We start from the raw sequence: 240,484 nt of genomic DNA on the forward strand, positions 1-240,484 counted from the left end.
AGCGCTCACCTCCATAGCCACAGGAAGAGTCCGGGTCTCATCTCCACTGAAGAATAATGGTGTTTACCGTTGCATAATGCCTCTAGCCCGCAGCCTGCGATTCATGTGAACCGCTTGGATCATGGCATCCTCCAGGGAGTCAGGTGGAGGATGAAGTGCCAAAGCATCCTTCAGACGTTCGCACAGGGCTTTGTGGAACAGCCCCCGAAGGGTGGCATCACTCCAGGAAATCTCGGCTGCCCAACGTCTGAATTCAGTACAGAACCAATCGGCCGAGTGCTCCCCCTGACAAACACTCATCACCTTGTCCTCAGCCAACCGCACTCTATCAGGCTCATCATAAATAAGCCCTAAGGCTTCAAAAAACGCATCCACAGACGTTCTCTCAGGGGCAGAAGAGGAAAACGAAAATGCCCAGGCTTGTGGGGACCCCCTAAGCAGGGACATCACCACCCCCACCCTCTGTTTCTCATCCCCAGAGGAGCGGGGTCTCAAAGAGAAAAAGAGCTTACAGCCCTCCTTAAATGCCCTGAAATCACCCTTGTTACCAGAAAATGTATCTGGCAATTTAACCGGGGATTCGGGTGGGACTAAAATGACATCTCTATTCCCCACCTGCTGAAAGCCTGCGGAAAGTACCCCCTGAACTGAGTCCTCAACCCGCCGTTGGGACTGGGCCAGAGCTTGGTGTTCCAAACTAAGCTTCTGCAGTGACTGAGTCAAGCATTTTACCTGCTCAGATAAAGCACACATTGGGTCCATGCTGCAGAAGTGAGGAGAGAAGAAAAAAAAATAAAAATTGTAGGCCAGTTATAATGGCAGGAACACCGCACTGAACTTGCTCACTGAGCCAGTGCGCGTGTCCTGAGTAAAGCGAACAGTGCTCAAAGATACCTGTGGAGCGGGCAGCAGCCAAGTAGATGCGTACTTCAGAGTCGCAGGACCTGAAGCACGTGACTGCTAGGGGTGTGGCCTAAACGCCACAGTGCTAGGAGCTGCAAGATAACTCCTAGCAGGGTAACTGCGAGACAAAGTTACCAGGGGGCATAGACATGGAGAATAGTCAAGACATAGCCAATGAGTCACACACAGAGATAGCTGCAAAGGTACAAAAGGGGCGAGCAGAGAGTAGTCAGGTCACAGGCAATGAGTCATACACAGAGATACTAACACAGTACAAAATCAACAGGCAAACTCACAACGGGAAACAGAACCGGGTCAGAACCATATAAACAAGCTATAGCAACAAACAGGCACATGGGGGTCAGCACACTAGGCCAAAGGCAAAAGTATAACTGGCAGGGATTGAAGCTTCCCAGGGGTTTAAGACGCTCTCCCAGAACCAGAAAGAGGCCACAATCATTAACCCCAGGTGTGCAGGTCAAAACCTGCACTGAGCTCCAGACATTAACCCCTGACGTGCAGCTCAAAAACCTGCACTGGGATCATGACAGTAACACCCCAGCGGTCTTCCGAGGATGTGTTAACGACGTCTTCCAGGATCTTCTGTACTCGTGCCTCGTGGTGTATTTAGATGACATTATCATCTTTTCACCAGACCTATCCTCTCACAGGAGGAGTGTTCGCCTGGTCTTGCAACGCCTGCGGGAGAATCGACTCTATGCCAAGATAGAGAAATGCCTGTTTGAACAGACCTCCCTACCCTTCTTGGGGTATATTATCACGGACTTGGGGTTGCGATGGACCCAGAGAAATTGTCTGCGGTGCTCAAATGGCCGCGACCTGTCGGAGTGAAAGCCATTCAACGATTTTTGGGCTTCGTAAATTACTACAGGCAATTCGTCCCACACTTTTCCGCGTTAACCAAGCCTATTGTTGCCCTTACCCGAACATCTGGCCCTCGGAAGCTGAAGACGCATTTCTCACCCTGAAGCGGGCCTTTGCCACGGCTCCGATTTTGCATCAGCCAGAGGTCGACAAGCTCTTCGTCTTGGAGGTAGATGCATCTTCTACAGGGGCTGAGGCGATCCTTTCCCAAAAGACGTCTACTGGGCGCTTGGCTCCATGCGGGTTCTTCTCCAAGTCCTTTTCACCCACAGAATGTAACTACACGATTGGGGATCAAGAGTTGCTGGCCATAAAGATGGCGCTGGAGGAGTGGCGTTATCTCCTGGAAGGGGCAGTCCATCCCTTCACAATATTCACTGACCACAAAAACCCCTGGTCTACCTCCAGTCGGCTCAAAGACTCAACTCCAGACAAGCCAGCTGGTCATTGTTTTTCTCTCACTTCGACTTTGAGCTCCACTTCCGACCCAGTGACAAAAATACCAAAGCAGATGCACTCTCCCGGTCCCCGCAGTCACCCGAAGTGGAGGAGGCTCCGTTGCATGTTATCGATCCAGCCCAGTTTATCACGGTAGCCCCTGTGAGTCTTTATTCCGTGCCGCCTGGCAAGACCCTCGTCCGCAAGGCAAAAGGGTAGAAGTACTACACTGGGGTCACTCCTCCAAGATCGCTGGACATGTTGGCATCAAGAAGACCCTTGCTCTGGTTTCCCATTATTACTGGTGGCCTTCTCTCCGCCAAGATGTGTTAGACTTCGTGGCCTCCTGCTCAATTTGCGCCAGGAACAAGGTACCTAGAAGCTTGTCCTCCGGCCTCCTTCAGCCTTTCCCTATTCCCGAAGCTCCTTGGCAGCACATCGCCATGGATTTTGTTACCAACTTACCCTGCTCTTCCGGATGCACGACTATTCTGGTAGTAGTCGATCATTTTTCCAAAATAGCCCATTTTGTTCCGTTATCTGGCTTGCCCTCGGCTCCTGAATTGGCTAAAATCTTCATTCATCAGATTTTCAGATTACATGGGCTCCCTCAGCGAATCGGGTCTGACCGCAGGGTACAGTTTACCTCCCGCTTCTGGAGAGCGCTCTGTAAACTCTTGGGCATATCTCTGGATTTCTCTTCCGCTTATCACCCACAGACCAACGGGCAAGTCGAACGGGTGAACCAAGTCTTGACCTACCTGCGGAACTTCTCTAACGCCCATCAAGACGATTGGGTCGATCTTCTTCCGTGGGCAGAGTTCGCCCATAACAATCACTCTAATGAATCCACCACCAAGTCTCCATTTTTTGTAGTCTCAGGTCAAAACCCAGGGGTACCTCTTCCAGTATCTTCATCCTCTGGCGTACCCGCCGCCGATGCCCTCTCCCAAGAGTTTTCCCAAGTCTGGAGGAAGACCAAGGAGGCTCTCATACAAGCCGCGATACGGATGAAAAGACATGCTGACAAGAGGCGGAGGGATCTCCCACCGTACCATCCAGGTGACAAGGTTTGGCTGTTGACCAAGCACATCCGCTTGAAAATCCCTTCTTATAAGCTGGGTCCCCGGTATATCGGCCCCTTCGAGATTCTTGGACGCATCAACAATACGGCCTATAGATTGAGGCATGCTTGCTTCACTCCGAGTCCATAACGCCTTCCATGTCTCACTCCTGAAACCGGTCATCCTCAATCAGTTCTGCCCTGCGCCTCCTGTTGTTCCTCAGCCAGTAGGGGCCGATGACATCTTTGAAGTGAGAGATATTTTGGCCATGAAAAAGGTTAGGGGTAAGACCTTTTTCCTCATCGATTGGAAAGGGTTCGGTCCTGAGGAAAGGTCTTGGGAACAGCGAGAGAATGTTGATGCTCCACGCATCATGGACAGATTCTTGGCCAATCTCAGAAGGAGGAAACGTAAAGGGGGTACTGTCACGCCGGCGCCGCCTGTCAGGTCGATACTGGCGCCGCCTGTCAGGTCGGGGCTGGCGTCACCTGTCAGGCCGGGTTTCGCTCTCCCTGCTCCTGCTCCCTGGGTCCCCCCTCGGCTCCCCGCTCACAAGCTCCGGCCGCCGCTCGGTACCCCTGGTCTCCCTTCCTGGAGCCCAGCACGATGGTTCCTCCTACTCCTCTGCTCCTGTTCCAGGCATGCGCCTTAGGCCACAGGCGCGCGCTCTTCCCCTCACTTAACCCCTTCTGCACCATCCCTGTGGAGCGATCACCAATCAAGCTCTAGGACAGGGTATATCAGGTGGCTCCTCCCTCATGGAGGCGCCTGATTATCGTGTGCCTTCCTGTACGGTACTCTGGCCCCTGACTCTGGTCGCTCCTGACTGTTCGCTGACTCCAGTCGCTCCTGACTCCAGTCACTCCTGACTCTGGTCGCTCCTGACTCCGTTCGCTCCTGACTCCAGTCACTCCTGACTCCAGTCACTTCTGACTCCAGTCGCTCCTGACTCCGGTCGCTCCCGACCTTCTGCCTTGTTGTGTCATCCGCACCTGAGCCACCCCTCTTGGTATCAGCTGTCGCGGTATTCGACTCCTTCGGGCCTGCTCCTAATGGTCCCTGTATAGGGGTCGGCTCTACCTGGCCAGCTCGCCCCAGGGATCCCGGTACCGCGACCCAGAGGGTCCACTCTTGCTACTCCTTACAGAGTCATATCGCGCAAAATCTCTATATAGAAAAATCAGTGTGTGTGTATCACCAACCAATCACGAAGCATCTTTCATTTCACCAGAGCTGTTCAACAGAAGCTAAGCTGTGATTGGTTGCTATGACCAAAAGTTTTCCTTGCAACCAATCACTAAGCATTTCTCATTTCACCAGAGCTGGTTAAAAGTAGCTGAGCTGTGATTGGTTGCTATGCGCAAGTTTTCCCACTTGACAACACCTCAGCAGACACTGACATGGTGGAAGAAATCTTACATCCCCAGGAACATAAGCTCCAGCCATCATCTGTCCCCAAAAAGGAGCAGTGAGTACATGACAGAAATGAATCCCCCCCTTCCGTGTGGTATCATTAAGTGACACACATGAATGTAGGAAAGTACACATATTAAATGTCATGTGGATTTAATATTTTCTCACAGACACTTTTATGCATAATTGATGTTACTGTGCTCTGATGCTGTCAGTTTTTTTAAAGTGCTACTTTCCCCATAATTCACCTGAATATACCCATATAACCCGTAATGCTTTTCCTCATAACAACCCATTAAATATGATACTATACTGCATACAGATGCTGTACATCCATTAGCAACTCAGCCGGACAAATTACAAGATGACTTGGGATCTTAGTGAACCATGTTTCTGTGCAATTTCACTATTCTACTTTTACTGGCTTTGACGGGATGATATGGGATATTAGGGATAGTAGTCCGGTAGCTCTGGCTGACGGGATGATGTGGGATATTAGGGGTAGTTGTCTGGTGGCTATGGCTGACGGGATGATGTGGGATATTAGGGGTAGTAATCCAGCGGCTATGACGGGATGATGTGAGATATTAGGTGTAGTTGTCCGGTGGCTCTGGCTGACGGGACGATGTGGGATATTAGGGGTAGTAGTCTGGCGGCTGTGATTGGATGATGTGGGATATTAGGGATAGTAGTCCGGTGGCTATGGCTGATGGGATGATGTGTTATATTAGTAGTCCGGTGGCTCTGGCTGACGGGACGGTATGGGATATTAGGGGTAGTAGTCCGGTAGCTCTGGCTGACGGGATGATGTGGGATATAATAGTGAATGTGGCTATGTGGTGTGGGCGGGGCTATACACTCAGCTTTGCACACTAACTAACCGTAACCGTAGTTAGTTACTTTGCCCGGGCAGCGCCGGGCTCTTCAGCTAGTAGTTAATAAATAACATTTCACACATGTCAACTTTACATCAGCACAATTTTTAAAACATAATTTTTTTCGTTAGGAAGTTATAAAGGTTAAAAGTTGACCAGCGATTTCTCATTTTTCCAACAAAAATTTCAAAACCATTGTTTTACGGACCACATCACATTTGAAGTCACTTTGAGGGGCCTGTATGACAGAAAATACCCAAAAGTGACACCATTCTAAAAACTGCACCCCTCAAGGTGCTCAAAACCACATTCAAGAAGTTTGTTAACCCTTCAGGGGCTTCACAGGAATTTTTGGAATGTGGAAGGAAAAAATAAACATTTACTTTTCTTTCACAAAAAATTTCCTTTAGGCTGTGTGCCCACGTTGCGTTTTTGTAAGTGTTTCCGCAGCGTTTGTGCCTGATCAGGCGCTGCAGAAACGCTTACAAGATGCATCCAATTAATTTGCATGCATTTTTGGCTTTTTGTGCCAATGCATGCGTTTTTAACCGCTCAGGAATCGCTTAGCGGCTAAAAACGCAGCATGCTCATTAATTTCCACATAGCTGAGCGTTTTTAGCATTCCCCCAATGTTCCCAGAAAACGCGTGACAAAAACGCGTCAAAAACGCCCGGCTTTTTGACAAAAAACGCGCAAGAATCGCGCGGAAAAAGACGCGCGTTTTCTGGGAAAGGGGATGCGATTCCTGAGCGTTTAAAAACGCTAGCGTGGGCACATAGCCTTATACCTAATTTGTTTTACTTTTGCGAGGGTAACAGGAGAAAATGGACCATTCAATTTGTTGTGCAATTTCTACTGAGCGTGCCGATACCCCATATGTGGAGAGGCTCGGAAGGGAAGGAGCACCATTTCAATTTTTGAATGTAAAATTTGATGGCATAATTAGCGGATGCCATGTCATGTTTGGAAAGCCCCTGACATGCCTAAACAGTGGAAACCCCCAACAAGTGACACTATCTTGGAAACTAGACCCCTTAGGAAACTTATCTAGATGTGTATTTAGCACCTTGTGCTTAGCAGAAGTTTATAACGTTAAGCCGTGAAAATTAAAAAAAAAAATCACTTTTTTTCAGATAAATCTTTTTTTAGCTCTAAATTTTGCATTTTCATAAGGGTATCAAGTGAAATTGCTCCATACAATTTGTTGTGCAATTTCTCCTGAGTGCAAAAATACCCAATATGTGGAGGAAAACAACTGTTTGGGTGCATGGCAGGGCTTGGAAATAAAGGAGCACCATTTGACTTTTTGAATGCAAAATTTGCTGGAATAATTAGCGGATGCCATGTCATGTTTGGAGATCACCTGATGTTCCGAAACCAGGGATGGGGAACCTTTTTTCTGCCAGGGGGCATTTGTTATTTTAGAATAGCATTCGGGGGCCATATAAAATTATTAACTTAGACATTAGCCAACTATATTTAGTCAAACATTTAAATAACTCCCAACTAATGTAATGGCTGGAATGACTTCTCTTTGGTGAGGTGTACGATGTTGGCAGGTATTGATGATGTTGCTACTCGCTACTTTTGGAAGGGGAAAACCCCTTTAAATAATAAAAAAATAACTATTTCATCTCCCCCTGTTTGCACTGTACATCCGCATCACTATTGCGCTAATTACAGTCTTCGGCTATAATGCGCGCACATGATTTGTGACTGCTGTAGTCAGTGAATGGCTGCAGCGATCACATGTCCCTGTGTGTGGGTTTCATCGCTGCTGGGTCCCTGATGAGGTAACAATAAGTGGGTTTTGTGCTTCATCTGCAGGGGGTAAGCTTCTTCAGGACCTGTGTATGCGACTTGATTAATACGTCCTTTGCTAAGATTAACCTGCCCAATTCCAACCTTGCCAAAGCATCCCCAGGTTATCACCGATCCTCCACCAAATTTCTCAGTGGGTGAAAGACACGGTGGCTTGTGCGCCTCTCCAGGTCTCCATCTAACCATGAGATGACCAGGTGTTGGGCAAAGCTGAAAATTAGACTCATTAGAGAAGATTACCTTACTCCAGTCCTCTATGGTCCAATCCTTATGGTCTTTGGCAAACTTCAGCCTGGCTCTCCTTTGCTTCTCATTAATGAAAGGCTTTTATCTAGCTTTACATGACTTGAGCCCTGCCACTAGGAGCCTGTTACGAACTGTTCTTGCTGTGCACTTCACCCCAACTGCCATTTGCCATTCCTTTTATAAGACACTTGATGTCATTCTGCGGTTACTGAGTGAATTTGAATAAGATGACGGTCATCACGGTCAGTGGAGAGTCGTTTTCACCCTCTGCCGGTCTGTAGCTTTATTGTTCCCAATGTCTGCTGCTTGACTTTGTTGTAATGGACTGCTGTCTTAGAAATTTTACGGATGGAGGCAACATGACGCTCACTGTATCCCTCTGCTAGTAAAGCCAGAATTGAGCCCTTCTTTTCCTCATTCAAGACTTTTCTTTTCAACTTCATTGGCATGGTTATAAGTTATTTTTTAATTCCTATTACTTTTGGGCTAATACTAGCACTTGTTTTGCCATCCAGCTTGTCCTATTGCAAGAGGATTGTGAACACCATGGCAGGGTTTTTTATACTTTCCGTCGTTAAATAAGATTTGGTTCAGGTGATCACCTAATCAGAAGCACACTAAGTAGAATGAGGTGTACTCTGGTTGGAATTCAACTGACACTGGAATGGAATGGCTGTCAGACATGTAGAGAAGCTGATTTTTATAAAACTGTGCAGTGGTCTCTTAATTTTTCCCAAGTCCACATTAGACCTTTCAGTCAACTGCAAGATGAGAGGACAGAAGCCCAAAGAAGTTCTCACAAAATGTGATTATTTCCCTGCTAGTTCCGTTCCAGCACAATAATGTAGATACAATTGGTGACGCCTCTGGGAATTTTCAGGAAAATGTGGCAGATACTCGCTGGATATTCTTCTTTCTGGACTGGTTCTACCCATAAGTCCTATTAACCTTTTTGTGCCAGAGTTTGTTTTAACCTTCCTGACCAGGCCATTTTTTTAAAATTCTGGCCAGTGTGACAGTAAGTAAAGTAATGAGGAAGGAAAAAATCCAAATGTATTTTTTCCCCACAAAAAGTACTCTAGCCCCAAATTTTGCATTTTCACCAGGGTAGCAGAAGAAAATGCGCAATATAATTTGTTGAGCAATTTCTCCAGAGTATGCCTATACCCGAAATGTGAGAGAAAATTACTGTTTGGGCACATGGCACTGCTGGAAAGGGAAGGAGTGCCATTTGGCTTTTGGAGCACACAATTGGCTGGAATCTATAGCAGATACCATGTCGCTTTAGGAGAGCTTCTGATGTGCCTAAACAGTGGAACCCCTCAACAAGTGCCCCTTTTTCGGAGCTAGACCCTTCAAGGAATTTATCTAGATGTGTTGTAAGTGCCATGAACCCCCAGTTGCTTCACAGAGTTTTATGACGTTGAGCCCTGAAAATGAAAAAAAAATTCAAATTTTTGGTGCAAAAATGTTAATTTGGCCCCAAATTGTTTACTTTCACAAGGGTAATAGGAGAAAATGGACCACCAAATTTGTTGTGCAATTTCTCCTGAGTACATAGATACCCCATAGATGGAGGAAAACTAATGGGTGCAGGGTTCAGAAAGGAAGAGACTCCTTTTTGGCTGGAATACAGTGGGTACGGAAAGTATTCAGACCCCTTTAAATTTTTCACTCTTTCATTGCAGCCATTTGGTAAATTCAAAACGTGACGACTCCTGGAGTGAACCCTCTGGGTCATGGCACCAACTCTCCCAGGGCGAGCTGACCTAGTGAGGACCACCCTCTATACAGGGAGTGTCAGGGGCAAGCCCAAGGGGGTAAGGTACCACAACTGGTGGCACCAGGTGGCCTGCTCACAGGAGACACGGGTGAGTGTGTCTGCAGGAACGTGCAAAGCGTGGACACAGGGACACGCAGGGTACAGGATGGTACAGGGTGAGTGTACGGAGGCACAGAGAGTACCGGAGAATACAAGGCATGTACACGGGAGTGCGCTAGATACAGGCTAGTGCAAGGCGGGTACCCGAGAGCACATATGGCGTGCACAGACAAGCATGCTCGGGTGCGAGCAAAGCAGGGCGCGAGCAAAGGCGCACATCAGAGTACAGAGTTAGGCAGAAGTTGTGCCAGGAGGCGCAACAGAGTACAGGATCAGAGCATGTGCCAGGAGGCACAACTGAGCACAAGGCAGAGTAAAGGATCAGAGCGTGTGCCAGGAGGCACAACAGAGCACAAGGCAGAGTACAGGATCACAGCGTGTGCCAGGAGGCACAACTGAGCACAAGGCAAAGGACCCAAATACAGCGCACAGCCAGGCAAGGACAAGGCAGACCAAGCCAGGAAGCACAATAATCAGGCATCTCCCATATGAAGAGGCAGCCTGATATAGCACATGATCACTAGGAATTCCGGGTCACGTCCTCCAATACCATAGAGAGGACGGGCCCGGAGGCAGAGCTGAGGAGAGCGCGCGTGCGAGCAAAGAACATGGTGCAAACATGGAACTAGGTACGAGAGGTGCACGTGCGGACCTGACGGGACCCCCGGAGCAGCCGCGGCTCCGGAAGAGGTGACATTGGGACCGAGGTCCCGCCCCCAGGTGAGAGCGGCGTGACAGGCAGCGTGACACAAAATTGTTCATTTTTTTCTCATTAATGTACACTCTGCACCCCATCTTGAGTGAAAAAAACAGAAATGTAGAAATTTTTGCAAATTTATTAACAAAGAAAAATTGAAATATCGCATGGTCATAAGTATTCAGACTCTTTGCTCAGTATTAAGTAGAAGCACCCTTTTGAACTAGTACAGCCATGAGTATTCTTGGGAATAATGTAACAAGTTTTTCACACCTGGATTTTGGGATCCTCTGCCATTCCTCCTTGCAGATCCTCTCCAGTTCCATCAGGTTGGATGGTGAACGTTGGTGGACAGCTATTTTCAGGTCTCTCCAGAGACGCTCAATTGGGTTAAGGTCAGGGCTCTGGCTGGGCCAGTCAAGAATGGTCACAGAGTTGTTCTGAAGCCCCTCCTTTGCTATTTTAGCTGTGTGCTTAGGGTCATTGTCTTGCTGGAAGGTGAACCTTCGGCCAAGTCTGAGGTCCAGAGCACTCTGGAAGATGTTTTCATCCAGAATATCTCTGTACTTGGCCGGATTCATGTTTCCTTCAATTGCAACCAGTCGTCCTGTCCCTGCAGCTGAAAAACACCCCCAATAAAACACCCAAAAAATGATATTTTTTGAATTTACCAAATGGCTGCAACAAAACAAATAGTGAAAATTGTAAAGGGGTCTAAATGTTTTCCGTACCCACTGTAGGTTGGGAACATTTGAATAGCCCCTGTGTCATGCCACAATAGTAGAAATCCCCACAAGTGACCCCATTTTGGAACCTACACCTCTAGAAGAATTCAACTAGGGAAGTAGTGTGTATTTTCAACCCTCAGATGGTTCACAGAATTGTATAACATTGAGATGAGTAAATGAATAATTACTATTTTTTTCCACTGAAATATTGCTTTGTCCCCTAAGTTTGTAATTTTCATAAGGGGTAATAGGAGAAAACAAACAGAACAATCTGTTAGGCAATTTCTCCTGAGTAGAAAAATACTCTATAAATGGTTGAAAACTACTTTTCTGGTACAGTACTAAGCTCAGAATGTAAAAAGTGCCATATTACAGTGCAGATTATGCTGTTATGGCTTGCGGGTGCCATGATGACCCATTGGCAGAGCCCTTGAGATCCCAGGACAGCAGAACTTCCCATAAGTGACCCTCTTAATTAATTCATCTAGGGGTGCAGTGATCATATTGACACCACAGGAGACAGGCCAGTATATCAGGAGACATGGAGGGGGACGTAGGAGGGAAACAACCCAGCAGCAGGACTGCTACCTCTGTCTTTGCGCATGGAGGAACAGGAGGAGCACTGCCAGAGCCCTGTAAAATGACCTCCAGCAGGCCACAAATGTGCATGTGTCTGTGCAAACTGTTAGAAACTGACTCCATGAGGATGGTCTGAGGACCCGACGTCCACAGATGGGGGATGTGCTACTGTCTCCTGGTAGCACCTCAAGTCTCTGGACACTATGCTGACAGACACAGCAAACCTTCTTGCCACAGCTCGCATTGATGTGCCATCCTGGATGAGCTGCACTACCTGAGCCACTTGTGTGGGTTGTAGAGTCCGTCTCATGCTACATGAGTGTGAAAGCACAACCAACATTCAAAAGTGACCAAAACATCAGCCAGAAAGCATTGGTACTGAGATGTGGTCTGTGGTCCCCACCTGCTGCTGCAGCAGGCTAGAAGTATCATAAATGTCCTGTGAGTCAGGATGGGTTGCTGTGTCACAGCACCTGTGGGGGCAGTGGTAAGAGATCACAGATCCCTAAAATGGTGGGGGCACAAGCACAAGGGGCAGATAAAATGTCAGTGCAGGAGCGCGGGGCTCATTTTCCAGAGCTCTCACCGTGTCTCCCCTTCCTGTACCTCCAGAGGATAGTTGCGCTGCTCCAGCGCCTCCCCGAAACCGGGGATCTGTAGTTCTGTGCCTCCTTCCTGTCGGAGCGCACAGCAAAAGATGGCCGCCGTCTTCTTCAGGCCCCGCGTTCCCGCTGGTATCCCCTCAGAGCCCGACCCACCGGAGCCACAGATCTCGCTTCCCCTGGCACCGGATGACTCCTGGCGTCCAGGGGAGTATACTACGCTCAGGTAGATGCCGATTAAAGTAGGAGTCAGGATAAATAACAGGATGCGAGGAGCGCTGTCTCAGCGCGCCCTTCTGGCTTCACTACATCGCCACGCCCCCACACATTTGACTCTTTGATTGCATTTTATCCCATTTTTTTGGGCGATATGATGGAAAAATCATAGTTTTTTTTTTTACACTTTTGCATTTTTTACAATGTACAGTACACTGAAGTGGCTAGCAAGCACATTTTCATTACTGTTAAAAGTATGTTAAAAAGAAAATTAGTGATATAATAATTGTATTTTGGACCTACCTTCAGTGAGAAAAATATTGAACAAGTGCGTTGAAGACTGGTTGAATATATGAGGTGGATGTGCGAAGGATGGCTGACATGTGATCGTCAGTGAGAGAGGATCTGTATTTAGATATGTTAAACTTCATTACTGAGAATGTTTGTTCACATATATAAGTGGATCCAAATAGAACGAACATCTTCTCATCACGCCTCCTCATGTTTGGAAAGTTCTCATTGAGAGGAGAGTAAAGATCCTCCATTGATGCTGTCCCAAAGTGCTCTACCTGTATGCAGAAACTATATTCAGGAAGGCCAAAAAACATGAAGGAATCAAAATTGCTGGATGAATCATCAACAATGTTAAATACGCAGACGATCCAAAATTGAAAGCAGCAAGCGTAGATGGAATGTAGGACTTATTACGGAGTGTCAAGATAGGGAGCTTGCACATGGGACTGCTACTCCAATACAAAGAAGACAAAGATATTGACTAGTGCCAGGTACGACCAAAACAAATTTGAGATGAACGGCGATGAACTGGAAGTTGTAAAGGACTTCAATCTACAGTGCTTGTGGGTCGCCCTCCCAGGGCTGTGGGGTACTCGGTACTGAGCCGGTGTCAGGGGGATGTGCCACAGCAGCGGTGACCCGGACCGTGGCCCTGGGCGCCCAAGTCAATGGCGGAATGTAATGTAGTTTAAGTGAAATGGAATAGTTTGTGACGCCACCTGTGGTGTTCGGCAAGGGAGGTGCCAAGCCGACGCTGCAAACAGATCCCCTGGGACAGATGGTAGGATGCAGCAGTGATGGTATAGCCCTCCACAGGCAGGGCTGATGTCCCAGGCAGTGTAGTTGCAATGGTTGTGAAAAGGCGCAGGCAGTGTAAAGAATGGTACCCAGATGTAGCGGTGCTGAGTGGGTTAGCGCAAGAATGAATGGAGGACACCGAGGCTTGCAGTTCCAAAGCTTTACTCACAGTCTGCGGTACACAAGGGTGCCTGCCTCCGGGCCGTGTCCTCCGGGTCAGAGACTCAGCCAACCTCCAGGCCAGATGGAAAGCTCCTCTCCAACACTCTGCCAACATGTACCTTTCCTGAACGACTCCTCTTTTGCGCCTTAAGGTCTGAAGAGCTCCAGTACCGTGGTACTCTGGAGTTCCTCCTGTCAGATGTTCCTAACAATTCTACTCGTATGGCAGACAGCTGTAGCCTCTCTCGGGGACTCCCTTCTCCGAAGTCCTGGCTCTCTAATCAGTTGCTGTTGTGCCCCGAGTCTTAGTTGGGAGTAGTGCATTTACAGCCAACTACTCCACCGGTGTCTGCTGCAGAACCATAAGTGTCCATACAACCTCAGGGACCGGGCCCCGGCCCTGCGCTGAGAACCTCTAGGCAGGGTTCCTCTTCCAACCCACGTCTCCTCTCTGTTCTCCTACTCCTTCGTTTCGCACTGTTCCTTCTCTCTCTTATGGAAGCTTAGGTTGCAGTTCTACATATTTCTCCTTCTGTTCCTTTCCCGTGCCAGCTGGCTCAGATCACTGAGGCAGCTGCAGCACTCCTTCCTCCATCCCTTCTTCCAGGGATCCCCACTCCTCCCGAGTGGCTTCCTTCCTCACTGACCTTCTGTCAGACTGAACCTCGACTGATCTGTCATCCTACACTTTCCCACTCTTTTATATATCTCAACTCCACCCACCTCCCAGCACATCCAGTGTTCTATGCAGGGAACCACCAGAGGTGCTCTGCTACTCTCTAAGCACTGAGCCGCAATGAGGTTGTGCAGAACTACCCTGTTGTGTGGGGTGCGAGTGTTGGAGTGTGGAAAGGAGTTCCCACCTTACCTGGATGGTTGGGCACTACACCTTAGGAGAAGGTGCAGTACCTCTGTGGCGACTGAGCCTCAGGGGCGCCACACTTGGATCAATGACCAGTCAAGATGCAACAACCTCATAAGTCGATAGAATCAACAATGAAGTTACTGGACAAGGTCTTCAAATTGAGGAACATTTTACTGGCGTCGAAGACAGTACATAGTCTGTTTTTTTTGTAGTACCATATGGATGAGAAACCTGGACAATAAAGAAACAAGACAGAAGAAGAATCCATGTGTCCAAAATGTGGTGCTGGAGAGGGATGTAATCAATACCAAATATTGCTCACGAATTTGTGTAAATCTGTGTTAGTGACCACTTGTCCTTTGCCAAGATAATCCATCCATCTCACAGGTGTGGGATATCAAGAAGGAAATATCAAATTAAGACTAAGAGCTCTTTTACCTCAAAACGCGCAGACCTGTGCTGTCCATTACTCCCAGTACAGTTAATGCAGTAGATGTTACCTGCAGTCCTATGTAGAACCACATATAACAGTGATAACTCTGTGAGTGCAGATAATGTAGATGTTACTTGCAGTCCTATGTAACACCACAGATAACACAGTGATAACTCTGTGAGTACAGATAATGTAATTGTCAGGGAAACCCAACTTTTTAGTTTCAGTTCATGACAAGGAACTGCACCTAGGCTAAATAGTCACCAGAGAGGCTGACCTGTCACGTGGTGGTTATCGGGGCACTCTGCAGTGAAGGCGGTATACATATCACCAGTCCTAGGCCGGGAATACATATATAAACCTCCGGTCCATCACTGCCAGGATTCCTCAAAAACACCAGTTGCTGCCACCAGTTCCTCGTCAGATATAAGACTGGTCCGGTATCAAGCATATATCGGGTCAGAAACCAACCCCAGGTAGCGTGAATTTGAGCGGAGTACTTGTCGGTTGGATCATAGAGCAAAAAGAACGAAGCTAGCAAATTTATAAATTTACTCCCAAAAAAAGTCGGCAGTGTTTACCAAAGATATTACAAAAAATATTACAAGTGAGACCAAAGGCAATCTGTACAAACAGAAAATAAAAGGGATGAAATTCTGAAACTTACTAAATCTCAGTCACAGGTACGACGTGCCGATAAAGGGGAGGAGAGTTCCCAAAGAAAAGATTCAGTCCACAGCATGGATGGTATACGTTTCTGTTTTATGAAACTGCCATAAACCTAGGGACTTCCCATTTGTTGACCTCACATGTTTTAATGCGAACTGAACGTTGCGATAGAACCAAAGTGGTATATAGAACTTAGTATAGTGGTGGTGACATACATCTGCAAACGGATTAAATGGCAGACCATTCGGTGAGATTCGTGAACACCAACAAAAAGAACCGAACATGTGGTCAGAAAACGGTAGGAACAATCATATCAGTAAAATACCTTTATTGTTACATGTCTTTGTAAGTGGTAGCACCATACACACAGGCGCACATATACGGTTAAAAGTAAAATATAATACAAATATTAAAAAATATAAATAATCAAAATAGCCACCAGGTGAAATATATATCACACTAATTACACATAGGTATGCCAAATAGATGTATGCCAATATATATACAGTATATATATATATATATATATATATTGTATCAACTGCTACAAAATACACAATTATCTCAAATAATAACCACGGAAGGATGCCAAATCTCATGTCTGAATACAGCAAGTATGCACAAAGAAAAATGTCCAAGTGGTTAAAGAATTATTGTTGCTGAGGCAGACCTGTAAGTGTTAACTGGAAGCAAAGGAAAGTGCTGTGTGCAATAATAGAGTGAGCTGCATCATGAGCCATTGCTGAAAAATACATAATTGACTCAAATATCACAAATATTAGCCATTAAATAATATGCCCAATGACATGGCTGGACACAACTGATTATATAAAGAAGTGACCTTAGTGCTGAGCCAAACCTGTAAGGGTTAACTAAGAGCAAAGAGTAGTGTGCAATGGTAAAGTTGCTGCAGCATGGAATAAGTCATATACAATATGTGGCTACCTCTGGAGGCCTAGTGGATCACCATGTGGAACACACCTGACGCGCGTTTCGAACGTAAAGTCCTTCATCAGGGAGTGTCTCACATGTGGGCTGCTTTCTGGGAGATGCACCTATTTTGGAAAATTATCAAAATTATCAAAATTATCATTTTTTTCCATATCTCTGGCCTGGAAACCCACAGGCCAACGATATTGGCATTATTTTTTCCCCTGTGATTTTTTTCGTTCTTTAGAGTCTAAACAATGTATATCTGTGATTTACTGGTGGGCAGAAATTTATTTCCCAGGTTTCCAATGGCCCTACATGCCGCAAAATGCTGCCATGCGAAGTCCCAATTACCTTGATCCTGGAAATCTACTTTTCATGTTTCTAGGAATACTGTGTGTTATTGAATTTGACTTTGAATATTTTGACTAGAAGACAAAGGGATTTTTGGAGGGAAAGACACATTCAGCTTTCTGCTAGCTGCCATAAACACATTCCAGAGGGAGGGGAGGAAGTAGGAATTCACGGGGGTTGGGGGTTAGGAAGGGGCTGCTTGTGAAACCTGCCTCCACAGAAACCAATGCTGGGGAGGAGTAGCAGCCAGCTCTGGATGTGTAACTAGAACAATGTAAGATAATTCATATTTTCCTGACAATAGTAGATGTCACTTCCAGTCCTATGTAACACCACAGATAACAGTGATAACTGTGTGAGTATAGATAATGAAGTAGATGTCACTTGCAGTCCCACGTAACTCCACAGATAACACAGTGAGGAACATTTTGCTGGCAACGAAGACATGGTTCGCACATAGTCTGTTTTTTTTTTCCGGTAGTACCATACAGATGCGAAACCTCTAGATGATAAAGAAACAAGGCAGAAGAAGAATCCATGTGTTCAACATGTGGTGCTGGAGAAGCATATTATCAATACCATGGATGGAAAGGACATCATGGTTGGAAGAATAGAAGGAACATGGTTGTGAATAAAGTCGTGTTTTAAATTTCACCTTAATTTTCCTGCGGATGCTGCATTTTTCTTTTGGTTTTGTGGCATATAAAGTTGCCGATTAGACAGCATGATTATAGCACAGGTGTGCGTTAGGGTGGTCACAATAAAAGTCCACTCTAAAATGGGCAGTTTTACAGTATTGGAGGGTCGGGGGGGTGGTGTTACCAAGCCAATAAACAGGTCCAGTTCATATAGAAATAGTGCCACGGTGCATCATATGGATCTGGGAATAACCGCAAGACATGGAAGCCAACAATAACATATACAGTGGGTGAAATAATTATTTGATCCCTTGCTGATTTTGTAAGTTTGCCCACTGACAAAGACATGAACAGTCTATAATTTTAAGTGTAGGTTAATTTTGACATTGAGAAATAGAATATCAAAAATGAAATCCAGAAAATCACATTGTATAAATTTATTTGAATTTTGCAGTGAGAAATAAGTATTTGATCTCTCTGGCAAACAAGACTTAATTCTTGGTGGTAAAACCCTTGTTGGCAAGCATAGCAGTCAGACATTTTTTGTAGTTAATTATGAAGTTTGCACACGTCAGGAGGAATGTTGGTCCACTCCTCTTTGCAGATCATGTTTAAATCATTAAGATTTTGAGGCTGTCGCTTGGCAACTTGGAGCTTCAACTCCCTCCATAAGTTTTCTATGGGATTAAGGTCTGGAGACTGGCTAGGCCACTCCATGACCTTAATGTGCTTCTATTTGAGCCACTCCTTTGCTGCCTTGGCTGTATGCTTCGGTCCATTGTCTTGCTGGAAGACCCAGCCATGACCCATTTTTAATGTCCTGGCGAAGGGAAGGAGGTTGTCACTCATGATTTTACAGTATATGACTCCATGCATTCTCCCATTGATGCAGTGAAGTAGTCCTGTGCCCTTTGCAGAGAAACACTCCCAAAACATAATGTTTCCACCTCCATGCTTGACAGTGGTGTTAGGAGTCAGATTTCTGCCCTGACTATGCAGGAATCTAGACCCTTACATTCTGCAGTCTCCTGCTCTCTGTCCACTGCAGAGGAGATTGCAGAGGAGATTGCTTTGCAGCAACTCTCTCCGGAGGCTAAGTCCTTCATCCCATCCTCTGAGCATGCTCGTGGGACGATCTCCCATTGGAGTTCAGGAGTCAGGTGCTCAGGTCCTGCTCCTGATTCCATTGGTTCTGCTCAGGGTTCTGGAGACTTCCAGAAGGTCCCGTTCGCTATAAAAAGTGTGCATGGCTGTTCCGCCATGCGCTAGTATAGTCTTTCTTGCTGCTGTGTGTTTGCTGATGGATGCATGATCTGGTGAATGACTCATTGGAAACCCCTACCCTCTGATAATATGCATGTGTGAGGGAATGTGTTTTAGCCAGTAACTGCGCCAGTGCGCCTTGCTCCACAGCAACACCTGCTAGCGCCTGTCACCGCACCTGCGTTTGTAGCGGTGCCTCTCTGCGGCATCTTCCTCGCCGCACTGCAGTTGCAGCCTATTAGTGCGTCCGTGGTTGCGACGCTTCGCACACAAGTACTACGGTAGGTCCCTCGGAGATAGTGCCTGTATATATAACTACTCCGGTGACCAACTACCGTGTGTGTACCGCTGAGTCTCTGTGCTGCTAACAGGCTCAGCGTACTTTACTCATTATTGTTTATAGCAGCTCTGTGCCTACAACAGAGACTGCTTGTTGCACCTGGGTGATATTGAACCCTGTGCACATTACCGCCATAGTGCTCTGCTATCCTCTAGCAGCGGTTCTACATCTACCGCATGGTGGACCCCGAGTGGCGAAGGCACTTTATTTATATTTTTTATTTAGTGCCTTCCGCAACTCCTAACAAGTGGGGATGGTGTTCTTTGGGTCATAGGCTGCGTTTCTCTTCCTCCAAACACGGTGAGTTGAGTTAATGCCAAAGTCCTCAATTTTTGTCTCATCTGACCACAACACCTTCTCCGAATCACTCACAGAATCATCCAGGTGTTCATTGGCAAACATCAGACAGGTTTGCACATTTGCCTTCATGAGCAGGGGGACATTGCGGGCAGTGCAGGATTGTAAACCTTTACAGCGTAATGTGTTACTAATGGTTTTCTTGGTGACTGTGGTCCCAGCTGCCTTGAGATCATTAAAAAGTTCCCCCCGTGTAGCCTAAAAGCTCATCACTCACCTCATGATCAAGGATACACCACGAAGTGAGATTTTTCATAGTGCCCCAGATCGATGTCGATTGACATTTTGTATGTCTCCCATTTTCTCACTGTTGCACCAACAGTTGTTTCCTTCTCACCCAGCATCTTACTTTTGGTTTTGTAGCCCATTCCAGCTTTGTGCAGGTCTATGATATTGTCCCTGACATCCTTATAAAGCTCTTTGGTCTTGCCCATGTTGTACAGGTTAGAGTCTGACTGATTGAGTCTGTTGACTGGAGTCTTTTATAAAGGTGACTATGTAAGACAGTGGTCTTTAATGCAGGTACAAGTTGTTTAGGAGCATATAACTGGTCTGTAGGTGCCAGAACTCTTAATGGTCAGTAGGGGATCAAATACTTTCTCACTGTATAATGCAAATAAATTTATTTAATTTATACAATGTGATTTTCTGTAGTTTATTTTTGATTTTATATCTCTCAATATTAAAATTAACTTACCCTTAAAATGATAGATTTTTCACGTCTTTGTCAGTGGGAAAACGTACAAAATCGGCAATGGATCAAATAAATATTTCCCGCACTGTATAGAAGAAGACTCGAGTAGTCACTACACTTATCACTCCTCTTTTATTGTCCCTGCGTAGCTGTGGAGGTTGGCACCTATTAGACGCATATAGTGCCCCCCACTCAGCGTAGGCGGACCCCAATGTCCTAGCATACCCTATATGTAAAATATAGAATTACTAATTCATTTATACATTAGTAAACGGTCAGCTCCAAACATGTGACTGATCACATGACAGTGACGCACAGAGATCGAGGGGACGAGATGTGATTGTATTTCTTGTGAGAAGTCTGATGGAGAAGACACAGGAGGGACAGCAATTATAGGAATGTAATGGGAAAGACAGATACACTCGGCTCTGCTACATACCCTTCATACGCACACAACTCCGCACAGTACACCACACACGGCTCTGCTGCATACGCTCTGTACACACACGGCTCCGCTACATACACTCCGTACACACATGACTCCACATCGTACAAACGTACACATTGTACACAGATGGCTCTGCTCCACACACCTCGTATACACACTGCTCTGCTTCGTACACCTCGTACACACACGCTGCTCCGCTCCGTACACCTCGTACACACACGGCTCCACTCCATACACTTCGTACACACGCGGCTCCACTCCGTACACCTCGTACACACACGGCTCCTCTCCGTACACCTCGTACACACACGGCTCCGCTCCGTACACCTCGTACACACACGGCTCCGCTCCGTACACCTCGTACACACGCGGCTCCGCTCCGTACACCTCGTACACACGTGGCTCCGCTCCGTATGCCTCATACACATGGCTCTGCTCCATACACTTCGTACACACGCGGCTCCACTCCGTACACCTCGTACACACACGACTCCTCTCCGTACACCTCGTACACACACGGCTCCACTCCATACACTTCGTACATATGCGGCTCCACTCCGTACACCTCGTACACACACGGCTCCTCTCCGTACACCTCGTACACACACGGCTCCGCTCCATACACCTCATACACACACAGCTACGTTCCATACACCTTGTACACATGCGACTCTGCTCCGGACACCTTGCATACACGCAGTTCTGCTCCGTACACCTCATACACACGGCTCCGCTCCTTAGACCTTGTACACACGTGGCTCCGCTCCATACATCTCGTACACACACGGCTCCGCTCCATACACACACGGCTTCGCTCCTTAGACTTCGTACACACGAGGCTCCGCTTTGAACACCTCGTACACGCGCTGCTCCGCTCCATACACCTTGTACATGCGAGGCTCAGCTCTGTAAACCTAAGGCTCAGCTCTGTACACGCGCTGCTACGCTCCGTACACATGCGGCTCTGCTCTGTACATCTCATACACACGCGGCTCTACTCCATACACCTCGCACACACGTGGCTCTGCTCCGTACACCTTGTACACATGGCACCGCTCCGTACACCTCATATACAAGCGGCTCCGCTCCGTACACCTCGTACACACACGGCTCCGCTCCGTACACCTCGTACACACGGCTCCGCTCCGTACACCTCGTACACACACGGCTCAGCTCCGTACACCTCGTACACACACGGCTCAGCTCCGTACACCTCGTACACACACGGCTCAGCTCCGTACACCTCGTACACACACGGCTCAGCTCCGTACACCTCGTACACACACGGCTCCGCTCCGTACACCTCGTACACACACGGCTCCGCTCCGTACACCCCGTACACACACGGCTCCGCTCCGTACACCTCGTACACACACGGCTCCGCTCCGTACACCTCGTACACACACGGCTCCGCTCCGCACACCTCGTACACACACGGCTCCGCTCCGCACACCTCGTACACACGCGGCTCCGCTCCGTACACCTCGTACACACACGGCTCTGCTCCGTACACCCCGTACACACACGGCTCCGCTCCGTACACCTCGTACACACACGGCTCCGCTCCGCACACCTCGTACACACACGGCTCCGCTCCGCACACCTCGTACACACACGGCTCCGCTCCGTACACCTCGTACACACACGGCTCTGCTCCGTACACCCCGTACACACACGGCTCCGCTCCGTACACCTCGTACACACACGGCTCCGCTCCGTACACCTCGTACACACACGGCTCCGCTCCGCACACCTCGTACACACACGGCTCCGCTCCGTACACCTCGTACACACACGGCTCCGCTCCGCACACCTCGTACACACACGGCTCCGCTCCGCACACCTCGTACACACGCGGCTCCGCTCCGTACATCTCGTACACACGCGGCTCCGCTCCGTACACCTCGTACACACACGGCTCCGCTCCGTACACCTCGTACACACACGGCTCCGCTCCGTACACCTCGTACACACACGGCTCCGCTCCGTACACCTCGTATACACACGGCTCCGCTCCGTACACCTCGTACAAGTGCGGCTCCGCTCCGTACACCTCGTACACGCGCGTGTTGTGAGCTCATCTGTTCATTCATCTTTTGTGTCCGAGGATCTCCCTCTTCTGGTGAAGGAAGGTAGTGGGGCTGATTTGGATGAAAGAAACCAAACACCTGATAAGGTGGGTTGTGACTGGGTAACGGGAACTACAGACTGGATATAAGGCAGCCGACGCCCTTCTGAGTCGCTGGTGATTTCTCTGCTGGATTCTTGGAGACCAGTCTGATTCCTGCTTCCCAAAGATAAGTTTTTGCTCTGCTATTGAACTTATTAGTTTTGGTTTTGTTTACCATGTTTTTTGAGTTCGGCCATCCCCGCCGGGGGTGTGCTGGATTCTTTTTCCTTGATCAGTGTTCTCTTTTGCTCTGCTTCCCGAATATTCTGAGTGCTGATATAGGGTTTAAAGTCTAGGTCCTTTTTGCTTATCAATTGTGTTGGTAATATTTTTTCAGGCATTGGGACTCTCATGTGGAACATGTTCGGACTGTGTTCCGGATTTTGAGGGAAAACTCCCTGTATGTTAAGGGATCGAAATGTCTTTTTGGTGTACAGAGGATTTCATTTTTGGGATTTATTTTGTCTCCGTCAACTATTGAAATGGACCCGGCCAAGGTACAGGCCATTTATGATTGGGTGCAGCCCACTTCTCTGAAGGCTCTCCAGAAGTTTTTGGGTTTTGCTAATTTTTATCGTAAGTTTATAGCCAATTTTTCTGTTATTGCCAAACCATTGACTGATTTGACTAAGAAGGGCGCTGATTTGCTGAATTGGTCTCCAGAGGCTGTTTCTTCTTTTCAGGAGCTGAAGCGGAGGTTCACATCTTCTCCGGTTTTGCGACAACCCGATGTCTCACTTCCATTTCAGGTGGAGGTGGATGCTTCAGAGACTGGTGCAGGAGCTGTTTTGTCCCAAAAAGATCTTGTAACATCTAAAATGAACCCCTGTGCCTTCTTTTCCCGAAAGTTCTCTCCTTCGGAACGCAACTATGATGTGGGGAATCGAGAACTGTTGGCCATGAAGTGGGCATTTGAGGAGTGGAGACATTGGTTGGAGGGAGCTAGACATCAAGTTGTGGTCCTCACTGACCACAAGAATTTGATCTACCTTGAGTCGGCTAAACGCTTGAATCCGAGACAGGCCAGGTGGGCCTTGTTTTTCACACGTTTTGATTTTGTGGTCTCCTTTCTTCCGGGCACTAAGAACGTTAAGGCTGATGCCCTCTCTAGGAGTTTTTTGGCTGATTCTCCTATTGCGACCAAGCCTGCTACCATCTTAGGTGAGGGGGTGGTTCTTTCTGCCATCTCGCCTGATTTGAGACGTGCTCTGGAGAAGTTTCAGGAGCATAAGCCTGAGCGTTGTCCCAGTGGTAGGTTATATGTTCCTGACCAGTGGAGGAGGAAAGTGATGTCTGAGGTTCATTGCTCCGCGTTGGCTGGTCATCCTGGTATTTTTGGTACTAGAGATTTGGTGAGTCGGTCTTTTTGGTGGCCTGCCTTGTCTCGTGATGTCAGAAATTTTGTGCAGTCCTGTGGGACTTGCTCCCGATCTAAGCCTTTTTCTCGTCCTAGTGGGTTGTTGATGCCTTTGCCGGTGCCCAGGAGGCCATGGACCCATATTTCAATGGATTTTATTTCTGATCTGCCTGTCTCTCAGAGGATGACTGTTATCTGGGTGATTTGTGATAGATTCTCTAAGATGGTCCATCTTGTACCACTCCCTAAGTTGCCATCTTCCCCAGAGTTGGTGCCCTTGTTTTTGCAACAGGTGGTTCGCTTGCACGGGATTCCTGAGAACATTGTATCGGACAGAGGAGTTCAGTTTGTCTCTAGATTCTGGAGGACCTTTTGTTCCAAGTAGGGAATTCAGTTGTCCTTCTCCTCTGCATTTCACCCTCAGACCAATGGGCAGACGGAGAGAACAAACCAGACTTTGGAGGCTTATTTGAGATGTTTTATATCTGCTGATCAGGATGATTGGGTCTCATTTTTACCCTTGGCCGAATTTGCTTTAAATAATCGAGCTAGTTCTGCCACTTTGATGTCACCCTTTTTCTGTAACTTTGGGTTTCATCCTCGATTTTCTTCAGGGCAGGTGGAGTCTTCTGCCTGTCCAGGGGTTGACACTGTGGTGGAAAGAATGCAGCAGATTTGGGACCAAGTGGTGGATAAGTTGTCTCTTTCCCAGGAAAAGGCCCAGCGGTTTTCTAACCGGCATAGGACCATTGGTCCCCGGTTTAAGGTGGGTGATATGGTCTGGTTGTCATCAAAGAATATCTCTATGAAAGTGGCTTCTCCAAAGTTTAAACCAAGATTTATTGGACCTTACAAGATTTTGGAGATTACTAATCCGGACTCTTTTTGGTTGGCTCTTCCTGTCACATTTAAGATTTATAATGTGTTTCATAAGTCCTTGTTTAAGAGGTTTGTTGAACCAGTGGTTCCTATGGCGGCACCTACTGACCCTGTGTTGGTTGAAGGTAACATGGAATATGAGTTAGAGAAGATACTGGATTCCCGTCTGGCTAGACGGAGACTCCAGTATTTGGTTAAGTGGAAGGGTTATGGTCAGGAGGATAATTCCTGGGTCTCTGCCTCTGATATTCATGCCGAAAGATTGGTGCGTGCTTTTCATCGGGCTCATCCTGATCGGCCTGGTGGCTTGGATGAGGGTTCGGTGACCCCTCCTCAAGGGGGAGGTACTGTTGTGAGCTCATCTGTTCATTCATCTTTTGTGTCCGAAGATCTCCCTCTTCTGTTGAAGGAAGGTAGTGAGGCTGATTTGGATGAAAGAAACCAAACACCTGATCAGGTGGATTGTGACTGGGTAACGGGTACTACAGACTGGATATAAGGCAGCCGACGCCCTTCTGAGTCGCTGGTGATTTCTCTGCTGGATTCTTGGAGACCAGTCTGATTCCTGCTTCCCAAAGATAAGTTTTTGCTCTGCTATTGAACTTATTAGTTTTGGTTTTGTTTACCTTGTTTTTTGAGTTCAGCCATCCCCTGCCGGGGGTGTGCTGGATTCTTTTTCCTTGATCAGTGTTCTCTTTTGCTCTGCTTCCCGAATATTCTGAGTGCTGATATAGGGTTTAAAGTCTAGTGACTTCAGGGTCCTTTTTGCTTATCAGTTGTGTTGGTAATATTTTTTTTGCAGGGTTTTCTCGGATTGCAGACAGCAGCTTTTCTGTCCTGTCCATTTTAGTTAGCTTGGGCCCCATCGTTTGCTCAACCTATCTTTCTGTGTTGGTGTTTTCATCTTGCTTCACCGTCATTATATGTTGGTGGCTGCCTATTGCTTTGGGGTCTGCTCTGGGGCAGTCAGTTTTTCTCTCTTTAGGCTTATGTAGATCTCCGGCTGTGATGAGGTGTCTAGGATCACCGTAGGAACACTCCACGGCTACTGCTAGTTGTGTGATAGGATCAGGGGTCTGCAATCCGATAGCTGCCAACCTCTCTGATTTTCTGGGCTGAGCTTGTGTTTTGTTTTTTCCTCCTCGGTGACTCAATCATAACACGCGCGGCTCCGCTCCATACACCTCGTACACACACGGCTACTCTCCGTACACCTCGTACACACACGGCTCCTCTCCGTACACCTCGTACACACACGGCTCCTCTCCGTACACCTCGTACACACACGGCTCCTCTCCGTACACCTCGTACACACACGGCTCCTCTCCGTACACCTCGTACACACGCGGCTCCGCTCCGTACACCTCGTACACATGGCTCCGCTCCGTACACCTCGTACACACACGGCTCCTCTCCGTACACCTCGTACACACACGGCTCCGCTCCGTACACCTCGTACACACACGGCTCCGCTCCGTACACCACGTACACACGCGGCTCCGCTCCGTACACCTCGTACACACGCGGCTCCGCTCCGTACACCTCGTACACATGGCTCCGCTCCGTACACCTCGTACACACACGGCTCTGCTACATCCCCCCTGCAAACCCCTCCTGACCCCACACAGAAACTTCCCCTCATCCAGCACCATGACAACCAGCACAGCAGAGTCCTGCATACACTGAGGCCCCTGATCATGTGACCCCTGACTCCTCCCCTCCTGTGACCTCATCCCAGGTCCTGTGCGCACAGAGCAACCATATATGTGGAGTGCGGCTCTGCAGGTGGAGGTAGGTGCTGGGGCCCCGTTATTCTCTCTCAGGATTAGCTGCTGGTCACACTCGGCCATTTTTCCTCCCCATATAATAAATGCTCTTTACCGTCTCTGTGCTGTTCCGTTCTCCATGTTTCCCCCCTGAATACACACGTTCTCCCCCGGTTGCTGGGGTCTGACCTGTGACCCGGAGACCCTGAGCTCGGGCTCTGCAGTCCTGGGGGTCTGGGAGATATTATTTTCCCACAAGGTTTTTCTGTTTGCGGCTTTATTTCTAGTTTTTATTCTCCTCTTTGATCACTTTTTTTGCATTTTGGGGGTTATGGTGACTGGGGTGTTGTTAGGGTCAAAAAAGATCAGCGGCCGCGAGACGTAGATTATGCCGCTCTACCAGAGAATAAAAAGCCTCCTCACAGATAACAGCGGTAACACCACAGATAATGTACCAATGTCACCTGCAGTCCTATGTAACACCACAGATAATGTAGTAATGTCACCTGCAGTCCTATGTGACACCACAGATAATGTAGCAATGTCACCTGCAGTCCTATGTAACACCACAGATAGCATGGTGATAAGTCTGTGAGTACAGATAATGTTGTAGATGTTACCTGCAGTCCTATGTACTGTCACAGTAAAATTAGTTATTAAGAGTAATTTCACTTAGCTCACCGTGACTCTAATTAAAAATATTATTTTTATTTCAATTGGTTAAAAATACCACATAGTGTAACAAAAAATCTACACCTCCACCTATTAACATAAACACCACCACAGGGGGGGTGCCTCGCCCTGACACTTGCCTATTTCACCCTGCCTGGCAGCGGAAGTTGGCATCCTAAAACCTGCGCAATGGCGCCCCTGCTTGTCGACGGCCCCCCTGCTAGCCCTATAGACCCCTATTCGTGGCAAGGGGATGCAAAGGAAGACATAAAGGGTAATGAATCATTAAAGCACAGGGACAGGCTAATGAATATACCGCTCTGGCAAAAATTAAGAGCCCACTGCACAGTTGTATAAAAATCAGCTTCTCTACATGTCTGACAGCCATTCCATTCCAGTGTCAGTTGAATTCCAACCAGAGGACACCTCATTCTACTTAATGTGCTTCTGATTAGGTGATCTCTTCAACCAATTCTTATTTAACAAATGAAAGTATAAAAAACCCTGCTGTGGTGTTCACAATCCTCTTGCAATAGGACAAGCTGGATGGCAAAACAAGTGCTAGTAATATCCCAAAAGTAATAGGAATGAAAAAATAACTTTTAACCATGCCAAAGGAGTTGAAAAGAAAAGTCTTGAGTGAGGAAAAGAAGAGCTCAATTCTGGCTTTACTAGCAGAGGGACACAGTGAGCGTCATGTTGCCTCCATCCGTAAAATTTCTAAGACAGCAGTCCATTACAACAAGGTAAAGCAGCAGACATTGGGAACAACAAAGCTACAGACCGGCAGAGGGCAAAAACGACTCTCCACTGACCGGGATAACCGTCATCTTATTCAACCGCAGGATGATATGAAGTGACCTACTAAAGGAATGACAAAAGGCAGCTGGGGTGAAGTGCATGGCAAGAACAGTTCGTAACAGGCTCCTAGAGGCAGGGCTCAAGTCATGTAAAGCTATAAAAAAGTCTTTCATCAATGAGAAGCAAAGGAAAGCCAGGCTGAAGTTTTCCAAAGACCATAAGGAAAGGACCAGAGAGGACTGGAGTAAGGTAATCTTCTCTGATGAGTCTAATTTTCAGCTTTGCCCAACACCTGGTCATCTCATGGTTAGACTGAGACCTGGAGGGGCGTACAAGCCACAGTGACTTGCACCCACTGTGAAATTTGGTGGAGGATCAGTGATGATCTGGGGATGCTTCAGCAAGGCTGGAATTGGGCAGGTTCATCTTTGTGAAGGACGTATGAATCAAGCTGCATACAAGGTTATCCTGGAAAAACAGTTGATTCCTTCTTCTCAGGCAATGTTCCCCAACTCTGAGGACTGGATTTTTTCCAGCAGGACAGTGCTCCATGCCACACAGCTAGGTCAATGTGTGGATGAAAGACCACCAGATCAAAACCCTGTCATGGCCAGCCCAATCTCCAGACCTGAACCCCATTGAAAACCTCTGGAATGTAATCAAGAGGAAGATGGACAGTCACAAGTCATCAAACAAAGAAGAACTGCTTAAATCTTTGCACCAGGAGCAGTGTGAAAGACTGGTGGAAAGCAGCCAAGACGCATGAAAGCTGTGAATAAAAATCATGGATATTCCACAAAATATTGATTTCTGAACTCTTCCTGAGTTAAAACATTAGTATTATTGTTTCTAAATGATTATGAACTTGTTTTCTTAGCATTATTTGAGGTCAGATCTCCCTGCTCCCCCTGCTGGCTGGAACTGTGTCACACGTGCGCATTTAGTGAGAGCAGAGTGATACTGAGACCCGATCTTTGTATGCAAGTTGCAGTGCAATGCAACCGGAACGACGAGTCACCCGACAGTGACGCAGATCTTTATTTGAGAGCCCATCAACCATCGGCACTTGTAAGCTGTAATTGTTTAGGGTCTGGTGAGTGCGGTTTTTTTTTTTTTTTTAGGGGGAGGGGGCATCAGCCTTCTTAAATTAAGGGTCCCGCTGTATTTGTTAGCTTTTTTAGTGGCCTGGACACTTCCTCATTGAACCGCAGCTAGGGCTTATTTTTGGAGTAGGGCTTATATTTCAAGCTCACTCCAAAAAGGAAGAAAATTCCTGTTTGGGCATATTTTCGGGGAAGCCGGAGAATTAACCCCTTCATGACCGGAGCTTGATTTTTCGTTTTCGTCTTTCGCTCTCCTTCTTTCCAGAGCAATAGCTTTTTTATTTTCTCTCAATATGGCCATGTGAGGGCTTATTTTTTGCGGGACGAGTTGTACATTTGTACGACATCATTGGTTTTAGCATGTCGTGTACTCGAAAATGGGGTAAAAAATTCCAAGTGCGGTGAAATTGCAAAAAAGTGCAATCCCACACTTGTTTTTTGCTTGGCTTTTTTACTAGGTTCACTAAATGCTAAAACTGACCTGCCATTATGATTCTCCAGGTCATTACGAGTTCATAGACACCAAACATGTCTAGGTTCTCTTTTATCTAAGTGGTGAAAAAAAATTCCAAAGTTTACTTAAAAACAAAATGCACAATTTTCTGAGACCCATAGTGTCTTTATTTTTCGTGATCTGGGATCGAGTGAGGGCTTATTTTTTGTGGGTCGAGGTGACGTTTTTAATGATACCACTTTTGTGCAGACACATTCTTTTGATCACCCATTATTGCATTTTAATGCAATGTCGCGGCAACCAAAAAATGTAATTCTGGCGTTTTTAATTTTTTTTCTCGCTACTCCGTTTAGCGATCGGGTTAATGCTTTTTTTTTTTTTGATAGATTTTTTTGTTTTGTTTTATTTTGCTTGGGGTGAAAGGGGGTTGATTTGAACTTTTAGCCCATCTCAAAGCAGGAGACTCTGACCGCTGACGTACTATCCCATCAGCGGTCAGAAATGGGTTAAACCACAAACTTTACCATATCACACTTTTGGAATATTTATTTACCAGTAGCGCAGCAGATAATCCTCCCCCACCAAGACGGCATCATTTAATTGTCAGGGTTGGGGACTGATAGTGGCAATTATGTTGGCAAAACAGAAGCGATAAGATGGTATTTTCAGTCCCCGTGCGGTTTACAAAATAATGGACCACACTCGGACCAATCTATTTACAGTGGGGCAAAAAAGTATTTAGTCAGTCAGCAATAGTGCAAGTTCCACCACTTAAAAAGATGAGAGGCGTCTGTAATTTACATCATAGGTAGACCTCAACTATGGGAGACAAACTGAGAAAAAAAATCCAGAAAATCACATTGTCTGTTTTTTTTTCCTTTTATTTGCATATTATGGTGGAAAATAAGTATTTGGTCAGAAACAAAATTTCATCTCAATACTTTGTGATATATCCTTTGTTGGCAATGACAGAGGTCAAACGTTTTCTGTAAGTCTTCACAAGGTTGCCACACACTGTTGTTGGTATGTTGGCCCATTCCTCCATGCAGATCTCCTCTAGAGCAGTGATGTTTTTGGCTTTTCGCTTGGCAACACGGACTTTCAACTCCCTCCAAAGGTTTTCTATAGGGTTGAGATCTGGAGACTGGCTAGGCCACTCCAGGACCTTGAAATGCTTCTTACGAAGCCACTCCTTCGTTGCCCTGGCGGTGTGCTTTGAATCATTGTCATGTTGAAAGACCCAGCCACGTTTCATCATCAATGCCCTTGCTGATGGAAGGAAGTTTGCACTCAAAATCTCACGATACATGGCCCCATTCATTCTTTCATGTACCCGGATCAGTCGTCCTGGCCCCTTTGCAGAGAAACAGCCCCAAAGCATGATGTTTCCACCACCATGCTTTACAGTAGGTATGGTGTTTGATGGATGCAACTCAGTATTCTTTTTCCTCCAAACACGACAAGTTGTGTTTCTACCAAACAGTTCCAGTTTGGTTTCATCAGACCATAGGACATTCTCCCAAAACTCCTCTGGATCATCCAAATGCTCTCTAGCAAACTTCAGACGGGCCCGGACATGTACAGGCTTAAGCAGTGGGACACGTCTGGCACTGCAGGATCTGAGTCCATGGTGGCGTAGTGTGTTACTTATGGTAGGCCTTGTTACATTGGTCCCAGCTCTTTGCAGTTCATTCACTAGGTCCCCCCGCGTGGTTCTGGGATTTTTGCTCACCGTTCTTGTGATCATTCTGACCCCACGGGGTGGGATTTTGCGTGGAGCACCAGATCGAGGGACATTATCAGTGGTCTTGTATGTCTTCCATTTTCTAATTATTGCTCCCACAGTTGATTTCTTCACTCCAAGCTGGTTGGCTATTGCAGATTCAGTCTTCCCAGCCTGGTGCAGGGCTACAATTTTGTTTCTGGTGTCCTTTGACAGCTCTTTGGTCTTCACCATAGTGGAGTTTGGAGTCAGACTGTTTGAGGGTGTGCACAGGTGTCTTTTTATACTGATAACAAGTTTAAACAGGTGCCATTACTACAGGTAATGAGTGGAGGAAAGAGGAGACTTAAAGAAGTTACAGGTCTGTGAGAGCCAGAAATCTTGATTGCTTTTTCTGACCAAATACTTATTTTCCACCATAATATGCAAATAAAATGAAAAAAAACCAGACAATGTGATTTTCTGGATTTTTTTTTCTCAGTTTGTCTCCCATAGTTGAGGTCTACCTATGATGTAAATTACAGACGCCTCTCATCTTTTTAAGTGTTGGAACTTGCACTATTGCTGACTGACTAAATACTTTTTTGCCCCACTGTATATAATTGCCTTAAATTGTCCGTCATCCACTTCCGTCTGGATGTCCCCGAATCCCACAATCCACCGTGCCGCACCGGAAGTACGCCGACCACCATATTGAAATACCCAAGTGATGGGTATTTCAATATGGCACCCGCTGGTGGTACCAGGCCCTTCCACAGTACCACCAGCGGGATACCGCCGCTGGACCCCGCTGCCGCTGCTGGACCCGCCGCCCCCGCCGCTGCCTGCCCACCCACCTCCGTCACAGTCGGCAGGAAAGACCGCGGCTTGCGGCCTGTGCACAGGCTGCAAGCCGTGGTCTTTCCTGCCGGCTGGCCGCCGCCAGGACCACCTCCGCCGCTGAACCCCCCCACCGCCACTGCTGGCCACACCGCCGTCGCTGCCTCCCCACCATGTACATATACACACACATGTACTCATACACATGTACTCACACACATGCTCTCACACACACGTATTCACATATACACACACACACTCACACACACATACACATATGTACTCTCACCCCCCCCCCCACATAAACACTTCCCTCCCGATGCGATAGCATCGTGCACACCTCTAGTGTCGTATAATGCGGCAGTGCACATGAGTGATTTTTTTTTTTTTTAACTCCATCTGTGTGTGAAAAAAATCTATCCCTTCACTGAATATTTATGACAAGACTTCAGTATAACAGGCTCCGTGCCAGAAAGCTTGGGTCTAAATTCCTCATTTTTGCTGTTTGTTTTTTTTTGTCACTTTTTTTTTCTGCCTTGTAGCTATTTGCGCCAAATTTTTCAAAATGGTTCAAGTGGTTCGTGATTTTGGCAAAAAAAGAAAAATGCTCTCAGGACCAAAATTCTCAAGTTTTGGTAAATGGCACAAAAGTTGCACCAAAATATCTGGGATACATAAAATAACACAGGAGTGAACTGGAGTACATTTCTGACAAATTTTCTGAATTTGCATTTGATGAATCAGTCAAAAACATCCTCATTGATGAACATAAAAAAAAAACACAGGCTAACACGTATAAAATAGTCACGTGACATACACGTCAGCTTCATTTCTTTGTTCGGCATTTGGATATAAAGTCTTCAGTAATTGTATTAATACATGGGATTCTTTATGATGTTACATAGTCATCTCCTCATTCAGGTCCCTACAATATTGGATCCTCTCAGTGGAGATCTTCTACATAAGGGAATTTTCCTGATTGCCCCATAAAAGATGGATATTGACAAAGACAAGATGGTGGAGAGGATATTACACCTCACCCTAGAGATCCTCTTCCGGCTTACTGGAGAGGTGAGAGATTCTGATGTCGTCACATTACATCATTCTTATCTATGGGAATAACAGATGGACAGAACTGGAGAGGTGAGGACTCTGGAAATGTCTGTAGTGAGATTTATTAATGTGTCTCTCCATAACCAGGATTACACAGTAGTGAAGAAGACCTCTAGTGAACGCTGTCAGGACCCTGTGTGTGAGGGATGGGGAAGACCCCTGAGCCCAATCACGGGGCCTCCACCTCACCCCCTGATACATGAGGACATCAATGACCAGAAGATCCTAGAACTCACCTACAAGATGATTGAGCTGCTGACTGGAGAGGTGACACTGCTGGGAATGCTGGGACATTATACAGTAACGCTATGATGGGATTGGGGGGTGACGGTATCATTGTATGTGTCAGGTGCCTATAAGATGTCATGATGTCACCGTCTATTTCTCCATGGAGGAGTGGGAGTATTTAGAAGGACACAAAGACCTGTACAAAGACGTCATGATTGAGGTTCCTCAGCCCCTCACATCACCAGGTAATAGACAGGACTAAATACACACGGCCTATAATTATCTGTATGTAAAGAATGAATTCAGTCCCTGTATGTGTTTCATCCAGATCTATCCAGTAAGCGGACACCACCAGAGAGATGTGTCCGTCCTCTTCTTCCACGGGACTGTAAACAAGAAGATCCCAATGTTCCTCAGGATCATCAGGTAGATGGAGAGAAGGTGACATGAGATCTCCCCTATGATGTGTAGACGGCTGTGAAGGTCTTGTGCTCAGTCTTGTTTTATCCACCAGTATTATATGTTTTACAGTTGTTTTAAATTTAATTTGGCCAGGTATGATTTAGAAAGCATTAACATCAGTGAAACATGTGATGTAGTGAGGAGGTGTAAAAGGAATCCGGAAAGGCCATTATAGTCAACAGCAGAAAGTCTTTTACCGAGGTAGAAGCTGAAAATACATAACATCACTGCCATCAGACTGGATGGTATTCACATTTGGATTTGACAACGTTTTCACACAGATGGTTACGCATGGCAGTACTTTACATTTCTATTTCAGTATGATTTCACAGTCATATCAATCCATTTTTAGCAAAATCCATCTTTACTACTTCCTGCACACTGACTACATCAGCTTTCTTTTCATATGCCCCCATGAGATAAGACATAGAGTGCCTTTTCTAAATATTCCACACTTTGGATGACAACTTGCAATCCACCACTGCATCAGGGTGACTTTGTCCAGCCCACAGCAGTCTCAGGACCACCAGTTCCTCTGCTCTCCTGTTGTCCCCAACTATGCTCGTGTATGGGCCTTTCCCAGCTTCCCACTAACCTGTACTTCCTTCCAAGATATTACTACTGCTACTTTTTCTGGATTCCTGTTCTGATAGAATCTGCTTCTGTCTGGCTGTTGTGCACAGTGCCTGTAAGCAAAGGCATACTGGTGTACTAGGCCTCTCAGCCTTCTATATTGCTGGAGCCCCGAGCTTCTAATTGCTAAACCTTTGTTATCCAAAACTCCTGTAGCTAGCACTACTTTTTATAGTAACCTGGTAAATCAATGCAGTAACTGAGTAAGTCAGCAACATGACATGTTACATCTATTATATGATCTTCAGGGGGTCTGATCATTCTTCCACTTGCTTAATGAGAAATGTGGAGATGACGGATTTAGAACTGATCATAGATGTAACTTCTCCATCTGTCTGTTACTTTTACAATATTTGTTTCAGGGTGAATATCTGACCCATATTAATACTACAGAGACATATGTGAGGAGTGATGAGTGGTGTAAAGAGGAGATTCCTACAGATAACGACCCAGGTGAGTAGTAGCTTCTATATTTACGTATTGACCAGTAGGAACAATTATGTGTTTGATTTTGTAGACTTTCTGTTGAATCTGCACTCTGTTCTGTGCCCATGCCTCACAAGCTATGCACTACTTAGCTGCCTATTTGTCACAATTCTACCAGTCGCGGTGCATTCTGGGCTGTCAGTATTGTGAGTGACAGCTCAGCTGCCCAATCTGGCTTGTACTGCAGGGTTTCTTCCAGGTGTCACCTGTTCAAGGTAATTAGCTGGCTATTTAGCTGGATGATAATGGTCAGACCATTGCCAGTCATAACCTTGCTGGCTGGTGTGTTTGCTCTGTGTTCTGATATTCGTTTGTATTATCCCTTTTGCTTTGATGTGCTCTGACTTTAGTTGCCTGGCCCCGGACATTGCCTCTGACTGTTCATTTTTTTTTATCCCTTTGTCTTTGACGTACTCTTCTGGCAGTTGACCTCAGACTACTGGACTTCCCTACCTCACGGCTTGTCCTTGAGTAGTGACTCAGCATCACATTACATTTTTTTTTCGCCAGAAAGGATCTCATTCACACACTTTGTGATCAGGTGGCAAATCTGACCCAAATGATTCAGTATCTGGCTAAACAGCACCAGAACTTTTAATCATCGCAGTTCCAGTTGCAGGACCAGGACCAGGTGTCTTGCTGGGTGAAAGCTCACTAGCTCTTTGTTGTCGACTGTGACGTCTGTACCTTCAGACATGCAGTTGTCCTCCTCTGAATGGGTAGCCCTTCCTGATAAATTTTTGGAAGAGAAGACACAGCTGGAGTTTTCATCAAGAGCTGCAGGTTCATCTTAACCCTGCTACCTTAGTCTTCAAGGGATGAGTGCCAGGGTGTGGGAATACTTATATCCCTTCAGCAAGGGGGTTCTCAGACCTGGGCGTTTTCACTGTCCCCACAAGCCCCAGAACAGGTTTCTGTTGACGCATTCTTTGACAACTTAGGTTTAATTTATGACAAATCTGACAAATTCTGGGTCACTATGGCTAAGATCATGAACCTGACATAGGGGACCTGCACCGCTGAGTACTACAGTACCGAATTCCAGCAATGGTCCACCGGAGCTCAGTGGAACGATGCGTCTCTCAGGTGCCAATTCATTAGAGGCCTTTTTGAAGCTCTTAAGTACACTCTGGTTCTTCATGATTCACCTTGTTCTTTGGCGGAGGACATGACGCGCGGCTCTTAGAAACCCGCTGTTTACCTTAGATACCAGCGTGCATGCTGGTTTCCAGGGTAAACAGCGGGTATCCAAGAGCCGCGTGGCTCTTAGAAACCCACTGTTTACCTTAGATACCAGCTTGCTCGCTGGTCCTCATCGCTGGAGGGGCTGTCTATGTGACTGCTCACCAGCGATCAGCCTAACGTTGTCCCAGCAATCCCATTCATGTCGGATCGTTGGTGGGATCGCTGGGACATCGTTATGTGTAACGGGGCCTTTAGAAGGGCTTACAATTTGATATGGATCCAGAAGGGTGATAAACATTTTTAAGTTCAGGGTTTATTTGAAAATCTTGTCATACCATTTGGGTTAACCAATAAACCAACAGTATTTCAAAACTTTATGAATTATATTTTTTCTGATTTATCTTGATATTTTTATGTCTGATTTGGATTCTCACCAGGAACATGTCTGTGCAGTATCAGGCTGAGAGAGAGTTCTTTTTGCTAAAATTTAGAAATGTATTTTTTCTGACAAACTAGCGGCCATGTACATTTCTTTCTAGAAAATGTTCTTCTGTCAAAAGAAACTATGATATTGAGACTCGTGAGTTACTTGCTGTTAAATTAACTTTTGACGAATGAAGACATTTTTTGGAAGGGGTTGTTTAAGTCACTGTGCTCACTGACCATAAGAATTTAGCTTACAGTGAATCAGTTAAATGGTTAAACCCCATACAGGCCAGATGGTCCTTCACGTTCAGGCCGGGGTCCAAAATTGTGAAGGCTGACCCATTATTTTGCAGTCTTGCTTCGGTTTTTCATCCAGAACCACCGTCTTCCATTCTTTCTCAGTGTATTGTGGTTTAATAATAATAATAATAATAAATTGTATTTCTATAGCGCCGACATATTCCGCAGCATTTTACATTTCAGAGGGGACTTGTACAGACAATAGACATTACAGCATAACAATAATCACATAGATCATAACAGATACCAAGAGGAATGAGGGCCCTGCTCGCAAGCTTACAATCTATGAGGAAAAAAGGGAGACACGAAAGGTGGGTGGTAACAATTGCCCTGATTCTATGGACCAGCCATAATGTTAAGTGTATAACAGTACAGACACAGAGGGCTAATGGATGTATAAAGCATGTGGGAGCATGATGCGGGGAACCTGGTTATGGTAAAAACTTTTGGCTGTGCCACACAGGGATAGATTAGGTTAATGTGTTGAGGCAGATTGGAGGGGGAAAAGCTTGGTAAGGCCTCTTTCACACTTCCGTTTTTGACCATCAGTCAAAATCCGCCAGGTTTTGAAAAAAACGGATCCGCTATTTTTTTTGCGGATCCGTTTTTTTTCCCCATAGAGTTGCATTACTGGCGGATCTTGACGGGTGGCCATCCGTTGGATCCGTTTTTGTGAGGATCCGCCAAATTTTTTCCGTCCGCCGGCATGCTTGGACGGACCTTGCAACGTTTTTTTTGTTGTTGGATCCGCATTTTCCATTGCGCATGCCCGTAGAAAGGAAGTCAGGGAGAAAATTAACCCTGAAATCCTTTCTGGCGGACGAAAAAAAATTCTCTCTTTCTTTCTCTCTTTCTCTCCTCCCTCCCCATGGATTTCATAACGGATTTGTCTCTATCTGGTGGGAAAGCTGTTATTTGGGTGGTGGATGACCAATTTGACAGACAGACTTATTTTATTCATTTGTCAGGGTACCCAATGCTAATACACTCTCTGGGTTGTTTGTGTCATGCCGTGTTTTTATACATGTTGATTCACCGGGTGCCCTGGTCCGCTAGCCGAAACCGCATGGACCAGAAATCATCCCACCGAATGCCCACTCCCCTTTTACTGAGGCGTAATACTATACAGACAACATAGTGTGAGGGTAAAATATTGCTATAATAATAATCTTTTTTATATAGCGCTAACATATTCCGCAACGCAGTTTGGACACATTATCATCACTGTCCCTGATGGGCCTCACAATCTAAATTCCCTATCAATATGTCTTTGGAATGTGTGAGGAAACCGGAGTACCCAGAGGAAACCCACGCAAACACTGGGAGAACATACACACTCCTAGCAGATGTTGTCCTTGGTGGGATTCGAACCCAGGACTCCAGCGCTGCATGGCTGCAATGCTATCCACTGAGCCACCGTGCTGCCCATACTTTATTAAACCATAAACCAGGCAAATAACACGTAGAACAGTCCCAGCAAAATACTCAAGATGGTACCAAATTACTGAGTCTCCCCTGTCCGCTGACTCGTCGGGATAAGAGCAGCTGTGACTTCAGAGCTTCCAGGGTTGACTACCCCACCTGTGGCATGCACTAAGAAGAGGGTAACGACAAGCCTAGGCAGTTGACAGTCCATTAAGGTCTAAGACCAGTTGTCCAGAGGGTCACAACTTGGCTTCTCCGAACATTTCCATGGAGCCATGTGACTGTTGGAACCCCAATCCTGGCTTTGCCAAACGTATCCATGGGGCTCAGGTGACCAGTGGGTCCAAATCCTGACTTCCCCAAACGTATTCAATGGTTCAGTGATGGTCAATGGAGCAGATCTGTTTTCTTTCAGCTGGAGACGTGGTCCCCTAAGCTGGTATCCTGTAGAATGTCATATCTGTGTCCCTCATGATGGAGCCATGATGTCCAGGCTGCTGTCTTGTAGAGTGTTCATGGCTGTCATGATTCTTTTGGATCTCTTGTTACAGAGGCATATCCCTTTTATTTAGTTCACAACTGCTGTCCTTCAAGCCATCATCCAGAGGTCAAGAGGAAGGTGTGATGAGATTAACTTGCATTGTTTGAGTATTTAGTCACTATGCATAGTTCATCCTCTGTTTTGCAGATAAACAAGCCACAGGGTCCCATACAATGGTCAATCAACTTATCAACACTGATTGTTCAATGACCCCATGCCCTTGACTTGCAAATATAGCAGACAATTATCTGTAGGAGCTGATATAAGAGGCAAACATAAGCCAATCAAAAATCAACATTTAAGACTCATATGACAACAGTCCATGGTTCTTGACCAACTGAAGACCAAACGTATAAATTCTAAAGTCAAAATAAAGATAAAAGCCTATGCCTCCTGGTTTATTGAAAATAGACATCTGGATTATTAATTGCCTATATAATGTTTTGTCTAGTGTGCCGTAGACCGATTAAATATCCAATTTAACCTTGGGTTGTTCTTTTATCTCAATCCACACCGCCGTGTTCTCAGTTTAACGTCACATGCTACCGGGGCTGCTTTCTGATCCGTGTTAACGGACCGGGCTTATATCTAATGAGGAACTGGTGGCAGTACTGCCGGGCTGGCAAGACTTTTCCACTGCTGCTAGTGAAAGGGTTCTCTCAGCCTGTCAGGGTTGTCAGCTTGTATTTTGCCACGCCAGCAGTCAAGGGCCCCCCTTTCTCACTCCCTGTGCCCATGTGGACACAGGGGGTGTCTGTGTAATACTGTGCCAAGGGGGTGCGGAACATCATGGTGAAGGTCGGGAGATCGGTGCTGCGTCCCCCCAACGTTTTTGTGACATCAGGTGGAGCTGCGAGGTGCAGTTCTTCACAGTGGTTCCTGTCTTTAAAGAAGATGATAAGGTTTGGTTGTTATCCAAAAATATTAAACATATCGTACTGACGGTGAAGTTGGGTCCGAAGTTCATTGGTCCGTATGAGATTCTGGAAGTGGTCAATATGGTGGCTTTTAGATTAAGAGGTTTGTCCCTTTTGGTTCTGTGACAACACAGCATTTCTTCTTGATTATGCCAGAAGAAAATTCAGTAGGCCCAGAATCATAAACTGTTGTCTGAAGTATTGACCTTTGTTGGAAAAATATTTACCTCTAATATTATCTCCTACAGTTTTTTGGTTATCTTTGCAAAACAGTAATGCATGGCCACAGAACAATGATGTTCTGTTGATTACATACATTGTCCATACCTGCCAGTTTGTTGGCATTCAAAACAGAGGAGAAAAAATCTATGCAAATAGATTACATAATCGAACAATGTAGTTTGGCCTCATTCACATCTCTCTCTGACTTTTGGATGCTGGTTGATGGACAGTTGTGAACTAAATAAAGAGACTTTTTCTTCTCGTCAGGTTAGGCGACCATGGCCTTAGCTGGAAGAACACAGTCTGCTGTATTGACAATCACTGAAACTCCAAAGATGTCTTAAAGAATCCAGGTTGAGACGATCTGGTCAGCTGGCCACATACTTCCCTGCTCTTGGTTAGATTCCTAAGCTTGTCTTTACCTCCTCTCTGTTGGGGCCCGCCAGAAGTGGCAAGCCACTAGTGGGGGTACATGGCTCTGGAAGCAGCTTTAATCGCAGCAGAAGGGTGAGATTTTGTAATTTGCACCATCTTGGGTATTTGCTGGCACTGTTCTATATGCTATTGGGTGTTGGTGGTTTAATAAATTATTGCCACACTGTTTTACATTCACCCTGTGTTGACTGAGTAATGTTTTGCCCATGAAGAGAGAGAGTGGGGGTACAGTGGTATAAGCCCTGGTCCATGCAGTCTTTCTAAAGTTTGCCGTCTCTGCAGGTTTTATCTCCCTCATCCCTGCCTTTCCAATTTCTGTTGTTTGCGGATTGGAATAAGAGGTACAGAGAATCATGGCTTCTTGGAGGGTCAGAATTTCCTCCCGGTACCTCATCTATTGGATGGGATACAGACCTGAGGAGAGATCTTGGGTTCCAGGTTGATTTGTGAAAGCCGATTGGACGGCCCTGACCAGACATTCTAGATTTCCTAGAAAACATGTAGTCCAGTACTGTCATAAATCCACTACTTACGGTATCCTAAGGATGTTGTGATTGACAGCTCAGCTGCCCTATAGGATCAGGGGCGTACTGGTCTGTTAGTATTGTGAGTGACTGTGCAGCTGCACAATCTGGCAGGGCCTGCGGGGTCTCCTTCAGGTGTCACCCATTCAGGCTATTTAACAGGATGGCAATGATCAGATTGCCAATTGTAGTATTGCTCATTGGTGTGTTTGCTCTTTGTTCTGATTTCCTGATTTTTGTTGCTAGCCTTTGGATTTGCCTTTTGAGTACTCATGTGTATTGCCCATTTTGCCTTGACATACTCTGATTTTAACTGTGTGATCCCAGAATTTGCCTTTGACTCTTTGTTTGTCTTATCCCTTTGTCTTTGACATACTCTACTAGGATTTGACCTAGGACTCCTGGACTTCCCCACCTGACGGCTTGTCCGTGAGTAGTGACTCGGTGTCAAACTATTAGTCAATTGGTGCGGGTCTCAGGACCTGCACATTGGCCGATTTGCAGCAATTAAAGAGGACCTTTCGTAATCTTTTTAGTTTAAGCTGTATATACAGTATCACTAAAAAGGGTCAGAGGTGCTGAGTATAACTGTTTTTGCCTCCACTGAATTGTTGAGATATGGGCTATTGAAGTTTAGGGTGCCCAACATGCACATTTCCCCTTCATCCAAATCTCACTTTCAGAAAAGGTGTTAACTAGTGTGGAGCATTCCGATACTGCAAATATCGGGTATCGGCCGATATTCGCTGTATCGGAATTCCGATACCAAGTACCGATATTTTTACAATATCGGATACCAGAATCGGAAGTTCCCATAATGCAATGAGTCAGTGTTGTGGCTGTGATTGACTGCTGAAATGATGTCATCATGATGCGTGGTCTGTGCGGGCCTGCCGGGGGTCTGTGCGGGCCTACCGGGGGTCTGTGCGGCCTGCCGGGGGTCTGTACGGGCCTGCCGGGGGTCTGTGCGGGCCTGCCGGGGGTTGTGTGTGTGTGTGCAGGCATCGTCCGATGGGACTACAAGTCCCATCGGGCTATGCCTGCTACAATGACAGTGATTGACACATTAGTCAATGATGGGACAGTAGTAGTCCCATCATCCGGCTAATGTGTTGAATGTAAAAAAAAACAAAAACAAACCATACATACTACATACATATTACATATATACAACATTCATACAACATACATACTGGTACATGCTACAGAACCACTCAGCACCCAGAATATGTTGTGCAGTTATATGTATGTATAATAGGTTCCATGTGAGATGCATGTCCCTAATGCATCAGCCCACAGGCTGCGCCCCTGGGCAGAGGGGACACGATACTCTCCTTTTGTCCGCCCTCCCCCCACCTTTGTAATTCCCACAGTAAACATCGTCAGGCTCCGGCCACCTGCGGCTTTTGTAATGCATGTCTGGCCTGCCCTCTGTATCTGTGTGATATATTCTGTGTCCTGTGAGTAAAGGGTTGTCAGACTGGAAATACGTGGCGAAGCAGTGATCTTTTATATGCGCCCATGTAACCAAGGAATTCCAGCCAGCGTCATTCATTCAGACTCCAGCCAACGCAGAGCGGACCTCCGAAAACACGGGGTGGTACTGAAAGAGGTACTCCAGCTTGGTAGACCCCGTTACACTGGTGACAGACAGCGGGATATGATACAGGAGGAAAGGAATGAATGGAAAATAACTACCAGAAGTTAAAGAGGACTACATTAAAAGATCTGGTGGAAGCCCGAGGGGTTGATCGCCAGCAACAAAACAAAAGCAGCCATGATGGAACACGACAGTGCAGCGCCCCCCAATGTGAATGTGGAGGAGACCGAATTCCAGAGGGAGGTAAAGAACAGACTGGCGTTCTATGGCCCAAACCCTGCAGTAGAGATCATACGAGAGGTGATGGCTGATGTGCGTACTGATCTGAAGGAAAAGATGGCCGAGCGGACCAGGAAAGAGCTAGCCAAGATGGAGATGGCAGAGCGGACCAAAGTGGAGCTGGCCAAGATGGAGATGGCAGAGCGGAGAGAGGAGAGTCAGCGAGCAGGGGGAGCTCTGGCCTTCGACCAGGTACCTTCAACAGTAAGCCACAAAAAGATCCAGTATAATGCCTTCCGACAGTTGGGGGAGGCAGAGGAAGACATTGATGGCTTTCTGCAGGACTTTGAGCGGCAGTGTGCCCTTCATCAAGTGAAGCCGGAGGAACGGGTTCAGATTCTGGCCAGCAAGCTGACCGGCCGGGCAGCGGACGCCTATCGCACGGTACCTGATGAGGACTGTATGGACTATGAGCGGATCAAAGAAGTGATCTTGGCCCGGTATGCGCTGACACCAGAGGCATACCGCCAAAAGTTCCGCGGACTTATAAAACGCGTAACCGATACCCACGCTGGATGGGCCTGTAAATTACGGTGGTCACTGCTACAGTGGGTACAAGGGAGCCAAGCAACCACTAAGGAGGACGTCCTCCAGCTCTTCCTGTTAGAACGATTCTTTAATGGACTAAACCCCGAGACACAGGAATGGCTTTGGGGCAGGCGGCCAACGACTCTTGAGGAAGCCGCTCGTCTGGCCGATGAACATCATGATGCCAGGAGGCCGCAGTTGTCCGGATCAAAGGTAGTCACTAGGGGCCCGCCCATGGACCTGGAGGGCCCAAAACCACCGAAGATTGTAGGGGGTCCAGGTAGAAACCCGGCCTACCACAGTCCCCCTGGGGCGCGATGCCACACCTCTCCTCAGCTGGGCCACCTGCAAAGACAATGTCCCAACCGGACTCAGCATACCCAGTGGCCAAAGGCGGGAACAGCTACCTTCAGCAGGGCTGCTGTACACTGCTACCAAGGCGAAGCTGACCTGGCATTGGGGGCTATGACTAACCAAGGGATGGAGGAAGTGCTGCATGATGTAGACCCCGTGCAGGCAGCCCGAGCAGATAATCGACAACAGCATCGACAGGTTGTGTGGGTTAATGGGAAACGTATGCAGGGACTAAGAGATTCTGGGGCAACTTTGACCCTTGTGAAGCTTCATCTCGTCCGGGACCAAGAGAAGACGGGGTAGCAGGGGGAGCTATACATCGACTGCCCACTGCCAGGATTCACCTGAACTGGGGAGTCGGGGATGGCCTTGTTGAGGTCGGCTTGATGGAGGATTTGCCTGCAGACGTCTTGCTGGGAAATGACTTGGGGCCCATGTTGTCTGCATTCTCTGTGGCCCCTCTGGCTGAGACCTATCCTGTGACCACCCGGAGACAAGCTCGAGCTGCGGAGGCGGAATCACACTCAGAGGAGTTTCAGGTAAGACATCCCAGCCCTACATGTATTCCCATAGCCAGACACATTTCTTGGGCCACCCCAGATGAATTTAAGAGGGAGTTACTTGAGGATCCTTCATTAGAGGGATATCGTGGGAAGGCACAAGAGGGGAGAGGAGTACTGGAAGGGGAACAGTTTGTATGGAAGCAGGGACTCCTCTACCGGATCACAGAGCAGCACCACACAGGGACGAGCCCCACTATAAAACAACAGCTGGTATTTCCCTAGAAGTATAGGCAGGTTTTACTGTGAATCTCTCATGATATACCCTTGGCCGGGCATTTCGGCGTTAGTCGCACCAGGCATCATCTGAAACAAAACATCTTTTGGCCGGGGGTAACCTATGATGTTCGTCAGTACTTCCAGACCTGTGACAGTTGTCAGCGCATTGGCAAGAGGGGGGATCGATGCAAGGCCAAATTACACCCCCTTCCCATTGTGGAGGAACTATTTAGCCGAGTAGCGGTCGATCTGATAGGGCCGTTAGCCAAACCCAGTCCGTCCGGGAAAAGGTATATATTGACAGTGGTAGATTATGACACACGGTATCCAGAGGCGGTTGCGTTACCTAACATACTGGCAGAGACGGTGGTGGCCGCCCTGCTCCAGGTTTTCTCACGGGTTGGATTTCCCCGGGAGATTATCTCGGACCAGGGTACCCAGTATACAGCAGAGGTGACCAACCAACTGTGGAAGCTGTGCGGCGTAAAGTTCATTAGAAGCGCCCCGTACCACCCGCAAACCAATGGGTTGTGTGAACGCTTTAACGGGACATTAAAACAGCTCATTGGGACTTTTACCAGGACCTACAGGGATTGGGAGAAATTCTTGCCACACCTCCTGTTTGCCTCTCGGGAGGTGCCCCAAGAATCCACGGGGTTCTCCCCGTTTGAGCTGGTATACGGGAGACGGGTAAGGGGACCCCTAGACTTAGTGCTGGAACACTGGGAGGGGGAGGGCCTCATAGAAGGGGTACCTATTGTACCCTATGTGCTGGAATTCCGGGACCGCCTACAGGAGCTGACCCAGGTTGTACGTGAGAACATGCAGGCGACCCAGCGGCGCCAGCGCGTATGGTACGATCGGAGGGCCAGAGAGCGCTCTTTGGAAATAGGACAGAAGGTCCTGGTGTTAGAGCCCACTAAGCAGAATAAGTTTCAAGCTGCATGGCAGGGGCCCTACCAGGTAGTGGGGAAAATAGCCGACACAACCTATAATGTCGCCGATTGTGACAACCCCAGGGTTATCCGCATGTTCCACGTGAATATGCTGAAGCCCTACCGGGAGCGCCCTGAAGAGGTAGTGGCCATCTGTGCACCTGAAGCAGAGGATTGAGCCGGACTTCCCATGCTGGATGTCTTAGGGGAAAGGACTCCGTTTAAAACATGGGACCAGGTACACTTCGGTGAAGACCTAGGCCCCCGGGAGAGACAGCAGGCGGAGGCGTTGTTGAGGCTGCGACAGAGGATGTTTTCAGAGAGACCGGGGTACACTCGCCTGGCACAAGGTTGAGACCCAGGATCAGACCACCCTACGACAAAACTCCTTTTGCGACCCTGAGTCTGTACGAGAGGGGATGCGACAAGAGATACTGCGTTTAGGGGTCATTGAAGAGTCAGTCCCTGGGCATCCCCCATAGTGTTAGTGCCCAAGAAGGATGGGACTACACGGTTTTGTGTAGACTATCGTAAGCTCAATGAGAAAACAGTGACAGATGCATACCCCATGCCGCGTGTGGATGAGTTGTTAGACCGGCTGGTGGGGGCAAAGTATTTGACCACCATCGATCTATGCAAAGACTACTGGCAGATTCCCCTTAGTCCTGACGCTATTCCCAAGTCGGCATTTGTCACCCCATTTGGCTTATTCCAGTTTCGAGTTATGCCATTCGGGATGAAGAATGCCCCGGCGACCTTCCAAAGGCTGGCTGACCGGCTTCAGGATGGTCTCCAGGACTATGCTTGTGCCTACCTGGATGACATCGCCATCTACAGTGCGACATGGGAAAAGCATCTAAATCACCTAGAGACAGTATTGGACAGGATCCACCAGGCCGGAATCACCTTGAACCCAAACAAGTGTCACGTGGGCAAAGCAGAGGTTCAGTATTTAGGGCATTGGGTGGGAAGTGGGAAACAGCGACCAGAACCAGCCAAGATTGAGGCCATAGCCAAATGGCCCATCCCACGCACTAAAACCCAGGTCATGGCGTATCTAGGGACAGCGGGGTATTACAGAAAATTCGTTCCCAATTACAGCAGCGTAGCCAAGCCCCTCACTGATCTGACCCGTAAGAACCAACCCCGCCAGGTAACCTGGACCTCAGAGTGTGAGGAAGCCTTCTGCCAACTAAAGGACGCCCTCCCCAATACCCCTGTATTGGCCGCACCCGATCCAACTAAACATTTTCTGGTTCACACAGACGCTTCTATGTTTGGATTGGGGGCAGTACTGAGCCAAGTCGGGCCGGATGGCCAAGAACATCTGGTAGCTTACCTGAGTCGGAAACTACTGCCCCGTGAAGTAAGCTATGCGGCCATCGAGAAGGAGTGCCTGACGGTAGTATGGGCACTCAAGAAGTTGCAACCATAATTGTATGGACGACAGTTTTCCCTCCTAACGGACCATAATCCCCTAGTCTGGCCTAATCGGGTCTCCGGAGACAACGCCAGATTGCTGCGGTGGAGTTTAGCCCTACAACCTCTGGAGTTCACCATCCACCACAGACCCGGCAAACAAAACGGTAACGCCAATGGACAAACGGAACTTGTACCAACAACATAAACTTCGGTCATCCCCAAACCGATCCGTTGAGGATCAGACTGTGTATGCCTATCGCGTCGCTGAAAAGGGGGAGCCGTGTTACGTGCTACAGAACCACTCAGCACCCAGAATATGTTGTGCAGTTATATGTATGTATAATAGGTTCCATGTGAGATGCATGTCCCTAATGCATCAGCCCACAGGCTGCGCCCCTGGGCAGACGGGACACGATATTCTCCTTTTGTCCGCCCTCCCCCCACCTTTGTAATTTCCACAGTAAACATCGGCAGGCTCCGGCCACCTGCGGCTTTTGTAATGCATGTCTGGCCTGCCGATTTTCTATTGGCCTGCCCTCTGTATCTGTGTGATATATTCTGTGTCCTGTGAGTAAAGGGTTGTCAGACTGGAAATACGTGGAGAAGCAGTGATCTTTTATATGCGCCCATGTAACCAAGGAATTGGAGCCAGCGTCATTCATTCAGACTCCAGCCAACGCAGAGCGGACCTCCGAGAACACGGGGTGATACTGAAAGAGGTACTCCAGCTTGGTAGACCCCGTTACACATACATACATACAACATAGTACATATATACTACATTCATACAACATACATACATACTACATACATACTACATATATACTACATTCATACATACTACATACATACTACATACATACTACATATATACTACATTCATACATACTACATATATACTACATTCATACAACATACATAAATACTACATATATACTACATTCATACAACATACATACATACTACATATATACAACATACATACATACTACATACATACTATATATACTACATTCATACAACATACATACATATACTACATTCATACAACATACATACTACATTCATACATACATACATACTACATATATACTATTCATACTACATATAATACATACATATAGACATACAGTACATATAACATAGAGTACATACTCACCATCACTTGTCACTTTGATCCCCGAAGCCAGTGTCATCTCACTGTAAAAAATATTAAAATAACAAACAAGCAATATACTCCCTGATCCGCAGAAATCCACGAGTGTCCCACGACGATCTCCTGCAGTGCATCACTGAGAGGTTACTATAGTTCACTGGTCTCACTTTATGGCAAAAGCTGCGTGGGAACTTTCTCACACAGCAATGCCAAAAGTGAGACTAGGGACTATTTTTTTACAATGGCGGAGGGATACAGTGCGGAAGGATACCTACCTCCTGTCATTGTGTTCCTGGGGCCCCTAGAGAGCGGTGGCATCAGCTGATGCTGCTGTTCTCCACGGGAGATCGTCGTGGGACACTCGTGGATTTCTGCGGATCAGGGAGTATATCGGTTGTTTGTTATTTTAATATTTTTTAAAGATGACACTGGCTTCGGGGATCAAAATGACAAGTAATGGTGAGTATATACTCTGTTATATGTACTGTATGTCTATATGTATGTATTGTATGAATGTATTGTATGTAGTATGTATGTTGTATGTCTGTAGCATGTTGTATGTATGTTGTATGTATGTTGTAAGTATGTTGTATGTATGTAGTATGTACTATGTATGTATGTTGTATGAATGTAGTATGTATGTTGTAGGTATGTTGTATGAATGTAGTATATATGAAGTATGTATATAGTATGTTGTATGAATGTAGTATATATGAATTATGTATGTAGTATGTATGTATGTTGAATGAATGTAGTATGTATGTAGTATGTATGTTGTATGAATGTAGTATGTATGAAGTATCTAGTATGTATGTTGTATGAATGTAGTATGTATGTATTATATATGAAGTATGTATGTAGTATGTATGTTGTATGAATGTAGTATATATGAAGTATGTATGTTGTATGAATGTAGTATATATGCAGTATGTAGTATGTATGTTGTATGAATGTAGTATATATGTAGTATGTATGTTGTATGAATGTAGTATATATGTAGTATATATGTAGTATGTATGTAGTATATATGTTGTATGAATGTAGTATGTATGTAGTATGTATGTATGTTGTATGAATGTAGTATATATGTAGTATGTATGTTGTATGAATGTAGTATGTATGTTATATGTATGTATGTATGTTGTATGAATGTAGTATATATGAAGTATGTATGTATTATATATGAAGTATGTATGTAGTATATATGCAGTATGTAGTATGCATGTATGTTGTATGAATGTAGTATATATGAAGTATGTATGTTGTATGAATGTAGTATATATGCAGTATGTAAGTAGTATGTATGTTGTATGAATGTAGTATATTTGAAGTATGTATGTATTATATATGTATATACAGTGGGGCAAAAAAGTATTTAGTCAGTCAGCAATAGTGCAAGTTCCACCACTTAAAAAGATGAGAGGCGTCTGTAATTTACATCATAGGTAGACCTCAACTATGGGAGACAAACTGAGAAAAAAAAATCCAGAAAATCACATTGTCTGTTTTTTTTTCATTTTATTTGCATATTATGGTGGAAAATAAGTATTTGGTCAGAAACAAGCAATCAAGATTTCTGTCTCTCACAGACCTGTAACTTCTTCTTTAAGAGTCTCCTCTTTCCTCCACTCATTACCTGTAGTAATGGCACCTGTTTAAACTTGTTATCAGTATAAAAAGACACCTGTGCACACCCTCAAACAGTCTGACTCCAAACTCCACTATGGTGAAGACCAAAGAGCTGTCAAAGGACACCAGAAACAAAATTGTAGCCCTGCACCAGGCTGGGAAGACTGAATCTGCAATAGCCAACCAGCTTGGAGTGAAGAAATCAACTGTGGGAGCAATAATTAGAAAATGGAAGACATACAAGACCACTGATAATCTCCCTCGATCTGGTGCTCCACGCAAAATCCCACCCCGTGGGGTCAGAATGATCACAAGAACGGTGAGCAAAAATCTCAGAACCACGCGGGGGGACCTAGTGAATGAACTGCAGAGAGCTGGGACCAATGTAACAAAGCCTACCATAAGTAACACACTACGCCACCATGGACTCAGATCCTGCAGTGCCAGACGTGTCCCACTGCTTAAGCCTGTACATGTCCGGGCCCGTCTGAAGTTTGCTAGAGAGCATTTGGATGATCCAGAGGAGTTTTGGGAGAATGTCCTATGGTCTGATGAAACCAAACTGGAACTGTTTGGTAGAAACACAACTTGTCGTGTTTGGAGGAAAAAGAATACTGAGTTGCCTCCATCAAACACCATACCTACTGTAAAGCATGGTGGTGGAAACATCATGCTTTGGGGCTGTTTCTCTGCAAAGGGGCCAGGACGACTGATCCGGGTACATGAAAGAATGAATGGGGCCATGTATCGTGAGATTTTGAGTGCAAACCTCCTTCCATCAGCAAGGGCATTGCAGATGAAACGTGGCTGGGTCTTTCAACATGACAATGATCCAAAGCACACCGCCAGGGCAACGAAGGAGTGGCTTCGTAAGAAGCATTTCAAGGTCCTGGTGTGGCCTAGCCAGTCTCCAGATCTCAACCCTATAGAAAACCTTTGGAGGGAGTTGAAAGTCCGTGTTGCCAAGCGAAAAGCCAAAAACATCACTGCTCTAGAGGAGATCTGCATGGAGGAATGGGCCAACATACCAACAACAGTGTGTGGCAACCTTGTGAAGACTTACAGAAAACGTTTGACCTCTGTCATTGCCAACAAAGGATATATCACAAAGTATTGAGATGAAATTTTGTTTCTGACCAAATACTTATTTTCCACCATAATATGCAAATAAAATGAAAAAAAAACAGACAATGTGATTTTCTGGATTTTTTTTTCTCAGTTTGTCTCCCATAGTTGAGGTCTACCTATGATGTAAATTACAGATGCCTCTCATCTTTTTAAGTGGTGGAACTTGCACTATTGCTGACTGACTAAATACTTTTTTGCCCCACTGTATGTAGTATGTATGTTGTATGAATGTAGTATATATGAAGTATGTATGTTGTATGAATGTATATATGCAGTATGTAGTATGTATGTTGTATGAATGTAGTATATATGTAGTATGTATGTTGTATGAATGTAGTATATATGTAGTATGTATGATGAATGTAGTATATATGAAGTATGTATATATTATATATGAAGTATGTATGTAGTATGAATGTAGTATATATGCAGTATGTATGTAGTATATATGAAGTATGTATGTTGTATGAATGTAGTATATATGCAGTATGTAAGTAGTATGTATAGTGGGGAAAAAAAGTATTTAGTCAGTCAGCAATAGTGCAAGTTCCACCACTTAAAAAGATGAGAGGCGTCTGTAATTTACATCATAGGTAGACCTCAACTATGGGAGACAAACTGAGAAAAAAAAATCCAGAAAATCACATTGTCTGTTTTTTTTTCATTTTATTTGCATATTATGGTGGAAAATAAGTATTTGGTCAGAAACAAGCAATCAAGATTTCTGGCTCTCACAGACCTGTAACTTCTTCTTTAAGAGTCTCCTCTTTCCTCCACTCATTACCTGTAGTAATGGCACCTGTTTAAACTTGTTATCAGTCTAAAAAGACACCTGTGCACACCCTCAAACAGTCTGACTCCAAACTCCACTATGGTGAAGACCAAAGAGCTGTCAAAGGACACCAGAAACAAAATTGTATCCCTGCACCAGGCTGGGAAGACTGAATCTGCAATAGCCAACCAGCTTGGAGTGAAGAAATCAACTGTGGGAGCAATAATTAGAAAATGGAAGACATACAAGACCACTGATAATCTCCCTCGATCTGGTGCTCCACGCAAAATCCCACCCCGTGGGGTCAGAATGATCACAAGAACGGTGAACAAAAATCCCAGAACCACGCGGGGGGACCTAGTGAATGAACTGCAGAGAGCTGGGACCAATGTAACAAGGCCTACCATAAGTAACACACTACGCCACCATGGACTCAGATCCTGCAGTGCCAGACGTGTCCCAATGCTTAAGCCTGTACATGTCCGGGCCCGTCTGAAGTTTGCTAGAGAGCATTTGGATGATCCAGGGGAGTTTTGGGAGAATGTCCTATGGTCTGATGAAACCAAACTGGAACTGTTTGGTAGAAACACAACTTGTCGTGTTTGGAGGAAAAAGAATACTGAGTTGCATCCATCAAACACCATACCTACTGTAAAGCATTGTGGTGGAAACATCATGCTTTGGAGCTGTTTCACTGCAAAGGGGCCAGGACGACTGATCCGGGTACATGAAAGAATGAATGGGGCCATGTATCGTGAGATTTTGAGTGCAAACCTCCTTCCATCAGCAAGGGCATTGAAGATGAAACGTGGCTGGGTCTTTCAACATGACAATGATCCAAAGCACACCGCCAGGGCAACGAAGGAGTGGCTTCGTAAGAAGCATTTCAAGGTCCTGGAGTGGCCTAGCCAGTCTCCAGATCTCAACCCTATAGAAAACCTTTGGAGGGAGTTGAAAGTCCGTGTTGCCAAGCGAAAAGCCAAAAACATCACTGCTCTAGAGGAGATCTGCATGGAGGAATGGGCCAACATACCAACAACAGTGTGTGGCAACCTTGTGAAGACTTACAGAAAACGTTTGACCTCTGTCATTGCCAACAAAGGATATATCACAAAGTATTGAGATGAAATTTTGTTTCTGACCAAATACTTATTTTCCACCATAATATGCAAATAAAATGAAAAAAAACAGACAATGTGATTTTCTGGATTTTTTTTTCTCAGTTTGTCTCCCATAGTTGAGGTCTACCTATGATGTAAATTACAGACGCCTCTCATCTTTTTAAGTGGTGGAACTTGCACTATTGCTGACTGACTAAATACTTTTTTTCCCCACTGTATGTTGTATGAATGTAGTATATGTGTTGTATGAATGTAGTATATATGTTGTATGAATGTAGTATATATGTAGTATGTATGTTGTATGAATGTAGTATGTATGTAGTATGTATGTAGTATGTATGTATGTTGTATGAATGTAGTATATATGAAGTATGTATGTTGTATGAATGTAGTATGTATGTTGTATGAATGTAGTATATATGAAGTATGTATGTAGTATGTATGTATGAATGTAGTATGTATGTATGTTGTATGAATGTAGTATATATGAAGTGTGTATGATGTATGTATGTATGTTGTATGAATGTAGTATGTATGTTTTTTTTTACATTCAACACATTAGCCGGATGATGGGACTACTACTGTCCCATCATTGGCTAATGTGTCAATCACTGTCATTGTAGCAGGCATAGCCCGATGGGACTTGTAGTCCCAACGGACGATACCTGCACACACACACAACCCCCGGCAGGCCCGCACAGACCCCCGGCAGGCCCGCACAGACCCCCGGCAGGCCCGCACAGACCCCTGAGAGGCCCGTACAGACCCCGCCCGCACACAGACACGCACAGTGTCCGCCCACGCACCGCCCACACTCTTCCCCCCTCCCGAACTGGATGTGCAAGTAAAGAAAGGTTTTTTTTTAATTCCGATATTTCTGTCCATTGACTTGAATGGGGTTTCCGGTATCGGAATCGGCGATACCCGATACTTTTTGGGTATCGGTCCAATCCAATCCGATCTGATATTTCTCAATATCAGAAAGTATCGCTCAACACTAGTGTTAACTGATTCCTCTTGTTTTTCCCTCTATGACACTACGTGTAACAACCCTGCCGGCATCACTGCATGGCCTCCCATCCCCCACCTGCCTTACACACCAACTTACGCACTACTCCAGGCCATGCTGTGGGTTCTGTCTTCTGCCGGCTCCATGCTATGTGCCTCTTGCTTCCTGCCTGCTCTCTGCATGCTTCCTGGCTGTGTGCATAGGGGGGCGGCGCCGGCACTCTCTGGTTCTTATTGAATCAGTGTGCACCTGCCTAATGTGCTCCCGACCAATCACCAAGAGGCCTCTAGTATTTAGGGCAGCTCCACCCGGTGGAAGCTGCCTGTGCAATGTCTTAACTTAGTGTCTTGCCAGGTCCTGTCCTGTGTTTCGCCTTCTCTGGAGGCTTGATTCCTAGTCCTGTGTCTGCCTGTCTTACCGCCCTCCAGGAGGCAGAATATCCTGGTCTCTGTGTCCTTGTTCCTAGCCTTGCCTCGTACCTGTCCTGTCCGCCCTCCAGGAGGCAGTATATCCTGGTCCCTGTGCTTTTGTTCCTTGCCTTGTCTCGCACCATTACCTTGTCTGAACTCTGTCCTACATCTGTCTGTCAGTCTCCTTTCCCTGCTGTGTCTATCCTTGTGTCTTCTCTGTCGGCCTGTGCTCTGCACTCTTGCGGCTCTGCCTGTGCTCCGCACTTTTGCGGCTCTGCCTGTGCTCCGCACTCTTGCGGCTCTGCCTGTGCTCCGCACTCTTGCGGCTCTGCCTGTGCTCCGCACTCTTGCAGCTCTGCTTGTGCTCCGCACTCTTGCGGCTCTGCCTGCTCCGTACTCCTGCAGTTCTTTGTTCTGCTTCTGCTGCTGCAGAACCTCTTGCTGCTAACGGCAGCTCCTCTCCACAGCCTTGCGGTTCTTCTCCAGTGTGAACAGGTCCAAACCTGTTCCTTCATACCCATCTATATTTCCATCCTTCCCGTACCAGTACCTGCACCTCCTGTATGAACAAATCTCTACCTATTCCATACACCACTCCTTCCTGCGCCTTTTGAGATAGTCCCTGCCCGTGTGTCTCAGCCGTGCCCGCCTGCCTGTGTCTCAGCCGTGCTCACCTGCCAGTCGTGCCTGCTGCCCGCATTTGTTCTAGTGTTCCGTCTCCCTGAGTGGGATCAGCAGCCACAGCCAGAGACCACCCTGGAGTGGCACCTGGAAGCTACCTGCTGCACAAGCCTGACCTCACAATTAGAGGCTCCAGTGAAGACCAAGGTAGCTGTCAGTCACGACCCTTCCAAGGTAGTCTGGTTTGTGGCTCAGTGGGGCCATAACCCCCTGGCTCACGCCCACCAGTCAGGGCGTGAGCGTGACACTACTCAATCATACAAAGGCATAGAGGGGAAATAAAAAAAAAAAGCTCACGGAGAATGTCAAAACAGGTTTTTTAGTTTGATTCCTCTGAGAATTCTTCATACGTTGCTTCCTCCCATTACAGTGCTGGGAGAAGATGAGACCTGCAGTGTGGAGAGCTTGGAGGATTGAAGATCATCGAGTGAGCAGCATTTGTCATATACAATGCTCAGAACCTACTACAGATATCAGCGCATCCATCAATCTCCTTTTTTTCTGACACCTGTAACAGGTCATGAGTGTTTTTTGGAACAAACGCTGCTCCCACATTGATCTTCACTTCACTGGCAGCAATGTGTGTTTTTATATTATTTATACCAGTGTATGGCAGTTTCCATCTCTGCAAGGAGCAGAACAGTATTCCAAATGAATAAGCAGTGCCTAATTTTAGCTGAGACATTTTTGGTGGGAAGCTTTTAATATTATGGGACAGAAAAGCAAAATATGTTTGGCTGTTTAGAAGAATTACCTACAGCAGCAGCAATACAGTATGAAACATAATGGACAGGCAGGTGATATCTTGGTTTGTAAGGGCTTCAGCACTGGCTGCTTCATCAGTACAGTTTGGATCATGATGAACAAGCAGGCAATGGCATCATGGGGCTGTTAATAGTCAGTTCCAAATGTTTCCCGCTGGAAGATCTAATCCTTGGAATTAACTCTGTTACCTATCCTGGCTATGCTCAGCTACCTTGCCCTCTTGCTGCTGCCCCTTTCTGTGCTCCATGTCGAGTTTTACAAGTTGCCATATGCATCTCTGTGACATCATCTTCTTAGGCCACTTAGTCCCGGATCGTGGGCACCCGAGCTATCAGCGCTTTGGACGCAGCGTATGTCTAGAAATCCCATCCACTATGCTGTCACAGCTGGCCGCTGTGAGTTTGATGCTGTATAAATACGCAGCATTAAACCCTCAGCAGTTCCTGATCGTAGGCACATACCCTTAATGACACATCCTTGTCTTAGTATTTAGACTTGAGTTCAGTTGTGTGGAATGTTCCATATTCTTTCACATTGTGCTGCCATCTTGCTCTTCTGTGATTCCTACATACCCTCAGTCCTGTTTGTTAAATCTGCTACCCAGTTTTTGGATTAACTTTTATGTTGCAGTAAGCATAACAAACTGTTATTGGACTCTTCGGATTGTGCAGTCTTCTTCCATTTCTCTTGTGATTCCTGCAGCCTCTCAGTCCTGCCAGTTAACGCTGTACTAGCCATCTGGATAAGTCCTATGGTTGCAGTAAGCATATGAACTATTATTCCTATTGTGCATTTGTCCTTGCAAAATGCGGAGGTTCTTCTGCCTTCCTCTTTGTATTGCTTTGAACTAGCCATTTCCCTCTCTTTTGGCCCTATGGTCTACTATGTGGCCTCCAGCTGACTGTGCCAACACCTTGGGTCTGTGTTCTTGACCTGCGGCTTCATGAATCTGTGGCGCCCCTGAGGGTTCAGTTGCCACAGAGGTACTGCACCTCACCCAGAGATGTGGTATCCCACTTCCCAGGTAAGGGAGAGACACCCAACCACACTCAGAACACCTGTCAAGTACTCTGACACTCACCTCACACTTACACTATGGCCAGACAGGGATTGACTTGCCCTGTTTGGCTAGGAATGGGTGCTGGGAGGTGGGTGGAGCTTGTAGGCTGAGCGGGAGAGCAGAAGGGGAAGTGAGGGAGATTCTCCATAGGGGGAGGAAGTGAACGGACGTGTGGTCCAGCAGCTCCTATGCTGGAGGAGCTGCTGGGGGAAGATAAGGACGGAAGGAAGGTTCCCTGGAAGAGGGATTCTAGAGGCACGGGATAGGCAGAGGCCACCCGTGGGGCTCGTTCCACGCTGATAGCCATCAAGTGGAGGAATCAGGTCGCAGAAGGGACTCGGCCCCTTAGCCTAGTGGAGTGGAACTAAGGACTTAACTAGCAAAGCTGACAGCTGTGGTCACTTTAGGGGCCACAGCCACTATCCACAGTTATCTCTCCGGAAAGGCAGCAATGAGTAGGATCAAGGAAACGAATTGTGCACGTTATCCGACAGGATCCGCAGCTGCTAGCCTGGGACACTGACTGTGAGGTGTTGCATAGGAGAAGGCGGGAAAAGCAACACAGTGAGACGGCCAGGAAAGGTACATATTGAGGGGATTGCTGGAAAGGTGTACTTTATCCGTCTGGGAAGATTGCTGGACTCCTGGCCTGAAGGACGCAGCACCAAGTGGGCATCTGCATGCAACTGAACTGTGAGTAAACTATCGGAACTGCACTCAGCTGTGTCATTGCCTTCTTCCTGCGCCAACCCACTCAGCACTGCTACATCTCTGTGCCTAACACTACACCATCTACCTCAACTCCTACTATTACTGCCCTGGGACTACAGCTCTACCTGTGGGGAGCTATTACATCTCTGCTGCCTTATACCATCTGTCCCAGGATCTGCACTGCAGCGTCGGCTTAACACCTTCATTGCCGATTACCACAGGTGGCGTCACGTATCATCTACCTATAAACTTTATTCAGCCACGTTTCACCCCTTTTGCATGGACGCCCAGGGCCACGGACCGGGTCACCGCCACCGTGACACATCCCTCTGAGACACCAGCCCGGTACCGAGTAACCCCACTGCCCTGGCGGGCGATCCAAATCCACCTCTCCAGGTGAGCCTAGCAAGCTGTAGGTGTGTGAATATAGATCTACAGCGTGCTAGATTCATTTTAGCAAATGTAAGGTTTTCGAAACCCCTTGTGAAGAACAGCTGTATCTGCCTCAAAGTGATGCCATCTGCCACACTTAATACATTTTCTGACTTTACATTAGAGGCTGAACAAATCAGTAGATTAAGGGTCCACTAGGCCAAATCTTGCTAGTAGTCCCAATTTTTTTTTTACATAGAACTCACGGTTGGGACAAGGTACAAATGCACTCCCACCCTCTAATGGGTCAGGTTACAAGTTTTGATGATCACTTCCGCTAGAAATGTTACCTTTTTCATCAAAAAATGCCAGTAAACATAACAAGTGGTGTATTTTAGGGGTGAAGGGAGTGTAAATTCACATTTACATCATACCAGGGTCAAATGCTGATATTCATTCCTGACATCCTATATGTTAAATGTCAGACACAAGGATAGTCATGAAAAGTAATATAACTTAACTACAATGGGGGCCATTTGTTTTTAACTAAGGCATCCAGTATTTGGCAGATAGTCTAATGGAAGCTAAACAGATCCACATTATAGATAAAGGTATGATGGTTTTTTGCATCCGTCATGTGACAAATACAGTTTGCAACAAAACTGATGTTGGTTGTGGTGCTGGATTACTTTACGGATAATGACATGTTCCTTTTCGGATAGTGGTTATAGTGATTTATTCATGTAGTGATGATAGACCTGGTTCTGTATTTATTACCAGAATCGTCATCAGTATATGAATACTATACCAAAATGATCATCAGTACATAAATAACACACCAAAGCCATCTATGGTACATAAATATGGCAGCAGAACCATCATCCGTAAATAAATAGGTTAATAGAACCACTGTTATTATATGAGCACCACTATCAGTACATGAATACATCTCAGTACCACCATCAGTACATCACCAAGCTTAGTACAGCAGTCCATTGTAATGTCAGCCCTGTGTGTGTATATATACATATATATATATATATATATATATATATATATATATATATATATATATATTAATGCATCACCAGAACCATAATCAGTAGATGAATACATAACCAAAACCACCATCAGTTCATAAATGTGTCACCAGAAACACTATGAACACATGACGAGAACCACCATCATTGAATAAATAAAACCCTAATGCCATAATCAGTACATTTATGTCACCAGAACCATCATCCGTGCATGAATGTGTTACCAGAACCACCATTGGTACATAAATACATCACAGAACCAACATCAGAACATCGCCAAGCTTAGTTCAGCAGTCCATTGTAATTTCAAGTCAACCTCTTATACATTTGTTTCGCATGAACCTACAACTCCCAGTATGTTTATAACAATATTAGTGACTTGCTGGGACTTGTTGTTAACCGCTTGATAATGGTTGTGGAGCATACAGTAATCACAGTACTGATGAGACGCTGGCGGTATCACAAATAAACATTTACATCCAGGTACCTTACAGGTGATATCTTCATCGATAGGAGTCGTCACTTTCTTTTCATCTCCATCTTGACTAGATGCCATGGTGACTTCACATTCACAGCTCTTCTCGGCAGACTTCCCTCTTCTTTGGTCTTCTGCAGCACATTTCGATATGGTGCCAATAATAATAATAATAATTTTATTTCTATAGCGCCAACATATTCCGCAGCACTTTACATTTCAGAGGGGACTTGTCCAGACGATAGACATTATAGCATAACAATAATCACATAGATCATAACAGATACCAAGAGGAATGAGGGCCCTGCTCGCAAGCTTACAGTCTATGAGGAAAAAAGGGGAGACACGAAAGGTGGGTGGTAACAGTTGCCCTGATTGTATGGACCAGCTATAATGTTAAGTGTGTAACAGTACAGACACAGAGGGCTAATGGATGCATAAAGCATGTGGGAACATGATGCGGGGAACCTGGTTATGGTAAAACTTTTGACTGTGCCACACAGGGATAGTTAAGTTGATGTGTTGAGGCGGTAGGCCAGTCTGAATAAATGCGTTTTTAGGGTACGCTTAAAATTGTAGGGATTGGGGACTAATTGTATTGACCTAGGAATTCCATTCCAAAGAATTGGCGCAGCACGTGTATAGTCTTGGAGACGGGAGTGGGAGGTTGTGATTATTGAGGATGCTAACCTCAGGTCATCAGCAGAACGGAAGGAAAAGGTAGGGTGGTAGACTGAGACGAGGGAGGAGATGTAGGGTGTTGCAGAGCCATGGAGTGCTTTGTGGGTGAGGGTAATAAGTTTGTACTGGATTCTGGAGTGGATGGGTAGCCACTGTAATGACTGGCACAAGGTAAAGGCATCGGTGTAACGATTGGTGAGGAATATGATCCTGGCTGCAGCATTCAAGACAGATTGGAGGTAGGAAAGTTTGGTAAGAGGGAGACCGATTAAAAATAAGCGGGTCATTAAAATGTCCTCTGCGTAAAAATATCTGTCCATACCATGACCTAAATAAACCTTCTGTGATATATGGCCTCTATGCTGTCTGCTTTAATGAGCCATAAGCACCATAAAATACTCCCTTATGAACCATGGCCTATGTCATAGCTGTCCTCTCTCTCTAGTTTTCCATTGCACTCTCTATATATCTCCACTGTACTTCCACCATTCTAACCTCACTTCATAAGAACCTGACCTCATTGCTGTAGTTCGTCATCATCACTGACCCATGGCTGTAATTACTGCTCCACCGGTGCACTGTGATGCACAATATCAATTCCAACTACAGCGGCAAATTGTGGCCCTCTCGGGATGGAAACAGGCAAATTTTGGCATATAGTGACTGCAGAAATGTATGTTGACCCTTGTAAATTGCTTAAAATCTCTTCTCACTGCTGTCACCAACTGTACACAGTTCATTTTGTATATTATGTCTCTGGCGGAGAGATAGTCAGAGGCAGTTTCAACATCATAGTAACTTCCCGATCAAATAAATTGATGGTTGCTTCGCTATCTAGAAGAAACAAAAATAAACATAGTAACACAATCTTGGATAAATCAAGGAAGATCCGGTCATCTAAGTAGGTTTCCTTAAAGCCCTCGAGAAGAAATTGACATCAAATGTCTAGATCATTCCACTGAGAATTTGTAACCCACTGAACAAAACAAACTCTTCATTGTTATTCTGTGTTTTGGTCATAAACGGTTTCTGCAGATAACAACTCTGAAGAGCCATGAAACAGAGAGAATTCCCACCATCTGATGATCCTCTTGTAGTAATAAAAATAGGCTATTATGTTATTATTATTATTTATTGTTCTAGCGCCATTTATTCCATGGCGCTTTACATGTGAGGAGCGGTATACATAAAAACAAGTACAATAATCTTAAACAATACAAGTCATAACTGGTACAGGAGGAGAGAGGACCCTGCCCGCGAGGGCTCACAATCTTCAAGGGATGGGTGATAATACAGTAGGCGAGGGTAGAGCTGGTCGTGCAGCGGTTTGGTCGATCGGTGGTTACTGCAGGTTATAGGCTTGTCGGAAGAGGTGGGTCTTCAGGCTCTTTTTGAAGGTTTCGATGGTAGGTGAAGAGTCTGATATGTTGTGGTAGAGAGTTCCAGAGTAGGGGTGATGCGCGAGAGAAATCTTGTATGCGATTGTGGGAAGAGGAGATAAGATGGGAGTAGAGAAGGAGATCTTGTGAGGATCGGAGGTTGCGTGCAGGAAAGTACCGGGAGACGAGGTCACAGATGTATGGAGGAGACAAGTTGTGGATGGCTTTGTATGTCATGGTTAGGGTTTTGTAATGGAGTCTCTGGGCAATTGGGAGCCAGTGAAGGGATTGACAGAGGGGAGAAGCTGGGGAATAGCGGGGGGACAGGTGGATTAGTCGGGCAGCAGAGTTTAGAATAGATTGGAGGGGTGCGAGAGTGTTTGAGGGGAGGCCACAGAGCATGAGGTTGCAGTAGTCAAGGCGAGAGATGATGAGGGCATGGACTAGGGTTTTTGCAGATTCTTGGGTGAGGAATGAACGGATGCGTGAAATATTTTTGAGTTGAAGTCGGCAGGAAGTGGAAAGGGTTTGGTTATGTGGTTTGAAGGAGAGATCAGCGTCAAGGATTACTCCGAGGCAGCGAGCTTGTGGGACTGGGGAGAGTGGGCAGTCATTTACTGTAATTGATAGGTTCGTAGGGGGGGTCACGTGAGATGGGGGAAAGATGATGAATTCTGTTTTGTCCATGTTGAGTTTCAGATATCTAGTGGAGAAGAAGGATGAAATAGTGGACAGACATTGAGGGATTCTGGTTAGTAGGGAGGTGATATCTGGTCCAGAGATGTAGATCTGTGTGTCATCAGCATAAAGATGATACTGAAAGCCATGAGATTCTATGAGCTGTCCCAGGCCAAAGGTGTAAATAGAGAACAGCAGGGGCCCAACGACTGAACCTTGTGGGACTCCGACAGATAGGGGGCGAGGTGAGGAAGTGGTGTGTGAGTGGGAGACGCTGAATGTCCGGTCTGTTAGGTATGATGAGATCCAGGAGAGGGCCAAGTCTGTGATGCCGAGGGATGAGAGGGTCTGTAATAATAGGGAATGGTCCACTGTGTCAAAGGCAGCCGACAGGTCCAGGAGGAGGAGGACAGAGTAGTGTCGCTTGCTCTTGGCAGTTAAGAGGTCATTGGTGACCTTAGTAAGGGCAGTTTCAGTGGAGTGGTGTGACCGGAAGCCAGATTGTAAGCGGTCGAAGAGGGAGCAAGAAGAGAGATGGGAGGACAGTTCAAGGTAGACGTGTTGTTCCAGTAGCTTGGAGGCGTATGGGAGAAGTGATATAGGGCGATAGCTAGATACAGAGGATGGGTCAAGAGAGGGCTTTTTGAGGATAGGTGTGATGGAGGCATGTTTAAAGCTTGAGGGGAAAACACCAGTTGTTAGTGATAGGTTGAAGAGATGGGTTAGGGTTGGGATGAAGACTGTGGTGAGGTTTGGGATGAAGTGGGATGGGATCGGGTCGAGTGCACAGGTGGTGAGATGTGATCTTGAGAGTAGAGTGGAGAGTCGATCTTCTGTAATGGTGGAGAAGTTGGTTTTGAAGGTGGAGGGCTGGGAAGTCGGGAGGAAGGGCTCTGGGGGTTGTTCAAAGTCAGAGGTTTGAGGGCAGAGAGCATTTACAACTTTCACGAAAAAGCAAGAATTTCTTGCAATCTCCAGAAAAACTCACCAGATTGATTATCTTGAATTCACGAACAGCATCAACATGAAGGGAAACTTTCTGAGGTTGAATTTCTTTGGCCAGTTCACGATCTAGCTGAGACATTCCATGAACTTGATCCACCGCTGGTAGCAGATGATCCATTCTAACAGTTATATTGTTAGGATTATGCTTACCAGCAAAGTTATTTTTATTATTATTTATTTATAAAGCACCATTGGTTCCATGGTGCTGTACATGAGGGGTCACATACAAATTACAGATATCACTTACAGTAAACAAACTAACAATGACAGACTGATACAGAGGGGAGAGAGGACCCTGCCCTTTCTGGCTTACATTCTACAGGATGGTGGGGAAGGAGACAGTAGGTTGGGGAGTTGCAGCAGCTCCAGTGATGGTGAGGCGGTAGCTCCAGTAGAGGTGAGGAGGCAGCGGGGATCATTGCAGGCTGTAGGCTTTCCTGAAGAGATGGGTTTTCAGGTTCCATCTGAAGGATCAGAGTGTGGTTGACAGTCGGACGTGTTGGAGCAAAGCATTCCAGAGGATGGGGGCTATTCGGAAGAAGTCTTGGAGGCAGTTGGGTGAGGAGCGAATAAGTGTGGAGGAGAGAAGGAGGTCTTGGGAGGACCGGAGATTACGTGAGGGGAGATTAGTTCAGAGATATATGGAGGAGACAGGTTATAGTGAGGAAAACTGCAGTGAGCTTGGTCAGAGTTAAATCGGTTAATATTTCAAAGAAATTCCTTATGTTTGTCCTTTGATGCCCAAACATAGATTTAGATTTTATTTTCCTGAATGCTAAGCAAAATAGAAGTCAATCTGGAGATCAGCAGCAAGTATATAGACAGATTGGAGGAGAATCCAGAACCACGGTCAGATAACAGGCTGAGTCAGAACCAAGTACAAGAGCTTCTCACTAAATTACAATATCATCATTAGGTCCACTGTGTTTTATCAAGACGAAAGTCAGTGCAGCCGTCTACCAGGAAATTTTAGAGCACTTCATGCTTCCCTCTGCCGACAAGCTTTTTGGATATGGAAATTTCATTCTTCAGCAGGACTTGGCACCTGTCCACACTCCCAAAAGTATCTATACCTGGTTTAAAAATAACATTGTCACTTTGCTTGATTGGCCTGCAAACTCGCCTGACCTTAACCTCATATAAAATCTATGGGGTTTTATTAAGAGGAAGATAAGATACACCAGACCCAACAATGCAGACAAGCTGAAGGCTGCTTTCAAAACAACCAGGGCTTCCATAACACCTCAGCAGTGTCACAGGCTGCCTCCATGCCACGCCACATTGCTGCACTAATTGCTGCACAAGGAGCCCCAACTAATAACTTTATATAGTTTCTTTGAGAGCAGCCTTCAGCTCGTCTGCATTGTTGAGTCTGGTGACTCTCATCTTCCTCTTGTCAATACTCCATAGATTCTCTATGGGGTTTAACGTCAGGTGAGTTTGCTGGCCAACTCATGGTGGTCCTAGACCTCAAGGATGCATACTACCACGTCCCTATCCATGAGCAGGATCGCAAATTCCTCAGAGTAGCAGTGGAGATAAAATCTCAAATAGCCCTTTTCAGTACAGAGCGCTACCTTTCGGGTTAGCAATAGCCCCTCATGTTCACCAAGCTGATTTCAGAAGTCACGGCCCATCTCAGAGAAAAGGACATTCTAATAATACCGTATCTGGACGACTTCCTGATTGTGGACAAAAGTTCTCTTCACTGTCAGGAACAAGTCAGGATAGTCATGGAGACCTTATAGACTCTTGGATGGCAGCTAAATCTAAAGTCCAGACTGAAACCAGCAACAGTACAGATTTTCTTGGGGCTAGTAATAGACTCGGTGGCACAAGAGTGCCGGCTCCCAGAGGGAAAAGAGGAAAAGATCAAACAATTAGTCTTGGCGTCAATAAAGAAGCCAGAAATGAAACTCACTGTTAGCGTGGGTGGTCAGGAGCGGGAGCTCCGAGAGTGGACTCTCTGGGCCGTGGCACCGAGGGACCCCGGGCGAGCTGCCAGGTGGAACCGACCCCTATACAGGGACCGTTAGGAGCAGGCCCAGGGGTTCGAGTACCACGGTAGCCGGTACCGAGAGGGGCGGCTCAGGATGGACCGGAGTAAGACTGAGACTGGAGTAGGACGGCAGGAGCACTGAAGACAGGACTGGAGTAGGACGGCAGGAACACTGAAGACAGGACTGGAGTAGGACGGCAGGAACACTGAAGGCAGGACTGGAGTAGGACGGCAGGAACACAAGGCAGGACTGGAGTAGGACGGCAGGAACACTGAAGGCAGGACTGGAGTAGGACGGCAGGAACACAAGGCAGGACTGGAGTAGGACGACAGGAACACTGAAGGCAGGACTGGAGTAGGTAACCAGGAACACGGGTAGCAGGACTGAGAAGCTGCTGTGAGGAGCAGCCGAGACAGGAACTGCAGGAGCAGAGTGTGCACGATGGAGCGAGGCCAGAGTGTCAGGAAACACAACGATCAGGCGCCTCCCTCAGGGGGAAGCGGCCTGATATGGCCCCGTCTGGTCAGCCATTGGTCCAAAGGTGCTTCCGGGTCAGGGCACAGCCGGAGCATAAGGAGCAGGAAGGAGGCGCGGCCGCGGCCTATGGCGCATGCGCATAGCATGCAGGGAAGGCATCGGTCGCGGGCCTGTCTCAGGTGACCGCCGCGGCCGTCGGGTGGAGAGAGGCTGCGGCGTGGGAGCGGAGGGCGACTGCGGCGTGGGAGCGGAGGCCGGGTAAGTATGGCGGAGCGGTGTAACAGTACCCCCTCCCCTAAGCCGCCCCCCCGGAGATAAACAAGAAACCTCTTGAGGATACGGGGAGCATTAATATTCTCCCGAGGCTCCCAGGATCTCTCCTCAGGACCAAAGCCCTTCCAATCAACGAGAAAGAAAGTCCTACCTCTAACCCTTTTCACAGCGAGGATGTCCTGCACTTCAAAAACGTTGTCGGCACCCACCGGCTGAGGACCAAGATCAAGCGAGGAATGGAAACGATTCAGCACCACAGGCTTCAGGAGAGAGACGTGAAAGGTGTTCGGGATCCGGAGCGAAGCAGGCAACCTCAATTTGTAGGCAACTTCGTTAATACGTCCCAGAATTTCAAATGGACCGATGTAGCGTGGACCCAACTTGTAGGAGGGCAGTTTTAGTCGGACGAATTTGGAGGAGAGCCAGACCTTGTCGCCAACACGATACGGAGGAGAATCCAACCTCTTTTTGTCTGCATAGTTCTGCATCTGATCAGCGGATCTCTTGAGTGATGTGTTGGTCTCAGCCCAAATCTTAGAAAATTCCGAGGACAAGGCATTGGCCGCGGGTACCTCAGAGGCAGGGGTTATCGGAAGAGGGACACCAGGATGTCTGCCAAAAACAATGAAAAACGGAGACTTGGCCGAAGACTCACCAGCATGGTTGTTATAAGCGAACTCTGCCCAGGGGAGTAAGTTGACCCAATCGTTCTGGTGGGCGTTAGAGAAGTGGCGTAAGTATCCCGTAAGTGTCTGGTTGGTACGCTCTACTTGTCCGTTGGACTGTGGATGGTAGGCCGAGGAGAAGTCGAGGGAAACGTTCATAAGCTTACAAAGCGAACGCCAGAACTTGGAGGTAAACTGAACCCCTCGGTCAGACACAATGCGTCGAGGTAGTCCATGAAGCCTGAAGACTTGATGAATGAAGATCTCGGCCAGCTCTGGCGCTGAGGGAAGACCGGGCAGAGGGATGAAGTGAGCCATCTTGGAAAAACGATCCACCACCACCAGAATGACTGAGCAGCCCGCAGAGCAGGGTAGGTCGGTGATGAAATCCATGGCGATGTTCTCCCAAGGAACCGTAGGGACAGGCAACGGAAGCAACAAGCCAGACGGAGATCTCCGTGGCACCTTGTTCTTTCCACAGGATGGACAAGAAGCCACAAAGTCAAGTACATCTTGGCGAAGTGAGGGCCACCAGTAGTGACGTTTGATAAGGTCAAGGGTCTTCTTAGTTCCGGCATGGCCGGCCAGTTTGGAGGAGTGCCCCCATAGAAGAACCTTTTGCTTGAGATTCTCTGGCACAAGCGTCTTGCCAGGCGGAGGAGTAAGCCAGTTCACTGGATCCACGGTGATGATCCTAGTGGGATCAATGATATGTGACGGTTCCTCCGTGGATTCGTGTGGTTGGAAGACCCTGGACAGGGCGTCGGCTTTGGAATTCTTGTTGCCGGGACGGAATCGGAGCTCGAAATCAAATCGGGCAAAAAATAAAGACCATCTGGCCTGGCGAGGGTTTAGTCTCTGGGCAGACTGGAGATAGGCCAGATTCTTGTGGTCCGAGAAGATGACAAAAGGATGGACAGCTCCTTCCAGGAGGTGGCGCCATTCCTCCAAGGCCAACTTGATGGCCAAAAGTTCCCGGTCACCGATCGAGTAGTTACACTCGGATGGAGAAAAGGCCTTCGAGAAGAAGCCACAAGGGTGCAGGCGACCGGAGGCGGTTCTCTGGGACAGCACCGCCCCGGCACCAGTCGAGGAAGCGTCCACCTCGAGTATAAAAGGTCGATCGCTCTCAGGGCGATGCAGGACCGGAGCCGTGGAGAAAGCCCGTTTTAGGGACAGAAAGGCCTCCTCTGCCTCAGGAGACCAATCCTTGGAAGTAGACCCTTTACGGGTGAGCACAGAAATGGGTCTTGTGATCGCGGAGAAGTGGGAGACAAATTGCCGGTAATAGTTGGCGAACCCGAGGAATCGTTGTATCGCCTTTAATCCGACGGGGCGAGGCCATTTGAGGATGGCAGACAACTTCTCGGGATCCATCCTTAGACCAGCGTCGGAGATAATGTATCCCAGAAATGGCAGAGAGGTCTGTTCGAAGAGACATTTCTCGATCTTTGCATACAGACGGTTCTCCCGAAGACGCTGAAGCACCAGGCGGACACTCTTTCTGTGGGACGAGAGGTCCGGCGAGAAGAAGAGGATGTTGTCTAAGTACACGACCACACAGGAGTACAAGAGATCCCGGAAGATCTCATTGACGAACTCTTGAAAGACTGCAGGAGCATTGCAAAGACCGAAGGGCATGACCAGGTACTCGTAATGGCCATCTCGAGTGTTGAAAGCGGTCTTCCACTCGTCACCTGCGCGGATACGGACCAGATTGTAGGCTCCTCTGAGGTCCAGCTTGGTAAAGACCCGAGCCCCTCTGAGACGGTCAAACAGTTCCGGAATGAGTGGAAGAGGGTACCTGTTCTTGATGGTAATCTCATTCAAGCCCCTATAGTCAATGCATGGCCGTAGAGTCCCGTCCTTCTTTTTGACGAAGAAGAACCCGGCTCCCGCGGGTGAAGAGGATTTCCGTATAAAGCCTTTGGCGAGGTTCTCTCGGACGTACTCGGACATGGCGGTGGTCTCCGCGGGAGACAGAGGGTAGATTCTGCCCCTTGGGGGGGTTGAACCAGAAACAAGTTCAATTGGGCAGTCAAACGGCCGGTGTGGAGGGAGGACCTCCGCTTCCTTCTTATCAAAAACATCGGCGTAGGAGCTGTAAGCTGGAGGAAGACCCGGGAGGTCTGGAGGTGATCGTGGAGCGGCCGCCAGGCGGACAGGAGTCAGACAGCGAGCTTGGCACGGGTGCCCCCAGCGGAGTATCTCCCCAGAAGACCAGTCGAGAACAGGCTGATGAGTCCTTAACCATGGAAGACCGAGTAGAATGGCGTGAGAGAGCTTAGGTGAAACGTAAAAGGCTATCTTCTCTCGATGTAAGGCTCCGATTTGCAATTCCACCTCTTCAGTGACCAAGGTGACGGTCACCTGTAGCGGTTTGCCATCCACGGTGGCAATCTGAATTGGGTTAGATAGAGTGACTACAGGAATTTGGTATTTGTCTACCTCTTCCGGCCGAATGAAGTTACCCGCTGAGCCCGAATCCACGTAGGCCACCTCGGAACCACGCCTCCCTCCTGAAACCAAAAGCACAGAAATCGTAAGGGGTTGAGAGGAATCATCATCATCACCTAGGAAGGCCTCTCTTACCTGACCTAGGTGGAGTCGTTTCCCTGTCTCTTAGGACAGGTGCGGATATAGTGTGACGAATGACCGCAATAGAGGCACAGACCTTGTGCCCGTCTCTCTCTCTGACGTAACTCGGCCAACCTGAGATGATCTATCTGCATGGGCTCACCCGAAGAGAGGGAAGAAGATCCGACTGAACGTGAGCTGGCCGACTGAGTGAAAGGAGAAACTGACCTGGAGGAGCGCCTGTCTCTCACTGACTCCCGAGCGCGCTCCAGGAAGCGCAGGTCAATGCGGGTAGCCAGCGAGATAAGTTCCTCTAAGGTGGACGGGGTATCTCGACCAGCGAGTTCATCCTTTATTTTACTAGAAAGACCGCGCCAGAATGCCCCCACCAAAGCTGCGTTATTCCAGCCGAGCTCAGAGGAAATAGTGCGAAAGCGAATAGCGTACTGTCCGACCGTGAGAGAGCCCTGGTGTAAGTTAAAGAGTGACTCAGTGAGAGAGGCTAACCGGCCCGGCTCATCGAAAACCTTACGAAACGTATCCAGGAAAACCGAGAGACTCGAAACGACCGGGTCGTCACGTTCCCAGAGCGGGTTTACCCAAGAAAGGGCCTCTCCCTCCAGATGGGACATGATGAAGGCCACTTTGGCCCGGTCCGAGGGATATTGCTGCGGCAGCCATTCAAAGTGGAGACTACACTGATTTAAGAACCCCCTACAGAGCTTGGGATCCCCGGTGAAACGAGGCGGCTTGGCGAGGCGGGGCGTCGGAGGAGCAGCAGACGCAGGGGGAGGAGTCGGCACTGCAGCGGCAGCCTGGAGGGCCGACAAGCGACTATCAAAGGAGGCCATGTAGGACAAAATGTGGGTTTGAGTATCTTGCTGCTGACCCAGCTCCTGTTGGAGACTGGCCAGCTGAGTGGCATTTCCAGGATCGGCCACCTGTAAGGCCGACAAACGGGTGTCCATCGACTTCATGATTGACATAATGCGCCCCTGATTCTCCCGTAGGAATAGCAACTCTTTCTGGGTAGCAGCCGTAGTACCGGCGGAGTCCATGGCCTGATCGTACTGTTAGCGTGGGTGGTCAGGAGCGGGAGCTCCAAGAGTGGACCCTCTGGGCCGTGGCACCGAGGGACCCCGGGCGAGCTGCCAGGTGGAACCGACCCCTATACAGGGACCGTTAGGAGCAGGCCCAGGGGTTCGAGTACCACGGTAGCCGGTACCGAGAGGGGCGGCTCAGGATGGACCGGAGTAAGACTGAGACTGGAGTAGGACGGCAGGAGCACTGAAGACAGGACTGGAGTAGGACGGCAGGAACACTGAAGACAGGACTGGAGTAGGACGGCAGGAACACTGAAGGCAGGACTGGAGTAGGACGGCAGGAACACAAGGCAGGACTGGAGTAGGACGGCAGGAACACTGAAGGCAGGACTGGAGTAGGACGGCAGGAACACAAGGCAGGACTGGAGTAGGACGACAGGAACACTGAAGGCAGGACTGGAGTAGGTAACCAGGAACACGGGTAGCAGGACTGAGAAGCTGCTGTGAGGAGCAGCCGAGACAGGAACTGCAGGAGCAGAGTGTGCACGATGGAGCGAGGCCAGAGTGTCAGGAAACACAACGATCAGGCGTCTCCCTCAGGGGGAAGCGGCCTGATATGGCCCCGTCTGGTCAGCCATTGGTCCAAAGGTGCTTCCGGGTCAGGGCACAGCCGGAGCATAAGGAGCAGGAAGGAGGCGCGGCCTATGGCGCATGCGCATAGCATGCAGGGAAGGCATCGGTCGCGGGCCTGTCTCAGGTGACCGCCGCGGCCGTCGGGTGGAGAGAGGCTGCGGCGTGGGAGCGGAGGGCGACTGCGGCGTGGGAGCGGAGGCCGGGTAAGTATGGCGGAGCGGTGTAACACTCAGGAAAGCGATGTCACTGTTGGGGTCTCTAACCGCCTGCATACCAGCAATGAAATGGGCTCAGTTCCACACAAGGGAACTGCAGTGGTGTGTATTAAAGAACGATCTTGTACTACAGGGTCACTTAATAGGAATGCTTACCCTCCCAGACACAGTAGTTCAGTCACTCAATTGGTGGCTACAGATCGAATTGGCTCCAAGAGGGGTTCCCTGGGTATACAGGTCATCCAGAATAGTCACAACGGATGCCAGTCCCTGAGGGTGGGAAGACCACCTAGACACCCTGTGGCTCCAGAATCCATGGTCCCAAGAGGCCCCCTATCATCGAACGAATGGGAGCTTCTGGCTATCGAAACGGCACTGAAGAGGCTACTACCCAAGCTACAAAAGCATCATGTGAGAATCCTATCAGACAATCAGGCAGCAGTAGCCTACATAAATCACAAGGGAGGCACTCGGTCTCAACCACTAATGGGAATAACAGAGAGGATCTTAAGTCTGGCGGAAGATCACTTTCTCTCATTATCGGCCCTGCATATCCGAGGACTAGACAACCTGAAGGCGGACTTCCTAAGTCGCAATCCGTTAAGACAAGGAGAATGGTCTCTGAAAAGATCAGTATTCAGTCAGATTGTGGACATGTGGGGTCAACCCACAATAGATCTTTTTGCTTCAAGGAACAACAGGAGAGTCCGGAAATTTTGTTCCTTAAGCCCAGCGGACAATCCCCACGCAGTAGACACCTTTAGAATAGAGTGGACCCCAGGACTTCTATATGCCTTCCTTCCAGTATGCCTAATGCCGGCGGTTTTGAGAAAGATCAGAGAAGACAACCAGAGTGATTTTGATAGCCCCGTTTTGTCCCAACCATGGTTTTACTGGCTAAGGACAATGTCTGTGATGGATCTGTGGGTCCTCCCAGAGGACCAAGACCTTCTGACTCAGGGACCCTTCCTTCATCCTCAAATGTCCGGGCTGCATTTAACAGCCTGGAATTTGAAAGGTCACTTCTAGAGGGCAAAGGTTTCTCGGCAGGGTTCGTTTCTACACTGCTTAGTAGCAGAAAGCCGATAACTACAAGAATTTATGAGAGAGTCTGGAAGAAATTTTTATCCTTCTATGGGCCAGTACGGGAGGGGGAGGTCCCGGTAGTGGCTATACTAGAAGTTCTGCAGAAGGGGCTAGAGCTGGGATTGGCAGTCAGCACCCTTAAAGTGCAAGTCTCTACTCTGGCTACCTTATTCAACTGTGACCAGGCAAATGATAGATGGGTGGCCAGGTTCATCAGAGCCTGTATTAGAGCAAACTCTGTCCTTTCTCCTATACCTCCTCCTTGAGATCTAAGTCTGGTCTTGTCAGCCTTAGCAGAGAGTCCCTTTGATTCTTTACACTCTGTTTCAGACAGAGTAATTTCATTAAAGACAGCCTTATTGTAGTGAAACCTCCACCAGGGGGAGCTGGTGAGGGAAGAGAGGTTACACCCTAAGAGCAGCAACCCTGAGCAACAGCACAGGTGCCACAGGTAACGAGAGAGAATAGTCAGAAGAACCGAGTCAGAAACTAGCAGGAGCAGACGTACCAGAAGGAGCAGCAATACACGTAGTCAAAATACCAAAGCCGAGAGTCAGAAAGCCAGAACATGAGCACGGGGTCCAAAACATGAGATGAAATACGTGGTCGGGGTACAAGCCAGGGAGTCAGATGCCAGAGAGGGAACGTAACAGCAGAGACGAATACCAAGAGACGGGGTCAGAAATCAGACCGGGTCATACACGTGAATATCAGTCAAAGGCAGGAGGATCACCAGCGTACAAGGGTCAGCGGCTCTAAACTGCAAGCTTGAGCTATCGTTAACACTGGTCAGCAGGCTGTGAGGGATTGGGCCTCACGAATCTCCTGCTCCAATTTCTGGGACACCAAAGCCACCACCACCCCGCGCTGAAGAATGGAGGAAGGAGGCTCCGGAGGCGATACCGGATCTAGGCTGCGAGACAAGGCATCCGCCTTCACATTCTTGGAACCTGGTCTGAAAGTGATAGAAAACTGAAATCGGGGAAAAAAAAAAGTGACCACCTTTCCTGTCTCGGAGTCAGACATTTGGCGGATTCGATGTAAGACAGATTCTTGTGATCTGTAATGACAGTGATACGATGGACAGCCCCCTCCAAAAAATGCCTCCATTCTTCAAAAGCCAATTTAATGGCCAACAACTCTCGGTTACCCACATCATAAGACCCATGGCACAGGGTCTTAAGTTAGTTAATGTGGTGGGCCCCTGGGACAACACAGCCCCCACTCCCACCTCAGAGGCATCCACTTCTACGATGAACGGTTTAGACAAGTCAGGTTGCACCAGTACCGGAGCAGTCATGAAACGTTCTTTTAACAAAGAAAACGCCGCCACAGCTGGAGCTGACCAGTTTTTAAGATCCGCTCCCTTTTGGGTGAGATCAGTGAGGGGTTTGACCACTTGAGAGAACCCCTTGATGAATTTTCTGTAATAATTGGCGAAACCCAGAAATCGCTGAAGACCCTTGAGATCTCTGGGTTGCACCCAATCCACAATGGCCTGTACCTTCCTAGGGTCCATACGAAACCCCTCAGCGGACAGGATGACCCCTAGAAAGGACACTTCTTGAGTAAAAAATGAACACTTCTCCAGTTTGGCAAAGAGTGAGTTCTCCCTGAGCCTCTGGAGAACCACATGTAGATGACCCATATGACTTTGTCTATCAGAAGAATATATAAGTATATCGTCAAGATAAACAACTACAAAACGTCCAATAAAATCAGAAAAAACATGGTTAATGAAATTCTGGAATACCGCTGGTGCGGTAGTCAAACCGAAGGGCATAACCAAATTTTCAAACAGACCCTCAGAGGTGAGAAACGCAGTTTTCCATTCATCCCCCTCCCGCATACGGATGAGATTGTATGCTCCCCTGAGGTCCAACTTAGAGAACCACCTGGCCCCCGACAATTGATTGTACAAATCAGGTATCAGTGGGAGAGGGTAAGCGTTTCTTATGGTTATTTTATTCAGTTCTCGAAAATCGAGGCATGGGCGTAAACCACCATCCTTCTTTTTTTACAAAAAAGAACCCCGCTGCCACGGGAGAGACAGATGGCCGTATATGCCCTTTATGGAGGCTCTCAGAGATATACTCCTTCATAGCAGCCCGCTCAGGGCCGGAGAGATTGTACAGCCGGGCTTTGGGCAATTTGGCACCGGGAACAAGATCCACGGCACAGTCGAATGGGCGGTGTGGTGGTAGAACCTCAGCCTCCTTTTCGGAGAACACATCCTTAAAACCCTTTAGGTACTTCGGAATACCCTCCAGGTTGACGGATGACATAGACACAGTAGCAAGACAATTTTCAGAACACTCAGGTCCCCATTTAACAATATCCCGGGACCCCCAGTCAATAACTGGGTTATGCCGTTGCAACCAGGGAAACCCTAACACCAGGCCAGCAGGGAGGTTATCCAAAACAAAGCATGACATGCGCTCCTGGTGTAGGGCCCCTACCCTGAGGGTAAATTCTTTAGAACTGAAATGGAGACCATCCTTAGTGAGAGGTGTAGAATCAATAGCCACAATTTTTAAGGGAGTCCCCAACCTAACTGTCCCTAATCTACAGCGAGCCACCAGCTTAGAGTCAATCAGGTTCAGGGATGACCCACAGTCTACAAAAGCCGAAGTATGGAAAAAGCCGTTCTCAACACCAAGTTCCACCTTTAGCAGTACTCTTGAAAAGGAAGAAAAAGGTACCTGAGAGTCTGGGTGACCTCCACGGTTATCACCCAGACTCAGCCGCTTGTTAGTCGGAGGACAGGAGGGGCAGTCTTTTTTCCAATGTCCGGGATATCCGCAGTAAAAACACAATTTTCCATCACGTCGCCGTCTCCTCTCTTACTCCTGGGGGTTGGTGGCTCCCACCTCCATAGGTTCAGATGGAAGCAAAACATCAGGGTTAGCAGGGAAAAACGGAAACCCTCGCTGAGTAACACCTCTCTCCCGCAGTCTCCGATCCATACGGATAGCCTGACTCATAGCCTCCTCCAATGAACTGGGAGGTGGATGGAGAGCCAGAGCGTCCTTCAAGCATTCCGACAATCCCTTCCTGAACAGACATCTCAGTGCAGAGTCGTCCCAGGACTCCTCAGTGGACCATCGACAGAATTCGGAGCTGTACCATTCGGCTGAGTGCTTCCCTTGCCCCAGACCCAAAATAGTGTCCTCTGCCACCCTAACACGGTCCAGTTCGTCATAGATAAGTCCTAGGGCCTCAAAGAACCTATCTACCGACATCCGTTCAGGGGCAGTAGGGGCCAACGAAAAAGCCCAGGATTGGGGACCCTCCCTAAGTAAGGAGATAACAATCCCCACCTGCTGAGTCTCATCCCCAGACGATCGGGGTCTAAGAGAAAACCATAATTTACAACTCTCCTTGAATATATGAAATTTATCTTTTTCGCCAGAAAATGTGTCAGGAAGTTTAACTGAGGGCTCAGGAGAGTGCAAAATAACATCTACAGAGTCACCTGGTGGACAAACAATATGAGAGGTGTTTCCCTGCATGGTCTTAATAGTCTCAGTCAGTTCTTTCTGTAAGTGGGTCTGAGACATGACAAGGGACTGATGATTCACAGAAAAGTCCTGCGCCATCTGCGTCAAACTGGACACTTGATCTGCCAAGTTATGCAGCAGATCCATGGCCAAAGAAAAAATGCAAAATCCCATTTAAATGTGAGGTTAGTGATAATGTAGTGAAACCTCCACCACATGAGCACGGGGTCCAAAACGTGAGACGAAATACGTACAAGCCAGGGAGTCAGATGCCAGAGAGGGAACGTAACAGCAGAGACGAATACCAAGAGACGGGGTCAGAAATCAGTCCGGGTCATACACGTGAATATCAGTCAAAGGCAGGAGGATCACCAGGGTACAAGGGTCAGTGGCTCTAAACTGCAAGCTTGAGCTATCACTAACACTGGTCAGCAGGCTGTGAGGGATTGAAATAGCCCAGCTAGCTCCAGAACGAGGCTGAAGAGATTAACCCCCGCATGACCAGTCCGGAGTGAAGACAGCAGAAGATAAACTCCGGACTGGACCATGACACTTATTAGTAGCACTCACTTCAGCCCATAAGGTAGGGGACTTGCAAGCCTTATCAGCAGACCCTCCCTGTACTTAGGTCATGGACGATAGAATAGTGTTGAGGCTGGATCCAGCCTACCTCCCCAAAGTGATATCAAGGTTCCATAGGGCTCAGAAAATAACCCTACCATCTTTCTGTCCTAACCAGAGTAACCAGAAGGAAGAGAGGCTTCATTGCCTGGATGTTAGGCGATGTATCTTACGCTACTTAGAGGTAACGGAGCCCTGAAGGAAGCAAAGAGCCCTGTTTGTCTCTTCAGGGGTCGAGGAAGGGCCTTAGGGTGTCCAAACAGACTATAGCTAGATGGGAGAGATAGGCCATTAAGATAGCTTATGTCAGTGCAGGCAAGGCTATTCCTGACGGTCTGAAGGTCCATTCCATGAGAGCCATGGTGACATCTTGGGCGGAGAGAGCAGATGCTTCCATCAACCAAATTTGTAAGGCGGCCACTTGGTCCTCTCCTTCTACTTTCTTCAGACTCTATAGGTTAGATCTGTCTGCTTCCTCTGACCTCACATTCAGGAGAAGGGTGCTACAAGCTGCGATCCCTCCATAAGTAACTACAAGTCTGTAATTCTCTAATGGTGCCGTCATGGGTGACTGAAAAAACGGGTATTACTTACCTGGTAAGGTGTTTTTTTCGTAGCCCATGACAGCACCCTTAAATTCCCTCCCTACTTTATCACTCTTGTGTGTTTGGTGAATCTTAGTCATTAGACACTCCTCTGGGCGTGGATAGTAAGAATTTGGATATTCTGTTAGATAAGTTATTTGAGTGTACACTAATCGGCGGAGTTACTCTCATGCTCTCGAAAACAACTGATGCGGAGAGAGGAGCCGCCCTTTTTATCTTGAAGCTTTCCTGTCCTTGAAGGGCGGATTCCCTCTCTCGTGGTGCCGTCGTCATGGGTTATGAAAAAAACACATTACCAGGTAAGTAATACCCATGTATCCCAAAAGACCAGATGTTGGCTGTCATAATAGAATGATGACATTGCTTCAAATTCATTTTCAGGTGTCCCAGAGCTCCCATATGACTTAAAAGCCAATGTTTTACTTGTTCTCCTTTAAATTTTTAATTAATTTTGCTTAATTTTTGCTATTGAAAATGCATTCAAAAATGCACATACTACTACAACCTTACGCCTGCTCCAAAGTTCTGGCTTCTATGTACATGACGATCTTGCTCCTTCACTTTGCCTTCTGTGCTATAGTTGATGTAGATGTCAGGGAGTGTATGAAACAGACACCTCTTAATAGCACTGACTTACAAATATGCCATGAGCCGGGGGCGTTTGGTTGCCCCCAGTTCGTCAGGGATTTATTATATCCCACCTTCCAGTTCCGGTTTGGAACTTGTAGCTCTCTGGTGCCCCCCCTTACCCTCAGGTCAATCAGGGAACTACACCTGGAACAAGTTTTGCCAATAAAACCGCTAAAAATAAGCTTCCCATTAATTTCTATGCATTTTGCACTTTTTGTGCATATTGATGGTTTTTTTTACCGCGAAAAAACGCATCGCGGTAAAAAACGCAGCATGCTCATTAATTTCGCGGCTTTTTCTGCGTTTCTGGCTAGTTCAATGCGTTTTGAAAACGCGCAGGAAAAAAAGCATCAAAACCGCGACGAAAACGCGCGGAAAACGCAAAGACAAAAAAGGCGCTGTTTCTGGGAAGGGAGTCAGGTTTTTGAGCAGAAATTTTCTGCTACGTGTGCACTTAGCCTAAATATTCCCAGTCTCAGGCAGGAAATACCCATAGAAACCTCCGTCCGTCACTGCCAGAGTCTCCCCAAATCCCCAGAACACTCGCTGCCACCAGCTCCTAGTTCTTATATGAATCTCGAGTCAGGAGCCAACCCCCTAGGTAGCGTGAATTTTGCATGGAGTACGTGGCAAGAAAGCTTATAGAGCAAGGAAAACAGAACTAGTAAATATTATAGGTTTTACTCCAAAAAGAATAGGCAGTTTTTACAAAAGATGTTACAAAGACAGACAGACACAGTATATACAACAATTATAAAGTAAAAGTGGATTAAGGTATGAATTACAGTTATCAGTCAATGGCACACCATGTGGAGGTGGGGGATGGGTGCCTTCCCCTAGGGACAATGGTTCATTGGCACATCTGTCTCCTAGCTTGCACCCCAGGCAAATGACACCTAATTGGGCTTCATAGCCTTATACTCTGGGTTGGGTGACATCAATGGGTGGGCGTAGCTATGGCATGCACTCCCCTTTTGAAAGTTACTACAAAGCTTATGAGTGCCATATCTCTGGGTGAGAACCTCAGACAGAGACGACAGGGGTATCATAGGTTTTCCTTCGAGTTTTCCTTCCATTTAACACTAAACATGCCGTGGCTGGCTGGCTCAGTTGGGTCGAAATCCATTTCTCGGCTCCTGCTGGTCGCCGAAGTTTCGCAACTCACCAGTGGGTCGCTCTCATGCAGATGCTAAAAATGCATTTTTCCCGCCTCTATCAGTAATCAGTGCTATTATTTTTGATCTTTAAATGAACACTGTACTAGACAAAGAGCCATGTGCTTCAAGAACTGCTTTCAACTAGTTTTTCTCAACCTGCTCTGTGGAACACGAGGGTCTCAAGTTACACAGCTGTATGCAGGGGAGAGGGAGGGGGGCTGCAGCTTGTGAAGGAGGGGGAAGCTGCAAGGTGGATCATTGCTAAGGCATGTCATTCACAAAACCAAGGAGATGTAGCAGAGCTCTGTATGCGTGACTAGAACACTAAGAAATTATGTCATATTTTCTGACAGGCCTCTTTATGATTCTCTACTGAAGATTTCATTACAAAAATTTGGCGACCAGCACAGTGAAACATAAAGCTACAAAAGAAAAAAGCTAGCATTAGAAGAGAAGTTAAAAATTGTACAACTTTTTGGCTTAATATCATAATCTACTAGTCCTTGCATTGAAGTCTACAGTTTGTTCCTCTGTCTTCATCGGCTAGTAATTGAATTTAAATCCAATTTGTTTCTAAAGGCAGCATGTATAAGAAAAATTTGTTGTTTTTTTTTTGCAGATGACTGTGCGTCAGAGGGATATTTGACATATACTGATTTTGAAGCAGCTGATTATGGTATCATACCATATATATATGAAGAGTGTGACTTTATTCCAGATATATCGCCAGCACTTCACAGCAAAAATCTATCATCTATTCCTAATCAACAGGTTACATCTTCTGGGTCATTACAGACTGTTAAGGAAAATTACAATAACAAAAGGGATTCTGAACATCAAAAAGCTCATAAAGGGGAGAAGCCATTTTCATGTTCAGAATGTGGGAAATGTTTTACCAAGAAAACAAATCTTACTGTACATCAGAGAGTTCACACAAGGGAGAAGCCATTTTCATGTCAAGAATGTGGGAAATGTTTTACATGCAAAGGACATCTCGTTACACATAAAAACAGTCACACCGGTGAGAAGCCATTTTTATGTTCAGAATGTGGGAAGTGTTTTACCAACAAAGGAAATCTTAATGTACATCAGAGATGTCACACAGGGGAGAAGCCATTTTCATGTTGTGAATGTGGAAATTGTTTTACTTACAAACGAGATCTCATTAAACATAAAAGTACTCACACAGGGGAAAAGCCATTTTCATGTGCAGAATGTGGGAAATATTTTACCTACAAAACAAATCTTATTTCACATAAGAAAATTCACACAGGGGAGAAGCAATTTTCTTGTTCAAAATGTGGGAAATATTTTATCAAGAAATCATACCTTGCTGTCCATCAGAGAGTTCACACAAGGGAGAAGCCATTTTCATGTCAAGAATGTTTGAAATGTTTTACTTGCAAAGGAGATCTTGTCAAACATGAAAGCACTCACACCGGGGAGAAGCCATTTTCATGTTCAGAATGTGGGAAATGTTTTACCAACAAAGGAAATCTTAATGTACATCAGAGATGTCACACAGGGGAGAAGCCATTTTCATGTTACGAATGTGGAAATTGCTTTACTTACAAACGAGATCTTGTTAAACATAAAAGCACTCACACAGGGGAAAAGCCATTTTCATGTGCAGAATGTGGGAAATATTTTACCTACAAAACAAATCTTGTTGCCCATAAGAAAATTCACACAGGTGAGAAGCAGTTTTCTTGTTCAGAATGTGGGAAATGTTTTAACAAAAAAACAAATTTTTCTGCACATCACAGAATTCACACAGGGGAGAAGCCATTTTCATGTAAAGAATGCGGGAAATGTTTTACTTTCAAAGGAGATCTTATTAGACATAAAAGAACTCACACAGGTGAGAAGCCATTTTCATGTTCCGAATGTGGGAAACATTTTGTCAGTAAAACAAATCTTACTTTACATCAGAGAATTCACACAGGAGACAAGCCATTTTCATGTTCCGAATGTGGGAAAGGTTTTACCAAGAAATCAAATCTTGCTGTACATCTGAGAATTCACACAGTATAATTAATTTTCATGTCCAGAAAGTGAGAATTGTTTTTCCTGTGAATCAACTCTTGTTGTTAATCAAAAAATACACACAGAGGAGAAGCCATTTTCACACTGAGAATAGGAAAATGTTTAACAAAGAAATTATATTTATTCGGTCGTCCATGACAGCACCACCTGAGAAAAGGGGATCTGCCCTTCAGGAACAGGAAATCCTACAGATACATAAGGGCGGCACCTCTCCCACGCATCAGTTGGTTTCCTGTTCCTGGAGGACAAGATTCCCTACAGATCGTACCATCATGGAGGAATTCCCAGGCCGGCTGTCCGACTCAGGTAGCGGGGGGGTCTCCTACCTCGGGCAGTGCGGGGTCCCCTGGAAGTGCCACGGTGGGCCCGGGCAGGGCTCCACGACAGTGTGCGGAGCAGGTGGGAGCGGGGTCCGGCGGATGCCCGTCTCCAGGGCCGGCGCTGGCAGGTGAGTATGGCCCCCCCAGATCCCGGTCCCCGGTCCTCCTGGTGCGTCCTCTCTTCAGTCCGGGTCGCGGTCAGGGGCTGGCGGCTGTGCCTCGGTGGCGTGCAGGGAGCGCTGTGCGGGGTCGGGCGCCGCCATGGCGCTGGCGGCCTGCGCGCCCCCGTGGACATGAAGTCACGCGGGGGCGGGGCCGGTAGTCGGATGCCGGCAGGCTTTTTTCCCCTGTGCGTTGCCGGGCGCAGCGGCGCGGGGGAGTGATGCGCAGGGAGGAGTGTCCCGGGACGTCGGGGGGAACCCGGATTGACGGGGGGAAGATAAAAAGGGCACAGAAACGCTGCAGAGCGGCTTTAGCTCAGGTGCAGAAATGGACGAGCCAGAAGTTCCTGTGACCCAGCTGGACCGAGAGCAGGAGCGTACCTCAGAGAGGTCCCAAGCCAGCTCCCAGCAAAAGAAAAAACGAACTGGACAATCCGGCCATAGAAGTTCCTCCAGGCCGAAGAATCCAGCTCGCCACCCCCCCGTGATCCGGTACCTACGCCTTCTGCTCAGGGTAAGAGATTTTCATGAATGTGCCCTGATGCTGTGTTCCCCTTTATGTTTTCCTCCTATAGGGGAAGAAGTGTGCTGACAAAGCAAAAAACAGGGAGTGCACCCTTTGCAAATGCCCCTTGCCGGACGCCTACCCTAAAAAACTATGCCGGTCATGTATACGGCAGACGGTAAAAAAAAAAGAGGGAGTAGACCCTAAATTACCATACATGCTTCCTTACCCTGTCCCCCCTCCTGTAGGTGGCGGAAGAAACCCCTGACTTCGCTACAAGTCTAAGGGAAATTATCAGGACGGAAGTTTAAGCCCTAAAGTCCGTATCCCAGGGGGAGTCGTCTAGGAAAAGAAAGAGAGCAAGTTTCTCAGGGTCGGGCTCTTCAGCTGACCCTAGAGGAAATGAAGACTCCTCAGAGCCCTCCACCTCGTCTGTGTCCTCGTCAGAGGAAGACGCCAATCGTTTATGCCTGGGCCTAGAACAAGTGGACAAAGTAGTCAAGGCAGTTAGGGCTACCATGGGGGTAACAGACACAAAACCAGAACGGTCAGTGCAGGACCTAATGTTCGGTGGTTTAGACACCAGGAAACGTAAGTCGTTTCCTTTAAACGACAAGGTCCAAAATCTGATCAATAGGGAAAGGAAGAAACCAGAAAGGAAAGGCTCCCTACCACCAGATTTCAAGCGGCGTTATCCCTTTGAGGACCCCGTGGTGAACAAATGGGACAAAGCCCCGAAATTGGACGCAGCAGTAGCTAAAGCGTCCATGAAATACGCTATCCCATTTGACGTCATGGTTTCTTTAAAAGATCCACTAGATAAAAAGGCAGACTCCTACCTGAAAGGGACATGGGAAATGTCAGCTGGCGCCCTGAGATCGGCAGTAGCAGCTACCTGCACAGCCAGATCTATGATGGTCTGGCTGGACCAGCTGGAATCACAGTTAGAGGACAGAGCCTCGAGGGAATCTATCTTGAAGACCCTACCTACCATCCAGAATGCGGCAGCCTTTTTAGCCGACGCTTCGGCAGATTCCGCAAGAATGGCGGCTAAAGCCGCAGGGCTATCAAATGCAGCCTGACGGGCTGTATGGCTGAAATGCTGGCCTGGGGGATATACAGGCCAGATCCCGACTTTGCTCCAACCCGTGTGAGGGGGAATATCTATTTGGACCAGTCCTAGATGAACTCCTGGAGAAAGATGGAGACAATAAAAAGAAATTCCCTTCCCTGCCCACCCGTTCCTATAGACGTCCCTTTACTAGGAAGAGATTTTTTCGTAGGAGATCATCCAGAGACCGGGGCAGATGGGAAGATAAAAAGTAGAAAGGTACCGGGTTTATGTTTGGAGGGGGACGCCAGGAAGCATCCCGTGACACCAAGAAACCTCCCCAATGACTAGCGGCCCCGGTGGGAGGTAGACTATTGGCCTTCTACCAAGCCTGGTCACGGATCTCAAACAGTGCTGGATCCTGGGGCTGGTAGCCTCAGGCTTAAGGCTAAAATTTGCCTGTGCCCCCCCGGAACAATTTTAAGGTCAACCCGCTCAGGTCTTCCCTTGCGGAACAGGCTTCCGTAGAGACCGAAATTCATGACCTATGCCATAAGAGTACTGATAAAGGTACCAGAGGAGGCGAAGGTTTCTACTCCCCCCTGTTTTTGGTCCGTAAACCAGATAATTCCTACAGGACCATAATCAACCTGAAGGCACTCAACAGATACCTGATCATTCGGCCATTCAAAATGGAAACAATCAATTCCACAATAAAGTTACTGTTTGAAAACTGCTTTATGGTGGTGTTGGATTTAAAAGACGCCTATTACCCATCCATGCGTCTCATCAGCATTTCCTTAGCGTGGCGGTTCATTTAGAGGGGTCGTTACAGCATTTTCAATATGTCGCCCTTCCCTTTGGTATAACAGTCGCCCCCTGGGTGTTCACTAAAGTTATAGCGGAAGTTATGGCCCATCTACGGGAGGCAGACATCCTAGTAATCCCCTACCTGGATGACTTCCTTATTGTAGGCAGAACAGCAGAACATTGTCTGGATCAGTTGCAAAAAGCAGAATCAGCTCTGGAACGGTTAGGGTGGCTACTAAACATTAAGAAGTCCTGTCTACAGCCCATGAAAGTTCAGCAGTTCTTGGGCCTAATCCTAGATTCGCAGAATCAGGAGTGTCGTCTTCCACCCGAAAAATTAGTTCGCCTACATCAGCAGGTCCTGAACGCCTCCAATAGCCCTACCATGTCTCTTAGGAAGGCAATGTCCCTCCTGGGTTCTCTCTCGTCCTGCATCCCTGCGGTCCGGTGGGCCCAGTTCCATACAAGGGCGCTACAGGGCGAGGTTTTGCGCCATCAAAAAATCCTGGGCGGTTATCTAGAAGGCCAGTTGACTTTGTCCCAACATACTTTGAAATCCCTTGAGTGGTGGCTAGACGAAAACAATCTAGCCAGAGGGGTGCCCTGGGAATGTAACGTAACCCGAGTAGTCACCACAGACGCAAGCCCTACGGGTTGGGGGGCCCACATGGGGGAGGTCTTGATCCAGGACCTATGGGAATACCATCAGTTGGAAATGTCCTCCAACCTGAAAGAGCTAACAGCCGTAGAGCAGGCAGTTAAAAACCTTCTTGTGTATCTACAGGGTAACCATGATCGAATATTCTCCAACAATCAGGTCACCGTGGCTTACATCAACCACCAAGGTGGGACTCGTTCCAGGCCCCTGATGGAGGTAGCAGAGCGGCTGTTCCAATGGGCAGAACAACATCTCCTATCTCTAACAGCTCTGCACATAAAAGGAAAGGAAAACACCACAGCAGACTTCCTAAGCCGCAACCTTCTAAAGCAAGGGGAATGGTCCTTAAAAACGTCCATCTTCGACCTGATCGTACAAAAATGGGGGCAGCCAGAAGTGGACCTCTTCGTCACCAGAGAGAACAGGAAGGTGCCTCAGTTCTGCTCTCTGAATCCCAGGGAGAGCCCTCTGGCGGTAGACGCTCTTCTGATCAGATGGGACTTCGGGCTAGCATACGCCTTCCCTCCCCTGTCTCTACTACCTCTGGTGGTGAGGAAAGTCAGGAAGGACAAGGCGAGGATTATAGTGATCGCCCTGTTTTGGCCCAGGAGGGCATGGTTCTCATGCCTCAGGACCATGTCGGTGTCCGACCCTTGGGTCCTACCAAACATCCCAGACCTCCTATCCCAGGGCCCAGTTTACCATCCTCAGGTAGCTGGCCTACATCTGACGGCGTGGATTTTGAACGGGCACTACTAAAGGAGAAAGGGTTCTCCCCAGCCCTAATTAACACCCTGCTCAAAAGCAGAAAACCTATTACAACCAAAATTTACATTAGGATCTGGAAAAGATTCCTTCAGGGTTCAGGGGTAGTAGCTGGGCAGTCCACTCCCATAGCACAGATCCTAGAGTTCTTACAAAGAGGCCTGGACATGGGACTCTCCACCAGCACCCTTAAAGTACAGGTATCTGCTTTCTTTAGAGGCGCTTTTTAACTGCAACATCGCCAATAACTATTGGATCAATAGGTTTATTAAGGCAACAGGCAGGTCCAGACCAGTAGTGAGAAATAAATTTATGCCATGGGATCTAAACCTAGTCCTCACGGCCATGACAGAGACCCCGTTTGAGCCTATCTCATCAGCTTCCACAAAAAACCTGTCTCTTAAAGTGGCTTGTCTAGTAGCGTTGACATCAGCCCGTAGAGTGATATCCAGGCGTTGTCTAGACTTCCTCCTTACATACAATTCAGGGGCAACAGGGTAATTCTTACACCCGATCCAGCATACCTGCCTAAAGTAGCCTCCAGTTTCCATAGAACGCAGGAGATAGTCCTTCCATCCTTCCTCCCTAATCCCACGAACGATAAGGAAAGAAAACTACACACTCTAGACGTTAGGAGATGTCTCCTAGAGTACCTGGCAGTTACCGACCCCTGGAAAAAAGATAATGCCTTGTTTATCTCCTATCAGGGCACTAGAAAGGGCCTTAGGGCTTCAAAAAGCTCGCTAGCGAGATGGATTAGGGAGGCCATTTCATTAGCATACACCTCAAAGGGCAAACCGGCTCCTGGCAAGCTGAGGGCGCATTCCACCAGGGCCATGGCAGCCTCGTGGGCAGAGAGATCGGAGGTCTCGATCGACCAAATATGTAAGGCAGCTACCTGGTCCTCTCCGAGCACCTTTTATAACCATTATAGACTAGACCTGGGTGCTTCCTCAGACCTCTCCTTTGGTGTCAGGGTTCTGCAGGCTGTAGTCCCTCCCTAAAGTAATTATTACTCTCTCTAATTCTCTCAGGTGGTGCTGTCATGGACGACCGAATAAAGTCATAGTTACTCACCGGTTAACTGTATTTTTCGGAGTCCATGACAGTACCCGTATATTCTCTCCCTTTAGTTTAGTTTAATTTGGGTGTGCACTTCTTCCTCTTATGTACACGGGTAATTAGTAGTCGTGTAAAAGTATTGTACTTAAATTATGCTATTAACCTTGGTGGTCCTCTTGTGCTCTGTAAACCAACTGATGCGTGGGAGAGGTGCCGCCCTTATGTATCTGTAGGATTTCCTGTTCCTGAAGGGCGGATCCCCTCTCTTAGGTGGTGCTGTCATGGACTCCGAAAAACACCGTTAACCGGTGAGTAACTACGACTGTTGTTAAACATCAGAGACATTGCACAGGACAGTAGCCATTTCTTATTTTATAAAATGATTTTATTAATGAATAAGTAAAGTTACAGTAAAAGTCAAACTACAAGTCTAAAAGGGAAAGCAATTTAGATCACTAAATGATGATTAGGAAATGTACTGTATGCAATGACCAATAAACATCAGCAAGTAAAATGGATATAACAATCCTAAATATTTCCCCATGTATACAGGATACTTTACCGTCATTTGAACACTATAACTGCATCTTAAAGGGGTTAACCAGCACTTCTGTGGTATTCATGATCGGGGCAGTTGCTAAGGCAAACGTCAGACGACAAAAATGTCACATCTAATGATTATGGTGTCTTATAAATCAGATAAGACCAAGTGGGGACTGGTTGGTCCCCTCTTTTACTGTCCTAATCAAGTTCAACAGCATCTACCCACAGGTGATACCAGATCACATGGAAAAGAGAGGCGTCGAACCACCCCTTTACAACTTGTAACCAAAGGTTAATACACATCTGCCCTAAAATACTAACTTCCATCTGTTTGTATTTATATTGCCTTAGAACCTGTATAGTGGAGGGACAGCTGGTATGCAGTTTGTATAGAAATATTAAAGGAATAATTACATTATGTATTTCAGGTTTGTTAAATACTTTTTGATTTTTTTTAAATGATCCTTCTATAGGGAACTAATATAATTACCCAGCTTTGCTTGGATTTATAAGGCTTTGGCCGGAGTCACACAAGCGATGATTCTCTTTCGAGAGAATCGGATCGATGATGTAAATGATACTCTGCTCAAGCTCTGTTCGAGTGCAGTCCGATGTTTTACACGCTCTCATAGACTTGAATGGGTTCTTGTGGTGCAAATGAGCATGAGAAAAAAAGGCAGTTCTGTTTTGCCCTATAGTATAACCTTGGTCCATGTGGTATCTTATAAAACATCAGATAACACTCAACTGTGTTATACGCTTGTGTGAACGAACCCTTTAAGAGAAAATGTCACCAGTTTGAGCATGTCATCTGACCACATCATGGAATAGTGATTGCAGAGCTGAGTAAAACTTAGTTTTATTTTTTTTGTTTCTTCACTGTATAGATATTGGCTTGTAAAGTTTAGGGTATTATTTATGTTATAGTTCAACTGTGTTACCGGTGATATCTCTGGGGGCTTGTACTTCGTCCCTTGAATATGGTTGACAATTCTGAGTAGGCAACTTCATGCGAAGGAGAAAAGAATGTGTCCTCCACTGCTCAATTATTTCTGCTGTTACTATGTAGAAATACTAAAGAGCTACTTATCATTATTAACCCATCATTAGCAGCAGAGATCAGTTAGAAAAGGAAGACAATGTGTTGCTGCCTGATTATGACTGGTCAATCTCATGAAGTGGAAGAAGTATGTTCCCCCATAGACCAATATCAGGTAACCCCCACTTAAACTATACCAAATTACCGTATTTTTCGGATTATAAGACGCACTTTTCCCCCCCAAAATTTGGGGAGAAAATGGGGATGCGTCTTATAATGCGTATATACCTTACCGGTACCGTTGCTGCAGGCCGCAGGCTGGGATGAGGGGTTTTCCTCCGGTGCTGTGGGTGCCCGGTGGTGCTACGGGGGTGTCCGGCGCTGCGGGGGTGTCCGGCGGTGCTGCCCGCTGCGCTTGTGTTTGGTGCTGCCAGGGGGTCTGCGCTGAAATCTCATCTCTCGAGATCTTGGTGCTGAGATCTCCATCTGCGCACGCGCCACCCCCCGGCGGCCATTTTCCCAGAGTCCACCACACAGGAGGAAACCATGGAACTGCCGGGGCTCTGGCCTTTCACAAAATGTTGGCAGCACCAGAGACACCCGCAATGGGCAGCACCCGGACACCCGCAGCAGCACCTCTGGGCATCCGCAACACGTGAGACACCCACAGTGCAGCATCAGTAACCCGCAGCGGCGTGCCACACATCGGAACACCCCATCCCAGCCTGCGGCCTGCAGTATCACTCCACTCCTGCCTCCTCCAGCAGCGTCTCTAGGACCCCGCTTCACTGCAGCAACCACCCCCCCGGTAAGCAATAAGATGCATGGATTATAAGAAGCACCACCATTTTATTAAAAAAAAATTTTTTTCCTTTTTTACTCCCCAAAATTTGAGGTTCATCTTATAATCCAGAGCGTCTTATAATCCGAAAAATACGGCATTAACTAAAATGTACAAGCTAATATCTCTGCAACAGAGATGAGAAATTTAATAATAACAATGTTTTACTCAGCGCTGCAGCCAGTAAACCATGATGTGGCCAGTTTAATATCCTCAAACTGGTGAAAGCTCCACTATAGTTATTTGTTGTTTGTGTGTGTGTGTAGTTAAAACCAAGGTTGCTGCTGATATGAAGCCAACATATCTAAGTTATGCACAGAAATTTTACGACTCTGTAGTAGTGTCCTGAAGAAACATGAAGATTTACTTTTGCAGTTCATATTTTTGCAAATATGTCAAGAATGGAAGGTCCTAGAGAGCTTGAAACCCGATCTAAAACCTTCCAAACAGTCTGATTTACCAGTGCAGCAAATTTGGGCCAGATTGGTCAAAGTATTTGACCATAAATTTATATTTACTTTTGTGTTCCTTTTTTGTGAGAACCTTGACAACAGTAGGTCCTAGAGTTGAAATTTATACCAAATTTTTCTAAGTATCTGATTTACCAACATGCCTGATTTGGTGCAGATTTGTCCAGTCATTTGGTTGTGCATAAAAACATAACAGAATTTCGTTTTATATACACTGCTCAAAAAAATTAAGGGAACACTAAGATACCACATCGTAGATATTACTGAATGAAATATCGCAGCTGCAAATCTTTATTCATTACATAGTGGCATGCGTTGAGAACAAGAAAACATAAAAATGATCAATGTAAATCAAAATTAATATCCCATGGAGGTCTGGATTTGGAAGGATACTCAAAATCAAAGAGGAAAATCAAATTACAGGCTGATCCAACTTCAATGGAAATGCCTCAAGACAAGGAAATGATGCTCAGTAGTGTGTGTGGCCTCCACGTGCCTGTTTGACCTCCCTACGACACCTGGGCATGCTCCTGATGAGTCGGCAGATGTTGTCATGAGGGATCTCCTCCCAGACCAGGACTAAAGCATCTGCTAACTCCTGGACAGTGTGGTGCAACGTGTTGTTGGTGGATGTAGCGAGACATGATGTCCCAGATGTGTTCAATTGGATACAGGTCTGGGGAACGGGTGGGCCAGTCCATAGCTTCAATGCCTTCATCTTGCAGGAACTGCTGACACACTCCAGCCACATGAGGTCTGGCATTGTCCTGCATTAGGAGGAACCCAGGGCCAACCGCACCAGCATATGGTCTCACAAGGGGTCTGAGGATCTCATCTCGATACCTAATGGCAGTCAGGCTACCTCTGGTGAGCACATGGAGGGCTGTGCAGCCCTCCAATGAAATGCCACCCCACACCATTACTGACCCACTGCCAAACTAGTCAGGCTGAAGGATGTTGCAGGCAGCAGATCACTCTCCACGGCATCTCCAGACTCTGTCACGTCTGTCACATGTGCTCAGTGTGAACCTGCTTTCATCTGTGAAGAGCACAGGGCAGCAGTGGTGAATTTGCCAATCCTGGTGTTCTGTGGCAAATGCCAAGCGTCCTGTGCGGTGTTGGGCTGTGAGCACAACCCCCATCTGTGAACGTCGGGCCCTCAGACCATCCTCATGGAGTCAGTTTCTAACCGTTTGTGTAGACGCATGCACATTTGTGGCCTGCTGGAGGTCATTTTGCAGGGCTCTGGCAATGCTCCTCCTGATCCTCCTTGCACAAATGCTGAGTTAGCTGTTCTACTGCTGGGTTGTTGCCCTCCTACGGCACCCTCCACGTCTCCTGGTGTGCTGGCCTGTCTCCTGGTAGCGCCTCCAGCCTCTTGACACTACGCTGACAGACACAGCAAACCTTCTTGCCACAGCTCGCCTTGATGTGCCATCCTGGATGAGCTGTACTACCTGAGCCACATGTTTGGATTGTAGAGTCCGTCTCATGCTACCACAAGTGTGATAGCACAACCAACATTCAAAAGTTACCAAAAAATTAGCTAGAAAGCATTGGTTGCTGAGATGTGGTCTGTGGTCCCCACCTGCAGAACCACTGCTTTATTTTGGGTGTCTTGCTAATTGCCAATAATTTCCACCTGTTGTCTATTCCAATAGCACAACAGCATGTGAATTTGATTGTCAATCAATGTTGCTTCCTAAGTGGACAGTTTGATTTCACAGACGTTTGATTTACTTGGAGTTATATTTTGTTTAAGTGTTCCCTTTATTTTTTTGAGCAGTGTAGATATAGAGAGAGATTTTGTAGAGGTTTGTACTCGCCTGCTGTTGAGGTCGGCACATGATTTGGTTTCATTAAAAATGTTCAGGCAGGTTTATTCAGACTGCATAAACCGCTCAGGGAACCAAACAAAATAATGGTCTTTTCTGGCACAAAGTGAAAACACAAAGTAAAAAGGCCATACAATGTTGCGGGTCCAGTTCTTTAGGACAGACCAACACACAGTAGATCCACACCTCTCTAGATCCAGACACTGACTGAGACACTTGGTCTCTGTTTTATCTGCCAAACCATGCCCCGGAGTTGGGATATGAGAGCAGTCATTCCCACCCATCTCTTTTGACTGCTCGTAAAATCTGGCTCTGGAATGCACTAATAACTCTTTCAGCACTACACGGATGCTTCACACAAAATTAGAATATCATCAAAAAGTTAATTTATTTCAGTTCTCCAATACAAAAAGTGAAACTCATATATAGAGTCATTACAGAGTGATCTATTTCACGTGTTTATTTCTGTTTATGTTGATGATTATGGCTTACAGCCAATGGAAACCCAAAAGTCATTATCTCAGTAAATTAGATTACTTTATAACACCAGCTTGAAAAATGATTTTAAAATACAAAATGTTGGTCTACTGAAATGTATGTTCAGTATATGCACTCAATACTTGGTCGGGGCTCCTTTTGCATTAATTACTGCATCAATGTGGAGATCAGCCTGTAGCACTGCTGAGGTGTTATGGAAGCCCAGGTTGCTTTGATAGCTGCCTACAGCTCGTCTGCATTGTTGGGTCTGGGGTCTCTCATTTTCCTATTGACAATACCCCATAGATTCTGTATGGGGTTAACGTCAGGCAAGTTTGCTGGCCAATCAAGCACAGTGATACTATTATTTTTAAACCAGGAATTGGTAATTTTGGCAGTGTGGACAGGTGCCAAGTCCAACTGGAGAATGAAATTTCCATCTCCAAAAAGCTTGTCGGCAGAGGGAAGCAAGAAGTGTTCTAAAATTTCCTGGTAGACAGCTGCGCTGACTTTGGTCTTGATAAAACGCAGTGGCCCTACACCAGCAGATGACATGGCACTGATTGGGAAATTTCACACTAGACCATAAGCAGCATGTATTGTGTGCCTCTCCACTCTCCCTACAGACTTTGGAACCTTTACTTCCAAATGAAAATGCAAAATTTTCTTTAATCTGATAACACCTTGGACGACTGAGCAGCAGTTTAGTTTTTTTTTCTCCTTGGTCCAGGTAAGACGCTTGTCTATTGGTCATGAGTGGCTTGACACAAGGAATGTGACACTTGTAGCCCATGTCCTGGATACGTCTGTGACTGGTGGCTCTTGAAGCAATGACTCCAGCAGCAGTCCACTCTTTGTGGATCTCCCACAAATTTTTGAATGGTCTTTTCTTAAGCCTTTCAAGGTTGCGGTTAAGCCAGTTGCTTGTGCACCTTTTTCTACCACACTTTTTCCTTCCACTCAACTTTCCATTGATATGCTTGGGTACAGCACTCTGTGAACAGCCAGCTTCTTTAGCAATGACCTTTTGTGGCTTACCCTCCTTGTGGAGTGTGTCAATGACTACCTTCTGGACATCTGTCAAGTCAGCAGTCTTCCCCATGATTGTGGAGCCTACTGAAACAGACTAAGGGACCTTTTTAAATGCTAATGAAGTCTTTGTGGGGTTTTTTTTGTTAATTCTTCTAATTTACTGAGATAATCACTTTTGGGTTTTCATTGGCTCTAAGCCATAATCATAAACATTAACATAAATACACACTTGAAATAGACCACTCTGTTTGTAATGACTCTATATGAGTTTCACTTTTTGTATGGAAGAACTGAAATTAACTTTTTGTTGATATTCTAATTTTGTGAGAAGTACCTGTATGTGCTGGAGCATGCTTTCCAAACTCACATCACCGAAGCTACCAATCTTGATGATACATAACTTCCCTCAAGGATCTGTCCTGTGGCCATCTTACAAAATATATATCTAATTTATTACACTGTGATGACTTTGTCTTGGGTTGATGCACAAAATACAGTGTAGGAAGCTTATCGTTAGCTGCAGGGGACACGATTGCATGGTGTTCCAGAACATCTTTTCATTCGATTTTACTAAAGAACAGGATGGGAGTCCTCCATCTATCGTGCCCCAGTATAATTTGCAAAATAATCCCTCTTATATTTGTATATTGTGCTCGGTTTTGCACCTTAATGATCACACTGATGCACACTGACTCGTTAAAGGGTTGATTATGACTTGTAGGATTGCTACTACCAATAGGTGGCGCTGTAGAGTAAAAGTCCTCTTTCTCTCTGAAGAGGCAATTTGCACACTGATGCAAACATTTGGGGATAGAGAAACAGTTGGTGAACGCGAAATGACTGCCACGTGTCATATGCTTTAATACATTGCCCTGTGAAAATGTATTTGGATTTATGGATTAAGACGTAAAGTTTTTTGAAAACTGGTGAATGCTGCATTTTCCTTCTATTATTTCTAGATCCTTAACTAATCATCGTTTATTTAAATAAATCATTGATTTGCTGCAAACTTTAGCTATGATTTTAATGTTTCTGTTAATACCAGCGTGAAAGCAGAAACAAGGCAACCAGCGCTGTGGAGTTGGTAAGCCAAACCTCCTACTCCGACTCCTCAATATCCATGACACCAACTCCGACTTCTTCATACATGGCTCATGTTTAAGTGATACATTTAGAATCATAGAATCGTAGAGTTGGAAGGGACCTCCTGGGCCATCTGGTCCAACCCCCTGCTCAAAGCAGGATTCGCTAAATCATCCCAGTCAGATGTCTGTCCAACCTCTGTTTGAAGACTTCCATTGAAGGAGAACTCACCACTTCTCGTGGCAGCCTGTTCCACTCATTGATCACTCTAACTGTCAAAAAGTTTTTTCTAATATCTAATCTGTGTCTCCTCCCATTCAGTTTCATCCCATTGCTTCTAGTCTTTCCTTGTGCAAATGAGAATAAAGTTGATCCTTCTACAATGTGACAGCCCTTTAGATATTTGTAGACAGCTATTAAGTCTCCTCTCAGTCTTCTCTTTTGCAAACTAAACATTCCCAAATCCTGCAATCTTTCCTCATAAGACAGGGTTTGCAGACCGGTCACCATTCTGGTCGCTCTTTTCTGAACTTGCTCCAGTTTGTTGATGTCTTTTTTAAAATGTGGTGCCCAAAACTGGTCACAATATTCCAGATGAGGTCTGACCAAAGAGGAGTAGAGGGAAATAATGACTTCACGTGATCTAGACTGTATGCTTCTGTTAATACATCCTAGAATTGCATTTGCCTTTTTTGCTGCTGCATCACACTGTTGACTCATATTCAGTCTGTGATCTATTAGTATACCCAAGTCTTTTTCACATGTGCTGTCACTTAGCCCTATTCCTCCCATTCTATATATGCTTTTTTCATTTTTATTGCCCAGATGTAGTACTTTGCATTTCTCCCTGTTAAAAACCATTCTGTTAGTTGCTGCCCACTTCTCCAGTTTATTTAAATCTTTTTGAATCCTCTCTCTCTCTTCTCTAATATTAGCTATCCCTCCTAGCTTTGTGTCATCAGCAAATTTAATCAGTTTACCCTCAATTCCTTCATCTAAATCGTTGATAAAGATGTTGAACAATACAGGGCCCAGGACAGAGCCCTGTGGTACCCCACTTGAGACATTCTTCCAACTGGATGTGCAGCCATTTACGACCACTCTTTGGGTCCGATCACTAAGCCAGTTATGAATCCACCTAACAGTTGCCTTGTCCATTCCATACTTAGTCATTTTTTCAATAAGGATTGTATGAGAGACTTTGTCAAATGCTTTGCTGAAGTCAAGATATACTATATCTACAGCATTTCCTTGATTCACCCAATCAGTGATACCGTCATAGAAGGAAATTAAGTTAGTCTGACATGACTTATTAGTTACAAACCCATGCTGACTCTGTTTAATCACTTCATTCTTATCCAGGTATTGACATACATGTTGTTTAATAATTTGTTCAAAGATCTTTCCTGGTATAGAAGTCAGACTCACCGGCCTATAGTTCCCTGGGTCCACCTTCTTCCCCTTTTTGAAGATAGGAACAACATTTGCTCTTCTCCAGTCTTCTGGCACTTCTCCTGTTCTCCAAGAATTTTCAAAGATTATGGAGAGGGGTTCAAAAATTTCTTCTGCTATCTCCTTCAGTACTCTGGGGTGTAATTCATCTGGACCTGGAGACTTGAATTCATTTAGGTTAGCTAAGTGTTTCCTCACTATCTTTCTGTTTATAGATATCCTGGATTCTTCTATTCCCTTAATAGGACAGTGAATAACAGTTGATGTTACATTTCCTTTCTGAGAGAAAACAGATGCAAAATAGGAATTTAAAAGTTCAGCCTTCTCAACATCCTGTCTTACCATTTCATCATTTTCATCCTGTAAAAATCCTATAGCATCTTTGACTTTTGTTTTACTTTTGACATATCCCCAAAATCCTTTATTATTGTTTTTGACATCTTTTGCAAGCCTCAATTCATTTTCAGCTTTAGATAATCTGATTTGTGCCCTGCAGGTTCTGCAGACAGCATTATATTCTTCTTTAGATATGCCTCCCTCTTTCCATTTTCTAAAAATTTTTTCTTCCTTTTTAGCATGTGCTTAAGTTCTGTGTTCATCCATCCTGGTTTCCTTAAATGCTTCCTATTCTTCCCTCTTTTCGGAATTGTTAACAACTGTGCTTTGAGAATTTCATTTTTCAAGATTTCCCATCCCTCCTGGACATTTTTGTCTTTTAGGATATCCAGCCATTGGATCCCTCCAATTCTCTTTCTGAATCCCTTAAAATCTGCCTTTCTGAAATCTAACCTTGACGTCTGAGTCTTCACAGGTCTTCCACCTCTAGTTATCCAAAATTCTAAAATAGCATGATCACTACCTCCTAGGGTCCCAGCCACTTTTACCTCCTCAACCATTTCCTCCCTGTTTATAAGGATTAGATCCAAGGTAGCAGTTCCCCTTGTTTTCTCCCTTACCTTTTGGAAGATAAAGTTGTCAGCAAGAGAGGATAAGAATTTCCTTGACCTGTTAGTTTTGCCTGAGAGAGATTCCCAACAAATGTCTGGATAGTTGAAATCTCCCATGACAACTATGTCATATTTTTTGGAGAACTTGGCCATTTGATGCATAAAGAGTTCATCCATATCTTCAGCTTGCACAGGCGGCCTGTAGTAAATGCCTACAATGGTGTCCTTTCCATTGTTCTGTCCTTGTATTCTTACCCAAACAGTTTCCACAGAACTCCCAGTCTCTGAAGCTTCAATCTCTGTGCAGATATACGTGTTTCTAACATACAATGCGACACCCCCTCCTCGTTTATCAAGTCTGTTTCTTGCAAATAAGTTGTATCCTTCTAGTCTTGTATTCCAATCGTGTATTGTCCCACCAAGTTTCAGTGATTCCAATGACATCATATTTCTTTTCCTGTGTTAGTAGTTCCAATTCTCCTTGTTTGTTGCCCATGCTTTGTGCATTAGTATAGAAGCATTTTAGTTTGTGATTGGTTTCTCTTTCTCCAATATTTTTATTAATTAGATTCTTTCGTCTTTGTTCTTCCTTTCCACTTCTAATAGCAGAGTTCTCAATAGCATTTGTCAGGTGTATGGCTTTTTCTGGTCTTTTGCTTCCCTTCCCATGTTGTTCTAGTTTAAAGCTCTCCTTACAAGTGTAGCAAGGCGACTTCCAAATACATGCTTTCCAGTCTTCGTAAGGTGCACCCCATCTCTAGCAAGTAGTCCATCGTATAAGTAGTTCACTCCGTGATCCAGAAATCCAAATCGTTGCTGACGGCACCATCGACGTAGCCAGTTGTTCACCTGCAGAATCTTATTCCACCTCCTTGTTCCATGGCCATCCACTGGGAGGATGGAAGAGAAGACCACCTGCGCTCCCAGTTCTTTCACTTTCTTGCCTAAGTCTTCAAAGTCTCTGCAGATGGTTTCCAGGTCGTTTCTTGCGGTGTCATTTGTCCCCACATGTAGTAGCAGGAATGGGTAGTCATCTGTAGGTCTGAAGAGTCCTGATATCCTGTCAGACACATCTTTAATTTTTGCACCTGGAAGACAGCACATTTCTCTTGAAGTTATATCCGGTCTGCAGATAGCGGTCTCTGTTCCTCTCAACAGGGAATCCCCCATGACCACCACTCTCCGTTTCTTCTTCACAACATTTTTCTTTCTCCATCCAGGAGGACTCTGAAGGCGTACAAGGTTGCTGTTTGTGGGCAAAGTCTTATCCTGATGTATTTCTTCATCGTTTTCCTGCGTGAGAGCCTGGTACTGGTTTCTGAGCAGTATGGGTGCTGACTGCCTCCTGATCCTCCTGCTTCTCTGGGTCACATGTCTCCATTCCTCTGTTTCTTCAGGTGCACTTCGAATTTCTTCTCTTTCTGTAACATGAAGAGATAATTCTGCTCTGTCCAAGAACTCTTCACCTTCCTTAATGATCTTCAACGTAGCTAACCTCTCTTCGAGATTTTGCAACTTTTCCTCCAACAGGGACACAAGCTTGCATTTGTGGCATGTGAAGTTTGGCTTTTCCACTGGTAAATCTGTGAACATGTAGCAAGAAATGCAGCTCACCAAATGGCTCCTGGCCTCTTCCATCTTGAGATTTCTTAAAAACTATGAAAGATGAGCCAAAACCCAGTGATCGTTGAGCTCGCGGAGACTCTTCACTTATCCCAGAAGGCACTGGGAATATGCAAATGATCTCCTCAAGACTCTTCCCCTGAAGTAAAATGGTAACATCAGGCTCTTAATCATTATTATGATACAACTAGATGGTGGCCCGATTCTAACGCATCGGGTATTCTAGAATACGGCCAGCGGGAGACCGACGTTCAAAAGATGGTCCATTTTGATCCACCACGATCGGCGATCTCACAGCGGGGGCCTGGTCGCTGCTGCGTGTCACACTGAGGCTATTTACCCACGTTGGAGAAATGCTGTGGAAATTTCCGCAACTCCCGCCGCGGGAAAAACGCATGCGAATTCGCATGCGTTTTCCGGTGGAAAACATGCGTTTTTCACACGATTTCCCACTCTCGCGAGAGCGCGACGTCATCAGCGGTCTTTCGCGCAAAGCATTACTGGGATCGGAAGATGCCAGTTGCGTGGTGAGAGGAAGGAAAGAGTCCGGGGGCCGTCGGAAGGCGAGTATCTCACTAATTTTTATTTAGTCTCCTCTCCTCCGGACCCTGGGTACCATCCGCACATTGAGCGCAGAGCCGGCCATCTCCCGGCTGCGTCGCCGGTGACCTCCGTGCGGCAGGAGATGACCCACGGCAACCGTCGGGAGATCAGATCTCCCAACGGTAGCGGTGGTGTGCGTCGTTCGAATGCCGCGCCAATTCGCGGCAGGACTGCGCCTGTCGCTGATTGGTCGCTCCCGATTATAGACGATTATATAGATAATCAAGCCATTTAGATAGAACATAAAATATATTTATTGGAACTCAACTTTAGAACAAAAAAACTTTTGCATATTTACAATTTATTTGTCAGTATTCCGGGTTTTCTAAATCACCTTGTGAATGAATTTGCCCTTTGTTAAGATGGAGGTTGCTGTGTTTGTGTGCCCTACTTCCTGTTCATGTGTATAAAACCAGCTCAGGTGCTGCCTTTCCTTGCTGGAGTATTCTGCTTCCTTCAGCTGTGCTGCTGGTTTCTGAGTGTGCTTCTGCTGTGGCTCTGGACATTCCCTGTTCTCTGTAGGAAAGCTGCACTCATCTTTGGAACTTAACCCTTGGTTCATGGTAGCTGGTAAGAACTGTGTTCCTGAACTGTGTGGTTCTTAACCCTTCACTGTTCCCCAATGAGAGCAGTCGGAACTGTCACCTACTGTATGCCTTAAACGTGAACCTGTTTCTGGACTCACCTGTGTTCATGCCGCTCCAGGGATCAACTTGTGAATCAGCTTTTGGACTTTCCTGTGCTCTTGCTGCGTCTGGGATTTATCTATAGACTTGTTCTGGACTTCCCTGTGCTTGCTACATACCTGATTGGACTCTCTCTGCATCACTACGTTGTGAACTGCGCCACATCACCTGAGTGTTACACTCACCTTGGATCACATGTTTATGAGGACCCTGTTTTAGGAACTTTACTGAATTGCTATATAGCTTTAGGACTTGTCTCATTTCAGGTTATCAGCATATTGTTTTTGGGTGTCACTGCTGTTATAAAATACACTATTTGCACTAAAGTAACCCGCTTCTGTCTGTTCATTGCCCCACGCTATCAGAATCCTCGAGTTCCTACAATAGTATTACATTATTATACACTATGTAGTAAGTGGAAAAAAAACAGTTTTCAACAAAAATATACTAAATAACATTTGTGCAGTCTATGAATATGTTCTTAAAAATAGTATGGCCTCCATCAGATCCTCCTTCATAGATTACCTCAAATCTGACCTAATTATTTTAAGGCCAGAGAACAACCTCTCTACACTAACTTGAGTTGGTGGCAAAGCTGTAACCACATGGGCAACATCTCTAAGAATTTCAGGGTGTAAAGGAATTGACTCATGTACAGTCAGGTTTGATGAACGATTGAACTCTTATAATTCTTTGAGAGCAAGTGAAAAATATTGCTGAAATATGGTCAATCTGTTTTCTATGGGAGTAGAATCTTTTTGTCTGCTCCACATCATTCAAATACTTTTCTAAATCAAACTCCTCATCTGACGAGGATGAAGAAACGTCACCAGTAGCACTGGCCGGACCCAAGTCCTCTTGCTCTTGGCCGTCCTGTAGCCCACTCATCCTAACAGCTACCTCAATCAGAGCTTCTTTTCCTTTAATAAGCTGTTGATCATCCTGCAATATACGATGACTCGGGTCCACATAAACAGCTGCCAGAAGAATTTTATATTCTAATACCAGTGTCTCTCTCCGTTTCATTGAAGCTGCAATGCCATCTGTGATTAAACTTCCTCTTTGGGACAGGCAAAACCACAATTGCCCCTTTTCTAGCACGTCTCTTCAAGATGGAATCAATTTTCGGGGTTCTGGCAGCAATAACCAATTTCCTCACTTTGCTAATCAGAGTTCCGGCATGTCCCTCTTGCAGACTATCTCTTTTTGCCAGCTGCAGCATGTGCACAACACAGTGCATGTGATGAATAGGAAAGAGGTGTGAAGCAGCTTCGACAAGATCATCTAATTGTAAAGAATCATTTTGGTGTTCTTCAGTAGTAATATCTGTTTGTTGCTACGTTATGGAACAGGACTGTAGCCTTCCATCTCCAACATACTGAATGTGAAATGTTCTTCTATCTGCTGTTCACCTTCATTATTCTCATTCATCAGTTTAATTGTACTTATCATGTTTGAAGCATAATCAGTTACAATAGCAAGAACCTCTTTTGTGAGTTCATAATCTTTCAGAACGTTTTCCACTAAGGTCTGGAGAAACTGGCTGCTGTGATGAGCTTTAGGTGACGGTCACAAGTGTGCATTCGCTAAGTCTGGAGGAGAGAAGGTTTTTCCACCAACATAGAAGAGGATTCTTTACTGTTAGGGCAGTGAGAATCTGAAATTCCTTGCCTGAGGAGGTGGTGATGGTAAACTCAGTCGAGGGGTTCAAAAGAGGCCTGGATGTCTTCCTGGAGCTTAACAATATTGTATCTTATAGTGATTAGGTGCTTTAGATCTGGGGATTTGTTCTGACGGAATATAGGCTGAACTGGATGGACAAATGTCTATTTTTGGCTTTGCTAACTATGTTACTGCCAGTGACTTAGTAACAATTTTTTTGTTGTCGCAAACATATCGAACTTTGATAGCAAAATAGTTCACTCTGTGACGTGTGCAGGCATCCATTTTAAGAAACACAAAGCATCTCTTGAGAGTCTTTTTAAGATCTTCCTTTTGGTTAAGGGCTTTTTCAATCACTAATTTTCTAATACTTTCTTTTTCCAGAGAAACACCAAGTTTGTGAGCCATTTCTCCAATAAGAGCTGTAAAAGCTGGTCGTGCAAATATTGATAATGGTACACTGTCCATCACAACAAGCTCAATGAACTGTCTTTTAAACACATCTGCTGTCATTGTTACAGTAACTTTGTCACTTACAAAATATCTTGTAACTGACGTTTGAGATGCTCTTTCCTCCTCTATTGGCTGGCGGAAAGTGCTGGTCTCTGGTTTCTTGGTGCTGCTGTGATATTTTTCAATCACCGCTTTGTAAACTTCTGGGTGGCAGCGTTGTAAATGTCTTTTTAGATTGGAAGCTCTTGAAGGAACATTTTTATCACTGCCTGAGTATGCACTGATTTTGGCATCACAGCATTTGTTTTCATCTGGTTTACTTATACACTGACACAAAATGTTTTTTTATCTTGAGTCACTGTGAAATGCTCAAATACAGCTGACTTCATAAGATGCTTCTTAGACATTCTGTAATTATGTAAATTCGCTCTAGAAATAATTTTGTCTTGTAAAAAAAAATAATGTATATTGTAATTCTTGCAAGAATACGGGATCATGCACTGTATAATTTAGGATACAAATAAAACAATCTTATCTGTCCTATTGACTTATGCAAAGTATAAACTTTGTAAAATATGTTGTTAGATAGCTTTACTCTGAACTTTCAATGTTAAGGGGGTTTTACACTAAGCGATATCGCTAGCAATATCGCTAAAACGTCACTGGTTTTGTGATGTTATAGCGATATTGCTAGCGATATCGCTATGTGTGATCCTTACCAACGACCGGCTCCCCCGCTGTCCATCGCTGATCGTGCGAGAATGTCCGGCTCCATTTCTCGTCGGGCGCTTCCTGCTGAGACTTCCTGCTGTGACGACGAGCGACGCGTGGAGGCGGGCGGGAGGACGTCAGGATCGCTGTGTGTGAAAGGTGAGTATCGTGCGCTGCGTCGCTGCTGCATCGCTGTGAGGTCTTTCTGTATGAAAGCTCACTAGCGATCATTTAGCGATGCACCAGCGATCCTGACCGGGTCGGATCGCTGGTGCATCGCTAAATGTAAAAGGGCCTTTAGGCTTGTCTCAGGGTACAGCTCACTAAATGCTTCACATCATATTTCTTCACAGTCTATGAAGAGGGGAGGAGGAAGGGAGTATGTTTGTGCTGAAACATATTCCAGAACACACACAAATATACTGTATATGTCCTCATCGATCATGTTACTGTATTTATGAATTTAAGATGTTAGAAAACAGTTTTCCCCCTTATATTCTATGTATAGTGTATACAAGTCATCAGAGCAGCTATTTTCTCCAAATAGGAGCCAAGAGGAAATACAAACTAAAACATCAAGCATACAGAGACAACATATACTGGACCATTAATTTATGCACAGTTTATTGAAAGTTTAGATATGCTTTAAGAAGTACTTACCTTAATCCTGCTTTCCTGTTCACTCTAGACGTTCTGAGAGGAATGCAGGCATTCCTTCCCTGTGTGTTTGTTATTTTTTCCCCTTATCTGTAGAGGAGGAGCTTCACTACTTATCATGAACATAAACTGCAGCACAGATTCATCTCAGCTAAAAGTCTGGACCTTAGATCAGGAATAGGACAGACATTTATAGGACATTTCATAACTTTCCCAAACTCTTATGAAATAATATTCCCCACAAACTGCATTGAACTTCTGTACCCAATTTATTATATATTTTAGGAGTCTGAGTCGGTCCATTTTATACCAACTCCGAACTCCAGCAAAATGGGCTCCGACTCCACGACTCCGCAGCCCTGAAGGCAACATGGTACTCGCAGAGCAACAATTACTGTTCCAGTAGCTAAAAGCTGATGTACTATCCGCCTCAGCATTGACTTTGGCAGACTACAACAAGCTCTTCATTGGGAATTCTAAAGCTCCCGTCACACTCAGCGGCGCTACAGCGATTCCGACGATACGACCTAGCAGGGATCGTTTCTGCATCGCTATGTGGTCGCTGGTGAGATGCCAAACAGTCAGATCTTCCCAACTACGCAGCAACGATACAGCGACCCGTAGCGATCTTTGTAATGATGTCGGCAAATCCACGCCTATGTGTCACGCTTCTGAGTCGCTAACGAGGTCGTTGGTATGGTGTCAAACATACCAATGCATGCTACCCAGCGAGACTTCAATGATCAAAAAAATGTCCAGGTCATTCCGACGCGACCAGCGATCTCACAGCAGGGGCCTGGTCGCTGCTACCTGTCAAACGTAGCGAGATCGCTGCTGAGGTCTCTGTTGCGTCACAAAACTTGTGACTCGGCAGCAATCTCGCTAGCGATCTCACTTAGTGTGACGGGGGCTTTACCCAACTTGATGGGTGTAAACAGTGACTTATTACTGAAATATCTGTCAGAGGCCGTTGGCTCAAAAAGGCTATTTCAGACAGACTTAGCATTAGCCACTCCCAATGAATCCCGGCCTTCACCCTTCAACCCTTTTACAGGGATCTGGTGTTACAGCAAGGTCCACTGGATTGCTTACATTGAAGAGCTGCTGGCCATAGGAGCGAAACAGAGGCAAGAGAAGTCAATGTAGCCAGGTCAGAACTAGGAGGGCAGGCAAGGCACAAAATCAGAAGACAAGGTCGTGGTCAAACAGCAAGAATTCAATAAGCAAAGCAGGAGCAGATAGAACAAGATAGAGCCAGAAAAGAGGAACTAACTGGCAGGGGGATTCAGAGTTTTAAGGGTTTAAATAGATAATAACACTGCCCAAGGCTCACAGAAACCAGGAATTAATCAGAAAGCTAGCTACCTGTTGAAGCAGCATCAACTTTCCCACAAACTAAATAAGACTGCCACTATGCTTCTCCCGCAACAAAGTCACGGTGCCTCCCAGTGACCGACGTAGATGCAAGGGGAATGCACTGGCACAGAAATTACAATTATATCCAGTAATAAGTGGGTCTCCTTTCCGCATTTAAGCAGTGACAGCACATACACATAGTTACAGACATGATACTCTATCGCCCATCTATAATACAGAATCCCATTTAGTCACTGAATTGCTGACCCAGGCTCACGCAAATCATCTCTGTGCTATCAGACTCACCAAGTATGATGTTGCTCTCTTAACTTCCTGTGACATTACCTTTAAAATATGTTCAAATCTGAATCCAGCTATGATGTTGCTGCTGGGTCCAAAAGAGGTGACAGATGAGTAGGCAGACCAGTTATGGGAGAGATATGAGAAAGCCAAAGAAGAGACAGAGCGATGAGTAGGAAACGGGAAACTGGGTGTCACGATTTGACTGGCGTGTGACCTGGGACCAGGGGCACCTTTCCTGGCCCTAACACTAGGGGGTGCCCTAACTCGCCCTGTTCCCTGGGATACTTTAGATGGCGAAGACGTCGGGGCCACCACCTTTGCCTTATCTTGTAGAACAGTCCTTCATCTGTCCCCTTCCCCACCCAGGGAAGAGAGGCACTACTGTGTACCGCAGTACACAAACCCGACAGACAGGGTAAGAAAGACAAGGGTAAATTGAAATCTTCACACACACAAAAAATATACACACACATATAACAGAGGTATTCATTATTACTACCTTATGCAATTTTTGCAATTAATTTTTTACTTTTTTATTTTAGGATATTTGTTTTTTGGTTTTCTCTGTGTAAAGGTCATGTGTTCATATGCATTTACATTTTGCATACACATTAATATACTTTTTCAGCTCAGATCTAGTTTCTCATTCACCAGGGTGTGTAGGGAGGGGGAACAAAGCAAAACAGGGAAGGATAAGGAATTTCCAAGTATACAAACCAGACAACAATCGCTAATAAACTCCTCCAGCTCTCCTTCTCAAAACCAACTTCGCCCACTCCAATGTCATGCAGCAAGTGCTAACTGAGGAAGACTTAGTAATCGAGCCCAGATTTTGTAGGGAAAAGGAGTGGCTAACCAAGAACAGCTGAATATACAGTGTAGTCAGCCACCAACTGTGCAAGTTCTCCCACTTAAAAAGATGTGAGAGGCCTGTGCTTGAAATTATAGGTAGACCACAACTATGAGAGTCAAAATGAGAAAACAAATCCAAAAAATAACCTTGTCTGTTTTGGCAAGATTTATTTTTCAAATTATGGTGGGAAAATAAGTATTTGGTCACCTAAAAACATGCAAGATTTCTGGCTCTCACAGACCTTTAACTTCTTTAAGAGGCTCTTCTGTCCTTCACTCATTACCTGTAGTAATGGCACCTGTTTGAACTTGTTATCAGTATAAAAGACACCTGTCCACAACATCAGTCACACTCCAAACTCCTCTATGGTGAAGACCAAAGAGCTGTCGAAGGACACCAGAAACAAAATTGTAGCCCTGCACCAGGCTGGGAAGACTGAATCTGCAAAAGGCAAGCAGCTTGGTGTGATGAATTCAACTATGGGAGCAATAATAAGAAAATAGAAGACATACAAGATCACTGATAATCTCCCCCAATCTGGGGCTCCACGCAAGATCTGACCCCGTGGGGTCAAAATGATAACAAGAACGGTGAGCACACGGGGGGAACAAGTGAATGACCTGCATAGAACTGCGACCACTGTAACAAAGGCTACCACCAGTAAGTCACTATGTTGCCAGGGACTCAGATCCTGCAGTGCCAGATGTGTCCCCCTGCTTAAAGCCAGTACATGTCCGGGCCTGTATGAAGTTTGCTAGTGAGCATTTGGATTATCCAGAAGTATTGGGAGAATGTCATATGGTCTGATGAAACCAAAATAGAGCTGTTTTGTAGAAGCAAAACTCGTCGTGTTTGGAGGAGACAGAATGCTGAGCTGTATCCAAAGAACATCATACCTACTGTGAAGCATGGGGGTGGCAACATCATGCTTTGGGGCTGTTTCTCTGCAAAGGGACCGGGACAACTGATCCGTGCACATGACAGAATGAATGGGGCCATGTATCGTGAGATTTTGAGTGCAATCCTCCTTCCATCAGCAAGGGCATTGAAGATGAAACGTGGATGGGTCTTTCAGCATGATAATGATCCCAAGCACACCGCAAAAGCAATGAAGGAGTGGCTTTGTAAGAAGTATATGAAGGTTCTGGAGTGGCCTAGTTTTATGAATGGGTCACCGAGGAGAATAGCAGGCCCAGGCTAAGCCACGGAAAACCAGAGAGGTTGGTAACTAAGCGGATTGCAGACCCCTGATCCTGTCCACACAACTAGCAGTAGCCGTGGAGCGTACCTATGATGATCCTAGACGCCTCGGCACAGCCGGAGAGCTAACTAAGCCTAAAATAAGAAAGGGGAAATCTAAACTGCCCCGGAGCAGACCCCAAAGGAATAGATAGCCCCCAAACATATTGTCGGTGAGACAAGATGAAAACACAAACGCAGGCAGAAAAAATAGACTGAGCAAATGATGGGGCCCACACTGACTAGACAGGCCAGGAAAGGAAAGACACTGTCTGCAATCACGCAAAAAACCCTGCAAAAGTCCAACACGTCTGATGCACAAAAACACTGAAGTTGCACGACTTCGCCCCCTACTATATCAGCACTCTGGTATATTCTGAAAGCAAAGCAAAAAGAGACCAATATAACAGGGGACAAGACAAATTGGCACAAGCAGTAACATATGGGCAGTGATTCAGCACAGCCCCAGCCGGAGCTGGCTGACCCGCACAAAGCAGAGATAGACAAAACCAGATCAAATGTAAACAAAGTAGCAAATGAACCACTTAGCTGAACATGCAGAGCAGGAGACATCAGACCTCAGGAGGCACAAGAAGAAAATCACCAGCAGAGATAAAGGGAGTCAGCTGTCTTAAATCGCAACCCCTCTGTCAACCAGACCAGCTCCACTACCTTCAGTAATACACGCGGCTCCGCTCCGTACACCTCGTACACACACGGCTCCTCTCCGTACACCTCGCACACACACGGCTCCTCTCCGTACACCTCATACACATGCGGTTCTGCTCCGTACACCTCGTACACATGCGGCTCCGCTCCGTACACCTCGTACACACACGGCTCCGCTCCGTACACCTTGTGCACACACGGCTCTGCTACATTCCCCCTGTAAACCCCTCCTGACCCCACACAGAAACTTCCCCTCATCCAGCACCATGACAACCAGCACAGCAGAGTCCTGCATACACTGAGGCCCCTGATCATGTGACCCCTGACTCCTCCCCTCCTGTGACCTCATCCCAGGTCCTGTGCGCACAGAGCAGCCATATATGTGGAGTGCGGCTCTGCAGGTGGAGGTAGGTGCTGGAGCCCCGTTATTCTCTCTCAGGATTAGCCGCTGGTCACACTCGGCCATTTTTCCTCCCCATATAATAAATGCTCTTTACCATCTCTGTGCTGTTCCGTTCTCCATGTTTCCCCCCTGAATACACACTTTCTCCCCCGGTTGCTGGGGTGTGACCGGAGACCCTGAGCTCGGGCTCTGCAGTCCTGGGGGTCTGGGAGATATTATTTTCCCACAAGGTTTTTCTGTTTGTGGCTTTATTTCTAGTTTTTATTTCCATCTTTGATCACTTTTTTTGCATTTTGGGGGTTATGGTGACTGGGGTGTTGTTAGGGTCAAAAAAGATCAGCGACCGTGAGACGTAGATTACGCTGCTCTACCAGAGAATAAAAAGCCTCCTCACAGATAACAGCGGGAACACCCTGAGGACAGGTAATGTAGCAATGTCACCTGCAGTCCTATGTAACACCACAGATAATGTAGTAGATGTTACCTGCAGCCCTATGTAACACCACAGATAATGTAGTAGATGTCACCTGCAGTCCTATGTAACACCACATATAACATGGTGATAAGTCTGTGAGTACAGATAATGTAGTAATGTCACCTGCAGTCCTATGTAACACCACAGCATGGTGATAAGTCTGTGAGTACAGATAATGTAGTAATGTCACCTGCAGTCCTATGTAACACCACAGACAGCATGGTGATAAGTCTGTGAGTACAGATAATGTAGTAATGTCACCTGTAGTCCTATGTAACAGCACAGATATTTTAGTAGATGTAACCTGCAGTCCTATGTAACAGCACATATATTTTAGTAGATGTCACCTGCAGTCCTATGTAACAGCACATATATTTTAGTAGATGTCACCTGCAGTCCTATGTAACACCACAGATAATTTAGTAGATGTCACCTGCAGTCCTATGTAACACCACAGATAGCATGGTGATAAGTCTGAGAGTACAGATAATGTAGTAGATGTCACTTGTAGTTCTATGTAACACCACAGATAATGTAGATGTCACCTGCAGTCCTATGTAACACCACAGATAATGTAGTAGCTGTCACCTGCAGTCCTATGTAACACCACAGACAGCATGGTGGTAAGTCTGTGAGTACAGAAAATGTAGTTATGTCACCTGTAGTCCTATGTAACACCACAGATAATGTAGTAGATGTAACCTGCAGTCCTATGTAACACCACAGATAATGTAGTAATGTCACCTGCAGTCCTATGTAGCACCACAGACAGCACAGTGATAACTCTGAGTCGGGACCTCAGGACCGCAGCCAATACTAGGCACCGGTAGCAGAGGTGTAGACTCCATGTTGGACTCGAGATGGTGAACTCATCGCAGTATAATATATAACTGCAGCCAGGGCCGAACATTGTCTACAAACGCGCATCTAACCAGGAATATAATTCTCTGTTAATTATTTTAGTAACTTATAAAATTCTGACATTTGATAAATAATAATTAGTGAAGAGCGGAAATTCTCGTTACTCGAGTTTGCCTAGGGTGCCTGAATATGCATAGAGTTTTGGGGATGCACGAGTGACATGTCAATCAATCAATCAATCAAATTTATTATCGCCAAGTACATATTACATATATACAAGGAATTCTTTGTGGCAAAGAGGCAACATAATATATAACAACAGATACAACAAGTAACATCTAACAAGACAGATACAGTATATAGTCTACACATGACGATTTAATTGTTGAACAGAGAGTGGATAGAAGCTGTTCATATGGCGGTTGGTGCTGCATTTGGGGACTCTGAAGCGACGTCCTGAAGGGAGTAGTTGGAATGAGGAGTGTCCTGGGTGAGAGGGATCGGATGAAATTTTCAATGCGTGGGATCGAATACTCTTATCATAAAGATCCTGGATTTTAGGCAAGGGGGAACCTATAATTCTCTCTGCTGTTTTGAAAGTCCTTTGTAAGCGGAGTTTGTCATGCGCAGTGGCTCCCCCATACCAGACTATCAGAGAGGAACAAATCACAGATCTGATGACAGCATTAAAGAATAAGATCAGCAGATTCTTAGACAAACCATATCTTTTCAGCTGACACAGGAAGAACATCCTCTGTTGTGCTTTTCTTATAACAGCATCCACGTTTTTCCCCCATTTAAGATCATGAGAGATGATAACACCAAGGAATTTGGTCTCTGTGACCCTAAGAACCACTTCGTCATGGATGTAGATTGGAAGTATCTCATGTTGATCTTTCCTAAAATCCACAACCATCTCAGCAGTTTTTTTAGTGTTGAGTACAAGATTATTGGCTTTACACCAGTCACATATTCTTTCCACCTCACTCCGATACAAGTCTTCAGCATTTCCCCTGATGAGACCAATCAGTGTCATCATCGGCAAATTTCAAGATTTTTACTGAGTCTGCTGAAGAGATGCAATCATTCGTATAGAGAGAAAACAGTAACGGGGACAAAACACACCCCTGAGGTGCCCCGATGTTTGTGACCAAGGTGTCCGAAGTGAATGGTCCAACTTTTTCACTCTGTATCCTGGCTGTCAGGAAGTTATAAATCCACAAGCATAAGTTGAGAGGGACTCCAAGAGCTACCATTTTCTTATGAAGTAAATTCGGATCAATGGTATTGAACGCTGAGCTAAAGTCCATGAAAAGAATCCGGACATATGAGTGCAGTTCATCTGTATGATCCAAAATGTACTTCAGTGCCAGATTGACAGTGTCGTTTGCCGAACGATTCTCCTTATAGGCAAACTGAAGCGGGTCCCATAGCTTCTGCGTGAATTTTATCAGGTGGGACATCATAATTCTTTCGAAGACTTTCATAACTACAGATGTGAGTGCTACTGGTCTATAGTCGTTCAACTCAGAGGATCCCACTTTCTTGGGGACAGGGATAATTGTGGAATTTTTCCAACACTGAGGTACAACGCACTTTCAGTGACACATTGTATATATTTGTCAGTATAGGGGCAAGCTGGGTAGCACATACTTTCAGACACATTGGAGATACACCATCAGGGCCAGGTGCCTTTTTGACCTTAAGTCCCTTCAGGATGCGTATCACCTCTGCCTCGGAGATCACTACTTGGGTGTTGCACAATGAATGATCTTTATATGAACAGACTGAGGAGCTTAGAGATGAATAGCCACTGTGTGTAGAGCTTGCCTCAAATCTGCAGTAGAATTCATTTAACTCTGCTGCCAGACTTCTGCTGGGGTTCACTATAGTGGGGTGGCTTTTATAATTGGTGACCTCTCTTAATCCTCTCCATGCAGATCTAGTATCTTTTGATGAGAACCTTTCCTCCAGAATCTTTGCATACTCGTGTTTGGCTAACTTGATCTCTTTAGATAGCGAGTTCCTAAGTTTCTTGAATTCAGTAATATCGCCTGCTTTATAAGCCTCCTCTTTTCTCTTACGGATCAACCTGACTTTATTTGTAAACCACGGCTTGTTGTTTCCCCGAAAGTGGACAGATTTGGATGGAATAAACGTGTCTTCACAAAAACGAATATATGAGGACACTGCATGTTTCCTGGAATACCTCCCAGTCCGTGCATTCAAAGCATGCTTGTAGTTGCAATTTTGCCTCCTCAGACCATGTCTTCTTTGTATAAACTGTAGGTTTGGATGTTTTCAACCTTTGCCTGTAGGCTGGAATTAAATGAATTAGACAATGATCTGAAAAGCCCACTGCTGCTCTCCTCACTGCCCTGTAGGCCCCTTTTATGACTGTATAGCAGTGATCAAGCGTATTGTTCTCTCTCGTGAAGCAGTTTATATGTTGAGTAAATTTGGGGAGATCCAGGTTGAGTTTTCCTTTGTTAAAGTCCCCCATTACGATCACAAATGCTTCTGGAGATCCTTTCTCCCATTCTGATATTTTGCATGCTAATTCACCAATAGCAGCTTTAACAGATGCTTGAGGGGGAATATATACTGCAACCAGAACCATAGATGAAAACTCTCTTGGAGAGTAAAATGGTCTACAATTGAGTGCAAGGTACTCTAGATCTGGAGAGCAACCTTTTCCCAGTATGTTAACATCACAGCACCAGCTAGTGTTGATGTAGAAACATACCCCACCCCCCCTTTGTTTACCTGAAGCTACACAATCACGGTCAGCTCTGTAGATAACAAAACCAGGTAGATCCAGACTACAATCAGGGATGGTCTCATTCAACCAGGTCTCAGTAAAACAAAGAGCAGCTGAATTGGCCATATCAGATCTCATGTTACAAAGTAAGCTCAGATCCTCCATTTTGTTAGATAAGGAACGGACATTAGCCAAGTGGAGTGAAGGAAGAGCTGTTCTGAACCCTCTCCTCTGAAGGCATGCCAGGATGCCTCCTCTCCTACCTCTCTTGCAGTACACCTCCACAGGTTTCACAGAAGTAATGGATTTTATGTACTCAATTGTTGAATTAGCAATCATGCTCCAAGAAGGGGAGTCCATGAGAAATTGCGGATGATTCCAGAATAATAAATCGTCCCTTGAAATCATAAGAGTAGGTTTACAGGGTCCTCGCGCTCGCATGTTATGGAGCTTTTCTCTCACTGACCTCAGTTTTTGTTTTCTTAAAGTCACTTTTCTTTTTTGGTCTTGTGGCGCTCATTGAAGGTTTTGGCTCCAAATTCTTCAAAGCCGTGCAAGTGGTTCATTCATTTTGTGCAAAAGAAAAATGCTCTTAGCAAAAAGTGTCAAGTTTTGCTAAATATCACAAAATTTGCACCAAAATATCTGTGATACATAAAGTAGCTCTAGGATGAACTGGAGCACATTTCAGACAAATGTTCTACTTTTTATAAAGTTACAGTTGATGTATCGGCCAAAATCACATGGAAATCCCAAACCACGGTCACAATGGTGAACACTGAAAATCACTTCAATAAACATGTCACACTACAGGTAAATGCAGAGTAACGCAAACTTCACTAGATGGCAGCAGAGTGGGGAGAGGGCTGAAGTCCTGCTCAGAGCAGACAGCAGAACTGCAACGAGGCTACCACCAGGTGGCAGCAGAATAGTCAGACAAGCCGGATCGAGACCAGAAAGTAGTGTAGTACCAAGGAAATCCCAAACACAAAGTCAGAGGATCGCCAAAAGGTCAGTGCCGGTCTGTAGAAGTACCAGAAGGAAGAGACAGAATCAAGTCAGAGTCAAAGCAGAGTCGAGTCCCAGCGATTCCAAACACCCAGGGACACACAGAGTTGAGACGGGTAGGAGAGGAGAGCACAGACACAGGCAAAGTCAGCTGAATCCAGCAGGACAAATCAGGGTTTCATCAGGGCCAACTACGCACACAATAGGCAGGAAATATAATTGGCACTGCCTGCAGGATGCAGCGCGGAGAAATAGCTGACCCGACACCGGAACGAGGTAGAGAAAGTTAACCCCTGACATGACCAGACCAGGAAAGGAGAGACAAGACCCAAAACCCGGTCTGGATCAATAATAGTAATAATTTTATTTCTATAGCGCCAACATATTCCGCAGCACTTTACATTTCAGAGGGGACTTTTACAGACCATAGACATTACAGCATAACAATAATCACATAGATCATAACAGATACCAAGAGGAATGAGGGCCCTGCTCGCAAGCTTACAGTCTATGAGGAAAAAAGGGGAGACACGAAAGGTGGGTGGTAACAGTTGCCTTCATTGTATGGACCAGCCATAATGTTGAGTGTGTAACAGTACAAACACAGAGGGCTAATAGATGCATAATGCATATGGGAACATGATGCGGGGAACCTGGTTATGGTAAAAGTTTTGACTTTGCCACACAGGGATAGATTATGTTAATGCATTGAGGCGGTAGGCCAATCGGAATAAGTTTGTTTTCAGGGCACGCTTAAAATTGTAGGGATTGGGGACTAATCGTATTGACATGGGAAGTGCTTTCCAAAGAATTGGCGCAGCATGTGCATAGTCTTGGAGACGGGACTGGGAGGCTCTGATTATTGAGGATGCTAACCTCAGGTCATTAGCAGAGCAGAGGGCATGGGTAGGGTGGTAGACTGAGATGAGGAAGGAGATGTAGGGAGGTGCTGAGCCGTGGAGTGCTTTCTGGGTGAGGGTAATCATGGATCATGACAAAACACTTATAAAATAGTCACGTGCTAGACATATCAGCATAATTTTTGTTGCTAGTGACTGAATTTAAAGTCTCCAGTAATTGTATTATTTCATTGGATTATTTATGATTTTCCATCTTCTCCTCATTCAGGTCCCACAATACTGGACCTTTTCAGTGGAGATCTTCTATATAAGAGAATTTTCCTGACTGACCCGTCAAGGATGAATAGGGACAGGGACAAGATGGCGGAGAGGATATTAAACCTCACCCTAGAGATCCTCTTCCGGCTTACTGGAGAGGTGAGAGTCTCTGGTGACTTCACATTTCATCATTCTTATCTATGGGAATAACAGATGGACAGAACTGGAGAGGTGAGGACTCTGGAAATGTCTGTAGTGAGATTTATTAATGTGTCTCTCCATAACCAGGATTACACAGTAGTGAAGAAGACCTCTAGTGAGCGCTGTCAGGACCATATGTCTGAGGGATGGGGAAGACCCCTGAGCCCAATCACGGGGTCTCCACCTCACCCCCTGATACATGAGGACATCAATGACCAGAAGATCCTAGAACTCACCTACAAGATGATTGAGCTGCTGACTGGAGAGGTGACACTGCTGGGAATGCTGGGACATTATACAGTAACGCTATGAAGGGATCGGGGGATGACGGTATCATTGTATGTGTCAGGTTCCTGTAAGATGTCAGGATGTTGCCGTCTATTTCTCCATGAAGGAGTGGGAGTATTTAGAAGGACACAAAGATCTGTGCAAGGACGTCATGATGGAGGTTCCCCAGCCCCTCACATCACCAGGTAATAGACATGACTAAATACACACGGCCTATAATTATCTGTATGTAAAGAATGAATTCAGTCTCTGTATGTGTCTCCTCCAGTTCTATCCAGTAAGAGGACAACACCAGAGAGATGTCCCCAACCTCTTCTTCCACAGGACTGTAAACCAGAAGATCCCAATGTTCCTCAAGATCATCAGGTAGGTGGAGAGAAGGTGTCATGAGATCTCCCCTATGATGTGTAGACGGCTGTGAAGGTCTTGTGTTCAGTCTTGTTGTTATGAATGGGTCACCGAGGAGGATAGCCGGACCAGGCTAAGCCCCCAGAAAACCAGAGAGGTTGGTAACTAAGCGGATTGTAGACCGCTGATCCTATCCCACAACTAGCAGTAACCATGGAGCGTTCCTACGATGCCCTAGACGCTTCGTCACAGCCGGAGAACTAACTAAGCCTAAAGCAAGAAAGGTGAAATCTAAACTGCCCCGGAGCAGACCCCAAAAGGAATAGATAGCCCCCAAACATATATTGTCGGTGAGACAAGATGAAAACACAAGTGCAGGTAGGAAAATAGACTGAGCAAATGATGGGGCCCAGACTGACTAGACAGGACAGGAAAGGAAAGACACTGTCTGCAATCACGCAAAAAACCCTGAAAAATCCAACACGTCTGATGCACAAAAAAACACTGAAGTCACACGACTTCGCCCCCACTATATCAGCACACTGGTATATACTGGAAGCAAAGCAAAAAGATCCCAATATAACAGGGAACAGAACAAACTGACACAAGCAGTAACATATGGGCTGTGATCCAGCACAGCCCCAGCAGGAGCAAGCTGACCCGCACAAAGCAGAGATAGACAAAACCAGATCAAATGCAAAAAGATGAGCAAATGAACCACTTAGCTGAACCATGCAGGAACAGAGCAGGAGACATCAGACCTCAGAAGGCACAGGAAGAAAATCACCAGCAGAGATTGAAGGAAGTCAGCTGTCTTAAATACTCCAGTCAGAAACCCCAGATCTCCAGTCGTCATTATCAGGTGACAAGCCTCTGTCAGTCTGACCAGCTCCACTACCTCCAGTAACCACCAGAGGGAGCCCAGAAAGAGAACTCGCAACACCTCTGTCAATCTGATCAGCTCCACTACCTTAAGCAACCACCAGAGGAGCCCAGAAAGAGAATTCACAACACTTGTTTTATTCACCAGCAGGGGCGTAACTACCACGGTTGCAGGAGTCGCCACTGCGACCAAGCCCAGAGGGAGTCAGGGGCCCGGCAGGCATATCACCCAATCGTCCCAATTCTCGCGGGACAGTCTCATTTTTGACCCCCACCCACTCGTGTCCCGCACTGCACTGAGCCGCCACGCCCCCCATGCACCCCATCGTCGCCCTCCCGCAGAGACCCACCGCACTGACAGCAGCCCGTCGCTAGGCTGTTTTCTCCAATGTGCGCACAGGACCTGTGAAGAGGTCACAGGAGGGGAGGAGTCAGGGATCACATGATCAGGGGCTTTGGTGTCTGCAGGACTCTGCTGTGCTGGTTGTCATGGTGCTGGATGAGGGGAAGTTTATGTGTGAGGTCAGGAGGGGTTTACAGGGGTGATGTAGCAGAGCTGTGTGTGTACGAGGTGTACGGAGCGGAGCCGCACGTGTACGAGGTGTACAGAGCGGAGATGTGCGTGTATTTTGGTATGGGGGGGCCCCCATTTGAAAGTTCGCACTTTGTAGTTATGCCACTGTCCACTAGTATTATGTTTTATACTTGTGTAATGAGAACGGTGGAGATGGCAGGGTTAGAGCTGATCATAGATGGGACTTCTCCATCTGTCTGTGACTATTACAATATGTGTTTCAGGGTGAAGATCTGACCCATAATAATACTACAGAGACATATGTGAGGGGTGATGAGTGGTGTAAAGAAGAGATTCCTACAGATAACCGCTCAGGTGAGTAGTAGACTCTCTATGTACTTATTCACCTTTTGGTGCAGTTTTGTTTTCGATTTTGCAGACTTTTTATTGAATTTGTGCTCTGTTTTGTGCACCTACCTCACAAGCAGTGCTCCTTACAGCAGTTTGTTAACCCCTTCACCCCCAAGGGTGGTTTGCACGTTCATGACCGGGCCAATTTTTACAATTCTGACCACTGTACCTTTATGAGGTCATAACTCTGGAACGCTTCCATGGATCCCGGTGATTCTGACATTGTTTTCTCGTGACATATTGTACTTCATGTTAGTGGTAAAATTTCATTCAAATAACTTGCGTTTATTTGTGAGAAAAATGGAAATTTGGCGAAAATTTTGAAAATTTCGCAATTTTCCAACTTTGAATTTTTATGCCCTTAAATCACAGAGATATGGCACACAAAAAACTTGATTACTAACATTTCCCACATGTTTACTTTATAACAGCACAATTTTGGAACCAACATTTTTTTTGTTAGGAAGTTATAAGGGTTAAAGGTTGACCAGCGATTTCTCATTTTTACAACACCATTTTATTTTTAGGACCACATCACATTTGAAGCCACTTTGAAGGGTCTATATGATAGAAAATACCCAAAAGTGACACCATACTAAAAACTGCACCCCTTAAGGTGCTCAAAACCACATTCAAGAAGTTTATTAACCCTTTAGGTGCGTCACAGGAATTTTTTTGAATATTTAAAAAAAAAAAATGAACATTTAACTTTTTTCACAAAAAAAATACTTCAGGTTCAATTTTTTTTATTTTACCAAGGGTAACAGGAGAAATTGGACTGCAAAAGTTATTGTGCAATTTGTCCTGAGTACGCTGATACCTGATATGTGGGGGGGAACGACTGTTTTGGCGCATGGCAGAGCTCAGAATGGAAGGAGCGCCGTTTGACTTTTTCAATGCAAAATTGGCTGGAATTCAGATCGGACGCCATGTCACGTTTGGAGAGTCCCTGATGTACCTAAACAGTGGAAACCCCCTGCAAGTGCCCCCATTTTGGAAACTAGACCCCCCAAGGAACTTATCTAGATATGTGGTGAGAACTTTGAACCCACAAGGACTTTACAGAAGTTTATAACGTACAGCGGTACAATTAAAAAATCATATTTTTTCCACAAAAATGATCTTTTCACCCCAATTTTTATTTTCCCAAGGGTAACAGGACCCTAAAAGTTATTGTGCAATTTTTCCTGAGTGTGCTGATACCCCACATGTGGGGGTAAACCACTATTTGGGTGCATGGCAGAGCTCGGAAGGGAAGCAGCGCCATTTGACGTTTTTGGCTGGAATTGAGATCGGACACCATGTCGCGATTGGAAAACCCCTGATGTACCTAAACAGTGGAAACCCCCCACAAATGATACCATTTTGGAAAATAGACCCCCTAAGGAACTTATCTAGATGTGTGGTGAGCACTTTGAACCCCCCAGTGCTTCACAGAAGTTTATAACGCCCGGGCGTGAAAATAAAAAATTCGTATTTTTTCCACAAACATGATCTTTTAGTCACCATTTTTTTTATATTCCCAAGGGTAACAGGAGAAATTGGACCCCAAAAGTTGTTGTCCAATTTGTCCTGAGTATGCTGATACCCCATATGTGGGAGAAAACTACTGTATGGACACACGTCAGGGCTCGGAAGGGAAGTAGTGACGTTTTGGAATGCAGACTTTGATGGAATGGTCTGCGGGTGTTATGTTGCCTTTGGAGAGCCCCTAATGTACCTAAACAGTGGAAACACCCACAAATGACCCCATTTTGGAAACGACAACCCCTAAGGAACTTATCTAGATGTGTGGTGAGCACTTTGAACCCCCAAGGGCTTCACAGAAGTTTATAATGCCCGGGCATGAAAATAAAAAAATCTTATTTTTTCCACAAACATGATCAATTGGTCCCCAATTTTTTCATTTTCCCAAGGGTAACAGGAGAAATTGGACCCCAAAAGTTGTTGTCCAATTTGTCATGAGTACGCTGACACCCCATATGTGGGAGAAAACTACTGTATGGACACACGTCGGGGCTCGGAAGGGAAGCAGTGCCATTTTGGAATGCAGACTTTGATGGAATGGTCTGCGGGTGTCAAGTGCGTTTGGAGAGCCCCTGATGTACTAAACTATTGAAACTCCCCACAAGTGACCCCATTTTGGACACTAGACCCCCCCACGGAACTTATCTAGATGTGTGGTGACCACTTTGAACCCCCAAGTGCTTCACAGAAGTTTATAACGCTCGGACGTGAAAATAAAAAAAATCATTTTTTTCCACAAAAATGATATTTTTGCCCCCAATTTTTTATTTTCCTAAGGGTAACAGGAGAAATTGGACCGCAAACATTGTTTTGCAATTTGTCCTGAGTAGGCTGATACCCTACATGTGGGGGTAAAACACTGTTTGGGCGCATGGCAGAGCTTGGAAGGGAAGGAGCACCATATGACTTTTTCAACTCAGAATTGGCTGGAATTGAGATCAGACGCCATGTTGCATTTGGAGAGCCCCTGATGTGCCCAAACAGTGGAAACCCCCAATTCTAACTCCAACCCTAACCCCAACACACCCCTAACCCTAATCTCAGCCCTAACCCAAGCCCTAACCCAAGCCCTAACCCTAACCCTAGCCCTAACCCTAACCCTAATGGAAAAATGGAAATAAATACATTTTTTTTAATTTTATTATTTTTCCCTAACTAAGGGGGTGATAACGGGGGGTTTGATTTACTATTTATGGCGGTTTTTATTTTTGGCAGCTGTCGCACGCTAAAAGACGCTTTTTATTGTAAAAATAGTTTTTGCAGCACCACATATTGAGAGCTATAATTTTTCCGTATTTTGACTCACCGAGTCATGTGAGGTCTTATTTTTTGCGGGACGAGTTGACGTTTTTATTGGTACCATTTTCGAGCACGTGACATTTTTTGATCGCTTTTTATTCATATTTTTGGGACGCAGAATGAACAAAAACCAGCGTTTCATGAATTTCTTTTTGGGGAGTGCGTTTACACCATTCCGCGTGCGGTAAAATTGATAAAGCGGTTTTATTCTTCGGGTCAGTACGGTTACAGCGATACCTCATTTAGGTCGTTTTTTTATGTTTTGTCGGTTTTATGCAATGAAAACTATTTTATATAAAAAATAATTATTTTTGCATCGCTTTATTCTGCGAGCTATAACTTTTTATTTTTTCGCTGATGATGCTGTGTGGCGGCTCGTTTTTTGCGGGACAAGATGACGTTTTCAGCGGTACCATGGATATTTATATGCGTCTTCTTGATCGCGCGTTATTACACTTTTTGTTTGGCGGTATGATAATAAATCATTATTTTTTGCTTCGTTTTTTATTTTTTAAGGGGTTTGCTAAAGGGGTTAACTAATGGGACAGTTTTATAGGGCGGGTCGTTATGGACGCGGCGATATCTAATATGTGTACTTTTATTGTTTTGGGTTTTTTTTATTTTCAAAAAATGAATTTATTGGGGAATATTTTTTTTTTTTTTTTTTACTAATTTATTTGGCGATTTTTTTTTTTTTTTTTTTTTTTTTAAATGATTTTTACACTTTTTTTTATTTTTTTTTACTTTATTACATAGTCCCAGGTGGGACATCACTGTCCTGTGACAGATCGCTGATCTGTCACATCACAGATCACTGTGACAGATCAGCAATCTGTCACAGGCAGTGCCGAAGGCTTCCTCATGCCTGCGCTTTGCAGGCACTGAGGAAGCCAGCTTCCTGCAGGCCCCCGAAGGCCCCCATCGCCATCTTGGATCCGGGGGCCTGTAGGGAAAGAGACCCCCGCAGCAGCGCTGCACATTGCGCTGCCGTGGGGGGCTCAGGGAAGCACGGAGGGAGCCCCCTCTCTGCCGATGCTTCCCTTTAACTCCCGGTACACCACGATCGTGTTTGATCGCGGTGTGCAAGGGGTTAACGTGTCGGGGGCGGTCCGTGACCGCCCCTGACACATTGTGCCGGGTGTCAGCTGTGATAATCAGCTGACACCCGGCCGCGATCAGCGGCGCTCGCCACGTGGGCGCCGCTGATCGCGGTAGACGTACTATCCCGTCCATGGGCAAAGGGGCCCGGGTCCCATGGATGGCATAATACGTCGGATGTCAGGAAGGGGTTAAGCAGCTCGTGGGGGTCTCAGGACCTGGAAATCCACCGATCTCCTGGCACTTAAAGAGGACTTTTCACAGTTTTTTTTTTTTTTTTTTTTTTCTTTTTTAGTTTAAACTGTATATGTCACCAAAAAGGGGACAGAGGGGCACATTACAACTAAGAAGCTAAGCCTGCAGCTTCACATGAGCACTGAGATGGCGATAATAGGCTGTGGGATGACAAAAGAGCGCACTATAGGGCACTGACCGGATACATGGGGCATTAGTGTTGTGATATTCACTCTCCTTGCGGGGTTTTAAAAAGTACAAATCTTAAAGAGGCTGATAAGAACGTCCAGTGTTGTGAATTCCCTTGCTCGGACTTCTGAGCTGGAGCTCCCTCTTGTGGTTACTGGGAGTAGTGGAGCTGGCCAGTCTGATGGAAGTTTGCCACCTGACGATGATGATTGGGAATCTGGCATTATTGGCTGGGAGCATATAAGTGAGCAGGCTTCCCTTAGTGGTTGCTGGTGATTTCCTCCTTGTGCATTTTGAGCTCTTCAGTCTCCTGCCTGATCTGCATGGTTCAGTTAAGTGATTCTTTTGCTAATCCTTTGCATCTAATCTGGTTGTGCCTTTCTTTTTGCTTTCTGCTTTGTTGCGAGGGTTCAGCATACTCCCTGCTGGGGGCAGCGCTGGGCCCCGCTCCATATGTTACAGTTTGTACTAGTTTGTTCAGTCCCCTGTTATGTTAGTATCTTTGGCTTTGCTTCCAGTTCACACCAGAGTGCTGATCTAGCGGGGGTGAGGTCGTGTGGCCTCAGGTTTTTTGTATATCAGATGTGTTGGATTTTTCAGGGTTTTTGCGTGATTGCAGACAGAATCTTTTCTGTCCTGTCCTATCTAGACAGTTTGGGCCCCATCATTTGCTCAGTCTATTTTCTGCCTGTGTTTGTGTTTCATCTTGTCTCACCGACAATATATTTTTGGGGGCTGTCTATTCCTTTGGGGATCTGCTCCTGGGCAGTTTAGATTTCACCTTTCTGGCTTTAGGCTTAGTTAGTTCTCCGGCTGTGCTGCGGCATCTAGGGCATCGTAGGAACGCTCCACGGCTACTGCTAGTTGTGTTGTTGGAGCAGGGGTCTGCAATTCGCTGAGTTACCAACCACTCTGGTTTCCTGGTGGCTTGGCCTGTTCCTGCCATCCTCCTCGGTGACACATTCATAACAGTCCAGCTGCTGTTGCTCCTCAAGACAAATGATCTAACAACATAAAATACCAAAAGGAAGAAGGAAAAGTAGATTATCTGCGTCACTGCTGGTAAGTAAATATACCAAAAACATGGTATGGTAAAGATATACAAAGCTTTTAACGACTACATTCGGGAGTCTATGAAAATTTTATCTAACCTTGACTACTATGCTGCCATCTCTTGAGAAAGAACATGTCATCGTCACATTGAGGATTCAAGCATGGCTTCATTATAAATTGAAGGGAAGGGAAAAAGAGCTCACACTCTAAAGGTCCCGTTACATTTAGCGATGCACCAGCGATCCTGACAACGATACGACCCGGTCAGGATCGCTGGTGCATCGCTAAATGGTCGCTAGTGAGCTGCCAAACAGGCAGATCTCACCAGCGATGCAGCGATGCTCGGCGGTCGTTGCTTATCTGTCAGACGGCAGAGATGATGATGTCGGCGCCAGCGGGACTCTAGCGAGAAGAAAACAGCGCAGGACATTCTCGCGCGATCAGCGATATCCAGCAGGGGGGCCGATCGGTGGTAAGTGTCACATGTAGCGAGATCGCTAGCAATATCGCTGTTGCGTCACAAAATCGGTCACCCTTATCATTACATCTGACCCCTGTTCATCTACGACCCCCTGCTGTGAACAGGTAATTAAAGCAGGTTATCTGATGGAGAGCAGATGGAAAGTCCTGAAAAATCTGTGCAAGAGGCTACAAGTTTATCATCTGTGGAGATAAGTCTTCCAGTGTTCAAAGGTATGACAGGCAGATGAGATAGCACCATATTTCAGTAATGAGTATTGTTTATTTGTGACGGGAGTAGGTGCTATAGCTATGGGACACATATTTTCAGCATCGTGGCTCCAAGACAAAGCAATGCATGTTCTTGTATTGCGGTGCATCCTGCCAATCTGCCCTGAATTAATATAAGCCAGATGGATAACGTTATATATGTCATGTCTCATATCTATCAAAAGCTAAAATCATGATAACAAATATGGTATTAATATTTCCCACCTGGAACCTCCAGGGAGCAGATATCCTGAAGGTTGGCGATCTCCTTATTTTGTGGGGCCTAGCCAGATTCCATTCACCTGCCCCATCTGAGGTCACCAAGGTGAGGTATATGGGCGTGACTTTTATCTAATAAATACAGATTGTGAATTACAATCTGGGAGATACAGCTTGCTGTAGGACTACTATAATCCAAGCGGAACGCTCCTCTCTGTGAAGACCGACGCCATTTCCCTGACATTAGGTCTAGTAATTTTCCCTTTTAATTTTTATGTAATTACATTTACTGTAATGTTTTGTCCCCTTTTTGTAACATCTTTTGTATATTTTTTTTTTTTATAAACACTGCCTACTTGTTGGATTAAAACCATAAAATTTAATAGCTCTGTTCCTTTTCCTCTATAAACCGCATCCCTGAAGCTTTGTGAGGTCATGTGTTACCAGAAATGGGTTTCCAATCGGCCTGTGAAAACGATTGGTGGTGGCAGCTATGTTTTCTTGGGTTATGGTTATTGCAGAGTTTGACGGTGACCATACGCAAGTTTTTTTTAAAAAGAATTTAGAATTGATGGCAGCAGTGGGATGTGCGTGATTCCGTGGCTGTTACTTGACAAAATTGTTGGCAGTGGTGGGATATTTGCGTGATCCCTTGACTGTCCCCTGATTAGCACCAATCCATTCTCACCACTAGGATTAGAATACTTACAGCTCTTCAATAGAGCCCGATCCCTGGTATCTTGTATAAGAATGAAAGGAAATGTCGTATTATTTCGGACCCTAACATGCCCTTTTTTGCCACCCCCAAAAGTACATAAGTGTCTCAATAATCCTCCAGGTAGACCCATAATTTTGGTAATAAATTAAGTAACTACAAACCTCTCTTCCTATATTGATTTGTAAGCTCAACCCCATGTACTCTACACCCAGCCATCTTAGAGGCTCTACACAACTAATAGAACTCCTACAAGGTATCACATGGAGGGAATCCTATTCTTCCATCCCCTAGATGTGTCATCATTGTATTCCAATATATGACATGATATCGGGCTGTTATGTATCCCAAAAAGGATTATATCTAGACACCAGAATTGACAACAGCCATAGAAGCTTCATCCTAGAGTGTTCAGAGTTTACTTTAAAAAACACATTTTTTAAGTTCCAAAATTTCATCTACCACCAAAACAAGAGGTACAGCTATGGGGACACAGGTGGCATCTAAATATGCCAACATATTAATTGGCATTTTTGCAAGTATCTTCATTTATGATTCCAGATATGTAGAAAATACCACAATTTAACCACAAGATTTACCATATCACACTTTTTGGAATATCTACCAGCAGTGCAGCAGATAATTTGCTTTTCCTTCTTCCATTTGGTATACTAAGATGGCGTTAACGGAAACCTTCAGTAGGACCCAAGCAGCCATGGTGATCCATCGGGACACTACGATGACGTTATACAGGAGGATGAATATGCCCTACCAGGACAGTGCCAATTATATGTCACAATCGGAGATTGATCATAGCATTTACGTTGGTTAAGCAGGAGCGATGAGAGTTCCAACAGTTCCTCTTAGGGCTCGTTCATTCGAGCGTATTTTTGATCCGAGTCCTGTCCTTAAAAAACAAACTGCACTTGGACCGATGTATTTCAATGGGGCAGTGCTGATGAGTGATTTTTCTTTTCAGTGACTGAAACGTGTGGAAAAAAAAATCACAGCATGCAGGAGTTTCTTATGTAAATCAAATGAGACTGGTCCTTTCAAGACTATGGCTGTGCCAAAAAATCATATTCCAAACAAAGCCACAGTACAAGATCCATTTTTTTTTTTTGTAATTCTTTATTTATAGTTTTAAAGAAACACGACAAATATATCCACAGTTACATAAATCACACAAAAATATAGTCGTTAGAGATCTGTGGGTTAGGGAAGACATTAAATTTATGTCGTAGAGATGGCATATATGAAATCAAAAATTTTGAGGCAACGAAATAACAAAATAACAGGTGCAACAATCTAAAGTATTTTGCGGCACCTAACAACGGGGGCAGGATATCGTGCTTTTTAGGTTTGAAATTTGTAGAAGGGAGAGATAAAAGCACTTCAGAAGCAACAAGTTCAGAGTGTAAAACTCCCAGGGCCTTCAAGGCATCACTGATATCATGCCAGAACTTTAAAAGTTTTTGGCAAGTCCAGAAAATATGGGTAATAGTACCTCTCAATTTTTCACATCTCCAACACATTGGAGAATCAGATAGGCCTAGATGAAAGAGCCTCTCTGGGGTGTAATACCACCTTGATAAAATTTTGTATGCAGATTCCTGTAGCAGTATGCATCTCGAAAAGCCGTGGGAGTTGGAACAAATCATTTGCTTCTCATTTGGTGATAAGGTGATATTAAGTTCCCATTCCCAAGAGTGAAGAAATAATGGGGTATAATTGATTTTAGAATTAAGGAGATTATCATATATCTTAGAGGTCAATTTGGAAATAGGTGGCTTTTTTTTGTCAGTCAGTCCAGCCAGTGCCAATTGGGGGAGGGGGTGATTACTCTTTGGATTTGTTTCATGAAGTGGGAGACGTGGATCTGTTGGTGGAAATTTTTTGTTTGTTTTTTGGCTTCCAGCGACTAAAGGTTATTGCAAGGAATCTTATTATTCAAAAGGTGGGAGATTGGTTTATTTGGTAGAGATGCCCATAGATCATAGGGATCCGTAAAGTCCAGGTTGTAGATATATGGAATTAACTCTATTGGCATTCTATCAAGAAAATGGCAATCTGGTGGAAGGTTCGGGATCAGCAAACGCCTGATTAAAATGGACATTAGGAGAATATCATCAAATTCAATTTTAGAAGTGGGGTAATTTGTCCATATTAATTTCTTTGCATCTGAACCTAAAAGTTTTGTGTCGATGTGTGTTTGGGAATCTTGATCTGTCCGTTGAACTAATTTTATCCATCTGGTCAGGTGTATGGCTTGATAATAAGACACCAAATCTGGAAGTCCCAGCCCGTTTTGGTAATATCAAAGTTTTAAAAGGGAGCCTGGCTTTTTTGTATTTCCATATAAATCTTGCTATAATTTGGTTTAGCGTTTTGAAGAAGGAGTTCGGTAGGGATATTGGAACCATATTCATTACAAAGAAGATTTTAAGCAGAACATACGAATTGTTTACGTTGACTCTACCTATCCAGGATAGAAAGGGGAGGTTATAGGAGCTAAGGAGATTTTTAATTTTCCCCAATAAGGGGGTGACATTATGCTGGAAAAGGGAATGTGGATCTTCCATTATGAAAACCCCTAGATATTTAATTTTTTCCTTTGGCCACTTAAAGGGGGTAGTCTTTTTTTAATATAGTAATATCCTCTACTCTGGTTGAAACATTGAGGGCCTCAGATTTGTCGAGGTTTATCTTAAAATTAGAGAGTTCTCCAAATAAAGAGAATATCTCGAGAAGCTTTGGGAAGGCAGTCCCCGGGTTAGAGAGCATCAGCAATAAATCATCTGCGAAGGCTGCGGCCTTTACTTCAATTCGATTAATCTTGATACCTTTAATGTCCCTATTTTGTCGAATAGCTTGTATCAACGTTTCCATAACTAGGACAAATAAGGATGGGGAGAGAGGACAACCCTGCCTGGTACCATTTCTGATTTTAAAAGAATCCGACAGAATTCCATTCACCCTGACCCTAGCTGTAGGCTAAGTATATATTACTAAAATATAGATTCAATAAATGGTGAAGGGAAGGCAAATTTTTGCAAGACGCAATTTTTATAATGCCAACTAATCCGGTTAAAAGCCTTCTCGGCGTCAGTAGAGAGGACCGTGATGGCGTGACCTGTATGCTTTGCATATGAGATAGTCTGTATAACTCTTGTAGAGTTATCTTTGCCCTCTATTCCACATATAAACCCGGCCTGGTCAGGGTGTACCAGAACCACCAACCCTAGATTATTTCTGGAGGCCAAAATCTTAGCCCATAATTTAATATCTGTGTTAAGATCGGGGCCCGGGGTTTTTCCATTTTGAATTTCCGCTAGTGTGTCTTTGACCTCTTGTGCTTTGATTTCTTTCATAAGTATCGATTGCCCAAGGGGAGAGATCTTAGGTAGTGAAAGTTGGGCCAAGAAATTGTGGATGTTCCCTGAGGCTTCGATGGGATCTTTCATTGACTCTGGTGGGACTAAACTATATACAGAGTTGTATGTTGTGAGTTCATTCTCTGGTTCACCAGTTGTGAGTTCTCCTTCCAGACTCCCTCTGGTGGTAACAGGAGGTAGAGAGGCTGATTTGATCGGTGGAGATCTGCCACCTGAGAATGAGGATGACGATTGGATCTCAGGAGTCTCAGATTGGATTTAAGACAGCCGACGCCCTATTCAGTTGCTGGTGATTCCTTCTGGCTTGTCAGCTCTTGGTTTTCAGCTCTGTTCCAGTCATCTAAAGCTAAGTTTTTCTGCTAATGTTCACACTTGATTTTGTTGGTCTATTCAGTTTTTTGGTGTGGTCAGCCAGCCCCTGCTGGGGGCTGTGCTGAATTTCCACTCTTATTTATCAGTATTTTGCCAATTGGCTTTTTGTCCCTTACTAGTTCGGTCTCTTTTTGCTCTGTCTCAGAATATTTCAGAGTGCTGATATAATGGGAGAAGTCTAGTGACTTCAGGGTTAATTTTGCTATCAGAAGTGTTGGACATGATTTTTGTAGGGTTTTTTGCAGGTTGCAGACAGTGTCTTTCCTTTTCTGTCTAGTTAGTTTGGGCCCCATCATTTACTCAGCCTATTTTCCTGCCTGTGTTTGTGCCTTCATCTTGTTTCACCGTCAATACATGTGTGGGGGCTATCTATTCCTTTGGGGTCTGCTCTGAGGCAGTTAGTTTTCCCTTTTCTTGCTTTAGGCTTATTTAGTCCTGGTGTTTATTCCTGGTGTTTAGTTTAGTTCAGTTTGCAAAAGAGAAGACTGAAAGGAGACTTAATAGCTGTCTACAAATATCTAAAGGGCTGTCACATTGTAGAAGGATCAACTTTATTCTCATTTGCACAAGGAAAGACTAGAAGCAATGAGATGAAACTGAATGGGAGGAGACACAGGTTAGATATTAGAAAAAACTTTTTGACAGTGTGATCAATGAGTGGAACAAGCTGCCACGAGAAGTGGTGAGTTCTCCTTCAATGGAAGTCTTCAAACAGAGGCTGGACAGACATCTGACTGGGATGATTTAGCGAATCCTGCTTTGAGCAGGGGGTTGGACCAGATGGCCCAGGAGGTCCCTTCCAACTCTACGATTCTATGATTCTATGATTCCTCCGGCCGTGACGAGGCGTCTAGGAACATCGTAGGCACGCTCCACGGCTACTGCTAGTTGTGTGGTAAGATCAGGAATCTGCATAGTTACCAACCTCTCTGGTTTTCTGTGACTTAGCTTGTTTTGTTTTTTTCTCCTCGGTGACCCATTCATAACAGAATCACCAGCCATACCGCAGATTCTAGGGTACTCAAAAGTTGTTAAAAAAAAAAAAAGTGTCAATTTTTTTTTATATATATTTTTTCCTCTTTTTTTCTCTGGGGCCGTAGGAGGAATTTTTTTTCTTTTTCCTAATGGAGATTAAGCAATTGTGTGGAGCAGCTGGCTGCTGAAGTGCAGGGAATTTCCACCTACCTCATTCAGTCACATGCTGCTGAACCTAAGATCCCTACTCCTGATGTGTTTTCTGGGGATCGGTCTAAATTTCTGAATTTTAAGAATAATTGTAAATTATTTCTGGCCTTGAAGCCTAACTCATCGGGGAGCTCTGTGCAGCAGGTTAAAATTGTCGTCATCTTGCTGCTCGGAGATCCCCAGGATTGGGCTTTTTCTCTGACACCTGAAAATCCTATTCTGACTAATGTGGATGCATTTTTTCAAGCCTTGGGGTTGTTGTATGATGAACTTAATGCTGTTGATCAAGCTGAGAGAACACTGTTGGCATTAAACCAGGGTCAGGATTCTGCAGAGTTATACTGTCACAAATTCCGAAAGTGGGCGGTCCTTACTACATGGAATGATAGTGCATTGGCAGCTCTCTTTCGGAAGGGTTTATCAGAGACCGTAAAAGATGTTATGGTGGGATTTCCTGTTCCCTCTGGTCTGGATGATTCTATGTCATTAGCCATTCAAGTTGATCAGCGTTTACGTGAACGTAAAACTACACGGGAGGCGCTGCCACCTTTTGAACAAACGTCTGAACCTATGCAATGTGATGGGGTTTTGTCTAGGGCGCAACGTCAGGAGTTTAGAAGGCGTAATAAGCTGTGTTTTTTCTGTGGAGACGCCTCTCATATTTTTTCTGTCTGCCCAAAACGAGAAAAACGTTTTGCACACACATTTGCTGTGGGCAGTATACAACCTAAGTTTCTTTTGGCAATTACTCTGATCTGCTCCTTATCCACGTTTTCCACGAAGGCTTTTGTGGATTCAGGAGCAGCGTTGAAACTGATGGATTTGGACTTTGCTAAACGTTGTGGTTTTTCCATGACGCCGCTGCGGACGACTATTCCTTTGAGGGGTATTGATGCTACTCCGTTGGCGGAGAATAAACCTCAGTTTTGGACCCAGGTGACAATACGAGTTGCCCCAGACCACCAAAAAAATTGTAAATTTTTGGTGCTGCATAATCTGCATGATACTATTGTTCTGGGTTTTCCTTGGTTGCAAACTCATAATCCAGTTTTGGATTGGAAATCTGGGTCTGTGGTGAGTTGGGGTTGTCAGTGTGTTCTTAGGGACGCACCTGTTTTCTCCACCTCTCCTCAGTCTCATGATATTCCTGATTATCTAGCTGATTTTTATGATGTATTTAGTGAGAGCAAGTCTGCGTCTTTGCCTCCTCATAGGAGTTATGACTGTGCAATTGAGTTGATGCCTGGGTGTAAATTTCCCAAGGGTCGGCTTTTCAACTTATCAGTACCCGAACATGATGCTATGCGATCCTATATTAAGGAGTCATTGAAGAAGGGTCATATTAGACCATCCTCGTCACCTTTAGGTGCTGTTTTTTTTTTTTGTGGCCAAGAAAGGTGGTTCATTAAGACCGTGTATTGATTATCGTTCCCTTAATAAGATGATGGTTAAATATCAGTACCCGTTACCTCTGAGGTCTGATTTATTCTCCAGAATTAAGAGTGCCTGCTGGTTTACTAAGCTTGACCTCAGGGGGGCGTATAATCTTATTCGCATCAAGCATGGGGATGAATGGAAGACGGCGTTTAATACTCCGGAGGGACATTTTGAGTACCTGGTGATGCCTTTTGGGCTCACTAATGCCCCTTCTGTCTTCCAATCCTTAATGAATTATATTTTCCGGGACTTTGTGGATAAGTTTTTGATCATCTATCTGGATGATATTTTGATCTTTTCCAGGGATTGGGCTTCTCATGTGGAACATGTTCGGACTGTGTTCCGGATTTTGAGGGAGAATTCCTTGTATGTTAAGGGATCGAAGTGCCTTTTTGGTGTACAGAGGATTGCATTTTTGGGATTTGTTTTGTCTCCGTCAACTATTGAAATGGACCCGGCCAAGGTACAGGCCATTTATGATTGGGTTCAATCCACTTCTTTGAAGGCTCTCCCGAAGTTTTTGTGTTTTGCTAATTTTTATCGTAAATTTATAGCTAATTTTTTTGTTATTGCTAAACCACTGACTGATTTAACTAAGATGGGTGCTGATGTGCTGAATTGGTCTTCAGAGGCTGTTTCGGCCTTTCAGGAGCTGAAGCGGAGGTTCACTTCTGCTCCGGTTTTGCGGCAACCTGATGTCTCACTTCCTTTTCAGGTGGAGGTAGACGCTTCAGAGATTGGTGCAGGAGCTGTTTTGTCCCAAAAAGATCCGGTGACGTCTAAAATGAATCCCTGTGCCTCCTTTTCCCGAAAGTTCTCCCCATCTGAACGCAACTATGATGTGGGGAATCGGGAATTGTTAGCCATGAAATGGGCATTTGAGGAGTGGAGACATTGGTTGGAGGAAGCTAGACATCAAGTTGTGGTCCTCCCTGACCAAAAGAATTTGATTTACCTTGAGTCGGCCAAACGCTTGAATCCTAGACAGGCTAGGTGGGCCTTGTTTTTTACGCGTTTTGATTTTGTGGTCTCCTTTTTTCCAGGCACTAAGAATGTTAAGGCAGACGCCCCTTCTGTCTTCCAGTCCTTTATGAATGATATTTTCCGTGACCTTGTGGATACGTTTTTGATCATCTCTCTGGATGATATTTTGATCTTTTCTAGTGATTAGGATTCTCATGTGGAACACGTCCGGACTGTGTTCTGGATTTTGAGGGAGAATTCCCTGTTTGTTAAGGGATCGAAATGCCTCTTTGGTTTACAGAGGATTTCATTTTTGGGATTTATCTTGTCTCCATCGACTATTGAAATGGACCCGGCCAAGGTACAGGCCATTTATGATTAGGTTCAGCCCACTTCTTTGAAGGCCCTCCAGAAGTTTTTGGGTTTTGCTAATTTCTATCGTAAATTTATAGGTAATTTTTCTGGTATTGTCAAACCACTGACTGATCTGACCAAGAAGGGCGCTGATGTGCTGAATTGGTCTCCTGAGGCTGTCTCCGCATTTCAGGAGCTTTAGCAGAGATTTACTTCAGCTCCAGTTTTATGGCAACCTGATGTCTCACTTCCATTTCAGGTGGAGATAGATGCTTCTGAGATTGGTGCAGGAGCTGTTTTGTCCCAAAAAGACCCTGTGACTTCTAAGATGAATCCCTGTGCCTTCTTTTCTCGAAAGTTATCCCCATCTGAACGCAACTATGACGTGGGGAATCGAGAATTGTTGGCCATGAAGTGGGCATTTGAGGAGTGGAGACATTGGTTGGAGGGAGCTAGACATCAAGTTGTGGTCCTCACCGATCACAAGAATTTGATTTATCTGGAGTCGGCCAAACGCTTGAATCCTAGACAGACTAGATGGGCCTTGTTTTTCACGCGTTTTAATTTTGTGGTCTCTTTTCTTCCGGGCACTAAGAATGTTATGGCAGACGCCCTTTCTAGGAGTTTCTTTGCCGATTCTCTTAGTGTGACCGAGTCTACTACCATCCTAGGTGAGGGGGTAGTTCTTTCTGCCATTTCGCCCGATTTGAGACGCGCCCTGGAGAAATTTCAGGAGGATAAACCTGAGCATTGCCCTATGGGAAAATTGTATGTTCCTGACCAGTGGAGAAAGAGTGTGATGTCTGACATTCATTGCTCCGCATTGGCTGGTCATCCAGGTATTTTTGGTACCAGAGAATTGGTGAGTCGGTCCTTTTGGTGGCCTGCCTTATCTCGTGACGTCAGGAATTTTGTACAGTCCGGTGGGACTTGTTCTCAGTCTAAACCCCGTTCTCATTCTAGTGGGTTGCTGATGCCCTTGCCGGTGCCCAAGAGGCCATAGACCCGTATCTCAATGGATTTTATTTCTGATCTTCCTGTCTCTGAGAATGACTGTTATCTGGGTGATTTGTGATAGATTTTTTTAAAAAGGATGGTCCATCTTGTACCACTCCCAAAGTTGCCATCTTCCGCTGAGTTGGTGCCCTTGTTTTTACAACAGGTGGTTCGGTTACATGGGATTCCTGAGAATATTGTGTCCTACAGAGGAGTCCAGTTTGTTTCCAGATTCTGGAAAGCCTTTTGTTCCAATCTGGGAATTCAGTTATCCTTCTCCTCCGCATTTCATCCCCAGACCAATGGACAGACGGAGAGAACAAACCAGACCTTGGAGTCTTATTTGAGATGTTTTATATCTGCTGATCAGGATGATTGGGTCTCATTTTTGCCCTTGGCCGAATTCGCACTGAACAATAGAGCTAGTTCTGCCACTTTGATGTCACCCTTTTTCTGTAATTTTGGGTTTCATCCTCGATTCTCTTCAGGGCAAGTGGAATCTTCGTCCTGCCCAGGTGTGGACACTGTGGTTAAGAGAATGCAGCAGATATGGGAACAAGTAGTGGATAAGTTGTCACTCTCTCAGGAAAAGGCCCAGCGATTTTCCAACCGGCATAGGACCATTGGTCCTCGGTTTAAAGTGGGTGATATGGTTTGGTTGTCGTCTAAGAATATTCCTATGAAGGTTGCATCTCCTAAATTTAAGCCAAGATTTATTGGTCCTTATAAGATTTTGGAAATTCTTAATCCTGTTTTGTTTCGATTGGCTCTTCCAGTTACGTTCATGATCCATAACGTATTTCACAAATCTCTGTTGAAGTGGTTTGTTGTGTCAGTGGTTCCTATGGCAGCACCTCCTGACCCTGTGTTGGTTGAAGGTAATGTGGAATATGAGGTAGAGAAAATATTGGATTCTCGTTTGGTTAGACGGAGACTCCAGTATTTGGTCAAATGGAAGGGTTATGGTCAGGAGGATAATTCTTGGGTCTCTGCCTCCGATATTCATGCCAATAGATTGGTTCGTGTTTTTCACCGGGCCCATCCTGATCGGCCTGGTGGCATGGATGAGGGTTCGGTGACCCCTCCTCAAGTGGGGGGTACTGTTGTGAGTTCATTCTCTGGTTCACCAGTTGTGAGTTCTCCTTCCAGACTCCTTCTGGTGGTAACAGGAGGTAGAGAGGCTGATTTGATCGGTGGAGATCTACCACCTGAGAATGAGGATGATGATTGGATCTCAGGAGTCTCAGATTGAATTTAAGACAGCCGACGCCCTATTCAGTTGCTGGTGATTCCTTCTGGCTTGTCAGCTCTTGGTTTTCAGCTCTGTTCCAGTCATCTAAAGCTAAGTTTTTCTGCTAATGTTCACACTTGATTTTGTTGGTCTATTCAGTTTTTGGTGTGGTCAGCCTGCCCCTGCTGGGGGCTGTGCTGAATTTCCACTCTTATTTATCAGTATTTTGCCAATTGGCTTTTTGTCCCTTACTAGTTCGGTCTCTTTTTGCTCTGTCTCAGAATATTTCAGAGTGCTGATATAATGGGAGAAGTCTAGTGACTTCAGGGTTAATTTTGCTATCAGAAGTGTTGGACATGATTTTTGTAGGGTTTTTTGCAGGTTGCAGACAGTGTCTTTCCTTTCCTGTCTAGTTAGTTTGGGCCCCATCATTTACTCAGCCTATTTTCCTGCCTGTGTTTGTGCCTTCATCTTGTTTCAGCGTCAATACATGTGTGGGGGCTATCTATTCCTTTGGGGTCTGCTCTGGGACAGTTAGTTTTCCCTTTTCTTGCTTTAGGCTTATTTAGTCCTCCGGCCGTGACAAGGCGTCTAGGAACATCGTAGCAACGCTCCACGGCTACTGCTAGTTGTGTGGTAAGATCAGGAATCTGCAATTTGCATAGTTACCAACCTCTCTGATTTTCTGTGACTTAGCTTGTTTTGTTTTTTTATCCTCGGTGACCCATTCATAACAGTTGTAGTAACTCCGAAAGGCTTCCGCTATTTCACTAGATCCGTCCATCCTGGCACCATCACTCATATCTATCTGTTTGATAAAGTGTTTCTCTCTTTGTTTCTTTAGTAATCGGATTGTAAGTTTACTCCCTTTGTTCCCATGCATGTAAACCTTTTGTCTACACCGGGCAAATACTTTAGCAGAGTTTAAGTTGAGTAGATCTTTGAGTTTACAACGCAGGGTGGATAAATCTGTAACGTTACGGTTGGCCCTCCCTGTTTTGTGTATCCTTTCCAATGTGCTGATTTGGTGCAGGAGAGAAGAAATTTCTTTCTCTCTTTCTTGTTTCACATGAGCCCCTAATGCAATCAGCTCTCCCCTGAGGACCGCCTTATGTGTTTCCCAAATTATGGGGTTGACTTCTCCATCTAGTGTGTTCTCTCTAAAGAATCTAGCAATATGAAAATTTAGTTGGAGCAAATGCTCCGGTTTCCCCAAAAGCGACTCGTTCAACCGCCAGGTTGGTGCAGGCCGGGGCATCGAAGCAATTCTAAATTTCATGAAAATCAGTGCATGGTCCGAAAGTGTAATGGGGCCTATAGAAGTGTCTAGAATCAGTGAGACAGCTGAGGTTTGAATCAGAAGATAATCTAATCTGTGATAGGAATTGTGTGGATTTGAATAGAAGGTGTAATCTTTTGTGGAAGGATGGGCAATTCTCCATGGATCAATCAGGCCTAATGAATTTAATTTATTAAAAAAGACTCTCCTCTCATTTTTTGGAATAGAGGATTTGCCATTAGATACATCTAGTTTCGGGTGAAGGGTTAGGTTAAAATCACCCCCCCAGTGCCAAGAGGCCTTCCTTGAACAGCGCCAGAGTGTCCAACGTCTTAGACAGCCATCTCACTTGTCCAGTATTTGGAGCATAGAGATTCCCAAAAGTAATTAATGTGTTGGCTAGGAATCCTTTTACAAAAACGTATCTTCCCTCTGCATCAGTGAGGTAGTCCTTCAGGGTGAAGGGCAGTCCCTTCTTTAATGCAATACTAACCCCTTTTGAGGATGATTGGGAGCAACTATTATACCAAATTGGGTATGGAGAAAAGGATGTGTTTGGTGCTCTGCCTGCCTTAAAATGTGTCTCCTGGAATAATAGTACCTGTGCTTGATTTTTCCTTAGCAGAGAGAGAATTTGGCTACGCTTTGCTGGAACATTGATACCTTTCACGTTAAAGGAGGCCACGGTGATCGAGCCTCCCGAAGCCTGTTCAATTCCCGACATAGCTAACATAAAAATCTATCGCCGTCATTCAGCACCTGTGAAAATACAACATCAAAGTCAATACAAAACTATTAGCAAAAACTTTCTCATCTTCAGCAGGGGGAGTAGTAAAAACCCTATTTTGAAGACGAGACATAGTGGGCCCAAACAGTGACTTAGAATAATTATAAAAGATCAATCAAAGTACATTTAGAAAAACATCTGCTAACCAGTATGATTTTGTATCAGAGAATTAACCCCTTCATGACCAAGCCTATTTTGACCTTAATGACCAGGCCACTTTTTGCAATTCTGACCAGTGTCCCTTTATGAGGTAATAACTCAGGAATGCTTCAACGGATCGTAGCGATTCTGAGACTGTTTTTTCGTAACATATTGGGCTTCATGTTAGTGGTAAATTTAGGTAGATAATTCTTGCGTTTATTTGTGAAAAAATCAGAAATTTGGCAAAAATTTAGAAAATTTCGCAATTTTCAAATTTTGAATTTTTATTCTGTAAAAACAAGAGAGTTATGTGACACAAAGTGGTTACTAAATAACATTTCCCACATGTCTATTTTACATCAGCACAATTTTGGAAACAAATTTTTTTTTTTTGTTATTAAGTTATAAGGGTTAAAAGTTGACCAGTGATTTCTCATTTTTACAACAAAATTTAGAAAACCATTTTTTTTAGGGACCACCTGGCATTTGAAGTCACTTTGAGGGGTCTATATGGCAGAAAATACCCAAAAGTGACACCATTCTAAAAACTGCACCCATCAAGCTACTCAAAACTACATTCAAGAAGATTATTAACCCTTCAGGTGTTTCACAGGAACTAAAGCAACGTGGAAAGAAAAAATGGACATTTTAATTTTTCCAACAAAAATTTTCTTTTATCATCAATTTTTTCATTTTCACATGGGCAAAAGGATAAAATGGATCCTAAAATTTGTTGGGCAATTTCTTCTGAGTACACTGATACCTCATATGTGGTCATAAACCACTGTTTGGGCGTACGGCAGGGCTCAGAAGGGAAGGAGCGCCATTTGACTTTTTGAATGGAAAACATGCTGCAATATTTAGCGGTTGCCATGTCACTTTTGGAGAGCCTCTGTGCGCCTAAACATTGGAGCTCCCCCACAAGTGACCCCATTTTGGAAACTAGACCCCCCCCCCAAGGAACTTATCTACATGCATAGTGATCAGTTCGAACCCCCAGGTGCTTCACAAATTGATCGGTAAAAAAAAAAGTACTTTTTTTTCACAAATTTTAGCCTCAGTTTTTTCATTTTCACATGGGCAACAGGATAAAATGGATGCTAAAATTTGTTGGGCAATTTCTCCTGAGTACACCGATGCCTCATATGTGGTCATAAACCACTGTTTGGGCGCACGGCAGGGCCGGAAGGGAAGGAGCGCTATTTGACTTTTTGAATGGAAAATTAGCACCAATCGTTATCGGACACCTTGTCGCGTTTGGAGAGCCCCTGATGTACTTAAACAGTGAAAAACCCCCACAAGTGATACCATTTTGGAAACTAGACCCCTTATGGAACTTATCTAGATGTGTCGTGAGCACTTTGAACCCCCAGGTGCTTCACAGAAGTTTATAACGCAGAGCAGTGAAAATAAAAAAAATATTTTTTTTCCTCAAAAATGATTTTTTAGCACGCTATTTTTTATTTTCACAAGGGTAACAGGAGAAATTGGACCCCAAAAGTTGTTGTCCAGTTTGTCCTGAGTACGCTAGTACCCCATATGTGGGAGGGAACCACTGTTTGGGCACACGGCAGGGCTCAGAAGGGAAGGAGAACCATTTGACTTTTTGAAATGAAAATTACCGTATTTTTCGCTTTATAAGACGCACCTGATTATAAGACGCACCCCCAAATGTGGTGAAGGAATAGAGAATTTTTTAATAAATGGGGTCCGTCTTATAATGCCAGTGTCCGTCTAACAAATCATATAGGGTATATGTCCCTCATAGCCCCCCCACCCTAAAATTAGCCCCCTTAATCTGGATATGGCCACCTTGTATTGAATATAGCCCCCTTGTGCTGGCACACGGGCCCCCTGTGGCTGGCACACATCACCCTGTGGCTGGCACACTGGCCCCTGTGGCTGGCACACATCACCCTGTGGCTGGCACACTGGCCCCCTGTGGCTGGCACACATCACCCTGTGGCTGGCACACTGGCCCCCCTGTGGCTGGCACACTGGCCCCCCTGTGGCTGGCACACATCACCCTGTGGCTGGCACACGGCCCCCAGTGGCTGGCACACATCACCCTGTGGCTGGCACACTGGCCCCCCTGTGGCTGGCACACTGACCCCCCTGTGGCTGGCACACATCACCCTGTGGCTGGCACACATCACCCTGTGGCTGGCACACGGCCCCCAGTGGCTGGCACACATCACCCTGTGGCTGGCACACTGGCCCCCTGTGGCTGGCACACTGGCCCCCTGTGGCTGGCACACTGGCCCCCCTGTGGCTGGCACACTGGCCCCCCTGTGGCTGGCACACATCACCCTGTGGCTGGCACACTGGCCCCCTGTGGCTGGCACACTGGCCCCCCTGTGGCTGGCACACATCACCCTGTGGCTGGCACACGGCCCCCAGTGGCTGGCACACATCACCCTGTGGCTGGCACACTGGCCCCCCTGTGGCTGGCACACATCACCCTGTGGCTGGCACACTGGCCCCCTGTGGCTGGCACACATCACCCTGTGGCTGGCACACTGGCCCCCCTGTGGCTGGCACACTGGCCCCCCTGTGGCTGGCACACTGGCCCCCCTGTGGCTGCCACACATCACCCTGTGTTAGATATCGCCTCCATGCTGCTGCTTTTAGTAAAATAAACTCTTTCCTTACCTTCTCAGCGCTGTCCCTCCTCGTGTCTCCCTCAGTGTGGTTGAGCTCCTCCTCCACTTCCTGGTTCTCAGAGCCGGTCATGTGATCAGCACAGCAGAGTGCTGATGACAGCAGCAGCAGAGACACCGGGAGATCAGCGCTGGAGGAGGTAAGGAAAGAGTTTTTTATTTTACTATGGGCAGCAGCATGGGGGCGATATCTAACACAGGGGATCATGTGCGATCAAAGGAGGGCGCAGGCAGCTATAATATGCACCGCTCCCCCAGCCAGTCACCGTGGTGCGGTTTCAGCACCATGGTGATGGACAGCGGCAGTGCATATTATATGAGCGGGAGCAGGAGATCAAAGGCTCCCTTCGGCAGCTTTTACCAGCTCACAGCACCGCTCCAAAGCTGCCCCCACCTCCCCTGGACCCTGCAGTACATATATATATATACACCCCCTCCCCCGTATATTCGGATTATAAGACGCACCCCCTACTTTCCCCCAAAATTTGGGGGAACAAAAGTGCGTCTTATAAAGCGAAAAATACGGTACCTCTAATCGTTAGTGGACACAATGTCGTGTTTGGAGAGCCCCTGTGTGCCTAAACATTGGAGCACCCCCACAAATGACCCCATTTTGGAAACTAGACCCCCCCAAGGAACTTATCTAGATGTTCGGTGAGCACCTTGAACCCCCAAGTGCTTCACAGAAGTTTATATCGCAGAGCCGTGAAAATAAAAAATCATTTTTTTCTCCTCAAAAAAAGATTTTTAGCCAGCAATTTTTTTTCCACAATGGTAACAGGATAAATTGGACCCCAAAAGTTGTTGTCCAGTTTGTCCTGAGTACGCTGGTACCCCATATGTGGGTGGGGACCACTGTTTGGGCACATGTCGTGGCTCGGAAGGGAAGTAGTGACATTATGAAATGCTGACTTTGATGGAATGGTATGCGGGCGTCATGTTACATTTGCAGAGCCCCTGGTGTGTCTAAACTGTGGAACCCCCCCACAAGTGACCCCACTTTGGAAACTAGACCCCCCCCAAGGAATTTATCTAGATGTTTGGTGAGCACTTTGAACCCCCAAGTGCTTCACAGAAGTTTATAACGCAGAGACGTGAAAATAAAAAAATCATTTTTTTTCCACAAAATTAATTTTTTAGCCCCTAATTTTTTATTTGCCTAAGGGTAACAGGATATATTAGACCTCAAAGTTGTTGTGCAATTTTTCCTGAGTACGCTCATACCCCATATGTTGGGGTAAACCACTGTTTGGGCACACATCGGGGCTTGGAAGGGAGGGAGCACCGTTTGACTTTTTGAACGCAAAATTGGCTGGAATCAATGGTTGCACCATGTCGCGTTTGGAGATCCCCTGATGTGCCTAAACAGTGGAAACCCCTCAATTCTAACTCCAACCCTAACCCCAACACACCCCTAACCACAGCCCTAACCCTAATCCCAACCCTAACTATTACCCTAACCCCAACACACCACTATCCCTAATTCCAACCCTAATTCCAACTCTAACCCTAATTCCAACCCTAAACCTAGTTCTAACCCTAACCCTAATTCCAACCCTAGCCCTATTTCCAACCCTAAACCTAACCCTAATGGAAAAATAAAAATAATTTCTTTATTTTATTAGTTGTTCCTGCCTATGGGGGTGATAAACGGGGGGTTTATTTACTTTTCATTCTATTTTGATCACTGTGAGAGTTTATCACAGTGATCAAAATGAATGAATGAATCTGCAGCCCGCGGGCGCACTGCGCATGCGCCCGCCATTTTTAAAGATGGCGGCGCCCATGACGCAGGACCGCGGGACATCGGAGGTACCGGGTGGGTGGGGGTGGGGGGGGGGGCGGAAGGTGGGGGGAACCTAGAGAACGGGGAGGGGAGCTGATGATTGACGGCGGCGGCTCATTGCCGCCGTCAGTCTGTATCGGGGGCTGATCGGCCCCGTGAGTCATGGGGGGGGCAGATCACAGTCTCATCGGCCATGGCTGGATTGTAATGTTTTCATTGATGAAATATTACTATCGCTCTGATTGGCTGTTTCACTTTTAACAGCCAATCAGAGCGATCGTAGCCAAGTGGGGGCAAAGCCACGCCACCTGTGGTGAAGAACAAAGCCCCCTGTATCTGCAGGTCGAGTGACCTTTTAGTGACCCCGGTCACCCGACCCGCAGGGGGGCTTTAAAGTCATGACGCCACATAGGCGTCACTGGTCAGATTGCCACCAGTTTTCATGACGCCTATGTGGCATCATTGGTCGGGAAGGGGTTAAGGACAACAGGAAAAAATTGAAAAATTTGACTAACAGAACCCAGGTGGTCCCTGAGTCCCCTCATGAAATCTGTTTCAAAGAGTTCTGTGGCAGCTCAGGTTAAATTATGTTTGGAAGAGGTCTTCTTGACTTTCGGAGAAGCAGTTTTCTTTTTGACAGACCAATCCGCTGGTCTAGCAATCTTCGGGATTCTTGCTAATTTCAGATTGTCTGGTATCAAATCTAGGGGCAACCAAGAAGGGACTGGTATAGGCTCCATTTTTAGTATTTCCCTTAAGTTCTCCAAGTCCTCTGGGGTCCGGATGGTCAACTGGCGACCCTCTTTAATGATCCCTATACCATACGGAAATAGCCGTTGGCCACTAGTGCATCTGTTAGAGGCTTCAGCGTTCTCCTCTTGGCCAGTGTAGGGGGAGAAATGTCCTGGAAGATTTGAATAGTGGTATCTCCATAATTCAGGGGGGAGTGCTCTCTGGCTCCCATTAGTATTGCTGCAGTGTCAAGATAATTAAGGAGTCCACAAATTACTGTATATCCCTCGGAGGCTCAGAGGGCCTGGGCTTCGGTCTCTGAGCTCTATGGACCCTTTCAATAATGATGTTATCTGCCCGGTCCTGACCCAGAATAGCCGAGAAGATCTCCTTGGAGACTTTATTGAGAGACTCCGGGGCAAAAGATTCCGGGATCCCTCTCAATCGTATATTTTTCCTTCTGCTCCTGTTCTCCTGGACCTCTATTGCAAGGAAGACGGAGTTGAGTTGTTTTTGATGAGCAAGCAGATGATCGCCTAGTGAGTTAGATGCTTCAATCAGTTCAGTCTGGGAGCTTTCTAACGCCTCAACTCTGTGGCCTATATGTTTCATGTCCGATCTTAGGCCTGCGATCTCCTTGGTCAAGGGTTTCATACTATCCACCAAAAGCCTCTTCATAAAATTCCGTGAGATGGGAACCCGATCACCCTTGTCAGATTCACCCTCTGACTCATCCTGGCTTATATCTGAAGTTTCTGGCAGTTGAGCAGAATCCATCTTAGAATCCTGTAGATTATCTGAGGGCCACAATGATCTTGTTTTTTTTGTTAGGAATTTCTCTAGTTCTCCCCGGGGGGTTGGTTTCAGATTTTCTCCAGTATTTCTTATTAAACTTTTCGCCCGTCCCTTCTGTGTGCTAACCATTATGAAAGCGAATGTATACGGGCAATCTCTTGTCACTATTTGGGCATTCCAGTATGGTTAAGCAGTCATTTCTATGTAGTAAGCATCATTCTGAATTTAGGCGGGTGCAACTATCTGGTTAATGTATTTGAAGAATAAAGAAACCTATGAAAGTACTCAAACGTGAACAGTAGATGGAGCTCCACAACCAAAAGTGAGCTCAATGCTTAAAAAGAGAGAGAAAATGGTGGCTTTGTTTCTATATCCACTGAAGGGGGGGGGGGGTACTGTTGGACCCTGCTGGGTCAGTCTGAATCAACCCACCAAAGGCCCAGCGTACTATATTTAATGCTGTAATGCCTCAAGTCTGAGCCCAGAGCTGTGTGATAATGGTATGAGAAGGAGAGTCAGAGGAGCGCTCCCACCTTTATGACTTCTAGCTGTCAGCGAGGTGAAAATCATCTGTCGGTGCAAGCCGGCAGGCGGTGAGCGACTCCTTCAGGTCCCAGGGCCGACCACAAGACCCCCCTCCTCCACCTCGTCCGCGATGTACAATCGCCTCAGGGAGCGTTCCCCCGTGTCCGTCCACGAGGATCGCCGCTGCAGCTTCTCCAGTCACTGAACTCGTCGTGACGTCGGTAAGTGAGGGAGCGGGGAATTAGGTAATGGAGGGAAACGGGAGCCTCGCTGATCGGTCCCCAGGCGGCCCCAGATCTCCTCAGCGTCCCCGGACCCGCAGCGCATCTGTATAAGGACTCACCACAGCGCCGTCCAGATAGGAGGGTGAAGTCTCTCTTGTGTTCTTCCTCGGGCTCCCGGCAGTCCCACAGCGTGAGAGAGAACCGTCTCCCAGGAGGCAAGATGGCGGGCGGGAAGCACCTCCGTTAGGCCTGTTTCACACTTACGTTTTTCCTGTGCGTTGGCAGCCGCTAAAATGGCGGATAACGGATCCGTGGGCGATGAAACACCAATGGGAGCCACCGGACCGTTGGTGCGATGAGATCCGCCGAAATGTGAATTTTAAAGGAACCGCGCGTGGGAAAAAAAATAAATACAGGCGATGTAGCGGTATCCGGGAGCCGGCATCTCGTGGGGATTAGAGGAGAGATCCCGCGGCGACTGGGCATTGGCGCGGGAATTGGAGGAAGTCGCGGGAATTGGAGGATGACGCGGGGAGAGAATATGTCGCGGGAAGAGATCCCGCGGGGACTGGGTGATGTCGCGAGGAGAGATTGGTTGTCGGGTAATGTCGCGGGAGATTTGTGGCCGCGGTAAGGAGAGAGAGAGATTTTTTCCAGCAGCCGGACAGGATTTAGGGTTAAATATGTAGCAAAAGGCAAGAATGCGGATCCGGCAACAAAAAAAAGTTGCATTATCCGTCTGGTGATGCCAGCGGACGCAACAATTTTGGCGGATCCGCGAAAATACGGATGCAACGGACGACCATCAGTCAAAATCTGCCGATAATGCAAGTCAATGGGGAAAAACGGATCCGCCAAGAAAAATTACGGTTCCGTTTTTTTTTGCAAAACGGCGGGTTTTGACTGATGGTGAAAAACGGATGTGTGAAACAGGCCTAAGGCTTCAGCTATCTCCCTCGGTTCTGTGTCTGAGAGGATCAAGGCACTCTTCTAAATTTAGCCTCTCTGGTCTTTGTATTCTGTCAGGAGACCTCCTGTTATTCAGATTGGCCACCAAAAGTGAAATAAATGATAGAATTTCTCTCACAGCAAGCAGAGCTCTGAGGAGACACGTCTTGCTCCCGTGGCAGCTGGCCACGCCCCACCAAGATCCATTTTTTAACGGGAATCTGTCACCCCATTTTTGGCCTATAAGATGCGGGCACAGCCATCAGGGGCTTATCTACAACATTCTGTAATGCTGTAGATAAGCCCCCCGATGTAACCTGAAAGATAAGAAAAACGAGTTAGATTATACTCACCGGGGGGCGCGGTCCGATGCGGTGGGTGTCGCGGTCCGGTCCGGTGCCTCCCATCTTCTAGCGATGACGTCCTCCTTACTTCTGCCGCGGCTCCTGCGCAGGCATACTTTATCTGCCTTGTTAAGAGCAGAATAAAGTACTGCAGTGCGCAGGCGCCGGACCTCTCAACAGGGCAGATAAAGTAATCTAACTTGTTTTTCCTATCTTTCAGGTTACATCGGGGGGGGGGCTTATCTGCAGCATTACAGAATGCTGTAGATAAGCCACTGATGGTGGTGGGCCCAGCTTATGGGGCAAAAATGACGTGACAGATTCCCTTTAACCCCTTCCTGACATCAGACGTACTATCCCGTCCATGGGACCCGGGCCCCTATGCCCATGGACGGGATAGTACGTCTACCGCGATCAGCGGCGCCCACGTGGTGAGCGCCGCTGATCGCGGCCGGGTGTCGGCTGATTATCACAGCTGACACCCGGCACAATGTGTCAGGGGCAGTCACGGACCGCCCCCGACACGTTAACCCCTTGCACACCGCGATCAAACATGATCGCGGTGTACCGGGGGTTAAAGGGAAGCATCGGCAGGGAGGGGGCTCCCTCCGTGCTTCCCTGAGCCCCCCACTGCAGCGCAATGTGCTGCGCTGCTGCGGGGGGCTCCTTTCCTGCAGGCCCCCGAATCCAAGATGGCAACGGGGGCCTGCAGGAAGCTGGCTTCCTCAGTGCCTGCAAAGCGCAGGCATGAGGAAGCCTTCTGCACTGCCTGTGACAGATCGCTGATCTGTCACAGTGATCTGTGATGTGACAGATCAGCGATCTGTCACAGGACAGTGATGTCCCACCTGGGACTATTTAATAAAGTTAAAAAAAAATATATAAAAAAGTGTTAAAATAAATTAAAAAAAATCGCCAAATAAATTAGAAAAAAAAAAAAAATATTCCCCCAATAAATCCATTTTTTGGAAATAAAAAAACAATAAAAGTACACATAATAGGTATCGCCGCGTCCGTAACGACCCGCCCTATAAAACTGTCCCATTAGTTAACCCCTTTAGCGAACCCCTTAAAAAATAAAAATAAAAAACAAAGCAAAAAATAATGATTTATTATCATACCGCCAAACAAAAAGTGTAATAACGCGCGATCAAAAAGACGCATATAAATATCCATGTACCGCTGAAAACGTCATCTTGTCCCGCAAAAAACGAGCCTCCACACAGCATCATCAGCGAAAAAATAAAAAAGTTATAGCTCGCACAATAAAGCGATGCAAAATAATTATTTTTTATATAAAATAGTTTTCATTGCATAAAACCGACAAAACATAAAATAACGACCTAAATGAGGTATCGCTGTAACCGTACTGACCCGAAGAATAAAACCACTTTATCAATTTTATCGCACGTGGAACGGTGTAAACGCACCCCCCCAAAAGAAATTCATGAAACGCTGGTTTTTGTTCATTCTGCGTCCCAAAAATCGGAATAAAAAGCGATCAAAAAATGTCACGTGCCCGAAAATGGTACCAATAAAAACGTCAACTCGTCCCGCAAAAAATAAGACCTCACATAACTCGGTGGGTCAAAATACGGAAAAATTATAGCTCTCAATATGTGGTGATGCAAAAACTATTTTTACAATAAAAAGCGTCTTTTAGCGTGCGACAGCTGCCAAATATAAAAACCACCATAAATAGTAAATCAAACCCCCCGTTATCACCCCCTTAGTTAGGGGAAAATAATAAAATAAAAAAAATGTATTTGTTTCCATTTTTCCATTAGGGTTAGGGGTAGGGCTAGGGTTAGGGCTAGGGTTAGGGCTGAGATTAGGGTTAGGGGTGTGTTGGGGTTCGGGTTGGAGTTAGAATTGGGGTTTCCACTGTTTAGGCACATCAGGGGCTCTCCAAATGCAACATGGCGTCTGATCTCAATTCCAGCCAATTCTGAGTTGAAAAAGTCAAATGGTGCTCCTTCCCTTCCAAGCTCTGCCATGCGCCCAAACAGTGTTTTACCCCCACATGTAGGGTATCAGCCTACTCAGGTCAAATTGCAAAACAATTTTTGGGGTCCAAATTCTCCTGTTACCCTTAGGAAAATAAAAAATTGGGGGCAAAAATATCATTTTTGTGGAAAAAAATGATTTTTTTATTTTCACGTCCGAGCGTTATAAACTTCTGTGAAGCACTTGGGGGTTCAAAGTGCTCACCACACATCTAGATAAGTTCCGTGGGGGGTCTAGTGTCCAAAATGGGGTCACTTGTGGGGAGTTTCAATAGTTTAGGTACATCAGGGGCTCTCCAAACGCACATGACACCCGCAGACCATTCCATCAAAGTCTGCATTCCAAAACGTCACTGCTTCCCTTCCGAGCCCCAACGTGTGTCCATACAGTAGTTTTCTCCCACATATGGGGTGTCGGCGTACTCATGACAAATTGGACAACAACTTTTGGGGTCCAATTTCTCCTGTTACCCTTGGGAAAATGAAAAAATTGGGGACTAATTGATCATGTTTGTGGAAAAAATACGATTTTTTTATTTTCATGCCCGGGCATTATAAACTTCTGTGAAGCCCTTGGGGGTTCAAAGTGCTCACCACACATCTAGATAAGTTCCTTAGGGGGTCTCGTTTCCAAAATGGGGTCATTTGTGGGGGTTTCCACTGTTTTGGTACATCAGGGGTTTTCCAATCGCGACATGATGTCCGATCTCAATTCCAGCCAAAAACGTCAAATGGCGCTGCTTCCCTTCCGAGCTCTGCCATGCGCCCAAATAGTGGTTTACCCCCACATGTGGGGTATCAGCGTACTCAGGACAAATTGCACAATAACTTTTAGGGTCCTGTTACCCTTGGGAAAATAAAAATTGGGTTGAAAAGATCATTTTTGTGGAAAAAATATGATTTTTTAATTGTACCGCTGTACGTTATAAACTTCTGTAAAGCCCTTGTGGGTTCAAAGTTCTCACCACATATCTAGATAAGTTCCTTGGGGGGTCTAGTTTCCAAAATGGTGTCTCTTGTAGGGGGTTTCCACTGTTTAGGTACATCAGGGACTCTCCAAACGTGACATGGCGTCCGATCTGAATTCCAGCCAATTTTGCATTGAAAAAGTCAAACGGCGCTCCTTCCATTCTCAGCTCTGCCATGCGCCGAAACAGTCGTTCCCCCCCACATATCAGGTATCAGCGTACTCAGGACAAATTGCACAATAACTTTTGCAGTCCAATTTCTCCTGTTACCCTTGGTAAAATAAAAAAAATTGAACCTGAAGTATTTTTTTTGTGAAAAAAAGTTAGATGTTCATTTTTTTTTTTTTAAATATTCAAAAAAATTCCTGTGACGCACCTAAAGGGTTAATAAACTTCTTGAATGTGGTTTTGAGCACCTTAAGGGGTGCAGTTTTTAGAATGGTGTCACTTTTGGGTATTTTCTATCATATAAACCCCTCAAAGTGGCTTCAAATGTGATGTGGTCCTAAAAATAAAATGGTGTTGTAAAAATGAGTAATCGCTGGTCAACTTTTAACCCTTATAACTTCCTAACAAAAAAAAATTTTGGTTCCAAAATTGTGCTGATGTAAAGTAAACATGTGGGAAATGTTAGTTATCAAGTTTTTTGTGTGCTGTATCTTTGTGATTTAAGGGCATAAAAATTCAAGTTGGAAAATTGCGAAATTTTCAAAATTTTCGCCAAATTTCCGTTTTTCTCACAAATAAACGCAAGTTATTTGAATGAAATTTTACCACTAACATGAAGTACAATATGTCACGAGAAAACATTGTCAGAATCACCGGGATCCATGGAAGCGTTCCAGAGTTATGGCCTCATAAAGGTACAGTGGTCAGAATTGTAAAAATTGGCCCGGTCATGAACGTGCAAACCACCCTTGGGGGTGAAGGGGTTAAGGATAAATTACAATTCTTTAACATAGAAAACTGTAAATGGTGTTGTTAATTATTATTATTGTGCTGATGTAAAAAATTGATTTCACACGAATGATTTGAGAGAAAAAAATCATCCAAGTTTTTTTGCATGAAATGTTAATAAAATTTTATATGGCCGTATGATCCTGGCCTTAGAGGCAAATACATCATAGGGAGAGAAGGGATTCAAGTAGAAAGCAAACGAGTTTTCCCTACACTGAATATTTTCAACAGGACCTCAGTCACATCCAGTCTGCTAATATTACAGGCTCTGTACTAGAAAACTGAGTTCCCAAGTTTTCATTTTGCGCAAAATGAAAATGTCCTAAGGCAAAAATTCTCACATTTTGCTTAATGGCAAAAAAAATTTACACCTAAATATCTAGGATACATAAAGTAGCTCGGGGGGTGAACTAGAGTTTATTTGTGGCAAATTTTGAGACTTTTTAAAAAGTTGCAGTTGATAAATTGGCCAAAAATATCTGGAAACCCCAAACCATTGCCTCAATGGTGAACAATAAAAACAAACAAAAAGAAACAGGTGAACACTTAAATAATAGTTAATACATGTTAGCATAATTTCTGCGGTCAGTGATTGGATATAAAGTCTTCAGTAATTGTATTATTACATGGAATCTTTAGGATTTTACATAGGCTCATCTTTTTCCCATTCAGGTGACTATAATATTGGAAATTTTCTATATAAGAGGATTTCCATGATTGATCCATCAAGGATGGAAAGGAATAGTGAGAAGATGGCGGAGAGGATATTACACCTCACCCTAGAGATCCTCTTCCGGCTTACTGGAGAGGTGAGAGATTCTGATGGCGTCACATTACATCATTCTTATCTATGGGAATAACAGATGGACAGAACTGGAGAGGTGAGGACTCTGGAAATGTCTGTAGTGAGATTTATTAATGTGTCTCTCCATAACCAGGATTACACAGTAGTGAAGAAGACCTCTAGTGAGCGCTGTCAGGACCCTGTGTCTGAGGGACGGGGAAGACCCCTGAGCCCAATCACGGGTCCTCCACCTCACCCTCTGATACACGAGGACATCAATGACCAGAAGATCCTAGAACTCGCCTACAAGATGACTGAGCTTCTGACTGGAGAGGTGACACTGCTGGGAATGCTGGGACATTATACAGTAACACTATGAAGGTATTAGGGGATGACGGTATCACTGTATGTGTCAGGTTCCTATAAGGTGTCAGGATGTTTCCGTCTATTTCTCCATGAAGGAGTGGGAGTATTTAGAAGGACACAAAGATCTGTACAAGGACGTCATGATGGAGGATCCCCAGCCCCTCACATCACCAGGTAATAGACAGGACTAAATGCACACTGCCTATAATTATCTGTATCTATAATTGCCTTAAATTGTCTGTTATCAACTTCCGTCATGATGTCCCCGAATCCCACAATCCACCGTGCCGCATCGGAAGTTCGCCGACCACCATATTGGAATACCCATGTGATGGGTATTCCAATATGGCACCCGCTGGTGGTACCAGGCCCTTCCACAGTACCACTAGCAGGACACCGCCGGGACCCCCCCCCCGCCACCGCTGCTGCTGCTGGACCTGCCGCTGGACCCGCCGCCGCCGGATCCCCCCTGCCGGACCCACCGCTGCCTGCCCACTCACCTCCATGCAGTCACAGCTGGCAGAAAAGACTGTGGCTTGCGGCCTGTGCTGGAGATGGGGCGCAGCACCCCATCTTCAGCACAGGCTGCAAGCCGCGGTCTTTCCTGCCGGCTGCCCGCCGCCAAGACCGCCGCTGGACCCGCCGCTGCTGGCCACGTCACCGGACACCACCCCCGCTGGACCCACCGCTGCCTGCCCACCATGTACATATATATGTACATACACACACACATACATACACACATACGTACACACACACATACTCACACACACACACGTACGCACATATACACAACACACATGTACTCGCATATACACTCACGTACTCACATCTCCAGCACAGGCCGCAAACCACCCTATTTCCTGCCGGCTGTGACTGCACGGAGGTGGGTGGGCAGGCAGCTGCGGGACACACACACACACACATGTACTCACACACACATGTACTCAAAAATACACACACACACACATGTACACACACACACACTTCTCTCCCGATGCGATAGCGTTGGGCACACCTCTAGTCTGTATATAAAGAATGAATTCAGTCTCTGTTTGTGTTTCCTCCAGTTCTATCCAGTAAGAGGACAACACCAGAGAGATGTCCCCATCCTCTTCTTCCACAGGATTGTAAAATAGAAGATCCCAATGTTCCTCAGGATCATCAGGTAGATGGAGAGAAGGTGTCATGAGATCTCCCCTATGATGTGTAGACGGCTGTGAAGGTCTTGTGCTCAGTCTTGTTTTATCCCCCAGTATTCTATGTTTTATACTTGTGTAATGAGAACGGTGGAGATGGCAGGATTAGAGCTGATCATAGATGTGACTTCTCCATCTGTCTGTGACTTTTACAATATTTATTTCAGGGTGAAGCTCTGACCCATATTAATTCTACAGAGATATATGTGTTGGGTGGTGAGCAGTATAAAGAGGAGATTCCTACGGGTAACCACCCAGGTGAGTAGTGTCCTCTATATTTACTTATTCACCGTTTGGTTCAGTTTCATAGACTTTCTATTGTATCCGTATTTTGTGTTGTGCATCTAACTCACAATCTATACATACAGTCCTTTCATAATATTTTTTAGTTTAAATTGTATATCGCACTAAAAAGAGGCAGAGGGGCTGGTTACTACAGTTTTTTTTCCATTGAATTGAGATATGGGCTATTAAAATTTAGGGTACACATGGTCCTTGTGTCTCCATCCTGCCGGTGAAACATATTGCATCTTGCCGCTTTCAATTAAAAAAAAAAAACCCTTTCTCCTTACCTGGCCGCACTCTTGTGGCGATGATCTCTCCTGGCGTTTCAAGCACGTACTTGCCGGCGAATGACAACGAAGTCTTACGCCGGCAAAGTGCACGCTGACTTCAGCTGCCAGCCTCCGATTGGCTGGCGGCTTTATCTATTGCCGTGTGGGCCCGCAAGGCAATAGAGTAACTGAACCTGTATCTCAGACGCAGGATCAGTTACTGCACCGGCAGAATCCTGCCGAAAGGGCCCGATCAGCAGAAGAGATGGGGCCCCCTCTGCTGATCGGGCCCCTTACGTCAGTCAGGGCAGTAATGCCCTGATGGCGGCCCTGCCTCTATAACACCAGTTAATCATGCAAAGGCAGAGTCATAGAGGGTGAAAAAAACAAAAGCTCAGAGAATGTTAGAACAGGTATTTTTAGTTGGATTTAGCTGAGAACTCTTCACCTGCGTTGCTTCCTGCCATTACAACAAAGGGAGTGGAGGAGAGCTGCAGTGTGGAGAGCCTTGAGCATTGACGATCATCATGTGAGCAGCATTTATCACATACAGCACTCCGAACCTACTACAGGTATCGGTGCAGCAGGTGCAGAGTGTTTTATGAGACAAATGCTGCTCCCACAATGATCTTCACTTCACTGTCAGCAATATGTGTTTTTACATTTTTTTTTTTTTACCAGTGTACGGTAATTTCCTTCCCTGTAATGAGCAGAACAGTATTAAAAATGAAAAAGCAATTCCTAATTTTAGCCATAAAAATGACATATTTGGTGGGTGGTTGTTTACTATTATGATCATTTTTTTTTTTGCTATGAAGTACGGGCATCTCTTTCATGAGAAGGATATTAGGAGCCGTGAAGAATCAATGTCTCCTTTTTATTTATTATTAATGGCCTTCGGATCGATCTCAAGCCATGGCGACTTGATGGATGAACGATCTGTAGGGAAATCGATCTTTTGAAAGTCTAGATTGGTCCACCAGGGTCTTCTCTACTGTTATCTTGATAGTGTCAATGTGACGACACAGTGGGGGGTGAATTCTTCATTATTATTATGCCAGATGTACTGTTTTTTGATCAGTATTTTGTTTTTTGTTAGACCGTCCTTTGGACCTTGTATGTTAGTTTGTGGAATCCTTGCTGATTACGTATTGCATCAGCCCTCTGTGGTGTGCTAGTCTGCAACTTAAGGCCCCGTCTCACATAACGAGATCGTTAGCTAGATTGCTGAAACGTCGCAGATTTTGTGACGCAACAGCGACCTCGCCAGCGATCTCGCTATGTGTGACACATAGCGGTGACCGGCCCCTCTGCTGGATATCACTGATTGTGCTCGAATGTCCTAGGCCATTTTTTGATCGTTAGCGTCCCACTGGCCAGCATGCATCACTGTGTTTGACGCCGACGAGCGACCTCGTTGGCTACGCAGAACTCAGGGACGCAGGCGTGAGTCGTCAGAATAGCTAATGTGTGACAAGGTCCCAACGACCGCCAAGGTCGTTAGACGGATCGCCGTATCGTTGCTGTGTCGTTGAGTAGATCTGCCTGTTTGACTGCTTACTAGCGACCATGTAGCGACGCACCAGCGATTCTTACCAGGTCGTAACGTTGTCGGGATCGCTGTGTGTAACAGGACCGTTAGAGGTCTAATTGAAAAATCAAACATTGAGGGATTACCTCCCCCCACCCTTCCCCAATCCTGTGGGACAATGCCCTGAAATGAGAGCTGTGGGATATACAGTTGTGGCCAAAAGTATTGACACCCCTGCAATTCTGTCAGATAATACTCAGTTTCTTCCTGAAAATGATTGCAAACACAAATTCTTTGGTATTATTATCTTCATTTAATTTGTCTTAAATGAAAAAGCACAAAAAGAATTGTCCTAAAGCCAAATTGGATATAATTCCACACCAAACATAAAAAAGAGGGTGGACAAAAGTATTGGCACTGTTCGAAAAATCATGTGATGCTTCTCTAATTTGTGTAATTAACAGCACCTGTAACTTACCTGTGGCACCTAACAGGTGTTGGCAATAACTAAATCACACTTGCAGCCAGTTGACATGGATTAAAGTTGACTCAACCTCTGTCCTGTGTCCTTGTGTGTACCACATTGAGCATGGAGAAAAGAAAGAAGACCAAAGAACTGTCTGAGGACTTGAGAAACCAAATTGTGAGGAAGCATGAGCAATCTCAAGGCTACAAGTCCATCTCCAAAGACCTGAATGTTCCTGTGTCTACCGTGCGCAGTGTCATCAAGAAGTTTAAAGCCCATGGCACTGTGGCTAACCTCCCTAGATGTGGACGGAAAAGAAAAATCTACAAGAGATTTCAACGCAAGATTGTGCGGATGTTGGATAAAGAACCTCGACTAAGGCCTCTTTCACACTTCAGTTTTTTACAATCAGTCACAATCCGCCAGGTTTTGAAAAAAACGAATCCTCAATTTTCTTTTGAGGATCCGTTTTTTTTCTCCATTGACTTTCATTAATGGCGGATTGTGACGGATTGCTGTCCGTTGCATCCGTTTTTTTTGAGGATCCACCAAAAGTTGCTGTCCGTCACCATCCTCAAAGATTTCAAAACGGAGTTTGCAACGTTTTTTTCTCTGGCGGATCCTCCAGACACTCATTTAACCCGAAATTCTTTCTGGGTGCCGGACAGAAAAAAAAAAAAATTCTCTCTCTCTCTCTCTCTCCTTTTCCAGGCTGCGATTCCTTTAAAATTCTTCATTTGTCGGATCCGTCAAAAAAAACGGACAGGTGGCATCCGTTGTCATCAGTACCAAAACGGATCCGCCATACGTCCTTTTGGCGGATTTTGACTGATGCAAAAAACTGAAGTGTGAAAGAGGCCTAACATCCAAAGAAGTTCAAGCTGCGCTGCAGTCCAAGGGTACAACAGTGTCAACCTGTACTATCCGTCGGCGTCTGAATGAAAAGGGACTGTATGGTAGGAGACCCAGGAAGACCCCACTTCTTACCCCCAGACATAAAAAAGCCAGGCTGGAGTTTGCCAAAACTTTCCTGAAAAAGCCTAAAACGTTTTGGAAGAATGTTCTCTGGTCAGATGAGACAAAAGTAGAGCTTTTTGGGCAAAGGCATCAACATAGAGTTTACAGGAGAAAAAAAGAGGCATTCAAAGAAAAGAACACTGTCTGTTATAAATGGGTCACTGAGGAGGAAACCTAAACAAGCTAAGTCACAGAAAACCAGAGAGGTTGGTAACTATGCAGATTGCAGACCCCTGATCCTAACCACACAACTAGCAGCAGCCGTGGAGCGTTCCTACGATGAATCTAGATGCCTCGTCACAGCCGGAGGACTAAATAAGCCTAAAGCAAGAAAAGGGGAAAACTAACTGCCCCAGAGCAGACCCCAAAGGAATAGACAGTCCCCACACATGTATTGACGGTGAAACAAGATGAAAGCACAAACACAGGCAGGAAAATAGGCTGAGCAAACGATGGGGCCCAAACTAACTAAAAAGGATAGGAAAGGAAAGACACTGTCTGCAATCTGCCCAAAAAACCCTACAAAAATAATGTCCAACACTTCTGATAGCAAAATTAACCCTGAAGTCACTAGACTTCTCCCACTATATCAGCACTCTGAAATATTCTGAGACAGAGCAAAAAAGAGGCCAATCTAATAAGGGACAAAAAGCAAATTGGCAAATACAGATAAATAAGAGTGGAAATTCAGCACAGCCCCAGCCGGGGCTGGCTGACCACACAAAAAACTGAATAGACCAACAAAATCAAGTGTGAACATTAGCAGAAACACTTAGCTTGAGATGACTGGAACAGAGCTGAAAACCAAGACCTGAAAAGCCAGAATGAATCACCAGCACCAGAATAGGGCGTCGACTGTCTTAAATCCAGTCTGAGATTCCAGAGATCCAGTCGTTAGCCTCATCATCAGGTGGCAGATCTCTACTAATTAAATCAACCTCACTACCTCCTGTTACCACCAGAGCGAGCCCGGAAGGAGAACTTAAAACTGGTAGACCAGAAAATGAGTTCACAACAACGGTCCCTACAGTCAAACATGGCGGAGGTTCCCTGATGTTTTGGGGTTGCTTTGCTGCCTCTGGCACTGGACTGCTTGACCGTGTGCATGGCATTATGAAGTCTGAAGATTACCAACAAATTTTGCAGCGTAATGTAGGACCCAGTGTGAGAAAGCGGAGTCTCCCTCAGAGGTCATGGGTCTTCCAGCAGGACAATGACCCAAAACACACTTCAAAAAGAACTAGAAAATGGTTTGAGAGAAAGCACTGGAGACTTCTAAGGTGGCCAGCAATGAGTCCAGACCTGAATCCCATAGAACACCTGTGGAGAGATCTAAAAATGGCAATTTGGAGAAGGCACCCTTCAAATATCAGGGACCTGGAGCAGTTTGCCAAAGAAGAATGGTCTAAAATTCCAGCAGAGCATTGTAAGAAACTCATTGATGGTTACCGGAAGCGGTTGGTCGCAGTTATTTTGGCTAAAGGTTGTGCAACCAAGTATTAGGCTGAGGGTACCAATACTTTTGTCTGGCCCATTTTTGGAGTTTTGTGTGAAATGATCAATGTTTTGCTTTTTGCTTCATTCTCTCAAAAAAACGCATCATGTGCACAAAAATTGCAAAATCCATTCTAATAATGGGATGCTTAATGTATGCGTTTTTTCAGGGTTTTTGCAGGGGAAAAAACGCTTAAAATACGTGAAAAAAACGCAAATGTGTGAACACATCCTTAGAGTTCATATTGTGCATTTATCCTTGCAAAATGCTGGAGGTTCTTCTTTCTTCCTGTGTCCTGCTTTGGACTCGGCTATTCTCTCTGTTCTGGCCCTATGGTTTATCATGTGCCCTCCAGCCGAATGCCAATACCCTGGGTCCGAGTGCCAACCTTGAGCTGTGGCTATGTGAATCCAGCTCCCCAGGTGATCCTAACAAGCTGGAGGTGTGTGAACATAGATCTGCAGTATGCTGGATTCATTTTATCAAATGAAAGGTTTTCCACACTTGTGAAGGACCGTCTTGTCTTCTTTGGTGTGACAGTGCCATCTGCTGCTCTTAATACCCTCTCTGACATTAGACGGGAGGCCGGACAAGGCAACAGACTAATGACACACTGGGCCAAATCCTTCTACTGGTCCAACTTTTTGACAAAGACGACTAGTCTGAGGAAACAAACGTGCCTCTACTAGTCAAAAGGCTAATTTACATATGAAAAACTGTTTACAAAAGATTTTTTTAACCCTTTAAGGACCAAGCCACGTTGTAGGTTAATGACCTGGCTTTAATTTTGAAATCGGACCACTGTCGCTTTATGTGCTTATAACTCTGGAACACTTCAACGGATCCCGCTGATTCTCAGATTTCTTTTTTGTGACATATTGTACTTCATGTTAGTGGTATAATTTCTTCGCTATGACTTGCGTTTATTTATGAAAATAATGGAAATTTGTTGAAAATTTTGCAATTTCCAAACTTTTAAATTTGTACCCTTAAATCAGAGAGTGATGTCACACAAAATAGATAATAAATAACATTTCCCACTTGTCAACTTTACATCAGCACAATTTTGGAAACATATTTTTCTTTTGTCAGGACGTTATAAGGGTTAAAAGTTGACCAGTGATTTCTCATTTTTCCAACAATATTTAGGAAACCATTTTTTTTTAGGGACCACTTCATATTTGAAGTGAGTTTGGGTGTCAATATAACAGAAAATACCCAAAAGTGACACCATTCTAACAACTGCACCCTTCAAGGTGTGCAAAACCACATTCAAGAAGTTTATTAACCCTTTAGGAAAAAATTAACCTTTAACTTTTTTCCCCAAAAATTTTACTTCGGACACAGTTTTTTTTATTTTGTCAAGGGTATCAGGAGAAAGTTAACCACAATATTTGTTGTTCAATTTCTCCTGAGTACAGCGATACCCAATGTGTGAAGGAAGATCAATCTTTAGGCGCAGGGCAGTGCTCAGAAGGGAAGGAGCATCATTTGAGGTTTTGAATGTCAAATTGGCTGGAATCGAGAACGGACGCCATGTCGCGTTTGGAGAGCCCCTGATGTACTTAAACAGTGGAAACCCCCCATAAGTGACTCGATTTTGGAAACTAGACCCCCCAAGGAACTTATCTAGATGTGTGGTGAGAACTCTGAACCCCCAACTGCTTCACAGAAGTTTATAACATAGAGCTGTAAAATTTAAAAATATTTTTTCCAAAAAAAATGATCTTTTCATTCCCAATTTTTATTTTCCCAAGGGTAACAGGACCCCAAAAGTTATTGTGCAATTTGTCCTGAGTACGCTGATACCCCATATGAGGGGCAAAACCACTGTTTGGGTGCATGGCAGAACTCGGAAGGGAAGCAGCGCCGTTTGACTTTTTTCAATGCAAAATTTGCTGGAATTGAGATCAGACGCCATGTCGCATTTGGAGAGCACCTGATGTGCCTAAACAGTGGAAATCCCCCATAAGTGACCCCATTTTGGAAACTAGACCCCCCAAGGAACTTATCTAAGTGTGTGGTGAGCACTTTAAACCCCCAAGGGCTTCACAGAAGTTCATAACGTAGAGCCGTAAAATTAAAAGATCAAATGATCTTTTTGCCCCCCAATTTTTATTTTCTCAAGGGTAACAGGAGAAATAGGACCCCAAATGCTGTTGTGCAATTTGTCTTGAGTATGTTGACACCCAAATGTGGGGTGAAACCACTGTTTGGGCACGTGGTAGAGCTTGGAAGGCAAGGAGCACCGTTTTGGAGTGCAGACATTGATGGAATGGTCTGCGGCTGTCATGTTGCGTTTGCAGAGCCCCTGATGTGCCTAAACAGTAGAAACCCCCCATAAGTGACCCCATTTTTGAAACTAGACCCTCCAAAGAGCTCATCTAGATGTGTGGTGAGCACTTTGAACCCCCAAGTGCTAAACAGAAGTTTAAAACGTGGAGCCGTGAAAATAAAACAAATCATATTTTTTTTCCACAAAAATTATCTTTTTACCCCCAAATTTTTATTTTCCCAAGGGTAACAGGAGAAATTAGACCTTGAAAGTTGTATAATTTGTCCTGAGTATGCTGATACCCCCACATGGGAGTAAACCATTGTGATCGCCTTACTGTGATCTTTGGGAGGCAGAATTAACAAATCCACAGAAGGTGAAGAATTGGTTTTATTTTTTACGCTGTTCCTCATGCGGTATTAGTGATTAAGCGACTTTAATCTTCGGGTCAGTGGGATTATAGAGATATCAGATTTATATCCTTTTTTCATGTTTAGCTTCTGTCACACACTAAACACGCCTTTTTTTGTAAATTTTTTGTAAGACGTTTTTGCATCACCGAATTTTGAGAGCTACAATTTTTCCATATTTCGGCCGACAGAGTCATGTGAGGGCTTGTTTTTTGCTCGACGAGCTGACGTTTTTATTGGTACCTTTTTCAGACACATGACTTTTTTGATCGCTTTCTATTCTAATTTTTGTGGAGGCAGAATCAACAAAAAACAGCAATTCAGGAATTTTTTTTTTTTCTTCGTTCCGCGTGTGGTAAAATTGATAAGGCAGCTTTAATCTTAGGGTCACTATGATTACAGCGATACCTATTTATATAGTTTTTTTTATGTTTTGGCGTTTTTACACAATAAAAAGTTTTATAGAAAAATAATTATTTTTGCATCACATTATTCTGAGAGCTATAACTTTTTTATTTTTCCACTGATGGAGCTGTATGGTGGCTCTTTTTCTTGTGGGACAAGATGGCGCATTCAGTGATACTATTTTTATTACCATTCGTTTTTTGATCGCATTTTATTCTACTTTTTCCAAGCGGTATGATGATAACGCTTGGAAAAGGTATGATTTGTTACTTTTTTGTGTTTTTTTTTTTTATGGCGTTCACTGAAGGGGCTAACTAGGGTGATCCTTTTATAGATGGGATTTTTACGGACGCAGCAATACCAAGCGTCTACTTTTTTGTTTTGTTTTTTAAATAAAAATGTGAATTTATTAAGGGATTTTTTATATTACTTTTATTATTTTTTTTTTTATTTTTTATTTTTTTTTTTAACTAGTCCCTTTATGGGACTTTCACATTTTTTTTACTTTGGTTGATGGTATAATACATTGCAATGCTCCAGCATTCCAATGTATTATGCCTATGGAGAAAGCTTCTGAGACCACATTGTGAGCATAGTCTCAGAGGCTTTCCGTAGCTGGATGACCCAGGAGTTGTCATGACAACTCCAGGTCATCATGGCAGAGATCAGGCCCTGCGATTACCCCCGACCCTCATCCTCTCCCCGCTCGATCGCAGCAATCAGGGGGTTAACAGCCAGGAGCGGGCATGGACGCCGCTCCTGGCTGTTAGTGCGGGAACTGACATCCTGCCATGACCAACTGTGCCTATCCATGGATATTAAGGAGTTAAAGGGAATATGTCACCTATTTTTTGCCCTATAAGATGCGGCCACCGCCATCAGGGGCTTATCTACTGAATTCTGTAACGTAACCTGAAAGAGAAAAAAAGCAAGTTATATTATACAAACCCTGGGGCGGTCCGGTCTTGGTCCGATGGGTGTCGCGGTCCAGTCCGGCGCCTCCCATCTTTTAGCGATGACATCCTCTTCTTTGCTTCCCGTCGCGGCTTCGGCACAGGTGCACTGCTTTGTTCTATTGGGGGTAGAGCAGAGTACTGCAGTGCGCAGGTGCCGGGAAAGGTCAGAGAGGTCCGGCGCCTGCGCACTGAAGTAGTCTGCTCTGCCCTCAACCGTGCATAGCAGTGCGCCTGGGCCGGAGCTGCGATGGGAAGCAAAGAAGAGGATGTCATCGCTAAAAGATGGGAGGCACCGGACCAGACCGCGACACCCATCGGACCTGGACCAGACGCGGATCGCCCCTGGGTGAGTATAATATAACTCGTTTTTCTTCTCTTTCAGGTTACATCGGGGGGATTATCTACAGAATGCTGTAGATAAGCCCCTGATGGCGCTGGCCGCATCTTATAGAGCAAAAAATAGACAGATTCCCTTTAAACACGTGTTTAGGTGTTAATCCCCCTTCCCCACCCCTAATGCTGGTGGGTTGGAGGGCATGGGAGACATGCCTGGCTCAATTTAAAATCTATTCTCTTCTCACTCACTAATTCTCAGTGTTGTCACCCGCGCTGTCTGTACACAGTGTATTTTGTCTATTATGTCTCTATCTCTGTGGCGAAGTGATAGTCAGAGGCAATTTCAACATCCTAGTAACATTCAGATCAATTAAATTGGTGTTTGCTCTGCTATCTAGAAGTGTTGAAATGAAAATAAACAAACATTGGAACAAAATCTTGGATAAATCGAGGAAATATCCGTTCATCTAGGTAGATTTCCACAAAGTCACCGAGAAGAAATTGAAATCAAATGCAAAATCTTTCCTCAGAGAATTTGTAGCTATTAAGGTTCTGTCTATAGGTGTGTCTAGAATAGTGATGGGCAGTCTGGCTCTTTTTGGTGATCCAGCTCTCACGGCTCCGCTCACCAAAAAGAGCCGGCTCTTTTTCGACTCCTTTTGGATCCTAAATGGATCCCTATTGTATATGTGTTATGGCGTCCTAAACTCTGCCCACTTACCGCATAAACCCCGCCCACTCACTAGGAACCAATTTGATTGCTTAGGACGGAGTTTTGCTCCGGTGGGCGGAGTTACATCTGCCGAACATCGGGATTTTAGGCCCAGTGAGAGCCATTCAAGGATTTTAGTGGCTCTCACTGGGGTGCCGGCTCCCATCATTCACCGCGGGGAGCCGGCTCTTTGTGTCGGATCGTTCGCGACCGACACATCACTAGTCTAGAAGCAGTGAGTGCCAATTCAGCTGTCCAATCTAGGTCAGGGGTGAGTTGAGCTGTCAGTATGTTGAGTGACAGTTCAGCCTTCCAGTCTGGGCAGGGATGTGCCGGGGCTTCCTCCATGTGTCTGATTTTCTAGTGATTTCCTGGCTATTTAGTTGTCTTTCTGCCTCCAATTAGTGTCAATTGTAGCTTTTCTCAAATGGTGTGTGTGTGTGTACACTGTTCTCTTGTATTTGATTTTTGCTGCCTGACCTTGGACCTTACCATCGACACCTTTGCCTTGTCTCTTTGTTTATGACAAGCCCTCTTGGTATCTGACCCCAGACCTCTTGACTACCCAGCCTCACTGCTTGACCGTGAGGAGTGACTAGCGTCACAGTGAAGTGCAGGAGCATGCCTAGCACATTATAGCATAATCATGTGACAGTATAGCAAATATATTGTGTGTACAAGTATAATTTTTCAAGCACAGCTTTATATTTTCTGTTCCCTATTTTTTATTGAAATCCTGCTTAATATCGGATCATTTGACTTACAAAATTCTCATAAATCATGGAACAACAAATCAAATCTCAGAACTCCATATAACTGTGAAGTCAACCATACCCTTTAATGTTACTGCAAGCAATAAGGATCCACGAGTTTTCAAGAATAAAATAAATACATATTTATTGAAACAAGATTAAAATACCATTTTGTAACAGAGGAAATCACTATGCAGGCAAAAACACATATTAAGGGGACCAAAATGGATCATTATTCAACATGAAGCCATAATAACCTATTGACAGGCAAAAGAAAAAGTGACTTGTGCTAAACTTATAATATTTATTAATAGACCACACCAGTCAGTGTTAATTAATAAGAGCCCAAGACTGGGTTTTCAATTCATTCAATCTGGCTAGTCCTATCATAAGACTAATAAAGTGCTTGCTAGTGCATAATCCATTTTAAGAATGCCCAAAATAGATAATGATCAAGACTTACCTTATATGCCCGTGTATAAGCCGACCCGTGTATAAGCCGACCCCACTAATTTTGCTACAAAAAACTGGGAAAACTTACTGACTCGAGTACTAGCCTAGGGTGGAAAATGCAGCAGCTACTGGTAAATTTCAAAAATAAAAATAGATACCAATAAAAGTAAAATTAATTGAGACATCAGTAGGTTAAATGTTTTTGAATATCCATATTGAATCAGGAGCTCCATATAATGCTTCATACAGTTCATGATGGGCCCCATAAGATGCCCCATACAAAATACACCCTATATAACACTGCACAAAGGTTTATAATGCCCCCATAAGATGTTCCATAGAATAATATGCCCCGTATAATGCTCCATAAAGGTTATGGCCCCATAAAATGCTCCATAGATTATGCCCCCATAAGATGCTCCATAGATGCCGCATATGCTGCTCCATAGAATATGCCCCCATATGCTGCTCCATAGTATATGCTCCCATATGCTGCCCCATAGAATATGCCCCCATATGCTGCTCCATAGATTATGCTCCCATATGCTGCCCCATAGAATATGCCCCCATATGCTGCTCCATAAACTATGCCCCCATATGCTGCTCCATAGACTATGCCCCCATATGCTGCTCCATAGATTATGCCCCTATATGCTGCTCCATAGAATATGCCCCCATATGCTGCTCCATAGAATATGACCCCATATGCTGCTTCATAGAAGGTGCCCCTATATGCTGCCTCGATAAGATGCTCCATATATTATGCCCCCATATGCTGCTGCTGCAAAAAAAAATGCCATACTCACCTCACCTGCTCAGGACCCGGCACCTGAGATATTCACCCTGTCCGGGCTCCATCGCTGCTCACCGGTCACCGCTGTCTGCCACGTCATCTGTCAGTGACTGTTCTGCCAGCAGAGGGCGCGGCGCTCTCTATCAACGCCACCGCGCCCCCTGCTGGCTAAACATCACTGACACAGGATGCAGCAGACAGCGGTGAGCAGCGTGGGAACAGGGACAGGTGAATATCGCTATACTTACCTCCTCTGGCGCGGTCTCTGCAGCCCGGCTTCTCCATGGTCTCCCTTCCTGTCTTCAGCGGTCACATATCCACATATGTGCATATTCATGAGTTTAATGAGCGGTACCACGTGACCGCTGAAGGCAGGAAGGGAGACCTGGAGAAGCGGGGGGCTGCAGAGACCGCGCCGGAGGGTCAGTATGATCTGATACCCCCGCTCCCCCTCCCTCGCCAACCCCCAGGTATATGACTCGTGTATAAGATGAGAGGGGGACTTTCAGCCCCAAAAAATGGGCTGAAAATCTCGTCTTATACACGAGTATATACGGTACATTAGCGTTTGTGTACAGATCCCCCTGGCCTGCCACCTTAATGCTCGTTTCACCGCTTCTTCTTCAGGAGGCGTGATTTGCTCTGTTACATAATTGTATTTTAATCTTGTTTCAATAAATATGTATTTATTTTATACTTGAAAACTCGTGGATCCTTTTTGCTTGCAGTAGCATTAAAGGGTATGGTTGTCTTACTATCGGATCAGCAGATAGACAGTAGTTAAAGAGTACCGTATATACTCGAATATAAGCAGAGATTTATCAGCCCATTTTTTGGGGCTGAAAGTCCCCCTCTCGGCTTATATTCGAGTCATATACACAGGGGGTCAGAGGGGGAGGGGGGGTGTCAGGTCATACTTACCGGTCCTGGCACGGTCTCTGCAGCCCCCAGCTTCTCCGCGCTCTCCCTTCCTTCCTTCAGCGGTCACATGGTACCGCTCATTACACCTCATGAATATGCGCATATTCATGAGGTGTAATGAGCGGTACCACATGACCGCTGAAGGCAGGAAGGGAGATCGCAGAGAAGCTGGGGGCTGCAGAGACCATGCCAGGACCGGTAAGTATAGCGATACTCACCTCTCCGGGTCCATCGCTGCTTGCTGCTGTCTGGCACGTCATCTGTCAGTGACTTTCAGACAGCAGAGGGCGCGGTAACGTGGTTAGTGCGCGCCGCGCCCCCTGCAGTCAGAACGTTACTGGCAGATGACGTGCCAGACAGCAGCAAGCAGCCATGGACGCAGGACAGGTGAGTATCTAAGGTGCCAGCAGTATCACCGGCACCTGACACCCAGCGACGGAGAGGTGAGTATGTCATTTTTTTTATTTTTAAATGCAGCAGTGGCAGCACATGGGGGCATAATGTATGGAGCATCTTAAGGGGGCATAATGTATGGAGCATCTTATGGGGGCAGCATATAGGGGTATAATCTATGGAGCATCTTATGGGGGCAGCATATAGGGGTATAATCTATGGAGCATTTTCCACCCTAGGCTTATACTCGAGTCAATAAGTTTTCCCAGTTTTTTGTGGCAAATTTAGAGGGGTTGGCTTATACTCTGGTCGGCTTATACTCGAGTATATACGGTAATTGGTACTTATTCTGACCTGTCATGTTTCAGCCTTGATGCGTTTCACCAGTACTGCTCATCAGGAGGCAAGAGAGATTGATGCAGCATGGTTTCCCCTATGGTTCTCTATGATGGAATTGGTTTCTAGTGAACAAATCTTTACAATACATTGCTATTTTGGTTCTTATTTGATCCATTGTTAAGATCTTGTACCCAGTTGCTTTTCTGTGTGTATAATAAATATCTATAGTAGGGCTCACCAGGGAAATAAGGGACAGCCGCCGAGGTAGGCAGCAAATTAGGAAAGGACACAAAATAGGGGTAGTCCAGGATTATATATATTTTTATTGTTTTGTGTGTCTTACACAAATCTCAGACTCTGACTCCTCAATTTCCCTGACTTTTGACTCCAACTCCACAGCACTGCCTCACTACTGAGCATGTACATAGATCAGGAATAGAACAGACATTTATAGGATATTTATAACTTTCCCAAATTCTTCTGAAAAAATTTACATCACATCCTGCATTGTACTATTGTACCCAATTTATGACATATTTTAGGAGTCGTAGTCGATCCATTTTATACCGACTCCAACGCCACCAAAATGGACACCAACTCCACCACTCCAACTCCACCACTCCAACTCCACAGCCCTGGGGGTTGTTAGTCCCTTTTTAATAACATTTAAGAAAAGTTACTTTTTAATTTGGGGTCTTCTTATTACCACAAGTTATAAAGTCATGCTTCAATTCTCAATATGAAGGTGACTTGTCCCCTCTTACGAGATGGCTTTATGGATTTTGATGCCATTTTACCATTTCAGCTATGACAGCTAGCATTAGAAGAGAAATGAAAAATTGACATAGCACAACCTTTTGGCTTAATAACATAATCTGTTAGTCCTTGCATTGACGTCAGCTAGTAACTGATTTTTAATACAATTTATATAAAAGGGAAGCAGTTATTAAAAAAATACTGTATATATTTTTTTCTTGGCAGATGACTGTTCATCAGAGGGACATCTGATATTTACTGATTTTGAAGCAGATGATTATGGTATTACACCATATATATATGAAGAGCATGAAATTATTCCAGATCTCCTGCCAGCCATTCACATAAAAAATCTACCATATATTCCTTATCAAGAGGTCCTATCTTTTGATTCATTACAGGCTGTTAAAAAAAATAAAAATTACAAAAGGGATGCTGAACATGAAAAAGCTCATACAGGGGACAAACCATTTTCATGTACAGAATGTGGGAAATGTTTTACCAAGAAAACATATCTTACTGTACATAAGAGAATTCACACAGGGGAGAAGCCATTTTCATGTGAAGAATGTGGGAAATGTTTTACAAATAAAACAAACCTTACTATACATCAGAGAATTCACACAGGGGAAAAGTCATTTTCATGTCATGAATGTGGGAAATGTTTTACTTGCAATGGAGATCTTGCTAAACATAAAAGAACTCACACAGGGGAGAAGCCATTTTCATGTTCAGAATGTAAAAAATGTTTTACAACTAAAACAAACCTTACTATACATCTGAGAATTCACACAGGGGAGAAGCCATTTTCATGTCATGAATGTGGGAAATGTTTTACTTGCAATGGAGATCTTGTTAAACATAAAAGAACTCACACAGGGGAGAAGCCATATTCATGTCCAGAATGTGGGAAATGTTTTACAAAGAAAGGAAATCTTACTGTACATCAGAATACTCACACAGGGGAGAAGCCATTTTCATGTCCCGAATGTGGGAAATGTTTTATTTGCAAAGGAAACCTTGCTAAACATCAGAAAACTCATACAGGAGAAAGACCATTTTCATGTTCAGAATGTGGGAAATGTTTTATGAAGAAAAAATATCTAATTGTACATCAGAGAAGTCACACAGGAGAGAAACTATTTTCATGTCCAGAATGTGAGAGATGTTTTACATACAAAACAAATCTTGTTGCACATCAGAAAATTCACACAGGAGAGAAACCATTTTCCTGTTCGGAATGTGGGAAATGTTTTAACAAGAAAGCTAATTTTTTTTCACATCAGAGAAGTCACACAGGGGAGAAGCCATTCTCATGTCCAGAATGTGGGAAATGTTTTACTTGCAAAGGAGATCTTATTAAACATAAAAGAACTCACACAGGGGAGAAGCCATTTCCATGTTCAGAATGTGGGAAATGCTTTACCATAAAAGCAAGTCTTACTGCACATCAGAGAAGTCACACTGGAGAAAAGCCATTTTCATGTCAGGATTGTGGGAAATGTTTTACTTGCAAAAGAGATCTTGTTAAACACAAAAGAACTCACACAGGGGAGAAGCCATTTCCATGTGCAGAATGTGGGAAATATTTTACTTACAAAACAAGTCTTGTTGCACATCTGAGAATTCACACTGGGGAAAAGCCATTTTCATGTTACGAATGTGGGAAATGTTTTACTCAAAAAGGTGATCTTATTAAACATGAAAGAACTCACACAGGGGAGAAGCCATTTTCATGTTCAGAATGTGGAAAATCTTTTACGACAAAATCAAGTCTTACGGTACATCTGAGAACTCACTTAGGGGAGAAGCTATTTTAATGTTCAGAATACGGAAATCGTTCCTGTAAATCCACTGTTGTTATGAATCAGAGGATACATAGAGAGGAGAAGCCATTTTCACAATGATAATAGGAAAATGTTTAACAAAGAAATTACATTATGTTAACTATCATAGAAATTACACAGGGATGTAGCCATTTCTTGTTTTATAAAATTATTTAATTGATGAAATGCACAAGAAAAGTTACAGTAAAATTGAAGTCACAAGTCTGAAAAGGGAAGCAATTTAGAACACTAAATGATAATGATTAGGAAAATGTACGGTATGTAATGACCAATAAACATCAGTGAGTGTAATGCATATAACAATCCTAAATATTTCACCATTTATATAGAATACTTTGCTGTTATGTGAACACTACAGCGGCATCTTAAAGAGGTTGACCGGCCCTTGTCTGGTATACATGATCGGAACAGTTGCTGAGGCAAACGTCAGACAACAAGCATCTAATAATTATGGTGTCTTACTAATTAGACGACACCAACTGGGGACTGGATGGTCCCCTCTTCAACTGTCCTAATCAAGTACAACAGCATCTACCCACACCTGATACCAGACCACATGGTAGAAATAGGTATCAGATCACCTCTTTAAAACTTGTAACCTACGATTAATAAACATTTACCTTTAATACTAATATCCATCTGTTTGCATTTTTATTTTTATTGTTTATATGTTAAGATAGTGCCTTAGGACCTGCATAATTGAGAGAGAGCTGGTATGCAGTTTGTATAGAAATAATGAAGCAAGATTTATATTACGGATCTCGGATTTGTTAAAGTGATCCTGTCAGCAGGGTTGTGCTCAGTAAAGTACAGACATTGACAGGTTGGCGCCGTTATACAACATAATACACTGCGGGGCGGGATCTGGCGCCTGCGAAATACGCAGGCGCGATAGCCTGATGTCAGTTCCCGGGCAGTGTGCACTGCGCATGCCCGGGAACTGTTGCCGGCGGGCGCCTGTGCTGTACCATGTAACGACAACAGCAAGGCAGGAGGAATCGGTGCAGGGCGGGCATGGTTGACGGCAGGGAGGCGGGCATGGTTGACAGCGGGGAGGCAACTGCTACAGGGGGAGGCACCATACCTATGGGACGTATTACAGGTATGGGGACGTATTTATAAAAGTTTAATATTTCCACGTTCCTGGGGATCAGAAACAGAAGAGCCACCTTCACAGAATGCAGCTTTAGTGCTGCTGAAGGTGGCTCTTTTACTTAAAAACGCCCAGGGGGGGTGACAGGTTCCCTTTAATCTTTGTTTTCAGTTAATGAGAGTCTCGGACTTTGGGGCGGCCTGTGGGGGGGGGTCTTTTTGTGGTACTATGCTTGCATATTCATCCTGAGGGCTTATGACAGGTCACTGATCCTTCAGTGACCTGCCCCCTATTTTACACACTGCTTATCATATGTGCTGTAGTATGATATGATCTATAATATGCTTATTTTAATTTGGTTTTGTCATATCATTTTGTTGTGAAAAAAATATTGTAATCAAAATGGCGCTGGTTGCCATGCCTGCGCAGTAGCTTCATTTGGAACACAATAAATGCTACTGTGCAGGCACCATTTTGCTAGAGAAAAAAAATTGGCTCCATCAAGATGGCGCTGACCTTGCCTGGGCAGTAGCATCATTCAGATCACCGATAGATGCTAGTGCGCCGGTGCCATTTTGATGGAGCCAAATTTTTTTTCTCTAGCAAAATGGCGCTGGTGGTAGAGCCTGTGCAATTGGATCTATCGCGTTCCAAATTATGCTACTGTACAGGTGTGGCCGCTTTCGCTATTTTGATTAAAGGAACCTGTCACTGGGTTAGGCAGATATGAGATGCGGCCACCGCCTTTCAGGGCTTGTGTACAGCATTCTATAGTGATGTATATGTGCCCCCAACCCGACCTGGAAGAACTGAAAAATAACTTTTATTATACTCACCTGCGGGGCAGTCTGGCTCGGTGGGTGTCGCTCTTCTTTGTGCGGTGCCTCCCATCTTCTTGTGATGCTGTTCTCCTTCTTGGTTCGTGTGGATGACGTGTCACGGCATCATCCACACAGTCTGCTCGGCATCACGCTCCTGCGCAGGCATACTTCCCTGCCCTGTTGAGGGTAGAACAAAGTCCTGCAGTGCGCATGTGCTGGGCCTCTCTGACCTCTCCCGACGCCTGCTCACTGCAGTACTTTGCTCTGCTCACAACAAGGCAGACTAGTTTGCCTGCGCAGGAGCGTGATGCCGAGCAGACTGGATGATGCAAGGATGCCTCATCCATTATAGAATGCTGTATATCAGCCCTGAAAGGCAGTGGCTGTAACTTGTATCGGCCAAACCTGGTAACAGGCTCCCTTTAAGATAATTTTTTTCCCAACAAAATTATGACAAAAGCAAATGAAAATATGCATATTATAGATTGTATCATGCTACAGCACAGGTGTCTGTGTGATGAATGTATTTTTTCAAACCATGTGATAAGCAGTATATATAAAAGGAGGCAGGTCACTGTGACTGTCATAAGCCATCAGGATGAACATGTAAGCAGAACACCACATAAAGACCCCCACAGGCCGCCCCGGAGCATGAGAATCTCATTAACTGAAAACTACAAACAAAGATAAAACAACAACCACAAGACGAATGTCATCAACCCAGGTATCATTTGAATCAACATAACGGCTCCAACATTACAGTATCTGTAGTTTACTGAGTTCAGTCCTGCTGACAGGTTCATTTTAAGACACTTTAACATTTGGAAATTATTCTTTTTTTAGGGGACCAGTATAATTACCCAGCATTGCATGGGACTATAAAGTTTTCAGAGGTACTTTCCCCAGCTTTAGTGTGTTATCTGGCTACATCACGGAATAGAGGCTGCAGAGCTTAGTAAAACTTAGTTTTATTTTTTAATTTCTCTTCTCCATTTCATACATATACATATAGTGGGGAAATGAAGTGCCGTATTTGATGCTTGCAAGTTTTCCCAATTACATAGAATGGAGAGAGAGGTCTGTAATGTTTATTGTAAGTACACTTCAACTATGAAAGACAGAATCTAAAAATAAAAAACATGAAATCACATTGTATGATTTTTAAATAAATTGCATTTGAATGCATGACAAAAGTATGTGATCCCCTACCAACCAGCAAGAATTCTGTGTCTCACAGACCTGTTGTCTTTTCTTTAAGAAGTCGTCCTACCCTGCACTCATTACCTGCATTAAGTGCACTTGATTGGACTCGTTAATTGTATAAAAGACACCTGTCCACACACTCAATCACACTCCAATCTCTCCACCATGTCCAAGACCAAAGAGCTGTCTAAGGACACAAGGGACAAAATTGTAGACCTGCACAAGGTTGGGATGGGCTACAGGACAATAGGTTAGCAGTTTGGCGAGAAGGCAACAACTTTTGGCACAATTATTAGAAAATGGAAGAAACACAAGATGACTGTCAATCTTCCTCAGTCTGGGGCTTCATGAAAGATCTCGCCTCGTGAGGTAAAGATGATTCTGAGAAAAGTTAGGAATCGGCACAGATTTACAAAGGAGGACCTGGTCAATAACATGAAGAGAGCTGGGATGACAGTCTCAAACATTACCGTTAGTAATACACTACGACGTCATGCATTAAAATCCCGCAAGGCACGCAAGGTCCCACTCTTCACGCCAGCACATGTCCAGACCCGTTTGAAATTCACCAATGACCATCGGGATGATCCAGGAGAGGCCTGAGAGAAGGTCATGTGGTCAGATAAGACCAAAATGGAACTTTTTGTGTCATCCCCTCTTACTGTGTTTGTCATGTCACTTCATTGTTACAGTTTTGCTCGTAAAAATATACATTTTCATTAGGCATGTATATCAAAGTATCTGAAGAAACAGACACACACATAAATATATACAGCTGTGTGAAAAAGTTTTTGCCCCTTTCCCAATATCCTATTCTTTCGCATGTGTCGTCGCCACATAATGTGGGACGTTCTAAGACGTTTTGCCTATTCCAAATTTGTAAATTTCAAATACGTGCACGGAAGAGCTGCTGTAATACATTAAGAAACAAAACAGATCTCTCCTAATTCCATACCTTAGTCAGGGGTTTTATAGCTTATAAGTATTCATGTATTGTGACAATATAATTGGCTCATCTTATCTTTAACTATGTGCTGGCATTAGCATACTTTGGGTGCGGAAAGTATTCAGACCCCTTTAAATTTTTCACTCTTTGTTTCATTGCAGCCTTTTTGGAAAATTCAAAAAAGTTCATTTTTTCTCATTAATGTACACTCTGCACCCCATCTTGACTGAAAAAAACCCAGAAATGTAGAATTTTTGCAAATTTATTAAAAAGAAAAACTGAAATATCACATGGTCATAAGTATTCAGACCCCTTGCTCAGACAGTCATATTTAAGTCACATGCTGTCCATTTCCTTGTGATCCTCCTTGAGATGGTTCTACTCCTTCATTGGAGTCCAGCTGTGTTAAATTAAACTGATAGGACTTGATTTGTAAAGGCACACACCTGTCTATATAAGACCTCACAGCTCACAGTGCATGTCAGGTCAAATGAGAATCATGAGGTCAAACTGGCCAAGGAGCTCAGAGACAGAATTATGGCAGGGCACAGATCTGGCCAAGGTTACAAAAGAATTTCTGCAGTACTCAAGGTCCCTAAAACCACAGTGGCCTCCATAATCCTTAAATTGAAGAAGTTTGGGACCACCAGAAGACTTCCTAGACCTGGCCGTCCAGCCAAACTGAGCAATCGTGGGAGAAGAGCCTTTGTGAGAGAGGTAAAAAAGAACCCCAAAATCATTGTAGCTGAGAAACACAGATGCAGTAGGGAGATGGGAGAAAGTTCAAAAAAGTCAATTATCACTCCAGCCCTCCACCAGTCAGGCCTTTATGGCAGAGTGGCCCGACAGAAACCTCTTCTCAGTGCAAGACATATGAAAGCCCGCATAGAGTTTGCTAAAAAACACATGAAGGACTCCCAGACTATGAGAAATAAGATTCTCTGGTCTGATGAGAAGATAGAACTTTTTGGTGATAAATCTAAGGGGTATGTATGGAGAAAACCAGACACTGCCCAGAACCTGCCCAATACAATCCCAACAGTGAATCGTGGTGGCAGCATCATGCTATGGGGGGTGCTGTTTAGCTGCAGGGACAGGATGACTGGTTGCAATTGACGGAAACATGAATGCGGCCAAGTACAGAGATATTCTGGGTGAAAATCTTTTCCAGAGTGCTCTGGACCTCAGACTTGGCCGAAGGTTCACCTTCCAACAAGACAATGACCCTAAGCACACAGCTAAAATAACAAAGGAGTGGCTTCAGAACAACTCTGTGACCATTCTTGACTGGCCCAGCCAGAGCCCTAACCTAAACCGAATTGAGCATCCCTGGAGTGACCTAAAAATGGCTATCCACCAACGTTCACCATCCAACCTGACGGAACTGGAGAGGGTCTGCAAGGAAGAATGGCAGAAGATCCCCAAACCCGGGTGTGAAAAACTTGTTGCATCATTCCCAAGAAGACTCATGGCTGTACTAGCTCAAAAGGGTGCTTCAACTCAATACTGAGCAAAGAGTCTGAATACTTATGACCATATGATATTTCAGTTTTGCTTTTTTAATACATTTGCAAAAATTTCTACATTTGTTTTTTTTCCATCAAGATGGTGTGCAGTGTACATTAATGGGAAAAAAGTGAACTTTTTTAAATTTACCAAATGGCTCCAATGAAACAAAGAGTGAAAAATTTAAAGGGGTCTGAATACTTTCTGAACCCACTGTTCATACTTCTAATTGGCTAATTTAACACTTAACATTCAACCTGTGGTCTAGGGGTCGTACTAGCCTCTTAAGTTTTGTTTCTCTCACTTTCATATGTTTTTTCTAAGTCCTTACACAAAAGCATTCCTGAGCCCACTTATCTGATCATGAACTCTTATCTTGGAAGGAAAGAAATACATTTAGAAAGAAAAAAAAAATGAAGTCAGGATAGATAAAATATAAATCATGCTCTCACAATTCCCTTCTCTTGTGGCAGTGGGTGGCTGTTCCAGCCGTAGTGCCCATCAACAGACTCCCCTGGATATGTTCTCCTCCCCTAATAGAAGAAGCCAGTGTTCCTAGACCACTTCACTGGATTCTCCGGATCAGTCTGCCTGTGACACCATCGGATGTACACACACAAGCCACAACAAACAAGGAAACTGTGTTTGCCACACTCATGTGTTGGTCAAAGTTGGCATCCAACAGTTGGTCATAGATATAATTTATCCAGTCCACATTTCTATTCGTCATAACATTGGGGAATAGCGATTCGAATATTGCTGCTACTCGATCTCTGGCTTTGAACTCATCTGGTACTGATCTTGGGAGTCCAATAGCGTCAATGTACATATAACGGTCGAAAATGGTAGGAGTACTGGTGCCTCCGGTTGTCCGTTGCATATTTGTGGAGCTTGTCTGTATTTGGAGTCACAATCTGGAGTGGTATCAGGAATTTAACAATAACACATGTACCCTCCCATCCCACTGGCAGTCCTGGATAAGTCACCATTTCCACATATCCACCACAAGTCAGCCCTAGCTACCGTTTGATTCAGGAGGGCATGTCCTCGTATCAAGTCAGTGGTGGTGGAACTGCAGTAAGCGAAGTACTTTAGGTCAATGGTACCTGTTAAACTCTAGAAACGAGACATTTTCAGGATGCGTGTTAACTCCTTTGGCCTTTTCATTTTAAGGGTTTATGAGAAGGGTACCAGGAAAGAGTCTTTGCAAGTATTAGGTTGCGAGGTCTCAGTCTTATTTAGAACAGGTTGGTCACTGATATCCTTTAGATAAGTATTCTAATCGGGCAGTGTACATCAGGATATTTATGTCCATCACATACAGTGGGGAAAGAAGTATTTAGTCAGCCACCAATTGTGCAAGTTCTCCCACTTAAAAAGATGAGCGAGGCCTGTAAGTGACATGTTGCCAAATCAGACAGGGTGATTTTCTGGATTTGTTTTCTCATGTTGACTCATAGTTGTGGTCTATGATGTCAATTACAGGCTTCTCTCATCTTTTTAAGTGTGAGAACTTGCACAATTTGCGAAAAGGAGATAAATACAGCGAGCCAAGTTTGAAGTACATAAAAAATCTTTTTCTTTATTTCAAACGTAGATTAAAAATATTTATCCATAGCAGCATATTGTAGATATAGGCAGAGATAGGAAAAATTACTGCTGTAAAGCGCACGGCACAATTGGTGGCTGACTAAACACTTTTTTCCCCACTGTATTGTCCTGTGTCCGTAACAGAGGGGTTCTCTATTGTCAAGTTTAAGGGAAGACTGTTGTCAAGTAGAAGACAAGACCTGAGACGTGCCTGTGACAAATTAAATTGTAAATTTCAAATACGTGCACAGAAGTGCAACTCTAAGGGCAGAGACACACTGGCGAAATTTCGTCCGAGAATCGGATCTTAAAACTTACCCTGGCCGGCACCTCTCCTGACCTGAGCATGACAGCGTGATGGATTACTGTACAGCTGTCAAGTTCAGGTCAGGAGAGGTGCCGGCCAGGGCAAGTTTTACGATTCGATTTTCGGACGAAAAATTTGCCAGTGTGTCTCTGCCCTAAGGCTTCTTTTCCACTTACCGGGTTATTTTCGGGCCATATTGCCGTGATATTTGCGGTCTCCAACAAAAATGGGCCGCAAAAATCCTTCTCGGATGTACCGCTTGAAGAGGACGTCAGTCACCCATGTGGCTTGCAGGCTCCATCTATTTTGGCCAAAATAACCAATACCTCATTTAATGTACTCATTGTATGCATTAATTTTTTGCACTTATATCATTTTTTGCAGGATGCAGCCGGGCCTCTTTTTGTTGCCTTGGTCTATTGGGGCGTCTGTCACTGTGTGTTGCATACTATAGTGCTGGAGCAGCCTGCCTGATAATACTATGGGTGTCACTAATAGGTTGAAAGCCAGACACTTTGCATCACACTTACATGTGTGACTGACGTCCTATGCAAGCCTTATCTATGTGCATTTTTTCTACTAGGCAGCCAACCCCTCCATGGTTTGTTAGGTGTGGGGTGGTTGTTTTTATCAGTAGTTTGCACCTGTGCTGCCCCTTGCCTTTATTAGTGGAGGCCTGCTGCATCCTGCTATATGTGCATTTGTCATCAAACAGGGTTTTGGGAAGGCCATATCTTGTGGTGTGAGTTTTTATGAATTTTTTCTATGTTAAGACTTACACATACACATGAGCAGAGACATGACATAATGATTGGATAAAAAACAAACTGAGCTCAGAGAGTGATTCCTAAATTAGCTTACATTAGTGTTGTGAAAGTTTTATTGTCCCAATATCCATGTCAGATCAGAAATCAGAGACTTGATTCCCTCACTGTCTCTGGAGCAGATTTCTCAGATTTTGTAGTTATTCATTAATCCTTGTGACTGATTTAGTCCTGTGTGGAGGAAATCACGGACTGTAATCGTGTGGTGATGAGACCTCCTTCTAGCACTCAGATTCTGTCCTGTTTCTCCAACATTGAGACCTCCAGTAGGACAAGTAGTGCACAGAATTAAGTGCACCCTATTGGAAGAGGATCATGGGGATGTCTCGGGAATCTTATACTCCTGATGGGCTGATCCTACTGATCTGTATCCTGTCTGTGGTCATTACATGAGTGCAGGTTCACATTGGAAGGATAAGTTTCTCTTGGGGGATCAGAGGGCACTGATCACGATATTCCTTATATTTGGAGGCAGTCTGTAGTAAGGGAGGGTCTCTGAATATTATTTTTAGCCGGTCATCTTTGTGTAGGCAATGGGAAAGTTTTTTCTTCACACTTCAAGTGCACATCATACACACAGCTCTGCAACATACGCTCCGTAAACGTCTTACACACGTGGCTCCGCTCTGTGCACGTGCTAAGCACATTGCGCTCGGCTCTGCTCCGTACACACAGCTCTGCTCTGTACTCATCTTACTCCGCTTTGTACATGGTAAATATACCCGGTTCCACTCCACACACATCATACACACATGGCTCCGCTCTGTACACGTCGTACACACATGGCTCCGCTCCATACACCTCGTGCACATGGCTCTGCTCCATACACCTTGTACACATGGCTCCGCTCCGTATACATGGCTCTGCTCTGTACACACGCTGCTCCGCTCCATACACCTCATGCACACATGGCTCTGCTCTGTACACACTCTGCTCCACTCCGTACACCTCATGCACATACGGTTCCGCTCCGTATACATGGCTCTGCTCTGTACACACGCTGCTCACTCCGTACACCTCATGCACACACTCCGCTCCGTACACATGGCTCTGCTCCGTACGCCTTGTACACATGCAGCTCTGCTCCGTACACCTCGTACACACGGCTGCACTCTGTACACCTCGTACACACACCGCTTTGCTCCGTGCACCCCGTACACATGTATCTGCTCCATACACTTCGTACACACACGGCTCCGTACCGTACACCTTGTACACACGCAGCTCCGCTCCGTACACCTTGTACACACGCGGCTCCACTCCGTACACCTTGTACACACGCGCTCTGCTCCGTCCACCTCGTACACACGTGGCTCCGCTCCGTACACCTCATACACACATACAGTTGTGGCCAAAAGTATTGGCACCCCTGCAATTCTGTCAGATAATATTCAGTTTCTTCCTGAAAATGATTGCAAACACAAATTATTTGGTATTATTATCTTCATTTAATTTGTCTTAAATCAAAAAACACAAAAAGAATTGTCCTAAAGCCAAATTGGATATAATTCCAAACCAAACATAAAAAAGAGGGTGGACAAAAGTATTGGCACTGTTCGAAAAATCATGTGATGCTTCTCTAATTTGTGTAATTAACAGCACCTAACAGGTGTTGGCAATAACTAAATCACACTTGCAGCCAGTTGACATGGATTAAAGTTGACTCAACCTCTGTCCTGTGTCCTTGTGTGTACCACATTGAGCATGGAGAAAAGAAAGAAGACCAAAGAACTGTCTGAGGACTTGAGAAACCAACTTGTGAGGAAGCATGAGAAATCTCAAGGCTACAAGTCCATCTCCAAAGACCTGAATGTTCCTGTGTCTACCGTGCACAGTGTCATCAAGAAGTTTAAAGCCCATGGCACTGTGGCTAACCTCCCTAGATGTGGACGGAAAAGAAAAATTGACAAGAGATTTCAACCCAAGATTGTGCTGATGTTGGATAAAGAACCTCGACTAACATCCAAACAAGTTCAAGCTGCCCTGCAGTCCAAGGGTACAACAGTGTCAACCCGTACTATCCGTCGGCGTCTGAATGAAAAGGGACTGTATGGTAGGAGACCCAGGAAGACCCCACTTCTTACCCCGAGACATAAAAAAGCCAGGCTGGAGTTTGCCAAAACTTACCTGAAAAAGCCTAAAACGTTTTGGAAGAAGGTTCTCTGGTCAGATGAGACAAAAGTAGAGCTTTTTGGGCAAAGGCATCAACATAGAGTTTACAGGAGAAAAAAAGAAGCATTCAAAGAAAAGAACACGGTCCCTACAGTCAAACATGGCGGAGGTTCGATGATGTTTTGGGGTTGCTTTGCTGCCTCTAGCACTGGACTGCTTGACCGTGTGCATGGCATAATGAAGTCTGAAGACTACTGTCGGGATCCCTCAGATTACTCTTTCACCTGAAGGACCGATGTTCTTAGGTGTGAGGCACCATATGTCTCTAATCGATTGCTCCGTCGAGAAGAATGACACAGACATAAGCTGTATGATACGACTCGGGATGCCTGCTGAGCGCCTCTGGCTTATCAGTTAGGCTTCCATCTTTTATAGCAAAGAATTTAAACATTTACAGACATGCGCAGTATAAAAAATGATTTCACAACTTGTTTTCTACAAAGAAAGTTATGTAGGCTAAAAAGCAGGAGTATTTGACCTTGGTTCACAAGGGAGATGTCTGAGACATCTCCTCGAAGAAAAGATAAATTTTAAACAAGAAAATGCAACATAGACAGAACTCAATTTAACTCCTTCAGTTCCTATCATTCCCCCCTTTGACATCTTTATTCTTCACAATCTGGAACACTGGGTCCTGCAACGACAGCTGATAGTGCCCTATTCACCAGGTACTATCCCAGGCCGACGGGTTGCCCGAGGGAGACAGGTATCTTCTTTTACCCTCTCCATCCCCTGGTTACTAAGGCCACGTCTGTCATCCCAAGAGTACGCTCCTTCATGCCAGAAATGAGATGTCAGCATCGGGATTTCCACAGGTGGGAGTTCCTTTCTCATATCCAGATGACTCGTTGCAAGGTATATTACCTGAAATATTAAAACAAGTTTCATTATTGCCCTGGGGAAATAAATTGGAATACTCCCAGGACGTGTTATGCAACCTTCTTTCTAGCAGTATTGGTTTGAAGGCATCAGTAGAGTGGGAAGTTACATTAAAACTAACTTGTAGGCCATACATTGGAATTTGCCCCAGGTAGGTTAATCGAGTTCTATTCCTGGGTACCCAAGCCCCCCCTTTATATGCCAGATATTGAAGGTATGTATTACGTCCTGAAAGATTACCCTGCCACCAAGGGTATCCTACCCATCCCACAATAGGTATTCCAACAGTTGTGTTCCATAACTTCACATTATTTGTGGCATTATTAGCAAGTGTATCAGAACAACTGGTCCAGGCAAATAATTCCTCGGGTGGCACAGGAATAACAAGGAACGGAATACTAGTGGCTGATACTGGTGAATGTGTGCAGATCCAGCAATCTGCTGGAGATTGTGTGTCTTTTGACCAATCATTCAGTATTTTTTCATGATGTTGTATAAACTTATTATTCAAGGACATTGGAGAATTTAGACTATCCCACGCAGCTACCATTATTACAGATAATGTAACAAAACTAAACCAAAACATTATGCACTCTTATGCTTTGTTAACTCCTGTGGCTAGTTTGCAATGTGATGCGTGGATCCAGGTTGGTCGTCCTTCCAACTTAACAGAAGTAGGCGTTGTTAGGAGTACTTGATAAGGTCCTTGATATCGGGGTTCAAGGGTCTTTCTGGAGTGTTTCTTGACATATACGTAATCACCAGGTTGTAGACAGTGAGTTCCTTCCACACTATCTGGATCTGGAATGGAAGAGAAAACTAGAGAATGCATTTGAGTTAAATGCTTTTGCAACTGGATTACGTAACTTGTCAAATTATCCACATTGAGTGTTAAGACCTGTGGGTAGTACAACCCTGTGTTTGGTGGTCTTCCAAACAGTATCTCGAAGGGTGACAGTTTAGCTTTCCCCGTGGGTGTGTACCTTACTGAGAATAATGCTAATGGGAGACACTCTGGCCATGGTTTATGGGTCTGTTCCATGGTTTTCTGTATTTTCAATTTTAGTGTCCCGTTCATTCTTTCTACCTTCCCTGAACTCTGTGGGTGGTAGGGTGTATGAAATGCTTGTTCTACACCTATCATTTGCATTACATTTTGCATTACCTCAGCAGTAAAGTGTGTACCTCTGTCTGATTCAATTGTTTCAGGGACACCGAATCGTGGTACTAGTTCCATCACCAGTTTCTTTGCAGTGGCTCGAGCTGTAGCCGCTTTCACCGGGTAGGCCTCTGGCCATCCAGAGAAGAGATCTACACATACTAGGATATTTGCATACACTCCTACCTTGGTAGCTGTATGTCGTCAATCTGCCGTCTCTGAAACGGGTAGAGAGGCCTAGGTGTCGCTTTCTTAGGGACTTTTACTGTTTTACTTGGGTTGTGCTGTGCACAGATGAGGCATGATTGTACAAGTTTCGCGGCTGCGCAACTGAAGCCAGGAGCGATCCAGAAGGCATCTACCATGGCACACATGTGACTTTTTGAGGTGTGATTGGGGCCATGTACTGCTTGTGCCATGATTGGGAACAGGTACTTTGGTGGGCACATTTTATCCTTATTCTCCCATACTCCATTTGAGTTCAGCTCAGCTCCCAGTCTCCCCCGGTGTACCTTCTCTGTTTGGGCAGCCTTTTGCTGGAGGGATTTCAGGACATCTAGACCCAATGTGGCTGGAATACGCTGACTCCCCGCCACCGTCCACTGCTCTCTCTAGGCCGCCTTGTGCTATTTTAGCAGCCTCGTTCGCCCTTCTATTGCCCTCTACCTCCACGGAGTCACCTTTGTGTGTGCTTTTACCTTGACAATGCCAACCTGGACTGGTAACATCAATGCCTCCATCAATTGTTTCACCAGCTCTGCATTTTTAATGGGCTTCGAATCTGTGAAAATATTAGCGACTTTACCTGCAGCGGCTCTACACGCCTCAGTGAGTGCCTTCAACTCTGCCTCCTGCGCCATGTGAGGAGAGAGTGGTTCCGCTCGGATTACCTCATGTGAGGATACTACTGCATATCCAGTGTAGAATCGTCCATCCTGGTGGTATCTGGGGCCATCTACAAAAAAGAAACTCAAAGTCTGCATTAGGAACAGGTTTTTCATGAATGTGTGCAAACCCAACTGTCTCCTGACTCATCAGTTCTATGCAGACATGTTCATGCGTCATGTCAAAGTATCCTTCCTCACTTGCTAATACGGTCACCAATTCCCCCTTTTCTGAATCCACAGGCAGGAGGGTGGCTGGATTCAGAACGTTACAACTTGTGAGGAGTGACATACTCAGGAATTAGTAGAGCACACTCAAGTTGGAGCTATCTGGCCATAGACAGATGTTTTGGTTGAACTTGTAGGAGTATGGCATGGATGTCATGTGGGGAATAGATTGTCAAAAGAAACGTCAGTGTCATCTCACATGCCTTCCCTATTACGTCTCCACTTTTTTCCTTGTGCTCCAGCATACATGACAGGTCGTTTTATTGTCCTTGTTTGCTCAATTTCTTTAGCTACCTTAAGGAGGTCTTTCGGATCTACATGTCTCCATTCAGGTCTGGCTGTCTGTACTGCGTCTCGTAAGTCTTTGTTCATACCGTCAATGAATGCATTCACCAGTATTCTAACATCAAGTGGGTTTATGCAAATGTACCCCATGTCTGCCCATTTCAGCTGTAACCGTCCAAGGTATATCTCTACCCTCTTTCCTTTTTGCTGTGTCACATTAGTCAGGAGTACAGACTGCTCTGATTGTTCCACTGCAGCCCATTGTCTTAGTGACTCACAGTACGTCTCCCCAGATCGTGCAGATTTATCATCCATGCCCCAAGCCTGATCCTTTGTCACATGTGTGTCTTAATTATATGTCCTAGTGCGTCACCTGCCTTTAAACTCACCAACCTCTCTAGGTCTGCCCAGGTACACTTATATGTCTGCTGTACTTCCTTTATGTGTCTGTAAAACGGGAATGGTTGGTCTTCAGGGGCAGGCAGCTGCTTCAGCAAAGCTAGCTGGTCAGAGGGGCTCCAGGGATAATACACCTGTATCTTTCTTATTCTAGTCACACTTCTAGGTCCTGATGGGGTTGGTCGTCTGATGTCTACTGTCAGCTTACTCCTCAAGGGCCAATGTCCCCACTACCCACTATCCACACTATCATGTCAGCTTCTTATGATCTTGTCTGGATAGGATTTAGTGCAATTCGCTTAGGTCAGTAGCACAGGTCACACAAGTAGCTATTCAGTCTGGGTTTGTCTGAGTCTGACCACAGTGTTTACAAGTCCATCTGTTTTGTCTGGGTCTCTGGTTACACTTTGTCAATCAAACATTCATAATACACCTTCCATACTGCTGCACATTCTCAAGCATCATTTATTCACTTGCTATTTTCTTCCCTTGTCTGTGCCTTTTTGTACATCCAAACATTCACACTCTGGTATTTTTGCCTTTTTCAATCTTTGTCCCACTTTTTTTTACTGCTTCCTTCCTTCTCTGTCTTTTGTAATTTGACACAATTTGCTATACAAATCAATCACACAACTAGAAGCAGGTTCAAACACATTAATGACCAAGCAATCACTTACAATGACCAAACAATCACTTACAATTCCCTTCTAAATTAGGCACCATATCTTACTTTTAACTTCCAATCTTCAATTAAGTACTGTTGCTTTAAAATGCACAAATCTTTCAGCGCGTACCTTACGGATAGAATTACAGAGAATTTTGAGCACAGCTCACACTCAACAGAGATAAGAGCGAAGGGAGAAGAAAAACTGCGCAGCGCCATCCTTCACCCCTCCCGTCAGAATGCAGCGTCGTCCTTCACAGAATTCTGTAGTTCTTTAGACTTATCAAAATCAATTTCTACAAAGAAACTCAAAATCACGGGATTTCACTGTAAGGGCAGATAACTGTATAATGAGATTAACTGAGTCTTGCCCTTTTTCTGGCCAAATGCATTCAGGAAACTTTACAATGTAATGCCACATATAACACGAACTATATCATTACTCAATTCATTCAGTCTCAGATGTAGATTTGAAATATCTATAACGCATCTGTCCGGGATTCCACCACGACTAGAAAGGTCACAAATCTCTTGACACAAAAATGATGTGTGATGATTCATTCATACGTGCTCATTCACTGATTTTTTTTTTTTTATATACTCAATTACTCATCTCTCATCTTATTCAGAGGTTCTCATAGACATATATACAAGGATTCACACAGCCTGCCTATCTTGCACTTTGGATTTGATTAATACTTTTTCCAGGTTCTTTGCTGCACTACTTCCATATCTATCCTCAATTATATCACATAACCGGTCTCCTTCTTCGGGTGTCTTTCCCTGATTGTTCCCCATTTTATCTTTTATTCTTATCCTGTTTTTCTTGTTTCTTTCCTGTTGGTCCCCTGCCTTAGGTGGTGTATTGGGTAAGCTCAAGACTAGGCTCTACTATACCTCGTTACCTTCTTCCTAAGGTGCCAACAGGTTAAACGGGGTGTCTGTTCCTCCTTGTACTACGTGTCTCGTGTACTTATATGCTAGGTAGCATCCGAACAGTAACACTCCCACAACACACAGGATTGTAAATAAAGTGTCCATCTACTGGGGTTCTTCAATCATATCCTGTCACAGGCTCATTTCGTGGTCCTGTGCTCATTCGGTCACACTCTTATCTGTCACAAGGTTTATTCGTAAAGGGTGTTGATTTAAGCTTAGGCGGTGACCTCCCCGAAAGGACGCTGTCACATGACCCAGTTAGGCAATATCACCACTAGAGTTGAGCGATACCGTCCGATACTTCAAAGTATCGTATCGGATGGTATCGGCCGATCTTTAAAAAAAGTATCGGTATCGCCGATTCCGATACCGGAAGTCCCATTCAAGTCTATGGGACTTCCGGTATCGGAATAAGAAAAACCCTTTCCTGCCCTTGTACAGCCTCTCTGGGGTCTGTACGGGCCTTTCGGGGGGCTGTGCCGGCCTGCCAGGGGGTCTGTGCAGGCTCCGGTGGTCTGTGCCGGCCTGCCGGTGGTCTGTGCAGGCTCCGGGGGGCTGTGCCGGCCTGCCGGGGGGCTGTGCCGGCCTGCCGGGGGGCTGTGCAGGCTCCGGGGGGCTGTGCCGGCCTGCCGGGGGGCTGTGCCGGCCTGCCGGTGGTCTGTGCAGGCTCCGGGGGTCTGTGCAGGCATCGTCCGATGGGACTACAAGTCCCATCGGGCGATGCCTGCTACCATGACAGTGATTGACACATTAGCCAATGATGGGACAGTAGTAGTCCCATCATCCGGCTAATGTGTTAAATGTAAAAAAAAAAAAAAAAAAAAAAAAATTACATGCTACATACATACAACATGCATACTACATACATGCTACATTCATACTACATACTACATACATGCTACATTCATACTACATATATACTACATGCATGCTACATACATACTGCATGCTACATACATACCACATATATACTACATACATACTACATGCATGCTACATGCATGCTACATGCTACATACATAACACATATATACTACATGCATGCTACATACATACTACATGCTACATACTACATATATACTACATGCATGCTACATACTACATGCTACATACATACTACATATATACTACATGCATGCTACATACATACTGCATGCTACATGCATGCTACATACATACATACTACATGCTACATACATACTACATATATACTACATACATACTACATACATACTACATGCATGCTACATGCATGCTACATACATACCACATACATAACACATATATACTACATGCATGCTACATACATACTACATGCTACATACATACCATATACATACTACATGCATGCTACATACATACTACATGCATGCTACATACATACTACATGCTACATACATACTACATATATACTACATGCATGCTACATACATACTACATGCTACATACATACTACATATATACTACATGCATGCTACATACTACATGCTACATACATACTACATATATACTACATGCATGCTACATACATACTACATGCATGCTACATACATACTACATGCTACATACATACCACATACATACTACATATATACTACATGCATGCTACATACATACTGCATGCTACATGCATGCTACATACATACTACATACATACTACATGCTACATACATACCACATATATACTACATACATACAATACATTCATACAATACATACATAGACATACAGTACATATAACATAGAGTAACATACTTACCAATACTTGTCACATTGTTCCCCGAAGCCATTGTCTTTTCCGGAATAAATATTAACATAACAAACCACAAAAATACTCACCCACGATCCGAAGCAGTCCACGAGTGTGTCCCACGACGATCTTGGGTAGAGAACTGCAGCATCAGCTGTTGCTGCCGTTCTCTACGGGCTGCAGGAATCCAATGACGGAAGGTAGGTATCCTTCCGCACTGTATTCCTCCGCCACTTAAAAAAAAAAAAAGTCCCTAGTCTCACTTTATGCCATTGCTGTGTGGGAAATTCTTTTTTTTTTTTAAGTGGCGGAGGAATACAGTGCGGAAGGATACCTACCTTCCGTCATTGGATTCCTGCAGCCCGTAGAGAACGGCAGCATCATCTGATGCTGCAGTTCTCTACCCAAGATCGTCGTGGGACACACTCGTGGACTGCTTCGGATCGTGGGTGAGTATTTTTGTGGTTTGTTATGTTAATATTTATTCCGGAAAAGACAATGGCTTCGGGGAACAATGTGACAAGTATTGGTAAGTATGTTACTCTATGTTATATGTACTGTATGTCTATGTATGTATTGTATGAATGTATTGTATGTATGTAGTATATATGTGGTATGTATGTAGCATGTAGCATGTATGTAGTATGTATGTAGCATGCATGTAGCATGCAGTATGTATGTAGCATGCATGTAGTATATATGTAGTATGTATGTAGCATGCATGTAGTATATATGTAGTATGTATGTAGTATGTATGTAGCATGCATGTAGTATATATGTAGTATGTATGTAGCATGTAGTATGTATGTAGTATGTATGTAGCATGTATGTAGCATGTATGTAGTATGTATGTAGCATGTATGTAGCATGTATGTAGCATGTATGTAGTATGTATGTAGCATGTATGTAGTATGTATGTAGCATGTAGTATGTATGTAGCATGTAGTATGTATGTAGCATGTATGTAGTATGTATGTAGCATGCATGTAGTATGTATGTAGCATGCATGTAGTATGTATGTAGCATGCATGTAGTATGTATGTAGTATGTATGTAGCATGCAGTATGTATGTAGCATGTATGTAGTATGTATGTAGTATATATGTAGTATGTATGTAGCATGTAGTATGTATGTAGCATGTAGTATGTATGTAGCATGCATGTAGTATGTATGTAGCATGTATGTAGTATGTATGTAGTATATATGTAGTATGTATGTAGCATGTAGTATGTATGTAGCATGCATGTAGTATGTATGTAGTATTTTTTTTTTTTTTTTTTTTTTAACATTTAACACATTAGCCGGATGATGGGACTACTACTGTCCCATCATTGGCTAATGTGTCAATCACTGTCATGGTAGCAGGCATCGCCCGATGGGACTTGTAGTCCCATCGGACGATGCTTGCACAGACCCCCGGACATCAGCACAGCCCCCCGGCAGGCCGGCACAGCCCCCCGGCAGGCCGGTACAGACCACCGGCAGGCCGGCACAGCCCCCCGGCAGGCCGGTACAGACCCCCACAGGGTGCACAGACCACCGGCAGGCCGGCACAGCCCCCCGGCAGGCCGGTACAGACCCCCACAGGGTGCACAGACCACCGGCAGGCCGGCACAGCCCCCCGGCAGGCCGGTACAGACCCCGGGCAGTCCACACAGCCCCCCGGCAGGCCGGCACAGCCCCCCGGCAGGCCGGCAGAGACCCCCGGCAGGCCCGAAATGACGGCGCATCATGATGCGCACACACCGCGCATCATGATGACGTCAGTCTGTCAATCAACTTTGAGATTCCGATGCCGAATTCCGATATTGAAAAAATATCGGAAGTCGGTATCGGAATTCCGATACAGCAAGTATCGGCCGATACCCGATACTTGCGGTATCGGAATGCTCAACACTAATCACCACTCTTTGAACGAATACCTACTGTGCAGCTTATTTGTCTACTTTCCACAGTCCTTCAAATCAAAGTAGCCATTCAACAACCTCCTCTATTCCTAATGCGGAACCGTCTATTGTGAAAAACTTGTCCGTCCGGGCTGCGCAGTATGAACTGTTCACCCAGCCTTATATTCCGTAATGTCAGACCTCTCAACGTGTCACTCAATGGGACATGTGTATTCAATGCTAACAATACCCACCACTGTTCTCCCTTCTTGAAGTGGTGAAACTTTTTTATGTTTGTGTCTGGGGTTGTCCCTGCAAATGTCCAATCACCATACCCGTTATGATTTGTATCAGTTCTTCTCCTAAAAATAGCAGTACACAGGCAGAATCTGCAATAGCCTCTCATTCGGACAGGAATTACATATGCGTGTCACACCCGATTTCCTCAGAGTTCTTATATGGACCTGATTTTACGGCCCCCTCCTCTACTAGATTCCCCTTGATACGGACCTTAGTTATAATGATAGATTATGAAGAGCAGAGAAGAGAAGAATTGATCTCTTACCTGGCCAGGTGTTTAGGTCTGCTGTTCACAATTTCATCAGTAACTGGAGTGGTCTGTAGATCGGGTAGTCTTGGAGAGGTGCCTATATCAGGTCCCTGTTTCGGGCGCCAGGAAACTGTCGGGATCCCTCAGATTACTCTTTCACCTGAAGGACCGATGTTCTTAGGTGTGAGGCACAATATGTCTCTAATCGATTGCTCCGTTGAGAAGAATGACACAGACATAAGCTGTATGATACGACTCGGGATGCCTGCTGAGCGCCTCTGGCTTATCAGTTAGGCTTCCATCTTTTATAGCAAAGAATTTAAACATTTACAGACATGCGCAGTATAAAAAATGATTTCATAACTTGTTTTCTACAAAGAAAGTTATGTAGGCTAAAAAGCTGGAGTATTTGACCTTGGTTCACAAGGGAGATGTCTGAGACATCTCCTCGAAGAAAAGATAAATTTTAAACAAGAAAATGCAACATAGACAGAACTCAATTTAACTCCTTCAGTTCCTATCACTACCAACAAATTTTGCAGCCTAATGTAGGGCCCAGTGTGAGAAAGCTGGGTCTCCCTCAGAGGTCATGGGTCTTCCAGCAGGACAGTGACCTAAAACACACTTCAAAAAGCACTAGAAAATGGTTTGAGAGAAAGCACTGGAGACTTCTAAGGTGGCCAACAATGAGTCCATACCTGAATCCCATAGAACACCTGTGGAGAGATCTATAAATGGCAGTTTGGAGAAGGCACCCTTCAAATATCAGGGATCTGTAGCAGTTTGCCAAAGAAGAATGGTCTAAAATTCCAGCAGAGCATTGTAAGAAACTCATTGATGGTTACCGGAAGCGGTTGGTCGCAGTTATTTTGGCTAAAGGTTGTGCAACCAAGTATTAGGCTGAGGGTGCCAATACTTTTGTCTGGCCCATTTTTGGAGTTTTGTGTGAAATGATCAATGTTTTGCTTTTTGCTTCATTCTCTTTTGTAATTTTTCATTTAAGACAAATTAAATGAAGATAATAATACCAAAGAATTTGTGTTTGCAATAATTTTCAGTAAGAAACTGAGTATTATCTGACAGAATTGCAGGGGTGTCAATACTTTTGGCCACAACTGTAGCTCCGCTCATTACACCTCATGCACACACGGCTCTGCTCCGCACACGGTTCCGCTCCGTACACCTCGTACACACACGGCTCTGCTCCGTACACCTCGTACACACACGGCTCTGCTCCGTACACCTCGTACACACGCGGCTCCGCTCCGTACACCTCGTACACACACGGCTCTGCTCCGTACACCTCGTACACACACGGCTCTGCTCCGTACACCTCGTACACACACGGCTCTGCTCCGTACACCTCGTACACACACGGCTCTGCTCCGTACACCTCGTACACACGTGGCTCCGCTCCGTACACCTCGTACACACACGGCTCCGCTCCGTACACCTCGTACACACACGGCTCTGCTCCGTACACCTCGTACACACACGGCTCCGCTCCGTACACCTCGTACACACACGGCTCCGCTCCGTACACCTCGTACACACACGGCTCCGCTCCGTACACCTCGTACACACACGGCTCTGCTCCGTACACCTCGTACACACACGGCTCCGCTCCGTACACCTCGTACACACACGGCTCTGCTCCGTACACCTCGTACACACACGGCTCTGCTCCGTACACCTCGTACACACACGGCTCTGCTCCGTACACCTCGTACACACGTGGCTCCGCTCCGTACACCTCGTACACACACGGCTCTGCTCCGTACACCTCGTACACACACGGCTCTGCTCCGTACACCTCGTACACACACGGCTCTGCTCCGTACACCTCGTACACACACGGCTCTGCTCCGTACACCTCGTACACACGTGGCTCCGCTCCGTACACCTCGTACACACACGGCTCCGCTCCGTACACCTCGTACACACACGGCTCTGCTCCGTACACCTCGTACACACACGGCTCCGCTCCGTACACCTCGTACACACACGGCTCTGCTCCGTACACCTCGTACACACGTGGCTCCGCTCCGTACACCTCGTAGGCTCCGCTCCGTACACCTCGTACACACACGGCTCCGCTCCGTACACCTCGTACACACACGGCTCTGCTCCGTACACCTCGTACACACACGGCTCCGCTCCGTACACCTCGTACACACACGGCTCTGCTCCGTACACCTCGTACACACGTGGCTCCGCTCCGTACACCTCGTACACACACGGCTCCGCTCCGTACACCCCGTACACACACGGCTCCGCTCCGTACACCTCGTACACGCGCGGCTCCGCTCCGTACACCTCGTACACACACGGCTCTGCTCCGTACACCTCATACACACGGCTCTGCTCCGTACACCTTGTACACACACGGCTCTGCTACATCCACCCTGTAAACCCCTCCTGACCCCACACAGAAACTTCCCCTCATCCAGCACCATGACAACCAGCACAGCAGAGTCCTGCATACACTGAGGCCCCTGATCATGTGACCCCTGACTCCTCCCCTCCTGTGACCTCATCCCAGGTCCTGTGCGCACAGAGCAGCCATATATGTGGAGTGCGGCTCTGCAGGTGGAGGTAGGTGCTGGAGCCCCGTTATTCTCTCTCAGGATTAGCCGCTGGTCACACTCGGCCATTTTTCCTCCCCATATAATAAATGCTCTTTACCATCTCTGTGCTGTTCCGTTCTCCATGTTTCCCCCCTGAATACACACGTTCTCCCCCGTTGCTGGTCGCTGGGGTCTGACCTGTGACCCGGAGACCCTGAGCTCGGGCTCTGCAGTCCTGGGGTTCTGGGAGATATTATTTTCCCACAAGGTTTTTCTGTTTGCGGCTTTATTTCTAGTTTTTATTTCTGTCTTTGATCACTTTTTTTTTGCATTTTGGGGGTTATGGTGACTGGGGTGTTGTTAGGGTCAAAAAAGATCAGCGGCCATGAGACGTAGATTACGCTGCTCTACCAGAGAATAAAAAGCCTCCTCACAGATAACAGCGGGAACACCCTGAGGACAGGTAATGTAACAATCTCACCTGCAGTCCTATGTAACACCACAGATAATGTAGTAGATGTCACCTGCAGTCCTACGTAACACCACAGATAATGTAGATGTCACCTGCAGTCCTATGTAACGCCACAGATAGCATGGTGATAAGTCTGAGTACAGATAATGTACAAGATGTCACCTGCAGTCCTATGTAACACCACAGATAATGTAGTAGATGTCACCTGCAGTCCTATGTAACACCACAGATAGCATGGTGATAAGTCTGTGAGTACAGATAATGTAGTAATGTCACCTGCAGTCCTATGTAACGCCACAGACAGCACAGTGATAGCTCTCTTAGGCTGGTTTCACATTTGCATTAAAACAACGCTGCGCCCTGCGCCGTTAAGCCCCGCCCCCATCCGGGATCACCGCCTACTTTCGCATTTGCACGCATGCGATCGGCGCACCCTATCTTTAGCATAGGGTGCGCAGATCATGCGCTGCCAGTGTGAAAGCAGCGTGCTGCGCACTTTTGACGGTGCGCCGTGCGCGCAGAAATGCAACATGCTGCATTTCGGCGCGCACGGCGCACCTTCAAAAGTGCGCAGCACGCTACTTTCACACTGGCAGCGCATGATCTGCGCACCCTATGCTAAAGATAGGGTGCGCCGATCGCATGCGTGCAAATGCGAAAGTAGGCGGTGATCCCGGATGGGGCGGGCAGGGAGCCGGCTCGGGGCGGGGCTTAACGGCGCAGGGCGCAGCGTTGTTTTAACGCAAATGTGAAACCAGCCTTAGTCGGGAACTCAGGACCGCAGCAAATACTAGCTGTAACAGAGGTGTAGACTCCATGTTGGACCCGAGATGGTGAACACATCACAGTATAATACACTGCTCAAAAAAATAAAGGGAACACTCAAATAACACATCCTAGATCTGACTGAAATATTCTCATTGAATACTTTGTTCTGTACGAAGTTGAATGTGCTGTCAACATAATCACACAAAAATCATCAATGGAAATCAAATTTTTGAACTAATGGAGGCCTGGATTTGGAAAGACCCCCAAAATGAAAGTGGAAACAAGTCAAAATGAGGCTCAGTAGTGTGTGTGGCTTCCACGTGCCTGTATGACCTCCCTACAAAGCTTGTGCATGCTCCTGATGAGGTTGCGGATGGTCTCCTGAAGGATCTCCTCCAAGACCTGGACTAAAGCTTCCGTCAACTCCTAGACAGTCTGTGGTGCAACATGACGTTGGTGGATGGAGCGAGACATGATGTCCCAGATGTGCTCAATCGGATTCAGGTCTAGGGAACGGGCGGGCCAGTCCATAGTTTCAATGCCTTCATCTTGCAGGAACTGCTGACACACTTCAGCCACATGAGGACTGGCATTGTCCTGCATTAGGAGGAACCCAGGGCCAACCGCACCAGCATTTGGTCTCATAAGGGATCTGAAGATCTCATCTCGGTACCTAATGGCAGTCAGGCTACCTCTGGCGAGCACATGGAAGGCTGTGCGGCCCTCCAAAGAAATGCCATACCACACCATTACTGACCCACTGCCAAACCGGTCATGCTGAAGGATGTTGCAGACAGCAGGTTCACTCTGAGCACATGTGACAGACGTGACAGAGTCTGGAGACGCTGTGGAGAGGGATCTGCTGCCTGCAACATCCTTCAGCATGACCGGTTTGGCAGTGGGTCAGTAATGGTGTGGGGTGGCATTTCTTTGGAGGACCACACAGCCATGTGCTCGCCAGAGGTAGCCTGACTGCCATTAGGTACCGAGATGAGATCCTGGCCCTGGGTTCCTCCTAATGCAGGACAATGCCAGACTTCATGTGGCTGGAGTGTGTCAGCAGTTCCTGCAAGATGAAGGCATTGAAGCTATGGACTGGCCCGCCCGTTCCCCAGACCTGAATCCGATTGAGCACATCTGGGACATCGTCTCGCTCCATCCATCGTCACGTTGCACCACAGACTGTCCAAGAGTTGGCGGATGCTTTAGTCCAGGTCTGGGAGGAGATCCCTCAGGAGACCATCCGCCGCCTCATCAGGAGCATGCCCAGGCGTTGTAGGGAGGTCATACAGGCACGTGGAGGCCACATACAATACTGAGCATCATTTTGACTTGTTTCCACTTTAATTTTGTCTTGTTTTGATTTTCATTTTGACTTGTTTCCACTTTCATTTTGGGGGTCTCTCCAAATCCAGGCCTCCACTGGTTCAAAAATTTGATTTCCATTGATGATTTTTGTGTGATTATGTTGGCAGCACATTCAAATTTGTATAGAACAAAGTATTCAATGAGAATATTTCATTCATTTCCAGTAGATCTAGGATGTGTTATTTGAGCGTTCCCATTATTTTTTTGAGCAGTGTATATAACTGCAGCCAGGGCCGAACATTGTTTACAAACGCGCATCTAACCAGGAATATAATTCTCTGTTAATTATTTTAGTAACTTATAAAATTCTGACATTTGATAAATAATATTAGTGATGAGCGGAAATTCTCGTTACTCGAGTTTGCCTAGGGTGCCTGAATATGCACAGAGTTTTGTGGATGCATGAGTGACATGTGCAGGTCCTCGCGCTCACATGCTATCGAGCTTTTTTTTTTTTCTTAAAGTCACTTTTCTTTTTTGGTCTTGTGGCGTTCATTGAAGGTTTTGGCTCCAAATTCTTCAAAGCCGTGCAAGTGGTTCATTCATTTTGTGCAAAAGAAAAATTCTCTGAGGGCAAAAAGTGTCAAGTTTTGCTAAATATCACAAAATTTGCACCAAAATATCTGTGATACATAAAGGGTGAACTCTAGGGTGAACTGGAGCACATTTCAGAAAAAATGTTCTACTTTTTATAAAGTTGCAGTTGATGTATCGGCCAAAATCACATGGAAATCCCAAACCACAGTCACAATGGTGAACACTGAAAATCACTTCTATAAACACTTCTAAAATAGTCACTTGCCGTACATGTCAGCATCACTTCTGCGGCTAGTGACTGAATACAAAGTCTCCAGTAATTGTATTATTTCATTGGATTCTTTATGATTTTCCATCTTCTCCTCATTCAGGTCCCACAATACTGGACAGTGGAGATCTTATATATAAGAGAATATTCCTGATTTATCCATCAAGGATGGATATGGACAGGGACAAGATGGTGGAGAGGATATTACACCTCACCCTAGAGATCCTCTTCCACCTTACTGGAGAGGTGAGAGATTCTGATGACGTCACATTACATCATTATTATCTATGGGAATAACAGATGGACAGAACTGGAGAGGTGAGGACCCTGGAAATGTCTGTAGTGAGATTTATTAATGTGTCTCTCCATAACCAGGACTACACAGTGGTGAAGAAGACCTCTAGTGAGCGCTGTCAGGACCCTGTGTCTGAAGGATGGGGAAGACCCCTGAGCCCAATCACTGGGCTTCCACCTCACATCCTGATATATGAGGACATCAATGACCAGAAGATCCTAGAAATCACCTACAAGATGATTGAGCTGCTGACTGGAGAGGTGACACTGCTGGGAATGCTGGGACATTATACAGTAATGCTATGAAGGGATCGGGGGATGACTGTATCATTGTATATGTCAGATTCCTGTAAGGTGTCAGGATGTGTCTGTCTATTTCTCCATGGAGGAGTGGGAGTATTTACAAGAGCACAAGGATCTGTACAAGGACGTCATGATGGAGGTTCCCCAGCCTCTAACATCACCAGGTAATAGACAGGACTAAATACTCACAGCCTATAATTATCTGTATGTAAATGAGTTCAGTCCTTGTATGTGTTTCCTCCAGATCTATCCAGTAAGAGGACAACACCAGAGAGATGTCCCCATCCTCTTCTTCCACAGGACTGTAAACAAGAAGATCCCAATGTTCCTCCGGATCATCAGGTAGATGGAGAGAAGGTGTCATGAGATCTCCCCTATGATGTGTAGACGGCTGTGAAGGTCTTGTGCTCAGTCTTGTTTTATCCCCCAGTATTATATGTTTTATACTTGTGTAATGAGAACGGTGGAAATGGCAGGATTAGAGCTGATCATAGATGTGACTTCTCCATCTGTCTGTGACTTTTACAATATTTGTTTCAGGGTGAAGGTCTGACCCATATTAATACTACAGAGATATATGTGTTGGGTGGTGAGCAGTATAAAGAGGAGATTCCTACGGGTAACCACCCAGGTGAGTAGTGTCCTCCATATTTACTTATTCACCGTTTGGTTCAATTTTGTTTTCAATTTTGTAGACTGTCTATTGTATCCGTATTTTGTGTTGTGCACCTTCTTCACAATCTCTAGATTTTGTCAACAGTTTGTTAAGCAATTGGTGCTGGTCTCAGGACCTTGACATCCACCGATCTGCTGGCAATTGAAGAGGACCTTTCATAATATTGTTTAGTTTAAATTGTATATATCACTAAAAAGAGGCAGAGGGGCTGGTTACTACAGTTTTTTCCATTGAATTGAGGAGATATGAACTATTAAAGTTTATTGTACACCATTATATAAATTTCCCTTTTCAGCTAAATCTCCCCTTCAACAAAAGGGGTGTTATCAGATATTCCACTAGGGAAGGGGATTACATTTTTTCCCTCTGACACCAGTCAATCATGCGAAGACAGAGTCATAGAGGATGAAAAAAACAAAAGCTTATGCCACTCTAGTGCCTTGGCAGGTTGGCGCAAGCGAGGGGGTTGTGGACCCACTGTGCCGCAAATCAGACTACCCTGGAAGGGGCGTAACTAATGCAGCTACCTTGGTCTTCACTGGAGCCTCTGATGGTGAGGTCAAGCATGTGCGTCTGGTAGCTGCCAGGTGCCACTCCAGGGTGGTGTCTGGCTGTGGCTGCTGATTCCACTGGGGAACAGAACGCTATGACAGGTTCAGGCGACAGGTACGACTGGCAGACAGGCAGGTGAGTAAGGTAGGTACAGCTGGTACTCTGGCAGGCAGCCACGGCTGAGACACAGGCAGGCGGGCACGGCTGAGACACAGGCAGGCGGGCACGGCTGAGACACTGGCAGGTGGGCATGGCTGAGACACTGGCAGGCGGGCACAGCTGACTGGGAAGGCACAGGGACATGGGCAGGAAGGAGTGGTGTATAGAATAGGTAGAGGCCTGTTCACACAGGAGGTGCAGGTACTGGTACGGGAAGGATGGAAATATAGATGGATAAGAAGGAACTGATTTGGACCTGTTCACCCTGGAGAAGAACTGCAAGGCTGCTTAGAGGAGCTGCAGTTAGCAGCAAGAGGATCTGCAGAAGCAGAACAAAGCAGAACCACAAGGTAAGCAGAGAGGATCTGCAGCAAGAGGTTCTTCAGCAGCAGAAGTGGAGCAAAGCAGAGCCGCGAGAGTGCAGAGCACAGGCAGATGCAGAGGACACAAGGATAGACACAGCAGGGAAAGGAGCCACAGACAAGGAGAATGAGAGACAGAGGTAGGACTGAAATCAGACAAGGTAATGGTGCGAAACAAGGTACAGGAACAAAGACACAGAGACCCGGATAGTGCCTCCTGGAGGGCAGAAGGACAGGTACGAGACAAGGCAAGGATCAATAGCACAGGGACCAGGATTTTCTGCCTCCTGGGGGACAGACGGACATGTACAAGACAAGGCTAGGAACAAGGACACAGAAACCAGGATATTCTGCTTCCTGGAGGGCAAACAGACAAGTACAAGATACAAGACTAGGAATCAAGCCTGCAGAGAAGGCGAAACACAGGACAGGACCTGGCAACTCAGCAGCAAGACACTAACTGAGTAAAGGCGTTACTCAGGCAGCTTCCACCGGTGGAGCTGCCCTAAATACTAGAGGCCTCTTGGTAATTGGCCGGGGACACATTAGGCAGGTGCTCACTGATTCCATAAGAAACAGAGTGCCGACACCGCCCCCCTATGCACACAGCCTGGTGTTGTGAACTCATTTTCTGGTTTACCTCTGGCTTCTGGTGAGGGTGGTGGAGCTGGCTGTGTTGACAGAGGAGTCGTGAGTTCTCCATCCGAGAGCCCTCTAGTGGTGACAGTAGGTAATGAAGCTGATCTAAATGGCAGAGACCTGCCACCTGAGGAGGAGGACTGTGAGTGGACATCAGGAGTCTCTGACTGGATTTAAGTCAGCCGACTCCCTAATTTTGTGCTGGTGATTTTTCCTGCCCTGAGGTTCTTGTTTCCAGTTCTGTTCCTGCCTTCTCAAGCTAAGTGTGCTCTGCTATTTTCTCACATGAGATTTGGTCTGGTTTACTCAGTTTTTGTGGTCAGTCAGCCCCTGCTGGGGCTGTGCTGAATTTCCATTCTTATGTCTCTGTTTATGCCAGTTTGCTTTTTGTCCCTGATCAGATTGGTCTCTTTTTGCTCTGTCTTCAGAATATACCATAGTGGTGATATAGGGAATTGAAGTCTAGCGACTTCAGGGTTTTTGTTATCAGAAAGTGTTGAACATTTTTTGGCAGGGTTTTGTGCGTGATTGCAGACAGCATCTTTCCTTTCCTGTCCTTTCTAGTTAGTGTGGGCCCCATCGTTTGCTCAGCCTATTTTTCTAACTGTGTTTGTGTTTTCATCTTGTCTCAGAGACAATACATGTTTGGGGGCTGTCTATTGCTTTGGGGTCTGCTCTGGGGCAGTTTAGATTTCCCCTTTTCTTGCTTTAGGCTTATTTAGTTCTCCGGCTGTGAAGAGGCGTCTAGGATCATTGTAGGTACGCTCCACGGCTACTGCTAGTTGTGTGGATAGGATCAGGGGTCTGCAATCCACTTAGTTACCATCCTCTCTGGTTTTCTGTGGCTTAGCTTGTTTTTGTTTTTCCTCCTTGGTGACTCATTCATAACAGTTTGGAAGTGTTAGGGACGGCGGAACGCACTAAATATTAAATAATAGAAAGTGCGTTCGCCGCCCGGGGTCCACCGTGCAGTAGGTGTTAAAACCGCTGCTAGACAATGGCAGACACGCTATATGGCGGTATAGCACATGCGGGTTATATGTCACCCGATGTGCGCTTGGCGTACTCTGTTGATTCACAGAGTCGCCTAAGGCATGAACATAAATGCCGAGCCTGTTGACCTCACAGGACTCGGCGAAGTGCACGCACGGTATGTGGTCACAGGACTAAGCCCAAGACTCAGGGCGATATCTGTCTAGACCTACCGTGCGTGCGGCGTCGCTACCGCGGACGCCAACTAGTGCTGCTACAGCAGCGCAGCGACTGACCCAGCCGCAATGCGACAGTGCCAAAGAGGGGCGCACTGTTGGACGCTAGCACTGTGGAGGATGTGCCGTGTGGCCAGTAACTTGGCACTGACTCTATAACTAGATCCCTATACACGCTCGTAATATTAGAGGGAGGGGAATCTTAATGAGTCATTTTCAGTCCATACATCCATCACCATTCACACAGTAGCAATTAGAGTCTATACTAGCGCATGGCTGAGCGGCCATGCAGGCCTTTTATAGCCATGTGCTTCCGGGACCTTCCAGATCTCTAAAATGGACCAATCAGATCAGGAGAAGGACCTGAGCATGTGACTCCTGATCTCCAATGGGAGATCGTCTTGTGAGCATGCCCAGTAGCGCGACGAGAGGACTTAGCCTCTGGTGTGGCTTGCTGCAGGACAGCCTGCGCTGCTATTGCTAACCCAGAGATGGCAGCAACAACCAGTCCTACAGAGCTGGTCTGAGCAGAGCGCTTGGGACGCCGAGATTGCTGTGCAGGCTCCTGAGTGGTCGTTGGAGAATGGGAGCCCGCTGGATGCAAGGCTCTGGATTCCCACTGTGCAGCTGCAGGAACCCGACGCCTAACAGGAAGCATGCATAGAGCAGGCAGGAAGCAAGAGGCACACAGCATGGATCCGGCAGTAGACAGAACTCACAGCATGGCCTGGAGCAGTGAGTAAATTAGTGTGTGGGGGTTGGGAGGCCATGCAGTGAAGCCGGCAGGGTTGTTAGAGCTTAGAGAGTGTCAAAACAGGCATTTTTAGTTGGATTTAGCTGAGAACTCTTCACCTGCGTTGCTTCCTGCCATTACAACAAAGGGAGTGGAGGAGAGCTGCAGTGTGGAGAGCCTTGAGCATTGGCGATCATCATGTGAGCAGCATTTATCACATACAGCACTCCGAACCTTCTACAGGTATCGGTGCAGCAGGTGCAGTGTTTTATGAGACAAATGTGAGACAAAAACCAGGGGAAGAATCTTGAGGAGATCATTTGCATATTCCCAGTGCCTTCTGGGATAAGTGAAGAGTCTCCGCGAGCTCAACGATCACTGGGTTTTGGCCGTTGCAGCTGAAAAGAGGAAATCGGCTCATCTTTCATCGTTTTTAAGAAATCTCAAGATGGAAGAGGCCAGGAGCCATTTGGTGAGCTGCATTTCTTGCTACATGTTCACAGATTTACCAGTGGAAAAGCCAAACTTCACATGCCACAAATGCAAGCTTGTGTCCCTGTTGGAGGAAAAGTTGCAAAATCTCGAAGAGAGGTTAGCTACGTTGAAGATCATTAAGGAAGGTGAAAAGTTCTTGGACAGAGCAGAATTTTCTCTTCATGTTACAGAAAGAGAAGAAATTCGAAGTGCACCTGAAGAAACAGAGGAATGGAGACATGTGACCCAGAGGATCAGGAGGCAGTCAGCACCCATACTGCTCAGAAACCAGTACCAGGCTCTCACGCAGGAAAACGATGAAGAAATACATCAGGATAAGACTTTGCCAACAAACAGCAACCTTGTACGCCTTCAGAGTCCTCCTGGATGGAGAAAGAAAAATGTTGTGAAGAAACGGAGAGTGGTGGTCATGGGGGATTCCCTGTTGAGAGGAACAGAGGCCGCTATCTGCAGACCGGATATAACTTCAAGAGAAATGTGCTGTCTTCCAGGTGCAAAAATTAAAGATGTGTCTGACAGGATATCAGGACTCTTCAGACCTACAGATGACTACCCATTCCTGCTACTACATGTGGGGACAAATGACACCGCAAGAAACGACCTGGAAACCATCTGCAGAGACTTTGAAGACTTAGGCAAGAAAGTGAAAGAACTGGGAGCGCAGGTGGTCTTCTCTTCCATCCTCCCAGTGGATGGCCAAGGAACAAGGAGGTGGAATAAGATTCTGCAGGTGAACAACTGGCTACGTCGATGGTGCCGTCAGCAACGATTTGGATTTCTGGATCACGGAGTGAACTACTTATACGATGGACTACTTGCTAGAGATGGGGTGCACCTTACGAAGACTGGAAAGCATGTATTTGGAAGTCGCCTTGCTACACTTGTAAGGAGAGCTTTAAACTAGAAAAACATGGGAAGGGAAGCAAAAGACCAGAAAAAGCCATACACCTGACAAATGCTATTGAGAACTCTGCTATTAGAAGTGGAAAGGAAGAACAAAGACGAAAGAATCTAATTAATAAAAATATTGGAGAAAGAGAAACCAATCACAAACTAAAATGTTTCTATACTAATGCACAAAGCATGGGCAACAAACAAGGAGAATTGGAACTACTAACACAGGAAAAGAAATATGATGTCATTGAAATCACTGAAACTTGGTGGGACAATACACATGATTGGAATACAAGACTAGAAGGATACAACTTATTTGCAAGAAACAGACTTGATAAACGAGGAGGGGGTGTCGCATTGTATGTTAGAAACGCGTATATCTGCACAGAGATTGAAGCTTCAGAGACTGGGAGTTCTGTGGAAACTGTTTGGGTAAGAATACAAGGACAGAACAATGGAAAGGACACCATTGTAGGCATTTACTACAGGCCGCCTGTGCAAAATGAAGATATAGATGAACTCTTTATGCATCAAATGGCCAAGTTCTCCAAAAAATATGACATAGTTGTCATGGGAGATTTCAACTATCCAGACATTTGTTGGGAATCTCTCTCAGGCAAAACTAACAGGTCAAGGAAATTCTTATCCTCTCTTGCTGACAAATTTATCTTCCAAAAGGTAAGGGAGAAAACAAGGGGAACCGCTACCTTGGATCTAATCCTTATAAACAGGGATGAAATGGTTGAGGAGGTAAAAGTGGCTGGGACCCTAGGAGGTAGCGACCATACTATTTTAGAATTTTGGATAACTAGAGGCGGAAGACCTGTGAAGACTCAGACGTCAAGGTTAGATTTCAGAAAGGCAGATTTTAAGGGATTCAGAAAGAGAATTGGAGGGATCCAATGGCTGGATATCCTTAAAGACAAAAATGTCCAGGAAGGATGGGAAATCTTGAAAAATGAAATTCTCAAAGCACAGTTGTTAACAATTCCGAAAAGAGGGAAGAATAGGAAGCATTTAAGGAAACCAGGATGGATGAACACAGAACTTAAGCACATGCTAAAAAGGAAGAAAAAAATGTTTATAAAATGGAAAGAGGGAGGCATATCTAAAGAAGAATATAATGCTGTCTGCAGAACCTGCAGGGCACAAATCAGATTAGCTAAAGCTGAAAATGAATTGAGGCTTGCAAGAGATGTCAAAAGCAATATTAAAGGATTTTGGGGATATGTCAAAAGTAAAAGAAAAGTCAAAGATGCTATAGGATTTTTACAGGATGAAAATGATGAAATGGTAAGACAGGATGTTGAGAAGGCTGAACTTTTAAATTCCTATTTTGCATCTGTTTTCTCTCAGAAAGGAAATGTAACATCAACTGTTATTCACTGTCCTATTAAGGGAATAGAAGAATCCAGGATATCTATAAACAGAAAGATAGTGAGGAAACACTTAGCTAACCTAAATGAATTCAAGTCTCCAGGTCCAGATGAATTACACCCAAGAGTACTGAAGGAGATAGCAGAAGAAATTTTTGAACCCCTCTCCATAATCTTTGAAAATTCTTGGAGAACAGGAGAAGTGCCAGAAGACTGGAGAAGAGCAAATGTTGTTCCTATCTTCAAAAAGGGGAAGAAGGTGGACCCAGGCAACTATAGGCCGGTGAGTATGACTTCTATACCAGGAAAGATCTTTGAACAAATTATTAAACAACATGTATGTCAATACCTGGATAAGAATGAAGTGATTAAACAGAGTCAGCATGGGTTTGTAACTAATAAGTCATGTCAGACTAACTTAATTTCCTTCTATGATGGAATCACTGATTGGGTGGATCAAGGAAATGCTGTAGATATAGTATATCTTGACTTCAGCAAAGCATTTGACAAAGTCTCTCATACAATCCTTATTGAAAAAATGACTAAGTATGCAATGGACAAGGCAACTGTTAGGTGGATTCATAACTGGCTTAGTGATCGGACCCAAAGAGTGGTCGTAAATGGCTGCACATCCAGTTGGAAGAATGTCTCAAGTGGGGTACCACAGGGCTCTGTCCTGGGCCCTGTATTGTTCAACATCTTTATCAACGATTTAGATGAAGGAATTGAGGGTAAACTGATTAAATTTGCTGATGACACAAAGCTAGGAGGGATAGCTAATACTAGAGAAGAGAGAGAGAGGATTCAAAAAGATTTAAATAAACTGGAGAAGTGGGCAGCAACTAACAGAATGGTTTTTAACAGGGAGAAATGCAAAGTACTACATCTGGGCAATAAAAATGAAAAAAGCAGATATAGAATGGGAGGAATAGGGCTAAGTGACAGCACATGTGAAAAAGACTTGGGTATACTAATAGATCACAGACTGAATATGAGTTAACAGTGTGATGCAGCAGCAAAAAAGGCAAATGCAATTCTAGGATGTATTAACAGAAGCATACAGTCTAGATCACGTGAAGTCATTATTTCCCTCTACTCCTCTTTGGTCAGACCTCATCTGGAATATTGTGTCCAGTTTTGGGCACCACATTTTAAAAAAGACATCAACAAACTGGAGCAAGTTCAGAAAAGAGCGACCAGAATGGTGACCGGTCTGCAAACCCTGTCTTATGAGGAAAGGTTGCAGGATTTGGGAATGTTTAGTTTGCAAAAGAGAAGACTGAGAGGAGACTTAATAGCTGTCTACAAATATCTAAAGGGCTGTCACATTTTAGAAGGATCAACTTTATTCTCATTTGCACGAGGAAAGACTAGAAGCAATGGGATGAAACTGAATGGGAGGAGGCACAGATTAGATATTAGAAAAAACTTTTTGACAGTTAGAGTGATCAATGAGTGGAACAGGCTGCCACGAGAAGTGGTGAGTTCTCCTTCAATGGAACTCTTCAAACAGAGGCTGGACAGACATCTGACTGGGATGATTTAGCGAATCCTGCTTTGAGCAGGGGGTTGGACCAGATGGCCCAGGAGGTCCCTTCCAACTCTACGATTCTATGATTCTATGAAATGCTGCTCCCACAATCATCTTCACTTCACTGTCAGCAATATGTGTTTTTACATTTTTTTTATTTTTTTTTACCAGTGTACGGTAATTTCCTTCCCTTTAACCCCTTCACCCCCAAGGGTGGTTTGCACGTTCATGACCGGGCCAATTTTTACAATTCTGACCACTGTACCTTTATGAGGTCATAACTCTGGAACGCTTCCATGGATCTTGGTGATTCTGACATTGTTTTCTCGTGACATATTGTACTTCATGTTAGTGGTAAAATTTCATTCAAATAACTTGCGTTTATTTGTGAGAAAAACGGAAATTTGGCGAAAATTTTGAAAATTTCGCGATTTTCCAACTTTGAATTTTTATGCCCTTAAATCACAGAGATACGGCACACAAAAACCTTGATAACTAACATTTCCCACATGTTTACTTTACATCAGCACAATTTTGGAACCAAAATTTTTTTTTGTTAGGAAGTTATAAGGGTTAAAAGTTGACCAGCGATTTCTCATTTTTACAACACCATTTTATTTTTAGGACCACATCACATTTGAAGCCACTTTGAGGGGTCTATATGATAGAAAATACCCAAAAGTGACACCATTCTAAAAACTGCACCCCTTAAGGTGCTCAAAACCACATTCAAGAAGTTTATTAACCCTTTAGGTGCGTCACAGGAATTTTTTTGAATATTTAAAAAAAAATGAACATCTAACTTTTTTTCATAAAAAAATACTTCAGGTTCAATTTTTTTTATTTTACCAAGGGTAACAGGAGAAATTGAACTGCAAAAGTTATTGTGCAATTTGTCCTGAGTACGCAGATACCTGATATGTGGGGGGGAACCACTGTTTCGGTGCATGGCAGAGCTCAGAATGGAAGGAGCGCCGTTTGACTTTTTCAATGCAAAATTGGCTGGAATTCAGATTGGACGCCATGTCACGTTTGGAGAGTCCCTGATGTACCAAAACAGTGGAAACCCCCTACAAGTGACCCCATTTTGGAAACTAGACCCCCCAAGGAACTTATCTAGATATGTGGTGAGAACTTTGAACCCACAAGGGCTTTACAGAAGTTTATAACGTACAGCGGTACAATTAAAAAAATCATATTTTTTCCACAAAAATGATCTTTTCACCCCAATTTTTATTTTCCCAAGGGTAACAGGACCCTAAAAGTTATTGTGCAATTTGTCCTAAGTACGCTGATACCCCACATGTGGGGGTAAACCACTATTTGGGCGCATGGCAGAGCTCGGAAGGGAAGCAGCGCCATTTGTCGTTTTGGGCTGGAATTGAGATCGGACACCATGTCGCGTTTGGAAAACTCCTGATGTACCAAAACAGTGGAACCCCCCCACAAATGACACCATTTTGTATACTAGACCCCCCAAGGAACTTATCTAGATGTGTGGTGAGCACTTTGAACCCCCCAGTGCTTCACAGAAGTTTACAACGCCCGGGCGTGAAAATAAAAAATTCGTATTTTTTCCACAAACATGATCTTTTAGTCACCATTTTTTTATTTTCCCAAGGGTACCAGGAGAAATTGGACCCCAAAAGTTGTTGTCCAATTTGTCCTGAGTATGCTGATACCCCATATGTGGGAGAAAACTACTGTATGGGCACACGTCGGGGCTCGGAAGGGAAGTAGTGACGTTTTGGAATGCAGACTTTGAGGGAATGGTCTGCGGGTGTCATGTTGCCTTTGGAGAGCCCCTAATGTACCTAAACAGTGGAAACCCCCCACAAATGACCCCATTTTGAAAACTATACCCACTAAGGAACGTATCTAGATGTGAGGTGAGCACTTTGAACCCCCAAGGGCTTCACAGAAGTTTATAATGCCAGGGCATGAAAATAAAAAAATCGTATTTTTTCCACAAACATGATCAATTAGTCCCCAATTTTTTCATTTTCCCAAGGGTAACAGGAGAAATTGGACCCCAAAAGCTGTTGTCCAATTTGTCCTGAGTACGCTGACACCCCATATGTGGGAGAAAACTACTGTATGGACACACGTTGGGGCTCGGAAGGGAAGCAGTGACGTTTTGGAATGCAGACTTTGATGGAATGGTCTGCGGGTGTCATGTGCGTTTGGAGAGCCCCTGATGTACCTAAACTATTGAAACTCCCTACAAGTGACCCCATTTTGGACACTAGACCCCCCACGGAACTTATCTAGATGGGTGGTGAGCACTTTGAACCCCCAAGTGCTTCACAGAAGTTTATAACACTCGGACGTGAAAATAAAAAAATCATTTTTTTTCCACAAAAATGATATTTTTGCCCCCAATTTTTTTATTTTCCTAAGGGTAACAGGAGAAATTGGACCCCAAAAATTGTTTTGCAATTTGTCCTGAGTAGGCTGATACCCTACATGTGGGGGTAAAACACTGTTTGGGCGCATAGCAGAGCTTGGAAGGGAAGGAGCACCATTTGACTTTTTCAACTCAGAATTGGCTGGAATTGAGATCAGACGCCATGTTGCATTTGGAGAGCCCCTGATGTGCCCAAACAGTGGAAACCCCCAATTCTAACTCCAACCCGAACCCCAACACGCCCCTAACCCTAGCCCTAACCCTAACCCTACCCTAACCCTACCCCAACACACCCCTAGCCCTAACCCTAGCCCTATCCCTAATGGAAAAATGGAAATAAATACATTTTTTTAATTTTATTATTTTTCCCTAACTAAGGGGGTGATAACGGGGGGTTTGATTTACTATTTATGGCGGTTTTTATGTTTGGCGGCTGTCGCACGCTAAAAGACGCTTTTTATTGTAAAAATAGTTTTTGCATCACCACATATTGAGAGCTATAATTTTTCCGTATTTTGACCCACCGAGTCATGTGAGGTCTTATTTTTTGCGGGACAAATTGACGTTTTTACTGGTACCATTTTCGGGCACGTGAAATTTTTTGATCGCTTTTTATTCCGATTTTTGGGACGCAGAATGAACAAAAACCAGCGTTTCATGAATTTCTTTTGGGGGGGGTGCATTTACACCGTTCCGCGTGCGGTAAAATTGATAAAGCGGTTTTATTCTTCGGGTCAGTACGGTTACAGCGATACCTCATTTAGGTCGTTTTTTATGTTTTTGTCGGTTTTATGCAATGAAAACTATTTTATATAAAAAATAATTATTTTTGCATCGCTTCATTCAGCGAGCTATAACTTTTTTATTTTTTCGCTGATGATGCTGTGTGGCGGCTCGTTTTTTGCGGGACAAGATGGCGTTTTCAGCGGTACCATGGATATTTATATTTTCCCAAGGGTACCAGGAGAAATTGGACCCCAAAAGTTGTTGTCCAATTTGTCCTGAGTATGCTGATACCCCATATGTGGGAGAAAACTACTGTATGGGCACACGTCGGGGCTCGGAAGGGAAGTAGTGACGTTTTGGAATGCAGACTTTGAGGGAATGGTCTGCGGGTGTCATGTTGCCTTTGGAGAGCCCCTAATGTACCTAAACAGTGGAAACCCCCCACAAATGACCCCATTGTGAAAACTATACCCACTAAGGAACGTATCTAGATGTGAGGTGAGCACTTTGAACCCCCAAGGGCTTCACAGAAGTTTATAATGCCAGGGCATGAAAATAAAAAAATCGTATTTTTTCCACAAACATGATCAATTAGTCCCCAATTTTTTCATTTTCCCAAGGGTAACAGGAGAAATTGGACCCCAAAAGCTGTTGTCCAATTTGTCCTGAGTACGCTGACACCCCATATGTGGGAGAAAACTACTGTATGGACACACGTTGGGGCTCGGAAGGGAAGCAGTGACGTTTTGGAATGCAGACTTTGATGGAATGGTCTGCGGGTGTCATGTGCGTTTGGAGAGCCCCTGATGTACCTAAACTATTGAAACTCCCTACAAGTGACCCCATTTTGGACACTAGACCCCCCACGGAACTTATCTAGATGGGTGGTGAGCACTTTGAACCCCCAAGTGCTTCACAGAAGTTTATAACACTCGGACGTGAAAATAAAAAAATCATTTTTTTCCACAAAAATGATATTTTTGCCCCCAATTTTTTATTTTCCTAAGGGTAACAGGAGAAATTGGACCCCAAAAATTGTTTTGCAATTTGTCCTGAGTAGGCTGATACCCTACGTGTGGGGGTAAAACACTGTTTGGGCGCATAGCAGAGCTTGGAAGGGAAGGAGCACCATTTGACTTTTTCAACTCAGAATTGGCTGGAATTGAGATCAGACGCCATGTTGCATTTGGAGAGCCCCTGATGTGCCCAAACAGTGGAAACCCCCAATTCTAACTCCAACCCGAACCCCAACACGCCCCTAACCCTAACCCTAGCCCTACCCTAACCCTAACCCTACCCCAACACACCCCTAGCCCTAACCCTAGCCCTATCCCTAATGGAAAAATGGAAATAAATACATTTTTTTAATTTTATTATTTTTCCCTAACTAAGGGGGTGATAACGGGGGGTTTGATTTACTATTTATGGCGGTTTTTATGTTTGGCGGCTGTCGCACGCTAAAAGACGCTTTTTATTGTAAAAATAGTTTTTGCATCACCACATATTGAGAGCTATAATTTTTCCGTATTTTGACCCACCGAGTCATGTGAGGTCTTATTTTTTGCGGGACAAATTGACGTTTTTACTGGTACCATTTTCGGGCACGTGAAATTTTTTGATCGCTTTTTATTCCGATTTTTGGGACGCAGAATGAACAAAAACCAGCGTTTCATGAATTTCTTTTGGGGGGGGTGCGTTTACACCGTTCCGCGTGCGGTAAAATTGATAAAGCGGTTTTATTCTTCGGGTCAGTACGGTTACAGCGATACCTCATTTAGGTCGTTTTTTATGTTTTTGTCGGTTTTATGCAATGAAAACTATTTTATATAAAAAATAATTATTTTTGCATCGCTTTATTCAGCGAGCTATAACTTTTTTATTTTTTCGCTGATGATGCTGTGTGGCGGCTCGTTTTTTGCGGGACAAGATGGCGTTTTCAGCGGTACCATGGATATTTATATGCGTCTTTTTGATCGCGCGTTATTACACTTTTTGTTTGGCGGTATGATAATAAATCATTTTTTGCTTCGTTTTTTATTTTTATTTTTTAAGGGGTTCGCTAAAGGGGTTAACTAATGGGACAGTTTTATAGGGCGGGTCGTTATGGACGCGGCGATACCTAATATGTGTACTTTTATTGTTTTTTTTTTTATTATTTCCAAAAAATGGATTTATTGGGGGAATTTTTTTTTTTTTTTCTAATTTATTTGGCGATTTTTTTTAAATTATTTTTACACTTTTTTTTATTTTTTTTTTTACTTTATTAAATAGTCCCAGGTGGGACATCACTGTCCTGTGACAGATCGCTGATCTGTCACATCACAGATCACTGTGACAGATCAGCGATCTGACACAGGCACTGCAGAAGGCTTCTTCATGCCTGCGCTTTGCAGGCACTGAGGAAGCCAGCTTCCGCAGGCCCCCGAAGGCCCCCGTCGCCATCTTGGATTCGGGGGCCTGGAGGAAGGGAGTCCCTCGCAGCAGCGCTGCACATTGCGCTGCCGTGGGGGGCTCAGGGAAGCACGGAGGGAGCCCCCTCCCTGCCGATGCTTCCCTTTAACCCCCAGTACACCGCGATCGTGTTTGATCGCGGTGTGCAAGGGGTTAACGAGTCGGGGGCGGTCCGTGACCGCCCCTGACACATTGTGCCGGGTGTCAGCTGTGATAATCAGCTGACACCCGGCCGCGATCAGCGGCGCTCACCACGTGGGCGCCGCTGATCGCGCTGACGTTCTATCCCGTCCCCGGTCATACGGGCCCGGGTACCGTGGACGGGATAGTACGTCGGATGGCAGGAAGGGGTTAAGGAGCAGAACAGCATCACAAATGAAAAAGAAATTCCTAATTTTAGCCATAAAAATGACATTTGGTGTTTTTTTTTGTTTACTATTATGATACTTTTTTTTTGCTATGAAGTACAGGCTCTCTTTCATGAGAAGGATATTAAGAGCAGTGAAGAATCAATGGCTCCTTTTTATTTATTATCATTTAATGGCCTTTGGATCGATCTCAAGATATGGCGACTTGATGTATGAACGATCTGTAGGGAGATCTATCTTTTGCAAGCCTAGATTGGTCCACCAGGGTCTTCCCTACTGTTATCTTGAAAGCGTAGATGTGACGACACAGCGGGGGGTGAATTATTCTTCATTTTTATTATGCCTGATGTACTGTTTTTTTGGTCAGTAGGTCAAGGGACATGTCACTGTTTTGTTAGACTGTCCTTTGAGCCTTGTATGTTAGTTTGTGGAATCTCTGCAGACCCTCAGTCCTGTTGATTAATCTGCTACTATGCAGTTTCAGATTAACCCTGATGTTGCAGTAAGCATGATGATGTTTTCTCTAGTCACCTTCCACAACAGCAGTATCAGCAGTATCGGAGGATGTTTCCCCGCCCTAATGGGGGACAGGAAACACAAAAGAGGTTATATACCCCTCCCCTTCCTGCAACCACCAGTGTTTTTACTTTCCCCTATGGGGCATGAAGAGGTCCTAGATAGTTCTGCCGTGGTCGGTGACCGGGAGCACTGTGGAAAGATACCTGTCATGCCGGGCAGCTGAGGTCGAGGACTCCGCTCTCCTCCTACAAAGGGCTGCTCCCGTCTCCATCTTGATGGCACTTTATACCATTTATCCCACCCCTCCTGCACCTGCTCGGGGGTAAAGCGGGGCGGTGATTTACAGCTGGGGTCCTCATGTATCTCCTCGGCGTCCTTCTCTCCCCATGCGGCTGATACCACGGTTGCCCGCCCTCCATATGTGACGTCGGACTGAACTTCCGGTTCACTTCCGGATGCCTTCCACGCTAGAACGCTTGCGGCCTGCTGATGCCAGGTGCCAGACCGGCAGGGGGAACAGCTGCATTTGATTGGGGACGTTCTCTACACCATTCCCACCTGTGGACCCGGGGGAGGAGCACAGAACACGCTGAGACTGCAGTTATTTAAATCCTGGTAAGGGTCGAATCCAGGTAAGGCTATTATCTGTACCTGTGACTCTAACAGACTGACTATGGATGGCGACAGACGCTTACTGCCTGCATCTGCAGAGTCCAGTGTTCACCCTCCTTCTGTAAGTAGTTGATGAAGGTCCCTTGCTGTCAGGTAGATTATGGGTGACTTAGTATACCTTTCTCTCTCTCTTTTAGGGAGACAAGGTCCCTGCCTCTAAAAAGCATAAATTGCCCAGCCGCAAATGTGGTGTGTGTGGTTCCAGGCTTCCCTTTGCATATAGAAAGCTTTGTCAGCCCTGCACGGATGATGTATTACTTGACGAACAGCCCTCTTTACTGAACAGCATTAAAACCCTCATCAAACAGGAGGTCCAATCCTCTATGGTGACATTTTCCCAGGCCCCAGAACCACAGCCCCCTCCTCCTAAAAAGAGGAGAATGGCACCTGTGAAATTTGACTCAGACTCGGGCGAAATCGATGCCTCTAGTTCAGAGGATATTTGGGAGAAGGAGGGTTCCACTTCCACCCCCAAGTCCGATAATAAAAAATACTATTTTTCTTCCGAAGACATGGGGAATTAGTTAGTATGGTGAGAAGTCCCATGTGGGTTGAAGAGGAGGAAGTGGATTACTCTATACAAGATGACATGTTCGGGGGGGCTGAAGCCTAAGGACCAGAAGGGGTTTCTCATTCCTGAGAATATCCAAAACCTTGTCATGCAAGAATGGGTCCTCCCTGAGAAAGGTCTCAGCGTCCCTTCAGAGTTGAGAAATCGTTTCTCCTTACATGGGGATTGCTCTTTATGGGAAATCTCCAAGGTTGATGTGCAGGTGTCCAGGGTGGCTAAAAAAGGCTCTTCCTTTCGAAGATTCATCCCAGCTCAAGGATCCTATTAATTGGAAAATTGAAAGCTTGCTATGAAAGTCCTAGGACACCTCTACAAATCTGCTTAAAGCCAATGTAGCCTCAACGTGTGTAGCCAGGTCCCTATTCTGGCTGCGTACGTTGGAGGATCACCTTACTCAGGGAACTTCTAGGGAGGAGATTCTTCCCCTACTACAGAAAGGAACAGGATTCCTTGCTGATGCTTCCGCTGAGTCTGTCTGGGTAGCAGCAAAATCTGCAGTCCTCTCCAACTCAGCCAAGAGAACACTGTGGCTAAAGTCTTGGGGGGGGGGGGACATTACCTCAAAATCTAAGCTCTGTGCAATTCCCTTTCAGGGACATTATGTATTTGGCCCAACCCTTGACAAAATCCTAGAGAAAGCTACGGATAAGAAGAAATCGCTACCTGAGCAGATAAGCTCTAGGAAATGTTTTTTTCGTTCCCCCCCCTCCCCCCCCCGTGAACAGTCCTCTCAGAAGGAATTCAAAGGGAAGGGCAAGAGAGGCTGGTGGAGTTACTCGAAAGGTGGTAAGGACAGAAACATCCTTGTCCCCCACCACCAGCAGACTCCTGACAATGACTGTTCTCCGGTCAGGGACTGACTCTCGAATTTCCTGGCTCAGTGGCAATCTATCTCCACAAACCAATGTGTTCTCTTTACCCTTCGCGATGGACTGAGACTAGAATTCGAGAGTCCTCTCCATCAATGACTGAGAATTACTTCCCTGCAGGCACACCTCCAAGAGTCCTTGCTGTTGGATCTGCAGGGGCTACTTCAAGCAAGGGTGATCTCTCAAGTGCCGCAACAGGAGATAGGCGAAGGTCATTACACTAGCCTGTTTGTAATAGTGAAGCCCTCAGGGAAGCACAGGGTTATTATAAATCTAAAACCAAGTAGTCAAGTACAGGCGAATCAAAATGGAGTCAATCAAGTCGGCAATCCCGCTCAATGGACAGAACTGGGTGATACAGTAGAGCTGAGGGATGCCTATTATCATGTGCCGATTCATCCGGATCACAGGATGTTCCTCAGATTTGCAGTTTCCCACGGTCAGCGGGTCAACCATTACCAGTTCAATGTCCTGCTGTTCGGCATATCGTCAGCTCCACGCGTATTTACCAAGATTATGGCAAAAGCAATGATCTTCATTTGGCACCAGGGGATTTGCATTATCCCATTTCTAGACAACTTCCTAATTGTGGCACAATCCATCCCTCATTTGAACCTGGACGTGGAGAAAACCCTCGAAATCCTAGTGTCCCTGGGCTGGATCCCAAAATTTGGAGAAATCAGACCTTCATTCTTTGCCAAGAAAGAAATTCCTGGGAATTCTTTTGGATTCAGAGAGGAGAACATCCTTCCTGCCCAGGGAACGTCAACTCGACCTTGTTCAGAGTATCGCCAAATTCAGAGAACAGAGAGCGCCAACCTTAAGAGACTCTATGTTTATCTTGGGATCACTTACGGAGTGCATCCAAGCAGTTTCCTTGGCTCAATCCCATACTCAGATTCTTCAATCTCATGTACTTCTGTGTTCAAAGAAGTATCAAAACACGCTGACCAAGAGAAGTCCCTTCCCGGTCATGTGAAGGCTTCTCTTTCATGGTGGCTGCACTACCAAAACTTCCAGCGGGGAGTCAGCAAGGATCAGCTCCCCCTGAAGATACCCACCTCAGATGCCAGTCGGAGAGGCTGGAGTGCTGTAGTGGAGTGGTCTCCCTTTCAAGGATTGTGGAAACCAGACTTCAGAGCTAGCTCCTCAAATCTGAGAGAACTAAAGGCGGTGGAGGAGGCGTTGAAAGCTGCATCAGCCCTCATCTGAGATCACCATGTATGTGTCTACTCCGACAACGTGACCACAGTAACCTAGCTCTGGCACCAAGGAGGCACGAAATACGTCAGTTTAAAAACAGTAGCTACAAGGATTTTTCCTGGGCAGAAAAACACCTTGTGTCCATAACAGCGGTACATCTAAAGGGATCGGACAATGTACACGCGTACTTCTTCAGCAGGAAGGACGTTCATCCCGGGGAATGGTGGCTGGACCAAGCAGTCTTTTTGTCCATGGTATCAAGGTAGAGAAAGCCCGATGTAGACCTGTTTGCCAGCGGTCAAAAAGTGAAAGTAGAGACATTTTTTTTTCCCCTCAGGCCCACGGATGGAGCATTGTACGATCAGACCAAGTCACCACAATTCTGGTTGCTCCCATGTGGCCAGGAAGAAGTTAGTATGGTGCTTTAGTGAACATGGCCCGAGAAGGTCCAGTACTTCTGCCCCAGAAGGCCTACCTCCTTTACCAGGGTCCTCTGTTACATCCAGACCTGCGCAGGTTGAACCTTGCAGCCTGGCTACTGAAGCCAGGATTCTAAAGGCTAAAAGGACTTTCAGATGGAGTAATTCAAACTCTCCAGAAGAGTGGAAACCAGTGACTAACGCCATTATGGGAAAGTTTGGGAAAAAAATTTCATCCTGGTGTCTCCTGATACCTTCCATCCTAACATCGCACAGATATTAGACTTTCTTCAAAGGGGCTTGGAGCTAGGACTCACACTTAGTACATTAAAGGTGCAGATGTCAGCTCTTAGTCATTTTTTGATCAGGACTTAGCTGGCCCTAGCTGGGTTAAACGATACATGACCTCTGCAACTAGGATTCGTCCTAGACTTCTTAGTCAAGTTCCCCCCTGGGATTTGAATTTAGTTCTCAAAGGTTTAACCAGATATCTGTTTGAGCCCCTGTTATTCATGACTTTAAAGAGCCTAATGCTTAAAACTGTGTTTCTAGTAGCAATTACTACCGTGAGCCGTGTAGGAGAGTTGCAGGCCCTATCAATACAGGAGCCCTATTTGACTATCACTACCGATAGCATTATCCTGCGATTAGATCCCTCCTTTATGCCTAAAGTGGTCTCGGACTTCAATAGAGGACAGGATATTGTACTATCTTCATTCTGCCCAAATCCCTCCAATGCAAAGGAAGAAGCCTTTCTCACCCTATATGTTTGTAGGGTAGTTCTCTACGATCTCCAACAGACTGAAAATTAGAGGATTGACCAGAATTTATTCATTCAGTTTTACGGACGGAATAAAGGCAAGAAGGTGGCAAAAAATACAATTGCTAAATTTATCAAGCAAGCTATCAGCCTGGTGTATTCATCGCAGAATGTTTTCACCTCCTACATGTCTGAAGGCCCATTCTACTCGTTCAGTGTCGACATCATGGGCAGAGAGAGGGGACGCATCGTCTGAGCAAATATGCAGAGTTGCCACCTGGTCGTCTGTCCATACTTTCACCAGAGACTATTGACTAAATTCAGTCGGGAGTTAACATTTGGCAGGCTGTTGTCCCTCCCTAAGAAATTAATTGTTGTTATTACTCCGATACTGCTGTCGTGGAAGGTGACTAGAGAAAATAGAATTAGTCTTACTGGTAATTCGGTTTCTAGGAACCTTCTACGACAGCACTAATTTCCCTCTCTATCTGATGTTCTTATTGGATGATTCCTGCATTTTGGTGGTAACTTTACATGCTAGTGTGTCCAGAAAAAACACTGGTGGTTGCAGGAAGGGGTATTTAACCTCTTTTGTGTTTCTATTCTATTCTTAGACTGTTACGTTTGTGCAGTCGTCTTCCAATTGTCCTGTGATTCCTGCAGCCTCTCAGTCCTGCCAGTTAACCTTCTACTAGCCACCTGGATTAACCTATTGGTTGCTGTAAGTATATGAACTCTAGAGTTCATATTGTGTATTTATCCTTGCAAAATGTTGGAGGTTCTTCTTTCTTCCTGTGTACTGCTTTGGACTAGACTATTCCCTCTGGTCTGGTCCTATGGTTTATCATGTGCCCTCCAGCCAAATGCCAATTGTCACGCCGCTCTGTCTCTATCTGCTTGTCGGCGTGACAATGCATGTGTTTGCTTTAACCCCTTACTCCTTTCCCCCTAATTGAGCTGGGAATACTGCTGGCTGTTACCTGTATGGAGCCTGCTCAGTTCCCGGCTCTGCTGCTTAGCTGCACATGTGTTGTTAGGTCTTTGCTCTGCTGCTTGACCATTCGCATGTGCGGTCCCTGGTCGCCGCTGTGGAAGCTGTACGCGGGTTGTGAGGTCATTTGCAGCTGGTGCATGAGTTTCCACGTGTGTCTAGGCTTGCAGACGATGCCAGGTGCTCTAAGCTGCAGTTCCTGCACTGATTGTGCTGCAATGGTTTCTGTGTGTGCTTAGGGCGTGCGCAGCCACACCTTCCCTGCTTTTATCAGGGTTAGTGTGTGTACTTGAAATGCTGTCCCCAGCCAGTTGCTGAGGGGCAGCTCCTTTATAAACTTACCTTTCCCTATGGGTGGGGCCAGAGCTTCTCACAACGTTCCTGGACTTTGCCATATGTGTCTCGTGTCTGTGTCTCAGGACCTCGTCTGTCTCAGTTATGGTACCAAAGTCCCTGCTTTGATTCCTGCTTTGTCCTGTACCCTCACCCTGCCCCGGAGGCGGTATATCCGGGCCTGAATCCTTGATCCTGTACCTGTCCTGTACCTGACTCTGTCTAAATTCGCCATGGCCTGGAGGCGGTGTTTCCAGGCTTGAATCCTTGATCCTGTACCTATCCTGTACCTGACCATGTCTGAACTGTCTGCTATGTTGTGTTCCTGGAATCCCTCTGTGTTTGGAGCCCTGCACCCAATGACTCTGAGACTCTTGTAAACCGGTGTTCCTGTTGAGCATCTACTATGCTGTGCTCTGACTACCATGCGGTGCTAGCTCCATGCAGGCCCAGCAATCCTGCGGTGTTAGCACCATCACGCTTGAGTTCCTTCCTAGGTCCGATGCCCGGAGCCTGACGACCGCAGTCTGGAACCTGATGACCGCTGCCTGGAGCTGGATGACTGCAGTGGTGCCTGTAGGTCATGTTGGATGTCCGGAACCAAACGACTCCCGTCTGATGTCTGCCGGTGACTCTGATGTCCTGTGGGTGACCCTGATGTCCTGCCTGCGTCTGGATGACCTCGTGTATCCTGATGACCTAGTGTGTCCTGATGTCCTGATGACCTTGTCTGTCCTGGTTTTGTCTATGTACTGTGACTTTACTTTAAGTAAACTTTACTTTATTTATACCTGAAGTTGTGTGGTGTCATCAAGTCCTACGTGTCATTGTCCACATGCTCAGCTGCCACATTATCCCGGTCGCTGCCCTTCCCTAGTTCGGGTAGGCCCGGGTCCCCCTCTGTGGTATAGAGGGTCCATATTGCATCCCCAGAGGTGCCTGCTGGGCCGCGTCTGTGGCTGCAGTCGTGACACCAATACCCTGGGTCCGAGTGCCAACCTTGAGATGTGGCTTTGTTAATCCAGCTCCCCAGGTGAGCCTATCAAGCTGTAGGTGTGTGAACTTGGATCTACAGTATGCTGGATTCATTTTAACAAATGAAATGTTTTCGACACTTGTGAAGGACAGTCTTGTCTTCTTTGGTGTGACAGTGCCATCTGCTGCTCTTAATACCCTCTCTGACATTAGATGGAAGGCAGGACAAGGCAACAGTCTAAATGGCACTCTAGGCCAAATCCTTCTACTGGTCCAACTTTTTGACAGACGACTAGTCTGAGGAAACAAACGCGCCTTAACTAGTCAAAAGGCTAATTTACATATGAAAAACTGTTAATAAAGACATGGGGACCTGCCTGGCTCACTTTAAAATCTCTTCTCTTCTCTCACACTAAAGGCCCCATCACACACAACGAGATCGCTAGCGAGATCGCTGATTTTGTGATGCATCAGCGATCTTGCCAGCAATATCGCTGTGTGTGGCACGCATCAGCGACCGCCCCCCCCTCCTGGTATCGCTGATCGTGCACCAATGTCCTGGGCCGTTTTTTGATAATTTGTCTCCCGCTGGCCAGCGCGCATTGCTACGTGTGGACACCGACTCCAACTCCACAGCCCTGGTTAATAATAGCCCTTTTAATAACACTTAAGAAAAGTTACTTATTAAATTGGGGTCTTCTTATTGCCACAAGTTATAAGTAAGCCATGCTTCAATTCTCAAAATGAAGGTGACATATCCCCTCTTAAGAGATGGCTTTATGGATTTTGATCCCATTTTACCATTTCAGCTATCACAGCTAGCATTAGAAGAAAAATGAAAAATTGACATAGCACAACCTTTTGGCTTAATAACTTAATCTGTTAGTCTTTGCATTGACTTCAGCTAGTAACTGATTTTTAATATAATTTATTTAAAAGGGAAGCAGTTATATAAAAAAAATACTGTTTATATTTTCTTTCTTGGCAGATGACTGTGCATCAGAGAAAAATCTGATATATACTGATTTTGAAGCATATACACCATATATATCTGAAGAGCATGACATTTTTCCAGATCTCCTGCCAGCCCTTCACATCAAAAATCTATCATCTATTCCTGATCAAGAGGGCCTATCTTTTCATTCATTACAGACTGTTAAACAAAATAAAAATAACAAAAGGGATGATGAACATGAAAAAGCTCATACAGCGGAGAAACCATTTACATGTACAGAATGTGGGAAATGTTGTACCAAGAAAACATATCTTACTGTACATCAGAAAACTCGCACAGGGGAGAAGCCATTTTCATGTTCCAAATGTGAGAAATGTTTTATTTGCAAAGGAGACCTTGTTAAACATCAGAAAACTCACACAGTGGAGAAGCCATTTTCATGTTCAGAATGCGGGAAGTGTTTTATGAAGAAAAAATATCTAATTGTACATCAGAGAAGTCACACAGGGGAGAAGCCATTTTCATGTCCAGAATGTGGGAAATGTTTTACAAAAAAAAGTTATCTTACTGTACATCAGAAAGCTCACACAGGGGAGAAGCCATTTTCATGTCCAGAATGTGAGAGATGTTTTACATACAAAACAAATCTTGTTGCACATCAGAAAATTCACACAGGAAAGAAGCCATTTTCATGTTCGGAATGTGGCAAATGTTTTAACAAGAAAGGAAATTTTACTGTACATCAGAAAACTCACACAGGAGAGAAGCCATTTTCATGTTCGGAATGTGGGAAATGTTTTAACAAGAAAGCAAATTTTTTTTCACATCAGAGAAGTCACACAGGGGAGAAACCATTCTCGTGTCCAGAATGTGATAAATGTTTTACTTGCAAAAGAGATCTTGTTAAACACAAAGTAACTCACACAGGGGAGAAGCCATTTTCATGTCCAGAATGTGGGAAATGCTTTACCATAAAAGCAAGTCTTGTTGCACATCTGAGAATTCACACTGGGGAGAAGCCATTTTCATGTTCAGAATGTGGGAAATGTTTTACTCACAAAGGAGATCTTATTAAACATAAAAGAACTCACACAGGGGAGAAGCCGTTTTCATGTTCAGAATGTGGAAAATGTTTTGCGACAAAATCAAATCTTACTGTACATCAGAGAACTCACTTAAGAGAGAAGCTATTTTAATGTTCAGAATGTGGAAATCATTCCTGTAAATCCACTGTTATGAATCAGAGGATACATAGAGAGAAGCCATTTTCACAATGATAATAGAAATATGTTTAACAAAGAAATTACATTTTGTTAAACATCAGAGAAATTACACAGGGATGTAGCCATTTCTTATGTTATATAATTATTTAATTGATGAAATGCACAAGAAAAGTTACAGTAAAAGTTAAGTCATAAGTCTGAAAAGGGAAGCCATTTAGAATACTAAATGATAATGATTAGGAAAATATATTTTATATAATGACCAATAACCATCAGCAAGTAGAATTTATATAACAATCCTAAATATTTCTCCATGTATATAGAATACTTTGCCGTTATGTGAACACTACAACTGCATCTTATAGAGGTTGACCGGCCCTTGTCTGGTATCGGGACAGTTGCTGAGGCAAACGGCAGACAACAAGCATCTAATAATTATGGTGTTTTATTAATCAGATGAGACAAACTGGGGACTGGATGGTTCCCTCTTCAACTGTCCTGATCAAGTACAACAGCATCTACCCACACCTGATACGAGATCACATGGTAGAGAGAGGTATCAGATCACCTCTTTAAAACTTGTAACCTACAATTAATAAACATTTACCTTTAATACTAATATCCATCTGTTTGCACCTTTTTATTTTTATTGTTTATATGTTAAGATCGTGCCTTAGGACCTGCATAATTGAGGGAGAGCTGGTATGCAGTTTGTATAGAAATAATGAAGCAAGATTTATATTACGGATCTCGGGTTTGTTAAAGTGAACCTGTCAGCAGGATTGTGCTCAGTAAACTACAGACACTGACAGATTGGTGCCGTTATACTGATTTAAAATGATATATTGGTTGATGAAATCCATCTTGTGGTTGTTTAATCTTTATTTGCAGTTTTCAGTTAATGAGAGTCTCGGGCTTCGGGGAGGCCTGTGTGGGGGTCTTTATGTGCTGTTGTGCTTACATATTCATCCTGATGGCTTATGACAAGTCACTGATCCTTCAGTGACCTGCCCCCTAGTTTACACACTGCATATCATCCACACAGTCTGCTCGTCATCACTGCAGTACTTTGCTCTGACCTCAACAGGGCAGACAAGTATGCCTGCACAGGAGCGCGATCATGAGCAGACTGTGTGGATGACGCAGGAACGCCTCATCCATTATAGAATGCTGTATATAAGCCCTGAAAGGCAGTGGCCGTAACTCGTATCGGACAAACCTGGTGATAGGTTCTTTTTAAGATAATTTTTTTCCCAACAAAATTATATGACAAAATAAAATGAAAAGCCGGATTACTTACCGGTAATGCTCTTTTAATGAGTCCACGACAGCACCCACTTGGAGAGAGGGATCCGCCCATAGGAACAGGAAACCTACAGAGATAAAAGAGGGCGGTCCGCCTCTCCTCCTCAGTTGGATTTCAGAGTACCCGGAGGACCGCCAATTATTAGGCCATTATATTATTCTATATGCTCATTCTATTTCTACAACTAAGATGGTGTATATATATATATATATATATATATATATATTATGTTAACTTCTAGGGAGGGTTAGTGAACGGGTGCTGTCGTGGACTCATTAAAAGAGCATTACCGGTAAGTAATCCGGCTTTTTACTCTTCGCCACGACAGCACCCACTTGGAGAGACTTTCAGAGACCTTCACCTTGGAGGGACCACCGTGCCGAGGACCGCTCTACCAAAGGTTAGGTCGGATGAGCATGATAACTCCAGTCTATAGTGGTTATAAAAGGTAGAGGGCGTTGACCAAGTAGCAGCCTTGCATATAGACTCGATTGCGACATCTCCCCTCTCTGCCCAAGAAGAAGCCATTGCTCTGGTGGAGTGTGCCTTGATACCTTCCGGGGGATCTTCATTGCTCGCGGAGTATGCCAGGCTGATCGCATCTCTGATCCATCATGACAGGGTACCCCTTGTGACCTCATATCCCTTCTTTTGGCCCTGGAAGGAAATAAATAGAGCCCTACTCTTCCTCCAGCTGCTAGATCTCTCGATGTATTGTAATACTGCTCTTCTAACATCTAGCGTATGAAATTTCTCTTCCTCTGGAGTAGAAGGGTTACTAAAAAATGAGGGGAGGTGGATTTCTTGTGATCTATGGAACTTCCCTGCTACCTTTGGTAAGTATGAGGGGTCTGGTTTTAATATTAGCTGATCCTGGAATGTTAATAGGAAAGGGGGTTCTATCGATAGTGCTTGTATGTCGCTAACCCTTCTGGCTGAGGTTAGTGCAACTAGCAGTACTGTTTTGAGAGATAGGTGTTTAAGGGATATTGAGTCTAATGGTTCAAACGGAGCACGTGTAAGGGCCTCCAGCACCAAATTCAAGTCCCAAGGAGGGACCCTAGGTATATGTACTGGTTCGCTCCGCTCACAGGCCGAGATAAATCTGGTAATCCATCTATTCCCTGCCACATTATAACTATAGAGGGCCCCTAGAGCCGACACCTGGACTTTTAGAGTGTTAATAGATAGTCCTAAACTCTTTCCCTTTTGTAGAAATTCTAGGATTGCTGTTATTGGAATTTCTCTGGAATCAGGGGCTGTGTGAAACTCTAGGAATTTTCTCCACACCCTGGTGTAAATTTTTGTTGTAGACAATTTCCGACTTTGTAGGAGAGTGTTGACTAGCCCTTCCGAAAAACCTCTTGCCCTCAACATTTCCCTTTCAAGTTCCAAGCCGTCAAGTGGAGATTGTCCACTTGAGGATGGAAGAATGGCCCCTGCGAGAGTAGCCTGGGGGTTGAAGGAAGCACCCAAGGGTCGGTCACTGACATTGCCCGCAGGCATGAAAACCACGGTCTCCTGGGCCAGAATGGTGCTATTAAGATTATTCGTGCCTTCTCTGCCCTGATCTTCCTGATCACTGTTAAATATTAATAATCCGTTAATTTCTTATAAGACCCAGTTCTGTACATTGCTTTAGCTTACACGACATAGGCTATTTTTAAGCTTGGCTCATGGTAGAAAGACAGCTCCATATATGTAGAGACCATGTGCTTTAGGAGACGTATATAATTCATGGCTAACTGTAGAGGGGGCTCTCTTCTTCCCTCACCATCATGAGAGACAGACGCAAGATGACATAACTCAACAGCTGGTATGTTACTTTAGTACGAAGAAGTCGAACAGAGAGACAGACGCCATTTGCCATGTGGGTTCTCGGAGAGAAGAAGGATACATGCTGCTTTGCTATGATCTAATGGACAATTTCTCTTTCACCTATTTTTATTCACCTGTTTTTCTGTAATAACCTTTCTTTGATGGAAGAAACCAAATAAACCACTATATTTTTATCTGGTAACTAGTCCTGAGTATTTTACAGGATATGCATTATTTTACATTGGAGAGCCAGCCAGATCTGACTTTTTGTACTTTTTTGCGGATTTCCCTCAACTTGCACACACGGGGGATTGGACTTTGCTAACGTCAAATCATATGTGTAAGTTATCGGGAATTCCACTACTTACAAGAATCACATAGAACCTAGAAGTAAGAAGTACCAGATAGATTGAGAAGTACTACAAGTGCCAAAAGTACCAGACCTAAGCCAGACGTGTGAAGACAGGAACCCAGTGTTGTCCATCAAAGGAGCTGAGACATTTCAAGGTAAGATAAAATGGATGTCATTAATTGTCTTGCTAAGCAGAGTAAATTGAAATTTAAGTCTGTAGACAATTCTAATTCAGAAGTTTTATGGTTAAGTTTATATGCCGAGTGTGAACTCGAGAATCAGAGGTTAGATTCTAAGTTTTTCAATAGAGAAAGAGAGAGATTAAAAAATATTCTACAGATGGTAGATATATTTCATAGATCTGTGTCAGAGAAATCTAAAAATGATTGTGTAGAGGATAGTGATATTCCCGAGATTCACTGTAATGTGGAGAAACAGTTACAAGTAGCAGTCATTGAAGGTGACCTTGCAGACGTGGAACAAGATGGAGACGTAGGAGGAGACTTCAGAACTGATGTAGAGGACGTACAAGGGAAAGACGTACCACTAAAAATAGAAGACTCACAGGCCCAAATCCGAAGTAGCGTGAGGAAGAATTTGATAAAGATATGCCAAATAATTCCTGTTTATGACAACAAAATAGATGTTTATAGAAACTCTGAGATCTTTGAAAGTTGTTCTGATAACTTTGATTTATCTAACGAGGAGAAGAATCAGTTGTTCAAAATGTGGATCCCTGTAAATTTTGCTAGGAGATTGTCTTTAAAGTTATCTGGTGAAACACATGAGAATTTAACTGATAAGGACAGATTAAAAATTCTCATTTTTTGTTCATCAAATGAAAATCATCCAGATATTGATATTCTTCAAAAATTAAGGATTGGTCGGAAGGAATGTATTTTTACGTTCATGTCCATATATGAACGTTTGTATAGAATGCTGAGTGAGAATGTCAAAACACCGTCCCTCATAAGGAGTTTTGTAAGCAAATTTTGGTTTCTAAATCCTGCATCTCGTGTTATTGCGTCACAAAAAGATTCTTTGTTTGAATGTGCGCAATCCCTCGATTTTACCAGAAAACACGAGAATCGTGAAAGGAAAGTAAATTGTGCTAATTTTGGAAAGACAGGCAGAGTAAAATCTTATCAGAAGCCTGTATTAGCAAAACCTTCTAAAATGAGATTTCCCCAAAATCAAATCTACGAAGAAAGAAAAAGAAAATCACATGTTTGTTATAAACCATATGGAATGATGCAAAAGAACACCGAAAAGACACAAATTGAATTAAGAAAAATGATGAGTTCTGATTTTCTTTCTGTAACAAAGATGGCCGAATTTAACAGACAGAAACAGGTGGTGAGTGACATCATGGCCTGTAAACTGAATACTCTGCTCCAAGAATCTATCAGCTTTAAAATGGCAAGAACCTTTCAGGATATTTTTTGCAGAGAAATAAGTATGGGTGTAGGAATTGGCTAGAAAAAGTAATATATATTGTGTAACAGTGTTATACAATTAGTGAGTTATAGAGTATAATCCTGTAGTTTTATGGTTTGTGGATATATACATAGTCATACAGTATATATATAGAGTGTTTGTAGAAGTAGAAATAGTAGAACTGTATTTTTTAATGAAAATTAAAATCTACATCAGTAATAATATTTAGAATTATATGATATTAACCTTATTTTTTATGTTTCCTTAGAATTTTCATTTCAAAGCAGGACTTAATCGAGAAAAATTCTCTTCCAAGGATTTATGCCTTTATTTACACAGGATGTTGCAATAATTGCATGATTTTATATATCTAACCCTTAAAAGGAAATAACTAATTGCTTTTTAAAATGTTCTGGGTGTGTGTTTTTTTACTGCATGGTTTGAATGACAACCTCAACAGGTGAAAATTTCAACCTTGTTCTAATAATAAGTATACCATACCAGTATACTATGTCCCTGTTCCTTAGGAAAAGAATTTTAAAGGGGGTCTTTTGCAAAGCAATGGAATTTTTTCCAGGCCTAAATGTCAAGTATAGCTATACATATATATTTATGTCATGTGTATTTGGGGAATATTCAAAGAAATATTAAGAGACTAAATTGAAATAGTTTACAATGCATTGATAATTAGGATAATTTGGGTTAAAATACGTGTATTAAACTTAATATGTGACACAGTCTGAGTGACAGTGACTGAGTGTATGAGCAGCTGCTGAGCGAGTAATGTGATACGTTTGTGAGACCTCAGGATCCTGAATGCATAAGAGAAAGAAAAAAAAAAAAACCCCAAAGCTTTTATCTTTAGGAGAAATATGCAGATCAGATAAATTATTAGAATATTAAGATACATAATGAAATATTATCTACACAACATATATTTCTGTATTTCTATAGTAATTATTTCTTGATTTAGTTAATTGTGGATAAGTGCAATCGCACAACAAAATAGAAAATAGTTTAGGAAGAAAATCTATTCTTTCCTTATCAGCTTTAGCTCTTTTAAACAGGCACCAGCACAGAGCCTGGTATTCACCAGCTGCATCTGGGAATAGTGGACCTTCCTTCTCTGTCCAAGTGTGTTACATTTAAATTAATTTTTCCAAAGGATAATTTTATGATATTCAAATTAATTTTAATGGTTACACATCTTCAGACAAATAATGGTATAAGCAAGTATAATATTTACACAATTTATAAATTAATTATTTTTAATTTTGGTTTTGATAAATGAATTATTTCATGAAACAATATTTTTTGGTATTAAGGGGGAAATATGTTTTTTATCCTGACTACATAATCACATTTGATTAATACTTCTTCTTCACACATTTTAATAGGAAAAAAAAATATTAATAAGGTACAATGGTATAAGTATTGGGTATAATAACAAGTATTATAAAGAGTCATTTCTTTACACTAAGAGGAATTACATGCAAAGTTGCATAATTTGAAGACATAACTACTCTGCATCAACATAAAGGCCTTATTCTTATTTTTATTTTTATTCTTATTTTTCATTATTTTTAATTCTTTCACCAATATTTAGTAAAGTAATATCTACTGAGAATATTGCTTCATTAAATATAGCAATTATATGGTTCTATTACTAAGAAAATGTTTCACTTCTGAGTTATATGCAACAATTCTTTTATTCATTCATTCGCTCACTCATATATTCTTATTTTGGTTCATGGCTATACATTCCTACATATTATTAGTATAATAAATATATTCCTTATTAATAAAGATGAAAACACTGGTTACATAAAACACAGTGACACCTATGGGTTGAAAAAGGTAATTACACCTATGACATAAAAATGTTCTATCACATGAAAAAAAAATGGATAATAATGTATTATCACTTATTATTGGTTTATTATTTCAAATATTGAAATCCATATACAGTACAAATTCTGATAATAATTATATGGATATTACTGATTGCTATGGTACGCTGTGATATTATGGGATAGGGAAATTACCAGATTTGGTATAGAATAGGGAATGAAGACTTCAAGCAAGATACTGAAATTATGTTAATAAAGACTTTTCACATTTCTAAACTTCATTGATTTTTATCAGTTGCAAGAAGAAGAATGCCGCGATCCAGAAGTCCCAGAAGGTAACAAAGCTATGATTACTGAGTAATAGACTGTGTTAATTACAAGTGCAGTATCCACCACTGACAGTCACAAGTGCAGTATCCACCACTGACAGTCACAAGTGCAGTATCCACCACCGACAGTCACAATTAAAGTGTCTAACCTGACAACCAGAGGAGATGATCCTATGATGCTGAGATGAACGGTGTTATCACGTTCTTATCAAGTTCCAGAGGTTTTCAATCACCTGAAAAGCTTCGATGAAAGCTGGTGAACAATGAAGGTAATTATCAGGAAGCTACAACCCTGACATATGTCCTGTGCATTAGGACAAGGACTGGTTATGGTGCTATGTTTAGCAAGGAAGAGTCATTTTAACCCTTGCTTTGCTGACCAAAGACGTCACACCTGTTCAAAGACCAGTGCCGATGGAGGATTCCAGAATATCCAAGGCGAGCCAATGTAAGCCCAGGTTTTTAAAGATGACACTGCACAGATATTAAAGCTGCATTTCATTTATAGACTTTGTTTCGTATTAACATTTGAAATTATGGACTTTGATTTGATACACAACACATCTATATGCTATAAGAAAACTGTATTTTTAAAAGAACCAAGAAGAAGACAGAAGACATCAAAATGAAGACCAGATGACATCAGATGATGATGACTGGACCTGAGATGCTTCAATTTAGACTTAGGGAAGTATAATTATACATATTTTATATGAATATTGTTCACGACTTACCATAACATGAATTCACATCAATTATGTCATTGAGTACTTATAACGGTAATCTAATATTATTATTATTATTATTATTATTATTATTATTATTATTATTGATATTAAATTATTTTGTCAAAGAAGAAGAAAAGAAGAAAGAAGATCTTGTTATATTTGAGGGTTCCAATTAATGTCTGTCTCCCTCAAAAGGGGGAATTGTTAAATATTAATAATCCGTTAATTTCTTATAAGACCCAGTTCTGTACATTGCTTTAGCTTACACGACATAGGCTATTTTTAAGCTTGGCTCATGGTAGAAAGACAGCTCCATATATGTAGAGACCATGTGCTTTAGGAGACGTATATAATTCATGGCTAACTGTAGAGGGGGCTCTCTTCTTCCCTCACCATCATGAGAGACAGACGCAAGATGACATAACTCAACAGCTGGTATGTTACTTTAGTACGAAGAAGTCGAACAGAGAGACAGACGCCATTTGCCATGTGGGTTCTCGGAGAGAAGAAGGATACATGCTGCTTTGCTATGATCTAATGGACAATTTCTCTTTCACCTATTTTTATTCACCTGTTTTTCTGTAATAACCTTTCTTTGATGGAAGAAACCAAATAAACCACTATATTTTTATCTGGTAACTAGTCCTGAGTATTTTACAGGATATGCATTATTTTACAATCACCTGCGGTAGTAGTATGATTGGGGGGAAGGCATATGCCAGTTTGAACCGCCATGGGGCCTGGAGGGCATCCAGGATTTCTGGGCTGTCTGTCACATTCAGAGAGGCGAATCTTCGCACTTGTTTGTTTTTCCTGGTGGCGAAGAGATCTATCTGGGGAAGGCCCCATAGTGACACGATGTTTGTGAATATTTGCCGGCTCAGGCACCACTCTCCTTGCCGCAGAGTGTGGCGGCTTAGAAAATCCGCTTCCGTATTGTCTTCTCTTATGTGGAGGGCTGAGAGAGATGAAAAATGTTTTTCGGCTAAAGACAAGATCTTCCTTGCGGAAGACATTAATGGGACTGATCGAGTCCCGCCTTGCCTGTTCAGATATGCGACCACTGTGGTGTTGTCTGACAGGATTCTTACGTTCTCGCCTTGTAACTGTGGGAGAAAATGATATAATGCATGACCCACTGCTTTTAACTCTTTCAAGTTTGATGAATCGTGCTCTTCCCTTATATCCCATAAGCCTTGGGTGAAGGTGCTTCCCATGTGGGCTCCCCATCCTGTGGGGCTGGCGTCAGTAGTATTTATACGGGAGGGTGTTACTACCCATGGTACTCCTCCCGATAAGTTATTCTCGTCTAGCCACCATGTTGGGGAGGTTAGGACTATCTGAGATAAAGTGATTTTTTTACTTAAATTCCCTTGGTCCTGAATCTCCTCCAAGAGGATTTGATGCTGTAAATCTCTTGTATGGAATTGGGCCCACCGAACCGCCGGGATGCAGGAAGTAAGGGACCCCAGGAGGGACATTGCATCCCTTAACGATATGTGTGGTTCGTTTATCGCTAATCTGACCTTCGTTTTAATTGTTGTAATCTTTACCTGTGGTAGCAGACATTTTTGGCTTATGGAGTCTAGCTGAAGACCCAGGAAGGACTGAACTGATTGTGGTTCGATTCTGGATTTCTTGAAATTTATTACCCAACCAAGAGCCTGTAGGGATAAGATTGCATCAGCCACTCGTTCATTACATTGTTTAGTTGAGTTACCTATTATCAAAAAATCATCCAAATAGGGTACTATCAGCGTGTCCTTCTGGCGTAAGAAAGCCATCACTTCCAGCATCACCTTTGTAAAGACTCTTGGAGCGATGGAAAGGCCGAATGGCATGGCTGTGAACTGAAGGTGTTTTATGGTGCCCTCGAGGAAGACCGCCACTCTGAGGTATTTCTGAAATCTGTAATGGATGGGAAGATGATAATAGGCATCTTTCAGATCCAGGCCTGCCATCATACAATTGGGAAAAAGGAGCTTAATTGCGGATCTAATAGACTCCATCTTAAATTTATGATTTATTACAAAAGTATTCAGTTTCTTCAGGTTAATTATCGTCCTGAAGGAGCCATCGGGTTTAGGTATCAGAAAGAGAGGGGAGTAAAATCCTCTCCCTTCCTGTCCTTTTGGCACCTGGACCAAGACATTTTGTCCAGAAGACTGAAAATTTCAGTCTCTAAGGCCCGCTGTTGGACTGGGGAGTTAAGGGATGTTACGATGACTGAGTTACGGGGCACATGATGGAACTCTAATTTTAGTCCTTCTCTAATAATGCCCAGGACCCAAGGGCTGGTCGTGATTTTCTCCCATTCCTGAAGGAAAAATTTTAGTCTCCCTCCTACTGGAGGGACTGGTTCTTTAGCTCCGATCTCTGCGGAAGGAGGATCCCTTAAACATAGCACCTTTTCCTTTTCCTTCTTTCGTGGCCCAGCGGTTCTGATTCTCTGCTGTTCTTCCCCTACCAAATGGTCGTCTCCTGAACGCTCTCCTATAAAATGGGAGAGAGGGGTTAGGGAACCCTTTTTTCCTTTCTTTTGCTTTAGCAAGGATTTCGTCCAACGCTTTTCCAAACAAAAACTCACCCTCACAAGGTATGGCACAGAGCTTTGCCTTGGATTGGGTGTCACTTCTCCAGCTTTTAAGCCATAGGCTTCGTCTGGCGTTATTAAGCAAGCCTGCTGTTCTGGCTGCCATGCGTAGTGAATCGGCTGATGCGTCTGCTATGTATGCCGCTGCGCCACAAATCAGTGGTATGGCTGCTCATAGCTTGTCTCTGGAGACTTTTTGCTCCACTTGTTGGTCTAGCTGATCAATCCAGACCAGCATAGAGCGAGCTGTGCACGTACTGGCTATTGCCGGCTTAAACGTGCCCGTGGCTGCCTCCCATGCTCTCTTTAGTGAGGCATCCGCTTTCCGGTCCAGTGGGTCTTTTAGAATCCCTGTGTCTTCTACTGGTAAGGCCGACTGCTTTAAGGCTGAGGCAACTGCCGCGTCGACCTTCGGGACCTTAGACCACGTTAACAATTCCTCGTCGCTAAAGGGATACCTTCTTTTTGAAGCCGAGGGAAGATAACCTCTCTGATCCTGCTTCTCCCATTCCTTTTTCACTAAGGCCTTTATTGCCGGTATAACGGGAAAAACCCTCCTCCTCCTATCTGTCAATCCCGCAAACATAATCTCTTGGGTTGTTTGCGGCTCCTTAGTGTCTGTGCAACCCATGGTGTTTCTTACAGATTTCACCAAGTTGTCCATGTTCTCTAACGGAAAACATGAATGACCCTCCATATCAGAGGAAGAGGATGATGTAGACGTATTGGAGCTGTCAGAGACTACTGCTTCGTCTTCATCTGTATCTAAGCTAACTGCCGTTGGTTTGTTAGCCTTAGTTTTCTTAGATATGCCGCTAGACTGGGTTAGGGCCTGTAGTTCCTCCCTTATTATAGCCCTAATATCTGTGGCTGATGTTGAAGCCTGTTTTGTATTTTCAGAAATGCATTTATTGCACAGCCTCTTTGTATAAGAGTCCGGTAAAGGACGTGTACAGAGGGCACATTCCTTGTTTTTTTATTTTTCCTTCCTTTTAGCCTATGGTGGACATAGCAGAGGAGAGAGAGAGAGGGAGAGCGAGAGAGAGGTTCTTTAACAGCTTGATAGGCAGAGAGTCGTCCACTCACCCAGAGAAGCTGTAGGTACCGGTTCAGGAGGCTGAGAAGGGGTTCTTTTGGCATGACTTCTGTGGCTCCTATCCGAGGAGCCTCGCCGTTCCGCTGCCGCTGTATCACCTGCCTGGGGATGCGTGTCCTGTCTTGGGGAAGACATGTCTGCACGCTCTATCACTATCCCCCTCGGTTTTTTATGCCACCCTTCAATACCTGGTACCTCCCCCTCCCAGGTGCGCCTGCTTCCGGTGCATTCATTTAGCCTGCGCCCGGCCTGGAAACACCGTCCGGCGCCGCTATATTAAATCATGTCCCTTTTTTTTTTTTCCTGGAGGGGGCGGGGAGTGCTCCTCTGCTGGTATCGCGCGGCTGTGAAAGACCGCGCATGCGCTGTACGCTGGGGAACCTCCGGTAACCCGGAAGTTCCTCCTTACCTCTTCCCAGCGCTGAACCTGCGTCCTCGCTGTTTCAGAACGCCAGAGATAGCTTCTCTTTCTCGGCTCCGCACTCCCACACGGACCAGGATGGCTGCCTCCAAGATCCCGGTGACGTGTATCCAACCTCCGATCGGCTCCACCCGGTACCGGTGTTTCTTTTTGCGCTGCCACCGTCTCAGACGAGGGGGGAGCCGGATTCCAGCACTCCCCCGACGCTGCTTCTGGACCGGAACCCCTGCCGTTCGCACGGACACTGCACAGGCGGTTCCTTGGCCCAGGTATGTCTTCTGTAGAGATCCTGTGGTTCCGATAGGAACAGGAAACCAACTGAGGAGGAGAGGCGGACCGCCCTCTTTTATCTCTGTAGGTTTCCTGTTCCTATGGGCGGATCCCTCTCTCCAAGTGGGTGCTGTCGTGGCGAAGAGTAAAAATATGCATATTATAGATTGTATCATGCTACAGCACAGGCACCTGCGTGATGAATGTATTTTTTTTTCAAACAATATGATAAGTAGTATATAAAATAGGGGGCAGGTCACTGTGACTGTCATAAGCCATCAGGATGAACATGTAAGCAGAGCACCACATAAAGACCCCCACAGGCCGCCCCGGAGCACGAGAATCTCATTAACTGAAAACTACAAACAAATATAAAACAACAACCACAAGACGGATGTCATCAACCCAGGTATCTTTTTTTTTTTTTTTTTAAACTCTTTTTATTGAAAGATTCCACAAAATAACATAACAAACATGTGACATTGCAGTGTAAAAAACAGAGTTAATCCATCTAATCGTCATCCACAATATCAGTTATAAAAGCATACTTTCAATAATAAAGTAGACAAACAACACAAATGAAGTAGAACATTAAGCATAGTGTATTCTATGCTCAACAGCATTGCATCACCAATCAAAAGATTCTTAATCAGGGTTCTAAGTTTGCAACAATTCGATAAGCAAATATTCCTGAGTCCACGTAAAGCATCACATTTATGCACTGAAAAAGGGACACTTCAAGGATTATATCTCACAGTTGAGGAAATTATGGCATCAGGGGCTAGGTGTGTCAAGGGTGAGTCACGCCACCTTTCCCAAATTCTATGAAATTTCTGAGGACATCCTCTTTTTCTGTATAATATGTTCTCATATGGAATTATATTGTTCACTAATTTTTTACATTGACCGAAGGAGACCTTCCCCCCCATCCACCTCAATGCTATCTGTTATGAATGGGTCACCGAGGAGGAGAGCGCAATAGGCTATGCCACCAGAACACCAGAGAAGTTGGTTGCTCAGTGGATTGCAGACCCCTGATCTTAACAACACAACTAGCAGTAGCCGTGGAGCATTCCTACGTTGCCCTAGACGCCTCGTCACAGCCGGAGGACTAACTAAGCCTAAAGACAGAAAGGTGAAATCTAAACTGCCCCGGAGCAGATCCCCAAAGGAATAGATAGCACCCAAACATATATTCTCGGTGAGACAAGATGAAGTACAAACACAGACAGAAAATAGACAGCAAATGATGGGGTCCACACTGACTAGATAGGACAGGACAGAAATCATGTCTGCAATCATGCAAAAACCCTAATAATTCCAACAAGACTGAGGTTTGAACAACCTCGCCCCCACTATATCAGCACTCAGGTGTGAAATGGCGGCTAGCAACAGGCTAATACAGCAGGGGACTGAGCAAACAAGCACAAGATACAAAAATACAGGGCAGGAGCAAGCTGACCCCGACAGCAAGGCAAAAACAGATGCAAAGGGTTTAGCAAATGACACTTAGCTGAAAAAATGCAGGATCAGGCACCAGACAGAAATCCTCAGTAAGTAAAGAAAGGAGTATCACTGGCAGTCATTGAGAGAAGTCTGCTCGCTTATGTAGTCCCAGTCACTACCACCACTAATTCAATTATCTTCTGCAGCTGTTGGGTTAACATCATGTTGACCAGCACCACTACCAGCAGTATCCACCAGAGGGAGCCTTGCCTCAAAAGTCGGATCAAGAGAGCTCACAACAGCTATCGCTTTCCTAGCAAGAAACAACCTCCCTGAGAAATATTCTATCATAATGAGTCCACGTCTCCTCGTCCACAACACCCAACACACACATCTCTGGACTACATTCAATTGGTATCCCAATTATCCTTTCTAGTGTAAAAATTATGTCCTTTCAATATCTTCTTAGAATTCTACAATCCCAAATGAGATGTCAATAATCCGCTCCCAACTCCCCACATTCATCATTTCCTCACTGCCTTCATTGACCAATTCTTTACCTGGCTCCTTCACTTTCTACTGACATTCCCACCATTATCATGGATGACTTCAACATCTCCATTGACACCCACCAGTCGGCAGCCTCCAAACTCCTGTCCCTTACTTCATCCTCTGGACTTACTCAGTGGTCCTCCTTAGCCAGACGGACATACACTAGACCTGGTCTTCACCCGCCTCTGCTCTCTTTCTAACTTCACCACCTCCCCTCTATCTGGCCACCATCTACTCACTTTCTCATCCCTGTCCTCACCTGTCACCCATGTCCAGCAGCATGTGCACCCCTGCAGAAACCTCGCACATCTAGACACTCGCACACTATCTGACTTTATTCTACCACTGTCCTCTGTTATGAGCTCATTTTCTCCTTCACCTTTGATGTCCGATGAACTCCCTCTGCTGGTGAAAGGAGGTAGTGAAATCGATTTGGATGGGAAAAACCTGTCATCTGAACAGGTGGAGTGTGATTGGACAGCCGGAGTCTCTGAGTGGATATAAGGCCGCCGACGCCCTGCTGGGTTGCTGGTGATCCTATCTGCTCTGAGTTCTGGCCTCCAGTTTAGTCCTGTCTACTAAAGCTAAGTTTTTGCTCTGCTATTGTTCCATGAGATTTTGTCTGGTTTACTTAGTGTTTGTGTTCAGCCAGCCCTGGTTGGGACTGGCTGAACTCCATTTTTTGTCTCTGATCAGTTGATCTCTTTGCTCTGTTTTCAGAATATACATGAGTGCTGATATTGTAATTTTGAAGTCTAGTGACTTCAGGGCCTTTTCTATCAGACGTGTTGGACATTATTTTTGGCAGGGTTTTTGCATGATTGCAGACAGTTGCTTTTCTTTCCTGTCCTATCTAGTTAGAGAGGGCCCCATCGTTTGCTCAGCCTGTCCTTCTTTCTGTGTTTGTGTTTTCATCTGTTTTCACCATCAATACATGTTGGGGGCTGTCTATTGCTTTGGGGTCTGCTCTGGGGCAGTTTAGATTTCCCCTTTCTTTCTTTAGGTTTATTTAGTTCTCCGGCTGTGAACGAGGTGTCTAGGAACACCCCACGACTACTGTTAGTTGTTGTGAATAGGATCAGGGGTCTGCAATACGCTAGCTACCAACCTCTCCGGTTTTCTGGACTTAGCTTGTATTTTTGTTTTTTCCTCCTCCGGTGACTCATTCATAACAGTCCTCCATAACTTCACTCCATGACACTGACACTAGTTTCTACAATGCCACTCTTGCATCAACATCGACTCGGTCGCCCCTGTCATGCATAACAGAGTGCGACGAATCAATAGACAACCCTGGCACAATAACACCACTAAAAAGCTTCGGCAAGCATCCAGAATTGCAGAATGGCGCTGGAAGAAAACACATTCGCAAGACGACTTCACCACTCAAACAAGCAACACTTGCATTCAAATCAGCTCTCACCTCTGCTAAACAGGCCTTCTTTACATCCCTTGTATCTTTCTTATCCCACAACCCCAAACAGTTATTCAATACTTTTAACTCCCTCCTCCGCCCACCACTGACTCTCCGACTTCCATAATCTCTGCTGAGGACTTTGCCGCACACTTCAAAAACAAGATAGACCAAACACGGCAAGTCTTTATTGCCCAACCACCACAACCCCTTTGTATACCAGACTAATGCCCAAACCCCATAACCTCCTTATCTAGCGTCACTGAAGGGGAGCTTGCTCATCTCTCCAAATCACACCTCACCACTTGTGCACTTGACCCTATCCCATCCCACCTCCTCCCCAACATCACCACCACTCTTATCCCATCCCTAACCCACCTCTTCAACCTATCACTAACATCTGGTACCTTCCCTTCTGCTTTCAAACATGCCAAAATCACGCCTATCCTTAAAAAGCCAACCCTCGATCCAACAGCCACGTCCAGCTATCGCCCAATATCGCTGCTCCCATTCGCTTCTAAACTCCTGGAGCAGCATGTCCACGCTGAACTTTCCTCCCACCTCTCATCTCACTTGCTCTTTGACAATCTACAATCTGGCTTCCGCCCCCATCATTCCACTGAGACAGCCCTGACCAAAATTACCAATGACCTACATACAGCCAAAGCTAATGGACAATACTCTATACTCCTGCTTCTAGACCTGTCCTCTGCTTTCGACACAATTGACCACTGCCTCCTACTACAGATCCTCTCCTTTGGCATCAAAGGCCTCGCCCTATCCTGGATCTCCTCATACCTTTCCAACCGCACATTCAGTGTCTCCCTCTCCCACACTACCTCCTCATCCCACCCTCTCTCTTGTAGTCCCCCAAGGCTCTGTTCTAGGACCCCTACTCTTCTCAATCTACACACTTGGCCTAGGGCAACTCATAAACTCCCACGGATTCCAGTACCACCTTTATGCCGATGATACTCCGATCTACCCCTCTTGCCCAGACATCACCTCTCTGCTCTCCAGAATCCCAGAGTGTCTATCAGCCATATTCTCCTTCTCCTCTTGCTTCCTCAAACTCAATGTGGACAAATCTGAACTGATCATCTTTCCCCCATCTCACAGATCTTCCTTACCTGACCTTTCTATAACAATTGACAACATCACACTTTCCCCCGTACCAGAGGTCCGCTGCCTCGGAGTAACCCTTGACTCTGCCCTGTCCTTCAAACTGCACATCCAAGCTCTCTCCACCTCCTGTCGCCTCCAGCTCAAAAATATTTCCAGAATCCGTCCCTTCCTCAACCCTCAATCTACTAAAATTCTTGTGCATGCCCTCATCATCTCCCGCCTCGACTATTGCAACATCCTTTTCTGTGGCCTCCCTGCTAACACCCTTGCACCTCTCCAGTCCATCCTCAACTCTGCTGCCCAACTAATTCATCTCTCTCCTCGCTACTCCTCCGCTTCTTCCCTTTGCAAATCTCTTCACTGGCTCCCATTCCCTCAGCGTATCCAATTCAAATGACTAATACTGACCTACAAGGCCATCTACATCCTGTCTCCTCCATACATCTCTGAACTAATCTCCCAAAACCTTCCCTCACGTAATCTCTGGTCCTCCCAAGACCTCCTTCTCTCCTCCACACTTATTCGCTCCTCACCCAACCGCCTCCAAGACTTCTCCCGAATAGCCCCCATCCTATGGAATTCCCTGCCCCAACACGTCCGGCTATCAACCACACTCGGATCCTTCAGACGGAACCTGAAAACCCAGCTCTTCAGGAAAGCCTACAGCCTGCAATGATCCCCGCTGCCTCCTCACCACTACTGGAGCTACTGCCTCACCATCACTGGAGCTGCTGCAACCCCCCAACCTACTGTCTCCTTCCCCACCATCCTGTAGCATGTAAGCCCGAAAGGGCAGGGTCCTCTCTCCCCTCTATATCAGTCTGTGATTGTTAGTTTGTTTACTGTAAGTGATATCTGCAATTTGTATGTAACCCCTTCTCATGTACAGCACCATGGAACCAATGGTGCTTTATAAATAAATAATAATAATAATTTACTCTTCTGCCAAGTTTATGTAGTCTACTCTGGGTTAAATAGGATTGGTGGAGCATATATAATTGAATTAATTTATTTGCCACTGGAGACACCATCATATGTGTCCCCAATGCGTCATTCTACTGGTCATCGGTGATAGAGTGGATTAGGTGCCTCCATTTACCTTCCGCAGCCAGTTGGGTGGAAACAATTTTAGAATTTAACAGAAAGGTGTATAGAGAGGAAATCACACCCGTAAGCCCCTGAGTGGACAATATTCCTATTAGTGGATATCTAGATATTCGCATTCTAGGAAGTGGGAACTGGTACATTATGGCATGTCTCAGCTGCAGATATCTATAAAACTCTCTGAGGGATTCCAAATTTTATATGAAATTGTTCAAATGATAATAAAATTTGATTTTCAAAAATCTGATTGAGTGATGTTATACCATTTTGCTTCCAGAAACCTGGATCCCATATCTGAATCTCCCCAATCTGATCAGAAAACTTTAAAGTATGTTTACGTTCCAGCCAAAACCTGCATTGCTAAAATATGTGCAAACAGCAGGCCCCGAGGTGGTCTGTATGAACCCTCCAATACCACCCATGATGTGCATCCCCCCAGAAAATGAATGAGATGAGCCTCTGCGTTATTGAGCCTGTCATGGAGCAACCAATGTTTTAAATATCATAACTGGCCAGCCAGATAGTACAAAAAAAGGTCAGGAACCGCATATCCACCCTGCCTCTTGGGCCTTTGCAGGGAACCAATATTTACTTTAGGTCTAGATGAGCCCCATATAAACGCTGCCATCAAGCTATGCATTTTCTTGAAGAAACCCTTGGGGAACTTAATTGATGTATGTTCCAGCATATATAAACACTTTGGGAGGATTATCATTTTAATTAATCCAATTCTGCCCACCACAGACAGGGGGAGTCGAAACCATAGCTCAAACTTTTTTCCATCATATCCTCGAGGGGGTATATATTGTCTCCAAGGTCTTTAATCGGATTCCAGTTAAATAAGATGCCCAAATACTTAAATTTTGGTACTACCTGCAAACCGAACAACAAGGGTACTGTTATATCATCCATTATCGGCATAACCACCGACTTACTCCAATTAATTTTAAGACCCGAAAATTTTCCAAAGCAATTAATAAGGTCAATCGCTCTAGGAAGGGACGGTTTAATCCCATCCAGGAAGAGCACCAGGTCATCCGCATATAATCCTACCTTATCTACTCTAGAATTTATATTCATTCCCTCCACCAAATGGTCCTGTCTAATCTTAAGTGCAATTGGTTCAATCGCCAGCGCAAAGAGCATCGGAGACAGTGGGCAGCCCTGTCTCATCCCCCTACTCAAACTGAAATATTCCGATAGCACGCCATTCACCAGTATATTAGCTCTCGGCATGCGATAAAGCAATTCAATCCATCTACAAAATTAAACTGAGAAGCCAAACCTCAGAAGCACCCATTGCAAGAATTTCCACTCCAATGAATCAAAGGCCTTTCCAGTATCCAAAGAGGCTATCGCCCAAGGTCTTTTATATTTATGGCCTATATGCGTCAGAACCTGCACTCTTCTAATATTCGAGGAGATGAATCTTCCTGGCGTAAAACCAGTTTGATCCTCATGTACAATGCCCAATATTACAGCTTTCAGTCTATTAGCAATAAGTTTCTAAGTTTCGAAAGAATTTTATAATCAGTATTGAGCAAGGATATGGGAAGACAAGAAGTGCACTCCTCAGCAGGCTTGTCAGGCTTTGGAATCATCACAATAGTGGCATCATAAAAGGATTGGAGGAGTGAGTGTCGTGCAAGTGCCTCAGAGAGGGTCTGCAACAGGACCGGTCCTAACTGGTCTAAATATCTTTTATATAGCTCTGCGGGCATACCATCAGGACCCAGAGTTTTTCCATTTGACAGGGACCTGGTGGCCTCCCGGATTTCCTCCAGAGTGATGTCTCTGTCCAAGAAAGCCTAGTCCTCACAAGAAAGTTTAGGAAACTCAATCTGGTCTAAATACTCATCAATTTCTTCCACAGTATAGTTCAATTGAGAATTATACAATCCTCTAAAGTGCTCCTCAAATCTGTTTGCAATTTGGTCAGACTTGACTAATGGGGTTCCCTCCCTTGTGTTAATGGACAGAATGGATGGGGACCTTTGATTTTTCTGGACTATATATGCCAAAAATTTACTTGATTGGTTACCAAGTTCAAAATAAGTTTGTTTAGTAAAGAAAAGTTTTCTCTGGGCTTTTTTCCTGTAAACATAACAGATATTCCCTCCCCTTCCCAAGCCATTTATGCAAAGAATTTTCAGAGGGGTTATTAACATAATCGGCTTCCAATGATTTACATTCCTCAGCAAGCCTTTGCTCCCCAATACATGACTCCCTTTTAATATATGAAATTGTGGATTTAAAACATCCCCTCAAATATGCCTTAAACGTGTCCCATAACACCAACTTATCAGGGAAATCATCATGATCTGTTATAAAAACATCGAGGGTCTATTATTCTATCTTGCTCCCCAATAAGGGATAGCCAAAATGGATGTATACGGAATCTCTTATGTCTACCAGGGCCATCTAGATGAAGGCACATCACCAGTGGAGAATGATCTGATACTGCCCCAGTAAGGTACTCAATTTCATGCAGATCCGATAATACAAATGTTGTTCCTATGTTCAAAAAGGGGAAGAAGGTGGACCCAGGCAACTATAGGCCGTTGAGTCTAACTTATATACCAGGAAAGATCTTTGAACAAATTATTAAACATCATGTACTGTATGTCAGTACCTGGATAAGAATGAAGTGATTAAACATGTCCGCATGGGTTTGTAACTAATAAGTCAAGTCAGACTAACTTAATTTCCTTCTATGACAGAATCACTGATTGGGTGGATCAGGAAAATGCTGTAGATATAGTATATCTTGACTTCAGCAAAGCATTTGACAAAGTATCTCACACAATCCTTATTAAAAAAAATGACTTAGTATGGAAAGGACAAGGCAACTGTTAGGTGGATTCATAACTGGCTTAGTGATCGGACCCAAAGAGTGGTCGTAAATGGCTGCACATCCAGTTGGAAGAATGTCTCATGTGGGGTACCACAGGGCTCTGTCCTGGGCCCTGTATTGTTCAATATCTTTATCAACGATTTAGATGAAGGAATTGAGGGTAAACTGATTAAATTTGCTGATGACACAAAGTTAGGAGGGATAGCTAATACTAGAGAAGAGAGAGGGGATTCAAAAAGATATAAATGAACTGGAGCAGTGGGCAGCAAATAACAGAATGGTTTTTAACAGGGAAAAATGCAAAGTACTACATCGGGGCAATAAAAATGAAAAAAGCATATACAGAATGGGAGGAGTAGGGCTAAGCAATAGCACATGTGAAAAAGACTTGGGTATACTAATAGATCACAGACTGAATATGAGTCAACAGTGTGATGCAGCAGCAAAAAAGGCAAATGCAATTCTAGGATGTATTAACAGAAGCATACAGTCTAGATCACATGAAGTCATTATTGCCCTCTACTCCTCTTTGGTCAGACCTCATCTGGAATACTGTGTCCAGTTTTGGGCGCCACATTTTAAAAAAGACATCAACAAACTGGAGCAAGTTCAGAAAAGAGCGACCAGAATGGTGACCAGTCTGCAAACCCTGTCTTATGAGGAAAGGTTGGAGGATTTGGGAATGTTTAGCTTGCAGAAGAGAAGACTGAGAGGAGACTTAATAGCTGTCTACAAATATCTCAAGGGCTGTCACATTGCTGAAGGATCATCTTTATTCTCATTTGCACAAGGAAAGACTAGAAGCAATGGGATGAAACTGAATGGGAGGAGACACAGATTAGATATTAGAAAAAACTTTTTGACAGTTAGAGTGATCAATGAGTGGAACAGGCTGCCACGAGAGGTGGTGATTTCTCCTTCAATGGAAGTCTTCAAACAGAGGCTGGACAGACATCTCTCTGGGATGATTTAGTGAATCCTGTTTTGAGCAGAGGGTTGGACCAGATGGCCCAGGAGATCTCTTCCAACTCTACGATTCTAGGATTCTAGGATTCTAATACAGCACTATTTCCAAATGCATGATTGATTCTGGATAAACAGCGAGCGGCCGGCGTGTAGCGGGAAAATTCTTTCTGAAAAGGATGCTGCTGTCTCCATAGATCAATCCAGCCCATCTCCTCTATAAAAGCACCCAACAGACTGCTAGGTCTGGGATTTGTAGCACTCATTCTATCCAAATAAGGATTAAGAATCATGTTGAAGTCTCCGAGGCAAAATATCTTAGCATCAGGATGTTGTGATACAAAGATCGCAGCTTGATGGAGTACGTCCATCCTGGCCGGAGGAGGGTTATAAATTTAAGTAGTATGTAAGGGACCATATCTATAAATGCATATAAAACAATGAAGCTGCCTTCTGAGTCCCTCCTAGCCGCTTGAACCGACCACTTCAAAGACCTGTGCACCATAACAACCACTCCCCTGGAATAGGACGTATGTGTAGTATGTTTCTGCCATTGTATCCAAGGCTTATTCATCCTAGATATAGTTTCTGGTGTCAAATGAGTTTCTTGAAGGCATATTATCTGCACTTGCGCTTTACGTATCTGAGAGAACACCATGTTCCGTTTCCTAGCACTCCCCAACCCTCTAAAGTTCCACGATAGGAGTTTAAGTGATGCCATGTAGATGGCGTAGAAAATCTTTACTCAGGTTAGTATACACTTTTGGTTCATTCAGCTCCATCACATACAATTCACTCATGTGCACTAAATTATAGATGCCATGCTGCGTCTTATCTGAGATTCCAATTAAACTAAGAACTATTGACCAACAGTGGCCTGCCCATAAACTGCCCATAAACTTCTCCAAACTGAAGCATAGGCATGAGTAAACTCGTCATATTCTCCTCCATTTATCCGAACCACCAATAATAGATATATCGGATTTAATGTATACTCATAAAGTATCTCCCTCCATCACCCCCCCTCCTCTCTCACCATCCCCCTCCTCAGGAAGACATCACCAGGATTGTTGGTCCGACCACTCAGTTTTTACTAAACCTATAGGGTAACCGAGCCATCGGACCGGGAAATGCGGAACAAACGCAGGCAGAAATGGGCACCCAGGCACACCCCCATTTGAGTTCTCAATAATTGCCATTATCCCCCACAAGGAGTGGGAGCTCTAGTGTTGGCATACATAGGTAGACATTCAGAGGAGGGGAAATTTGACAATATCCAATTAACCATTATGTTGACATAGGGCCATATGGGAGCGATTATTGTTAGAAATACATTAAGCTACCATTTCAATTACATAACTTTGGTACGTACACAAATATGAAACACAGGTATTGCGAAAGGTTTAAAACAAGGAGTATGAAAGTTCAATGAGTAATCACTATCCGAGATGCAATGTTCAGCGCACATTTTGCAATAGACCCAGCAACATTGACTTATATTATCACTACTTTTGGCATCTATCCTCCGCCTCAGCCTCCGCCGGGTTCTGAAAGAAAGTTACCTTATCCCCATCTACCACTCTCAATCTAGCTGGGTACGCCATCGAATAAATTACATTAGAGTTCTTCAAACGTCTCTTAACAGAAACAAAGGAGGCTCTCCGCTTTTGTAAATCTGCTGAAAAGTCCGGGAATAACATCACAGTAGTATTTTCAGATTTAATTGTTGGGGCCTTTCTTGCCAATTGCAGAATATAATCTCTGTCCTTCCAGTTGAGGAATCTGGCGAGCAGGGGTCTAGTAGGAGCTCCCGGAGGATTTGGTTTTCCAGGCACCTGATGCTCCCGTTCCACTGCTAATGCAGCGGAGAAAGTGGCCTCCGGGAATAGATTATGCAGCCATTTTTCCACGAAGCTACTAGGATTATTATCTTCTGCTCTCTCCGGCAACCCAATTGTATGAATATTGTTCCTCCTCAATCTATTCTCCAAATCATCATGTTTCTGCATACACAATTCCAATTTTTGTTCTATGACTCTGAGACATTCTGGCAAAGGTGCTATTTGGTCCTCCAAATTCGAGATTCTGTCCGCCGCCTGTCTGACTTTCTCTCCCAATTTGGAGATGTCATTACGGAGGAGACCCAAGTCAGTCTTTACCTCTTTGATTTTTCCAGTCAGTGAGGCTGTGCTACTCTGAATGGCGACCGCAGTTGTGCGGAGACCTGTTTCAGGGTGGGTTCCGAATCCGTATCCTCTGGCTTCTGTAACAGTGATATTTCCTCTTGGTTTGACTTATTTAAGGATTTTTTAGTTGTTGTT

The 240,484-nt window shown here is 45.0% G+C and overlaps 2 protein-coding genes across 2 annotated transcripts; both read left to right on the top strand.

The window, feature by feature from the left end:
* Nucleotides 1-33,217: 33,217 nt before the first annotated feature.
* LOC141055944 (uncharacterized) lies at nucleotides 33,218-217,124 on the top strand. Its single transcript, XM_073552642.1, is given in 19 exon segments — nucleotides 33,218-33,409; nucleotides 33,539-33,718; nucleotides 33,801-33,924; nucleotides 34,008-34,105; nucleotides 35,137-35,227; nucleotides 79,306-80,713; nucleotides 80,715-80,818; nucleotides 113,235-113,383; nucleotides 113,513-113,692; nucleotides 113,775-113,898; nucleotides 113,982-114,079; nucleotides 115,742-115,832; nucleotides 147,689-147,825; nucleotides 147,955-148,134; nucleotides 148,217-148,340; nucleotides 149,237-149,334; nucleotides 149,533-149,623; nucleotides 164,155-165,615; nucleotides 215,673-217,124. Coding segments are annotated over 19 exon segments (5,736 nt in total). The 3' UTR covers nucleotides 216,479-217,124.
* LOC141055822 (gastrula zinc finger protein XlCGF66.1-like) lies at nucleotides 188,355-214,148 on the top strand. Its single transcript, XM_073552535.1, has 7 exons — nucleotides 188,355-188,456; nucleotides 191,945-192,087; nucleotides 192,217-192,396; nucleotides 192,479-192,602; nucleotides 192,683-192,780; nucleotides 192,979-193,069; nucleotides 213,850-214,148. The coding sequence occupies exons 2-7, from the start codon at nucleotides 192,010-192,012 to the stop codon at nucleotides 213,867-213,869; spliced, it is 591 nt and encodes a 196-aa protein (XP_073408636.1). The 5' UTR covers nucleotides 188,355-188,456; nucleotides 191,945-192,009; the 3' UTR covers nucleotides 213,870-214,148.
* Nucleotides 217,125-240,484: the final 23,360 nt, after the last annotated feature.

Source organism: Dendrobates tinctorius, unplaced genomic scaffold, assembly GCF_039654945.1.
Source record: "Dendrobates tinctorius isolate UK_male_01 unplaced genomic scaffold, ASM3965494v1 ptg000192l, whole genome shotgun sequence".
In the NCBI taxonomy this organism is placed as follows: domain Eukaryota; kingdom Metazoa; phylum Chordata; class Amphibia; order Anura; family Dendrobatidae; genus Dendrobates; species Dendrobates tinctorius.

Excerpts from the sequence above, each read along its gene's own strand:
- LOC141055822 (XM_073552535.1), top strand. The coding sequence starts at position 192,010 with ATGGATATGGACAGGGACAAGATGGTGGAGAGGATATTACACCTCACC. Across the intron at positions 192,781-192,978 it reads ATGTTCCTCCGGATCATCAG|GGTGAAGGTCTGACCCATAT; the intron begins GTAGATGGAGAG and ends TATTTGTTTCAG. Across the intron at positions 193,070-213,849 it reads TCCTACGGGTAACCACCCAG|GTCCGATGCCCGGAGCCTGA; the intron begins GTGAGTAGTGTC and ends GTTCCTTCCTAG.